General features: G+C 45.9%; 4 protein-coding genes and 1 non-coding gene across 9 annotated transcripts; all 5 read right to left on the bottom strand.

Annotated features, from left to right (window-relative positions):
• Window positions 1–8202: 8202 nt before the first annotated feature.
• Rab2 (RAS oncogene family member Rab2) lies at window positions 8203–32905 on the bottom strand. The gene is made up of 7 exons (XM_077646303.1): window positions 32766–32905; window positions 32079–32150; window positions 31929–31996; window positions 25529–25611; window positions 25360–25452; window positions 20013–20193; window positions 8203–9684 (listed from the first exon to the last, which is right to left on the bottom strand). Exons 1-7 carry the CDS (start codon window positions 32809–32811, stop codon window positions 9589–9591), a joined length of 639 nt encoding a protein of 212 aa, XP_077502429.1. The 5' UTR covers window positions 32812–32905; the 3' UTR covers window positions 8203–9588.
• A 2872-nt stretch (window positions 32906–35777) lies between these two features.
• Window positions 35778–198655, bottom strand: kis (chromodomain helicase DNA binding protein kismet). Of its 5 annotated transcripts, none has more exons than XM_077646305.1 (43): window positions 198162–198655; window positions 175948–177700; window positions 175594–175884; window positions 166693–167124; window positions 166174–166470; window positions 161606–162147; window positions 160298–161278; window positions 155568–155859; window positions 151200–151327; window positions 145035–145223; window positions 140346–140577; window positions 137780–137941; window positions 137612–137692; window positions 133696–133852; window positions 131398–131605; window positions 131102–131178; window positions 122446–122564; window positions 121505–122350; window positions 121307–121418; window positions 121057–121228; window positions 120900–120989; window positions 119237–119337; window positions 119057–119156; window positions 112015–112211; window positions 109168–109289; window positions 100359–100373; window positions 97570–97611; window positions 92479–92552; window positions 86778–86986; window positions 80191–80398; window positions 77451–77596; window positions 74473–75117; window positions 68992–69368; window positions 60138–60266; window positions 56535–56948; window positions 56373–56442; window positions 55524–56311; window positions 53089–53215; window positions 50636–50898; window positions 49207–49341; window positions 49008–49112; window positions 41940–42017; window positions 35778–38958 (listed from the first exon to the last, which is right to left on the bottom strand). In XM_077646305.1, the coding sequence occupies exons 2-43, from the start codon at window positions 177595–177597 to the stop codon at window positions 37978–37980; spliced, it is 12384 nt and encodes a 4127-aa protein (XP_077502431.1). In that variant the 5' UTR covers window positions 177598–177700; window positions 198162–198655; the 3' UTR covers window positions 35778–37977. The 5 variants fall into 5 exon arrangements, with proteins under 5 accessions (XP_077502431.1, XP_077502432.1, XP_077502433.1 ...); XM_077646306.1 differs by having other exon boundaries at window positions 166693–167121; window positions 198162–198286; XM_077646307.1 differs by lacking the exon at window positions 100359–100373.
• On the bottom strand, window positions 126441–129424 carry LOC144113315 (uncharacterized). Its single transcript, XM_077646304.1, has one exon. The coding sequence runs from the start codon at window positions 128923–128925 to the stop codon at window positions 127063–127065; it is 1863 nt and encodes a 620-aa protein (XP_077502430.1). The 5' UTR covers window positions 128926–129424; the 3' UTR covers window positions 126441–127062.
• On the bottom strand, window positions 131253–131343 carry LOC144116865 (small nucleolar RNA U6-53/MBII-28). The gene has a single exon (XR_013311985.1). It is a non-coding gene; the product is annotated as a small nucleolar RNA U6-53/MBII-28 (small nucleolar RNA).
• A 3004-nt stretch (window positions 198656–201659) lies between the features above and the next one.
• On the bottom strand, window positions 201660–237581 carry p130CAS (Serine_rich_CAS and FAT-like_CAS_C domain-containing protein p130CAS). The gene is made up of 7 exons (XM_077645573.1): window positions 237540–237581; window positions 221399–221725; window positions 218739–218880; window positions 216839–216976; window positions 216061–216366; window positions 213882–214156; window positions 201660–207342 (listed from the first exon to the last, which is right to left on the bottom strand). Exons 1-7 carry the CDS (start codon window positions 237579–237581, stop codon window positions 206080–206082), a joined length of 2493 nt encoding a protein of 830 aa, XP_077501699.1. The 3' UTR covers window positions 201660–206079.
• Between the last annotated feature and the right edge of the window lie 8445 nt (window positions 237582–246026).

Below are 246026 nucleotides of genomic sequence, written 5' to 3' on the forward strand. Positions count from 1 at the left end.
ACCCCCCCCCCCCCCCCCCCGTGAAGATGATTACAACCCAGCATGCAGAGTGGGCGACGATCATCGGAACTTATCAGGGCAAGTCCCAGTCAAAATCACGAGCGGAGGATACAGTCGGGGCCCCAGATAAACAAAGCAAGCGAGGAACGCACCGGAACGCTACCCACGTCACCTGCAGTGGCGTCCGAAATACCACCCGAACGCAGAGCAGCTTCGCGCAACGCAGCAAATCACGCGCAGAACTCGCCAGATTGCTCCACTGCCACAAAATGCTATCAAGGTATAGTTTACCGCTCGCAGGGAGGCCTCTTCTTGTCCAGCTTACAGCCGTAGCTGCTACTCCGGTGCCTCACCGCAACGACGAAAATACCGGTAGGAGCAAATGTGCAAATACGCGTTCACCCAACAAACAACACGTGCACGGTGTAGTCGCCACTAGCCAGGAAGCAGCCCTTAACCTCGTTAAAATCAAAAGCATCGCCTTCAAAGCGAAAGATTATGTGGTGGCCGCGTACAGTCCCTGCAGAGGACACAGTACGAGACGTGATACACAACGCCCTTTTTAATTAAACGGAAAAGTAGCTCCTGCAATATCTGCAAACGAGGAATCCAGAAGCACGCATCACATACTTGCAAGACGGATGGGGAAATCCAAGTCCATCCTTATAACCTTTGCCCAGGGTCCCATCCCCCGCAGAATCATTTACTATGGGGGATGGTGCTCGCCATCTAGGGCTAGACCATGCAGCGGCCTGCACGAACTGTCGCGTCCCAGGACATAGATATATGTTGTGTGTCCCATACCGAAACAACTAAGGTGTCCCAGATGCGGCGCTGATAACGGTGAAGACTGAAGTCATCAGTGTGCGCCCCGATGCATCCTGTGCGGCGGACAGCACATTACAGGAACGGTATGGTGCAAATCAAAGCAATGGCCACAAAAACGAAGCCACAAGCAAACATGGGAGAGAGAGAGATAAAACATTATTTCATTGAAGTGTTCTACGAGTCAGGTAGGCGGACTCCTCAGTTCAGGACTCCGGTGGCTTGGGCGGATGCTTGGACCAGTCTGATGATGCGACACTAGTCCTCCAGACCATTGCTGGTCAGGGCTGCCTCCCACTAAACAGGGGAACTATCAGTGCCACCGAAGGCATCCGAGAAGCGCACATGGGCAGAACGAATGATCCGCAAGCCAGACTCCCGGGACGAGGAGCCAGACTCCCGGGACCGCCTTCGAGAGGAGGTAAGAGGCTTGCGACAGGCTGTCACCAAACACTCACACCTTCCCCCAAGTCCCCTTCTACCCCTAAGCGCTCACAGTTTACCTTCAACAACCCCAAACTCCATGGATACCACCTACAAAAAAGAAAAGATTAGAGGTCTCCGCGTTATCAGACAAAACAGCAGAGCTGGAGGCTCAGTTTCAAGCAAAATTTGAGGAAAATTTTTCAGCAAAACTAGCAGATTTCCAACAGCAGATGCGTGATGAATTTCAAAAATTCCTAGAAAATCGCCTCCAAGCACTCGAGGCTCGAATGGACTGCCTCATTGACGAACGCTTCAAAATTTTAGACAGCAAACTTGATACCTTCTGCACCCAGCTCCAGTCACAATTGGGCACAGTGACGGCGGAGGCTACCTCTCAAGTGCAGACGGCGCCCTCACCCGAAGTCACCCATCCTCCCCCACTTCAAAAACTGCTGGGTAGAAACATGGCAGGTGATTCATCTAAGATTTCTCATCCTCTTTTAAAACTCTGGCACTGGAACTGTTGCAGCATACGCCGTAAGAGAAGCGCTAATCCAACTCATATTAACGAGGAGCACCTACCAGACATAATTCTGTTACAGGACCCAAAAACTAGCATATCGCTCCCTGGATATACAGCTTATCACTCTCCAAATGATAGTGCTCCAGTCGTGTCCACCTTTATTAGGAGAATCATACAGCATACGCAACTTACATTTCCACACATAGTCTAAATTACTTATCGCCAATATCTATAACCCTCTAGTACGCCAGCATCGCGCTGCGCTAACCTAAAACCTAATAGCTCACATCACCGCAGCGGCCAAAAAGACACCAATCATAGTTGCCGGGGACTTTAATTGCGCACACATAGATTGGGGATACCAGACACGCTGCTGACAGATGTCGCGGTGCGCACGATCTGGACCCACTTACGCCTCCTCAGAGTACTCCGCATGGCACGCTGCACCAATATCACCGACGCGGCTTTGTATGGTCCTGGCAACTCAGAAAGTTGCGAACCCACCTCCCTCGCTCGTCTGACTGGGCCGCCACAAGACCGGATCGCGTAGCGGAGCTGAATTAGCGCACAGACCGAGCGCAGAAGTATAGCAGAAGAAAACTGCGGCATGCCATATTCGAACTTCGTGCATGTCAAGCAAGTTGACGGCGATGACAATCCGGCTGCCACCTCGGAAGTGTCAGATCGCAGGGACCTCTACTGGCAACAATTAGGTACCGAAGTGTATCAAGCCAATCCAACTGCAGCGTAAATCCACCTCAATCCAAGATGGCGCCTTTTGCGCTGGCGGAAAGCCGATAAGATGGGCGATTTTGGCCCGCAGGCGACTGAAATTAGTCTGAAAAATCAACTTTCGGACTTTCGAAGTCCGAAATATCCGTAGCGAATATGTATGTGCTTCCATGGGGTGACTGATACTAGCGGGAAACGAAAGAACAAGCAGGGCCGAAGGATTCACAAACGTGGACAGCACATGTCCTCGAAGGCCAGGCGGCGTGCGCGAAGGAATGTATTCCGGAACAACAAGTCCCATTTATGGATCGGAAATTGGCCCATATGATAGAAGCGTATGAAAGTCATGAAATTATATGCCCCGCAAAAACGCAACAAAAAACTCCAAAGCAGGATATCTGAGCTTGCTAAAATGTCAACTTCGTAGAAAGAATTGGCAGCAGCAGCAATATGCGAGGGCCTCAGAGGCAAAGTACCGCCCGAGCATGGCATCTTTTAAATAATTTAATGGATGCTATCAAAAGTAAGCATCATAATAGGAATCTCGTCGCTCGCCTAACACACCAACCATAGATATCACACAAGCACGCCTGCAGAACCTTAAGAGCCTACATCCCACGCCAGGAACTCCCGTTCCTCTACCGGACATCGCCGGGCCCCCAAATATTGAGCTGGAGAGGAACATAGCAACAGAAGTCCGAGCAGCACTTCATAGACTCCGGGACACAACGTCAGGCGAAGATCGGATAACAAATGCCGTCATCAGGAACTTAGATGACCATTCCCTACAAGAAATTCCCGATATCTTCAACAAACATTGGCAGAGCGGCACACTGCCAGAGGAGTGGACGCATGGAAGTGTTATCGTTATACCTAAACCTAAATAACCAGTCACCCCAGAAAATATGCGCCCCATCTCCCTTACCTCGAGCCTAGGCAAATTATTTGAGCAAGTCATACTGGCTAGACTGCACGCCCACACGGAAGATAGCGGTCAATACCCACACTCAATGATCAGTTTTTGATCCGGCCTATCCACACAAGATGCCATGCTTCAACTTACAACAGATATCTTGAACCCCCTCACACCTACACACACCAGAGCAGTACTGGAAATTAACCTCAAGAAGGCCCTCAATAATGTCAAGCACGAGACCATCCCAGAAGCTATGATAGACCTAGGAGTTGGCCAGCGAACATACAATTACATAAGGTTTTTACTACAAAACCGAACGGCAAGAAAGTGCATAGACAACCTTTGTATATGCCGCTACACACTAGCGAACATAGGCACCCCGCAAGACTCCGTGCTGTCACCTTTCCTTTTTAACGCAATACTTATTCCGCTTGCGTGGAAGCACATTCCCCATCTTAATTGACCATACTTTGTACACGGATGATATCACCCTGTGGACTACATATGGATCGGACGCCTAAATCGAGGACATTACAAACAGCCGCAATGATAATACAGGAAGAGGTCACCAAGGTAGGCCTCACCTGCTCACCAGAAAAATCTGAACTTCTCTTGATCCCGCCACAAGGCAGAAGGTACTACACCACTATCGGAATCTTCGTACAGGGTAGAGAGGTCCCACAGGTGCGAGCCATTCGCATCCTGGGCTTGTACCTCCAAGAAAATGGGAAAAATACTGACACCATCAAATGGTTAAAGAGCACGCTAGCAGCCACTACGCAGCTAATACGAAGAGCCACAGGTAAAGCTCACGGACTAAGGGAAGCGAATAATCTGCGAGTGGTACAAGCCTATATTATGAGTAGAGTACTGTATTCTACCCCATGCCTCAAACTCAATGTAACCGAAATCCAAACAATAAAAACTCTACAATCAGACAAGCTACAAAGGCAGCGCTCTGCCTGCAAAAAACCACCAACAACGAATGCCTGGCAGAGTTAGGTGTGCATAACACCATACAAGAATTAACTGAAGCGCATCTACAAACCCAATTTCTGCACCTAGCCAGCACCCCTACCGGCAGGCATGCATATACTCTCTAAACTACAAATTCGCATCCCCGGCAGTGTTGCCGAATCGTGGGAAAATCAAGCCACTGAGGGAAAAAGGGAATTTTGTTTAATAACCCACTGAAAACTTGGGAAATTTTGGTTTCGCTAAAACCGATGTTCTAAATGTGCTTTCTCGGGAAAATGTGCAGAGATGAAGGGAAAATGCTGTTATCATGGCGACCTGACTAGTGTTGTGAGAAGAAATTTGGCTTGATGTTTCCCTTTAATTTGCTGCCTAGCCTTGGATACAGAGCTCTGGCCCATTCAGGTTCATTCAGGCTTCGAGTGCTGCGTCCTTGGTTTTCTTCCAGCTATAGTGGCAGTGACCCTTCCATTAATTGCTTCAACCACTCCCAGCTCGTTAGTCACATAATCCCCTATGTACGCATGTTGTTGTAAAGGAATTCCTGAAAATTTCTACAGTCTATACAGGAGAGGCTAGATAGGAAATGGTAGTAGCTGAGCTGGTCTCCGTTACTAGTAAAAACGAAGTGGCGATTGACGATGATGTGATCAAGAACAATCCAGCCCTGATGTTCACTATTAATGGGCTTTTTATTTTATTTCACTCATTCTTATATTTATTACCGTGGCTGTATTCAGTCTAAAATTACTATATTTTGAAAAAATATATATATGTGTGGGGAAAAATGGGAAATTTGTAGCCGACAACTGGGAAAAACCAACTGGCCAATACAGCAACACTGATCCTCGCTAATCATAACTCCCTAAAAACGCTCACCAAAGAAATTCGTCAAAGTCTACGCATCCGCCACGACTCTCTTGCAACATGCACCCCGACCAAAACCGCGAGCAACGGCAGGGCAGCCATGCCCTTCATGAACGATACGGCGATGAGCACAACGCCATATGGGTAGATGCAGCATGCGACCAGTACGGAGCCACAGCGGTTGCGTACACCCCTCCAATTATAAAAGAATTAGATCAGGGAACTAACCCAGAGGAAGCAGAAGACATCTATAGCGTTTGCGCTCGGCAGCTCCAGTGCCACCTATATATTCAGCGATTCAATAACTGCAACGCTAAATTACACTAGCGGCCAGAGTCCACCCTCACCCAGAACCTCCTCCTCCTGCAGCACTGAGCTCTTCTGGGTGCCCGAGCGCTCTGGAAACCCCAGCAATGAGGCCACTGATTCTTTAGCCCGAGGGTCTAGAAACCGAGAACAAGCGGACCTCATGTGGGGTTTCTCAAAGGAGCATGCGTGTACCTTCGCTGAGCTCATTGTGAATGCTCGCGCCGAAAGGCAAATATACCCACCGCCCAACTCTTCCCTCACTACCAGAGAGCAACACCTCTGCAAACGCGGACCATACTCTAGAGGGTGTTGATTGTACCCACCCCTCTCTCTCCTCTCCCACTACCAACTCGTCCCACCTTCCTGCCCTCTGCGCAATGCACAGAAGGCAAACCTGACTCGTATCCTCCTGGCCTGCCCGGCTTGGCCTCCACCCAGCGGGCTGATGCCACTCCAAATATGGGAGGACTGGGACAGCTCACTGCGCTCCACGGATCCGGCAAGACAGAAGATCGTCGGCAGCCGTGCTGCCAGCGTCGTGGACCTTTTAGGCATGAACATTTGAGTGTGGTGGGGGACATCGTGCGGGACCCAGGGGCTTGGGAGGCCTGACTTCCTTTGCAAAATGAAGTTTTTTTCTCTCTCGCGCGCGCGTTTTGGTTGCAAAAGCCTGAGAAAAATACGAATATGAACGGCGTTGCAGATAACTAGTGCGAACGTTTATTACAAAACGACAACGTGCTGGACTGACATTTGAAGAGTGCATGGTTGTAGGCAGTCGTCTTAGCCAGGTCGGCACATTTCTACAGCTACGCTGGTTGTAAATCATTCAAGCTGTACCCGTTGTCGGCTTTGTACCACGGCTGGTCACGTGACTAGCACCGTGATGTCAACCGAGCGAGCGCTTCGTGTCCACCCCTGCCAGGTGACACTGCGGAGTGGCATAAACGCAGAGCCCACCCAGCGGCCCACGTGACGCCAACACCATTACATCACCGTGAACATGCCTTGGAAAGAGGAGGAAGAATCGCAAATTCACAAGTCGCAAAAGCATAGCTACTGTGCTGGATCAAATATGTTAATGAGAACCAGAATAACCCAGACATTTTAGAGCGTTAGCCCTTATTTTAAATCTACCTAATTTGACAATCACAAAGATAGCTTAGATAAGTTCCAACTTTAGCGCAAATTTTTACATGCAGAAGTCTCGGAGTATGTCAAGAAATGACCAGTTCCATTGTTTTCTTCAACATAACTTAAGCATGGCTTCTTATTAAGCTTTATGTAAAGCTGACGAGGCTTAAACATTGCCACACGCCTATGCACTCCCGTGTCGGGATTTTATAGTTTGGCTTAGTTTATGGGCTTAAAGTCCCAGAGAGACTCGGACTATGATGGATGCCGTTGTAGAGGGCTCTGGATAATTTCGAACGCCTGGGGTTCTTTAATATGCACCGGCATCTCACAGTACTCTGGTCTCTAGCATGTCACCTCCATTGAAATGCGACCACGGCGGCCGGTATCGAATCCATGTCTTACGTGTCAGCACCGCAACCACTGAGCCACCGCGGCGGCTCGATGTTACATAGCACCCTCCGACGCCCAAGAAAGCTCCATTGAAGTCCGCTGGTAACAGCGAAGGTTTTGGATAAGTGCAGGCACTTTGCTTCGTTGCAACTATGATGCTGCAGCAGGAGCACGACCATGCTTCCTACTCCATTTTCTAAACTCGATAGGCGTGAACCAGAACCCGAAAAAATTCCAGTTCGACACCCTGCATCCTCACCATATACCATATCCTCTAACATCGGTCGCACGATGGCTCCGTGGTCTTGCAGACTGAGGCTCCCACTCTTAAGCTCTACATTGGGCGAAAGTTGTTTGCGTCCCGCGAAGTCCGACTCCCACTGTCCGACTCTTAGTTTTGTCACATCTCCGCTATCCGTTTCCTAGTTTGAATATTTCTTAGATGTGCTATACACAGTCATTTAAAAACATGGATGGGTGCCGATACTAGCCCCAGAGCACTTCCGGTATCAATGGCGCGATGTTTTAAAAGGTTTGCATCGGTGCAGACGACTCCACGCTGGATCTGATATGGCAGCGCGGCATGCGATTCATTCCGTGCAGTGTTTGGATAAGGCGCCAGTGCAGGTGGCACGCCAGCTTTTGATGCTGCTCTTTATCCCTGGGGCATTGCTTGCACAAAACACGCGCCCTCTTCAAACAGGAAATGTTCTGGGGCTAAATCGCAGTGTTGCCAGAACAAAAAAGCGTTAGACAAAACTGTGTATAAGGTGCCACACCATCTGTGCCGTCAGATTATGCTGAAGCTCCGCTCGTGGCGGGCTCCATAAAGCAGCTCTTGCCATAAAACACCAACATTTCACTACCAGTCACCATTGTACCCTTACAGCGGCATCCATGCATTCATTCTTCCCAAAATGACAGCCTCAGGCTTGTCTCCAAACTAACTGTACATTTGTGTAGTCCCTGGTAGAGCATATTCGTGCTTTGTAACTCAAGATTCATTTTGTGCATGATGTCCATGCACTAGAAATGAAGTGCACAGAATGAAAATGTGCTTCCTGCAAGAGGTACATCCCATACCCATTGAGAAATAGTCACCATCAGTTACAAAATTTTATTCAGCTCACTGAGAGCACACATTTCATAGCCAATGCATTTGAAGTGTGCTAATGTTTCCAGACTGTACCACTGAACAAAAGCACTAGAACTCTTTGTGATGCTGTACTAAAAGAACACAACCTGACTCTGGTAACCTTTCAAGTATGAATACCTAAATAGTGAACTGACAGCAGCTGTTAACACCTACTGCCACAATAGCTTCGGAACACACTACTGGACCAGCCAGCTTCTCGAGCAAGCAAAAGCCATACCAAGCCACAAATAGCGAAAAGTTGGCGTTGCTTCAAACCATGAACAGTTTTGGACTTAGGTTAAAACCAATTTATTCCAAACAGACAGATATGGCAGCTAACAGGGTTAAGCACATGGAAAAAATGCTATTACAGCGACATCACTCACTTCTCATAAAAACTTGCTTTTTCCAACTCACTGCAACAGTCAATCGCCCAAGCTACCTTCAATGAGCTTGCAAGTAGCACAGTCACACAAGGCTTTACCGAATTATTTGCAGTTGAAAAACAATATGTACAATTTGTAAGCACAAAGTATAAATAGCAAAGCGAAAAGAAGTTTTTGAACTTCAACTGTCAGCTCACAAGGAAGTACATGAGCCATGTAAGGCTGAAGGCCTGCACACCGAACACTGAAGCAGTTTTTGCACCAATTCCATGTCACACAAAAAACTAGTATAAAGTGGGGAATGTTTATGACTAGTACTGCATCACAAAAAAATCAGTGACTCAGATCAAACAACAAAGTGCTAAAAAAAGTCAGTGTAATGCTCTAGCATAACTCCGAGGGAGCACACATAAGGAGCACAAGCTGAATTCTTTTCTGTGAAGACACTCCCTGAAAAGAAAGGCGTAAGTGCGCACAGAATGAGATATTCTGCACATGCCTCCTTGCAACTTTGGCTTTATTTTGCATAAATTCACATTTTTTCTTGCAGAACAAAAAAAGTCACTCCAACTGCAGATACTTTTTCATCAAGGCTGCACATTCACACAGGAAGCTCGCTAGTGAAAACTTTCACAGAAACAAAAGTATGTGCAGAGTTAGAGTGTAGACAAGCCAACCAGGCAAGAAAAATGTGCAGGAAGCTGCAATAATAATAAAAAAAAAAGCAAACAAAGTGGTCTCTCCCCTTTACTTCCCCTTCCCCAAAGCTTCCAAGTGTTTTTGTTAGCATGCTGTATACACCCACAGAGATTGAATAGTACATGTACACGGATATCTTTGTGTATTTACACACACATGCACACATGTACCATTACATATACATATATATATGTATGTGTGTATCGGTGTTGCCAAACAAAAAACGCCCACTGTGAGCTGTTCCTCTTCATACGTGGTGCATGCAAGCTCAGCAGCAGCCGCCACTGGCGCTTGCTCCGCCACCACTTGAAGGCATGCTAGGACTGGTCGGCGAATGCTGGGGTCCAATCTTGATGCCATTAGCCTGAAACAAGAAACATCCCAGAGACCACCATTGACCAGGTGGAAATTCTCCCTATTGCTCTTCTCAGAATTTTTGACTAAATATTTGAAAGAAAAGCCCTTCCTGTCGGAACATTGAAACTACAGTGCACCTCAGGTACCACAATGACAACAAAATCTGTTGCTGCATGCTGATAGCAAATAGAGTCACCGGTCGATTTTTCGGACTCGAAGGGACCTGAAAAATGGTCCGAATAATCTAACAGTCCGAAAAATCCGTGAAGAACAAAAAATCACTTTATTGAGATGAAATCGGCTTAAAAATATCACTGATTTTACCTTGCGGAAAAATTTCTCTTGCTGGCGACGATTTGCGCCTGTATTTGCGCCAAAGTTGTGCTTTCACTGTACATGCTAGACAACAAGGTCACCGCATTTAGTTGCAATACTTCCTACGCTTCTTTGACGGACCCTGCGGGGCCATGTTGTCCACAATCCGAGTGTGCACCACACCGCTCGTCAAACACACGCAAAGATATAGCCCTTTTCAATCAAAGCGGCGGAATCGCCGTACGCAATCACAAAACGGCGAACGGATGCAACTTCGTGAAGACCCACTCTGTTGACACAGTCAGAGAAACCCAAGTGACGAAACGGCGAATGGCGAACGTATGAGACCCGCCGCGATGGTTCAGTGGTTAGGCTACCGATCCGCTTGGCTACCGATCCGGAGTACTCGGGTTAGAACCCGACCGCGGTGGCCGCGTTTAGATTGAGGCGAAATGCAAAGGCGCCCATGTGCTGTGCGATGTCAGTGCACGTTAAAGATCCCCAGGTGGTCGAAATTATTCCGGAGCCCCCCTACAGCACGGCACCTCTTTCTTCTTTTCTTCTCTCAGTCCCTCCTTTATCCCTTCCCGCCGAGATGTGAGATAGCTCCGGCACAATTTCCTTCCCCACCAATTTTCAAGCGAAAACTGCTCGCGACAAAACAAGACATCAGCATCCCTTAATGCTTTTTATTGATACTCTGTACCCCCATCTAGAGACATATAGTAAATGTTCAATTTTTCAGTTAGCATGTAAGGAGGCAGAAATAATGGCAACACAAGGTGAATTGTATGCTGTTATTCCCCACCCCAAGATCGTAACGAATAAGGATAGCCTAATGAATTCTATGACATGAATGAATTTTTCTTCTGGTTAATAAATTCTCACATACTAAAAATACCGTTTCCCAGTAAGTACATGCATAATTTCACTAAATTCCAATAGCGCAATATGTTTAGCAGCTAACAAAAGGTGCATTGACAGATGAATGGTTAGTTATATTGAGTTTTATGGCACAAAAGATGAATGGGCCGAGCCAGGGACAAGCAACATGAGCAGAAGTGCAGCAGCAGCCAAGTGCTGCAACGGCTTCTCCGCAGTGCACAGGAGCAAAGCATTAGAAAATGACAATAGTGACAACAAAGAAATCCCAACTAATTTCAACTTGGAGCCACTGCAATGCACCATAAATCTACAAGCAGTCAAGAAGCTCTTCAGACTTCAAGCCAACAGGCACTGAGCGGCCTGTACGCAAATAAAAGAACGTCAATACGCACCTCTGAGTAGACAAGGGAAGGGAAAAGAGGTGCTCATTAGTCATACATGACGGAAGCCAACATTCGTCGAAACCAAGGAGCACAGGGGACTTTTTATCTTGAATTTGAGGTGATTACTTGGAAATCAATACAGTAATCATTTTATGGCTTAAAGATAATTGATAATCGAAAAAAAAAAAAAAAACTGCATGCCACCGGTGGGATCCGAACTCATGACCTCTGAATTTCACATACAGTGTTCTACCAACTGAGCTACAGCGACGGCTGTCCAATCTTCTGCTTTCAGGGGTATTTATGTGTAGTGTAACCAACCCTTAAAGGTGCACTAAAGAAGAATCTGAACTGGTCTTTTTACCACGGGAATTCTATCTGCACGTTCCAGGAATTCTTAGAAACTTCAAATTATTATCCTGTGCGGCCAATTGCCCTAATTGAATCGGATTAAACGTCCCAGCTCCCGCCTTTTTTTGAACTGAACGCGGTACGTAGGCGGAGTCAACCAACGCGTGAAGTGCCCTTCAGCCAGTCCAGTGGCGGCTTCGCTTTCGCTTTTATTTTGATTTTTAGGTTTCTGTGAATAAACAGTTTCAGTCACAGGCAATATAGCCGCAAATTAGGCCTATGTAAATAAAAATACACGTGCACTCTTTGATTTACTCATCACTCCGCCGATGCCAGAGCGGCAAGCCGCCGCGGGACTGGCTGAGGCGTTGGTTGACTCCTCCCACCTACCGCGTTGAGTTAAAAAAAACGGCAGGGGCCGAGATGTTTAATCCGATTTAATTAAGGCAATCGGCCGCACAGGATAATAATTTGACGTTTCTAAGAATGCCCGGAACGGATGCCGAAACATCTGCCCTGCCAGCTGCCATTGAAATTGCTACCAGGAAGTTGTCCAGTGAGCTCGGATTCTTAACGCTATGTTCCGAGGCAGACCTTGAGGTAGCACAAGTAGCTTTTCTGGCTGGCTACGTTGCAAGAGCATGTAAGGAAAACGTGTGAACAGTTGCCTCTATGTGGACACAAACCTTGTTAATTTATCTAGTTTGAGTGGTCTTGGTAGAAAACCTGTGCATCATGCTTCGTGCATAACTGTTTATAGTATATACTGTTATGATAGTTTGAGCCGGAGCATTTTTATCAGTGCCAAGTTGTTGCTTTATGCTCTGGCGCTTTATGCTTTAGGCGCCAGAGCCGACTGGACCAGCTTACGGGCTAATCAAAAACATGGACAATGGAGGGTTGATGTACCCTAAAATAGAAGAGGTCAAGCTTTGTCAACTCGCGTGCATCTTTGTTAACCGGGTAATGAAGCTTCCAGAGGTCAGGCGAAGCAGTAAGCTGTGCAAGCTGTTGATGTCAGCACTGCTTCCACACTTTACACGGTTAATAATAATAATAATTGGTTTTTGGGGAAAGGAAATGGTACAGTATCTGTCTTATATATCGTTGGACACCTGAACCGCGCTGTAAGGGAAGGGATAAAGGACGGAGTGAAAGAAGAAAGGAAGAAAGAGGTGCCGTAGTGGATGGCTCCGGAATAACTTGGACCACCCGGAAATCTTTAACGCGCATTGACATCGCACAGCACACGGGCGCCTTTAGCCTTCATAAAGACGCAGCCGCCGCGGTCGGGTTATTTTACACGGTTCCCGCAACTCATCTGTGGAAGAAACGACCGTGCCCATAATGAGATATTGCAAGATATTCTTAAGCAAGTTGCTGTGACCTCTGATAACTAACTTGGCTAGGAATGTTCATTATTCAGTGGAGCGACTTTTTGTCGCAAACCTCTCTCAAGGAAGGCTCTCCGTCTGTGAATGGTTCCTTCTTTTTTTGTATGACCATGCAATAAAGGTGTCAAGCTGCTGGTTGAAGTACTTTCTGGTTTTCTCGGATGCAGTTGCGCTTAGAAAAGCTACATAACTTCACCTATATTGAATGCTTTTTTTTTTGTTTCTAAATTACAATAACTTATGGTGAATTCCAATCGTAGGCACGGAGCGGTCTGCATGCTCTGTGACAGAGCGCCTGAATCCGGCGCAGAGCGCGCGACCTGAAATTGCGATTGGAGTACACTTGCTCTGGCCAGAGCATGTAGGGTGCCGCTATCGCCGCTGAAAAAGAACGTCACGCAAACTTCCGGTCGGATCCGCCGATTTCGGCGGAGCAGCCCCGACTGCTCCACGGAGCAATCTCGGCTCGGCAACCGCTCCCTGTCTACGATTGGAAGACGCGATCCGTGCCTCAGATCTGCGTTTGGAATACAGTTGCTCCGAAAAGAGCAAGAAACGTTGCTCCAGAAGTGCTCCAACTCTGCGATTGGAAGTCACCATTACATAGATGGGCTATGTGTAGCACTGTGTGTGTCCATTTCGTTCAGCATCCTGTTATCCGCTACAACTGGAAGCATAAATTAGTTCGCAAGAAGTGAATAAGACTAGATTAAAAGCTTCAGGCGCATTAACGCAGCATCCTGAAGCAGAGCCGCTCGCCCGGTCGTGCATCCTGCTAGCAGCCGTCATAGGTAAAGATTAGGCATACACTAGAAGGGGGATTCCCACCTGCCGCGGTGATTTGGGACATAATCGGCACTTTCGAGGACGACTTAAAAATGCAGTCTTCAACGACGAACTACGAAGCGCACTTAAACCTTAAACCTTCGGCACCGGGCGTACCGACGCAGCTGTCGCGGCGTTTCGCTGCGAGCACTTGTCCCCGGGCAGTGGTGCCGCGGCGGGCGAGAGGAGAACTAGGCCCAAGACGCCGCTTCTATGCGACATGGCGGGCCGCACCTCGCTTTGCGCTTTGCATCAAGCGGCCGTGGCACAGCACACGGGCGCCTTTGCGTTTCGCCTCCATCGAAACGTGGCCACCGCGGTCGGGTTCCAACATGGGTACTCCGGATCAGTAGCCGAGCGCCCTAACCACTGAGCCACCGCGGCGGGTCTCATACATTTGCCATTCGCCGTTTCGTAACTTGGGTTTCTCTGACCGCGCTGACCGTGTGGCCCTCAGTCTTCACGAAGTTACATCTGTTCGCCGTTTTGTGATTGCGTCCGGCGGTTCCGCTGCTTTGAAAGAAAAGTGCCTTATCTTTGAGTGTGTTTAACGAGCGATGTGGTGCACTCTCGGATTGCGGACAACATGGCCCCGCCAAGTCCGTCAAAGAAACGTGGGAAGTATTCCAACTAAATGCTGTGACCTTGCTGCCTAGCGTGTACAGTGAAAGCACAACCTTGGCGCAAATACAGGCACAAATCGTCGCCAGCAAGAGAAATTTGCTGCAAGGTAAAATCAGTGACAATTTTAAGCCAATTTCACCTCAATAAAGTGATTTTTTTGTACTTCACGGATTTTTCGGACTGTTCGATTATTCGGACCATTTTTCGGGTCCCTTCAAGTCCGAAAAATCGGTCGGCAACTGTACTGTAAAAACCGGAATATATGTCGCACTTTTTTTCAAAAACCAAGGCAAAAAGTCGACCCCCATCTTGCAACAATGGGCGGCTGAAGTCAACAGCCTCCATCACCATTGCCATCAGCAGCAGCACGGCGTGGTGACGTTGTGGCACCACCATTTTGTGTTTCCGTTGTTGCAAAGCTATTTTGGTTAAAGGCTGCTTTATCACATTTTGTTCCAAAATGAGCGGAAGCCAACGGCAATTCACCGTCGCCTTCAAGAAAAAGGCGATTGAGTAGGTGGAAGCTCACGGCAACCTGGCGATACAGCGCGAAGTTGGAGTATCCGAAAAGAGCATTCGGTACTGGCGGAGGCAAAAGCTGCGTATTACAACTTGCAGCAACCAGAAAAAAAACATTCCGTGGGCGGACCGCAGCATATCCAGAATTGGAAGGAAAGGTTGCGGAGTTCGTCCCGGAGCTGCGTGCAAGATCGCTGCCTGTGACTGCCAAATGCAGCCGCGTGAAAGCGGTGCTGTGATGATAAGGTGCTGACAAACCGACAAACCTGCGGGTCGATGGGTGCGCGATGTTAAAAAATTGGCCGGGTGTACCTACAAGCAGCATTTAAATGAAAATAAATACTGTCATTATTGTGCAACCTATTGGGTCACATTTGTTTCAAGGTAAGGGTGTCTTTCGGTACTTTGTCCATTGAAAGAGATTTTTTTTCATTTTTAGAATTGGTTAGTTGGGGGGGTTGACCTATATTCTGGCCCGACCTAAAGCCCGGTTTTTACGGTATATGCTGCATTTCCCGGTGAATCCGCTGTTTATTTTTTTGTTTTTTTTTCATCGGTAAAAAATCGAAGAGTAAAGGAGAAAGTAAGTCACTGGGACCAACAAAAATCTTCAGTTGGTGGCGGCATGGCTGTGAGAATGCAGTCTGATAATTAATCAGCTACTTACTCAACACCCAGTGTTGGTTTCAGAAAGAAACACTTAGAAACAACTTACATCCTTCTCTAATCATCCCTACAAGTCTGACGATCTATTTTCAGTCATCACGTCACTACTGCATTTCATGAATAAAATGTGGGTATAAAAATATTATGCGAGTTGATTCCATGTGAAAATCAAAGCTTTGCGTGAATACGACAGTCTTCCACGGCCACGGTGTCATTTAAGAGACAATAGTTCAAAAATGCAAGCAACACAGCCAAGCATGGCTAAACCACCCACGCAGTGCCACCACGCCTCTTCGCTACTTTCCACCGCTGCTTTGGTGTCATTTAAGGGGGGGACGCGGGCCTTTGGGACCAAATAATAATAATAATTGGTTTTTTGGGGAAAGGAAATGGCGCAGTATCTGTCTCATATATCCTTGGACACCTGAACCGTGCCATAAGGGAAGGAATAAGGGAGGGAGTGAAAGAGGAAAGGAAGAAGAAGGTGCCGTAGTGGAGGGCTCCGGAATAATTTCGACCACCTGGGGATCTTTAACGTGCACGTGCACGGACATCGGACAGCACACGGGCGCCTTAGCGTTTTTCCTCCATAAAAACCAAAAAGTCTCGAAAAAATCGACTTTTCAATTTGGTCATAGTTGGATAAGTATTATCATTTTCCATCTTAATTTCAAGTTTCATGGCTGAATACCGCGTAGTTTACGAGAAATCGACACGCAAGGATGCAATTTTGACAAGAGAGCTCGTGAAAATAGGTTAGAAAATGCCCGTTTTGTGTTGCGTGTCGCGTCAAAAGTGGTCGGCGCAGCTAGGCGACTTTGGACTCGTTTGAAAGAGCAACACAAATAGCTTCCTTTCCCGCCAGAACGAAAGGTCTACTGCGATTGGTCGCCGAGAAAAAGACAGAAAACAAAATATAAAATGCGGCAATGCTATTGGCTGTTGGACACCACGCAGCGAAATTCAAGCGCCTCATTGGCCGGCGCCATTTTTTTAAACGCTCCGCGCTCGTCCTGCGACGCCATTTTGAAAAAGACCACCGTGGCTTGAAACCGTATCGGAAGTTCGCAGCGTGCATAAGTTTGGGAAAAAACGTAGAAAAGGCCGCAGAAAGCAAGCGGAAGACACAAGTTCGTCGGCAGTGATGTCAACCAGCAGCAGCGGAGAGCCTGAGCATGAACCGGCGGATGACGCGACCTTGGCAGCCATTCCGGCGTTCGTTCTGAGCGCGGTGCATATCGCGGCTGCAGAGGATGACGGAGAGCCGGAGGATGGTTTTACTTAAAAGTGATCGGAAGAGGGATAAGAGAATAACGAGGCACAGGAGTGCAATTCGGCGGTTGTGATAAGCGCTTGTTTACCAGCTTCGGCGACCGCCTTCAACACGGAGCAAATTGCAAATCCGCCGCGGGTCTGGCTGACGCGATGGTTGACTCCTCCTACCTACCGCGCTGAGTTAAAACAAAAAGGGCGGGAGCCTGGGATGTTTCATCCAATTTAATTAGGGCAATCGGCCGCACAGGACAATAATTTGAAGTTTCTAAGAATGTCCGGAATGTGTAGATAAGAGTTCCTGCAGTAAAAAGACGAGTTCAGATCCCTCTTTAGTGCACCTTTAAGCCATCTCATGAGCACAGTTTAACTCTTTCGTTACTGCGCCACTAGGCATCGATCACCGGTGATCGAAAAATTTAAAAAGCTACGAGAGCGTGACCGCAGCCATTAAGGACTTGCCGAGTCATCTGGTTTGTTGTTCACCCATTGAACTTTTATTTCCTGTGTAACTTGTACTTTTGCCGCAAGTCGGCAATTTTTGCAATGCGCTTGAAGTTGAGGGTGCGGCGTCGAACGCTCCAAGCAAGACGTCAAAGTCTGGAACGGCGCGAGCTCGAAACAACCCCGTTGCACGCAATTCTGCTGCATATACAGCATTTATTTCTGTGTAGCAGGGACTCTGACAACGATGCTGCATCGTCAGATTTTGTTTCCAAAGCTCAAACTGCACAATCAGAGCCCCGAACATTGGCCGATTTGTTTATTTTTTCGTTCCCGGTCCGTTTTCATGAATGGGAGCGCTCCTACAGAGACACTACGGTGATGCTGCGCCATCTAGTTTGTTCTTCAGAAACTAAAGTTTTCTTTTCTGCATAGAGTGCAATTTTTTCACGAGGCGCAAATTTTTTAAATGCCCTTGAACCGGAGGCTACGGTGTAGGGCGCTACCAGCGCGGCAACGGTGCGCACTCGCAAAAACCCCACTGCACTTGACCATACTGCATTGGCAGCATATATATTCAATGCGTCGGGTAGCAGGGTCTCTGACGATGATCCCGCATCGTCGGATTTTGGTTCAGGCTCTCAACACTGCAGAAAAGAGCTCAGAACGTTGGCTCTTTCCCTTTTGGTTTCCGGTACGCTTGTGCGAGCGGAACGCTGCTATGAAACATATGAAGTCTCTACTAGCCTCTACGATGATGCGGTGCCATCTGGTTTGCTGTTCAGCAACTAATTTAATTTTTCTGTGTAGATTGCAATTTCCTTATGAGGTGCGAACTTTTGTAATGCCCGAAGCGGAGGCTGCGGCGTAGGCCGCTCCAAGCAAGGCACCGGGAGCAGGTATGGTGCGCGCTCGAAAAAACCCAGCTGCACGCGATTCTACTGCATCGGCAGCATATATATTCAATGCATCGAGTAGCAGGGCCTCTGACGATGGGATTTTGGTTCGGACGCTGAAAAGGTGCAAATGGAGGCCGGAACATTGGCCTGTTAGTTGTATTTGTATAATTTTTCTTGTTTTTTCCTGAAATATTAGTTGCAATTTGTATTTTTAAAACACACGCTTATCAAGCTTTATTTTGGCACACAACATAATACTTCCAATTGTTTTTTTGCCAGACTGTAAAAATAATATCAAGGACACACTGAAATCAGCCTTTTAAAGAGCGCAAAGAAAAAATTCCTAGGTCAAAAAGTATTTTAGTTATAACTGACATTTTAGTGCCAAATTATAAAAAGAATTTGAACCATTTTGCAATTGCTAGAATTATTTAAATACTTATTTTGGAGAGTTATTGTCTGTAAATGCAAATTTTTTTTTCTATTTTTTCACAATATTTAAAACAAGTATTTGTGTTGAAATAAATCTAATTAGAAAGTGCATTCCATTCCAATCATTGTTATGCATTTTGTATACTTTTACCTATCATACTTTTTCGAGAAAAAATGTTTGTCTGAGACCTATGAAAAACTACTTTTTCCCGTGCCTCCGAATGTTGGCCTCATGATCCTGGACTGCGTGCATGGCCCTGAACCTGCACAGTGGCATGTGTGCACATCTTGGGGCCACCTGAGCACACATGCACACATATTACACTAAAACTGCATTAAAAATCACACAATCTTGCAACAACCAGACAGGATACGATGGTGACATGAAGTGTGCCCTGCTGCCACATCCAGCCAGTCGTACTCTTAAAGGTTTCGATTTCAGAGCTGCATTTGTATGGCTTTGTGTGTATGGTGCGTTGTTTGTGCTCACAATTATGCTGACGACGCAAAACTGAAGTTCCGTACAGTTGAATATACACAGCAGAATGGGAACCGGGCAGCAGGGAGACAGTTCAATGTGAGTGAAAAACTATCCGGGAAAGGCACAAGCCCACAAAAAGCATTGCAAAGTGGTAGTGGTGTCTATCTACAAAATGAGGGAGTTATGCACCTTTAGTTTTCTCAAAACTAATGCAGGGTTTAGACTCTGCTGGTTTTGAGGAAAGGAAAGGCGAATGAACTTTGATCACATGTATTGAGACATCAAACAGTTCAAGAAACAAGGCCAGCCTTCAAGACCTTAGTTTACACTCATGCACCAAGGAAAATAAATCTTTACAGTTACCCTTGCCTTCCGGCAACCTAGATGCGAGACAAGGAAGCAAAAATGAAATTGTCAGTCTTATGGACATTCTCACATAAATGCAGCAAATACAGGTTTCTACTGCATGCCCGAAATTCATATCTTTGCAAAGCGATGGTGGTTGAAACCCTTTTTCTCCTAAGTTCCCTGCTGGACACATGTACAGGAAAGCATTAGGCCCCAAATACTTCGCACACCTCACCCTCAATACTCTGCCCCCGATTTAACAGCTGCAGCATATGTGCAATCGCAGCCCACAAATGAAGCATCCAGCTTTGGAACCACATTCAGCATGCATATGATCACTGTGGCTAACTGGCAATCAAATGTAACTGATACAGCCTTATGCAAAGCAAAAGTTTCGGCAAGTGAACTGCAGGTTTCCCCTTATGGGCAAGGTCAGTCCACTGAAACGCACCTGGAGTATTTAAAATTTCATATAGAATAGAACTGCTCAACATTACCTCGTTGTTTATGTCGAAAACACCTTCCTGGATCTTCTCATAGATCTCCTTGGCTGTGTTGATGAAAGCCTCTTCCACATTGGCTGCAGTCTTAGCTGAGGTCTCCATGAAGATAAGGCCATGCTCCCGGGCAAAGGCCTCACCCTCCTCCTTCTTCACCTCCCTCCGAGTTTCCAAGTCACTGCGTCACACCACAATACCATCAGCCACATCGACTGCCACAGGCACTCCAAGTGATGGTAGCAGTTAAGGACTTCTATGCCTAGAGGCCTCAGAGAGCTCTGTCTGTGACAGCGCTTGTTATATGCCTGTCATGCCTGTGCATATTAAAGGCATACAGACATCAAACTGAAGTTGGCCTGTATCAATTCCCGATTCCCAATACCTGCTGCTTATTTTTCTCCTCACAGCTGTTTTTGCAAATAGTTCGTGCATTTGCTGGAGGAGTGCTTGTGGCTGCACCCCTATTTCCTCTTGTCCGTGTGTATGTGCACTGTGCAAAGTAGGTCGAACTAACAAGCAGTGGTGGGAATCGCCAAGATCATTTTGCAGCAGCTTTTGTACCAGGCAAAAAGTCAACTTGAAGCCGGTTCAAATCGTTAGTAGCAGCCAGAAAAAGCCCAAAACAAGAACCTTAAAGGGTCATTTATAGCCTATTATTTGCAAAAGCATGTCTTACAGTTATCCTAAAAAGCCGCTAAGCGCAGGACACCAGAAGAAAATTAATTTTAGTATGAAAAACAAACGCCTAGAGTACGTCGAGAAAATAAGGATATGCCTTTTTATGGATATCAGAAAAACTGCAGCCGATGGCAGATGAAGTACAGGTGTAAAACAAAGGAAAAAGAAGAAAAAAACTGAGTAGCACTACAAAAATATGGCAGGATTACTGACAACTGCGCTTAGTTTTTATCCACAGCCGAAGCATCACAAGTGCAACAAATAATAAGCACAAAACTACTCACAGCAACAAATCAACATTCATATGGAAAATACCACCGCATTAAAAAAAAACAGTTCTGTCCAGTTAAAAACAAATTATAAAAAACTGTGCAGTACAATATTCAAGTAGCTAGTATAATAGAACTAGCTACAGAAATGTCTAAACCTGCTGATCTGCAGAGCAGCATGTATAGACCAGCAAACGCAAAGAAAAAATTTACTGGCATTGGTTAATGCAGATATGTTAATTAAAGAAAGCGAAAATATGCTTCACCTGCAACAGAATAATGGATAGAAACTTCATTACAGAAAAGTCATTTATTATAATAAAAGGGGCCCCTTGCAGCGGCACAATGGCACACGAAACACGGGAAGCGAAAAGCATGTTTTGACGAAAGGAAAGATGCTGTTACTGTCTCCCTTCTTAGGGGACACTTCAACCGCATAGTGAGGAAAAAGGAGGACAGCAGCGGCTGCTGCAGTGAAAATGGGGAAGGGGGCCCGCTTTTCTTTGAGAGTCTCCTCCCTAGGTTTGAATCCCCGTCGTAAGTTGCCCTGGGAAACAGGTTCACTTTGTGTCCTGCAGCTAGGTTTCCTTTCAAGGTTTCCGCCGTAAATTCGGCAAACCAGCCAAGCTTCGAAGACGGGAGCAGAGGGAGCGCGCCTCGTCTGCCAGTGCACCGATGAAATTGTACAAACTTTGCTGCGCCCTAGCAAAGGCTTGCTTGCTGTTTCTTGGCATGAAATGTAGTCCGTGAAAAGTGCCTTCTGGTGGCACTTTTTTTGACTCCACGGCTCATCAAATGTGGGAGTGGCGCAAACAGGAAATGCCGCCGCGCTTCACACGCTCTGGCTGTTCACTTGTGGGTATCCCGTTGGTAGTTTGGAAGGCCTTTACGCAGCACTCACATTTCAAGACCCTCCTCGATGTTTTGCACATGGCTGGTGCGCGGTTTATTATACAGTAAAAGCTCGGTAATTCGTACCCCATTAATTCGGAAAGTCTTAATTCGACCTGCCCGCCTGGTCCCTACAAAATGTACAGAAGTCTATGGGGCGAAACTCCCATTAATTCGGACAAATTACCCAGAGCTTGAAGTAATTGTACTGCAGTGAATCATGACCGCATGCAAGGCCCACCTCCCTATGAGTGTAGCCATTGATATGTGCCCAAGCAAAACAGTTCGCCTTAAAAATTAATTCCTTTTAAGGCTTCTGGCTGGCTTCGAAGCAGGCAGAATCTGACTTTGAAGAGGGTTTACTAGGAAGGAGCTTTCGCTTCTCAGTGCTGTGAGCATTCCAGCTCATGAATGGGTCAATACGCTGATTATCGCCAACTGCTTCTGACACAGCGGTTTTGTGCCACCTGACTGCTGCGCAGCGGAACTGCCAATCAAAACAGCTGACACACCTACAGAGGATGACGAGAGCTGTTTTGACAATGTCTTGCCTTCTACCATGCGGCTCACCGATTACATGGCCATCGGTGGTCGCAGTCGCCGGCCAGCTAGCCGAGAAGTCCTGGACGCTGACAACAATGACACTTCAGAAGATGAAGACTGTCATGAGCTGCCACAACCGCTGCATGGTTAAAGAAGCCGCGGAAGCCCTGTCCGTGCTGGAGGATTCGTGTGGACAAATTCTGGTAGTCTGTGTGCCGCAGGGCACCTGGCAGTGCTTACGGCTATTGTAGCCGCTCAAAATCCAGCCCAAAGGCAGACAACCATCACACAGCTTTCAGTAAACAAAGGTATGCCATGCTGAAGCAAATTTCATGCTTTTTGCTGTTCATTCGATATTACATTCAGATAATTCGACAATTTTTCGTGGTCCCGTCGGGATTGAATTAATGAGCTTTTACTGTAGTTACAACAGTAATAAATGCCATGTGAGTGTTCCCATTCTGAAGCTTTATTCGAGCACAGACAGGGCTGCGATACGTGAGCGATTGCGCTGCATCGCCACATCGTTGAGCCAGAGAATCCAAAACAACAGACTAACGTCATGTGTTAACCAAGCAGGGCATTTCCTGCATTCTCTTTGTTACCTACCGTATGATATACAAGCTAATAATCTACTCACATCTTCACGCAGCGTGAATCCAACGGGGATAAGCGGTAGAATTACCTGCGTGCTTGATCTATTAATTGGCAAGCCAGCGAGCACCAGCCGGCGTCGCCTATTTCAGTTTTCATACTTTTTATCTTTTTATTCGTGCTGCGAACATGTTTGTTAAACGGACCTACGGGCAGCTCATGCGTTTTTTCAAAGCATTTTATTTCAACCAGAATGCTCTGTAGAAAAGCACACTGCAATCCGAAACTACTGAGTGATGTCGCTATCTACCCGAAATGCCACGAGTTTCCATGGCTTCCATAGTAATCAGTTTTCCTACCCAAAGATGCCTGCGGTAAAAATTGGAACTTTTTTCTGCAGACTGTGATGAAAGAAATTACCAGCGGTTCCGACGGTGAGCTTTAACTAATTACTGGCTACTTCGGCGAGCTGCCATCACCATTCACTTCCTTCATTTCTGATTCTTTAGGTTTATGTTCTGGCCATGCTACATCGCCGCGGTACAATCCAAAATGGAAAAGCTTCCTTTTTTAGCCTCAAATGTGCCATCACGACACAGCCGAGATGTCGAGGCGAACCCGAAGAGGGTGCGAGAAGAATGTATGCCACCTCGCTGAACGCCAAAGTGACACTGCAGCTGCCCACACCGCAAGAACATAAGCACGAGGGAGAGCACAGGCAGCAGCACTGACCCACACTAATTCATTCTCCCATCAAAGAAACAGGATCGGACTGGATTTTATCGATTGTCCTTTCAGCCTTGAATGGCAGAGAGATGCAGTGACCATACTAAGCAATGGACGAACTCCCGCCACCTAGTGTTAACGACAGCCTGTGTATTGGCGCAATTACGCAAAAAAAGTCCCGTTTGAAGCAGTTATGGAAATATCGCAGGCTGGCGCAATAAGTGCATTTACCACCGAACTAGCCTGCTGGTATGTTAAAGAAAATGCTCCAGACCTCAGTATTTACTATGAGCGAGTGAAATTCTCATGAATGCACCAGGGACTGTTACAGCACCAGTGCAACCATTTACATGGCTCCCTACAAGGAGCCACCGCTATAGTTTGCCTTTGGGCATGAACACAAGCTGTGCCTTGCTTATGTTACATAATTTCTTGAATTTTACACCAATTGAAGTCTTACTTATTTACACAGTGCAGTGGTGCTGAGAACAGTGGCACCAAGTGCGAATGCATGCTTAGGTAGTGCTCTACGTGGTGCTTGGGTAGTGCTCTAGTGTCCTATGTGGTGGCACCAGCTTGGCTGTTGCCACCACAGCATGAGCAACGCTAGTTTCAAATCTGTTTAGTGCAAGCATTTTTGCTTTCGGCAGAAAGCCAGCCGGCTTTAATTTTTGCCGCACACAGGGTCTGTGTGTTGGGTTTTATGGCACATAAGCAGCTGAGGCTACCATGCACCAAACACAGGGTTGGAAAGATCTCATTGTACTGGCGGACAACTAGTTCTTAAAGAAAAAATTACAATTTGCTGATGACATTTCCTTCTTTAAGGGATCTAACTACTCGTGATAAGTCTACTTTTGCGTTCTCTCCTAAGAGCAAGCTGGGATGGAAAGGGACGCTTCACATAAAATATTGTGAAATGCTTTTTTGCTGAGTTTTTCGAGTTTTCTGCAGCAAATAAAATATGCTTTACTGCGACCACTTCACCACATTCACAAAGAGGATTTTCTTGTTTCACGAGTATGAAGTTGTGCAAGATGCGTACGTACAATGTGAAGGCAACACAAGTAGACTTCAATAAAGCATTCTTAGTGTGGACACAACTTCAGTTTGCCAAGAATCGGCTTTACCAGGTGCGGTTTTTATTCTTGATTTCATCTACCCAAGTGGACTGTCATTTCTTAATTAGTTTACTCTCTAATAGATTTAAGCAATCTTTGTGCGGAATATTTACCGTCTCTAGTTTGCTTAGGTGAGCTTGTGCCGCACAAGCATCGGCTCTTTTGTTACCGGCTATGCTGACATGGCTTGGGACCCAGCATAATTTTATTTCTTGTCTATATGTTTCAGCTGTTGCTATACTGTGAATCACATCTCCTATTAATGGTTGTACTGCGTTTCTGGAGTGCAGCACTTTTAGACTGTGTAGATCATACTTAATATGGTTTAGTTTCAATTGTCTTGAAACTCATACAGTCTAGTTTCAATTATTACTAATTTAAAAACTAGAAGAAAACTGACATCAATGAACAGGGTAAAAATACCATGACAACAGAAGTTTAAAAAGCCTTCAAACCTATGTTGCCAAGTCAGACCAGGTGCATTCACATGATTTCCATTAAAAAAAATTATGTACTAAGTACCTTTTGTTTCCAATCAGCATGATCACCATGTTGGAGTTGGAGTGCTGACGAGCATCCTCCAACCAAGTTGTCAGATGGTTGAAAGTGTCCCTTCTGAAAACAGCAACCAGTCACCATAAGCTAGTAGCTTACTGAAAGATTTGCCACATTAGAGCAATGCTAGGCATACCGTGTGATGTCATACACAAGCAGAGCTCCAGCTGCTCCCCTGTAGTAGGACCGGGTGATAGAACGGAATGCTTCTTGCCCAGCCTAAAACAAATAGGAACGTTCCTTGCATCAGCAACAAGCTTCAATTAACCTAACCAAACACTGAACAAGCTGATCTAACAAGGCTGATTTATACTTTGAGTGCATACTAAGTGAGCCACTAGTGTCAACAACGCTGAGCCAACAACATCCAGGCAGTATTCAATGAGGGTTGTGTAGACAGTGTTAACAGAGATGCATGGGGAACCCTTCTAGAAGAATGTCACATTACACCCATTATGTGCACTTAATGTTCACTTTTCAACTCGTCTTTTTCACATGTAAATCACGATCTCATCGTTCCACTTTCCATTCAGTAACAAAATTTTACTGAGAAAGAGAGAGAGAGAAAGGCCTTTTCAAACTGCATCTCCCATCAACAGCACACAGCCATAAGTGTAACAATTTGAGCAAGGCTAAGCTAATTTGTAGGTGAGTGCATGGCTTTTGTGACACCAATGAACAGCAGTAAACCCCTGCATCACTGCAAATAGAGTGTCCTTGGGCAAAACAGACATTTATTGCTAAATGTTACATCTCAATATCTGAGGGCATGCTCGCTTCTGGCTAACCACTTTTGCAAGCGAACTGTTTGAAGCATTTGATTTCGATGCATACGCTCATATTTACCGCAATCAGTTATGGTGTCTCCATACCTACACGTAACTTGTTTGGTGTCAGTTACTGACGAGATATATGAGTCATGAAATGGATGCAGCTTATATTTGGTCCTATGCAGCAAAGCTACGTAGGACCAGATATTTAGGGGAATTCCCCAAGGCGGAGTAGATTTGTAATAAGGGAGTAATTACTTATTGGCATCCACGCAAGTGCAGCCATACGGCTACAAAGGAACACTTACAGCTTTCTCAGAAACTTTGCAGTTAGAGAAATCCCTCCTGGTCCGGGGTTCGATCCCGAGACTACCGCCTCAATTCGCTCTCGCCCTAACGTAAGCTTGCCGTCCCGGTTAGCTCAGTTGGTAGAGCAACTGCTCTCATGAAGCGGTGGTCCTGGGATCGAATCCCAAACCAGGACGAATTTTTCTTTAGCTGCAAAGTTTCTGAGAAGGCTGTATAGCCTTAATTTGTAGCCGTATGGCTGTGCTTGGGTGGATGCTAATAAGTAATTATTCCCTTACTATGTAGGACCACCTCAAGTCGGGCAAGCGAAATGAACACGGGAAATCACTGTTACGATGGCCTCAGCATTTTACGGTAACTCAGGTAAGCCTTCAACCTGTGTTTGCGCTTGCTTGTTTTGCAAGCATGAGTGCATTGAAAGGTTTAAAATTTGTTCAGATAGCAACCCTTTATAATCTGTCAAAGCAAGTGTACAACTGATACACAAAAAGGACTGTTGAGTCGCAATGTGGACACGAGGACCAAACAGAAATCACATAATCAGGGGAGGTGGCAATTTTGTCTCTATATTCTTCGAATGTTCCTCAGAAAAATCTGAAAATTACACTCTACTACACAATTTGTACCTGACGGGGTTATGCCGACTGTGTGCTATTTTCCAGTAATGTGACACCGTGGCGTTTGGATAAAAAACCAATAGCTGTCTGAATTTTTCACCACACAAATGATGGCACCAGATAGCAGATTGTATCTTTCTTGATTACTCCAAAGCTTTTGGTTAAGCGTGTCAAACTGTTACTTTAAAAATTACATCTCATGAACATGGACCCCAAACTTCTTATATGGATTAAATGTTTTCTTACTAACTATTCACTGTACCTGTAAGCTAATAATCTTCAATCTCATTCAAACCCTGTTTATTCCGGCATTCCACAAAGCGTTAACAATTACATTAGCGGCCCAGATCGAAACCATGTCTTTTGGGTAAGCAGCCGAGCACCACAACCACAGAGACACCGTAGTGGCTTAGAACAAAGTGCTTGAAGAAAGCTAACGCAATGCCTAATGCCACATATACCAGCTATCATAGAATACCAGCTATCATAGAACTCAAGTATAGATACTAACAAATGAATGAACGACAATGCATGTTCACACCTTGGAGGCTGCGAGTGCTTGAAGAAAACTAGTACAATGGCCAATGCTGGATATCCTACCAATCATAGAATCCAGCAGGTTGACTCGAGTATAAATACTGATAATTGGTTGGCTGATTTATGGGGTTTAAGGGGTGTACATAGGCCTCTAGAAGTTTGCCTCTATCGAAATGCGACTGCCACGGCCGGGATTAAACCCGAGTCTTTCAGGTCAGTAGCTGAGCACTATAACCAATGAGCTATTGCAGCGGTAGGTACTGACAACTCAGCTAATGAAAATGCATGTTTGAACCCCAGAGGCTGTGAGTGCTTAAAGAAAGCTAATACAATGCCCAATGCCAGATATCCTACCAATCGCAGAATCCAGCAGGTTGACTTGAGTATAGACGCAGACAACTGAGAGAATGAAAATGCATGTTCGCACACTGAAGGCTGCCATTAATTGCAGTGCTAATTCGGTAGCTACGGGCATTCTGGTGCTGTCGAGGCTGTGGCGTCTGTTTCTAGTCCAGCCACAGGAACACCCCATACACAGAGAGAATGCAAACATGCACGCGTGCTGCGCAATGTCAGTGCACACTAAGGTTGTTTCAAATTCTAAGCCCTCCAAAGTGATGTCCTCGTACTCAAGGCACAACTTCAGCACATAAAATAGTATCTACAGAAAATTACCACAGCAATAAGAAAAAACGCAGGCTGGTGTCATAGGCACCAAGACTCCGATCATGCACCATTGGGGAAATCCATATTTTGTAGTCACCACTTACTTTTACGAGGTGCATAAAAAAATTTTAGTTAGCAAATTTATAAAACACAATGCATGATTTCCAAACATAGCGTTATGTTTGTTTCAACGACATAAACTAGAAATGCGCGGCTGTACTCTGTTGGTGCTGCAAACCTCGGAAGAGATTTCGTCCACAGGATTTTATTTATATACTAGTACTGCACTACTTCAAGTGATAACTGGAAAACTATCAACTCAATCAACTATCAGCTCAATGAGCTAGAGCCTCCCATTAGCAGTACAAGAAAGAATTATTCCCGAACAAAGACTTAGAAAAAAAAATGCTCTAGTACGAGTACTTCAGGTATTTCTTTAACAGATAATGTCCCTGCGACACTTGGCAGTTGATATATTTGACTGGCTTCCATGTTTCATTAGAAATTAGTAGGATTTTTATCCTGTGCAGTAGGATACTTGTCTTTCTTCCAAGAGCTTACTAACATACGTGCTCTTAAAACAAGCAGTTAAGTTTTTTTTACATAACACATTTGGTGTCTTCCAAGTTGAACCACGAAATGACAGCAGTGTATCAGTGTGCGCCTAATGAAACACTAATATGAATATAAACACGCACCATTCGCCACACTCAAAACATCGTACTGGGAAACCATGGTTAGCCGCGCACCGATGACTGCAGCTTCTATCGGTATTGCACACCTCGCACATGAGCTTCTATGGGTATTGCATACCTCCACATGAAATAGAAGCGTTTTCATCCACACAATTCCTGTCACTAGCGAGGAAGATCTCATGACAACCAGACTGCTAAATCAAGAGAAAACCTCACACATAAATACTCTAAATTGCACATCTTTTTGATGTGGGGTTGGGAAGCGTGTACGTGGTGGTGTTCGTGGATACGTAGGGGTGATGTCAAATCTGGCAAATGTAACTTTACAGCTAGCACTATATAACTTGTAAATGAATTTAAGAATTCATTTCTGAAAATACATTCATTACTTCAGGCTCGCCAAAGCAGAGAAGTGGTAATTCATAAAAACAGAGTACAGCTAGAGCACAACACTAAAGGTTTTAAGTGCAATAGCTGTTTATTATTTGCAAATATTTGCTTTATTACCATCTGCCCTTTGTCATATGGGTACACGAGTTCCCCAAAAGCCAAGTAACAAAAGCAGAAGAGATAAGATGAAGCATAAAAACTCAATGCCATTTTTCAATTCAACACAAAGAAAAGAAAAAAAGACATCAAATATGTAATATGCCACCTTCTTATTTTTCAAGCCACCGCACCAACAAAGTAAGGCCAGATAACAGCACACTTCAATGGAGTTTACAGCCCCACAAAAGTACTCAAACCAATCCTATCCTAGAGATGGTATTCACTGGCCCATAGCCGCGCTGCCGCCATGCTCAAGGTGTACGCAGCAAGACGAACCCCTGCCCTACAAGCATGTTTTCTTTGTGCACTGCATTCAGATTGGCATTTGGAATCCATGTGCATTGGAGATTCAGGTGGTAGTTGCCGGGTGCAATAGTTGCAGGAAACTGCGTCGTAAATGAACGCCACTTCGGATGGGCAGCCGCGCTGGTTAGCGCTGCTCGTACCGGTTGAAAAACAGGTGCAACAACCAAGTTGGTCGCTGGTTGTGTTCCCCTCGATTCCAGAATCGAAGCTCGTATAGTGGTTAGTGACAGCAGCACTTCTGTGAAACCGGACAGCCATACGATTCAAGCACATTCACAGGCAAAAGATCAGTCACTCGGCCACACAAACCCAAGGCGATACTGCAAGCGCGAGCTAGCATGGCAACCTCCCTACATAAATAGCTCACCAATTTCTGCACAGTGCACTGTGTTGACAAAAGCAGGCACGAAAGAGACACGACAAAGACAAAGCTCGGACTATGAAATGTCAGCAACCATCTACTCTTGAGTAAACTTTTGTAACACTGCGAACAATGAAAAAACGAACGACAACCTGCTGCAACCTGCATTTTGCTGCCTTATAATCAGCAGCTGTTGTCACAAGTCTGTGTAAAAAAATGACTTCTCGAATGCTCAGTTCGTTTTCATGGGGTTTAACGTCCCAAAGAGGACTCGGGCTATGGCGGATGCTATAGTGGAGGGGGTTCCAGATAATTTTGACCAGCTGGGGTTGATTAATGTACACCGACATCGCACAGTACATGAGCCTCTAGCATTTCGCCTCCATCGAAATGGAACCGCCACGGTCGAGATCAAACCCGTGCCTTTCGGGTCGGCAACTGAGCACCATAACCACTGAGCCATCACGGTGGCTTGACTGCTCGAATGTGGTAACAAGGCTTCCCAAGTCCGGTCATGTGTATGCGTTGTGCGTAGAGGACTTCCACAGAAGACAGAATCGATGACTTTCTTCCAAGGTTCACCTGGTGTGCCCATGTACCACAAGTGCTGTAACGAGTTGCCAGGTCACCAATCTCTTTTTCGTGAATGCACTTGAACCATATGTGGCTGTTCGGCTTCACGGAAAAGCTGCTGTCAGTGACCACTGTTCGAGCTTCGATTCCGGAATAAAGATTCCACTGGCAATCAATCTTCATCGTTGCGCCTATTTCTCGACCGGCACAGCTGCCCATCCAGAGTGGCATTCATTCATGACGTAGTTTTGTGTAGCTATTACGCCCGGCGACTACCAGCCGAAATTTCGATACACAGTGATTCCAAGCGGCAATGCGACACATGATGAAAACACATCTGCAAAGCAGAAGTTCGTCTACTGTGTGCACCTCAAGCATGGTGGCCGGCAGAGTCGCACCATAGTGCAACACCGCAGCTGTGTGCCAGTGCATACCACCTATACTTTTGGTAGCATTTACAGCTATATAAAGGTACCACATGAGCGCAAACTTAGACATTTCTTTTCTCTGTGGACAGGGGGAGACTGACAATATTTCCAGTTTTCACAAGTGCATTTGCACATGTCAATAATGTACAAAGTATAAATTTTTGTCAATACAGGCATTTTGGGACTCAAGACCCTGTTGCATTTGGGCAGAGCCCCATGGTCTTCCTTGCTGCAGTAGATGCAGCTAGTTATTGCAATGATCTTCATTGATATCAAGCTGTCACATGAGCCCACAGTGTAACCATCACTGCACTCAGGGCTAGTATGACAGGGAAACAATACCACCAACATATTTGCACTGCACAAACATTACCCCATGTTATGCACAGTGGCATTTCTAACAAGTTACACCGTGACCGACACACTCCCATTCACTCAGTGCATTCCATGTTTATGGTCGTCCAACTGTACTCACAGTTAAAGGACTCTTTATTCTAAACATTTGATGTAAGAAATGTTTTCTGAACAGCTCAGAAGACACTTCTCTGGCACAAACAGCTTAAGGAATTATATGAGTTTGAAACTACCCTGGATGGCACCCTTTCCGGTTCTCAGCAAGCTGTCATTACGCCCTACCGCGCTTCATCACACAAAGAACCTAACCAGTGCACGAGTCACACTTAAGTGTCAACTTGTATCAAATATTATGCAGTTGTTACACTTACCGTATCCCAAATTTGCAGCTTGATCTGTTTTCCATCAATTGTTATCATGCGGGCACCAAACTCAACCCCTGAAAGAAAGACAGGAATTAAGTAACGCATCAGCTCGATACTCGAAAATACCGCAGCGCCATGCGCAGGTGCAAAACATACCAATCGTAAGGTCATGTACAGGCTGGAAGCGCTTATCTGTAAACTGCAGCAGAAGGCAGGACTTCCCCACTCCTGTAAGTGAAACCAAAGTCTGCACTGAGCCGGAACGACACGGCTACTCGTGGCCGATTACTGCACACGCACCAACAAACAAACGAGATGCGCAACAGCTGCTATTGAAAAGAGAGGGCAAGAAATCTAATATACACAGCAAGCCCATTCAAACAGCTTCAAGCGCGTTCAACATAAAACCAGACGCCACAGAAAACAGTAACGGACGTGGGGGGTTAAAAAAACAACAAAAACATAACAGGTCCGAAGCGATCACTTATTCGTTCATGTGGATGGCTGCGGAGACAGTTGACGGTACAAAAGGGTAGCTAGACGCCTTCAGCCTCCGTACCTATTCATCCGAACCAGCTGTCCCTTACTTAGAACAACTAAAAGCCAGGACTAAGGTTTGCAAAGACGTCGATTAGCAGTCTGAACTGTCGTGACTGGAGCGAAGGTGCGTGATAAGTTCGGATAATTTTCAATAGGCAGCAGAATAAAGAGGTGTTCCAAACATTAGCGAGTCGCCATTTTGGCATTACGGACCTGCATGTTACAAAACGCGTCACGGCAAGTAACAGAGAACACAGCCAGGGAAAGCCTTCCAACGAATTCAAAACATCATACAGAACTTACCTGTGTCTCCAATTATTATGTACTTAAATAGGTACGCGTATGACATCCTTGAAAAACAGCGGTATCGCCAGACTACAACACAGGGAACAGAACACTAGCTGTCCGCTCAACGAGCGATTCTGACACTGACGTCACACAATGCCACCGTGCAGTCGTACCTAGGGGGCGGTGGTAACGAGGTAACTAAATGGTGTATTGCATACATGAAAATAATCTTTAACTTGTGCTTGATAATAATTTAACACTAACCAGTTAGTAATATGGAAGCTTATTTTCAATCCCAAGTGAATGCCTGAAGAACTCCTTCACTCTACACCTTAGCTGAAATCAAGTAGAACTACAGGCTAGAACGATCAGAATATCCGAAACCCTCTAAATAATTAAGTAAACACGAAGAAATAACATTAAGGAGCATACAAGCATTAACACGTTTTGGCGGGCTAGTTGGTTAAGCATCTTGAATAAACAGCGCGAACAAAGACGAGCACAAAAGACAAGAAAGCGAACGACACAGCGCGTGTGGGTATGTGCCATATTACTTGAGGAGAAGAAGAAGAAGAAGAAGAAGAAGCGCCGTGTCGTTCGCTTTCTTGTCTTTTGTGCTCGTCTTTGTTCGCGCTGTTTATTCAACAAGCATACAAGCAAACACCTTTCACACCCCCCAAATCTCTACATTGCTAGTATTACTAGTACCCAGAACTTTACAGGCCAGAATGTCGGCACTGTGGAAAAATCGCGACTCTCTTCCTCTCAAAAAGAAAGAAAGAAAAAGGCCATATCTTCTATTGCCTCCCCAAACCCCAACGAGTGGGAAGCCGCCCTGCTCAACGCAGGCCCCGAGGGCCATACGGCTCAAGCAGGGCCGCCATAGCAGCTTCGACCAATGGAATCCTGAAATTGGTACTCTCGCCACGGGGTTCATGCTCAGTCTGTTCAAAAACGTTTTCTAGAAAGCACAGCCGGCAGAATGAAAATGAAAAATTGGAGGACGCTTAAGCTTCGTCTTTTAGAGTGGGACGCGACAGCGTGTTGCAGCACTGCCATGGGGTCCACGGAATGGCATCGCCCGTTCGGCGCGACGCCTTGTCCGTTGGACAATTTAAGGAAATGCAACGACGCCTGTCTCACATATCTCACCCGAACCGCGCCGTAAGGGAAGCTAGGAAAATTAATCTTGGTTTTAAGGAAAGGAAATGACACCTGTCTCACGTATTTCGGTGGGCACCCGAAATAAATATTTCCGACGCGCGGTGCTGACAACTACAACTACTACTACTACGACGCCGACGGCTTTTCGACCGAACGAGCAATACACGCTATCGTGTAAAATTGGTTTTTTGAGGAAAGGAAATGACGCAGTAACTGTCTCGCTTATCTCGGTGGGCACCCGAACCGTGGCCTAAGGGAAGGGATAAAGGAGCGAGTGAAAGAAGAGATGCCGTAGTGGAGGTCTACGGAATAATTAGACGGCCTGCGCATCTCACAGCACACGGGCGCCTTTAGCGTTTCGCCTCCATCGAAACGCGCGCCCACCGCGATAGGGTTCGAACCCGGTTACTCCGGCGAAGCTTAGACGAGCGCCTTAACCACTGAGCCACCGCACACAGCAGAAGCAGCTTCTGACCGGATCCAACCCTCCGGGGAGGCAGCTGGCCACGACAGTAGGTCGTGGAGCTGGCAGTAAAGATTGTGGGGGTGGGTTACCATCGATCGCATCCCTAGAGGATGTGTGCCTGAGGGCAAACACTCCGCGGTCGCAATTAAGGCACACGGTCGTATTCCCCGTCAGTGATGAGGTTTAGTCTATACCCAGAATGACTGAGAATGGAATTGGTCTGCAGTCTGCTAAGCATGGTGGCTTGCGATTGGTCGAGGTCGGGAGGCGGGTACACACGTTTTTCCTTGTAGAGGTTCGCGATTTCCGCATAGGATAGGGGGAACTCGGCGAGAGAATCTGGGTTCGAGGGATCCGCTGCCCGTTTGGTTAGGCCTCGGGCAAAACGGTCGACCCCTTTATTCCCAGAGTTCCCCGCGTGCGCAGTCCACACTAAGCTTACAGTGCGGTCGTGAGTGCAGACGCGGAGGATGTGTGCAGAAGGGAGACAAATTGAGTTCGTCGAGAAATTTTGAATGGCTCGTTTAGAGTCACTGAGAATCGTGCGTGTGCGGGGATCTGCGATGGCCAGCGCGATCGCGAACTTCGGCAGCAGTGGGGGAGTGTGCGCGCACTGTGGCGGCATTGATGATAGAGGGCAGTGGTTGGAGTGGTTACGCAGGCCACATGTGTGTTGGAGTCGCATTTTGGCACGTACATGGCGGAGGGTTGGATCCAATTTCTTGCAAGACCAGACAACTCACTCATCTCGTGGGCTCAAGACGTCGACCCCACCTGGGCGCCACACTCAGCCCACCTGCCCTAACTCCCAACCCTCAAGTGGCAAAGTTTTCTCTTTGAACAGAGCATGTAAGCTAAGCCGATCAGCTGATCGCACACCAAACTGTGGCGCTACGGTTGCTTTGGCATCGCCACACAGCCAATATAGTAGGATACAACTTAAAATAACAGCAGTTGCTAACACCGGGCCACGGTCTGCGGCGTACTGTACTGCTCCGCCGGCCCATCATAATAGTAAACGAAATCAACTTTTTAACGTTTGACTATATTAAACAAGCCACGTATCAAAATTCTAGGTCTATAATTTTTCTTATGTTTTTTGTTTAGGCAACAAGAAAAGTTTTAACAATGGTCTAATTTTTTGTTGTGGAGGAAATCCGCGAGGCGGTCGTGAGTGTGGGCGGAGCTTCACTGCAGACTTAAGTTGTATCCGACAGCTTCGGTTACGCTGCAAACAATCTAAGGGACGTTAGTACCTTGATCCGATGAAACAATAGACTTGGATCCAGTTAACGGCCACTGTGTTTGTTTTCTTTAAGCATGAATAACACTTCGCCGTATGCATTATTTTTTCTGCTCATCATTTTCAGAAGAAAAAAATAACTCTGAACACACAATTGTTCTTTCACTTTCAAGATTTAATTTCATACACTTGTACAAACACTATATGAAAGGTTGCATCACTCATGCACTATGACATTGTTGGTGTCACAAAATGTCCAACATTGCTTATTCTTTTTCCCAACATTGCATGTACAGGGTTTCCTTTGCCGACACAGAAGGCACGACTCTTGTAGACTTCTCCGTGCCCGCCTTCTGAGATAGCTACCTCTAAGGCTGACTAAAAAAAGCATTTAAAAAAAATACAAACGAGGACTGAAAGGGAAAAGGGACATCCATTCCCAACTCGCACAACTACCTTACTCCAATGCTAATGAGGTGACCAGCACATCTCACCTCAAGCTATATAGCGTCAAAGAAACTGCAGAGCAAGGCAGCAAATAAATAAATTTTACAATGAGGTTAAAGAAATAAAGCAAAGGTAGGCATTGCATATAAGTTCTCTGTCAATACTTGAAATAAGCTATGAGAAAGAAGACAACGGTGCAAAGAAGGCACTATGAAAGAAAGTGCATGCAACTGAAACTGAGTATGCAGAGACAGCCAGAGAACACAATAAAAAGCAGTCAAAACTATGCTGCCTATATTAAAAACAGAAGCGTACAGCTACTTGTTCGTAGAACCTTTACAATGGTTTCACACCTATACACAAATGCTCCATCATGTCTGACCCACTGACAAGACGTGCACATTCAAGAAAATCTTACACAAAACAACTGAAAAGAATGCCCCTGCCCTGCACCTGAAGGCAAAAAAAAAAAAAAATCTAGAGAGGAAATGCATGTATTTATATATATATTTATATATGCATGTGTGTCTCTGTGTGTGTGTGTATATATATATATATTTATATAAGATGTCCAAAATAACCTTTTCAGAACAGCTGTCCCGACACAGTTCTGATGAAATGCACACAAGCACATCCCTTCAGTGCCTTTGTCAGTTCAGTCAATGGCAGACAGCATTTTTCTATTTCGTGACATGCATGTTTAGCAAAACAAGAAGCTGCATGGGGCAAGAGGGCGGAGGACGATATCATCTGTACACAACCGCAATTTTCTTTGTACAATGCCACAAGACATCATCCTAAGCAAGTCCTTAAACCCTAACAATGCAGATACTGGTCTTCCACATGCACCATAAGGTGGTCTCAACATACACACACATAAAAGCCTGCTCCATGGCATTCGAAATCCTGCTCATAATCCCAAGTTAAAACAAACTTTAAAAAGCAGGCTTGCCCTTAAGCCTGCATTCAATTTTATTATAGATTACAAGGAAACAAAACACCTCGACAACAACACTACCAGAATTCTGTTCATAAAATGTGGCCTACACTCCCATGACCTTCAATGAGTAAAAAATAAATACATTGTGAGATTTCAACGAGAGCCATTCACTCTGAGCACACGTCCACACACACACGCACACATACATGCACAACCATATAGCAGCAAAGTACAAGAACGAAACCGAGGTATCAAAGCACAGGTGTTTAAAGCTTAAAGGAAGGATATTGAGGCATGAAGAAATGAGTGTTTCAGGCTACTGTTTTATGCCGGCCTCTCTCCCTAGATTTAACTGCTGAAATCTTTAAGCAAGCCACAGACTGAAGACAACTGATATTTACATGCTTGATACTATGATGACACAAAGAATTTCATGCTCCCCTCTGCTCACGTAATGCGACAGTTACTTCGCCTTGTGTAAGTACGTGCGGTACGAGAGGTACATAAAATGTAAGCAAATGCAGAAACTAAAGCAAAAGAAAGCACAAAGAAAGCTTCAGGAATGTCTCACCCGTAAGAAACATTTAAGTGATGGGACTTCGAATGATCACGAATGGCTAAGCAGTATGGTGCCTGCTGCTTGCTTCACAAAATGGAGAAAGTATTACTGAACGAACACCAAAAGCCATACATGCTCTTTGAGAAAGAAAATGTGCTGTGCAAGAATCCCACTAGTTGCACTGTATAGAAACCCGTAGATGTATAAACAGGAATAAAGGGAAAAGGAGATGTAAAAACAAGGAACGATGCATCTGAGATGCAAAACAAAGGTGCAGCATCCATACAGGGTAGGTTTCAACCAAACGAAAGCCGCTCCAGTGACTGGCCATAAATACAAAAAGGTACAGAAGAGAAACCCAATGTCGCTTCTCATGTCAGAACCCAAGTCCACGGCCCTGCACGCCAGCTATGAGGCAACCTTGTCGTGAGGTGCTGCCTCTGGCTTCTTTGGCCGCTCCTCCCGAGGTCGCTTGTGGTCGGGTTCCTCATCTAGCTCATCTGAGTTGTCGCGGTCGTCGAGATCATCCAAGTCGTCCATGTCGTTACCCATGAGACTCTCATCATCAGAGTCGAGGGTTGGTGGAGGGATGGGTGCTGGCCGGCGGGTGGTGGAGCTGGCTGGCGGAGGAGGCAGCACACTACTTCGCAGCCCAGCCCCCAAAGCCGACGTGACTGAGGGGGCCGCAGGCCGCCTCGAGCTGGCCAGGGATGCTGAGGGTGCTTTACTTGCCGCCGATGAGATGACACTACCTAGCCCTCCAAGGCCATTGACCAGGCCCGCCTGGGCTAGAGAGGCGAACGACGCTGACATGTTGGTGGGCAGTGAGAAGCCACCCAGGCCCAAGGGGTTGTAAAGCAGTCCCGAGGGGTACAGGAATGGAAAGGATGTGGAGGCCAGGCTGGCTGACGAGGTGGGAAGGCTGCTGCTGCTACTGGGCGAGCCCTTGTTATGGCGCTCCTTGCTTGGGGCCCGCTCACCATCTTGGGCCTTGGTCTCCTTGGCCTCCTCGAAGGGCAGGCCTTGGAAGCCTAGGCCGGGGAAGCTGAACAGGGGGTTGGCCAATCCCATGCCTGCTAGGCCACCAAAGGGCAGAAAGAGAGGGTGGGTAGCTGATGACGTTGATGGTGAAGTAACGGCTGCCGACGATTTGCCGGGCTCCATGAAAAACTTTAGCCCTGGAAAGTTTCCCAGCATGCTGCTGCTGAAGCTCAGAGGGTTCAGGGCGGAGGTAGAGGGAAACCCGAGGTTCGCCGCGCCACCAGAAGATGATGAGGCTCCCCCGAGACCCGCCTGGTGCAGGCTCGACAAGAGGGACGCAGCCGTCCTCCTGCCGCGCTTGCTCTCAGGGGCCGCCACGCGCTCCTTCGGCATTTCCGGGAGATGACCCTGCAAGTGCAGCCTTGGCCTCAGAGCACGCCACTGGTCAACCAGAACCTTTCTGGCATAAATCAAGTGAAAAACCTTGAAACATACACATTGTTTACATCTGTCTACTACCAAGGTGAGGAGCCTAGTATTGAATAAAGGCATTTAAACCACCACCACCACCACTACAGACAAGCTTCATGCCAGCACTGCAACTTCAACCAGCAAGTGCGCCCCGCACCAGCATGCCTTTTAGTCTACCAGATGCAACGCGTACCATGTGATGTGTGTGCAATGCCGAGATTGCGATGTGTCAGATCTCTGTGCCCAGTGCACGCAGCTGTGAAGGTTCCCTATGTTTTCCGCACTGGCAAGAAAGCTTCCCTGTACGCAAAGGTGCAAAAGTGTACGGAAGCTATCTTGAGCGGGTGCGCCTCCTTGCGTCAATGCAATTTACAATGGAATCTCTATGATACAAATCTCATAGGGTAGCGCAAAATATATGAATCATTCAAAGCTTAAAATCTATATGAAGGTGCAAGAAAAATGCATTCACACAGATTTCAGCACAGCTGACAGGATTTGTTCCCCACGCGCTACCGTTCGCACACGATGTCGGCAACGTGCGGGCTGCCGCTTACTGCTTGTGGTGCGTACCACGCAAGTGGCAATCGTGTCAACATCAATGTGCAGGCAGCACTTAGCTCCTGAAGACACTTCAGTGGCGGCTTCAGTGTTCGTACCATTCGTTGTGGCAGGGGGAGTGCTCAGAACACCCGGAATTACGCATGTTGTACACGATACATTCCTGCCACGAAATTTTACTAATTCATGTTATCAAGAAATTCGTATCAATAGTGATTGTATAGCCCAGATTCCACTGTATATATTTTTCTTTCCTTGATACTGTCGTGCAGATGCCCCACGAGTGTTGTTGCGCATGGTTGCCATGATTCACGGTCGCTGAAAAAGTTTACTGAGGCACAAGTGAAATGGCTGGTCTTAAGCGGATATTTTTATACTGAATCTTAAGGGACACCAACCAAATCTTATCTGCAAATTCATCGTGACCGAGTTTGTCTTAATGGGGGTCTATTGTATATTCCCTGCTCTGTTTGCCTGCAATCTGTCTAGAAGTCCTGAAAATTATTAAAGCGACATTTTCATCGAGGAGGAGGACTAGCGGTATACTAGGTTATTATCCATGGCTCCATAAACCATAACAAGAAAATATGGCTGCAAAAAAAAAAAAAGACAATTGTAACACTTGCCTTTCCCTCTGTGATACAATCATGGCTCATACTATCACGTTAACTCAAGTAACTTGCTCACTTTTTTTTCTTCTAAAGTTAAGGCTTCAACAAGGGGGTGTGCAAATTAACAGATTTCACGAACACATCCTAAAAAGCTCTACTAAGGTCATAACGCACAATGTATTCGGCATATTGTTGCATAAGTCGAACCCGTAACTGTCACCCCTCGCTGCTCAAAAACTATGCCAGTAACACCCTACTGTCATTGGCGTCAGAAAATGGTGGCTCGGTACTAATTGTGCATCGCTGCAGTAAAAGCTCGTTAATTTGACCCCTACTAATTTAGAGATACAGGTAATTCAAACAGCCGCTGCGGTACCGGCTGGTGCCCATGCATGTCTATGACGTTGGGCGCTTGCTAATTCGGATTACCAGCCGCCTCACACCAACTAATTTGAGCAGCTTCACAAAGGAAAGCCACGTCCAGGTACTAGACTGGCATGGCAAGCAACCGAGAAAATAGCCCTACTCAAACCTTAACTGGATGCTGCAGCCAGTACACTTGCTACTGAAATGCTTCGCACACATACACAGACGCACACTGCTGAAAACCGGGGAGTGCGGCTAGAAGCACTTTCGCACTAAAACGGACGATGGCCCCTGCTTCCTAAGAAAGACCGACCATGTAGTTTCAGTTCCGCTTTCCTGAGCTACACGCCAGCCCTTGGCAGTGGTGGTTATCAGCTGTGCGTAAACCAGCCAACCGCACACATGCGTGCCGTTTAAGATGCCAATTGGCGCTTCTCCGAGTTTCTCTTGCTTTCATCCACGTGGTTCTTCAAGTGCGCCAAAACTGCGTGCTCGTCACGTGCTGTTTGCTCTGTGTGGGAAGCATGAAAATCTGGTGCACGTTACAACTGAACATATTGCGCATTTTTTTCTGACCACGAAAAATGAGTTCACGTTACAATCAAGCTTAGGGGGGGGACAATGGTCTTTGACCTATTTTCCTTATTTTTCGTCCAATCCTAATGAAACTGTGCCACCTTGCTCAGTTTTTTTATACTGATTTCAAATATGAAATTGCTTTTTTAATTAATTAGTCATTTTTTACTGCCTCAATACAAAAAAAAAGGCCCAATAAAAATAATTTTTAACCCATGGCTACATAGTATGGTGAGTAAAGAGTGCAATAATCACAGCAGTTGTTTCATTTTACCCTCATTCGTAATTTTACAGCACTTAGGATAGCAGCATTCTAACTGTGAATATGGTGCATAGATAAACTTTGCAAAATTATAAATTCTTGAAGCGTGATTGAACAATTGTGCTTCAATTATTGCATACATTGTGCCTTCAGCTTCCCTTAGCAAACAATATGACATGTCTATCTGTCCTAGGTGTTGAGATATTGGCGCACTAAGACAGCCAGTGTCCAAAATTTTCATGGTGTTAAATCGCCTGCTCCTACACAAACTGAGCCCACATAGTGATCTAAATTTAGTATTATGGTCAAAATATCGATTTCCTGCAGGAGAAAACTGGTAGAGTTGATGAATAATAGGTATAGGCTCCAAAAATGTCATTTTTAAAAAATTGATTTTTGGTCCATTTTCTGGTCCCAAAGACCTTAATCAGTAATCAGTTCACACGGCTCAAATACTCCGAACAAAAAAATTAGTTCACTACAGTTCGGTGTCGCTGCACTGAAAAACTATAACTAACCAATAAGAAAAATTCAATACATACACGTTTGCGCCTTGCAGATGCTGACTGAGACATCTGACTTTTCGCTTCTTCATTCTGTTTGCTATGCTGCAACCACCTCTGCACAACAGGAAATTGAAAGAAAAAAGCATGGCCAAATTAGTTACATGTAGCGGACCAAAAGAAGAAAAAAATATCAGAAGTGAGCCCTTAGAAGGAAGCTCAAGAAATGCAAAGCATGCATTCGCTCAAACATGGAAAGAGTACAAACTAAATATGGACCAGGGTCATACAGGTGTGGGATACAACATGGTCACCTTCAAACAAATAAGGGCATTACTAACATACATAGCTTGATAAAATTTTACACAGATATCTAATATGTTTGGAAGCCAAATGTGTAATTTGTTTAAGAGAAGGAGCTCTCAGGAACAAAAACTCCAGAATATGAGTGCCTTATGAGTTGCAACACTGCATCACCTGGTGGAGTCCACTCATCTAGCTCATGCTTCATACCTCTATTTCGCACTTGTTGGAATGCTCGTCTGGCAGCATGTGCGTTACAGAGGAGGAGGAAGTAACTTTTATTGCCACCAAAAAGATTCAGATCTTGGACGGTGCTTGTGGTTGTCTTATTACATCTTGGAGCCCTGCAGGGCTTGGACAGGGCTGAAGCCTGAGGGCTTTAGACGGCTTTAGCTGCAGGGCGAGCATTGTCTACCATGTCTGAGCCGCGCAGCACGACCTCCGATTGGGAAGGGGTGGGATGGGTCATCAGATTGGATTACCAGTTTATGGGGGGTTTATCATCCCAAAGCGACTCGGACTATGAGGGACGGTGTAGTAGAGGCTCCGGAAATTTCGACCACCTGGGGTTCTTTAACGTGCACCGACATCGCACAGTACATGGGCCTAGAGAATTTCGTCTCCACCAAAATTCGACCGCCGCCGCGGCCGGGATCGAACCTGTGTCTTTCGGGTCAGCAGCCGAGCGCCATAACCACCGAGCCACCGCGGCAGCTCGATTACCGGGTTTGCCTGGTATTCCCATGTGGTTTACTGTATATATTCGAATCTAGGCCGATGGTTTTTTTAAAAACATGAAATATGAAACACTTAGATTGGCTTAGATTCAAGAATTTTGCAGTTGTATTCATAAATTACGATGACAATGCATAAAAACGAAGAAAGTTGCACGCAGGTGGCACTCCATGAAATGCCAACAAAAGACTACAGTGTAGCCCTTACTATCCAGCCGATGCCATTAAAAGCACATGAGCATTGGCTGCCATTTTGACCTCACTTTCTCTTCATGTGGTGGCATTGCCACGTTCTGCGACAGTGCAGATTTTACACACTTGGATTTTCACTGATATCATGGCACCAAGGAAACGGCGTCATTATAGTGCTGCCGAAAAGCTGTGCTCGCTGCAGAGCAGTCTTCAAACCTGCAAGCTGGTCAGGACTTGGGTGTGAATGAAAAGAATGTTCGCCCATGGATGGCACTTCAGGCCGTGGGTCACCATATCATCATCATCATTGTCAACTTTTTTTTCTCCACCGCGAGCTACCGCTATCCATATCGGCATCAGTCTCACCAGCTCCAGCTTTTTGTGGCTGTAAAAGGCACGGGAGTTGTGGTAGTGTAGTAGTTCACCGTAGTTGTGGCTTTCGCGTGCCGCCGCCGAGCACTGCAATTTTAGCACGATGGGCAAGCATCCTAAGGAGGGACGCGGGTCTCCACATCACCAATGTGTGATTTCAGAGCCCATGCATAGTATGAACTCAATTTAGAAATTAAATCTGCCGTCAGCTTTCCTTTCCGGCCAAGGGATTCTCCACTAGAGCCTCTCTGTTTTGAGACCACATTGTGCAGAGCGGTTCCCATGCGCTTCTGCACATGATTTATGCAGTCTTCTTTGGTAATTAGAATGTACCCATAGACTTCTTGCAAAGCAAGGAAAGTGCGGCTGTCCCCATCGGACAGTATGGTTGTGTACCGGAGGTTGTGCAGTTCTAGAGACCGCTTGAATAAGATGAGTGCAGCCTCTACCTCCATTCCGCCAGCCTTCTTGTTGGTGTTCTTCTGGCATATGTGGCTTCCTTTCCACGCTGAATACGTCGGGTCATCATCTTTCGGGCCCCGTTCGCACGCGGCGCAAAAATTACTGAGCACGACGTAATCGAGCACAAGTCCAGTAAAGAGCTCGATAACTGTCCCGATTCCAATGTGCGAGGAATGCCCGCGTGTCATCCACGAGCCGTCAAATGAGACTGCGATGTTACCTGGGTGTCCGAGATTTAGCTCCGAGTACACCTCCCGAACGCATCGTGTGTAGTCAGCTGTCATCCTCAGGGCTGCACGGTCCACCGCGGGCGTCAACTTTTCTTTGACATACTTTTGCCATGTTTTCGTGTGCAAACCCCTATGAGATATATTCATTGCTGAGAATATATCATTTAGTGCAGCACGCTGATTTCCGGTTGCTTGCATGGCACGCGCGGCAGGAATGTTCACAACGAACGGATTCTTTTTTTTTGACCGCCGATCACACGCGGCGAACTCCATTCGGGAGAAACGTCGCCGCAATTTACGCACGAAAGTGTCAATTTCACAGCAAAGCCGTACTCTTGTCACATTTGCCGATGTTCACATTACCGCAGCACACTTTGTACTTCACACACGCTAGTAGCGCATTCACAGACTCCAAACTAACAATCGTGAAGGTTGCGTCAGTCGCGTTGCCAAGCGGTTCGGCAGTGGTAGTCGCGGCGTCTGCGGTTGCACCAAAGAAAGCAGCTTTGCGCTCCGTTGCAGGAGTCGATGCCATCTGCTGCAGTTTCCCATGCGCTTTCCTCGTAATTGCTGCTATCTCGGAAGGTTGCAGCATCTGGGTGTCTCGCCGAACGCGACCGCTGTTCCAATTTCCGCGGTCGCCGTTAGGCCTAGGCCCAACACGGTCTCCACATCGCACTATGATTCAGATGTGATGTTTGCGGTTTCCGCAGAGCGCTTCTTCTTGAAGTTGCCAGTCAGCGTCTTCTTCCTCTTTTTTCCGAACTTGTGCGCCGTGCGGAACTTAGGTGCTGACATTGCTGTAAAGCGCACTAAGAACGATACACAAAGTGGCTCCCGCTTGAGCTCACGGCCGGCCACGGACGCGCCAAGCAGACGACGGGAAGCTTGTCAGCCAATCGGATGACACGTTTCAGTCACGTGCGCCGACTAAGCGAATAGCAGTGCATGTTGCGACTTTTTTTCCCGCAACCAATAAGCATTTTAAAAGCACAGCAATGGCGCGAAATTGAACACGAAAAGATGCTCTTTCGAATGAGACCAAGATGGCGGCGATCACTGCCGGAGAATGACGGCTGCGTGTCATGGAAAGACAGTGGTTTTTGCGTCAAAATCTGTTCCAGGTGTGTGCGATCTGCATTTTTTAATCGTATTACAGTCGAAATATTGACTCTAGAGTTCTGGAATTTCACAGACTAGTAGAAAAACAGCTGCAGATTTCAAAAATTCTATTCCTGAAAAATCAATTTTTTTTTTGCGATTTTTTCGCCCCCAGAAGCCGTCTCCCCCCTTAAGACCAGTGGCCCCCTTAACTAAAATGTTATCACTCCCACAAAGAATGGTGGACCTGACTCTTCAATGCAGCACAATGTAGAAAGAATGGCCGCGTCGCCAGGCGCACACTGACACTACTACCGTCATCCACAGCTACATTGCAGTGCAGCAAGTCTTCTCCGCAGGCACGCGATTCGGCAGTCCACAAGCATTATCACAGAATGACTTCTGTGCTGGGATTACTGAGGCTGGGGCATTTCGCATACCAAGCAATGGCATTCCCTACATTCTCTGCAGCACTGCCTCGAGGCTCTGGGGGGCTGTCTCTTCATTGGTTTGTGATGAAATAAGGATCAGGCATTCCCACATAGCATCCAAGATCTCCGAATTAATCGGGCTGGTGCAAGCTTCTGCTTCTAGGGGTGTGCGAATATTCGGAAATTTCGAATACAGAATCGAATATCCTCATATTCGACCGTTTCTAATAGTGTATGTTCAAAATTATTTGAGACGAATCGAATATGGCCTGGAGTTTTCGAAAACTTTTCGGATAATTGGTGCGAAGTTCTAATATGACCTGCCATATTTTCTTCTGTTACTATTCCAAAAACAAGGACCATACATGATGCGCTGCCATGCTGCCACTATCGGTGCACGCAGAATGGAGAGTTCAGCGCCACAGTGCAGTCCATTCATGTGGCGGCAGTTTATTATTTTCCGTTATCAACAGCAAAAGGTACGTTTCCGGTGAGTATAACATGACAATGATAAAGTTAATACAGTAGAACCCCGCTGTTACGTTCCTCACTGCTGCGTTTTCCCGGCTGTTACGTCGTTTTCGTCCGGTCCCGGCATAGCTCCCACAGGATCCAATGTATTGGGTACCCCGCTGTTACGTTGTAGCTGTGAAAACGTTCCCGCATGATACGTCGCAACCTGGCACCCCGAACCCGGCCGGGCAACGCGCGCCAACCGCCATTTTGACAAGTCTTGGCCAGGCTTGGCTACGGAATTGGCTACAAGACCATGGCCTCCGAGATCACCCCCTTGCATGCGCGTGGGTAATCTCGGAGGCCATAAAAAGCCGCACGCGAGTTGGAGAGATTGCCACTAGATGGCCACTGCCTCGTCAGCCGAAGCGAGTAAAACCTGCGGGCCCGCAGCAATCCAGTCTTTCTTGTTTGTGCGGTTCAACCCATCCGAGTCGTCCGTGTCCTTCGTCAACAGCTACGCTGCCTACGCCTCGTCAGGCCTCGCTAATCCAGTCTTTCTTGTTTGTGCGGTTCAACCCATCCGAGTCGTCCGTGTCCTTCGTCAACAGCTACGCTGCCTACGCCTCGTCAGGCCTCGCTAATCCAGTCTTTCTTGTTTGTGTGGTTCAACCCATCCGAGTCGTCCGGGTCCTCCCGTCAACACCTACACTGCCTACGCCTCGTCGGGCCTCGCTAACACCGCGAGCGATTTGTCGTCCTTTGATGGCGTCGCGCAAGCGCAAGGCGCTTTCCCTCGAGGAAAAGCTGGATGTTCTCAACGCAGTCGACAGGCAGCCAGCGCGGAAAAGAGTCGACATCGCCAAGGATCTTGGTCTGCCACCCTCGACGCTTAACAGCATCGTCTCGAAGCGTGCCGAGATACAAGGGAATGCCGCGCTCTTCGGCCCGAAAGCTAAGCAGGCTCGTGGCGCCAAGTATGGAAACCTCGACGAGTCGCTTCTTACTTGGTTTAAACAAGCTCGCGCTGCCGGTGTTAACTTCGACGGCAGCATTTTGCGCGAGAAGGCGATGGAAATAGCCGACCGACTGGGCATCAGTGACTTTGCGGTGTCAAATGGCTGGATCGACCGTTTCCAGAAGAGGCACGGCATCGCGTATAAGACGGTATCCGGGGAAGCAGCAAGTGTAAACTTGGAAACAGTCGACGATTGGAAGGCCACACTATCTGCCATAATTGAGGGGTATGAGCCTCGTGACATCTACAATGCCGACGAAACGGGTCTTTTCTTTCGGGTGCAGCCATCCAAGTCGTTAAGCCTGAAGGGCGAAGCATGCCACGGAGGCAAATGCAGCAAAGAACGATTTATGGTGCTCCTTTGCTGCAACATGAATGGCTCGGACAAGCTGAAGCCATGGGTAATCGGAAAATACCGAAACCCACGGTGCTTAAAGAACATTCGCCTGCTGCCATGTCACTATAGAAGCAACAGTCGTGCATGGATGACGGGTTCTTTGTTCGAAGAATTTCCTCGTTACTTCGACAACAAGATGGGCTCCCAGTGCAGGAGTGTTGTCCTTTTTTTGGACAATTGTGCTGCCCACCCGAGAGACCCGTCGTTTCTTTCGGAACGTTAAGCTTGTTTTTTTTCCCTGCAAACACTACAAGCCACTTGCAGCCGTTGGATGCCGGCAACATAAAGAACTTAAAGCACTCGTACAGGAAGTCCATCGTAAAGCGCTGTCTGGTGCGTATTGATCGCGGACAGCAGCCTACGATCGTTTCAATACTGGACGCTATGCCCTACGTCGCTTCAGCGTGGACTGCAGTGAGCGCGTCAACTGCACAGCACTGCTTCGCGCGGTGTGGCTTTTGCATGGACGGCAGAGAGGAAACTGCCACGGAAGCTGAAGAGACAGAAGCAGCCTCTCATGATCAAGAGCTGAGTGAAGCTTTGAATGCGCTGGGTTCCACGGGAGTCACGTATGATGACTACGTCGCCGTGGATGCTGCTGTCGTGACGTCCGAGTGTCAGAGTATCGCCGAGATCGTTGCAGACTCGGTCGCGAGTGAAGCCTCAGACTGTGATGACGACGAGGAGCACGAGCTGCATGATTCCGGGGAGTTGGCGGACCCGAGCTTTGGAGAAGCCGTCGCGGCTCTGGACCTCCTCCGCAGGTACGTCGCACCTCAAAGCGACGCTGAGAGCAATGCGGCTTTCCAGGCCATCGAGAAACGCGTGGTGTTTTCCAGCGAGCGGAAAAAACGGCAATCGACCATTCTCGATTTTTTTAAGACGTAAGCTCACTTGATGTCGAAATAAATTGTTTCAAGGCAAAGCTGCACTGTTTTCATTAATTTTCGGACCTTTCCTCACTGTTGCGTTTTCCCGGCTGTTATGTTTTTTTTTCGCGGTCCGGTGAAAAACGTATGAATGGGGTTCCACTGTACACTGACTTCATGTTGCGACCCCCCCAATGGGGATCAGAATTTAGCCTTTTAACAGATCCAACTGTAACTGTGAAAGCAGCGTTTTGCTGTTCCTCACGATTGCTCATTGAATATTCGCACAAGAGGCCAATATCGTCAAAATATTCAATTCGTATTCGATTCGGTTTTCAGTTAAACTATATTTTTATTTGATTCGGTAGCAAAGCAACACTATTCGCATTCCATTTGGTCTGGAAAAAGTACTACCCGCTACTATCCGCTTCGAATTAGCCAGTCAAATTTCATTAAAAATTACGGGACCGCAGAAATTCTTTGAATTACGCAGAATTTCAAATTAAACATGCACACAAGGAAGACAAATAAACCATGCTGTGTACCCTTTCCTTGACGAGCTGGGCCCATTTTGGGTCCACGTCAAACATGGGATTCTTGTCTAACCACTCGGCAAGGTGCTTCAGAGGAGGTGCCTTGCTTCCAGTGATCTGCAGAACAAGACCATTTGGAGTTAAGGTTCACACACTGTGCTGCATCACATATCGCTGCAAGACGCATGAAATGAACAATAAGGATGGTCACCTTCTTCCCGGTCAGCCGATTGATCACGGAGACATTCTCATCTCCGGTGAGGCAGTGCGGATCCAGCTTGCTGGGGTCCAACCGAGGTCTCCTGCCCCTTCGCCTTGACTCGGGCAACTCGAGCAACTCCAGCTGCTGCATGTACAACAGCGTCAAAAGATTATTGCACAGTTGCTTGAAAAGCACGAAACAAGCCACAAAAAGGAAAAAACCTGCATATATTCTCGTAGCAGGGAAGTTTAATTTCGGGCCTCACAAGCTTTATCAGCCACCAATGTGGTACTCATTGCAAACCGAATGCTTTGCACCAAGTTTCTCCTACAAGAGAAGAACCAGCTACACACAACGGCTCAAAATGCGAAGGCAAATCTTATTTCATAGGGCTTTAGACATGAATTCATAGCTGTATTAATCTTTGAGAGGAGACACTTCTATTTCAAGTGAGGGGAAGGGGACATTTTTACACTAATAGCAAGGTACACCGACCAACCTGGATGCACAACACTTATGGAAGCAGGGGCAAATGTGCGCTAGCGCCAGAGTGACGAGATGAGATGCTATTAAAAATATACCCAAAAATATACCCAGTCAAACCCATTTATAACCATAGCGGTTAGAACGATACATCGGACATAATAGACAACTGCGGAACTGTCAGCTCTACCAAGTGTTCTATGGTAAAATAAACTACTTATAACGATGCTCTCATAGCACATTATCACTTATAACTATTAAATCTAGTCACTGAGAGCCAACTTACAAAAAAAAAAAACAAAAAAAAACGGAAACACTAATATTACATCAGCCAAGCCATGCACACAAAATAAAAAAACACATGCAAGCACGTGGAGCCGACCAACGGATAGAGCCGGCGCAGCAAAAGCGAAAAGAGCACGTGATTATGTACATGGGTACACAGCTGTAGATTTCGAAAAAGTAAATTTCAAAAAATAAATTTTTCGAGATTTTTTTTCGTCTCAGAGCCATGCCTCCCTTAAGCGGTCAGCCAATACATTGAACTCTATGGGAAGCGAAGCGGTTGTCACAAAAAGCCGCATACAATGTGGTCCCGTATTATAAGCGGTTATGTTATAAATGGTCTGAGCTGTATTATGAAGTAAACTGCGTATTTTACAGACTTTGTAAAACTGAGATTCAACTACCGGACAAAATTCATCAGAAACCAAACCATAAAAGCTAAATTATGATAAATTATGGTGTTTTACCCTTCAAGAAACAGAACCCCTGCTTTTGCATAGTGCATATTCTAAGCTACGTGGACTTGCATGGCTTGACAATGAGGGCATGGGCGAGAGAAGGCAATACCAAACTATGAAAGCTAAATTATGATAAATTACGGTGCTTTGCTCTTCAAGAAACAGAACCCCTGCTTTTTGCACAGTGCATATTCTAAGCTACGTAGACTTACATGGCTTGACAGAGAGGGCATGGGCGAGAAGGCCATGGCCGCTGCAGCGGCTGTCAAGCTTGGGTGGCTCGCCATCAGCTCAGGATGGTCATCCAGCCAGCGCTTGAGGTCTTGATGCATGGCTGCTGCCGCCGAAGCCTGCTCTGCCGCCTGCTGCTGCTGCTGTTGCTGCTGCTGTTGAAGGGCCGAAGAACCGCCGCGAGAATCCACAGCCTTGTTCGCGCCAGGGAGGCTGGTAGCCACGCTGCTCAGGCTGGGGATGTCTGTCAAAGAACAAAGAGGGCACAGAGGTCCATTTTTATGGCCAACTTTCATAGCCAAAGCATAAGCTACCAGTGTTTTATTAGCGTAGGTTGTGACTGCTGCACCAGAAAAGCAATTCAAGAAGCATGTGAGCTGAATCCTCAATATGCAAGCATATGTAAACAAAAGCAACTAAAAGGCATCTGTTGTGATTTTAAGTCATCAAGTGTCCCAGGTAGGAGCAACGTAACTATCAGTTCCCTTGGGCAATTACCGATTTACCCGGAAGGTAACACAACCATGAGTAAAAGACGAGGGTCGACTTTGTGAACATGAAACACAGGAGAGAGAGAGAGGGTCGCTTTTATGGGGGCGAAACAGTGAAGAAAAACAATACCATACACAACTGTAACGCAAGGAACGAGGGTACAGTATATGTAAAGTTGGGTAGAATCTCATGAAAATTCCTCAAAAAATGCCATTGCAGCAGTTGCTACTACCTCTACCGTGCAGAGGTTTTATGCGCCCTTCGGTTTCATGAAAGTCAAGCAAAAGATTCTCATATAAGACTGATACTAAGGCAAGCAACGAGTCCTGCTGTGCCATCACATACATTGGCCGCAAGCTTTCGAGGCCCCGCGGCAAAAAAAGATAATAAAACAAAATAAAAATTTCGCCCTGTTGCTCAACCACGCAGCGAGTGACACCTCCCAAAAAATTAGAGACAGTTCTAGGCACCATTTAAACAACAAGCTATCATCTGAAGCATGGTGCTATAAAAAAATTAGGTGGCAGAACGTGACTTCATTGTCGCTAAAATATTGATCAAATATAGTCAAAGCTTGTTATAATGAATAAGAATATTGCGAATTACTGGCTATATCAAACTATTCCTAAATGTTTTCTGTTCCTAAAAAAAAAAAACTTCTAAATATATCGAACGCAGTTAACCATAAAACGGATATATTGAACCGCTGAGTATTAAGCTGTGCCCGCTCGAGGTGGTAGGCTTTGCCTCACTACATGTGTGACTCGTGGTGGTGCAGCAGGTGCTCATGCCACAGTTCACGCTGCATTATTCACTTCGATATTTGAAACATTCCAATATTTGCACAATGCTAGTGTTAACGCATACATGGCACCTTTGCTACGTGCAGCACAATTGGCTGCCGTCGCACTGTGCCCACTTCCAGAATGTTGTGGCTGTGTCGGGATCGGAGTCTGAACTGGTGAAATTTAGTTCCTTGTCTGAAGAAAAGTTATCCTTCTCTGATTCAGACTGAGTAATTAATACATAACTTAAGTTCGAAATGCCATCACTGCCGCCCCTAGAAGAGGAGGCAGCATGTGCGGCCATAATGCGATTTTATCAGGCATCTCAAACACTACAAGGAAACCGAGTAAATAAAGTGGACAGTGGTAACACCCCATGATTGTTGGTAATAATGAACCAAGAACAGCACCAATCAAAATACAGATGACCTTTTGCATGTCCCTATGAGAGACCAGATGATGCACACAGAGGAACAGAAACTACACAAAACTGTAATTGTAAACTACACTAGAAGTTAGCAAAAACACTTCTGCAACACTTCTTGCAAGTCTTAGCAGGTGGCAGCACCTCCCAATGAGTATGTATTTCCAATAAACCACAAAATTTTAAACACAAGATTACTGCCACACATGTGCAGCAAAAACCCTCACAAGGTTAAAGCTCCACACACGTTGGACAGCAATTACCCATGCCACCTCAAACCCAACCAATTCTTACTGCAATTTGGGCCTGAATAATTAAAAAAGTGCTCTTTCTCTAAATTTTAGCCAAACCTATAGCACACTCTGACACCCAAACAAGTGCTGTGCTTGCCTGAAAAACTTCAAACTGCACTTCGACATAAATGTCTTTCATTGGCATTAGAGCCAGTGTTACACAGGTGACTGCAAGGTCACTTCTAGGTGTGCACACATGTGCGCAGGCATCGAAATGGTGCATGCATCTCTATGGGCCTCGTGCTGGCTTGCTGCCATGCTTGTGTTGATGCACTTGATCGAGCAATTTTGCGTGGTGGAAAAACAGCAGCTGATATTATGTACGGATTTCTAAATAGCATCTAATCAGCATTACAGCAAAGAATTGACAAATGTTGTCCTTTTCACTTGGAACTTCCTTGACTTTGGTTCAAGCACAATCCACAAAAATCCATTCTCACCCCTGACTTGCCGACTACTGCTGGGAACGTCTGCACCATGAGGCAGAACACTTGAAGACAGCATAGACGACAGAGACAGGGGCACTGCAGGGCTCTTGTGGGATTTGGGGGGCTCCTCGTGGCGGCTCTGCAGCAAATAATAATGAGTTGTTAGTTTGACACCATGGCTAAACATTACATTCAAATCCAAAAGGATGAAACTGCAATTTCAGAACTATACTCGAGTTCCTTGATTACAATGAGACAATGTGATAGCAGTAACTTTAAATGGACATATGGTTAGCAAGCATGCACATGTTACATAATTAGCACGTTACCATCCTTCCTCTGACATGTTTTACTGTTATGGTGGTGGCGTTTCAGCAGATGCAGTGATTGTACAGATAGGCATGAATCATTACTGCATTAGATGCATGACTGCATTTGATGATGTGTATGTTCTTTTAGCCTCTTGGAGAATTTGGCCATTCTGGCAAGAGGCCATTCTGCCAACGGAGATCATACAGGGAATCTTAAGGATTACTGCTAGAAATTTTCCCTCCTAGATTGCCACCTCCTCCATCAAGGCAGTGCATGGAGCACCGAAAAGTAAATGACAGGTATGCAGCTCAAAGTGCTGCGGCCTGAAACACCTAGACTGTGTAACTTTCAGTTAAGCCCACCTCTAGGCCCGTATTTAGGTGCAGAAGCATCTGGACTGTGGCATTTTCCATAGCATAACCATGTACGTTGCTGGAAGCTTTAACTTGACAGAAAAAAAAATGCGCACAGATCGAACACATAGCCAGCACAGTGCACACTCACAGCAGGTCTCCACGTCTCGCAGCAAGCAAAATTTATATTGTCAATTTGAGACCACAAAAACCTTTGAATTAAAGCGCCTCTGCATGGCTTATGTTAGATCACACCAAATGATTTAGGCTTCCGCAGCCACCACACCAGATGTAATTTCTTAAAAATTTCTTCTTTGTGCGCTTTACCAAGGAACCTACATACAATTAAAATCATTCCGCTCTCAGGCTGCAGGTTTCTTCAAATTGAAAAACCTGGCAGCTGGGCTGTGCTGTGCTCAGAGACCAATGGCATTCTGCGATGTTAGTGTTGTCAACTACAAGCTCAGCGAAAACAAGCATTGAACCAGCTGATTGGTGAAATGGCTGCCACAGAACATACACTCCACCCAAGGTCACCAAACAAAGACTTGCTTGATTTGATTGGACTGTTATTTACAGCGGAGCACAACAAGAACCCAGAACTGCAAGTGCGGACACAGCGTGTCAGTGCAGAGATGGACTTTCTGATGTACAGTGATATACGCCTTAAGCAGTATTAACACAGGCGATGAATCCCTCTCCAAGTGGGGATGACTACGCATTTCATGCCTTCAAGAGGCGGCACGGTGATGTAGGTTACGGTTGCACTTCGGTGGTGGGGAGGAAGCAGTTTGCTTGGCCGGCACTAACAATCCTCTCTCTCCACGCTCTAAGAGGAGTAGAGCGCACTTTTTTTTTTTGCCTGACAAGTTTTCAGCCGATGCTCTGTAGGGTGCCTGTGGTCGTATCCCATTTTAGCCAGCGGTTTATATGGTAACAGTGCTGCCCCTCTCAGCTACCCGCAGCCCGTGCAAATTCCTTGCATGACGGGGGCAGTGACGTCATACACGTCCTCACCACATCCCTCCGTACCAGGCTCCTTGTGTGAATACCACTATCACCTCATCCCAATGCTCCACCAGCTTTGCAGCCCACACCACAAGTGTGGTTCACTGTAGGTCAGAAAAATCAGTGTAACTCCCACTGAATTTTACAGTATAAGGTTTATGGGGGGTTTAACGTCCTAAAGCGACTCAGGCTATGAGACACGCCGTAGTGAAGGGCTCCAGAAATTTCAACTATTTGGGGTTCTTTAACATGCACTTACATCACACAGAACACGGGCCTCTAGAATTTCGTTTCCATCGAAATTCAACCGCCGCGGCCGGGATCGAACCCACGTCTTTCGGGCCAGCAGCCGAACGCCATAACCACTCAGCCACCGCGGCGGCTGTAACTCCCACCGACTGCTGGAGTGGATCATGCAGTTTAGCGGCCAGTCTGATTACACACACAGCAAGAATTTCTACACTGGAATGAAGATAAGTGCCTTATATAGTCTTATTAGGCAAAAATATACTGCTAAATTCAACTTTAGCACTAAGCTATTTTTGAAAGGTAACAAAAGTTACTGTAAACATCTTCATAAAAATGCAGTGAAAATGGCCCGGATCAAACTTGCGTTTTTAGGTTCAGCAATGAATGGCCTAACCACTCAGCCACAGCAGCAGGGCCAGTAAATGTTTCAGCATCTCATAAACCAAGATTGTGAATAAAGCGATTTCAAAATATTCAGGTCGTACTATGGAAGAAAAAAACATGTTGCATGCGTGATGAACGCACCTTTCTTGCTAGCAGCCGCTCTAACTCCTTTTCATCTACATGCAGCTTTCCACCGGACATTGGGAGCGCCATGGGAGTTGGTGGGGGCAAGGCTGGAGCCGACGTTGTTGATGAGGCGTCCGAATCTTCGCGCTCATCTGCACTCGAGCCTGGCTGTCTATGCTCCTCGCGCAGCTGCTGCTGCTTGCGCGCTTGCAGATTGAGGGCCAGGGCATCGATGCGGCTGCCACCTGAGCGTCGGCCACGCCCACCTCCTCGACCCCGGCTGGCGGCTACCGATCCGTTCAGAAGTGCCGACCGCACAGATGGCACCATGGTGGCCGCCGCAGACAAATTGGAAGTAGTGGGTGCCGAGCCCCCAGAGCTCAGGTCCATGGGTGGCTCCTCGGAAGGTGGGGCCGGTGTGCTGGCCTTGGCAGGTGGAGGAGTGGGTGCTGCTTTTACCCGCAGGTCCAGCATGCCCAGAGCACTGGTTGATCCTCCCCGTACAGATGAGGAACCCTGGTGTGCGGGTGGTGGTGGGGGCACCTTGCTGGGTTCCTCGCGGTGCGCCACCTGAGGGGATGGGGCTCCTACTGTGGTCGCGGCGGCGACCGCAGCGGCGGCAGCGGCCACTGCACCTGCCCCTGGAGGTGTGCTTGGAGCCACTGTGCTCACAGGAGCAGTGGCTGTGGCCAGTGTGCTGGGCAGACTGCTGGTGCTGGGTGGTGGAGGGGGTGCCAGGAACTGCTGGAGTTGCTTCAGTTGCTGCTGTTGCAAGTTGTGGGACAGAAGTGCTCGTAGCTTGGCTGCATCAGTACCAACAAGAAGTAAGCACCTTTGCAAACACACTACCTCTTTAATACTGACCTCTCTCTGCCTCTATTTCGAACCTTCGTCTCCTTCTTCGCCGCCTTGTTCCTCTGAGCAAGTCATCACTCTGGAATTTAAAATAAAATAGAATTAAAGGTTTAATCTGTCCTTATGCAACCATGCTGTTAAGACGAAAACTGCTTTGAAATGGCCACGTACTGGTGCTGGTGGGATAGGGCTGTGAGGACCAGCAGACACGGACACAACTGGGGCCATTTCCACAGTTGTTGAGACGGTGGTTGCTGCAGCTATGCCAGTTGCAGTGGCTGCCACACTGGGTGCCACAACTGCTGGGGACAGTCTTGCTGACAAGTCAGGAAGGAGAACTGAGGGAGGGGGAGGGGGAGGTGGCGGTGGAGGGTGCTGTTCCCGTACAACCACAGGGGTAGCAATGTGTTCAGGAGTGGCATGTGGAGTTTGTTCAGAACCAGAGGCCACAGATGAGGCCACAGGTGAAGAAGGTGACTCTGTAGGAGTGGCTGGCAACAAGGTGAAACCTTGACGAGGTACAGGCCATTCCTTTTTTTCCACAGCGTGTACGATGTACTCCAATCGTATTTGAAGTACTTTGTCCTGGAACAGCAGTAAAAATTTCTGAGTCTAATGCAACCTGAATGGGAAGTCACAACAGGAAGAATATAAAAAAAACAACCAAGCTGCCTGTAGGATGGCGTCACGGTGCATACACAGTACAGGATATCTCAAAGCAACTGACACGTGACGACACAATTACAAGGCTAACTACAGGACACAGCTGGAAATGAAACGCAATAAAACAGGGCTCCTGCCATGCCTTTCACACTCGTGTGTGGCCCAGCTGACCAGTGAGCAGTAAAACCAAACTGCCAATAGTCTTGCAGTTTCGTTGTACGGTGTCACGCCCACTTCACAGGTTATCAGAAATTTCCTATTGCACTACCTACAGCCTGTCAATGACTGCAATCACCAGTGAGAGCAAGCCGGGTAAATGACGTGCAGTTATAATCTTTGACAGCGAAAGCAATCTGCATATCAATTGACTTTTTTTGTTTTTCTTATTGACACACACAGCGCCATGCATCCTGGCTGGAACGGACATTGGAAAAGGACATGCATTACCAGCAGCTCAGACAGAGCTACATTAGACCCAACAAATAGGCCCCCTCCGCATGTCCTTTGACGTTCCAATAGCTGATGGCCATTTTTGTGAGAAAAAATAAGTAGACTTATGCGTGGAAATATACAGTAATACACTTTCAACTTGAACTTGATAATTATAAGGGGGGTGCACTGCCCCCTACCCATCTCTGCCTGAGATGGGAGCAACCCTTAATTTGAGCTTTCAGTATGGTGGTTTGGGGTGTACAGGGCTGCTATGCAAGATCACCCACTGCTCCAAAAATCTAATAATGAACAGGGTCTATAATGAGAGTTTTATTCCTAGACTCATCTACTTCATAATGCACTTCACATTATATTGGAACCAAGGTAAGAATACTGTTCAAACTTGTCTTCCCCCCCCAAATTTAGGTAAAATAGCTCAACTAGAAGGCCTATTAGCTATGAGGAGAAGCCAACCTATAGATGAGGTTGGGTTGTTGAGCTAAAGTGCATGGCATGCAAGGGTAAGGGTATGCAAATCGTACTTTTTCGAAACCGAATCAAGTACTAACAGTCTAGGTTCAGCACCAAATCGAATACGAATAGTATGGCTGAAAACTGAATTAGATACAAATCGAATATTTAAACGGTTATTCGCTACTTGCGTGAATGTCTGTACAAAACACATAGAACCGATCCCAGATATATCGAATTACTGCTTATATCGAACAGTTCTAAAATCCCCTCGGGAATCCCATGCAAAAGTACTGCAAATTTATATGGGTTTATCTAATTTCTGCGCACCCCATATTTGATATATCGAACTCCGTGCCACGCCACGCCCCTGAGCTTCTCCCATCGCTGCGCCCCACTGCAAATGGGCTTCTCCTAATGGAGTTCACAACCTTCCCGAAATCTCATCTCGTGCGTTGCGCTGGCCCTGTACACCTTCGTGCAGAGCTGCAGAAGCAAGAGTTGCATGATAAGAACTTTGTGGGGTGTGAACGGAAATGGGAATGGCCATAGGGGCACGTAAGGGGCTGGGAAGAGGGTAACCTACAGGCGCCCGATTTCTGCATGCTGGTTGCTGACAAGCGACGTCGGCTAACTGTCACCAACGTTTTGGCCACTTTGGCTGTCACTGCTGTCGGTACTGCTTGGGCATGTAACTCATTCAGCAATGAACCACACGGCATTTTGATGAAACAAAATTTTTATAAGTGCTCTCATACCTTAAAGGGAGAGTACTGTATAGTCGATGACAGAAAATTTGGACCCCTTATTTTTTTGGACGTGCTTCATTATTCAGACGTCGTATTGGCACCGTGACTTGGCCCAAAAACCCGATGTATAAGAGTGCCTGAAATTTTGGATGCGCCACAACTGACTGCTCGATTTTTCGGACCTCGTTCGCACTCGCCGCCAATACCCAAGACACCATATAATGTGTACAGTTGAACCTCAACAATTCAAACTGCAAGGAAGACTAAAACTTTGATCAGATCAAGCTAAACGAAATTCAAGTTTAAAGAGAGCCTCTTAAATTGCGGGGCTGCAATCCTCCATGAGTCGGCACGATGCGCCCGCGTGGTTTCTAATTCATACCATTCTTGGATGTCATCCACCGCACAAACTTGAACAGTAGTCGCAGTTCACGAAACTCATCTATTCAGAGTCTTTCACCCAGAATACAGGAAAAGGTCGCTGCAAAGCATGTAGGAGGCGTACGCTTCGCAGAGATGGCAAGTGCGGAAGAAAACAGTGGTGCATTTCAAAGCGAGGTCAGCATGCACGTGGCAAAGCATACCGGAACCCTGACTTTTCTATCGTAAAACAGTCAACCACTGGCATTTCGATGACAGCCATGTCCACGATGTATGAGGTGACTGTCGTGGTGTGTCAGGTACCTTATCTTGATGTCTACAGATGTCTTTAAACTGAGAGCGGCGGACAGCAATCAGTATTCTGACAATTTCCAACTGGCAAGAACACCTGCTGCTATCGCCACCACCAAGTGTTTTCTATCCTTTGTGGGCACGACATAGCCAAAATAGCTTTTGTATTCAACACAAGCCTACCCAACTCTCTCCTAGACTGCCTGCACTATACCACGATATGAGCTCGACAGTAGAAATCAAAGGAGCAGATGACCTTTTGTATTCATGCTCATAAGCTACTGATGTAAAAGATGCAGTACATAAATGGCATTCTCAGCATACAAATGCAAAAGAGCACATACTGTATTTAACAGCATAAGGGATGCACTTTTTTTCTTCTGAGCATTCCACAGACACCTAGACTGCGTCCATTGTGAAGCATTCAGCATTAGCCAAAATATGAAACGATGAAATTAAGAAAGTAGAAAAGGCTGGCAAAAAAGGCCAAGCTTGTGTATCGAGCAGCATGCTGTTACAGAAGATCGAGCTGCTAGTCTGCTGTTTCCCAGTGGGTAACACACTGCTGCAAGAACTACCCTATAATTCAGTTTCCACTGATGCTAACTGCTACTAACTACATTTGCCTATGCTACTCACAATACTGCCCAAAACATACACCCACACACACAAAAAAGGATGTTTCCTTGATATCCTTCTGGATATCAAGCATGGATGAACTATGAGCAGGCTTCAAGGAGCACAATTAGACTCATTAACAAATAAAAGTGACCTTCATTAGTATTACCTTTGGCCACCGAACTGGATTGCGAGTTGAGTGTGTCATGAAGTGGACAATGGGTGGCTCTGTTCCACCTTCTCCATCCAAGTTGAAGCTCTCTTGACTTAATACATCGTCCTGTTGTGAATTCGTTTCCTGCATAATGAAACAACAAACATTCATTAACTCTTTTCGACATAAAATGAAAATTGGTTTTTGAAAAAACAAAATGGCGCAGTAATTGTCTCACATATGTCAGTAGCACCGGAAGCGCGCCATAAGGGAAGGGAGGAAGGTGGGAGTGAAAGAAGAAAGAGGTGTTGTGTGGAGGTCTCCGGAATATTTTCGACCACCTGGGGATCCTTAACGTGCACTGACATCGCGCAGCACACAGGCGCCTTTTGCGTTTCGCCTCCACGGAAACGCGGCCGCCGCAGTCAGGTTCGCACTCAGGTACTAGAGAGTCAAAAATGCTTGCGTTCAAGAATTCAAAGCAGCCATAACATCATCATAGCTGCTTTTTCACGTAAAGCTCACAATTGATACCATTGACACATACAGTGGAACTGAATTTAAACATAGTAAAAGGAAAGTGGTGGAATTGCATAACCAAGAAAGATGAATGTGCTCAAGCTTGTATGCTGAGAAAAGAACAATTCAATGATAATTGCTGCAAAACTAAGAGCACAGACGCAGCTTTGTCACAGTCTGAGAGACTAAAAATGAGCCACTTCATTTCTGCTCCCTTGGAGTGAAAATGGCATTGTCGAACAAAGGTTAGAATCAGAATCAGGAGTCAGCTTTTCCACAAGGCTATTTACTTGCAACTGTCAAAGCAAAGAAAAACTACAGTGGTCTTCCAATTCATGCACTGGCTGACCTATCAGCATGTAGCTGGTGGGAGTTTGAAACCTGAAGAAAATGAAAACAGTATCATTACAATTATACCACGACCTCAAACTGTTCAGGTCAATCATAGCGGAAAAAATTGTGTTTTTACGTTTGAGTTGTTATGGGTTGCTGGTTTAATGAAGAATATTCTCAGCAAGTTTGGCTGTTACCTGAGCTGTAGAAAAGAAGAAAATTAATTCTTTTTACGAGCCAGTGGTACGCATTTGTCGTCAAAGGCGTCTATGAACGCTCTTCTCAAGACACACCGCAGTGCAGGCAAAAAACCGAATACGAAGTGAATGCCCTGGTTAGAAAGCCTGTTTTTCGCGTTTTTTAGTCACGGAACACCTTCTATCAAAAAGGCGCAAGGCCATTAACGAAAAACTAAAAAAGAAAGGGATATTTCTGGCCACGGCAACTGCAGAGTGCACAGCGTGGCTGGCAAACTGAAATAGGCGCTCGAATTCGCAGAAATATACCACGTGACCATCAACTCTGTTTTCACGCCGTTCAGCATTCAGAGTCTCTCCTACTTTGGCTGAGTTTGACGCTTGCTATTTGTTACCTTTTTTTCTTTCTGTGAGTTTATTACAATCAGCGAGGGGCCGGTGGTGTGACCGGAAGATGCCCGCAAGATTGCTTCGACACGAAGAAGCTTTGGGAAGCAAAAACGCACCAGGAAAGACAAAGGCGTACACGGCACTGGGCGACCTCCAGCAAGTGAGTGTCTGCTTGTGCGTTCACCAGGCCCAAGCCTGCCACTGGCGACTGAGGCGAATCCTTCAAGCTTCGATGATGGTTCATCACACGAAGACCCAACTTACATCACTAAGAACCGTAAAGAGTGCAGCATCCTTGGCTCTACTAGAATTTAGCGAGGGTGCGTGTGAGATAAACAGTGTGTTTGACAAGATGGAACAAGAAATGAGAGTCCAGACGATGAAGCATGTCCAGCAAGCAACCCATTAAAGTATTTCACGAGCAAAGGCAAGGGCGACGGACAGCTCTAAAGTTAAAAAAAAAAACAAGAATGCCTGACGCAGTTGCCACAGCGCACCGTAGAGCTGAAGAGGAGGGCCCGACCTACTAAGCAGGGCTATGGAGCAGGGCTCTTTGATGAATTTTTTTTGTACCACAAAATAAAATAGCATGTTCTAAAATCTTTGAACTCATTTTTCTCAGTTTGCGCTTTTTGGGAAAACAAAACCATTAGGAAAACTATCATTTTATCATTTCCAAACTGCATCGCCAAAAGCTGCTTTCAAGGTGGTTTCTTGACTGAAATTTTCTCAGTAACAAGATAAGGTACTTTTTAGGCTGCAAAATATTTTCTCATAAAAAATATTTTGAGATATTTGACATATACAGTAGAATCTAGGCAATACGAATCTCACGGGGTCGCGAAAAAATTCGTATTATCCGAAATTTTGTATCATCCAAACGAATAAAATTCATATGCAGAAGCTTGAAAAATGCATTCACACAGATCTCTCTATGGCTGACGGGATTTATTCACTGCTGTGCGGCCACAGCTTGCTACTCGCACAGCGTACCACGCGATTAGCGATCACCACTTTGGCGATGTGCGAGCCGCACACAGCCGCCCACTGCGCGCGATTAGCAATCGCGACTTTGGCGATGTGCGGGCCACGCACCACCGCTCACTGTGCGCGGCGCGTACTGTGCGATTATCGATCGCGAAGCCGGCGGGTGCTCTCGTGGCTCGCGCGTTCGTATCATCTGTAGAGGCAAGGGAGAGAGTTCGGAACATTCGAAATTCTGCACGTTGTACACAATGCACTCTGGGCAGGGAATTTTGCGAATTCGTATCATCGCGAAATCCGTATAAACCTGGTTCGTATCACTGAAATTCTATTGTAATGACAAAAAAAAAAGAACTTCGTTTTTAGAGTGATGACATTTTTGTAAAAATACTATAAAAACATGTGACTGGCTTTATCCTGCACTATGAACGAACTAGAATACAATCACAAACAATTAGAGTATCTCCATTATTTTTAAAATGATAGATTTCCTATGCTGGCACACTTGATTGCTCAATATGACAGCTATAACTTTTTTTTCTGTTTGAGCTAGGGAGCTGGAATTCTGAACATAGTCTAACGAGAAGATACATCATCCCTGAAAAGTTTATCACAATTGGTGCAGTAGTTCAAAAGTTGACTCTTCAGTCTAGCATTCCCCTTAAGTAAAGCAGACGAGCGATATGTATTCCATCACTTGTCCACCTATAGACAAGCGCCGGGCCGTGACGTCAAAGAGGTGCGGCGGCGCTGGCGTCAGCAGTGACTTTCGTTGTGTAGGCAAAAAGCGAGACCTTCCGCACTGGGTGCACCGCGCTTGCGTGCTTTTGGCACAATTCATGGCGCGCCGACAAATTGTGGTGCGGTTGGTTGAGCCGCAATGCAGAAGAAAGGAAGTGGCATAAGTTTCCATAAGTTTACTGCAGTCAGATAGGTGCGAAAGCGACAGGCAGGTGCCGAGGAACCAGACAAGTTCGGCGACGGAGCAGCTTCACGGCTAATTATTACCGCCGAGCTCGTTTCACCCTTTGGGTTATTATATTGTGTTTCTGCATTCAAATCTAATAAGCTGGTTAGTGTCTCTGATCGACTTTGCATCGTTGCTGTTCGGTCGCGTGGTGAACTGTACAAAAATCAAGCAACGCCTGCAACTCGTACTCATTCTGTCGTGCTCTCAGCATAAGTTTTAAGCGCGATATTCCGTGTGCTTGGGATCGTAAGTTGAATGCAGGGGGCCATTTTCAGATGCTTATCACCCGGACAACGTCCCGAGCATCACTTCGCACAAAAGTAAAGACAAAAAGCTGCAGCCAGTCGCCTTCAGCGTTCACATCGTGCCACGCTGGAAGAAGCACCGGACTCGGGTAGTAGCACGCACGACGGTTTTTTCTGTTTTCATTTTCGCGAATTTCAACAAGTGTGGCGTTTCAACGCTGGTCCAATGACGCTACAGGATCTCGACAATGTCGCGCAGTGTTATCCCCCAGATTATTTGAATTTTCACATTGTAGGTCGAGAGCCTGACAAACACAGCAAATTCCACGCCAAAAGCCACTCCAATCAAGGAGAATGCGCACACATGAATAAATTCTAAAATAAGAAGCAAAAATTTTATAGCTTAGCAGAGTGAGAGTAAATTTTGTTCGGAGCTCAAGGAAAACGTCTATGCATGCGCCCGTAGAGCTCTCGGATCACATTTGCCTTATTCAAAGCAGCTGTAATGTTCATTATTTCCAAGGTCTCCGGAGTGAAGCGGCTAGGTGAAAATAGGAAGCACATTACAAAGCTCCTCGTGTGAGAAAGCTGATTCGCGTCGTGAATCACATTGTCCTATCTTGCACTAGTGATCGGATATGCTTTATGGTAAGAACTGTGGACGATTAGTTCCTCCACATACCTCGCGCTTTCACCTGCCGTAGCACTGCGCTGTTACTTGTCGCCAACTAGGAGCGGAGAAGCACCCGATGCAGCACTCCGCCTACTAATTCCGTCTGGCGAACAGGCTGAGAGCATCAACAAAAATGTTTCTAACCACAAGCGACGTGCACACTTTGAAATATTCGCATGTACCAGTTGGTTTCAGAGGCCGCATTGCTTGGCGCATTGTAGGCGTGCTGCGGTTTGCCTACACCCCGCATCCCTGCCGATCGCAAGCACCACCTTTGTTTACAAACATGACGCTTGTCCATAGCAAGAATTTTTGAGCTAACTTCAGTAACACCGAAGATATCTGTGATTAAAAATGGCATTTGTCGTGTCCTTCCTTCATACACTCCAGCAAGCCCGAAAAAATAATAAAAAATAGGTTGGTACTGAGCCTGACCCGTGAAAACGTCACGCATCACCACCCAGTTTGTTTACTTTCAGTGGTGGTGCCCGCTTACCCGCCCTTGGTACAATCACTCGCATACATTTCACCGCTCTCAATGCAAGCGCAAAGTAGACCCGGATCTCAAGGCACGAGCTCTACAAGTGATCCCCACAAAAGGCTTAGAACCCTACACGTATGCCGCACATAGAAACTGGCTGCTGAATGCTGGCAACAGCAGTCACAAATTGCCACCCGGTGCATGGGCAGACTACGGCGGCAGTGCAAAGGGTGTCTTACCCCTCCCGTTCAGTTCGACTGCACCTGGCGTCAGCGGTGACAACTGCAGAGCAGACGACTGTCCCCTGACTGGAAGCGTAGCAGTAGTAATGTCATGCTAGCAGTGATTGGCAGCGCCAGGCTCCTTATCGCTCACAATGACATCACTATAACTGACATATACTGCTTAGAAAAATAAGTTCCAAAAACCGTCACTACGTGCACATGAATCAGCCTGCAAATTTTTAAAAAGTCCTTTTAATTAATAATAAATCGCCAACTCCGTTCCAAGGTCCAATATTTAAAGTGAATGCCCTAAAGTATTTGTTCTATACAATGAACGTATTTACCAGCAACTTTGAATCAATTTCATAGTCCCTTTGATGCAAAAGCGTTAGATGGCTCATCAACACGAAAACCTGGCACCGCCCGATAAGTGGCAACGTTACAGAACTCACGCTTGGTCAAAACGGTGTGACATTAACAAAGGCGGGGAAAAAAAAAAATGTTAACCAGTAATAGACAGCACTAGTACACACAATTTCACCATCTACAAAGGAATAGAATTAGAACAGAACTGAAAAAGAATTGGAATAGAATTGCAATGCTTTCATATTACTTGCATGCATGTTCCTTAATGTACCTGGTGATTTTTCTGCCTAGTCCTTCACACATTTTCCCTTCTCCACTCAGCTCTTGCAATGCATTTTTTCCCCAACGGTACGTGCCACACTCTCTCCGTGTCCACAGTCCCCCTCTCCTTCACCTGTGTATGCCATATACTTTGAACCATGGTCATCAAAAAGTTTGCACTGCCAATGTGCTTCATAAGTCTGGAGGTGAAGGTCACTATACCACATTCAAGAGCAGTGGACAAAAAAAATAAAATAGGAGTTGTGCAATGCAGCAAAATACTGTTAATTCAGAAAACTGGATAATTCAAACACCCCACCCGGCCCACTCAAACAATGGCATAATATTCCTTATCTCGGAGTAATTCGGCTGCGCTTCGGTTAATCTGAATAGGCAGCGCAGCTCCTCTGTGCGCACAAGGTGCCGGTAGTGAGGTGGTGATGGTGAGTGACTGAAAACTCCAGCCATTATAGCACAAATGAAGCAGGTGTCCAACCGAAATGTAAAGCCATCACACTCATCGCTGTTATTGTCAGTGGGGAAGGTACGATGGAATGATTTTTGTTTTGTGCCCCATTTTCTTTTGTTTTCTCCACATGCACACAGTGGACCATTCTGTAAATGTTCATGCTGCCGTGGAGCTTGTAATCATTTTACATTAAGTCATGTGCATGCATGCAGGGTCTGGCTATTTTTCGCAAGCTATGTGCGTGCGTGTGAAGGGAAGAAGGGGAGGCGGGAAGGGCAGGCTGTTGATGCCTTGCATCCTAGAGGACATATGTGTTGGCTCATCCAACAGTGTGTGCACTGCAATACTTGACAGAACTGCAAAAACTAGTTATTGCCATGAAAATTCCTTCCAGAAAATTTATGACTGCAGGTTTCTTCCCCAAGAAATAAAGGTTTGTTGATATGGGACATTTTGTTAGGGTCTGCCTGATAATTCAATGTTCAGTTAATCCTAACATGTTCTATGGTTTCATGAAATCTGAATTAACGGGGTTTTATAGTTACAGAACCTTGGTTCCAAACGTGAGACGTGCTTGAAGCAGATGACCTGAGAAAAAAAATTCACCGGGCATTTATGCAACCTTGTGGCAACGCAAGTTTCAGCAACAGCCATGGGTGGTATGAAATGCTCATGCCAGTTAATAGTGTTTAGCAACTATGGGTAGGGATGTGGCACGTCTGTTGTGTTTACGCCACTCCACTCAAGTTAGTGCAACAAGTAACCTCTCGTGAATGTCTTTTGCTAAGAGTGTTGTAGTAGCGAGCTGAAACTATAATCATGAAATGTGGGGATGGGGTAGGCTTGTGTCAAGCAGGTCATGCACAGTTTCTCTTCTATACATATAGGGCGAGCATCCAATGTGACAGTCTCGAGGGAAACAGATTATGGGGAGAATGAAGGTGAGGAGGAACGAAGAGGAGTAAGAGGGTGAATGACAATTATGCTGAGTATATACTATACAGCTGTCACAGTAAAAACCCACATTACATTTGTGCAAATACAGTATTCACATCAGTTGGTGAGAATGGTTTATTAGAGTAAAGGTAGTTCTAGTAGAAATGCTGAACGAAGTCATACTGCCCTCAGGTGTGGTTCTTGCACCACACAACTGATATTCCATACCAAAGAGGTATGTAGTGAAATGCGCGGCCGACAATGGTGAAATGCCAGAGGACGAAGTGTCACTAGCACACGCTGGAGAACGCCTGGGACCTTGGCCCCGGCCGGACGCTGCCACTACCGCTCCGCCACTATCTCCTCTCCGGCAGCCCTCTAATAAATGTAGCCATGGTCACTTCCGGTGTACCAGCCACAGGGCGTTGGCGGTTGGTTCGCTCAGTTCGAGGCTGCGCTGTACATGAACGGCATCACTATCCAGCCATTCAAACACACAGTCCTCTGCGATATCCTCCCGCTTGGCTCGCTGTGCCGGCTCGCCTGCCCTACCTTGGGCTGCCGGCCATATGATGCGCAGCGCATGGCGGTTTTAGCAGACTTCAGCGCCTGCTCCGTCCCGCTGCCGCTCTATGATGCTGCAGATCCGTTTTCACCGCAGCCAGCATCTGAGCCTGCACCAGCCTCACTCTTACCCATGCGGCCTTCGTCAGAACATTGCCCGCCTCGGCAGCCCGTGGTCACCTCCCCACCACTACTGCCAACCGTCTCCGGCCCAGCCGTCCCATTCCACGACACACCAGGTAGGCTCAACACGAGCTTTGTTGCACATCCTGCTCCCACAACTGTCCTCTGCGCATTTTTGGACTTGCCTCCTTGCATCTGTTCCTGTCTGCCCGTGACCATGTTGAACAATGCCCCTGCAATGACTCATTGCAATAGTTCCTACCCAGAGACAAATTGTGCTCCGTCTCCACCAAATAGCTCTTCACTGACATTGTCGCTAGCACCTCTTGAATACAAGGAATGCTCTGCAGTAGCATCCGCGTCGTTGCTTTTGGCATTATCGTCTGCCTCGTCACATCAGCCAACAGCTCAATAGGCCTCTGCAACGATGTTGACGTTGCGACCCGCTAATGCTGAAGAGCTCTCGGCAAAGACCAAGTCTGCTTGATGTGGAGGTCGCCAAGGAGGCGACCGCGGTCACGTTTATTAAGGCTACCGAAGAGGAGGTAGTGGCAGAGCGGCGGCGGCAGCATCCGGCCAGGGCCAAGGTTCCAGGGCGTTCTTTACCGCGAGCTGGCGACACTTCGTCCTCTTCGGGATTTCGCCACTGTCGTCCGCACGGGTCGCTTCAGGTATGACATGTGGCATCCTCAGATAGACATGAGAGGCTTTCTTTTTTTTTTTTTTCTGAGAGCACACTCAGTTTTTTTACAGCAAAGCTACTAGTGGCTCACTTCGTGCGCGAGCAGCGACGTCATTGGCATAACACTTGACGGATGCTCTTGGGGTCATGTGATGCCACGCGAATAGTCATACAAATGCACTCCGCATAGCTGTTGGTGCAGTATTAATCACATGAATGAAAATCATAACTGCAGAAGCATTTTTTTTCTTTTTGTCGAACATTTAAGGGAATCCCCCAAGGTGGAAGTGTGGAAGCTGTATAGCTTTCCTTTGTAGCCGTATAGCTGTGCTTGGGTGGATGCCAATGAAAAATATGCTTGGTTTTTTTCTTTTGTTAAAACATTATTTTAACGAGTTCGAAAAAGGAGAAATATAACACGGAACTCTCCTGTAATCCCAATCAATGCTCACCTGAGATTCTTCGGTCAGCTGTGGAGTGAGAACACGGAAAGGTGGAAATCCAGTGAGAGGCATTTTGGAACCACAGGGTATCATCTCAGCAGGGTCTTGTTCAGTGTCAGTCTTCTCAACATCAGTCTTGGAGTTGTCATCTTCCACAGGAGGTGGCAGAACCACTCTAGGTGTGGGCAGTTCCAACAAAGCACACGTCATTGAAAGAGAAGACACAGGTGCCAGGGTGGTGGTGTTACACGAAGTAGGTTGTTCCTGATGGCTCTCTTCAGCAATTCCCGATACATCCTTTTCACAGTGGAGCTCCTCATCTTTGGCTTCATTACCATTTAATGGCCCGATTTCTGCCTTTTCCACTTCGGCAGACTCAGCAACAACTGCAAGATAAAAAAAAAATTAGACTCCGACAGCTAGACCCTGCACTGCCTACCATCAAGGGCACTCATCAACAGCTCAGCAATTACAAAAAGGCAGCAAAGAAAAGAAAAGCTTAGGTAAGAGCCGTAGGCACGTCTGGCGACGATATTAGACTCAGATTAAGCTATGATCGAGGTTAAGCTGATCTGATTTGTTTGCATTGCAGATGGAAGGTGATGATGACAATGATCCACAGTGCACAATGCGACAGTGTTTTACAGTTTAACACGAGACGTGATCGGCTGCGGCGATAGCATAGTGCTCTCTTGCAGTGGCCAGCAGAGCTGAACTGTTCGCGCCGCTGCGGGTTCGAATCACAGTCGTGGCATTATTTATTTTTATTCAAGGTCAAGGCTTCAGCGATGGCCCAGCTTTTGCAGCTTTGGTCGTGAAGTCGAGTACAGTGAAAGCTCGTTAATTCGAACCTTGATAATTCGAATTTTCGGACAATTCAAAGTACACTACTTGGTCCGGCAAAGCTCCATAGAGATCTGTGTATAAAAAAACCCGTTAATTCGAAAGCGAACTGGTTCCGCTACGGATAATTCGAACTACGTGCCGCCGCGTCTGGGCGGCTTGGCACACAGGACGTGGCGAAAAAAAAAAAGGCACCTCCGCATAGTTAGAGCCTGCGCACGTCCTGAACGGGGACAGAAGGTGGAACCAGATAAAATCGTGAAAGAGTGGGTAAAGCCACAATGGTGCCATCAACTGCGCGGCGGCCGGTAGGGGTTGGCGGCCGCGATGGCAGCTGCCTACCATCTTTTCCGTGCAGCCTCCAAAACTCGCAACTAAATACTCGTTAATTCGAGCCCCGTTAATTCGGAAATACGGATAAGTACTGTCGGCGCAGTCCAGCCAACGCCCATGAAAGGCTATGACTTCGGACGGGCGCTACAAATTACGTGCGAAAAACTTTTTCTTTTTCCTTGCGAGTGTCGTCCATCCTTCCGCCAGTCGCCAACGGAAGCACTGCCAGCTTTTAGCATGTCTGTGCAAAAGGCGTTTGCTCCTATCACGTGTTCCAATGATTGAAAACGAGACTTGCACAACCGGACAAGCACTGGCACTCTGCCAAGTTCACTCCCCCCCCCTTGCTACAGCTAACGTCAAAATGTGATGCGATGCCAAAATGTGACGTGATATTGCTTGCGAAGCATCTTGGCGCATTGCCAAGAAATGCGTTGTGATGGAGGTAACTGACGCAATTTTTTTTCCCCAAATTCTTAGGCTAAAATTGGGGGTGGGTGGGTTCATTATTCGAGTAAATACGGTACATATACCGTAATGCAAATGGTTCTTGTCAGTTTTTTCGAGGCCATTCGATAATCCGAACATCAGATAATTCAAACTTTTTTCCCGATCCCGTGAAGTTCGAATGAACGAGCTTTTACTGTATAACACAACTACTATGATAGGAAGGATGATAATTTTTGCCTTGTTGCAAACCCTGACATCAAGAGAAACAAATGACATGCATATTAGCAAGTGCCATATGGCAAAATTTCTTCAAAGTTCTTGGCGAAAATTCACATAAGTGCACAAGGACTTTTATGAGTCACTCATGGTATCAAGTCTCACTGTTCTCACCTCCAAGAGCCCACCCAAACCCTCTTCCCACTCTATGAACTCTCATAGGACACCACCCCGTCGAAACTGCCTACCCTCTCTCCCAACCAAGAGGCAGCGCCACCTCGTGGCTACGAGGAGCTGTTACTTTACCAGTCTGCAGCGAAATCAGGATCGGAAATTCTTATGTGCCACCCCAGATCTTTGAATTAACCTGTGGGAAGCCAGACACAGCTTCCTCCGCCGTTGGCTATGCCAAAAGCACAACTGGATGCTCAAACGTTGCACAGAACTTAAAGAGCAAGCCAAGAAATACGCATCCCAATTATCCTCCTAAAATTGGCATCACTAATGCAACTTCCCTGGGGAATGCTTAGCACATCCAAAACATAGGCCATTCTCAGACGCCTTCTACATCCCGACACCACTAAAATCACCACCCACTGAACAATTGCACACAACTACAAGACGACCTCCGCAACCAGCACTTGGGCATTCATCAACCACCGCAAGCCTCCCATCTTTTTTAAATGGAGCTGGCACAGAGGCCTATTCATGGGGCAGGGGGAGTCAAGAGTACGCTGCCGAACATGTGGCCAGAGTAACGTGTGGGAAGTGCAACAAGGATGCCCGCCCAACGGTGCACCACTTGTGTTAACTGCCCTAGATACTACGACATCAGCAGTAGACACCTCAGAAGTTGTATCAAAACAGTCAGTGCTTAGACTACACCAACCAGCGACACTGGGCTCGACCCACACTGCTCCCAGGGGTGGAGCAGCGCGGATTCTCTTCACCAAGGGGAGATATCACATTAGGAGGTTAATTCCTGCCTCATGTGCGAACTCCCAGCGGGAGAGCAGTGTGGGTTGAGCGCAGTGTCACTGGTTGGTGTAGTCTAAGCACTGAACGTTGTGATACAACTCCCGAGTGTCTACTCCTGATGTCGTAGTAGCCAGCGCAGTTACATGTGATGCACCGTTGGGCGAGCAGCATTGTTGCATTTTCCACACGTTACGCTGGCCACATGTTCGTCAGCGTACCCTTGAGCATCTTCAGCGTTGCTCAGCTGGTCATATGTCTCAGCCGCGGGCAACTAATCAAGGGTTAGAAGCCCCCATCACTTGTGAGAAAATACAGCCGGCCAAATTTTCAGCTGGCTAAATATTTTGCCCGCTGTACAACCTCCTGCGCGATCTGCCTATAGATTCAGTGCCCAGGAGAGGATAAAATCACCAATGCCATCATGCACAACTTATCCACCGACACTTTTTAAGCTTTCACACAATATGAATTCCAAGGTGTCTGCTGCCAGAATACAAACAAGCAGACGTTATCCTAATCCCAAAACCTAAAAAACCACCATCCATCTCAGCACTTCGACCCATCTCCCTCACCTTCTGCCTATTACACAGAGGAACATGACTTGTTTCCCCCTACATACTTGAAGTCCGTCCAAGACTCTCCGCTCTCTGCTGCTTCAACATGACGTACTCAATGGTATACCCTCCAGTGGTGCGCACCTCCTGGGAGCCTTAGACAACACAGCACACACCACCAAATCATGATGGCCTCAACAACATACACAGAGGCTCTTGCCTATTTCAGAATGTCTCTGTTTTTCTATCCAATTGCACTGCCATAACTGGCATCGGCACCATACGATCCCAACCATTTCGCACCCCCAACACGGACACCCCACAAAGGGCTATTCTTCTCGACGTTTCTTTTCAACACTGCCATGGCTCCACTTGCCCACCAACCAATTGGACATGAGGACATCGGCTACATCATGTATGCCGACGATATCACCCTCCGGTCCACTCACAGCTTCCTTGCGGATAAGGAGCCAGCCCTGCAACATGCCACTCAAATGGTCAAGACGTTTGTCACACAAAGCGGCGTGCATGCAATGTGCCCCAAAAAAATCTGAAGTTCTTTGGATTCAAGGACACCTCTAGACGTCACCCAGCCCTATCTGCCTACAAGTGCACAAACGTCCCATTAAGTAGTGTTCGCCTGTGAGAGTGCTTGGTTTCTGGATCCAGCACGACGGCAAACCCACCCACACCATCACCACTCTTCACACATCCATTCTTAACACTGCCCGCATGATTCGCCACATAGCATGGCACCATAAGGGCATGCGTAACGAAGACACCGTTCGTTTAGTCCCGACCCTTGCCACCAGCCACATGTAATATGGCCTCCCATATCACCAACTAACGTGCACTATCCTGAATCAGGTCAACGTCCTAATCCGCACCCTCTACAAAACTGCTCTTGGCCTTCCAATATGACCATCCACAGCCTGCCTGATTGCCCCCTGGGCATTCATAACCCCTTTGAAAAACTCCGTGATGCGGTCCTCACCTACCAACGCACTCGTCTACTCACCACCTCAGCAGGCACTCATACTCCGCCACACTGGCGATCCCCAGGCCTCTCAGACCCTTGCCCTCAGGGGCGTACTCTCCACTGATATCCGCATGCTTCTCCGCCTTTAACCTATCCCCCGCCATGTGCACCATGTACTTTATGGCCAGGAGGCAGGCTCGCCGCCGACATCTTCGCAAACAGCACGGACAGGACACCACAGCCATCTACGTGGACCCTGCCTCCTATGCCCACCCACAAATATACCTGCAGCGCGGTATATACCAAAACACTATGGCTGGCCACTTCCTTCGAGGCACCAGACCCCATTATCGCTGAAGCAATCACTATCGCCCTCATCATTAAATTAAGTGACGCCCATTCTCAGAGCTCGCATATCTTCACCGACCCACAGGTTGCCTGCAAAGCTTACACAAGTGACTGTGTCGCAAGGCAAGCTCTCCATATCCTAGACCATATCCTCCAACAAGACCATATCATTACCTGGGTCTCTGGCCTCAAAGGTCTGGCTGGAAACACCACGGCTGATACACTAGCGTGCGATTATACTTGCTGATCAGGGCCTCCTCACCCCCAAGTTCTACACCCCCATCCACTCACTACGCAACGTGCCCAGAAACCTTGAGTATCAACAGGCACCTGAACCCCCTACCCCACAAACACCTTTCTCCGAAAGACTCCTACCTTCTCCAGCAGGTTCAGACGCTCACATATCCCAATCTCCATCACCTAACACTACACGTAGATCCATGTCCTTGGTGTGGCGACACCCCCACTTTCACACACATCACATGTGCATGTCCACAGAAAACCGACCACCTTAAGCCGCTCACCATCGCCAAGAAGTCAGCAGAAGCCACTGGGGCCCTGGACTGAGGGCCCCAGCTGCAACAGCTGTAACCACCACTTCTGCCAGCAAATGTTTATTCATTCACATATGTTCCAGATTTGATAATTGTGACCATTTTACCCCCTCAATGAAGAAAGCTAAGGATCGAATGCTCAGACAACTATAAAGGACATGCTCGCAGCACAGCATGCACCTCTTCTAAAATTCATGTGCATTTTTTTTAAAGCCAATACTACTTAGTGACTCACCTTTGTCAGAATCATTTTGTTGTACAGGAACATCTTCAACATCCTCTTCCTCAATTTTCTTTGGTTCTATTAGAGGTACCTCAAGAAGTTCAATTTGCTGCTGCTTCTTTGTACTGCCTTCCTCAGGTGTCTGCTCTAAAGTCTTAACTTCGAGATCCTCATCAGCTTCAGAAGTCATTTCACTTTTTGCTTCATCAACTTCCATCTCTTCTCCAGGGTTCTCTTCTGTACTGTCCTTCAGAGTCTGCTCTTCATCTTCTGGAGACTTCTCAATGGGCTTATCCACATCCATTTTCTCGTCTGCAGGAAAGACATCAGGCAACCTGGCTTGTTCCTCCTTAAAATCGTCACGAGCTGGCTGGACTGTGCTCTCTTCATTTTTCTCTGATGTAACAGTGATGTGGTCCTCGCTAAGTGTCACTTTAGCAGCCTCACCAGAGCATTCAGAGGCAACCTTTTCACTCTCACTTGAGCTGTCGACCTTCAACTCACATGAATTGTCAACCTTTACTTCGGATACCTGAGGAAGATCAGAGTTCTCATCTTTGGAGAGAACCACAGCTGCCTGAGTCACAGTCTCTGGACATAGCACTTCTTGGTTGCTGTCAACCGTTGCCTTTGCAGTGGCTGGCACAGCAGTATCCACTGGAAAAGAAAAAAAAGTATGAAGACAAACAGCTATTACATTAGTATCCGAACACTTGTGAGCACTGTAACATTCAGTACAGCACAGCCAGGAGTGGCAGCAATCTGCTGCCCCAAGTGAGAAGAAAGAGAGCAAAGAAGAACAGAACAGGAGGGATGCTTCTGCACAAGTGGATTTGTATTATAGGTCATACCTCACTGCAACGAACAATTAGCAGGAAGCCCGTATGGCACAATATTATGGTTTTACAGGTGCCAGGCATGGATGTGCACAGTTTCCCTGGCTCGCTCATGCTGCCAGTTGCTTTCACTGATGAGTGGTACAGTGAACTCTTGTTACTACAAACCTCAAATTAACTTTTTTTTTTTTTCAGACTTATGAACATTTCAAAAATTCCCATCAAAAAACCGAACATTTCAGAATAATTTACGTAATCTATTCGGTCACTCCTAGTAAAGGCACCTTGTTATTACAAACCTGCCCTGGATTAATGGCGCCAAAAACACTACTGAGGTGCTCAATCTACGATGTGCACCTCTGCTCATAGCTGCCACTATCCTGAGTCTCGTACTGGAACCTGGGTGCGGGACTGTCGACAGCAAAACAGCCAACCATGTGATTTCTGCTGCCTTTTTTTTTTTAAGGGTGTGGTTGTGTGGATGAGGCCTCATCACCCTCACTGCATTGTTTTCCTCCATGCTTTTGGTACAGAGTGTGTTGAACTGTGCCGCCAAGTTTCAAGTGGTGCTGAGACAATTGCTCGGCTATGTGTTCTGCTGGTGCCTATGTTAAAGGGCAACTCCCAGTGTTTTTTGTACCCACACGAATTTGAATTAAATTTTCAGGGTAAATTCTCTGCAGTTTTTTGGTTATTGGTGACAAATTTCTCAACCGGGCAACGTCTTGCCGCAGCAAAAATTAATCTAAAAGTTTTTTTTATTTTGTGCCTTCAACCGGAGCGATTTCTATGGGCAAATTTCCATGTGTGATGTCACAAGTTGGCATGCTTGACGATATTTGTTCTGCGTTTACTGAAGGACCAAATTCCGCACTCTTTTTTGGTAAGCTCAGATAAATAATGACCCAATCTGTAAATTACAGTTGCCAGTTTTGACAATCAACACGAGGACAATAAGTTTTGGGACAGTATCCGTGACGTCATAGGTTGGTACATCGTGAAATCTTAGTTTAGCTGAAAGCCAGTTTCGGTTTCCTGGTTTCTACTGTTCTAAAATACTTCTACTCAGTATTTTGATAAATGTTTTTTTATACCGGAGAGATGGGACTCTAAAAGAATGTGATGTGATTATCAACTCAAAGTGTTCACCAACCTCCGGAGTTGCCACTAAAGAACAAGTGCAGACAGTTCCCGGTAAAACAGAAGGTGTGACGATTAACGAGTGGCCCCATCTCAGAGGATAGTCCGACTGCTTAGTTTCAGTTTCGCTTTTCCGAGCTTCGCAGCAGCCCGTAGCGATAGTGGCTCTATCAGCCAGCCTACCAGCCAACCTAACACAGCTGAGCACTGTTTCAGATGCTGACTACTGTCTCGCTGGTGTTTTCTTTACCAATTTTTTTTTTCCTTGCTGCTTCGGTGCCATTGAGCTGTTTCCTTTGCTTCCGTCTGTATTGTTCTGTTCTTGCAGTGCGCTCTGAAACTGCACTCTCGTCACGTGCCGTTCGCTGTTTGTTTGGTGAAGACTCCACCCATGCGACCATGCCGCTTATGGTCGGTATAACGCAGTAGCGGTACAGCTATACCGTATCACACAGTGAGTGATACGGGAGGCTCTTAGGATTCTGGAGCAGTTCTGCTTCAATACTCCCAATAGTACGTACGCAATAAAACATTCATGAAAACGTGAAAAATAGTCACTGGTGCGCTCTTACTCGTCTCAAAATCAGGCAACCACTGCTCAGACTTTCACCAAATAAATTTACTGTGATGCAAGCAGCTCATGGCCATCATTTCAGAGTCGTGATAATTCGAACATTTCTTCCGGTCTCTTGGAGGTCGAATTAATGATATTTTACTGTACTAGCTTTGATCTCAGAGTATTCCGTTATTGCAATATTTCAATATAACGAACGATCCTTGGTGGTCGCGCGAAGTTTATCGTTGAGAATTTACTACAGGTAGTACAAGAACTAACCTCCAGCAGCCTTCCAACAAAAATTCAGCAAAAATCACATCACATTTTGGAATGCATATCTTTCCTTTCTTCAGTAACGCATGACACTACAAGTTTTTGCTTTTTGTGTTATCATTAATTTAACATAATATAAACTCAGGTTCGGAAAAGACTGACAAAGCAGGCAGATGAAGACTTACCTGTAGCAGATACAAGGGGAAAAGAAGGTCCATGGTGGCTTACAACAACCATTGGAGGCTTTGATGCAGACTGTGCTCGAACAACTTCACGGAATGAGAGATCTCCATCATTAAGCAGATGATAATCCATCCTGCTTAGGCCATACCTACACAAAGAAATATGATTGATAAAACCCTCACACCGGAAAGTTGTATGCAGGACTATAGTTCAAAGCAGCAAAATTACAGACTGCGGACCAGTCTGGTGAAGCAGTCCGCGGCATGATATGGGCTCGCAACAGCGCCCACACGGTGGGGCAAAAGATTGGTTTATGGTGGCTTAATGTCCCAAAACAACTCAGGTTATGAGGAACGCTGTTGTGAAGGGCTCCGGAAATTTCGATCGCCTGGGGTTCTTTAACGTGCACTGACATCGCACAGTACATGGGCCTCTAGAACTTCGCCTCCATTGAAATTCGACCGCCATGGCCGACATCGAACCCGCGTCTTTTTGGTCTGCAGCCGAGCGCAGTGGGGCAGAAGAGTCAACAGAGCAGGCACAACATAACAGACTATTGACACCATGGCTCTGCAAAAAGCAAGCAGCAAATTTAAAAAAAGATTTTACTCATCGAGATGGAGGCTGGAAAGAAGTGCTGGTTGGCTGTGTTTGCCATGCCATTATCAGCTGATGATAAAGATTCTTTTCTAATAAGGCCGTGTTGACAAATAGAGTCAATGTAAAGGAAAGACAGAGACCTGCAAAATCAACTAAGAAAGGAACTGATGTTCTCTGGACCAGTGGAATATTGGGAGCTTTTCCATACCTCCCAGGAGCATTTTCGCAGCTACTGTTAATACCAACTAATGTAGCATCACTCATCCACAGTGTCATGCCTGTTAAAGCAACAAGCACAAATCACGAGTGCAGAGCAAAGCTGCTAAAAAGTTCTACTCTCAAAAAAGAACGGCATGAGCTTGCTTCCAGGCCTACAATGAAAACCGGAATATAGGTCGACCTTTTTTTTTTTTTCAAAAAACCACGGCGAAAGGTAGACCCCCGTCTTATATACCGGTCATTGGCGTAAAAACTACGGAAGTCTTGCAACAATGGGCGGCTGAAGTCAACAGCCTCCATCGCCATCGCCATCAGCAGCAGTTGTCGCACCGCCATTTTGAGTTTCCATTGTTGCAAAGCTATTTCGGTTAAAGGCTGCCTTTTCACATATTATTTCAAAATGAGCGGAAGCCGACGGAAAATCACTTTTGACTTACAAGAAAAACGTGACTGAGTACGCGGAAGCTCACGGCAACCTGGTGGCACAGCGCGAATTTGGAATATCCGAAAAGAGCATTCAGTACTGGCGGAGGCAGAAGCCGCGTATTACAACTTGCAGCTACCAGAAAAAAACATTCCGTGGGCGGACCACAGCGTATCCAGGGAAGGTTGCGCGCCGTGCAAGATTGCTGCCTGTGACTGCCGAATACATCCGCGAGAAAGCGGTAAAGATCGCGCGTGCCTCTAGACTCACGAGGGCGCAATTCAAGGGCTTGCCATCCTGGGTGCGGCGATTCATGAAGTGGAAAGGCTTTGCTCTATGGCGCCGTACTTCTGTCTGCCAGAAACATGCGGGTCGATGGGTGCGCGATACTGTTAAAAAATTGGCCGGGTGAACATATGAGCAGCTTTTAAATGAAAATAAATGCTGTCACCACTGTGCAACCTATCAAGTCGCATATGTTTCAAGGTAACGGTGTCTTTCGGTACTTTTTCCATTGAAAAGATTTTTTTCATTTTTAGAATTGGTTAGTTGGGGGCGGGGTCGATCTATATTGCGGTCCGACCTATAGTCCGGTTTTTACGGTAGTGACTGCAATTAAATTACTCTTAAAAAGTCCGCAGTCTGCTGCCACAAAAAAAAAAAACTCACTTTTGGCACCAGCTGTGGTCCTTATACCAACCGCAGACTTCCCAACCAGAAATCTGAGACACCACCATGTCACTGGGCCAGTGAACTGAACAAGTCTGTGTTCTGTCGTCTGGATACACATTAAACGACTAACCACATTGACGAGCAAGTACAGCAAGCAAGAGCTGAAAAGTGGGCTTCGGTATGATTCTACAAATGCCTTTCCACATAACAAAAAAATTAAAGGCGCATTTTAAGTCTCCTTATGAGCAAAAATGTGAAAGCATTTCGAGGTCCGTTGCCCCTGTTACTTAGTAGCATAATTATTTACTGGTGTTAATTATTTGGTGAATTAAAAGGTAAATAATTATAGATTATTAGTTATTGTTAACTAATCATTAATTATTAACAAACAAGCAATCAGCACATTAATTATTAATGTGCTGATTGAGTTCCTTCACTTCTGGGGGAATTAACAGTAATTTGCCAATTTCATTAATTACTCGCAGTAATTATCAAAATTGCCTTATTTATTTTATTTAGTAATTTGGCCATTTAAACTTTCCATTCAATCGTTATTAATCATTACAAATCGACAGTTCATGAGGACACGCTCTGTCCACAGCCTGTGGTGACAACCGTCCACGCCACTCGTGAGGCAAGAAATCCTTTCGCATTAAAATCCACACAAAAGACACAAACACACAGTGCCGTATGCTCACATGTCCCCCTTTGTCCATGTTGTCACTGCACTACCTACAAAGGCATGTATAGCTAGCTGAAGTCTGAACGTTCAAAGAAAATTGTGGAAAAAACAAGCGTTTTAGCCACTGCAAAATAAAGCAACTTACTTAGCTGCACCAATGAGCAAATCCTTATCATGCCGTCCACAAATCCACCAGTCTGGAAGATCCATGGAGGGTTGACACAATTTGAGCCTCTCGTCAAGTTCTGGATGTGGCAAAATTTCTTCTCTTATCTTGCTCAGCAACTCAATACGCTGCAAACAGCGTGTGGCTCTCTCTTCAGAAATTGGCTCGACGACGTACTGAAGATTATCTGTGAAACATCAGAGACACTTATAGCAATTCTAAATGCATGCATACAACATCAACCAAAACTTCGCATATGTCAATACCAAATTTTGTTTTGCAAAGTGAATACGAATTATGAAAACAGACTGCATAATGAATCAAATACTGCTGAACAGTTTCGAATACGAATACAGATAGCTTAACTTAAAAAAGAACACTTTTTCAGAAAACAAAGCTATGAAAGGCAAACGAAGTACATACTGCTACACAAATTTTTATCTTACCCCTATCACTACAATTTATTGCATCCAAAAAGCCTACCCATAATGAATCAAATACTGCTGAACAGTTTCGAATACGAATACAGATAGCTTAACTTAAAAAAGAACACTTTTTCAGAAAACAAAGCTATGAAAGGCAAACGAAGTACATACTGCTCACAAATTTTTATCTTACCCCTATCACTACAATTTATTGCATCCAAAAAGCCTACCCATAATGAATCAAATACTGCTGAACAGTTTCGAATACGAATACAGGTAGCTTAACTTAAAAAAGAACACTTTTTCAGAAAACAAAGCTATGAAAGGCAAACGAAGTACATACTGCTCACAAATTTTTATCTTACCCCTATCACTACAATTTATTGCATCCAAAAAGCCTACCCATAATGAATCAAATACTGCTGAACAGTTTCGAATACGAATACAGGTAGCTTAACTTAAAAAAGAACACTTTTTCAGAAAACACAGCTACGAAAGGCAAACGAAGGACATACTGCTCACAAATTTTTGTTACCCCTATCACTACAATTTATTGCATCCAAAAAGCCTACCCATAATGAATCAAATACTGCTGAACAGTTTCGAATACGAATACAGGTAGCTTAACTTAAAAAAGAACACTTTTTCAGAAAACACAGCTACAAAAGGCAAACGAAGGACATACTGCTCACAAATTTTTGTTACTCCTATCACTACAATTTATTGCATCCAAAAAGCCTACCATGTTAAACAAGAGGGAAGGGAGAATGACACAGCACAGCAGAACCGCACTATAGTACATCAGATACAATAAAAACTCTGATACAGCATTCCATAAATGACTGCACATTTTTTTTCTTTTATAGTGAAGACATCAGGGAGATGCTAGACTGAAAATCACACTCCTTCCTGGGGTTCATCGTGGAAAACTTCAGAAAAAAAAAAAAAATGCTAGCTAGCCCGGAGACGATGTGATACGAGCAGATACAAAACTGCTGGGCTGGCTGCACTCGACAGTGGCAGCCAATGGAGATCCTGGGTTCATGTTACGTGACTTAAAGGGAGAGTGAAGAGTGCTCAGAAGATGCGGAAAAGAAACTCCTTGCGATAACGAAACAGACTGACGTACTAGTCGAAAAAAGAAGGTTTTGGCCACTTCCCACAAATGTTCGCCATGGCAGCCAACGCTGATGCTCCGAGCGGCGGCAGCTCAATGATGGCCACCTTCGGCACCTAATATGATTTTTTCCGTCATCGCATAACATTCACACGTTTTTAACTAACTTCTCGTTCAAATCTTTACATATTTTTCTGCGCGAAAGTAGGAAGTTCCAAGATGATAAACGACCGAAAACAAAATTATGAAAATTCTCATATAACGCCACTTTTTTAAAAGATATTAACACTAGGTGAATGAAAATTGTGCCACTTATATACAGAGCTTCACCTTCGCTTTAAAAATCTACTTTTAGTTTCAAAATAGCTCAATGGCTTCATGCCCTAAGTGCCATGTGTAAGTGAAAAACTGTGCATGCTTGCACAGCTACTGAACATAGCAGTACGAATGACAGCGCAGTGCAAAATAGTTTTTCTTCCCAATGCTCCACCGAGCACAAAAAAGCAATATAATGTCATTCCTCGCCATGTACAATTTTGAGGCAATTTTATATTTTTGTGCTTCATTTTCAGTGGTTGGTGCCCATATATTTTGAAACTTTTCATCCCAAAAAATATTGCAGATTGCATCAAAACCTAGATACTCTAATTCTACACACCTTAAAGGGACAGTAAGGAGAACTCTATCAATTTTTTTTTTGTTAGAAAAATCTGATAGTTCGGCATTTCATGGCTTTGTTGCCGCTTGTCCATGAGCGAAAGATGCATTTATTTCAAAGAAATTTGAATTCGAAGTTGAAAACATTTTTCCCGCCCTCCGATTGAAAACTCGGCGCCCTCTTATGACGTCATAGGACGGAATGAGGTGAAATGTGATGTAAACGCAGACTCCGTGACTTCTGGCGGCTAGCGGTGCGGTCTAGTAGCAGCTGAAATGAAAGCTATCGCCGCTGCACGTTGAAAGCATCTATTGGGGGTTGCTACCGTTGCTTCGTTAACGTTTGCACCGTGTCTTGCCAGCGTTACGATGGATCCCGTTCCCGAACCCGACAATGAAGTTCTCGCAAAAACTCTGGCCTGCATTTCAGCGACCTCAGCACCACAGAGCGTGCGATGTTTTTGAGGGAGCACGGTTAGGTTAGGCACCTGAGGGTCCTTTCCCCCTTCCTCAGTGAGCAGCCGTTAGAAATTAAACATCTTAACCCCAGTGCAGGAAGTCGCGAGGGGCGAGGACAAGGCAACGCGTCGCACCCATCGGAGGCTGGCCGAGGCTTTGGGGCAAATGGATTGTGATTCCTTGAAAGGCACTGTTGCACGGTGCAGCAGGCGGCGTCGAGGAGGTTTCTCACAGTCGCAAGGGACAGGTTATTTTTTTTTCCCACAAAAAAACGGATGGGTACTCAAGGGCGCTCGCATTTAAAGCTGGCGGCTTGAAATTAAAGCCGACACACAACGCTTCAACAGGTTCCGCGCATTTCCGGAGGTACGGGGTCCACTGGATCGGGCTCTCTCGCCCACTTGCATGTACCTTCAGATGTGTACTGTGAATGGACTAAATTAGCTGAGAGCTCAAAGAGGATAGCTCCGCCCAACTGCCGAAACTATTGAATGGAGCCACAAACAAACGAGTTGGAGAAGAGTGGAGTCACGTTCTCTGCAGGTTTCAATCTTTTTTTCTTAACTGCATTGTATCTTGTCTCCCGTCCCTAACAAAGGATTTCCGTTATGTAGTTTGAAGTTGACTGGCACAGCCGGGAACATTTCGCCAGGCGAGCACACGTAGACACAAGTGCTCTTTATACTGCTAACTGCCTTGTACGATCACCAACCATGGTGCCATCATAGTTTTTCATCGACCGTGGCGATCATCTGACCAGCCTTAACAGGCTCCTTCAAAGGTTAACTAGCACTTGAAGCAGCACGTGGAGTTCCTCTGCTGTTCGGCACTTGTAAATCGAGGCGCGTCAAAAACAAAACCACGGGGCACGCAAAGCTCATAGACGCGAAGCGCCATAACAAACCGAAACTCTCCTGGCCGCTTGTGGTGCCACCAAGCATCAGTTTTCTTTGCTTCCAACATTCAGGTTGTCTTTTGTCTCTCTTCCTTGTGTGATTAAAGTGCACTATCGGTTTCAAAACAAAACTTACTTCAATATTGAATCGCGCTACCTTCCTTTGTCAGCCTCAGAGATTCTCAATCCCCATGTGGGAAGGAAAAGGTGGTGTCTCTTGTCTTATGACGTCATCACGCTTGTACTTGCGAGAGTGGCCTGTGGCGGCGATACCTGTATTTTGGTTCTTGCTATTATCTATCTTACAAGAGCTTTGTTTTCAGTAAGAGTGGTGTTTTTGTGATCAGGAGCTGGTATTCTACCGATACAAGCCAACTTCAATTTCTCCTCAGTGTCCCTTTAAAGATTATGCATGCCAAATTAAGTCTCTATTAGACAACAATAAGTGCACAAAACTGCACAAAAGCCATGTTGAAAATAGAGAAAAACATAATTGAAAGTTACAAAAGTTGTTTACTATTGTAGCAGCACTATCTGCATCGCAGAATCGGTGATACAATCGAGCCCACATATAATGGCCCCACTTAAGACGAACTTTCGCTTATAACGAATGAGATCTGGGAGACTGTCAAAATATACATTTCAATGGCACAAAATCCCACGTATAACGAACGTCATTAAGCCCTGGTGATTGGTTACAATGAACGGACGGCGTTAGCCCAGTGCCGCGATGCGAGATAACCTGCCTCTGACCCCTTTGTGCGCCCGGCGCGTGGTGTTTTCGGGCCGCTCTCAAGCGAGCTACCCTTTCCCTGCCGACGCACCTTCCAAGATCGCCCTCCTGCCCCTCCTCGCAACTACGCTAACCTATCCTCACTCTCTTGCAAATCCGTGCGTGGCCTCCGCGAGCAAAGGCTGCCACCGATCGCTGAGGCCACGCTCCGTGAAGCAGGCCTTCCGCGGGAGCCAAGAGGTGGCTGCACTGACGCTCACGGACGCCACTCATTGGTCTCTCCGCTAGCACTGTGCGTCTATCTTTAGCTTGATTGGCTTGATTGCCGTCTGCGTGCGCTGCACGCCTACCCCATTGCGCGCTTTTGTCACTCTTGTTACAGTGTGAACGTTTCGTAAGCTTCGTTCGAATCTCGGGCCCTGGTTGTAATTCGGGATGGCGGACGGGAACACCGTGCCCATTTCCATTGTTTTCAGCGATAGAGATGATGATAGCGGCCTGGGCGGAGGTGACAGCCACTGGCAAGCAGAACTGCTTCCGCAAGGGCGGCTTCGTCAACACAGTGTCTGATGCCGAGCCTGATGCATCGGAAGATGACCAGCCCGGCGGCGATTTGTGGCAGCGCGTCATCGACTCCGACATGGGGGGTCATGACAATGGCTGGAATGATTTTATTTCTGTCGAACACGACGCCGACACCGCGAAACTGTGCACGGACGAGAGCATCGTTTCTGAAGTGCGGGACGAGAGTGACGCGTAGGAATCGGATGAGGATGAAACTTCGGAGCCAACACTCATCAGCGCACCTGTAGCAATGGGCTACATAGAGAGCCTAAGACAACTTATCCATGCCAAGGGCCTCGGCGAAAAGCATGCTCCTGCTTTAAATAAACTGGAAACCTCCCTCATCGGATCTGCGCTGCAAAAAAAACACAGCTATCACGGACTTTTTCGCAAATAAAAAATTAAGCGTTTTGACAAGCAACCGTCATTAAAGCTGTGATCCACTTACTACAAACTTCAGAATATAACGAACGGACGCCGCGTGACGCTCATGTTCGTTATAAGCGGGCTCGACTGTATGTGGGCAGCACACCGCTACTCACTGCTCTCTGTGCTTTCAGCGTGACTAGCAATCTTGGAGTAAGCGATTTGTGGGCAGTGCTTAGTGCCCGAGGGTGCAGTCGCGGTTCGAATACTCACACCATCCGTAGTCATACGGGAGTGTTCGGAACATCCGAAACTCTGCACATTGTACACAATGCACTCTTGACAGGAGAATTTCATGAAGTCGCGTCATCCCGAAATTTGAATCAACTGTGTTTGCACCATACGCATTCTACTGTAGATCGACTAGTGCACGCGACCAGCATCACCGCTAGCTTGTTTTTTTTCCCGCTTTCCAACGCACAGTGAAAGGAGAGGTTTAATACGTTTGTACCAAGGTTTAAATTGAGAACTGTACATTTTAGACACTTTATGTTGTCCAGCTTTAAAGGGCTTCAGAAAGGGGCTCTCAATAAAGTAAAGCAAGAACTTTTTAATGCGCTTTGTGGAGGATGAGCTATATGCAGTCAAAATTTAAACCTCCGCATTTTCGTGCCTTTCCGTCTCGTCAATTTTCGTATGCAAAAACGTCTGTGCTCCTCCACCAGCTGCGGCATGCACTGAGTGGCTGTGGCCATGGTAGCACATGACGTCTGAAAGGATTTGGCGTGGTGAACCAGTGATGACCCTTGGCTGCCGACGTCACTTACACGACGTGACGTCGTATGCCAGGTTTTTGTGCGAAAGCCCGGCACAGTGCGTCGCCACGAGGTGCGAAAGTGGAAATGTTTTAAAAATATATAATTTCCTGCTCGCTTTTGAGGTCTCGTGCGTGGCATGGATGCTCGGTGGCCTGTACTCTACATAATACAAGAATTTAAAGCCAAGCTCAAACACCCTTTCTGTGGTTCTTTAAGCAGCATTTGTTCGGGGCAGGAATATATGTGCATGCTTTTAGGATGAATGTCGGTTATAACGAACAAATTTTCACTCAAAATCGGACTTCGTTATAATGAGGTTCTAATGTACATGCACACACCTAGTTTAATTGCTGCTGCTGCACATAAGCCAGTGAGGCTTATGTGCAGGCTTATGACATGATTTTGAAAAGTAGTTACACAAAAGGAGCAACGAGGAACTTGCACCTTGAATACAATTACCTATTCAAGTTCATCCCTCGCTCTGCATGCATTGATGAGCAAGTATACAACTTAGCGTAGTGAAAAAGCTTACCATCTTCCTCGCCCAGCTTGCGTCCACAGACACGCCTGCACATAGCCCGAAAAGCACGGAAGTATTCCGTCAAGGTGTCATCTCGTTTGCGCTCAAGACGGCCTACAGTACGGAAGCCTTCCCACACAAAGCGCTGCTCCTGGCGACGATAATCCACGCCATAGCAAGAGACTGCTCGATAGAACTCTGCTTCTTCTCGCCTTGACCATCTATGAAAAAAGCCATGTATACAAATTGTAAAGTAAACAAAAAGGAAAGCACCTGATCAATCTATACATTACCTGAAGCGAAACACAAAGAAATACAGTAACTCCTACAAATATAACAATAGGCTTCTACTTTTTTACAAATGCCTTCTATGAATCAACCCCCCCCCCCCCCCCCCCCCTCTCTCTCACACACACACACACACACACAGAAATAGAGAGACATACAGTCACAGGACGATTAAGGCTATGTAACAGGAGATTCAACAATAGCTGTTTAGGCATTTAGTCACGTGACCACTGGTGTAGTGGACAGCCCCGTCCACCCGTCACATAAGCCACCCGTAGGCTTATGTGACCCAGGTCAACCAGCGCAACCGGTGGGTGGGTTGCGCCAACAGCAACGAGAAAGCCAGGGACGAGCACCTAACAGCTATCACTGTAAAAAGAAGATTAGGCCACATTCACGAGAAGAGGGCAGGAACCACGTCTATGCATTCAGGCCAGTCCTTAGTTGTTTTGGGGAGCCAGCTTGAAAGTACTTTTGACAAACAAGAGGGTACAAAAGGGACACAACGCACAGCTGTGTGTCACAACTTAGTCTTTCTGTCCATCCCCTCTTGTTCATCAGTACATTCAGCTAGCTTCTAGTGAGGCTAGCTACTAAGCAATGCCAACCAAATAGCCCAATCACAAACAGTTCTTGGTTCAGTACTGAACATAATAAGGCAAACCTTTCAATATATATGTATTAAAGAGACACTAAAGGGGAATACAGAATGTACATAGATTAAGAGATTGCAAATACGTCAGTGTTACACAGTACTGAGCTTGCATAAGCACAAAATTAGAGAGACATGAATCACTACACCTTACAAATTCTAATAACTGCACCAAGTCAACTGAAATCTTTGCTTCTACAATTGATTCATCACTTTCATGTGCAACACTTTTTTGATAAAAAGGTAACATCCCATTGAAATAAGAGAAAGGCAGCGCTGTGACTGCTGCTAAGGTAGCGAATACAAGATTTAACATCCCAAACCAACACACAGGCTATGAGGGATGGCATAGAGGAGGGCTCTGGATTAAATCAGACCACCAGGGGTTCTTTTAATATGCGCCGAGATCCAGTGCACAGCCTTTTGCGTTGAATACCAAAAGTCTTGCTCGTTTTCTGGCACTACCACAAGGACCACCTAGCAGCCTCTACAGCTCAAAAACACACAACGGAGAAACGTGCAACTCAAGAGGTGAAACTTAATTACTACTGCTATTTTGCACGAAGTCACATCTGCCACCTGTAAACAGTAAAACTCGGTTATAACGAACAACGTGATTTCTTCGATATATGGAATAATTCGATGTACCTGAGCCAACTTATAACGAACTTCAGTAAACTTCATCCCAAAATTCGCACTTCCACAAGGTTGTGAATAGTGGAGTTAAAACAAGCTGACAAAATAAACAATGCCACTCACCATGAATAATCTACTTCAAAAAATAATTTATTGGCCAGAAATGTACACCCATTTGCAGCAAGCAATGATTTTTAACTGAACATTGAGCTTAGCTCCATCAATGAGAATCATATTGTTGACATACGACATCATTTCAATGGACTCCAGCCAGCTCCTCTGAATTTCTGAGCAGTATATTCGCAGCACATCGATAGCAGAAAGGGCTTCGTGAAGCATCGAGCAAGGGTGACCATCTTCTACCGGCGGTTTCTCAGTGGCACCAAACACTACCACACTGGAAACAATTTCCAAGTTTGACAGGCTCACTGTCACAGCTACGTCATCCCCAAAAAATATTGGAAAGCAACTGGAACATTGGTGAGTTCTTGCCACCACATGACAATGTCACTGTCATCCTGCACTGTACGGACTGCACTCGCAGCTTCCACATCCCCAAGACAGTCCAGCATGATAGAAGCAGTTCTGGATTGTGTATCGAGTCACGTCTTGCCGAGCACGACTGATCATTTCGACTGCGGCAAACAAATTAGCTCGTCATCAACCAGGAGTTTCACTAAGAGCTGCTCAACAATGTATGGATGATGCCTTAATCAAGTGGCTGTAAATGCGCTGTTGCGTTTGGTGGATGGAATCAAAGCTCAATGTTTACGAGCGAGATGCCGCAATGGTGTGCTGAACAGTTATCCAAGAGGAAAGAAATCTTGCACCCGCTTGTTACAAGCTCCTCGTCCCAATCACGCAGCCAAGCCTCAAACACCCTGCTCATCCGGAGTTTCATTCGGAGTGATGTGCATCGTTGCAAGCACACGGGCGACTTGAACTTGCCAATGACAAACAATTACAGCTATGAAGATGACTGTCATACAGGCCTTGTTCATTTTCCTGTGGTAGCACTTCTTATTTTTGAGTGCCAAGGTCCTCCTCAGCAGCAACTGCCAAAACAAGGCAGTTTCATCCATGCTGTAAATGCTGCTCAGTTCGTACCTCTACCTCACAGCACGCCACATACCTGGTGCCCACTTCTTGGTGCCTTCTGTATTGACTGCATGGCTCTCACCTGCAACCACTTTTTCGTCTATGAAGTAGTGGCCCTTAAATCTCTGGAACCAACCACTACCCGCCATAAACCACTTAATGCCCAAAATGCAGGTGAAATCTTATGCCTTCTACTGCAGCATGAGGTCCGAGACAGGCAGATTTCGTGGGCAGACATCCAAGAACCACTGGTACAAGACTTTCTCAATTCCTTGTAAACCTGCTTGTGGAGGCGACGGCTGCCAGCATTTGGGTGTTCTTGTGTATTGTCTATGATCGCGAACTTGTTTTTCAAAATGGTATTTTGCATACCCCTGCGAATCTTGAAACGCGCTGCAAAATCACTTTTTTTTCCACACAGCAAATACTGTAAATGTCCATGCATAATAAGAGGTTTTTTTTCCAGGTTTTAGCATGTCAAATTTCCGCGTTGTATTAAACGCAAATATGAACAATTTTCAACCCAAATCTGCTCTTCCAGTTTTGTTATCCTGCGAGAAAAAGCACTACCTAGCGGTGGTGTCAATTTGTTGTTACGATTTAGATTATTTCACCATGCTGATCTCGTGATGCCCACGCTATCTGACGCAGTACAATCGTACCTAGCATGATGTCGGGACCGCAAAAGCAGAGCTCAGCTGCTTTTAAAAGGAGAGTACCACATACTGCCGCGTATAAGTCTACGGTTTTTTACTAAAATTACAATCTGAAAATAGACCTACTCGCAAGGTTTAATGTAGTTTAGATTAGGCCGCAGATAGTACGCACAATATGCGCCCTGCACCGGGGTGTCGGTTCCCGTCATTATGCATGAAGCCTTGGGCATACAAAAAAAAAAAAGGAAATGGTTAATTTGCATAAATTTGAACAGGGAACTGTTTAGCCATCTCAAAGTTGAATGGCGCAAGGGAACGAACACAGGAAGACACAGAGACAGAAAGAACGTCTCTCTGTGCCTTCCTGTGTTCGTTCCCTTGCGCCATTCAACTTTGTGATGAACCAACTAGCCCAACAGCAAGTACCTAGCCATCTCGCTCGTGCTGGTGGCCAATTTCCCGGGCAAGCGGAAAATAGCGCAAGAAATGACTTCTAATAACATCCGCAGTGCCTGTCATGCCACAATCTGAAACTAAAGGACTAAAGAATGGCAGTTCACACTGCCGCATATCAGGCTAGTCAGCTGGGTCATATGCGAGTGTGCATGGTAATCTTAGCAGCCAAAGGCGTTGGTTGAGCGTCAAGCAGTGCTACATGAACTGGATAAGGAGCCTGCAGTTACTGCCACCGGACCGCTTAAAAACCCCTCCAGCCATGCTCTGTAGTTAGAATCTGCATGCTTAATTGTGCCAGAATTTCCAAGGAGCTCATTGGGCACGCTTTCAAGAAATGGGGGACATCGAACGTACTTGACGGTATCGAAGGCGAGTTTCTATGGAAAGGTTTATCTGACAAGGAAAACTACATCCAATGACAATGATCACTTAAGCGCGAAATGCAGTGCACACAAAGGCTTTCATTGAGCTTTCCTCACTCATGTTACATAAGGATGCAAACTTTTTTTTCCTACTTATTTGCTAACCTCAAATTACACCTCGTATTATATGCGGCTCCGTATTATATTCATGTTTTTACGGTACTCTCAAGTTTGTCAGAAAGTGGCATGGCGGGCTGCTGTTTTGTCGCCTTGCAGGATGAAGCACCAGAAAGCAAGTGCACAGCAACCCAAACACAGCCAGAGTCCAGAGAGCAGAGCAGCAGCATGACTCACAAACATGAACAGAGAAAGCGTGTAGGGCTATGTCTCATAGCGTCCACAGGCTGCAGGACTGTCGCCTTGTCTCAAAGCCAGCACGATAGGTCCAAAGTTGCTTGCCTATACTTCATCACATGGTAGGCGGCTGCCGAATAGGAGCGCGGCAAAGCGAGACTGGCCGACGGCACGGATTTTAAAGGGCTGCTCCCACTCTTCCTGCATTTGACAGATTTCATCGAAGCACAGCCCAGCAGCATGGTCACTCGGAGACTACCTAGAGTCGACGCAGCAACGCTTTGGCAGGTGTATGGTGATCAATCGTGGGCGCTCAGAGTTCATCATATCCAATGTGATGATGATTGTGAATTTTTAAGGTGCAAGGGCATCTGGGGCCAAAGCGCCATGGCACAAGGTGCTTTCGTCTTCTCAAGGTGGCGTCGAAGACCTATTTCCCAAGCATTTCGCCCTAAACAAACCAGGCACCAGGCCAGGGGAAAGCTTGTATGCAGTGCATCACCAGTGGGTACCCGGTGGCACTGGAGACTGCACCTCGCATATATATCCAATGTGTAATTCATTATAAAAAATACATCCTACATGCATAATACTAGAAGAATTTTTGAGTGTTCGATATAAAGCATAATTCACTCTATCCAAGTTTGTTACATTTGAGTTTGACAGTATATAGGTATTGAGAAGAGGGAAAGAAGCGAAACGGGCATCACCCATCTTTTATCTACCACCACCTGGCACAGAATATAATCTAGTGCTGATGCAAACACATCAGCGCATCATAGGTGCAAAGTATAGCAGCCAGTGCATTTTCTATCCATGCAAAATCAGCTGAGTAGCTCTTCCTAAACTGGCAGAAAAGCAGGCACTGTTAGGCCTACTCTAACTTGGTAGCATATCTAGTGGAATTCATTGCAGCCAGAGTGGACTTCCTTATGGAGATACTCTGCTACGCTTAGCAGTGTGGCAATCATGCCTTACTTACTTATACAAAAAAAAGAAAGAAAAGAAAAGAAATCTTGGTAAGATGTACTTGCTAAAAACCAATACACATTGCTTAACAAAAACTCTTCTAGCCCCACAAGAGCAAGTAAACAAAAAAAAACATAACATATTGATTCTTACTATAACAGATCCTACGCAGATCTAGAGCAATGCAAACTTTCGATCTCAAATTTCTCCAAACTAATGATACAGATTTCTAATGTTCTCACCTCTGTTGAGTTTCAAGCCTCCGTATCTCTCTTTCACGAATGGCAGCCTCAAACTTCTCTCTTCTTTCCATTCGCTGCAAGACAGGAAATGCAGGATTAAATTCAGTCCTAAAGATGATACTAGTACACACATAAGCAAGCTATTGCACAACAACACCCAAAAGCAAACTGCAAGCTGGAAAGAAAGCGCACAGCAAAAGGGAAGATTAGCTAAGAAATAAAAATATGTTCAGTGAATAAAAGTTTGACTTACCAATAAAAGAATGACAGCTAAAGAAAGCCACTGATAAGAATAAGAGAGCTAATTTCAGAAAAAAATAATTTCATTTGTATCGAATATATGCAGTGAAAACATGCAAAGGTAGCATCCCTAGAGCCAATTTCAACACAGCCTGGCATAAGTGTCACTGGCAACAATTTTGCTAGCACCATTTTTTGTTTCAAGTTATTAAAGAAGAAAAGAAATGTATAATTTAACAAAAAAATTCAAGAAAAGCTAGACTTGTGATATGATAACTAAGCTTAGAAGTAAGAATATGCTAAAAATCCAAAACATTTCTTCCTCTCAAGGTTACCAGAACATATACGGTATCGATGCACATTAGCATAAGACTGACTGCTATGGAGAATGCTATACGTGTGCTTCCTCGAACCTTCAGAACAAACTCACATGGCATCTAATACATCTGATAGCATGGAAAAATATGTACTATCCGAACAAAAGACAAACAATAACTAAAATGAACACATGGAAGGTACACAGGTGGGCTCCATAAACATTTCCACGTAGCTATCTTTGCACCACTGAAGTGAAAATCAAATCGGCCAGTATCCTATCTCCCTCAACTAAATCTTCATTTTGCTGCTCATGGTTCGCTTGTCTTGTTCGCATTTCATTCGACAATGACAGTACAAATCACCCAAGAACTACAACATTACATATTCAAAGGATGCCACCACTGCATGCTCTCAAGACAGTTGTGCCCACTTATAACGACTACATTAGGCCTTTAACACAACCGTTCATATGAAAAATACATTTATATGGGGGAAAATATAAGTGCTATGTGTCATATGCCTTGAACTTGTTTTTCATCTGACATTTCAAATTATGTTTGAAATAAAAATTGGTTTAGAGGAAAGAAAAAATTCTTTTCACAATGTTTGCAGAAAAAACAGTGCTGCCGCAACTTGTTCTAGAATATCATGTCCAAAGTGCTGCCTATATATATAATATATGAATGTGCCATACATGTCAGCATGCATAACTCACGATGTGAAAGCATGCTTTAGCATGGTCTGCCGACTGCCATAAAATCATGACAATTAGATTTTCAAAAAAAAAAAAAGGATGACAAATTTAACCTTTTTGTGTTCGTATTACTGAACTGAATTACTATGTGAAGTGACTGATTTGCTTTATAATAATGTAACGGAAATGCTACATTAACCATCAAACTCTGGCAAAAATGGGAATGACAAAGTCTGCAGTATATAGTGCAAACTTAGAACATATGCAACTTTTCAATTACAAAAACCACTATTATCACATGGTTTGGCCACTGAACTTGTATGATGCTAAAAAAAAAAAACACAATTTTGGACTGCTCTCAGAACAAGAATCCAAGGTATCCAACTTTCATCACATAAAGGCGATATTTCATTCTGTAACTTAAAAAAAAAGCCACAATCCACGGTAAGAAAATATCTTTAGTTGCTCGTTTACCTCAGGGTAGTAACTTGGCCAATAGGTGATACCAACAATATATAAGCTTACCATGGCCAGAACAATACAGTGAGCCCATTTATAACAAACATGACTGTCACACACCGCTTGTTCTTTATGTCCAGATGTTCGCATCAAGGTGACTGGTCATAATACAGATCCATGAGGGTAGCAGCGCAAAAGATAGGGATGGAAGAACACAGCACAAGCACTAACTCGCAAATGAACTTTACTGATGGGAAACAAGGCATATATATAAAGGAAGCACAGGCAAACAATGATACAAAACAAACCGCGCGTGTTGCTACGTGGGGTCAAGGAACATGACTTCTCTATCATGAAGACAGATAGAGGGCTTGCTGACGAAGAATCTTGGGTTTTTTCTTCATGTGGTAAGCTTCAATGATCTCCCTTGTTAACCGGACAGGGTGTTTGAACAAAATGAAGAAAAACAAGCCTTGCAATCTCGGCAATGGTCAGCTAAATTAGCAGACTTAGTTGAATATAATGAATCCTGATGTTTTTTCAGACATGTATTAATGCACCGCCCGGTCTGGCCAATGTATATTTGTCCACCACCCCTTCAGAGCATGGGAAAAATGTTTATCCCGCAGGTGACTTGAGGCTCTACTGGTTTTTCCACTTTTTTTTCCACAAGTGCACACAACAAAATACGATTGGTTTGCAGTTTACTACAGAGGTCATGGTTTGTGACCAGCTATAGTTCTTAGACTTGAGCATGAAACTAGAAAAGGAATACATCTGTTGGGCTCAGTGGTTATGGCGCTCAGCTGCTGACCCGAAAGACGCGGGTTCAATCCCGGCCACGGTGGTCGCATTTTGATGGAGGCGAAATGATAGAGGCCCGTGTACCGTGCGATGTGGTCAAAATTATCGGAGCCCTCCACTACAGCGTCCCTCATAGCCCGAGTTGCTTTGGGACGCTAAATCCCATAAAACCAAAATCAAACATCTGTTGGAAGTATTCACCTAGGGTGGAAAAACTGTTGTTAAATTACAAATCCCACCATTCCAAACAAAACTGCGAAAACCAGAACTGTAGTTTCATCTGTTTTCAGCTTAGTCAAATCCTGTCATCATACGATTGAACACAGCTTTTGTGAACAAGCTAGCAGACTTAGGGATGCATGATACGTGGACGATATCCTTTCGAGTTGCAACAAAATAGTACGAAAACTACAAGCTATGCCTTCAATGTCTCCTCCAGACAAAGGAAAAAAAAAAAAAGAATGTTCACAGTTCTTCCTTATCTACACTGCCATCCACATGGTCCCAAAAATGTAGCCAAGAGGTATGATGTAGAGGCGATTTTTTTTTTTTTTTTTGCACAAAGGAAATTTAATAGGTTGTGTGCACTTGTGAAAAAAAAAAGTCAAAAAGCCCCTAGAGCTTCCAAGTAACCTGCGGGATAAAGCACGGAATGAAGTTTTTGCCATGCTCCGAGGCGGTAGCGGATCCTCTGTCCTGAAGACAAATATACATTGGTCAGACAAAGCGGCGCATTAGTACATGTCTAAAAGAACATCAGGATTCATTACATTCAACTAGGTTGATTAATTTAGCTGACCACTGCCGAGACTGCAAATCTTGTTTTCCTTCATTACAGCAGTGACATTTTGCTCAAATACCCCAATAAACACACACCACATGAGGAAAAAAAAAAAAAACCAAGATCCTGCGTCAGCAAGCCATCTATCTGTCTTCATTATAGGGAAGTCATGTTCCTTGACCTCACGTAGCAACACGCGTTTTGTTTTGTTCCATGATTGTTTGCCTGCTCTTCCTTTACACTCGCCTTTTTTCCTACCAGTAAGTGAGTCAGCGCTCGTCCTGTGTTCTTTCTTCTGCCCTCATTTAGCCCTCACTCGCCCATTAAGCAACTGTATAATACAGATGACAACCGCAGGACAGACTTTCGTGGTTCGCTGTCTACAAGGTATCCGCGAATCACCATCACCCTGGCCAAGTTCTCGAGCCAGATGGCACATTTTCACACGTCGCTATCAGCGGGGCGATCGGCACCATGCGTTAAGGCCTAGTGCATCACACGATGAAAGGCCGCTCTCAAGTAAAGGGCATATATCAGAGAGGCACGAAATTTTTACCCACAAATGTGGTCATTTCTGAGCCTACGATGCATATTGTAAGGACTCCCTCTTTGTTGAGTTCACACTGATGACAATTTTTTCACAGAAGACCATGCCAACGATACATGAGGGTGCAGCGGCGGAAGTGGCTTTCGCACACAGGAAATGTTCCACACCACTGAAGCTGGGCAAAATAAAGCACAGAGGCACTTGGTGAGCTTGGCACAGACGCATTACACGAGAAAGGGCTTTTTGGGAAGCTCCTATGCAGCGCTGCTGTACACGAGGTGCAACTACCCAACTGTTCTTGAATAGGAGTGATATAAGCGCTCAGATCTGACGAAGTAGGCGCTGAGCTTTTTCAGTTTGTAACACTGAATCTGGCCTCTAATCAGTGGTCAATGCATGCGGCGCAGGCGATAACTGATGCAACTGATGAACGCTTCAGTGCAGGGTAAGATCGCGCCTCCTCCCTTAGTTAAGTTCAGGCATGATAAAATCTATTTTGTATGGCCCGCCAATAAAAAATTTCTAGGGTCCTGCATTTGAAGAGGAAGATAGACACTGCTGACAACCACAAGAGTGCCACTCTTCTAAGGCACAAGGTAGTTTCCTGAAGTGGGCAAGCCCCACAGTTAAGTGAACAGAATCAGAGGTGATAGTGATCGATGTTCGTGTAGGACCACGATGAAGACCGCGCAGCGTGCCCCGGAGAGCGAGTTCCTGGTGCCTGCATGTTCACTGTAATCAAATTTTGTGACCATGTATATTTGTTCCATTTAAGATTCGGCTCCACTGCCCTAACGCAAACTGTGAGGGTTACATCGCCTTTGTTCATATTAAGCAAGCGTTCGTTATAAGTGGGCTCTACTGCATTTCAGTAATACAAACGAAAATAATATATGATTAATTAATAAATAACTGGCCATGACTACCATGAAATACAAGAAACTAGTTCTTGCATTTCCTTTCCCAAGCTTTCAATACCAGTCATATGAACCCTGCGTGCAATGAGTAGCTATAAGAAGGCTCAACTGTGATTGACATGTGTCTTTGCTTACACCTTTTTTTTTTTTGAAGCTAAAGGCAAAAGAAAACTGAAAAACAGCATTCAGTTCATAGGAAAAAGGGTCAAAATGTGTTCTCTGTCAACTGTTCCATTAAAATGTTGGGGATGAACATGAAACAAAGGCTGCAAGACAGCATCACAGTAGAGCTGCAGAAAGAGAGGTATGGCAGTATAGATAAAATGCATACATTTACAAAGTTAAAACCCTCCACCTGTAAAGCGGTTATAATCTGCAACAAAAAGAAAGTTCATATCATTAACCTTGAGACAATTCAAACAATAAAACCAATAAAGGCATAAAAGACGGTGATATAAAATTCCTGACATATAGCCCTTCAAGAACAAACCATCTTGATGAAGATTAGGCTGGTGATCTTTCAATGTCGCAAAGATGTCTTCTTTCACGGGGTACGTGGTATACGTTAGGACAAAAACACAGCAGCCACAGAGCAGGAGTACAAGTGCTACACAATTCAATAATAATACACAATTCAACATGAGGCTTCCTGAAAGAATTCCATGCAACCTCAAAAGATCCTCAGACATAGCTTTTCTTAAAAGAATTTCTCTATCATGCCAATACAGTGCCAGGTCTAAGAGTTAATTCCTCTCATAAAAAAAAGTTTTCCACACAAATTTGTCAAAACGACGTGTTAAGCAGTAACTAGCCACAAAAAAAAAAAAAAATGAAGGAAAATGCTACACAATTCACGGCTTGCACCTTTTTCGGATGGTATTTTAAAGTAAATAACCAACGACCAATCTTTCTCCGAGGCTTTCGAACATTACAGAATCATTATTTTCAAAACAAATTACCCTTGATTGTGGGCAGTTTCAGAAAGCTTCAGTAATGTACATGACAATAACAGTGTGTCGTGTTTCTGCAGCCTTATTTACTGGCATGCCTGAAAACACAGAAGAACAACTCCTACATTCTACACGGAACAGTGTCAAGATATGTTGGGTAAAAAGATGCAGCAAAAGCTTCATTCCATAAATTAAATACCATATTCTTAATTTTGCGATACAGTTACTGCATATAGCATTTCCTTCAGTGGAGACACAAGCGTTAAATTGTGAGAAAATGGGATGTACAAAGTATATATAATGCCTCACTCTTCACATTGGGGTTCTTATGAAACTCAGTTGTAATAAATTATAATCTCATACGTTACAATACATTTTGGTCCAGCCTGCAAAACTAAGTTTTTTCACCTGCAAAGATAAAAAAGTACTCTTATCACCTGCCTCCCATTTCTACCTAAGCTCTACTCACAATCCATGAACACTGCAGTGCACAGGAGAACAAAGCATGGTTTAAAACTTTTGTGATTATTCAAATGATACAACTAATATATCAGCCAACTAGTGAGCGTCAGTAAAGGCCGCAAATCCATCATCTAACCAAGAGCTGTTTTCAAAACGTTCCTTAGCATTACAGATATATTATTACTGAAGGCCATCACAGGTATCGTCTGTTCACAAAACAGCAATAGTCTGCATGCTACAGTGAAGTAAAACCATAGCGCTGTAAAAACAAGAAAAACAAACCTTTAAGAACATGTGCAACAGCCCAAGCTATGTGCCCGAAAGCAATAATAAGCATAAAGCAAACACTAATATTTTTCTAGTATTCTGTACACTATAATAGTATCAATTAAAAAAAGGAAAGAAAGTGAAAGATGCAACTGACCACTATCAAGTAACTCAACAAAAATGTCTGCACAACCATGCATAACAGAGGACAACATGGAATGGTAGGAAAGGTGGGGAATAAAGGATGTCTCATGCACTATTTTCCACATGTTAAGAGGATGCCTAGGTCAACAGACAGCAGCACAACAGGAGCCAAACATATGCATGAAACAAGCACTAGGCAATAGAAACTACCCAAAAATCTGCAACCCTGGAAAATATGCACTTAGACAGCCCCTCATAGTCTTTTTTTTCTCTTTTCTGAAAATGTTTACCAGCATCTCAAATCACATCAGTCAAATTTCAAGCCAAAGAAAGAAGCTAGAACAGAGTGGCAATCACAACAAACCAGGCCTATAACGAACTCCAACCTGTAGCCTACCTTTTCAATTAAAAACACAGCACTAAACACACAATGGCAAGGTTACATCTCATGAATGCAAAATGCAGTAGCTCTTATAACTCAAGAACTGGCAGCAAATTCACCGTGGAAAATGAGACAAAGCCCACGGCATTGTGCAATTCACCAGTCTCAGAGAAGAGCCGGTTGCAATGAAAATAGAGCTTCCTGTCAATAAGCTGTAACTCTGTTAAATATTCTCTGTTTCTGCAGTAGGCCCTGAAAGCAAACTAATACGAGTAGTAACTGAATGGATAAACTGAAACAACCCTGTTTTCCAAAATAACTGATGACACATGCTTTTCAACTTTTCTGTAGGCACCCAGACCAGTTAACCTGATATCAACCAACATAAACATTAGAGATTTGTTACTTTCTAGCTAATGCAGGCTCTCAAGGACCTGCAAAAAAAAATCAAAGGTAGTAAGCTACCACAGTTCACGAGAATCACTGCGACGAAACATTAGATTCCAAACTGCAACACGATCAGTATAAACAGCTGATCATGCCAACCTCCTATGTAAATGACCATGGGGTATGCCTAAAAGCTTCAACGGTAGCTCAGATGAAGGTTTCTACAGAAAGCCTCTTTCCAAGCGAGCCAAACGTGAAAAGAAGCAAGGACAACTGCCTATAGCAATAGCAGGGACAGCAGCAGAATAGGCAGGACGGGGAGCAACGACACGAGCCAAGCATGGGGACAGGGAATAGCTGCTTATAGGCAGCTAGGGTAATTGAAACAAGGGGCCACAACAGCACCGACGCCACAAGGCTAGGACTGCACAACAACTGGGAGGGACGCCACTCAGTGGGGATGGCAAAAGCTTTTCTACAAGCTGCAAAGACAACAAAGAGCTTGCCAAAATTCAAATGGCATCCTACCTGGTAGGCTGTGTTCTGAAAGGAAGGCACAACCAAGAAAAGCGTTTAATGATTCACCAGAGGCCATGTTTGCAATGCACTCACTCAAACCGCATCCTGTTAAATGTCACACGATTAAGCTCTGGACCACACTCGCCTTGGAGGAACAAGTGATTACCATAACTGCACTCTCAGCGACCTACATTTACTTAATTTACTGACATGCAAACAAGGACACTAAAATGTAGATAAAAAAGACCAATAAAATGTACTGCACAACACAAACTATGTCTCCTATCTTGCCTGACCATGGCTTCCAGCTGGGTGCTGCCGAATCCTCAAGCTTTATCACCCAGCAGGATTGGAACATAAAACCAACAGCAATATAACAGTACTGAAATCAGTCATGACTAACCAAGAATGCACCCGTAAATTCACAGGAAATACTTAATGACCCACCAATTTGCTTTAATCAATGATGTCTACTCAACATTTCATGTTAACACATTAAGCAGCTTCCCTTAGCTGCAACAAAAAACAAAGTGCATAAAATATTTTAAAGTAGTAAACATCCAATCACTTCAGCTTTAAAAAAAAAACTAGCCTTTGAGAGAAAACTTCTTACAACATTACTAACTGAAAGCTACTTAACAAGACACAAAGACCCCTACACAACTCTCAATATCAAAAAATATGCCACCTGCCTCCTTCCCCTGATACTAATCCTGAAAGCAAATTATAGTTATTAAAATGGTTACGTTACACATCCCACAGCACTTGAAAGTTAGGTCCACAGAAGATAAAAACTACACTAAGCCCCAATTATGAGAATTCAAAACGATTAGAATGGCAAAAAAAATTATTATAGGAGGTACCTCGCCACAAGCAGAAGGACCTTAAGATAGTTATAGTCATGTGGCATATGCACACGAACATTGCACAACGACTTCAGACACTGAAGTAGACAGATGTTTCTTGTTATCAAAAGGAGTATATTTTGCTTAGATGTAAAGAAAGATGTGCAGACAGGATAGAAGAGGCGAAGGCAGTTCATTCATTCTACAATGCTGTTGCTGAGAAGACTGCTTTCTGTTTGCACCCAAAAACTTCTATTCATTAACACAGGTCTCTTTCACCTGTTTTCCCATTTTAGGTCTAGAGTTTAACCACACAAGGTTTAGGACGACGATGACCAGGCGCAATTGGAATGCAATGGTCTGATGCCCCTCCAAGCAAGGCGATGTTGCTTTCATTGTACTTTGCTTGAAGTGAGCGAAAAGAGAAGACTACCCCAGTTCCCCCGAGCACACCCTTTGGGTGCCACCAGTGTGTTTTGAATATTGTTTTTTCTTTCCTTTAATAAAAAAAACTTCGATAAGGACCACAAGAAACTAACTAGAAAGATTACTTAAGTTGCCTATGATGAAATTCGGGTTTATTGTATACCAGATTTATGTTCCAAGGAAGGTGCACACTAGTAGCCTGAAAGCACTAGTTACATCCTGAATCGGTGATAAGGTGTGGAGTAGTAAGCCAGGCAATTACACAAGCCACTTCAATCAATAATCAGTGCATGAACAGTCTTCCATTTATCATTTCAAGGTGCAACTTTGGGCGACACGGCTACAAACCTCCCTGTAATAATTTTCAGAATGAAAAAAAAAAAAAATGTGAAGGCTTGTCTCCACAATTCAGCTCCAGGGCATAAGACACTTAAATTGAAACCAAATATTTGAGCTATAGTCAGTGACAAACCAAACCTTTGGCAGGATGTGCTCTTCAAAGGAAATCAGTATTATTTTGCCACGCCAGAATGACATCACCTCTAGGAGTTTTTACTTGCTGACACCTCTCTCCAAGCAACCTCTCGTACCAGAGATTATGCAAGATATACTAAGCTGCATGTGCCACAAAAAAGTGCCATCTCAGTGATTGTTGCGCACACATTTTGAGGAAAAAAAAAAAACAATTTGCAGTGCCAACCCCTAACAGCGACTTTACAGGATTGTGTAAACATGTCAGGTACACCTGTAATGCATGCTACTTTTCAACATCGCAGCTAATTTCAAAGGCTGCTTATTGATGCTAATAGAGTATAGTCGTGACTCACTACAGGGAAACTCCGAAGATTTTTTCTTTTCCCCCATACTCAGTTAATGGCTCATTTATGTAACTGAGGACTTCCTCATCAGCATACCTGCCAACATGCCCATGTGAAAATTTGGGAGATGAGTCGGTGTGTGTGTGTGTGTGTGTGGGGGGGGGGAAGCAAAATCAAGTGGTATGTCCAGGGGTTCTGAGACTATGCCATACCAGATTTCGCTCACATCAGAAATGGGAGGGATCTCTAATGCTGTACTAAAAGCTTGTTAATTAATCAATTACCATATTTACACGCATAATTAGCACACTTTTTCAGAAATTAGGGCTCGAAGAAGGGGGTGCGCAAATTACGCGGGGATTTCGCGAGCGCGACTTACAAAACTCCACAAAGGTCATAACGCGCAACATAGGTACAGTGTATGTTGCTGCGTATACGTCAGCCCCCGGACCCGCACCCCACGCTGGCCGCCCCCCGAAAAAAAGTTCACTCTAAATGAAAATCCGTGCACCGTATGTTTTCCCGAGCCTCATCGCAGGCGAACTGCTTGCACCGTTTCGTGTTGCTCTCAAGTGAGCTACACTTTCCCCGCCGATGCACCTTCCAAGATCGCCTTCCCACACCTCCTCGCAACTCCGCTCCTTTCTCCTCACTCTCTTGCAAATCCACGAGTGGCCTCTGCGATCAACCGCGCCGCCAACGGTGCCGACGCGGAGGCCACGCTCCGTGAAGCAGGCCTTCCGTGGGAGCCAAGAGGTGGCTGCACTGATGCTCACGGACGCCCCTCATTGGTCTCTCCGCTGGCGCTGTGCGCCTGTATCTTTAGCTTGATCGCCGCCTGTGTGCATTGCATGTCTACCCCATCGCGCGCTTTTGTCACCCTTGTTGTAGTGCGGACGTTTCGTTGGCTTCGTTCAAATCTCGGGTCCTGGTTGTAATTCGGGATGGCGGACGGGAAGACCGTGCTCACTTCCATTGTATTCAGCGGTAGAGATGATGAAAGCGGCCTGGGCGGAGGTGACAGCCACTGGCAAGCGGAACTGCTTCCGCAAGGCCAGCTTCGTCAACACAGTGTCTGATGCCGAGCCTGATGCTTCGGAAGATGACCAGCCCGGCGGCAATTTGTGCCAGCGCGTCATCGACTCCGACATGGGGGTCATGACATTGGTTGGAATGATTTTATTGCTGTCGATGACGACACCGACACCGCGGAACCGTGCACGAACTAGAGCATTGTTTCTGAAATGCGGGATGAGAGTGACGTGGAGGAATCGAATGAGGATGACACTTCGGAGCCAGCACCCATAAGCGCGCCTGTAGCAATGGGCTACTAGAGAGCCTCAGACAACTTGTCTATGGTAAGGGCCTTGACAAAAGAGCACGCTTCTGCTTTAAATAAACTGGAAACTTCCCTCACCAGATCTGTGCTGCAAAAACAGAAGTCCATCACGGACTTTTTCGCAAAGAAAAAATTTTGTGTTTTGACAAGCAACTGTCTTTAAACCTGTGGTCCAATTGCTACGAACTTCGGGATATAACGAACGGACGCCGCGTGACACTCATGTTCGTTATAAGCGGGGTCAACTGTAATTACGGATGAGCTTTAATAGAATACGACCTTCCTTCGGGAAGGCTGTATCCTCACGTGAAAACTGCACATGCAAAAATTGCAAGCAACAATAAGTTGCATGTGATGAAAAATAACCTAAACTACGTCAATTTCACTATACCAAGGTTGAACTGTATATGCATGAAATGCTTAAATGGACCAACCACTGACCAAAACAAGTTGAGAGATTATGGCAGAAATGAAAAGAGATTTATACTGTAAGCTGAGCACTGCAATATCAACGAAACAAGGATTTATCATTTTAATTTGGCACTGAAAATCACATAAAAAATTATCTTGTGCTGAAACTCGCCATTATCAGTATAGCCCACCACATGAATTATCGCTTATTTGTTTTAAGTGCACAGTGCTTTTTCTTTCAGGAGTGGACATTTTTATTACAGTCCACGCTCTCTCCAGTGCACCCTTCGATGAAAAGCAACGCTCCATTCCCAGCGTCGACCATGAGCTTTTAGCTTGTATAACTAAAAGCACCACAATGTTTTGAATTTCTTGGAAGGAGAATAAATGGCCAACTAGGCTAAAAATAAATCCATGGCTATTGTTCAGACACCTGCTAGACCCACAAAGCACTAAAGAGGTGACTGCCAAGTGGGTAAACGAAGTAACTGGAACGCATCCAGCTTCAGACAAAGCGATCATAAAGGAACTCGCCATTTCAATACGGCGAGGGATGATATGGCATATGCGGTATAATATGCAGGTGAAGTAAATGAGAAAAATCGATGCCAAGGTAAGCGAGGCCAAGGTGAGGGCTGCACTTCCAGACCTGAAAACGACCTCAGCAGCAGGAAAAGGCGGCATAACGAATAAAATGCTACGAGACCTCGACGAGAGGTCGATTAAAGTCTAACCGCACTTTTCAACCAGATTTGGGAAACAGGAGGAACACCAAAAACATGAAAAAAAAAAAAGGCAGAAATTGTATGCATCCCAAAGCCTGGAAAAAAACTGGAATTGGAAAATCTCTGCCAGACTTCACTTGCATCATGCTAGGGCAAGGTATTAGAACACGTTATCCTTATTCGCCTCGTCGCACGTGTACAGGAATACCAACTGATTCCACCAACCCATTTCAGATTCCGACAAGCTGTATCCACGCAGGACATCATGTGTATGCTAAAGGGGGACATGATAGACATCGGAATCCCAGGGGACAGTGAGAACAATATTGGAACTCAATGTGCAGAAGGTGTTCGATACTGTAAAACATGAGGCAATCTTAAGAAACCTATTGGAAATAAATGCCGGATCCCAGGCGACACATATATCAATGCCTCCCTCAAGGGCAGAACAGCCACCTTCAGTACTGGAGGCATCAGCAGCCCGCAGAACAAGAATAAGCTCGGAACAAGGGGCGCAAGTGCAAAAGGGCCTTGTCTTTGCGTGTTTGACGAGCGCTGTGGTGCACACTCGGGTTGTGGACAACATTACCCAGCCGGTGCCGCTGGATCCGTCAAAGAAGCGCGGGAAGTATTTAACTAAATAAAGGCTGTGACCTTGCTGTGAAAGTACAGTGAAAGCACAACTTTGGCGCAAATGCAGGCACAAATCGTTGCCAGCAAGAGAAATTTTCCGCAAGGTAAAATCAGCTACTTTTTAAAGCCGATTTCATCTCAATAAAGGGATTTTTTTGTACTTTAGGGATTTATCGGACTGTTCGATTATTCGGACCATCTTCCAGGTCCCTTCGAGTACGAAAAATTGGTCGGCGACTGTACAAGCCCCTTTCTCGAGCAAAATCGACATGCTGCTATGCTCAGCGTACAGAGTAGCCACTGGGCTGCCTACATGGTTGAGCAATAAGGAACTGATGCAACTGGGAATTCTGAATACTACCACCAAAATCATAGAAGTGAAAAGAGCTGCACAGTGGTGGAGGCTGTCATGCACAACACAGGGCCACGAGCCACTTAAGATGATGAATCTTCCCCCGCACACAGGGCTCACCAGAAGAGTCAGAATTACAGTAGAAATCAGAAATAAAATAATAATTCCACCACTTCCAAGGAACAACAAGGAACGAAGACATGCATGCGCAGAGTCTTTCAGGAAAGCTCTGGAGGACAAGGCAGCAGCATATGGTGACGCTTCGCCCATAAGCAAATACACGTATGCACAAGCGGTCGTGGTTGGAAGAGGAAGCACTCTCAGGACTGAAGAAATACAAGCAAAATCTATAGTGGAGGCTGAAGAAGCCGCTACTGCAAGCGCAGCCACTACTGACGAAACGAAATTCATGACATTGGACTCGATGTCAGCAGTAAAAAGCTTCAGACTGGGCCAAATAAGATGGAGTGCAGCAAAATAACTGAAGGAACCAGAAACGCATATCAAACTTCTTTGGGTCCCTACCCACGAGAGAAACCCTGGCAACGAAGCTGCCTACCTCGCAGCTCGAGAGGGAGGAAGGGCAGCCTCATCCAACGGACCTACACGGAACGACATTGAGCTATGGGGATCGCCTCCATCAGCAAAGGGAAGCGAGAAAAATCTGCTCACCTTCATGTAACAGACTGAGCAGCCAGCTAGCGATAACACTGAGAAGAACTCAGATGAGAAGCGTGCTTACTCCTAGGAGGCTAGTAGCCATCCTCAAGTATGAGAGCGTATCAAAAATGTAAATACTGTGGACGGGCTCAAGCAGGGCAGGAACACATCCTGTGGAGATGCAACTGTAACACGCCCCCAAAAGAGCTCATGAGACTAGCCCCCTCACCAGAAGAGCGGGAGAAAGCATTATGGAGTGTAGACTATGATAAACAAGCCAGGCTAGGGGAATGGTTGGCAAAGGTTGTCACCCACTGGGTCCCAAAACCTAGCATCCCCTGGCCTGGCCTCCTCCCTATTCCCCTCCCATTCTGTACAATAAAGTCATTTCCTCCTCTCAAGGAGCGGTAATCACAGTCTACTAGAGCTTTTGTCGGCAAGGCGTTTGTGCCGTTACACCTTTTGTGTGAAAACTAAAACGGATGCTACTCTATATTAAAGATATCTGATTACTGTCTAGTGGGAGAGATTTGTATTAGTTTTTGATACTGCTGTTCTTTTTTTTATACAATTCGCCGATCATGGTTTCCAGCATCGATATATATAAAAACGGGCATATGCACTGACTTAAAAATTCCTTGCAAAATTTTATACAGCGTTTCCAACAAAACCGTTGTGGAATCCAGCACCTCAGATGGTAAGCTTTCCGTTGTGGCGAAAAAAATTGGGTCCATAAAATTCAGTGTTCAGTCTCCTTTAACGTTTTAAAGAGTGACTATTTGAGCTAAGCACCTATTCGATACAAGCACAGGCAATTTTTTTTAAAATTTCCTATGCTGCCCAAGTCCCAGCAGCAAGAGCTAGTTATGTTCAGTTTTACAGCTCATTAGCAATGGAAGATATTAATGCACTAAACAAAAGGTTATATATGCACGTCTTATGTGGATAGAATGCGTTTGAGATATACAGTTCCCTGAAAATGTGTGCATCTCTTAAAAATGTTGTGTTTAGTGCTTTGAAGCTTATACAGTTCACAGAAAATGTGCACATCTCTTAAAAACCTAAAAATGTACACAGAGCTTACAAGAACAGCCTCTCCAATAAGTTAGCTGAGGTGAAAGCAAATGTTACCATAAAAAAAAAGACAGCTGAAATAATTTTTTTCTCACGTTTCGAATTTTTTTACATGAAGAGAAAATGTTTACTGTTACCAGCTCTCAACAATTTTCAACAACTGCATACTCACAAAGTGAGTGTGAAGTTGTATGTTAGGTGTGCATGCCTACAATGAAAGAGGCATAAAAACATTTCATGGCAATGCTTTTAGTGCCTGCAAGACTTAATTCCCCTAAATGTCAGCAAAGAAGGACCTTGAGGTTATAAAACTGCTCACAGGTAAAGCTGCTTCTGCATTTTTAGGCTGTCACTGACTATAGCCACAGCCACAGCCGCACAACTGCTACTTGCACCTTCTGGCTATATCTACGTACAGTTCCCAGACAAGAGTTTAAACAGGGGTTTTAAAATTGGGTTCTGCAGAACCCTCCAGGGCCTTGGAGTGCTTTTTGAAATCCCTGAGCACCTAAGCCCTTGCATGCCTACACATCCACCTTTAACTTTTGTCACTTCACTTTGGAGCTAATCACTTGCACTGGACTGTTTCGCTGCACAGTCAGGCATTGCTAATTGAATTGAGGCATTTCTTTACTGGCCATGCATCTCCATACTCTTTTTCTCCACGGGTGTAAGGCAGGAAAAGACTGAAGCCAAGACACACAGGGCTTCACAGCGCCTTTTAAAAGCCACTGTGGTTCCCGGAGAATAAGATAGAGAATGCCCGATCATAGCCTCCTATATTTTCCATGCCTGGGCATCAGATCAAAAGCGGTCGCTCAAGCAAAATCAAGGCTATCACCGCTCCTTGCAAGCAAAGTGCGATGAGGTCAGGAGGGCTTCACTACGCAGCAATGGGCAGGCGAGTGCTGCTGGTTTGCGCGCACTTCCACCTGTCAGCTGCGAGCGGGTTGTCTGCGATGTGAGCACCTCATCATGGCCAATGAACGAGTTTTTAGGTATTGTCCACTGCGAGCGCCTCACTCATCGCCGCACACCTAACTTTTGCCGATCGCCGAGAAGCAGCGCTCACAGCCTTGACAAAAAGTGCAACGGTCGGCATCCATTGATCTTGGTGCCGATGACCAGGCATGGAAAATATAGGAGGCTATGGCCTGGTTCATAGGATGCATATGTTCAGAAACAAATCTACTGTAACACTACCACATGATCCAGTTGTCTGGTATCGATACCAGCAGGTATAGCATGCACATGCCTTCATACCTGAAGGCATTTCAGTTGATTCACTTACGTGACTGAGTGGAAATATTTTTTTTTTTCAGACACACGCGTCCCATAAACTTTTGCAGAAAACTGAGCACCTAGTCAACCCCAAAACTAGCTTTGTCGTTTTTGAACATCCAATACGCAATTCAAATAAACAGTGCCATTCACTTCTGCCAGGCAGATGAATGTGACCCGAGAGTGAGCACAATATCCGAGGAGCACAATTCAGAACAAAGCGAGAACCGAAGAGAAAAAAATACAATACACACCCTTGCTCGTTGAGCGTTGATCAGTTCCCTCTTTTTGTGGTTCCTTTGGTACATGGTAATGATGCGGCGAAGGCGTGTATTCAAGTCTGAGGGAGTTGGAAATTCCAAGGTGCCCAGTTCACCTGTAAGACACAATGAAAACAATAACGAAAAAGTTTAAGTTCAATTTTTACCAATATAGAGACACAAAGTAGCAACCTCTATGTCAAAATAAGGAGTCTGTTGGGGAAGAATACTGATAGCATGTGTTTCAGACCCCCTTCAGCTTCAACTCACAGTACTGCACTTCCCTAAGTAAAGGATGGGAAAGTCAAAAAGCTCAGCAGTAAATCCAGTGAGCGCAACACTTGGGAGCACACATCACCTTGCCCAGCTAGCCACATTATGCTCGCTCAATATATACACAGCCAAGCAATAAGCAGATTTAGAGGCACCTGCAGTAACTTTTTTGCATCAAAATATACATGCGGCAGCCCCGACATAACCATGACAGTGATAACATTGCTATTAGGCTTTTTGACAGCCACCTTATCAGGAAAAGAGAGCAGGCAGGTAATGCCAGCAGAAGAAAGGTGCACATGGCATTGCAGTCGGCAACAGAGCGAAAGTTCAAGCTGTTCAACACATATGATAGCAGAATGGAAACAAATGAATCATTTCTCTGAAATCATACCCTGCCCGAAGTGCAGCGAGAAAGTGGCAACCCCACCTAAGGACCAAGGCAAGGAGTACGGGCTCAGTGTAAAGCTTGTGCTCATGTGCTCAACCTATGCCATGCGTGAAGAGCGATTTTCTTCACAGAGTGTGGCAGGTGACGGCGATTCAAAGCATAAGTTATAGGGCTTTAAAAGTTGTCGCTTCAGAAATGCAAAGAAAAGAGTGCATTTGTTTCTGAAGTGGCAGCTTCAACACCCTATAACTCAAGTTGTATGATAGCCAGGATGATAATTTTACCCTTATTGCATTCCTTGGTGTCAAGAGAACCCAACAGCATATACTTGAGCAAGTTTCCCGCAGCAAATTTTCTTCAAACCTCTTCACAAAATACTTGCATAACAGTTGCATAAGTCCTCAATGAATTGTTTTGCATGAAATTTGGTTTTCAAGAGCAGGCTCTCCCTTTAAAATCCCAAAGCGAATCCGGCTATGAGGAACTCCATAGTGAAGGGCGCTGGAAATTTCGACCACCTGGGGTTCTTTAACGTGCACTGACATCGCATAGTACGCAGGCCTCTCGCATTTTGCCTCGAAATGCGACCGCCCCGGCTGAGATGAAATCCGCGCAGTTCGGGTCAGCAGCCGAGCGCCATAACCACCGAGCCACCGCGGCAGCTTTTATCATTAACTTTTGTACCATTTTCTTCAGAGAGAACTGAGGCACTTGATGACATTCCAACTTTTTCTGTATAGGCCATGTATAAATAATAATTTGCAATTAGTTTAATGAGTTGCAGTGACAAATACTGTCACTTTTTATACTTCATGTAATTTTACAAGATGGCATGCCTTCAGAGAAAAACTAAGAATGTCATCGGTTATGAGAACTCTCTGCCAATATATTCATGCAATTAAGAGAAGATGCAAGTCTTGCAATGATAAAAAAATGCGAAAATTTCGATTTTTCAAGAATCCCATATTCGAATTCAATTACTCTAGAGCAGAGTACTGCACGGGCCTGATTTTTCCGGCCCGGACCTGCTGTTTAAAGCCCGAGCCCAGGCCAGGCCCACGGCTCCAAGTTTGCGCAGATGCCTTAAAAATGTCCTGCTTAACTGGCACATCAAAATACATCAAAATGAAAGAAAACTTCACAAAATATTCTTCTCAGCAGAAAAGGGCCCAGCTAAAATTAAAGAACAGACAGAAGCAAAGCTTGGTTAAAAAAATTTCACCAAGGCATTTTATTTAAAGCTATTGTGTGCAATGTACATTAAAAAACTATGGATTACAGGCCTTTTAAATATGGCTCCTTATTAGTAAATAGCTGTGGTAGAACGTTCTCCGCTTAATCACGCACATAAAAATAAACCACCCCTGGAAACTATGCCACAGGAACTTGAGTGGGCAAGGGCAGGAAAAGCACCGTGAACGGATTCCCAGCCGCCAATGACCGAAGAGAAAGGCCATTTGCGGACTATTGAGTGTTGACTTTTCTTCTCCCTCTTTTCTAAGACCGACGCAAAGGTGTAGCTATCCGTTTTATGATTCGCACCGCGCCGTCGCCTTTCCTCGCGAGCCACCACATGTAGCTCGCCCATGGCTTCGACAAAGAAGCGTTGGCGGCAGTTTAGTTGTGCAGAGTCTTGCCTTGTTTCTTGGCCCAGAGAACGCAGTGGCAGCGCCGGCCTGAGTGAAAGGATCCGTAGTACGCAAAGTTGCGTTTTATTTCGTGGAGTGCACAATGCAGTGCCAGTGCCATGCTTGCGCCACAAAAGGCACGCAAGAAAGAAAAAGAGTCGCCGAAGACTGTGGCCTTAAAAAGGGTTATATAAGCGCATAGTAAACTTTGCGTTATTGCTATAGATTTTTTTTAATAACCTGTTTTTACGGCTTGTGCGATGTCTAAATATTCTCGAAGTTGTCGCAATAACATTTGTTTTAATTTTAATGAGCAGAATATCGCACTTTGAATTCATGGCTGCATTGGCCGCATCTCTGCAGAGACGAAAAGCAAAGGCCCCTGTTTATTGCGTATACATTTGTTTGAATACCCTCAGATTCTTAAAGCAATATGCTCTTATCCAATGGCGTTTCCCCCGCAGAATTTTTCGGAGCTTAGGTCATCATACATCCAGGTGGCCAGCCCATTTATGGCCATGAACTACCATGCACGTGGGTGCTCCTTACCTGGCACCTGGGATGCAGGTACAATGGGCCCACCAGCTGCAGGCACAGGCTGTTCACCTGTTGAGGGGACCGCCTGTTCGGAAGGCTCCGAAGGAGGTTTGGCCTCTGAAGATGTCGATGGCTCAGGAGACACAGGATCCTCTTCATCAAGGTCTTTCTTGCCTTCTTCGCGCTTGTCTTCCAGGTCTTCAGGGTTCCTAAATACAAACACCTACTGTGTTAATCACAAAATGTGATATATAAAACTTTACAGCTACTGACACATTCAGTATAAAAATGATTCAGGGCAGAATATGAATTGTTTCCCTTCAAGCTAGAGCATTTCTATCAGAAATGCATGCCACTGCACTAGACTTTCAGTATTAATTACACATCAAGCACAGTCACAACATAATGATGCAATCAAATAATGGTGCCATCCATTGCATGAGGTGCCAAGCTGTGGCTCCAGTGTGGAGAAGAATAGCCCTAGCAATTTTTTATACAGTCGAGCCCACTTATAACAGACTTGACAGTCACGGTTATTGCGTTCGTTGTATTCGAAGTTCATAGTAAGTGGACTTACAGCTAAAAATGCAGAGTCAGGCAAAAGTGATGTTTATTTAATGAAAAGGTCCGCATGCATGTCTGCTTCTTTATGCATGTCCTGAAAAGCTCTTTTCAAGCTATCCAGAGTTCATGTGGCTCTTGCCGAAATCCTGTTTGCCAACGAGCTGAGTTAAGAAACGCAATATTACTACAGTGTAATCCACTTATAACGATACCAGATATAACAATCCCTTATAACGATCAAATTCTTTAGATTTATCAATTCTCGCATTGTCCCTATGTAAAAATAAACCACACATAACGATACAATTATAGGCGAAATAGGATTCTGGTCCCCCAGATGGTGTTGTTAACCACCAAAATTTGTCTGAACATTTGATAAAAATAAAATACTTTGAAACAAACGACGTAAAAACTCCTCAAATGGATTGACGTGGTGAAATCTGCGAGGGAGCATTGCCTACGGCCTTGGAACCGTGTGGTATCATCGTCACAATTGCTGGAGGGAGGAGCTGCTTGGTCCCTGGCGGGCAACGCTGCCGCGCTGGCCACAGCGCAGCCCTTGGAAGCACGCCATGATGATGTACACTGATAACATCGGTGAGGGTGGCTCACTTGGCAATCCTGGCAGAGTGCCAAGACGCTGTGCGCCCCTGACTGGAGCACCTGTGGCATGGTGGTAGCTACATACATGGGGTAATACCTACATGCATGGGGGGTTCTTTTTGTTTGTTTTTTTGCCGGTCCAAATACAACCATAATCGGTTATAATGATCGGATTTTCCAGTTTTTCTCAGTATCGTTATAAGTGGACTGGACTATACCATAATATCCAGAGTCATCGCCCACCCCCCACCACCTGAAATTCATAGTAAAAGTGGGGTGGCCATGTCTCAGGGAACAAACAAAAAGTTAGAAAAAGTGAGAAAATATGCATTTTTTAGTTTGCATCTAGCGTGGCTTGACAAGAGACACACTTAACTTCAATCCCTGGATGTTATATTGCTCGCAAGACTCATAAAAGAATGTTTTACTGTCCACAAAAGCCACTGGTTGTATCGCGAGAGGACAGCTCCAAGAGCGCAATTCAAAGCAGTGACTGCGATCAGCCAGTGTCCAAAAGAGAATGTAGATTTCTTTCGAAAGAAAGCGCCACCTGTTGTACACAACTGCAACTGGGTCCGGCATCATTATCCAGGGGTCGTTCAGCCATCGAATTGCGACGTATCTGTCAGCGCTGCATATCACAGTACAAAGATATACGACCTAGGGGTGGGCAATGACTCGGGATATTACGGTAATTACAACTCGAACATTCACGGCACTTGGCGGTAGGTTGGCCGATGAGTCTCAGACTCTCATCAAAGTTGCACGGATGCAGGGATGAAGCTAGTGCAACACACTTGAGCACAGAACGTATCAATTTCACTGCCTGTTGTATGTGTGCTGCTTCTTCCTGGCAGCAGAGCAGGAGTTGAGAACTGATTGGAGAACGCACATCACACGACTGGCTGGGCCAGCAAGGCCTACCATGCGACTGTCAAAGTTCTCCGATAGCTGCCACTGGTTGATCACTGACCGCGTGCAGTTTTCAATGCTGTCCCTCTTTCACGTGCACCATGCTTCTTTTACTTTAGACCGACTGGCACACATGCATGCGCCAAGTGACACTGCAGCCCGTTGGTAGCACACCTGTACGGTGGTTTCAATGCTGACTTTTTATTCCTTTTTTCTGGGGGGTAACTACACTGTTCTGGAAAGGGGCACGAGTGTCACCGAAGATATAAGAAACACTTCTCGATGTCCGTGCTGGCGGGAAGCGTGTGTTCTTCAACAGTGAGGCCTAATTTGCGGCGCCTTCTCATTCACTTGTTATATAATAAGAGTTAAGCTGTCACGGTCAATCATTGTATCTGAGGCACAGTGCCAAGCGAATAGATATTTTTACGGCAGCTAGATCCTCATTCGTAGTAAGCGAGCATGCCTTATAACTGCGGCCACTATAAGTGGGCTCAACTGTACTCTGTTTTATACACAGTGCATACTGCTACCAAAGCTAGCATGCCTCTTAGCAATGACTACGTATAAGCAGAAAAGTAGTTCGTCATTCATTCCAGAACGAGCATCATTCGTTGGGACAAGGCTCAACGTCCTCACTTCAGTTCACCTTTTACCACATTTTTGTCCTGCCCCTAACAGAGACCTCGAGAAGTGGAGAAGCATGAGTGACAAGTGGAAGAGTGATACAGAACTGGCCTGCCTATTTACTAGACTCCGATAGCACCCATTAAGTAGTTCATCAGTGAAAACTACAATCAGAGGTTTCACTAACTGAATGCCTGACTGACTTGTGAATGATTCCTTGTCCATGTTCATGCCAAGGATGTCATCTTTACCACTTCATTTTTTCATCAAAACCCTCCGCAAGGCTTCGAGACAGATATACAAGTGATATGCTACTGCAGTCGCACTACTTGCGTAGCCTCCAAAACGTTGCATGCTAAGGCCAAAATTCTGAAACCTTCCTTAACTTCCTTACTAAATGTTACCTTCCCTCTGAATTCTGAAACCTTCCTTACGGGACTACGTTTTCCTGCAGGGAAAACGTAGTTGCAGGGAAAACATAGTTGCATATACCGGGTGTCCCACCTAACTTGAGCCAAGGGTTAGAAAATAAATTATTAGAGACAAGTGAGCGAAACCAGTTGCATATTGATAACAGCCATCTTGCGCACCAAAGGCAATATTTTGTTTCGCCATTAATAATAAGTTTAATTACCTAAATTAATAAATATTGAGTTCAGACAACAAATTGCATTTGAAGAGTTGTCGAGCACCTTCAGAAACCCCCATTTCATCCCTTCCTATAAGGAAACCCTCATGTGTGCAATTTTTTTCCCAGCTCCAAACAAAGCCTGCGAATACAAAATAAACCATGTGACTAATGCACTTGTGCGCCAAGATTGTGCTGCTCTCAAGCATGCTTTAAGCAAACAAAATCACTTGCAGCCTTGACTCGACGGCCCTGCACCAGCGGCGGCAACTCGCACAGTCATGTACACTGGCTGACGCAGACGGGAAACCACGTGGTTTATTTTGTACTTCGCGGGCTTTCTTTGGAGCTGGGAAAAAAAGACATTTGAGGGTTTCCTTATCGTAAATGATGGAATGGGGGAAGGTGCTCGACAACTCTTCAAATGCAATTTGTTGTCTAACCTCAATATTTATTTAGATCATTAAACTTAATTAAAACTATTAATTAACTGTGAAACAAAAAATTGCCTCTGGTGTGCAAGATGGCTGTCACCAATATGCAACTGGTTTCACTCGCCTGTCTCTAATAATTAATTTTTTAACCCTTGGCTCAAGTTAGCTGGGACACCCGGTATACAATTTTCCCAGCAAGGAGGAATATCGCCTCGAACTTAACCCAAATAATGCGGGCGATCGCACCATCCGCCTCGCATGCGGTAGGTGCAGGGTTCAACCCCCAGTGCCGCCAGGCACCCACTGCTGACACAATGGGTACAATCTTTCCCCTGGTCTGGTGCTCTGCTTATTTAGGGCGAAATGCTTGGGAAATAGGTCTTTGACCCCACCTTGAGAAGTCGAAATTACCTTGTGCCATGGCGCTCTTTGGCCATAGATGCCCTTGCGCCATAAAAATCCATAAACATCATCATGTGTGCTTGAAACAATTCTTTTTGCCGACATTTTTTTTTTTCTTTAGAATTACTGGCTGTCAAGTTGGGGGTGCGGCCCTTACACGAGTATATACGGCATGTACGCATATGGCTATGCAAAAAAGAGCCATCCCTTGGAACACAAAAATTTATCCACACCAAATGCGCTAAAAAATAGAACAATATGCACACTGGCCCGGATCGAGAAATGAGTCATAACACAGCTAAAACAGGTGTAAAAAAATATTACCTTCGCTAGCTTCCAACAGTCCAAATTGTTACCTTATACTCCTGTTTCATGGGCAAGACTGAACTCCTTTCAACTCTCTTCAACCATGTTAGTCTTTACCTTCAGGGAGATGCCCACAGTGTCCCACAGCACTCCTTAAAGGTGGGTTCAGACGAGCGGACCAGATCGCGGATGGTCCAGGCGCGTCAGCACTGTCCGCGTGCCACATGAAGTGACCGTCGCTGCTCTGAGCGACCTTGAGCGGGCAGCACGGTCTTTTCCGGGGCCAGACCGCGAACCGGATGGAAAAGGTGAGCACCTTATTCAGTCCGGGGGCTTGGCGGTGGACCAGAATTGTTTTTGCTCTATTTTGCTTCTAGGAGTGTCAACGTTGGCTCGAGCGCTTGTCTGGCTATAGCTACCCGGAATGAAGACGGCTTTGCTCCATGCTGGCGCCTTTCGTTTTGGCGTGCTTTTTGCCGTATATGCAGCTCGAGGGCAGCATTGTGTGTCCTCCTTTTCACGTTTCGTTCACTGCGTTGTTCACTCCGTATTTGCTGCAATTTGTCATTATTGTGTGTTCAAGCGTGTGCGTGAGTGCCCACTTCGCTTTGTTGGTTCTGCTAATATGAGTGAAGTTGGAAAGAAGGCGCTCAGTCACGAAGCGACCATCACGTTTTTAGCGCTCGTTGAGAGTTGCAAACCTATATGGAATATTGAACACTCTGACTACATCAACGTGGCGCTAAGGAATAGGTTGTGGCAAAAGATCACCACGGAAACGGATAAGCAACATCCAGAGTCGGTCCCATGCACAGTCGGCACGTAGTGTTTTCATTTTTTTTACTGATACCTTTCAGCTAAGCGAGGTTTCAAACTTGCCCTTGCGATTCATTTTACTTTGTTACTATTCCCTACGCAGAATTCTTGAAGACGCTGTTTGGAATTAAGCGCCGGACGTTTCGAAATGAACGTAAAAAAGACCGACGAAGAGTGGCCAGGGAGCCGCGCAAACAGCGCAAATACGCTGGGGGAGAGTATGCGCGGATTGTCCGCTGTATTCGTGTGAATGCTCAACGTCCGGGACGACTCGCGGATGCTTGGTCACGTGTCATGACAACCGCGCTGATGAGCGCAGACCGTCCGCGATCCGGTCCACTTGTCTGAACCCACCTTAAGGGAAGGACTGCTCTTTTGGACCAAAAGTAACCCAAAAATAATTTTTCTAAAAAATGTGTTTTCTGGAGCCTATAGCTATTATTCTCCTACTCTACCAATTTTTTCCTTCAGGAAATCTGTATTTTGATCATAATATTAAATTCACATCATCGTGTGGGCAGAATTTGTGCAGGAGCAGAAGATTTAACGGCATAAAAATTTTCGATGCCCGGCTGTCTTAGTATGTTGATATCTCAATGTCTAGGACAGATAGATATGCCATATTGTTTGCTAAGGGAAGCTGAAGGCACAATGTGTGCAATAATCGAAGCACAATTGCTCAATCACGCTTCAAAAATTTATAATTTTGCGAAGTTTATCAATGCATAATACTGACGCCTTGAACGCTGCTATTCCAAGTGCTGTAAAATTACTGATGAGGGTAAAATGGAAAAACTGCTGTGATTACTGCACTCTTCACTCGCTATACTATGTATCCATGAATTAAAAGTTTTTATTGGTGTTTTTTTTGCACTGAGGTACTAATGAATGACTAATTAAAATAATCTTAGGAACTAATTTAGAGAAAAGGTATTTCAGATTAGAAATCAGTACAAAAAACTGAACAAGGTGAAATTTCATTGGGATTGGACAAAAAATAAGCAAAACAGTTCTAAGACCACTTCTTCACGGAAGGAGATTGACCATCTCCCTCGAAGAGTGAAGGGAGCACTCTCGTTTCGAATATGCTTTAATTCAGAGTACATGAATAACATTTTTCTTTAATAGCATTTGTATTAATTTCTATGACACAAAATAAGTATTTCAGCTCGGTTAGTTAAGTTTATATTAGCGACTGCATTATTCTCTCATACTAGGCATTTGACAGCTTGCCTTCCCTATGCTATTTTGTTTGTTTTTATCTGTCACATGCATGCTCGCACGTCGCACATGTAACCGTGTAGCATTCCTCCATGCCATGTAGCACTATATGATGAATGATGCATTCACGCAACCTACACAACCTCCTGTATTGAAGCATCAGAGCGGAAAATTTCCAGAGTCACAACCTGTACCGCTCACTTGACCATTGTTGTATCCAGCGGTATGCCACTGCTGCTTTGCACCACAGAGATTACGCATAACTTGTAGAGTTTACTAATGTCAATGACCGGCACGATGGTGGAAGCACCTCCGGCCTCATGATCCGGCAAAGTGTGCACAAAACTGAATGCACAAGCTCCGAAGCCAGTTTGTGCTACCTACTTCCAGGCTGGAGTCATTGGTCATAACCAGTTTACACACTAGATGGCACCACCTTCTCAAGATGGTGGTGCTCTTATAAAACGTTTTATATAAAACAATGAACAGCAGAGGCCCAAACAAATAGAGAGCAAAAGAAGGTTCTCTCATGAGCACTTACGCCGTCATCTCTGCAAGAAGGGCAGCTCCATCAGGAGGGCCACATCGAGCCAGAAAACACAAAGTGTGATCCTGGCGCATCAGGTTAAACCTTTCATAACCTGCAGATAAAAATACACGGTGAAAGCCATGCAAAAATAACAATTCCTGTAGGAAAATACTGCAGTAAGTGAAGACTGACCATGTTTGTAAACACCTATCAAAAGAGACTTGTCAGCATCTTCATCCCACCAAGGAGCAGGGGGTTCACCATCAGCCGTAGGTGGTGGAATAGGAATATCCCTGCACAACGCAAACAGCATCCCTTTTCAAAACACTACGTCATGGGCAAAGTGGTATACTAGTAAAAAACCTGCAACAGTTAACTCGCTTATGGCAAAAACATGGGTAAAGTGAAGCTGCGGTCCCACTATCTGAAAGTAGTCACTGCGATGCTACACGTGCATGCTTATAGCTTTAGGCACAGCAGTCAAGCATTTAACTTCTTTTAACACAGTGGTTCAGCTACACGGCCTCATTCAATATTAGACCTACCCTGTCCTGTTTGTCCTGTCCGCAACTTTTGAAAGGTACTGCAAACAACCCCGTCACCTATCATCCCCCCCCCCCCGCATCATAACAATATGACTCCAGGTAGCCCATAGAAGCAGAAAAGAGAGGCAGGGGGAGGGGGGGGGGGGGGGGGGGGGCGGCCCTTTTGATCCCTTCGTAGGAGCTCTCCCATGCTTCCTGGCCTCTTCCAAGTTTTAGTCTTTGCCTGGAACGAAGGTTTCTTTTATGTGCGATGCCACCATCAGCACTGCTTTTGCTGATGGTGGCATCGCACACAAAAGAAGCCTTCATGCCAAGCAAAGACTAAAACTTTCACTCTTTCAATTTCCCAACATGAAAAAATGTGTTTGCAGCCACTGACCAAGTCAAGCAATGATGACTTTTTGGAACCCGTACGGCTGCCTTGTTCACAAGGAGGTGGACAAAAAAAGCAGGCACATTTTCCACAAATTTTCTACGTAAAATGCACCTACTTGCTTTGTCTGACACATTCTTTCACTTCTATGCCAGACCAGACAAATTTTCATCAAATCCTTGACTACAATTTCCCAACATGTAGAATAAACTTTTATTTGTTAGTCAGTGCCCTGTGTTGTGCAGTTTCATTGTGTCCCGTGTCAAAGCATTGTTTACTATGTTCTTAAACCAGCACATATTCTCCAGAAAGACATTGCCAAAATCCCTCAGTCCTCTTTCCAACTTTGTCGACTTGCTTTTCAGGCCTCTTTTTGCCATGCACTGCCCAACTCTGTTGGCGCTCTTCATTCAAGACAAGCCAGCTTCATTCAATTAAGCCTTGCTTAGCAAAATTACTCAACTTTAGAGCTCAATTACTGTTCCGCTGCAAAATAGCAGTGTGGCTCTCTTGGCACAGTACGGCACATAAACATCAAAGCACTTCCACTACTGGAAATCCTACAATGCAGACATTTGCAACAGAGTCAGAACAATAGCCACTCCATACACAATTAAAAATTCAGCAATAAACGCTTAGCGTCATGTTCAAGGAATGAATTGTCTGGACTTAAGCTGGCACAAGCGTCTGCGCAGTCATGGCAGTCTGCCAGGCTAGCCCGTGACTCTCGCTATGTCGTCCATAATCGGACACCAACGCAACGCGCTGCCTGTGCTCAAAGGTAGGGTGCCGCATTTATCGCATTTGCAGACGCCCAAAGCTAGTTAAAGCACCGCAGTGCCATTGGCGTGTCCGTCAGTTAAATCGTGGTTTAACTGCATCACAATGTTTTGTGGGAGAAAAGCCCGTGGTAGCCATCTCTCTGCACCGTACTCACCTGGCTGGCACTCCCGCAAACACCTGCTGATGCAATTCTCCTATGATCTCATGTTTTAGGTAGTAGAGAAGGCGGACCCTCAGGAGGACCCTAGAAAATGAGAATGCACATGCATGAACAAATGAAGAACCATTACAAATTAAAAGTTCAGCCTTACTTGTTGGCATGCCGATGCAAGTGTTTACGGTAGCCATCATCACAGAGGAGGAGATCGGGGTTGTACTGGTCATCCCGAGCCCAATCAGCCAGCATGTCAGGCGAATCAGGCTCTCCTTTCCCGTTCTTAAGCTTTTTGCCTTTGCGTCCCCTTGGCACAGGTGCCGACAAGCCTGTACATCAAAACGTTAGCAAGCTCAACATCTCAACAGAAAACACAGCACAAATAAGAATTTTGTAAAAAACGTTACCCGAGTGATTCTTGTGGATTCTGGTCTCGCCATCTTCAGTTGGTGCTATCAGATCCCAAATGAAGCCCTTGATCTTCTCATCACCTTTGTAGTGCCGCAAGCAGTACAACAGCTGCAAATATCCGAGAGCACATTGTACTTAGGCGACTTTACTAACTTGTAATTAACTCGACATGCTCAAATATCCAATGGACGTACCACAACCCTGGAGATGTCCTCAACGTCTTTTGCTGTGACTCGTCGTCGCCAAAGTCCAATAGCTATGCTCTCTTCCCAACGGCCCCAACCAAATGTGAGCAGGCCTTTCTCCACTTGAAAGCACTCGGTGCGAGTCCAATTTCCAGGTGCAATGTCACCCAGAAACTCATCCTCAGAGAAACCTCGGCTGGCTCGACCACCCCGCCGTGCCCGACCACCTATCACTGGTGAGTCACGATGACGTGAACGCCGACTTCCTCTGGTGCGCACTCCCGTCTCATCATCTTCATCACTAGACTCCAGCTCTGACAGGTCTAACATGTTGTCATCAGTACCAAAACGCTTAGTCTGAGTGCGCCTACGAGGCTCTTGCAAAATTAGCTCATTTCTGCCCTTCAGCTCATCCACATCCAAGTTTGCCTTCTTGGCCCATTTCTCCCAAAAGTTTGGGTCATCAATTTCTATGTCACTGCGTGTGGATGAAGCTGTAAAGGATGCCTTGGAGAATGTAGAGCCTTTCCCTTCCGACTCAATGGTGATGGTATGTGTCCGACGCAGCAAGATTTGGTCAATGTCCTCTTCACAAAAATTGTTTCCTTCTCCATCATCATCCATAATGGCACCATAGGCACCTTTACGGAGCAAATCTTCGATTTCTTGCTTGGTTAGTTGCTGGTTTACCCCAAGACTTTCCTTTTGGGAGTTCATTGACTGCAAGACTGCCCTGTCCAAACCAAGCTTCAAGCTGGCTTTGTCAAACATCTCTCGTTCATATGTATTTCGACAGATGAGGCGATATACCTTGACTGCTTTGGACTGTCCAATTCGATGGCAACGGGCTTGTGCCTGCAAAGTACACCAGAAGCAATTGCATGATAACCACTTTCATTGTTACCATCACTTAATTCAACTGCTTAACAAAAATAGTCTCAGTAACACACCTGAAGGTCATTCTGAGGGTTCCAATCGGAGTCAAAAATTATGACAGTGTCAGCAGCAGTGAGGTTGATACCCAGGCCTCCCGCTCGAGTGCACAGCAAGAATACAAATCGGTCAGAGTCTAGAAAAAAAAAACAATAATGTTAGCCTTCCATGAAAACATATTCTCCCAGATTTTCAAATATAGTCACCAACGGAAACTTCGGACCCGATTTTTCGATCATGATTGACTATGAAGACTTTTCTGCAGTACCACAACATGCCTCGAGAGCCCATCGCAACTGACTGCTCGAATTTTCGGACGTCATCTGCACTCATCACAGCACCACGGTCCTAAAAAGTGTGCAGTGGAATCATGTTAGGTTAGGTTTATGGGGGTTTAACGTCCCAAAGCGACTCAGGCTATGAGGGACGCCGTAGTGGAGGGCTCCGGAAATTTCAACCACCTGGGGGGGTCTTTAACGTGCACTGACATCGCACAGCACACGGGCCTCTAGAATTTCGCCTCCATCGAAATTCCACACAAAGAGGGATCGAAAATTTGTTCGAATAAAGTGGAGGTCAAGCAAAAGGGGTGCCTTTTAAATGACGATGCACATATTCTCCAAAATTTTGAGCGCGTTTGAGAGTTTGTACCGCTCTCGGACGGCGTCCAATGCAAAAACTTGAATACAGCAGAATCTATACGAGCACGATTGATATGAATTTCAGGATGGTACGAATTCATAAAAATTCCTTGGCTCCCCACTACGAATGTGCGAGCCGCAATCGCACCCTCAAGTACAAAGTCCTACCTGCACATCGCCGGCACGTGTTCGACACACACTGCAAACAGTGAGCAGTGCGACTGTCATAACCGACGCCGCAATAACCAGTACTATGGGATGCGCCACAAGCCCGTACATCACATCACAATTGTTGGCCGTGCGATATGTCCTACAAGCAGTGCAAGATGGTGCACAGCCCACAAATCACCAATGTTGCGATTATAAGTTGTGTGGTATCACAACCAGGGCAAATTTCTGAAGCCCTACGCTAAAGCACCTGTTTCTTTTTCTATCGTTTATTTTCTTCTTCCTCCCTTCCTCACGGTGCGGTTCAGGTATCTGCTAAAAGCAGAAGTGAGCAGCTGCACAAGGGCCTGCATATCGCCAAAGAAGCAATTGCGAGTCGCATGCTATGCACTGCAAGCCGTGGCGACGCAGCCATAAATATATTACCGTATTTACGCGCATAATATGCACACTCTTTATTCAGAAATTAGGGCTCCAAGAAGGGGGCGTGCAAATTACGCGGGGATTCCGCAAGCGCGACTTAAAAAATCTCCACAAAGGTCATAACGCACAATATAGGTATAGTGTATATTGCTGCATATACATCAGTACCCAGACCCGCACCCCACGTTGCCCCCACACCCCCTTTGCGGGATTGCATGAAGGTGCATGCATGAAGCTCAATAAGACGCTAAAACAGCGTCATCGCTTGAGGCCCAGCCAATTGTTCGGTAGTTCCGGATTCCGTAAGTTTGCTTTCGTAAACTTCGTCCGGGACAGAAACCGCAAATTAATAAATCAATTATCACTCCACACAATTCTTTAACAGTACCGTGCGAGCGTCGACCAACTGCTTGTCAGCGCCTTATCGCGGTGCGGGGTGTCGTCTATGGGCAAACTTGTGCGCAAGCAGTTATTCTCGCTGGCTTCGCCACTCCTCACCGTGATAAGGCGCTGACAAGTAGTTTGAAACTTGCTGTGTAGTTGTGATATCCCATCGCAAGACACGACCGAACAACCAAACACAAGCCGTCAGAGCCCCCAAGAAAAGCGTAGCCGGCAGTCGAGTCACATGCATCAGCCAAACAAACAGCAGTGTCGGCTCTTCTATCAGCTGCCGATCCTCCCTGGAAGTGCTGCCAGCCGTTCCGAGTGGTGATGCCGCTGGTGCTGCCGTGATTGTAACAGCGGCCCCTGACGCCACCATGAACGCCCAGTGCACAAAAGATTCAAAAAGCCTTCCGAAAAAACACGCGGTATAGCCAAACGCTACTGGGTAGAGCCACAGGGTAGAGCCCACATGCATGATGGTGGTCTAGCGCAGCACGGTGCGTAAAATATGAGAGTAAAAAATTTTTTTATAAACCCGGGTGATAAGTTAAGGGTGCGCAAATTACGCGAGGGTGCAAATTATGCGGGTAAATACAGTATCTCATCAGAAGTACATAGGTCTGTGTGAATACATTTCCTGCGCTTTGTCAGACAGGTTTGTTTGTTTTTGATGATGCAAATATGTTTTGAGATGAGATTTGTACCATCGAGATTCTACTGTAGTAGCCACAGTTCGTGCAACTTATCTGTGCAGAGTCCTCTCATCCTGATTACAAAAAGAGGCAGCAGCAATACGCATTACCAGCATACAGCTTCACAGAAGTGGTGAGTGGAAGAAACTAGCGGTGCTCTTCAAAACGTGGAGCGTGTACCCGCTAGAAAACGCATCACAGCCCCAAATTTTCATTGCGAAATGGACAATATCTGGGGATTTGATGACAGGCAACCAACTCTCATTACACGCAAGCCACCACTGAGTGTATGCAGTAACGTATTGTTGGATTCGGTTTTTGGCTTCGGCCACAAGGCCTAACTACGACGACCAACGTGACTGGAGCACACGCTTCGGTCATTTGTCAGTTGTGTTTTCCAATCTTTGTTACCATTTTCATTTCTTTTATGGCCCTCCATATGGCATGTGCAATTCCCAAACCGGATGGTTTGTTTTCAAGTGTTAACTTTCTCCCATCCCATGAATTCGTCTGCGACATGCTGCCAGCAGTACAACTATTGAATGCTGAGCTCATGAAAGCAGTCACCACCCGTTGTCTATACGAACAAGGCAGGGTGAGATGCAGTAAAGTGCAGTTTCAGAATGTGCATACAGGGTCTGTCCAAAAACTTCCCGGAGCGATTTTTTGTAGTCTGCTATGTCGCCTGGCGGGGCAGCACTTCAGGTGGAAAAGTTAGTGGGGGATCTAAGATTCGAAACCACACCAGTCTCAGTTGCCTGCGGGCAGTTGTTGGGGCAGGTCACATCCCACGCAGAGGCACCTACAGCATCTTCACCGAGAAAAAAAAATAGACCAGCTTTTGGAGCAGCGCTACGCAATCAAGTTTTGTGTGAAACTGGGTAAAAACGGGGCAGAGACACTCAAAATGCTTCGAAAAGCCTACGATGACAACGCAATTAAACAAGGCCAAACTTTCATGAGGCACAAGACATTCCAGGAAGGTCGGGAGTCCGTCAATGACGACGACCGCTCGAAAGCCCGTCGACACCCCAAACGGGACATCGTTGTAAAAAGTGTGTCAAGTTTTGGACAAGGACCAGCAGGATGATTGCAGAGGAGCGTGGAATAAACAAAACAATCGTTCATCACATTTTAAGGAAGGATCTTCAAATGACGAAAGCCTGTGCGAAAATGGTGCCAAATGCCTGATGAGTGAGATGAAGGAAGAGCATTTGTTGAAGTGCCAGGAATTGCATGAACGCAACGAGATGGACCCAGAATTTTTGGGCAGAGTGATCACAGGGGACGAGACGTGGATTTCTGAGTGCTACCCCAAATCAAAGTGTCAGAGCAGCGAGTGGCACATCACAGTCTCTCCTCGACCGAAAAAAGCAAGGATGAGCAAATTGCCAATCAAGGCAGTGCTCATTGTGTTTTTTGACAGAAAAGGTGTGGTTCACAGTCAATTTGTGCCACAGGAACAAACCGTCAACAAGGAGTTTTACTGTGAAGCGCTCAAACGGCTGCGCAACACGGTTCGACGCGTCCAAAAAGAAATTCGCGACAACTGGCACTATGACGTGTCAAGCCACACTGTGCTCATTGTCTCAAGAGTTGCTGGCCAAAATGGGCTTGGCAATGCCGCCACAGCCACTGTACAGCCTCGATGTGGCATCATCAAATTTTTTTTTTTGTTCCCATAGATCAAGATCCCTTAAGGGGAGATGCTACCCGAAGACACTTTTTTTAAAATACATAAGCTAGAGCAATGAAACTCTGGCTCCTTATAGAGTTTTTTATGCTGGTTTCAAATATATATTTAGTTTTATTGCAAGTTTCATAGTTTTTGTTCTGTGCTATGACAAAGTGCAAAATATACGCCTTTTTGCCCCCCCTCTTTCCATCATTAAACTTTCATAATTATGAACCACCCATGGTTCATATTCTTCCACATGCACTATAGAATGCCAAAAACTAAGTAAGAAGAGCACATACTATATCATATCCACATGAAAAATTTTTACTTGGGAAGTCTCCAATAACCCCAACCCCTATATCTGTTTACTTGAAATATGTGACATATATATAAATAATATTGACATTTAAATAAGATAATGGTATTCCTCACACCTTAGAGAAAATGTGGGTAAAATTTCATCCAGATCCGAGCACTAGAGGTACCAAAATCAAGGTGGGCAAAGTCAAAAACGTGCCAGAAATTGCATTTTGAGAAAAACGAATTTGAAGGTTAGAATTAGAGTTTATTTACAAAAGAAGGCCTGAAATGTGATTAAAATTGCACAAGAAAAGAGTCAAACTGTTCCTTCAGCAGCCACTGCCACTAAAATGAGCCAGCACCATAGGTTTCTCCCTCACGGCGCTTGCACGCAGAGTCGTCGGCACGAGACTTATTTCTCAGCATGCACCGACGCGCTCTCGACTCTGCTGTCTGTTTGGCAGACATCTTTTTCTGGCGCATGCTGTCTCTTGATGAGCCTAGTCCAACTAAATCTTGAGGTGGAAGCACGCCCAGCTCTTCCAGTACACGCTCAAAACTAGAATGCCCTCTGTTGAACCAGAGAACTGCCAAAGCAGTGGCCATCTCCACCACAAACCTCGAAGCAAACCGTGTTTTAGGACAGAGAAGCCATATTTTGCTATTTAGTGACTCCGCTGCATTCTGAGTTTTGCCCTGAACACAGCGGGCCAGCAGCTTCTCATCGGTAAGCCTCTTATATATAGGAAGTATAGCTTTCCCCTGGGCTTTTGTGAGCAGGGGTGTGTGGGCTGGTGCAGCTTCACCTAAGGCTTCGGCACGCCTATGCTTGCACCAGGATGCTGGTCCATCTGGGCAATATTTATGGCTGCTCGCACCATCTGATGAGCAAGAATGAAAGTAGGAAGCCCAAATCGCCTGGTGCATTCCTTTCACACTGCCCCTGTTGCTTGTGATAGCCACCTGATAATAAGTAGTCAACCTCTGAATGGCAGGTTCCTTCAGCTTCTCCCCTCTTGGGAGTGGCTCTTTCAGCTTGCGAAGAGCAGTCCCAAGGCGCTTCGCCACATGATTGGTGCAGTCCTCTTTCTCAATGGCACCACCATAAACATTTGCTTCGACAACAGCAGCGTAGGCTTTCGAGTCACCATCACTCAGGAATTTTTTAAACTGCAATGGTGTGTCGTAGGATTGGCTCCTTCGCCATATCCGCACTGCAGCTTCAGCTTCCATCGCATGGGATGAACAATCAACATTTCGTTCGCATACAGGGCCATGAAAAGCTTGCCAAATGTCTTCATTTGGCAGGGCCTTGTGTCTGCTGCACGCTAGGCAGAAGTTGGACAGGACTTCAAAGTCCAAACAAAGTCCAGTGTCAAGGGACACAACAGTTCCAATTCCATTGTGGCTTTTATGGCCTCGTTTGTGCCATGTGCCATAATACATAACGGCAATTTCATCGCCGCCTGCTTCACTGTGTGTGATCTGTCTGGACCGCGCAAGATTTTCGGACACGGCACTCATTGCCGCATCACGAACTTTCCGGGTGATTGCAGAAAATGATTTGTGGTGCATTGGCTTTGGCAGGCCAAGAACTGCAGAAAATCGAACTAACTGCTCGTAGCCCATCCCCACCGAGCGCGCTGCCACAACAGTTTTCACATTGACAGCGAAGGCATCGCGCGAGCTCCCGCTGTCATAGGCTCTGCTTGCCCTCGGTCCGTCGCCTGCCACACTCGAGCTGGCCTTCCCGCCTGAAGAAACTCGCCGCGATGTGTACGTCGCCGAGAGAACACTTTCGGGGCACGCACTGTTCTCGCAGCGTAGCTCAAGGTACGACGCAAGTCCTTTGCGTTTGTCGGCCGATTCGCAGACGCGCATTTCCGAACGTCGGCACGTCGGACAAACCGCACCGCGCGCAAGAAGGCTCAGTGCCGTCAGGTCCGTGAGCACAGACGACTCCTCATCTTGCACTCTTTCTTTGTCGTCAAAGAGTCCAATCTTCTTTTGCGATGCACTGACGTACTCCAACGCCGCGTCGAACTCGCCGGATGAAACGGCGTCGCTGTCGCTAGGCCTCGCGGCCGCGGGTTCACTTGCCGTTGGGAGAGTCTTCACCGTCAATTTTCGTCGCCGTCCTCTAAATTTATGCTTGGATGCATGCTTCACTGGCCGGTGACTACGCCTGCTACTGCCGCCTTCATCCATAACGAATATAAATTTGAAAAATGAACGTCGTTTGGCTACGCAGCTCGGAGAGAGAATGGACCCAGCAAGTAGGCTTCGCCACACGCAAGTGCGCAGCGGCCAATGGCGATCCCCGATCCGCACCACGTGATTTAAAAACCAGTCACAGCTCTCGAAAAACTCGGCACGCGCATGCCTTTTATTATTATTTCTTGCACTCTAGCAGCCCGGGCAACCATGGTTATTGGAAGAAGGAGGCTTGGCTGAGCTCCGCATGCGATTGCCAGTGGCGAGCGGCCGCGAGTTGTCGGCCACGAGACGCTAGAAAACGGCGCACTTTCGGACTTTTAACAGCCACCCTGTGCTCTTTAAACGCAATTTTGACCCAGTTAGAGTTCTAATTCAGCCTTAATTTTTATTTTCATAATAGTAGAGACACTAAACTTGACAAAACACGCGAAAACAAAAAATCAATTTTTTTCGCAAAAAACCGCGTTTTCGACCCGCATCTCCCCTTAAAGGAACTCGGCATGGGACGCTGGAAGCGGTAAAAGCAGCTGCGACGACCTCACTGAAGGAGGTTTCCATTCACGGCTCCTAGGGAGCTTTCAATGTGAAGCGTTAGGAATGGTGCATCGAAGCAGGGGGAGAATACTTTGAAATGTTCTGAAAAGATTGTAAGCTAATATTGAATAAATAATTTATTTAAAAAATTCCGCGAAATTTTGGTGCAGACCCTGTAAAACTGACTCCCATCTACACCATACTGGCAATTAAATGTTGAAGAACAGTGACTTTCTTCAGTGAAATTTATGTTCTCAGACTATTTTTTGGACATTTACAAGGTCACTAGAGTGTCCAAAAAAATTCGTCAGCGGCTGAACCACCGTCAGCATGCTTAACACGAACGCTCGAGTGCATGCCTTCCACTGACATAAGTGCCGCTGGGCATCATCTGCTGGGTCTGAGACAATGTTAAGGTGCAAGCAGAGCATGATCTGTCTCCAACTGCAACAAACACACCGTGCAGCAAGGCCTCGGACTCAGTGCACAGTGCTAAGGGGCAGTGCAGGATGCACTATCAAGCGTTCATGTTAAGTGCGCTGATGGCGGTACATCACTTGCCACCTAATTTTGACAGCAATAATATTCCACAAATCTTCATCAGAGTAGTGGAGTTGAACCTCAATGTAGCGAACACATCAAAAATTGTGAAATAGCTCAATACAACGAGAATATGCAATATAAAATTTCACCAAACACGCATGCAAAGCAACGCATTTTACTTAAGTCAAAAAACAGGAACTTGGGCGACCATTACAGAAAAGCAGAAAAAGACCTTTTTCGAAAATCTTCCAAGAATTTTAAGGGGCTCGTAGCGACTGCAGATGCCACAAAGAACAGCACCAAATATTGGTTAGGCTGGCTTCCCTACACACCACTGCCAGCATACAGCAGCAGCAGACTAAGTGTCAGCTAGGGCGGTTTCCCACCATTCAGGCAGTGTCACATGGAAAACAAAACTCTAGAAAGTAAGGTACTGCTGTCTTCACCACCTCTGTTACAGCCGACGAGTTGGACAGCTGCTCCACAGGATAGTTACTGCAAGGCTACAGCCATCCATACCACTGCTTCCAGGGCACTGTTTGTGGGTGCAAGAATGCTTGTTGACCACTTGGCTACCAAAGCTGCATGCTGTTATTTCTTTCGTGGCGCTGTTGGCATGTGCAGTATAAAGGCGTGAACCAAGACGCAAACATTTACCTCATCACCACTAGCCACTTGTGCAGTGTGACAAAGCCTGATGTCTGCAGGCACCATTTAGTGCTGAGGAGTTCGATATGTTCATTTTATCTTGAACTGGCGGTACTGCAATAACAGACACTGACAAAAGAACAAGTAGTAGACTGGACGCAGTGTGCAGCATCCCCAGTTCAAGATGCAGATGCACCACCTCGCCAGTTTGCCGCTCTACTCCAGTACGTTCATTTTATTTCCAACCACATTTAGAATTCGATACAAAAATTGCATGCATTAGTAAACAAGAATTTGGAAAAGTTCAATACAGCCAATTATTCGTTATGTTTGTGTTCGGAACATTGAGGTTCGAATGTATAAACAAGAAAGGAGTCATGTGCAATCAATATAACTGCTTTAAAAAAAACAAAAACAGGAGGAACAAAAATATGACACAAACCTGGCTTGCAGAACCTATCAATGGCAGCCTGGCGAAGATTTCCTCGAACCCTCCCATCAATCCGCTCATAAGGGTACCTGAAACAAAGGAAGCCACAATTAAAACTACTATCAAACCAGCAATGGCAGACTGGCTACAGATATCTCACTGTCATACTCAGAGCAAATTGAGAAAGCTTTCACCCATAGTGGTCGTCAAATAATGACACCACTCAGTATTAGCATGGCAAATCATCATAGTAGACAGGTCCCTGAAGAAAAAAGCTCGTTCAACAAACACGTATAAGAAATGCTGACCTTTTGTGAACAAGGTAGTCCTCAAGCAAGTCCAGGCAACGCACCATCTGCGAAAAAACCAGTACTCGATGGCCACCATCTTTAAGCTTAGGAAGTAGCTTGTCCAGCAAAACCAGCTTCCCAGATGCTTGCACCAGAGCATTGAGTGTCATGTCCAAAGAGTCACCGTGCTGGAGCCGGTACTCCTGCAGAATCTGCTCCTCCGCTCCTGCACGCCAGTGTCTCACATCAGCAAACACAGAGAGACAGTGCCCATTCCTTGCTATCCCACTAAACAGCAGCTGCAAGCAAAAGTTTTGCACAAAGAGGCCCCAGACTCACGGTCAACAGGGGCAACTCTCCTTTCAGTTACATGGACACAGGCCAACCACTCTAGACTTGGAGGAGATAGCTCAGATGGTAAAAAAATCGGGCAATTTACAAACACCCTCATGTAAAGCCCTCACCCAAGGGCACTTGAGGTATCTGTAATCTGTATTAAATAAACTCAGCCGAAGGAAGCGACTTAATTTTAATCCTTAGAGGCCAAGTGGCAGAAATACAGTGTTGTGTTGAATCGGTCTTATGGTGAGCAAGCGGTTAAAGCTACCATATGCCAAACACTAGGTCATAAATATGCATATCGAAGACCAAAAGGTTTTAACGGTTAAAGATAATTAGACTGCTTAATATACTGCATTTCTTATCAACATAAAGTGCAAATAAACAAAAGAGTTTTCTCCCAAGAGCAACCTTGCTAGGTTGCAAGGTGCTCGCAAGGAATGCAAAGAAGTTGCATGCAAGCTGTGCAACCAAAATGAAGGCAGCGAAAACCCCTTCAATGAAATATTGTGTCTATATGGCTTTCATTTGACCAGGATCGGCCTTACAAGGTGCAGCTTGTTGTGGACTTCAATGTCCCATTCAGTCCACCATTTGTTTCTTAATTTATTCTCGACAAGCTTTATAGACATTTTAGGGCATTACCCTGCTGCGCTTATGCAGCACACACAACAGCGCTCTCGCTGCCGGTTACACCGACATGGTTGGTACTCAGCATAGACCTTCTTTTAAGGGGAGACGCAGTTCTTGAAATGAACATTTTTATTATTAAAGATACTGTAATAAAATTATGCATGTATGTGTGTTTCTTCTTCTTTGTGTTTTAAAAAATACAATTAGTTTCAGTATACCTTAATTATTTCCCATAATGTAGGAAAATAAAGCCTAATTAGATATTTCATATGGGTCGTTAAAACACCTTCTTTCTACACTTTTTGGTTTCAATTGAAATGGGGCTGTAGTCAGACATGCCATCTGGACCTATGCTAATTACACTGTTGTTGAAGTGCATCGTCATTGGAGGCATTTCGTGGCTGCCGTGGTATATTGAAAGCATATTTTATCGCATTTCCCGACCGAAGTTAGCGTTAATAATTTGAGAATAGGTGCTTGAACGGTCAAACGTTCCGAAAGTGAGCTATGCTCAAAATCAATTTTTTTACCATTTTTGCCTGTTCTAAAGCTCGCATCTCCCCTTAAGCCTTTTGATGTGGCTTTTTTTATACTATAAATGATGGTTCCTATCAAGGGTTCCTCTGCATACATAGTGCATACCACTTTCAGAATACTCAACGAATCAGTGCAGATAATGCTGTTTTCAATGCCCTCGTGTAGTTTTTCTCAAACGCAAAAAAAGACAGCATAGCATTCAGAAGTAAACATTGGTGTGCCCCAAAGTGGTGGGGTTCTTCTAGAAAGAGGAAGTTTGGGCTAATATACGTACTTTGGATTCGAATATATGATATGACGTGCATTATGAAAAGGAGGATTCAAGAAAAGGAACTCTCACTGCATTCGTGCCAATACTGTACCTGCAGAGGCTTGACAGGCCTAGGATGGGTAATGATATGTTATGAATGAAGGTGATAATAAAGTAAGTAAAACATTCATGAAAACAAGAAAAGGTTACGCATAAAAACTTCCAACATTTTCTAGATGCAACTAAGGCATATTTGTGGACTGAAAGCATATTGCGCCTCACAAAAAAAAAAAAAAAATTTATAAACAAGTGGTAATGGTTGTTTTCACTGTACAAATATCCTAACTATGAAACAGTATAAAAAGATTGTTCATACGTAACTTTTCCCGCAAGAAATAATCAATTTTCTTCTCCACCCCTATAATTTTCAGAACTGATAACCAAATGCCCGAAATAAAACCTCTTTGGGAAATGGCCAGACACAACCATACAACCAACAGGAAGATGCTTATGTCATTACACAAGGTTCTCAAAAACAAATCCACACCCATACGAACCTTTGATAAGATAAGGATGAATGCAGCATTTTCGTAGCTCCATCATGGTGTTCATGAGATTCGGGACATTAGTGCCCACACCACCTTTTGTCAAAAAGGCAAAATTGCGTTCCAGAATGGCCCGGTAGTACTTCTTCTGGATGTTAGTCAGCTCCACCTATAAAAAATATTTTCACCAGTAATTAACGGAGAACAGGAACTCTGTCGCAGAGTGAAAATTGAAGGGGCTCTAAAAGGCGCTCTAATAAAGTTGCAGTATGTCAGAGATGTTAAAGCACGCCGCTTCACGAATATTACCCAGCAAGAAATTTTTTAAAGTGCTGTCCAGAAGCTGAGTTATCTTTTGGCAAAATTTCAATTTCAGCTTCTTTGCGCCTTTCCCTTTCCTCTCGTCACTTTTTGCACGCTGGAAGGTTGACGCTCCTCCGCCGGCCCCACCTCTGAAGGCGCAGCTTCCTGAGCCGCCGGAGCTACGCGGCTAACTGGCCACGGCCTTGGTAGCTGCTTGACGTCTGAAAGAATCTAACCAGTAGCCACCTCTCAACATGTATACGCAGATGCGAGCGACGGAGGAGGGTGCGAGCTAGAAAAGGTCGCCAGGAAGGGCTCGTTAACTTTCGCACGCGATTGTGGGTCCTCTGCTGCGTGTAGAAGTGTATTACTTGGCTCAGGTTTTCACGACAACACAGCGCAGTGATTAAGCGAGTTGATATGCATTCCTCGGGAGGTGTTTCAGAGACCCTTTAATGACAGAATTTGCACATAAAAACCAGGCATGCAAAATTTAAGTGCTCCACACCACACCAATGCACCTAGACTGTGCTCAGAATATAACTAGGAGTTGGACTTTCGCTGTTTATTTTCTGAAAATTTGGAAGACTTTTTTAGTGTTTGTTTCAGAACACAATTTACAATTTTTTTTCCAGTGAATATTATTTCCTGCAGATGAATTACTGTTTAATTTTTTTTTTGGCAATATAATGTGGCACTCATGTGCGGTGAAAAGCACACCACACATGCATGCACTTTATGTATCATTAAAGAACAAATCATCTTTAATAATAATAATTGGTTTTTTTTTGGGAAAGGAAATGGCGCAGTATCTGTCTGATATATCGTTGGACACCTGAACCGCGCCATAGGGGAAGGGATAAAGGAGCGAGTGAAAGAAGGAAGGAAGAGGTGCCGTAGTGGAGGGCTCCGGAATAATTTCGACCACCTGGGGATCTTTAATGTGCACTGACATCGCACAGCACACGGGCGCCTTAAGCGTTTTTCCTCCATAAAAACGCAGCCGCCGCGGTCGGGTTCGAACCTGGGAACTCCGGTTCAGTAGTCGAGCGCCCTAACCACTGAGCCACCGCGGCGGGTAACGCAGTTCTGCTCTGATGTCGGTTCGTAGTAGTGGTCTTGTTCCTTCACTCCTGAGACATTAAGCCTACATTGGTGATACGTTTTGTCAAGTTTTTGTGTTTTATATTACATTAACAAAACCAACTTGTTTGCCCTAGATAAAAGCACTGTAAATCAAGTAAAACAAAAACACGCCACCAGAGGCAATGGCTATGTATCTGAGAGCGGCTTTGCGGAATCGATCCGATCGAGCCATTGCACTCTATAAGCGTTCGTTTCGGTCCCAAGGAAGGATGCGTTCGTTTCACATTTAGCAGGCAGTGCGCATCGTCAGGTTGTGGAGGATCTCCGGGCGGTGGCGCCAGACGGCGCCACGTTCCCGTCAACAGCGCGCGCTCCTTGCTCGCCGTGGCCAACCAGTGCGCTAGGAGCGACGGGCGATGGTTGGCGGTAAGCAGTAGCGGTACGCGCCATGCTAAATGTGTCTGATATCTTGCGCAGGCTGTCACACCGTCGCAGTATCTCAGGCTCGAGTTCGGATCCATAAGTAAGGGAACGTCACTGCTCAGTGTTCCCTTCTGCACCGTTGACGTGACGGTGAAGCATCGCTGGGTGAGCTGGACGTTCACATGGTTGTTGTAACCACGCAAACGGCGCTGCCAGCCTTGGCATGAACGAGTTACGGAGAACAGGCAACCATGGAGTGCAAACTTCCGCCACGTGCTAAGATAGGCTGTTTGTATTGGTCGCACTGAGTGTCGTCGTTGGGAGAGTGAAATGGGAATGGGAAGCTGCGCGAAAATAGAGTTGAGGGCAGCATTTTGCTTGCTTGTATTTTGAAATTTCTTCATTGAATAACTCCCGTTCCTAGTCATCGATTCTCGTAATTCTTTTTGAGTCAGCATCTGTGTGACATAAAGAATCCATCTGAAGCGTAACCGGCATCCGTTCAAGTGGTGTTTCGCAGCCCCTTTAAAACTTAAAAAAGTCAAGAATGGTGAACTGCAGTTTCTTTCGCTCGCTAGAAAGCACACACATTTCTAATGGCCTGGAAGGCCACATTGCTGTCAGCACCACTTTGAGTTGCGATGTGCCTGCAGAGGGGGTCCAGAGCCGTGACGGCTTCTCCAAAGCTATGATCTGCCAAGTCCCCGGAATCATGCAGCTCATGCTCCTCATTGTCATCGCAGTCAGCGGCTTCACTTGCGACCGAGTTCGCAACGATCTCGGTGATGCTTTGGCACTCCGACGTCACGACGGCAGCATCCACGGCGACATAGTCGTTGTATGTCACTCCTGTGGCACCCAGTGCATTCATAGCCTCAGTTAGCTCTTGATCACAAGAGGCTGCTTCCGACCCTTCAGCTTCCGTAGCAGTTTCCACTTCCTCGTCCGTGCGAAAGTCATACTACGTGAAGCTGTTGACGCACTTATTGCAGTCCACGCTGAAGCCATTTAGTGCATAGCGTCAAGTACTGGAATGGTTGTAGGCTGCTCTCCATGATCAATGTGCACAAGGCAGTGCTTCCTGATGCACTTCCTGTAGGAATGCTTCAAGTTCTCTACTGCATTTAGTACGTCCAGCTTTTCCTCAAGGGGAAGCGACTTCTGCTTGCGCGACGGCATCTAAGCACGCAAAGATCGCAGTTACAAGTTCGACCATGGCGACCATGGTTCGACATTCACGAGGGGGGGATGGCCATCTAGTGGTGGCCTCTCCAACTCGCGTGCTGCTTCCTGCAGCCAGTTCCGTAGCCAAGTCTGGCCAAGACTCGTCAGAAGTCGAAATTGAGGTTGGTGCGCATTGCCTGGGAGGGTTCAGGGCGCCAGGTTGCCACGTATCATGCAGGAACGTTTTCACAGCTACCACACAACAGCGGGGTTCCCAATACATTGAATCCTATGGGAGCTATGCCGGGACCGGATGAAAATGACGTAACAGCCGGGAAAACGCAGTAGTGAGAAACGTAACAGCGGGGTTTTACTGTAGTAGAACAGCAGCACCTCTAATACACAGAGCATGCCTTTAGTTCATGTACACTTTAGTCGATATTCAAATGATCAACAAGCTCGATAAATTCACTACCAGAGGAATGTACTATACAGTTGTCTGATGTGTCAATAGCAATGTGTAAGAGCATAGCTGCTTCTCCTCTTTCCTTCTCACGAGTTCACGACCAGAGGTCAGGGAATGGCCGGGAACAGACTCTACACTCACCTCATACGACGGGCTGCGTGTGTTGCAGCATACTAGTGCAGAAATAAGCCGCGGCCGCATCACATGTGTCAGTATCGGAGACGTGAAATGTGGAGCAGACAAGTACACTACGGACGACTCAGACTCAATACAAGCTAATACTTGCAGACATGGTGAAAACATGGCACTGACTCACAAAGTGTATTTGGACCATTTCTCGGGTTCCGCCGAGCCCAAAATATCAGTCCAAGACTGTAGAGGGTTCAATCCTGATAATACATCAGCCTTACCATAAGTGGTCACTCTACAAAAAGTTACGATACCCGCCAGAAAAAAAATTAAGTAAGTAAAAAGTGATTACATTACCTCAACAATGGTTTCTTCCTTAGGTGCCAGGCTCTTTTCAACATCCTCTTTGAGACGCCGTAGCATCATGGGCTTCAACAACTGGAAAAAGAAAGGCAATCAACATTAACACTACTGGTGGGAAGCTATTTAATGGCAGCACAAGTCAAATGGCGATGAGGCACACACCGCTTTGAGCTTGTCGACCTGCCCTTCAGTCTTCAGGTCGCCAAACTCTTCCATGAACGTCTCAGTGGAGCTGAAACGGCTAGGCTCTAAGAAATTCAGCAGGCTGAACAACTCCTCCACATTGTTCTGCAGTGGAGTCCCAGTCAGCAAAACACTGTGCTCCTGTAATAAAGACACAAAGTTTAACTTCAAAAAATTTACAAAGCACCTTCGATTATTTATGAAGTACCAAGAAAACAATACTAAACAATCATAGCAAACATGAGCAAAAAAGAGCAGGGTTGTCTATAGCATTCGAGCAGTTTTCTGTGCAGCAAGGAAGAGAAAGTTTGAAGCATGCACAAAAGAAAAGCCTGTGCTAAACTGCAGCAAGCGCCAAAGGGACGAGCACCACGCTGCTGACAAAGCAGCTACACTACGACTTTGTGTTAAATCACACGAATGCTCTAGAGGCGCCTGCTCCCATCTGTACTTAAGCTAGCTATTCACAGAGTGAAAACTTCAAGAACTCATTGTTCTTCCAATGAGCTCAATTCGTTATCTCCCAAAATTCGTGACATGTGGGCTCAGCATACATACTGGAGTCATGCAGAACGAGCTTTATTATGTAGATATGAACGAGTCACACGTTTTGGCAAACCATCATACATTTTCGCATTACTGCCCCTTGTTCCTTGGCTAGAAAGCGGCTGAAGCAGTGAATGTACAGAAATCGAAAGGACCATTGGAAAAGAGGAACTCAAACTGGGCTCCATGGGTTGAACACTTTGGTTCTTTGGAGTGCTTTTAGGGATACATGAACACAAAACCATGCATGCCTCAACCCCCAATTTTCTTTCACCCATTATATCTTTGGGTTAATCATACTCCAATTGTTTAAAGCAGACTGTTTCACTATGCAACCAGTCATTGTAATTGAATTTGGGCGATTTTTTGGGGGCCTTGCGTATGTGAGCTCGTTTTTTGCATGCATGTCAGGCACCAAGGGACGGAAGCCAAGCCAAGTTACGTGACTGTAGACTATGTTTATTCGTGGCAAAAATGCCAGCTAGCTATGAAATTTTCACATACAAATTTTACACTTTACAGCACAGCTCTTAGGAACCAGTTCCTGCATTAAGCGTCGCCGTCCGCCTTGGTGTAAACGAGGGCAGAGCGCAGCGAAGGAGGAAAGAGAGCAATAGTGAAGAGAGCATAAGGAGGAAAGCGGAAGAAGAGGGAACAGCAGCAGCGCGAAGAGTAGAGAAGAGCAACAGGTGCTGTCATCTGCTCTGAGACGATGTCACCGATATGGAATGCGTTGCTTGACAGAGATGACACCACTATGGGGTGGTTGGCAACTATGGAGCTTGCACCAAGTGCCGCCGGCCCTCTCCGATAACAGCGGTAGCAAAAACAACAGGAGGAGGAAAGCGGAGGAGGAGGGAATGGCGGCAGTGTGAAAAGCAGAGAAGAGTAGCGCGTTAGTCATTCGCCCGAGGCAAAGCTCAGCAGAACACAACAAAGCTCAGCAGAACACTACTTTGGCACTGTGTTTTCTCTATGCAGTCGCCTACGATTCAGTACCACAGCAGCCCCGCTCAAAAATCACATTACCAAGATGCATAATCATCGGCTAATATTTTTGCCTATATGGTGCACCGCTTTTCTCAAGCAAAATTCTTTGCTGAGCACAGTGATCGGCAATCACTTCAGGAAGAAGCACTCCCTCAAGGCTGCTCTCAGAAAACAAACCCTTGTTTAAAACTACTTCAGCACAAGAAGTGGTTGCTTTCTATTGGAGCGCCAGTCATTACACAAAATTTACGTGTTTGCTGCATAACTGAGTAATGGCAATAAAGATAAGGACTGGCTGCAGGATAGTTTGTTCCAGTGAGAACAATCCTTAGCAGGGTGTTGCTGCAATAATAGTCATTGAAACATTTATTTGTGCCTCCCATACAACTGTTAGTCCCTGAACACTAACCAGACTGCATGGAAGTGCTCTATGTCTTCTCTTGAGTGCAGGCCGGAAAATTTACTAAATGTGCTACACTGAGACACATTCTTTTCTGCAACATCTAGCTTCAACGGAGTTGCCAGACAAACTTCCTGCATCATACGACAGAACGACATGATTGCCCTCTTCACTGAAGCAATGTGTGTCAGTGAACTCATGAGAGTTTTTTAAAAAACGTGGGCCACTGACAATGTTGCAATGAGTGGCCATAATGCAATTCGCATCTGTTGGCTCTATGGTTTCCTCTGGTAGCAAGAAAGAAAAAAATATGCGTGTAGGAAAAGTCCTTGAAAAATGGTGCTACCAAAAAAAACAAGACCGAGCCAGGAGGATAAATGAGCTCAAAGAGCTTGGTGCGCGATCTGCCTGAAATATGACCAGAATACCCAGTCTCCGATGTCAGGCGGACCCCAATACATCACCTCAAAGGGCTATTTTATTTTTCTTGTATATCATTATGACGACCAATATGACAAATATTTTACTACAAATTATGCCAGAGACCCAGCACCTACGGTGTTTATTAAAGCACATGCTTCGCACGCTGAACAAAATGGAAGGACTCACAAGATTAAGCATCCGAAGTCCCTCCAGAAGCTTGCAGTTTCTGTTCTTCAGTCTGTGGGCCTCATCAATCACACAAGCACGCCAAGGCAGCGCTTGCAGCTCCATGCAGTCACTGAGCACTATCTCGAATGTCGTAATCATCACTTGGAACTTGAACACGTCAGTAATACGCTGCCCATTTTCATCCTTGTAGTACATTTCGTACTCCTGAATCATGTTGCGACTTGCTGACCTGGGGTGAGAATGGACAATTCTTTTCACACCTGTTTCATGCATATAAATATGTCAAACAGAACAGAACTCAAGGATTTCCATCTTCCTCCTCAAGCTGCACTTTATGGGGTCTGAAGCATTTTTTGAATTCAGTAAATACACCACCACAGATTTGTTGAATTTGAAACTTCCAGATCCTCTCTGCATTTCAGCTGCAGAAAAAGCTCTCCAAATGGGATGACACAGGCTTTGAACATGGTTTTCTCTACCACCCACCCCTATCACTACCACTGTCACTAGCAACATTTCCATTAACTGCAACACTTGCTTGAAGGAAGTCGAAAATTGTCCAAGTCGAATTTTCCACAAACAACATCAATATATTATTGTTAGAACATCACCCGACTATAGTTCCCAATATATGAATTTCTGAATAGTCTCCATGCAGTGGTAGTGGCCCCAGTGCATCAGAGCCCACGGTAGCATTCAACATGCCAAAGCCTTTTGAAGTAATTTAGTGCATGTCTCCATATTACCAACACAGCACCTGGGCTTTTACATAGTAGTCCTACCAGCATCAACGAACCTCGTACATTCTTTGCTTTCTTTTTCCTATGTGCACCTTGGCCGATTATTAAATATATTGAAAAAAAATTACTGAAAAAAATTCAACTAGAAGAAACCATCAACCAGCACTGCAAGGGGAGATGTACCAGCGGAACGAATTTTACTCGCATAGCTTCAGGCAAATTTCATGTGAGAGTAGAAAAGCACAAAGGTATTTTCAACAAATGCACTTCCATACAAAGGCCTTGCCGACATTTCTACAAATCTTCAAAACTGACAAAATCTAGCTTTGCATATATTTATTATAGATACCTCAAGGGCCCTTGAGGGCTTTACATGAGGGGTAGAACTACATGTCACCTTTCACACATCCTTTTCTTTTTTTTTGTGGCAGGTTTCACGTCCCAAAGCCATTCAGGCTATGGGGGACGCCGTAGTGAAGACCTCCGGAAATTTCAACCACCTGGGGTTCTTTAACGTGCACTGACATCACACAGTACACGGGCCTCTAGAATTTCGATGGAATTTCGCCTCCATCGAAATTCGACCGCCGCGGCTGGGATCAAACCCGCGTCTTTTGGCTCAGCAGCCGAGCGCCATAACCACTGAGCCACCGCGGCAGCTACAAGTCCTTCTAATGTCCAGTTTCCTTAAAAGGACACTAAGGGCAAGACTATTCAACTAATGTTCTCAGTAAAAATTGATTATCTCGCTCTTTCTGGCTACGTTGACGTTTGTCAGGCAGTACTTGCAGCTAATACTCAGTCCAGCGGGTCACAGATTTCAAAAGTGCTATTTCTGACAAATTTATTTATCCGTGATTTTTCAGCTCTCCTTAACACTTTCGGGATTGTCGAAATAGCAGGCAATTCTGAGTGGTCATGGAAAATTGTTGTTAAATGGAGAATTAGGCACTCCTGCTGTATCATATACCAAAATGTGGCTATTTAGACGCTCTTTCAAAAACACATATAAAAATTGTTTGCTGAAACATTATACATGACATGAAAAAAAAATTTCATTGTGAACTTGCTAAAAACAGTGAACTTGCTAAAAACAGTTTAAAACTGAGATCCTGAATATTAAGATACACCACAATAAAAATATTTTTGGATATACAAAGTATGCCACATTGCCTCTTTTCTCAGTAGCGAAAATCTGACATGCGTATATGTTTCAAATTGTGGTGTTCTTCGGCAGCAGTTGTCATCACCCAGCTCCCACGGCTAAGGGGGCATTACCTACGGCTCTTGTGCCACTCAAGGAAACAGTCCTGGGCAGCGGTAAAACAGACGAACTTTGCAGACATTGCAAAAAAAAAAAAAAACCTTCGTTTTGAGCTTGCTCTTCCGCTCATAGCACTGCTTACAGATTTTTGTGTTTTTGAACTTTTGTGGTTTATGGTCAGCATGTTTAGCGAGCTGCTTTGTCATCAAGATTGAAAATCTGCTGAAGGAACTTTTTTCTGAAAGCTAAGTGACCATTATAGGAATGAAACAGCGCGACTAAAACGAAGGGCCAGAAAAAGAGATACACGGACACGCGCGCTCCTTTGTTTTAGTTGCGCTGTTTCGTTCCTATAAGATGCAACACCAATCGCCCACTATACTATGTTGCTAAGTGATCAAACCCGGCTTTATACGAGCTCAGTAATATCAGGGTGTGATGCACGGTGAGCATGAAAGAGAATAAAACCGTTAATGCAGGCAACATCAATGATTTAAAAGAAGAGGGTCTTCCACCAGTGCACACTTCGCATTAGCACATTATAATAACCTCCTGAGCATCCAGCAATTACGAAGTTTTCGGTTCATCTGAACTTGCAGCTAAACTTATCTAAGAAAATGGCGAATGGCACTCGTAATTATAGTATCTCGTACTTTCCACATAATTAATCTGTTCTTCCCACATAGAATCGACAAGAATGCACGCACGGTGATGCTGCACCTTGCAAAACACCATTGTGTTGACAACCATCACGAGCCACCACAGTGCGGCGCAGCCCCAGCTCTTTCACAGATCACAAAACAACACGTACCACATCCACAGCACGTCCCTGCATTGTGCCACAACATGCTACACAACTGGCCGTAAATGCACCAGCAAAGAAAGTGAAAGTGCTTAGCATATTTACTCACATAATTTGCGCCCTCGTGTAATTTATGCACCTCTAATTTTTAGCAGGGTTTTAAAAAAAAAACTGCTCGCATATTTTTCACTCCCTGCTGCGCCAGACCACAAGCATGCAAGCGGGTACGCACAGGACAGGCTTGGGAAGGTCGACATGGCAGCCATGTCACTGTCTGCGAAAACTTCAAGTGGCAAGGGGACGAATTGCGCACCGTTTACTTGGATTTTTGACGCTGGCGGTCGCTGTCCCGGACGAGCAGTTGCAAGAGCAAACCTCCAGTAGCCTCTGGTGTGCACCGGACTCCGAAACTACCGAGCAGTTTGCTGTTTAGCTTGCCACTAGTCAGCCGCATTGCACCCAAGAGCGCCACCTTATTGCCTTTTCGTACCTTAATTTGCCCGTGACTGCTGGAGCTACAATTATATCGTTGAGCATTTACTGCTTTAAGCTGCACATGTGTCATCATACCATCCCGGGGGGGGGAGTCTTCATATTTTCATACCCGTATTTATTTATTTGAATCTAGGCCGACAGTATTTTTAAAAACACAAGATAAGAAACTCTTAGGTTGGCTTAGAGTTGAGGGTTTTATTGTATTAATAAAATACAATGACAACGCATGCCAACAGAAGACTGCACTGAAGCTAGAAGACTAACTGTAGCTTACGACGATAAAAGCACACAACAGCACTGGCTGCCATTCTGACCTCCTTTCCTCTTCATGTGGTGGCGTAGGAACATGACAAGTCAGTGACGACGACGAGGATGATTGAGAGGATGCATGTTCGTGGAAATAAATGCCGTTTGCAGCTGTTACTGCTGTCATTCTTCATTGTTTTTGGGCTGGCTTACATTCGAGGAAAGTTTTCTTTTTAATTTGTCCTTCTTGGGTGTCTGCTTAGAATCGAGGCCGGCCTAGATTCGTGTAAATACAGTAACATGGGACAAGGCAGGAGGGGGTATGAGTCATATTTGGTGTAAACTTCTTTCTGGCCAGCGAGGAGCGAGAGTTCAAGGTTGGATGTATAGGCAGCAATATATGGCTTTGTAGTTTTTTAGGGCATGTTCACAAAACCTTCACGTAATTTGTGCACCCCATTTTTTGAAGTCTTAATTTAAAGAAAAAAAAGTGCGCAAATTACACCAGTAAATACACGGAACGTATGCAAACAGCTTGCAGGCAGCAGCGGAACGGGTGAGGCTGTGGCACGCATGCAATGTTTCACAGCCATCACTTGTATGTTACAAAATTTTCACCTACTAGAACTCAGAAACTAAGTAATTAACTAAGTAAACTAAGTAAGGCGTCCACTGACCCAAGGAGCCAGTTATGCGCCATTCCTTTCCTCACACACAACCGCATCTAAACCTCCCACTGGTTTTGAGAAAAGGCGCATAACTGCCTGAATTTGTAAGTGGATTCCCCCAAACTACTCACAGTGCAACTGAGGTGTCCACTGACCCAGTCAGCCAGCTGCACTTGCAACTAGGAGGCTTCACATACACAGGCACACACTGCTAAAACCCGGGGAGTGTGGGTAGAAATGCTTTCGCACTAAAAATGGGAGGTTTCAATAGTCACACACTACACACACACACAAACCTGATGCAGATAATTCATCCATCAATCATACATCTAAGTGCACTGCCAATGCGCACTGGTGTTCAATATAAGACGAAGGAGCAGTCTGTCATCTTAATGTAGAATAACAGATACTGCAAAATTATGCACCATTAAAAAACCATCTTCAAATTCATGAGCAAGAACAAACACTTACGACCCATGGTAGGTGATCACATTTAGATCAGTCCAGGTTTCAAACTCTCTCTGCCAGTTGCCAATAGTCGAAAGCGGAGCAATTACCAGAAATGGTCCATTGATACCATATCTCACTATCTCATTGATGAAAGTCAATGACTGAATGGTCTTCCCTAAGCCCATTTCATCAGCCAGAATGCAGTTTTGCCTGCAATCAAGAATAAAAAACATCAGACACAAAAGCCCACCACCACTCAGGTGCACCTGCCCATATACACACATTTTCCACACGTATGCACACACACATATATATAAGTAGCTTGCACTGATAGACGTGCCTGGGAGAACTTAGGGAATAAAGAGGTCACAACTTTGTAGCTCTCTTTGATTAACTACTAACAGCTTCGGTCGGTGGTCCGAGTGAAACTGTTTAAATAAAGATGTCCAAAGTTGTGACCTCTTTATTCCCCACGTGTCCGTATATATATATTATATATACATGTATATATAAATGTACACATACATGTGTACACACACACATTATTCTACGAGTGTGTTCAGATAAGAACAGTAATCGGGGTACAATGAAAATTTGTTTTCAACTAAGTTTTTGTATGTGATGGGCAAATGTGTCAACATAACGGTATGGACCTTGGCTTTGAATGAAACCGTTTTCGTGGGAAAAAAATAATATATCACAAGAGGTGCAAAACATCGCTTTTGTGATTTTGCAAAATCACATGTTTGGATGCCCGTAGAATGAAAATTAAAATTTTGTGGAATCTGAATATTTTTCCAGTAAATACATGCAAACTCTTCTCTTGGTAGCAATGCTAAAATATGTTTTGGCTCTTATAATTTCGCAGAATAAAAATCTCAAACCGCATAAAAAGTTATATGCGCCAAGAAGGGCACTTATAAGGGCAATAAGGCTGAATTTTTTTTTTGTCACCATATATCAATCTTTCCTACTACCTCCCGAGAAAAGTCGTACTTCTAAACTGGTAATTTATTTTTGTTAGATGTTGAAATCTTCTGGAATTCAAAAATTTCTAACAATGGCCAACTGATATTTTTAAAAAATCATTGCAATATCTTTAAAATTTCTCTGAAAAACCTTTAGCACCTGTTAATTCTGTTAGCACTAAAGTGTTACATTAAATAGTTTTAAATTATAAAATTACATGCCTAATGCAGACCATATTTCGGTCAGTTACTGTTACTGGATATTGTACATTAACAAATGTAATGCCAAGTGACAGACTTCTGGTTTGGTTTATGGGTGTTTAAAATCCCAAAGCGACTCGGGCTATGAGGGACGCCGTAGTAAAGGGCTCCAGAAATTTCGACTACCTGGAGTTCTTTAATATGCCATGACATCGCACAGTACACAAGCCTCTAGAATTTCGTCTCCATCGAAATTCGACCACCGCGGCCGGGATCGAGCCCACGTCTTTCGGGCCAGCAGCTGAGCACCATAACCGCTCAGCCACTGCGGCAGCTTACTGAATTGAGCACATGTGGTTGCATTTCAGTTAGCACAATGGCACAATCTCAGAAAATACCTTGGAAGCATGTTCTTAATTCGGCAGCGTTAAGGCTCCCATTCTGCAGGAAATCCGGCGTCATCTGCATCGGCGTTGAGCGAAAAATCCTTGGGGAAGCAATCTAGGTGGGCCACCTAGGTCATGTGACCTTGTGGCACAATCACAACCTGCCCACCGGGTTGTGAGCAAACTGCCCACAGTGGCAGGTAGCAGTAAATTATTGATTGGCCACACGAGGATGCTCGGGAAGAGCAACCTTGGTCACATTAACCCCACTGGTGGCAGCATCTGCCATCTTAGGACATTGGTACATCGTTTTACCGCTGCACCACTGCTTCAGGAGTGGTATGAGAACTTCCACGGAACTATGAATGTTGAATAGAAAATCACCAATTTCGCATACATGGGCATTAACCAATTAACGCTATCACGTCATAACCTTAAGCCATAATTTAAAGGCGCGTTTATACTATGACTTCCTCGGCGCACGGGCGAGCGCTGGTGGTGGTCAGTCACGTCAGGCTGGCGACGCCACGCCAGGCAAGAATTCGGCCCTCCTACAGTCCAACTACTCCGACGCAGCGCAGCGGCTGCACCAGGAGTAGCGCATGCGCATAACGTTCGACGCGCCATCTCTCGTAGACTTGCGAAGCAGCGCCGGCCCGACGATAGGCGGAACCGGTCTGGCCGGCCGGCGGTGGCTGGAGCGCTCGGGGCGAAATAGAGACATGCTCCAAGTCTCCACCAGTGCGGTCATAGTGCGCCGAAGCCGCTGAATGCGTCGGCGGTCAAACGCATTTGGAGTATAGAGGGTCTCGCTTTGCCCAAAGTGACGTCACCGTGCCACGTGCGCAGTATGTCAGAGTATAAACGCGCGCCTTAAGTGCCGGCTCCAATTTTTGTTCCTTACTTTTATTATTAAGTCATAACATGACTAAGTCTGCTTCTTCATATGGCTTCTAGAGGTCTAGCTAATGCAAGTCAGAATTTCGCTGCACTTCAAAGATGTTTTCAGATACTTTGGCTAGGGATCAGGCTTGTAAAATGCTTAGCTCAAAGTTTGGACCCCTTTACCCACTTTATTAAAACTTAGACCAAAGGTGCGTGAACTGATGTAACTGTGCTTTGTACTTCTAGTACTCCAAAATGTGCCAGGAAACCCTCTTAACCCCAGAAATACGAAGATTCTCTGCATATGTCGGCAAGCTAGGGGTACATGCGACCTCGGGAAGTGCAAGGGTTGCTGGTACGATTCGACTTTTGCCACAAATTCAGCGGTAAGACTGAAAAGCTAGCGGCAACATGAGTCGAACGAGATAAATAAATAGCTCCCACTTCTTGCTACCAAAAAAAACTTTTAATGAAGACCATAGACCACAGAACTGTTCCCCAAAGCTACGGAAAATCTATTCCAGCAGGATCTATACATAAAGGAAGGCAGAGCTACAAGCAGAAAATGTTGTTTCGCATTTCCATTTTGATGATTATTCAACGTAAGGGTTTTCAAATGCAGTAATAGCACACATTTGGCAAAAAAAAAAAATAAAGTTCATTTTTCACATGCACTGCCATTTCAAACACCTTAATGCGCGGTGGCTGAGCGGTTATGGCGCTCGGCTGCTGGCCCGAAAGACGCGTGTTCGATCCTGGCCGCGGCGGTCGAATTTCGATGAAAGAGAAATTCTAGAGGCCCGTGTACTGTGCGATGTCAGTGCACGTTAAAAGAACCCCAGGTGGTCGAAATTTCCGGAGCCCTTCACTACGGCGTCCCTCATAGCCCGAGTCACTTTGGGATGTTAAACCCATATAAACCAACCAAACCTTAATGCGGCGATTCGCCAATATTTCTGACAACTCTTAGCACGATGGCACGTGCGTGCCTGGCTCTGCTGAAATCAAGGCATACCACCAACACAACATCCTGATGAATGTGTGAAGGCAATTTTAGAGCGCAGCTCTTAGGCACCCACTTCTGGATTCTGCGTTGTAGTCGTCGGCATAACATGCCACCTGCCTGGTAGTAGCAGAGCAAGACACCACCTGCCATGGCAAAAGCAGACGAATAGACAACTGGAAGGTGACTGCCACGGGAAAGTCTCGCAGGGTGGCTAGCGGCGTAACACACCACCTGCCAGCAGTGGCAGGTGACGTTGAAGAGCTGTGCTCAAATTTCGCATTACCGACCATCGTAATCCTCTGTCAATTTTATGCCAGGGACAGAACTCCCACTCAATGTAAAATTAAATGTAAGTTTCCCGAGCTCCAATACAAGGGTTATCGAGTTACAGAGCTGGTGTATCTGGCATCTACGCAAAGCAATATTGTGTTCAACAATGACAGCGGACTAATGAAGAAACAATGGAGAACTTGCACTCAATTGAAAATGAGCGCAGCGAAACAGCAAGTGGCTTCTTAGGTGTACTCAAAGGAAAGATAAACGATATCAGCATTCAGAACCTTGTGCACAGTCAGCTTACTGACCATAAGAAAGTATGTGACAACCAGATGCCCCGCATGTAAAGATGTTAAATCCATGCTTACGCGGCCTACACCACCGTTTTGAAAAGTAATCAGTTCTGGACTTCTTACATTCTTGTGCCAAGCCACTCACTCAGGGAATAGCAACATGAGCGGTTCCCCTATGTTTGGTAATATAGTTAACGGAAACGGGGTTGCATGCCTGAAAAACTTTTTATTCAGAGATGTTCGTGTTTTCTCTAAGGAATCTTTGTCCAAGACATTGAAATTGAAATGGTTACCTATGTGCAGAATAAATTTTGTCGACAGACTTTGCCATGTAGGATCATCATAACTCTAAAACACTACATACATGAGACGAGAGCATTAGTGGCTAATGTGTGCTGCCAATGTCCTCTGTAAAAGAACTCCAGCAAGTAATACTATCTATTACTACCAGAGCCCACTTCGGCTTGTACCTCGGCCCAATTAACTGACCAGTTAAAAGTGCCTTTTCACATCAAGGTATTTTTCACATCCAAGTATTACTATTCACACTTGAAAGAGTTGCCGTCTTAACAGTTACTTTTATTAAAGGAAAATATCCAGTAATGGTACTGAAAGAAATATGGCCTGTATTAGATATTTAATTTTACAATTTAGAACACTATAATGCAGCACTTTATGCTGGCCCAGAATTACCAGTTTATAAAAATCTTTCAGAGAAAATTTAATAATCGGTAATGATGGTTCTTTTAAATCCAAGTCAAATTTTGCCATTTTTCAAATTTCTGAATTTCAGATTTCAACACATAACCAAAAATAATGTTACTGGTCTAGAAGTACGAATCTCCTTTGGCAGTAGTAGGAAGGACCGAAAAATACTGTCAAAAAATTTCGGCCTCAATTTCTCACTCCCTGTCCCATTATTACCTTGAAAAGTGCCCTTCTCGGCTTGCATAAGCTTTTGAATGATGTTTGCGATTTTTGTTCTGCCAAATTTTAACAGCCAAAAATATTTTAGCATTGTTACCAACAGAAGAATTTGCATATATTTACTGCAAAAATATATTGGTTCGACAAAATTTATGTTTTAGTTCTGTGTAGATCGAAACTTGCGAATTTCACTAAGTGACATTTTCCACCGCTTGCGATATATGATTTTTTTCCAAAAAAAACTGCAGCGTTTCTTGCAAACCAAGTTCTATTCCCTTCTGTCTACACATCTGCCCATCATACATAAAAATTTCATTAGAAACAAAAAATGGTCTTGGCACCTCACTTACCGTCCTTTTCTGAACACATGTGTGTGTGAGTGTATGCATGCGCGTGAATGCGTGTGTACGCATGCATACGTATATAGATATAGTGCATAGCAAAGGCATAGTTTACACATGCGTATTCGCATTCATGCACACATTTCTAAATGGCTAGGAAATAATAGCAGCTGCAGTAGTGCAATGGTCAGACAGTTGAAAGCAATGAGGCCGGCATCAACCTGCAGCATGCTATCCTTTCCTCACTGGATGAAAAGTTAGCGAGCAGTTAATGTTAGTTATTTTTTCTAAACCTACTCAACTCATTCCATTGGTTACCCAGTGGCCTTGAGAAAACCAAAGCATACTCTTTCAATTAAGCCTTGTTTTACAGCAGTAGAGACTTTTCCTGATGTTTATGATTATGTTAACTAAGCAAAAACCAAATAGCAGTGTGTGCTGATGTCAAAGAACTGACAGCAGCTGTGTGCTTGACACCAGCTAATCAGACTCCAGCATCCCTGGCACAGTGAGTGGTTACAGACTGCATGACCCCATTCAGGGTATTCTCGTTACCTGTGGAGCACTAAGCTAGCCCAAGCTTGCAGCCAGTCAGCAAGCCTGGCTTAGTGAGCTGAAGGTATACATTACTTACCACCAGCACCTTTAAAAAAAAAAAAAAAAACTTAAGAATGGGGGGTCAAAGTAGCTACTGCTGACAAACTCAATCATATAGTACAGTCCAACCTTTTCTCCTTTGCACTACAAATTGCACTTCGTCAAGCGGAAAGCCATTGCTAACATTAAAACACTAGGAAGAGCTGTAAATAAACAGCCTGAGCAAACCTCCTCAACTTCTATGTCAATGAGCAATACCAAGACAGAAAAAAGTAGACAGGTGTAACTTCGACAAACAATATTTACCCATTGTACCAGCAGAAGGTCAGCCAACTAAGGCCTTCAAGCTGATACTCTCGCAATGTGTTGCCCCCTTTGTAAACTGGTGACTCATCTATTTGCTTCCATTCAGATGGCTTGGGTCGTTTCTTTACCTGTCATTGTCAAAACACAGCAGGTTTAGTAGACTTCAGCCAGATAAATGACAGAGATGCTCAAAGGCATGCTCCATACCTCATGTCTTCATCTCTGGCACACTTTTCTAACAAGGCCAAGAGCCACAATATCACACACGTGTTGTAAAACCACACATATTGCAAGAGCAGTGCTGCAATATTTCGGTTCATTGTATAGAAAGACCATAAAGGCAAATTTCCTTAAAATGCCTTAATAACGGGTTAGCTTAGAGTTTTTGCAGTGCTACCAGCAACAGCCCTCACATCCTCCAAGCACACAGGTATTTGCAGTGAATAACTGCATAGCCTTATTATTGCTTTACTATGCTAAACATACGTATAGATAGTTTTAGTACAGCCTTAACAGTGGTAATAGATGAATGTCCTTGCTTCAATGCAATGCTGCAGTGATCTACATTATCTACAGTGAACAGGCAACAGCTACAGGCATCACGAGGTCAGTGCCTCATATGCAGCTCTATTGTAACTTTTTTTTGTCGCAGCTTGCTAATGCCTCTTCCAGAGTGAGTGACAAAAAGGGCTACACATGCCTACACTCGTTTCATACTCAGCAGGCAACGCTGCAAAGGCTGCGGAATTAATGCGCCCATGAAACCGTACTACTCCGCCACACATCATACATTCTTCTCGAAGCCTCGATGAATGTTTGGACGAAAACAAAGAGAATAATAAAAGGAAGTGGTAGCACTGAAAATCACGGTTGCAGCTGAGAAACTCTCAGTGTTCAGGCCCTCTGGCTATTATTTTCACCGAGGGTGCAGATTGAGTAAGAGTGATTCACCCTACTAGCTGCATATCACACTGCTTAAGTCATTCTGACTTCTCGAAGTCTCGAGTCCCAGGATGAAAATGTGGCAAGAGTAATAGCACAGTAGCCGACCGATTTTTCGGACTCCAATAATTCTATTTGATACTTCTGTCTTTGCTGAGCAACTGTCACGCACCGATAGGAACGTGTACATTTTCATGACCAATATTTCAGACTCCGTGGAGTGAAAAAGTTCAATTTTTCAGACTAGGATAGACACCAACAATACTGTGGAGATTGGTTTTCAACCAAAGTTAATTTTTTCAGTCTAATACAGATGCGAGCAGGCATCGTTGTTACAACTAACCCGTTTTCTGCAGCCGTGTAAGGCGCCAACATGGATATAAACAGAGTCAGCGGGCGCTGACGGAGTTAACTGTACGGACTGGCTTGGATAGGCTTGGCCATTTGTTATTCATTGTTGCCATTCTCTAGCATGAGGTTAGAATGGCATGCTATGCTCTCCGCTGCCATCGAGATGGCCTAGAAAGCATGTGATAGCATTGAAAATGCGACACAGGACAGCTGCAGCGTCCACCGCAGCTTGGAGGACACCACCCATGGTGCAGGGCAGAGATACAAAGGGGGGGGAATTCATTTGGAGGTGCTCGCTTCCACTTGCATCTTCCTGTGGGTTACCTCTCAGCCTTCGCAAGTGTCGTTGCCCATGCAAACTGACTGCTCCTGCTTCGCGCAACATGTGCATTCGTTCGCAACATGACCTGCGGCCACGTCACACTGTCTGGTATCGTGATGCGAGGTGGTGTGGACATGACGAATTAATCACTTGCAAGTGGAACTTGAAAAGCAGTGATATGCCCTATTTTTAAAGCCGGTTTTTCACAGAAAAATTTTTTTTTTTAAAGTCGACAGATTTTTTGCACTGTTTGTATATTTGAACCGTTTACCGGATCCCACAGAGTCTGAAAAATAGGTCAGCCGCTCTACTTATCTAACTACTTCTTGGGCACATACTTAGCCTACACAAAAGGTGTGCTAGCTTTGTAAGCGTTGACTGCTATGTATGAAATGGGCTATAGGCACTGAACACATCAGCAAAATCTTCAATGCAATGTCATTTTGCATTAATGACATCTTTCAAAGTTAATGCCAGTTTGCTTGTGTCACCATTGCGCCACAAAAACCGATACTGTTTGCAAATGACAGCAACACATGAAAGATCAGTGCCCCTGAAGAAAAGTTTAACCAAAGTAAAAATCAAAAGTTAAAACAACACTGCAGAAATTTAACGAGAAAGTCATCCAAGAATTGAGACAAAGACAATACAACAACAATAGTCCAATATGTACAACATATCAGTACAGCAACTATTATATTAAATGGAAAATACAAAGCCACTGGTCGCTGATGCTGAGCAATGCAAGAAAGTACTGTGCTGTCATAGTGGCCTTGGTGGATAGAAAAACAGCAGCTGCTTTCTGAACCACTTAATGGTCACATAGGTCTATTGAAACAACTCCAAACTGCAGCAGCATGCAGCAGCAAAATAGCATTGCTGAGAAGCAAAGAAATAAAGCTCAACGGAACTTGTAGATGGGCCAGATGGTTCACAGTTTAGAAAGTGGTAAAAACACACTGACAGGACAAACACAGAGGCAGAAGAAGGACAAGGGACAAGTGCACATACAAAACGACCCTGAGTATTGGAAAGATGGCTCAAGAGAACTAACAGGCATGGCTTAGAAAGTGATCAAGCACAAAGACAGGACAAACACGAGTGCTGTAATTCTACATTTTTGTGCACTGCAAAGGCTCTACTTGCAGAAAAATATGACATCTGGCAACCCATGTGTCAAAGGTAAAAAGCGACACCTGTGATGAAGCAATCTTTCATTTATAGCTTTTTCACTAACCCTACTGAGAGCCAGAGAGGCCAGCCAGCTGCCTGTCCCTGTGAATATGAATGAGGGCAGACGAGGGTAGAACAAGGCCTGTAGAGTACAGGTGGTTGCTGGAGGTGTGTACAGGGAGCTGGCGGAAGGCTTCGTGTAAGGTGTTAAAGGGTCTGTGAAAGGGGATCTAATAATGTTGCGGCGTTCCTGGGATATTAAACCACGCTGCTTCACGAATAGTGTCCAGCAAAAATTTTTTAAATGCGCTTTATAGAAGCTGAGTTATCTAGAGTCAAAATTTTAATTTTCAGCGTCTTCGTGCCTTTCCGTCTCCTCTCGTCACTTTTTGCACACTGGAAGGTCCGCGGTCCTCCACCAGCCCCACCAACGGGAACGGAGCTTCCTCAACCGGTGGAGCTACGCGCACTATTGGCCGCGGCCACGGTAGCTGCGTGACATCTGAAAGAATCTAACCAATAGCCACCTCTCAACATGCATACATAGATGCGAGCGACGGAGGAGGGTGCGAGCATGAAAAAGTAGCCAGGAAGGGCTCGCCAAATTTCGCGAGTGATTGTGGGTCGTCTGCTGCGTGTAGAAGAGTCTGGCTCTGGTTTTCATGGCAACACAGTGCAGTGATTAAGTGAGTTAATGTGCTCTCCTCGGAAGACATTTCAGGGCCCCTTTAAAGACTGAAGAGACAAGGTGAGGGTGAAAGGGGCGCAGTTGATTCGCCTGCTAGTATTTGCAGAGGCCAGACCTCTTGGACAAGGCCGATGACCAAATTGCATGTACAGACAATGGCATTCACTGCACTGTGGTGGGAGTGCTCCTGCAGGTTGATACCAAGGACACTGAAGGAAAAGACTCGCGCGGGGGGGACGTGTGGTTGAGTGAAGAGAAAATGAGGTGGTTGGTGGAATGTGGCAAGGGGTGCGGACAGCAGGAGAAGCTCAAAATTCTTCGAGATTGGTTGCAAGCCTGCCTGGGAGAGACAGGAGGTAATGAACTATCTCGCCTGGTGAGCCGCGTGTGCACCACAGGGTAATGTCACCAGCATAGAAGGCATTAAAGAAGTGGTGTTTAGCCTGGAGCTGGCAAGCAAGAGGTGCCATGTCCAGATAGAGCCAGTTGGGGAAAGAATGAGCACCTGGAATGCACCACGGACAAGGGAGACAGAGGGAAAGAAGTCCTCGCTAAGCCAGAAGAGAGCCGTACGATTACTGAGAAAGTAGAGGAAGCATGTGCATATGCAATGACCACACACTGTCTCCTAACTGGAAGAAAGAATGCGCCATTTCACATTGAAAGGCTTCTGGACATCCACCACACTCAATTACTTTCAATGTGTACAGCACCATTGCAACCATATCATATCACATCACACTGAGTACTTCTCACCAGTTTAGAACACGAAATTCAGCACAAACTCACTACATGTGTGGCATCAATTCCTGATGCCCTAACAATAAACATACTCAGAATGAAACAAACAAATAATGAAAAAATAAAAACAGTGAATGGAAAACGTGCTTACTTTCCACTTCTCCTTGGGTGGAGGGTCTTTAAATCTCAGAAAATGTTCGACTTTGAGTGGATCCACATCTTCTTCCAACTCCCATGTACTCTCCTCATATGATAGACCTCTCCATTTGACCAAGTAGTGCTTATGTGTTGTGCGGGCTACTTTCCCTTTACTGCCATTAGGCCCATCACTGCTGTCAGCTTTGACCTGTTCAGTATTTTCCACCTTTGGAGCCAAAAGGGGATCAGTCTTTATAGGTACTGCAGCATTATCCTCGAACACATCTTCATCTTCTGGCTTCACACTGCAAAGATGAAAACATCATCACCTGACTGCACAAATGATACAATTCAACCCAAGAGTATCTGTTCCCAGCCATACACTTGTTTAAATGAAACCAATCTCGCCTTGTCAATTAGCTTCAGTGTATTGCTAGCAAGCCCCAAGCGGGGACTACTGAAGCATATTCAATAGACAGCAAAATGAGCATGTAGCTCAAAACACTGCAAGCACTCTTCTGTATTATAACTGGAAACATTGCAAAAACGTTTCTGTGCTTTCCCACATCATATTATATTGGCCACAGGGGAGATGCAATTTAAAAAAGTCACATTTTCAAATAAAACAATTTCCAAGCTTTCAAATGCAAAAATAGGTTTGGCATCCTAATTTTACATGCAAAAAAAGAAAAAACATCAAGGAAAAAAACAGACCAGATGATAGCAAAAAATCCATCAATGGGCTCTATATGAAATTCCATATGACCAAGCTTGCATTCAAAGTGAGGGACAAGACATCAGGAGCAAGAAGGGAGGTGCCGCTCTATGCTATATGTACCCAAAGCGCGAGGTCAGCCATGGCGGTTTGGGCAACAGAGGTGTAGGGAGAACCTGCTAGTGTTGTGTCCTCGCGGTGTACTTATAAATCACGGCCAGCACAGCATGCAGACATCCAATTTTTCAGGTTGCGCATAATGAGGTTAACCTAATAAATACATAATAAATGCTCTAAAACGCCTGCGAGTGATTTAAGTACCGTAAGTTTTTATCCTGAAGTAAAAGGAATTTAAAGTTTGATGATTGCAGAACAAAAATTAAACAGGTAATGATCATACCATCAAACCCTGAAAATGAAAAGCTGCTCAAGCACTACGTCACGTGCTGAGATTATTTGGACATGTAGTTGTGCATGGCCAAGTCAATGTTACTGGTGGTGTCGCCATGACAGCTGCTGCGATGGCCCAGGATTTTCAAATACTCCAGTAGCTCAAGCAACTGCAAATTCCTAAAAAGAATACATGATACCCTCCCCACCCTCCCCATCTCAACCATAACCCCATAACATGTTTTGTAGGTTCTTAGCCCTTAACCCAAGAGCTACCGCAGAACTAGAACCCAATTTGGAAAAGGGGGAACCACTTGCAACAACCAGTGCAAATTTCATTCAGACGTGTAGAGTAATCCACTTAATATAAAGAACCTAGCTGTGCCACACCACTTACAAACTGTGCACCATATCTACTCCTTAAAGAGAACATCTTCTGAGAGAACAAATTACACTAAGACATTGAGAACGCACTCCTCTGTTACACTATAACTGTTGTGCATGAAGTGCTGTCAGCACAAAACCACCCCAGGAAACACACCAGTGAATGTAGGCACGAGCTGGTCACCTGCTACATTGCACACAGCACAAAACAGTGCTGCAGTACGACTGCCTGCATGGTGCATAACTTATGCTCCTGAGTTACTCCTGAGTAGCAAGTTCGAATCTGGCTCTAAGCCATTAAATGTGTCTACAAATCAAAAAGTTTATATCATATTTAACATGTACTCACAAACCCCTGTGAAGCCACCAGCCCTACGGAGGATTAGAGAATAGACTACAAATGTACCAAACAAAGTCTGCTGCAGTGCCACCATGAGTAATGCCGTAATAAAATGGTTTTGTCTATGGGGGTTTAACGTCCCAAAGCGACTCAGGCTATGAGGGGCACCGTAGTGAAGGGCTCCAGAAATTTCGACGACCTGGGGTTCTTTAACGTGCACTGACATCGCACAGTACACGAGCCTCTAGAATTTCACCTCCATCGAAATTCGACTGCCGCGGCCAGGATCAAACCCGCGTCCTTCGGGTCAGCTGCAAAGCGCCATAACCAATGAGTCACGGCAGCGGTGGCTCAGTGGTTATGACATCTATCGGCACCAGAGTTTGCCACATGCACTGGGAATCTGAGCCTTTAGACCTTCCAGCACTTCTAAATGCCCGATTTGATGTTTGCAGAATACAGACCAATGAATGTTCCTGTTCAGCTATTCCCTGCTACAGAGAATATGCCAGAGTAATTCTTAAAGGTATGGCATGGCATCTCGGGTTGAACGTCCCAAAGCTGTACACGGGATAATAGTGGAGGGCTCCTGATTGATTTTGATTGTGTAGCGTTCTTTAACGCTGTCATTGCACAGCACACAAGAGTTATTGCATTTGACCTCTGCTGAAACACAGCCACCACAGCAGAGTTTCAATCCCATGTCCTAGGGCTCAGCAGTCAAACACCATAGTTACTAAGCCACCTTGACAGGTCACTAATGTTCAAAGCATTAAAGGGTCCCTGCAGTGGTTTACACTGACGGTAAGAAAAGCTGAACTAATGATAGATATTGAATCGTCCATCATCAGCCCACAAACATTTTCGACCTAGCTCATGCAGAACCAGAGAATACAGAGATTAAAAATAGCCCTCCACCTTCTCCATCCCAACTCATCCACAAAAGAGCCAGAAAAAAAAAAAAATTACAGGCCAGGACTCTGTGAAAGTGTCACCCAACCAACCCAGGTTGGCTGTTTACTCCTTTTTTCACTGCTCACTCCCTCGCCACACCACAACACTCCTGAGGGGAAAGTGGAAGGAAGCCATGCACCCAGTCTACAAACATCGTAGTTTTTGGTGAGCCAGTTGGCAAAACGTTCCATGTTTATATATCTTTTTTCTTGTGGTCCTCTAAAATTTGATACTATACAATTTAGAAACAAGCATGCTCTGTTAAAGGCCAAAAAAAGAGAAAGTTACTACACTACCCAAAATCAACCACTCCAGCGGGCAGGCAAGTTAAGTAGAATCTCTCCACCTAGCACACTAAAAGGTATCATACTGATCAGCAGAGCCAAGTGATAGGCATTTTGGTATTAAATCAAACAAGAGCCAGGAAGAAGGCTTCAGATTATGCTTTCTTTTCATTCTTCCCCTTCTCCTTGAAAGAGGGCCCTTAACATACTAAAGGAAAAATAGATACCACAAGAAAACAGAACTGAGGACGAGGTAAATGCAGCAAAAGGACAAAAGTTCCAATTCTACTTAAAGCATACTGGTCTGAAAAAACATTCCACTTTTTGGACACATCTAACAATCTACACCTCAAAGTAACACAGGCAGGATAGAGGTAAACAAGGAAAATACAGTAAAAATTCACTGGTATATATTTTTAAATATGCAGAAAAAAAAAAAACGCATTGTCCGGGAACATGTATATCACAGTCACCAAAATTTCAGAAATAGAAATGTTGAATGAGGTACGAAGACATTTACTGATAGTTTCACTTCATAAAAATATTAATTAGCATTTACTTGATTTTGTATCCACCACAGTATCAATAAATAAATAAATAAGGTCTGAACAGTTCCTTATCCAGTGTTCGCAGAATTCGGTCTGCATTTGCGTTGTCTTAAGCGTGGAGTGAACTTCATAACACACCCAATCTCCTTATGGCAATAGCGATAGTAATCGAAATTGTAATTTTTCGGATGCTTCGCCCTCTTGCATCTCAGCAATGCAAGGAAGCCACCAGCTCGTATGTAAGCGTGTTGTTGTAGTTCTCAGAAGCTTCGCCCACTAGCGCTCAGGCTTCGCGACATGCTGGTGCATTTCTCCTCTTAGTGTTCGTCCCTGCAGCAATGGCCCACTTGTAGGCCAGCACACTAGTCAAATACAACTCAAGAACAAAACAGCAAATGTCCCTCAAAGGAGGCCCTCCAGCTAAAGGTGTCAACATCGTATGAATTGGTAAATGCCACTGGATGGAGGGCCTCCCTAGAGGGGCATCTACCACTTCGTTCTTGAGTTACATTTCGTTTTTTTTAGTGCTTTGCCCGCTTGTGCCAAAGAACTGCAGAGAAGCCATTATGGCGATTGGCTACCACTGCATTCCAGCTCGTCGCATGCCTATGTAGCACATGTGCGGTTGGTCACTGAACATATTGCAAGGTTAGAATTTGTGGAAATTTTGAATGTAATAGCCGAAAAATCGTATTTTCCGGGAATATTAACCGGGAGAAAAATAGTGCAACTCCATGGGACATTTTTAATACCCGCGATTTCGAGCACACGAACCGGGAAATCGTATGAACCAGAAATATATCAATGAGCTTTTACTATACAACAACTTAAATTTTCCACTGTAACAAGTACTCTAGAAATAAAACCCCTCATGAATTTTTTTTGTAGGCAGGTCGCCAAAGCCTTCATTATTATTTCCCCATGTTATTCTCACTTCACGAACAACTGGCCTCATTTTCAGTATACCACTCACAATTTAAAAATGAAGGAAAACCAACACAATATGGACACATCAATCAATAGGTATGGGGTCCGAGTTCCTTTGGAAATACCACAGAATGAAAGTGAACAACTCTCCATTAATTGTATTTTCCCAATTATTGCCATGCATAAATAAGATGCCCTTACCTGCTAGGCGGCTCTTCATCAGGAAGTTCCTTTTTGATCGAATGCTCCATAGGTGAGCCTTCCCCATCTCCACCACATGCGCCACTATCAGGGCCTTCAGTAACAGCTGCAGGTGCACTTGGTGTTTTGGGAGAACCACCACTCGGTTCTTTCTTGGTTTCCTCTGCTGGCAGACAAGTGTCAATTAAGGGTTCTTTTTCAGCTAAGGGTTCTTTGTCACCATCTTCCCCGGTTTGTTCTTGTGCCCGGCACTCCTTCTCGCCATTACCGTTTTGCTCTTCAGGCTCAATTTCCATTGGTTCTGCTTTTTCCTTGCCTTCTGCAGCAATTTCTTCAATCTGATCTGGCTTTTCATCTTTGACATCAGATTGATTTGCTTCTTCACTTTCGATAGGGTCCACAGTCTCAGTCATGTCCAAAATCCGGTCTACTTCCACATAGTCAGGGTTAAAAGGTTCATCCTCAAGAAAGTCAAAGATTGAATTGATGTTGTCCTTCTTCTGACGGAAGCGCTTCACCTTCTGCAGTACACGCTTATCAGTCATCTCCAACTCTTCCAGAGTCTTCCAGTCACAGTGAATATATGAAAGGTTCTTGTATTTCACAAAAAACTCCTCCACCTCCACAGAATCTTTGTCCTCATCTTCAGATTTTCTTGTGGACATTCGGGAAGCGAGGATTTTTTCAACAACCATGGTGTCTTCAGTGACAACATTGACAAGAACTTGAACATTTTTGGTTTCAGCACCCTGGCCTCTAGCAGTGTGAGGAATATGAAGACCATCAAGAGCACCTTCATCACCACTCAACTGAAGTTCAATGTCATCGGTGTACTTCTTCCTGTGGGTGTTCCGCGAAGACCGCCGTTTCTGAACCCCATCACATTCTTCAGGAGAGGGAGGTGGAGTGCCTTCCAAGTCCGATTTGTCAGAGGAGCCTAATCGCTTACGTTTCTTCTTTTTGCTGAATTTCAGAGACAACCTGAAATGTGCAAAACATTAGTAGTGCCCTGCAAAAGCCATCAAACATCACCATAGACTTTTCGTGTAGCAAATACTATTCAATTTAGTTATGTACTTGACTACACCTCCAATTCTCATAAACCTGTTGATTTATATCCTCAGCCTTTACACCGTTGCTATCTTTGCTGCATTTTCTTCCTTGCACAACTCAACACAGACACAGAACCCTTTGGCCATTTAATGCACTGGAATTCTTTCACACAAGATGGACAGTTCACGATAACCTACCTTTTCTCACAATGCATCTATGAGAAACCAGATGAAATTTCTGAAACTAATAACCCACCTGGGAAGCTTTTTCTTGGGTGCCTTTGGTGTTTTAGGTGTGGCTTCCTTCGGTGCTTTAGGTTCTTTCTTCTCCTTCTTCTCTTTAGACTTCTTTTTGGGTGTCTTGCCTTCTTCCACAGGTTGAGCGGCTGCTGCATCTGTTTTAGCCTCATCAGTTGGTGCCGCTGCATCAGCAGCTTGTGCAGTAGCTTCAGTTATCGTGCCACCTTCAGGCAGTTCAGCAGTCACTTCTGGCGGAGGAGCTCCAGGGTCTTGTGCCTCTGTAGATGACACTTGTGGCGCTGGTGCCTGCTCAGCACTGTTTTTCTTTTTTGACTTACTTTTGCGCCGGGGCGCACCCCCTTCTTTTGGTTCTTTTGGGGGCTTGGGAGCCTTGGGCTTCTTGGGCTTCTTAGGCTTGGGCTCTTTGGGAGGCTCCCCTTCTTTGGGCTCCTTGGGTTTGCGCTTTTTGCTCTTCTTTGCTGCTGCAGCAGGCGGCACCTCCATACACGGTGGCTGGGGAAGCAGTAAAGGCATGCTACCCGGGCTCTCTGGAGGCATCTGAAATGTAAAGACACTCCATGCATCAGGCTTCGACACCTTGTGGAACACACAAAATCTCACAAGACTAGAACCAGCCCATATGCTCACTTTCATTAAAAAAAAAAAAGAAGCTACCTAATCCAGAGTAAACAATCATCAAAAAGAAAACACATTTTCACCGGCGGCAAATGCTGCAAATTTATTTTTATTTTTCCTGTTAACAACGAACCAAGCAATGAACTTTCTCCACAAAGGCAAAGTGAACAACTGAGACGCCCACAGATCACAACAGCCAATGTTCAGCTTTCATAGCAACATTCTGCACTCTACATTGCTCAATTCTAATTATGAATACCTTGGGGTGACATGACACCCACTAATATGGTGCCCTAGCAACCTGCTTTATTTCAGGAGGTTCCCGTTGGTTGTCGTGTCATCCAAGCTTTAACGCATCATTTCTAGAGACCATTTCAACAAATGATTTGTGCACTGGCAACACTGCAGCGGAGGTCCAAGCCACTTCCTTAAGGGGGGACACACTGGTCTTAGACCTATTTTCCTTATTTTTAATCCAATCATAATGAAACTTTATCAGGTTGCTCAGTTTTTTATACTGAAAACAAATCTGAAATTGCTTTTTTAATCATTTCAATAGTTCCTAAGATAGTTTTAATTAGTCATTTATTAGTACCTCGGTAAAAAGACTGGCTCAATAAAAAATAATTTGTAATCCATGGCTACATAGTATGGTGAGTAAAGAGTGCAATCGTGCATCGATAAACCTTGCAAAATTACAAATTCTTGAAACGTGATTCAACAATTGTGCTTCGATTATTGCATACATTGTGCCTTCAGCTTCCCTTAGCAAATAATATGACATGTCTATCTGTCCTAGACGTTGAGATATTGACGCACTAAGACAGCCAGGTGTCCAAAATTTTCATAGTGTTAAATCACCTGCTTCTGAATGAATTGAGCCCACACAGTGATCTAATTTAATATTATGGTCAAAATATCGATTTCCTGGAGGAGAAAACTGGTAGAGTTGAAGAATAATAGCTATAGGCTCCAAAAATGTCATTTTTTAAAAAATTGATTTTTGGGTCGTTTTTTGGTCCCAAAGACCAGTGTCCCCCCTTAAACTAATCTTTAAGGGGCAACAGGGAGCCCGAAAATCAAGAAAAAAAAATTGATTTTTTAAAAACTGCATTTTCGAAATATACAGCCCATCTTCTACAGTCAAACCCAGTTATAACGAACCCGGATAAAGCAAATTATGCTTTATATCGAACACTCGAAGCTGTCTTAGCATTATTCATGTGAAATGTACTTTCTATACGAACTGTACATTGTATATAGCGAACATGAGCGCACGGTCGACAAACACTGCACACCGGCTCTGCGGGTGCTTTAATGCGCCTGCTCCCCCGTCTGCTCCCTTCCCCGGTGCCGCGGCGCTGGTTGAGAAAGAAAAAAAAAATGACTACCAACAGAGCGCGCCAAGAGCAGAGGGGGAAGCAACCAACCAGTCAAGCAGGCCCCGGCGCCTTTGCCGGCTTCGCCCGTTGCTGTGCGGCGCTCCTATTCGGCAACTGCTCACCACGTGATCAAGTTACATGCTGCAGCTCCAGGCCTATCGTGACACCGGACAGAAAAGCGTCATAAAAAAATAGCCAGTAGAAAAGAGAAAGGGGGTAATGTGAGTTTGGCTGCACATCTCGCCAACCGCTCTCCTTTTTTTTGTCCTCCACATTTTCTTTGTTGACGTTTAGTCTTTCAGTTGGTTTGGTTGCTCCTCGTGCATCGTAGTAGTGTGCTGATGCTATCGATTGCAACCGTTGCTGCATCCCCGTACCTCGTGCCTTTGGTGTACTTCGAAGATGGCTACGAAGCAGCAGCAAACCCTGCCACTTTGAGCCAAAGTGAATATTAAAGCGAAAGCTTTACTACTCCAGCCTGCGAGCCATTCCGGCTCGTCGCGCCGTATGCCATATGCCGTGGCCCACGAACGACTTTGAGCTGCCATTGCCTAACAACGCCGCAGCTGCGCTCGAACAGATGGCGCCGCCGTCGATGCCGCTGGCGTCACCGACGATGTGGTGCCATCACCAGAGCACCAGATGTGCTCCGCTGGGGTAGAGGGAAAGGAGGTGTCGCCTCGTGGGGGGTATATATATATATATGTACGCTTCACCTCAGTGTATTGCAGTCATTATGGAGAGCGCGAAAGAGACGCAACAACGAAAGAATGAAGCGAGGAAGAGACAACGCGCTCAAGAGACGCCAGAAGAACGCGCCACACGACTCGAGAAGCACCGTAACAAAGATGCGGCTAAAAGAAGTCATGCCACGTCCCGGAGTGACTCTTCAACTGCGGAAGAGACTGGTTTCAGTTCTCGAGAGCATCGGAATGAGACGCTGCGTAGACGACGTGCCGAGGAAACGAAGCTTTTGCAATTCAACTAGGGTTAACCAGGGCTAAACCACAGCCAATTTTTCTTCGCCGCGTAGAGCATAGAGAAAAGAAAACGCTTGTTGCAGCCCACTACGGGATCGCAAGGAGCACGCTGAGCACCATACTGAAAAACAAGGCGGCCATCGAAGCAAATGCACGGAAACGACCGACTGCTCGGGAACAACCGACAGGCGACACAATCAGGAACGGTTTTCGGCATGCTGGACTGTGCCAGGCGGCTGCCGAAGCCGTGAGTGCAACTGAAGACGATGGCGGCACTTCCACTCTTTGAGAGAAGTTGCCCGCATTCCCGACACTGTGCCCCAAGATGTCCGCTTCGAAGATTTTGCGATGGTTGACGACAAGGTAGCGGTGGCAGCACGCCCACTGGATGCAGAAATCGTTGCTGATGTGCTGGCATCCGGCGACAAGGAGGAAGAGGAGCCGCTGCCGCCGGAAGACTATCGCCCTCGCCATACTTTTCATGAAGCACTTACCGCCACAGAGGTGCTGCACTGTGCAGATACAAAGAAGTGGACTTGATTTGATTGACATTTTATCGTGCGTTGAGAATGTAATTCACGTTGATGTTACTAGGCACACTGTGCAAACCAAGATCATCGCCTACTGCAAGTATGTGTACATTGCTGTGCAATAAATTGCTTTTGGAGCAGATATACGTGGGGAGTGGCGTGGCATTACTTTTGTTAGCGCATTTTTGTTCGACTTCACAATATCCTGTATAACGAAATAGATACTGAAATTCGTCAAAACCGGGCTTGGATAGAGCGAAATACTTGATATATAGAACAAATTGCGGAAAATCATGCTGTTTGTTATAACCGGGTTTGACTGTACACATCTACGAATTTGCACGCTGCTTTTTGGAAGCCCTAATTAAAGAAAAAGAGAGCAAATTTTGAGTGCAAACACGGTACTTACAAAAGTGAATGAAACAGCAAGAAAAAAAAGCACATGCTCGACTCACAAGCCACATAAGCAACTGTGACAACTGATTGTTTGGGGGGGGGGGAGGGGGGTTCCTTGGCATATGTTGAAGGCTGTTGGGGTTCCTTGGGGCAAAAAGTATGCAGATTGGCACTGCTGTGCATTTCCCTTGCTTCCATTGTGCCAAAACTACGCACTCTTCACATGCTGCTCGCTGTTTGTACAGTAAAGCATGGCTGCACGTCCAATTCAGGTGGCCGTAAGTGCAGCCTCCTCACAAGCGACACGGGGGCTGCGCCATTACGTCACACCTGAAGGATGCCATGGGAGTTCTCACCATTCTTGAATAGCTCTGCTTCGACGTTCCTGACAGCGCAAGTGCAATAAGGCATTGATGGAAATGCGAAAAATACTACTTGTCATACTATTCTGACCTTTAAAGAAGGCGACCACTGCCCAATCTTTCACCAAATAAATTTGCTATGATGCAAGTGTTCTTGTCAGTTCTTTGAGTCATTCAATAATTCAAGCACTTTTCTCGGTACCTTGAAATTCAAATTAACGAGCTTTCACTGTATCTAGGTTTGACTGTACACTGTACGCACTGCTGATGCAAGATGTCAAAAAACTTGGTATCTCACCATGAATTCTGGAGGCATAAGGCCCTCCCCAGGCCCCAAGCCTAGAGGGGGCATTTCATGAGAAGTCTTGGCTTTCTTCTTGCTCCGACTGGGCTTGCGCTTGGTCATGGGTTCAATGGGAGGAAGCACATCATCGGGTGGCAGAAGGTAGGGATCTTCAGGAGGTAGTGGGCATGTATACGGTACATCCAAAGAGCTGCTCAGGGGGCCCTCCAGTGGGCACAGGTCATCCACAACAGCTGGCACCACGCTTGGGACACCCGCCAGAGGCAACGGAGGCAGTGAACTTTGCAAATCCTGCACAGCGTTAGGCCGACAGTCAGCACCATTTGCTTCCAAGGCCACAGCTGGCACTTGCTCCACAGTAACTTCTAACACTGTAGAGGCTACAGTGATATAATGTATGTGACCACGACAGCTGCTAAGAGCATGGTCAAGATTCAGATCACTAAAAGGCAGTACCTCCATACATACAAGCAAACATGGCAAATTGAAAAGGTGAAGAATAAACACACTGACCTGATCCGAGATCATAGGTGTGGGCAGTGAAGGTGGCTGGCTCGGAGGTCGGTAGCTATCTGCCATGCTAGGAAACAAGGTGGACACAGTGGGGCTTTGCGGAGAAACCGAAGATGAAGCAGCTGCCATGCCAACAGAGGCTGGGCCTTGTTGCTGGGGCTGTGGTTGCAGACCTTGTGGTTGCAATGCCTGAGGTTGCAGGCCTTGAGGTTGTACTGTCTGGGGCTGCAAGCTCTGAGGAGGTACAGGTTGGGGCTGCAGAGTCTGGGGCTGCAAAGCCGGAGGTTGTAGGCTTTGGGGCTGCAACGCTTGCGGCTGCAGGGACTGGGGCTGTAGAGACTGCGCCTGTAACGGCTGTGGCTGCAACTGAGAGTTCTGCAAAAGCTGCTGCTGTGCCTGTGGGCCATATGGTGGGAGCTGAGGATGCGGCTGCTGCAACAGAGAGAAAAAATGCATTGCAATACAAAAGATGCCAAACACACAAATAAAAAAAAGTTTTCTAACCCTAAAAAGGCAGTTTTTTACTACTGAGAAAAGGGGGTTTCCTTCTACAGCACGCTGCTAGAGTGAGGGTTCATGTTGAATAATTTCTAACATTCAAAGGATATCGTGCTGCCCTTTTTATAGGCTCGACAACCACCATGTGAAGAACCCAAAACAGGGGGTACTATCTGTAGATAAATAATACACCTGAGTGCAGAATGTCGTGCAGGCGCTAGAACAAATGCAAAGCAAGGTAAAAATGAAGGAATCACATCAGATGCTACAGTGTGCATGGTTTCATTACCTTGAATAGATTCTCTACAACAGGACGACAGCATAAAATGCCAAGAGAGGAAAAGAAGCTAAAAATATTTTATGGTAGTGTGCACTCTTAGACTTGCAGAGCTCAAAGTGATTGATGTGTAGGGAATGCGTTACCATGTTGGCTCAGATTTTGTGAATGCTTTGTTTTGATGCACTGAAAACTGCTTGAACTTAGAAAACATTATGCACCTTAGCTAGTAATATAAAGGTCCTTTTGATCATCATTTCCATTCTGTTCCAGATTTGCAGTACCTACAGTGGCACAACCTTCCATATTTAAAGAGACTAGGTAATGGGTTGTCTCCCGTTTTCTCTCCCGTTTCCATTATACAGTAAAAGCTCGTTAAGGGGAGATGCGCGTCGAAAATGCGAGTTTTCGCGAAATTTTTCAATTTTGGGTTTTTCACTCTAAAATTATCTTTGGGCATTCAGCTACAATTTCCAAAAAAATCAAGGCGAAATTCGAACACGAAGTTAGTAAAAGATTCATTTTATTGAGCCACGGTGGCTCGAGAAACTGCAACTTTCCGCGCACATCGTCAACTTTCGAGCGTCTGCCTCTCGAGAATTCTGCACCACCCGCCATTGCCGCTTGCTTGGAGAGGTAAGCCTTCTCGCAGACAGCACCTCCTGCCGTTTCTTATTTTGGCTGTAAACAATAAAACACCACGTTTTCGGCACCTATTTCGAGCGTTTATACTAGACCTTTAAATCACGTGGTGCTTTAGCATAGCTACCATCGGCCGAAACCGATGCGCAACTGTTGCAAAGCCCACCTTCTGCTACCGCCTGCTTTCGCATTGTAAGGCGTCTACATCGATCTCACCGGCGTTTGTTTTTTGAATCGGTTCGCAATGAACGACGATATGAAGAAGGGCGATTTCCGAGCTCGGAAATCTCACACGAACAAAGCGTACCGGGGACACCGCTGCAAGCTAGCCCTAACCAAGGCAACAGCCACTTGGGCAAAATTGACGCCGTGGTGAACTTCGCGAGTGCCTCGGAGGTGAAGATTGGACTGTTTGAGAGTAACACAGCTGTGAGCAGTCGTCATTCCACAAGTGCCACGATATGCGACATCAGCGCGCTTACATTACTGATAAGTGGGGCTGCTTGCCCAGCGTGCCGTACTTGTAACCTTGTGGTACGCGAACCGGCCGAAAAATTTTAGAGCCTTTCGGCGTTTCTTGAACTCCACAGCGGAAATAGTGAGTGCCCTGCATCGCATCCTTCTTCTGCATACACATCGAGCCATTCTGTGCCTAGTGGACTCGCGGATGGCGCCAGCGGAAGCCGGAGCTTTCAGAGTGGAAGCTCCCGCGACAGCTTCGCCGTGAACATCAAGGTGGCCGTGGCTCAGGCGCGATGGTATAATATGAGACACGGTAACTTTCAACAAGTTCTCGGGGAGCTTTGTGTGCTGCCACCGGAAGAGCTTGCTGTGCTGGGAACCTCCCGTGACCAGAGAAGAACGAAGATGATGTCGGGGGTCCGCGAAATAGCTGAAGCCCGAGCACATCGCCGTAACATGGCACAGAGAGCTCGTCTGACAGACTCTATTCGTGAAGATCGTGAGTGCCCAATGTATGGGGCAGGAGAATTCTAATAAACATGGCTGTTTGAGACTCATTTTTGTATTTTGTCAAGAAATTTCATGTGCTTGCGTCATGTTTTTCAAGAATACAGACGTCTCAAACTTTCAAATGCGTTTTTGTCCAATAGTAGTTTTCAGCATTTTTTACGTTTTGTGCAACAAATTTCAAGTACTTGCAGTAGTCAGATGTCAGATTTGGATGAAATTCTGCACACAGCCTCTTCAAAGTCTGTAGAATGTTATCTGATTATAAAGCATCTCTTCAACATTTCTTGAAAAAAAAATTCAGAATGTTGACATATGGTGCCCAAAATATACACTTCGGTGTTCCTGGATTTTTTTTACACAATGGGATAAAATGAATAAATATGAAGTAGGTTTCAACATACTACATTACCAAAGCAACACAACTGAGCTATTGCAAGCTGCCCTAAAAATACATTTCCTTATCAAAAACGTGTGTACAAAAGGCCCTATATTGTGCTTTTGTCGACCCTTTTACACAAAACCTATGAAAGCAACATAAAAACTAAGACCATATTTAGAATCTGCATTAAAAAACTTATCAATGACCCAAGTTTTATACTCATAGGTTCAATATTAAGGGGAGACACTGGTCTTAAAAAGAATTTTTATTATTATAGATATTGTAATGAAATTAACTATGAACATGTATTGCTTCCTCCTGTTTTCAAAAATGTAATTAGTTTCAGCTTATCTCAATTAATTCTCTACTTATGAAAAAATAACTGAAGCCTAATTTGGTATTTTCTTACGGGTCATTAAGACGTTTTCCCTTAACATTTTTTGTTTCCGATTAAAATGTAGCAGTAGCCAAAGACCTGCCATGCGGAGCTATGCTATTTATACTGTTATTAAGGTACATCAACATATAAAAATGTTTAATTATGTCGATGCATCAATTCTAAAATATAATTAGCTGGTATTATTGTTTACAAAATTTATGTTCAACTTAGCCACATAAAAATAACATAGCTCCACAGTTCAATTCTTTCTGAATTCAACGGTGTGAAATTTATTAAAATTGCACAACAAAAACATAATGCGAAGTTCCGTAAGGCTAGTGGCGTTGGCAAAAAACATGAAGCTGAGAAAATCGCATTTAAAGTTTTGACGCTGACTACAGAAAATTTTGGGACGAATCTTCAATAACAGATTTTATTTAGATGTTCCCTATCTGTTTCCCTACAAAGCAAAACAAAAAGTTTCTTTTTCCATCCAAGGAAACACTAATTAAAAAAATGTCGAAGGTGTAAGCGTGATGTAAAAAAAAAATGATTTCTGGTGAAGTTATTGGTACATTTTTTATAGAGACAATGGAGCGCAGGGCTAGGGTGTTGAGCTCTAAAGACAATATTTTGAATCCTGAAAACTGTTTTTTGAGAGACCTAGCGGTCCGGAGCCGAGGAGATCCAAGCCCCCACCATGGCAAGCAGTTGGGTGGTCCTGAAAAAGACTGCTGTGTGCAACGCTCGACACGTCTCCTACTCTGTTTTTGAAAAGAACCGCCTGGATGTTAGGCAGCACGCTGCCCTGTGCTGCTGGAGAACGTCTTCATAGCAGTCCAGGACTGTAATTTTCAGTTGCTCCTGTTTTGTGCCGTCTTGTCAAGTCTCTCTTTCGTATTAGTGCCCTTTAGCTGAGCTCCATTTGCCTTGCGCAAACGCAGGGCGTCTTTTTCTACGCTTCGGCGAACAAGGCAGCCACCAGCAGCATAGCCCAGACTTGCAGTGATGGATTCATTAGTTGCCCTCCTTCCTTGGTTGTAGATGGCAACAGCCTCAGCAGAAGCCCGCTTCACACTTTCCAAAGAAGCATTCCCATTCTTTGAAGCTTGCGTCCAAATGAGAGAGAGTAGGCTCTCACTCACATTCTGAGTCTTTCCTTCACTGCACCGTGCCAACAGGTTCTCATCGCAGAGCCTTGCAAACACTGGCTCCAGAGCAGCCCCAACACAAGCCGGGAGGGCACTCTTGTGTGGAGGTGGATGTTCACCACTGGCCAAGGCTCTGTTGAACTTGCACCAAGAGTCAGCACACTCAGGGCACTTGGAGTGGTTCGGGACATCATCTGTAGAAGTCATGTGCAAGAGTGTAGCTTCCACTGCTTTCTTCATGCCTGGAACGTCATTACTGTTGCTCCTCAGGGCATAGCCGTAGTAGTTGGTGATCTTCTTGATCTTTTCCTGCGTCAGCTTGCCTCTTCCGCCAAGAGATTCACCTTGAGCCTTCTTTCTATCAACCAGGTTCTGCAGAGCAGTCCCCATTTGCTTATGAACGTGGTTGATGCAATCCTTCTTGTCATCTTTATGAATCCGTACACTTTTGCTTCTGACAAAGCATGAAAAGTCCGGATGTCTCCATCAGAGAGGATGGTCATGTAGCGCAGACTATACTTGGCCAGAGACCTCTGAAACATGGTCAGCACAGCCTCCACTTCCATGCGACCAGAGTTACAATCGATGTTTCGCTGGCACTCGTGGGTGGCGAGCCAGTCACTGTAGCCTGCAACTCAACTTCTGTGATAGGCAGGATAATAATTTTACCCTTATTGCATAGCTTGTTGTCAAGACAAGCGGAAGGCATACATTATAGCAAGTTCATTGCAGCAAAATTTCGTTAAAGCTCTCCACAAAAAGTTACATAACATATTGCATCAAGTCCACAAGGACTTGTTGTACATTAAATTAAATTCCATATTTGGAATCAGCACGCAAAAATACATGTTCCCCGAAGATTTCATAATTGTGACTTCATTAACAAAAATTTTTTTTCTAAGACCAGCTTCCCCCCTTAACCTGTTGGAACCTCCTGCGCTTCATGACGTCATCCGACGTGTAGTGGCGAAGCCTAGCAGCTTTGAAAATCCCAGAAGCATTCTGAAAATCTGGCGCGTTTCATTGCTAAAATTTTGTTCAGAAGGGTAGCGGATCGGGCTAGTTGGTGCAGATTTGACATTTTCAGAAGCGCTACAACACCGAGGACGCGTCCTCGGTGTTTTAGCGCTTCTGAAAATGTAAAATTTTGTGCTACGGGCATCATCACACAAAGCGAAAGCTTCGTGCGACTTTTGTTTGCTGTGAACATGAGGCACAGTGTAGCGGCAACGACGAGTTCAGGGTGAAGCGAGAGGCCACTTCGCATTCGGTAGGCGCGCGGCCATGTTGTAGAAGCAGGCACAAGTCAGACGCGGTCGCACTCTGACTGGTCCGCGCTGATAGCCCACGTTGGCCGCTTCCGCCAGCAGTGGTACCGCCGGGCGATGCTAAAAGCCGGCATCATGATCGCGGCTGACCACGTGCTTCCGTTGGCGACTGATGGGTTGAAGGATAGACGACACTCCAAAGGAAAAAAAAAAAGTTTTTTGGACGTAATTGGCAGCACCCGTCCGAAGTCATTGCCTCTGGCCGGGACCGCACCGACAGCACTTATCTGTATTTCCGAATTAACAGGATTCGAATTAACGAGTATTTAGTTGCGCGTTTCGGAGGCTCCGCGGAAAAGAGAGTACGCAGCCACCACCGTGGCCGCCAACCCCTAACCTCCGGCGCCGCACCGGTGATGGCACCATTTAGGCTTTACCCACTCTTCCACGGTTTTATCCGATTCCATCTTCTGTCCCCGTTTAGGACGTGCGCAGCCTCAAACTATGCGGAGGTGTTTTTTTTTTTTTGGCCACGTGGTGTGTGCCAAGCCGCCCAGACGCGGCGGCACATAGTCTAAATTATCCGTACCGGAACAGACTTGCTTTCGAGTTAACGGGCTTTTTTATACACACATCTCTATGAAGCTTGGCCGGACCAAGTAGTGTGGTTCGAATTATCGAGGTTCAAATTAACGAGCTTTCACTGTATATAAATGACCTACCTCTTCATGTACACTGTCAGATAAGAAATTTTGCCGACGACTGAGTAATCTATCGGAAAACTACTAACATCTCTGATCAAATAGCTCCACAGCACGATCTCAACAAAGTCCAAGAATGGTGTGATCACTGGCTAATGAGTTTAAACGCCAAAAAATGCAAACTAAGCCTCTTTTACTCGCCAGTGTAACCCCCTTTTTTATATGAAGCTGATAACTCTTCCATAGAACGCGTCCAGTCATATCTTGGAATCGCTCTCCGCAGCGATCTTTCTTGGAGCACACACATAACTGACATCATATCATCTGTCAACAGGTCTTTAGGTTTCATGATGACGATTAATTTTTATGGCACAAAAAATCTGTGGCCAAAGAGCGCCATGGCACAAGGTTTCTTTTACTCAAGCTGGGGTCATGAAATGTCACCTCCATCATGCACCCCAATGCATGAAACTTCTGGCATATAAAGCACTTATCAGATCACAATATGAGTACACCAGTCTCATCTGGAACCCACCTCAGATATACCTAACAAATGCAATCAAATCAATTCAAACCCGTGCCATCAGTTTCGTACATCGTGCCATACCCGTATTTTATCAGCGTTTCATCTCTGAAGAATTCCAGCCTTGAAAGCCTCTTACTTCGTTGTCGCATTGCCAGCCTTTGTTTACTGCACAAAATTCTTCACAGTTCACTCAACCAAGCTGTACCTTTCATTTTGCATCGCACCCACATCCCATCGCGCTGCGCATCTGTTTCAGATAACTCGGCCAGTTGCTCAAACAGCGACACTTTCAGGATCTTTTTTTCCACGAGCAATTGTAGACTGGAATGCCCTTCCCTACGAAGTCGCCGCCATCACATGCCCATCTTCATTTCTTGAAGCTGTGTGAAGCAATGACCTGCACTTTTTTTTTCTTTTCAAACATCTGTAACCCCTACCCTTATGTAATACCTCCAGAAGGAGGTCTTTAAGGAAAAAAAAGTGACGTGAAGACTGCTGGTAAATGAGTTTAATGTGCAGAACGAGTGCTTTTGAGCGTTCGCATTCAGCCAGAGTCCTTGGAACGGGGCAGCAATTTATTGTTCATTTTTAAAAATCGCGTTTTTTTTTTAATTCGCGGGCCGATTAGTGTGCGTGTAGACACCGTTTCTCGAAGAGTTATACGTCACTAGCATGATGATGTCATGGCGAGCGGCAGATCACCAGACACTGCCATTCAATGCAGCCACAACAGCCATGACACTGCGAGTACACTTCCGGTAGCCGCAAAAGTTGCCTGCTCGTGTTGCTGCTTGAACATCTTGGGCATGCGGGAGCAAGGTCAACACTTTCATGCACATGGCTCCGATTTACCGCTGCCGCACCTTTCTGTGGGTGGTTCCATAGTCATCCACCACGTCTTTTGTGCCCACTCCGGATCAATTATTGCCAATGAAAGACGAGAAAGAGGAGATAAGCAATGACAAAAATATATGCAGAAAGACCAGGAAGGTGAAGACCCACACGAGGGAAAACAGCTGCGATAACGTGAAGCCAATAAACCAAGCATCAACCGATGACATTTTAATTTGTGAGGCTGGCGGGAACAGCCCCCAAGCTGTTTTTTTTTTTACTTCTGTATGGTGTCTCAACGTGCAAGAGTTGAGGGGGAAGAGAAGCGTCACTTTTAATTGCCAACATGTTTGCTTTTAATGAAACTAGCTCAAATTATTGTGGCGGGTAGTGTGACGTATGATGGAATAGCTATTGCTCATTCGCCTTAATTAACGTAGGAAAATAACATTTCCTAAAAAAAGCCTTTCAGTCACAAAAACAGATCGCTAAATTTGAATTTGTAGTAAGCATGAAGCAATGCAAACTATAGTCTCTCTTTGTGAGATTGCATAATGCGAAGACAAATGCTCAACAGCGCAATACTTCCACAGCAGAATTCCAAGCACATACAAGGCCCTCTGCGCTTTTGTTTCAAGGAGCTGATACTTCTTGACACGTGGTGCTCAGTTGGAATGAAATGCCTTTCTTATACTAATAATCCTTTAAACTGCAGCAATGATAAGAAGCTACACCACCTGAAATAGTAGATTAAAAATGCTTCGGCAGATTTACATGACATCCAGATTTGCTAAGCATCTTAACAAGCACAATGCCACTGAAACTAGTCAATACTTCACCTTTTCAATGAAAATGGGTGCACTGCGAGCAAACATACAACAGCAGAAAAGTGATTTACATGATCAAAGTACCACCACAGTTATCCTGATCTCACACAACTCCTTCAGCATTGCAAAATGCTTCAGCGAGCGCATTATACTTCCCACAAACTCATGAGAAAAAAAAAGGAAGGCCAGCAATGAGGCATTAAAGAAATTAAGCTGCTAAATCTAATGTGGATTTAAGTACCACGCATATTTATGATATGTCCACTTTAGAAATGTCAAACATGTTCCAAAATTGCCTTAGCAGTAAAATGAGACCCCCCCTGCATTTTCCAGAGAAAAGCTTCAAAGAAACATGATACAACGAGATAATCAATCCACATTTTAACATCTCCTCAAATGCACCGTACTGCACAAAACCCTTTCGCAGCTGCAAACAAAGATGTTTCGTACCTGTTGTGCTGGAGGCAGCTGCTGAGGCTGCTGCGCAGGAGCAGCAGAAGGCATCTGCTGTCTAGGCTGAGAGTATGGTGCAGCAGGCACCCCAGAGGCAGCTCCTTGGGGATACTGTGATGGGTACGCACCCATTGAAGTTGGGGAGCCCATGGGGCCCAAGCTGCCTCCCAGAGCACTTCCCATTCCTGGTACCACAGTAGACGGCGCAGGCACCGATGAAAGAAGGGCAGACTGTTGTGGTTGTTGTTGCTGCTGCAAAATGCGCAGCCGCTCTTGTAGCTCCGATATCTGCAGAGGCAAAAACCACTTTAAGGTGACCCTCATCAGCATCATTTCAGTACCGATACCTACCCTTTTCTGTGTCTGTGCTGTCTGCGGAACACTGTACAAATGTTGCAGCTGCTGTTGTGCTTGCTCATAGCCAAGAGAGGAAACTGGCTGCTGCTGGGGGTAGGCACCATACGACGCAGGAGACACAGGTGCTGTTCGTGCAGGTCCTGTGGCACCCATAGCATAATCACTGCGAGCAGGCAAGGCGGATCCAGCTGCCATAGGTCCAACTTCACTAGCGCCAAACGAGGAGGCCTCTGGTGTGCCCGCAAGTGGCCGAGAGCGACTCATAAGGTTAGGGCTCGGATATGAGTGGTGCTGGGCAGTGGATGGCACCACACCATAGCCCAAGCTTTGTTGTGCCTGGGCCGGCCCATATGACTGCTGCACTGAGCTGCCATAGTAGCTGCCTGTGGAGCTAGTCCCCGTAGGTGGTGGTTTGGCAGTGGCCATGTGTGGCATCACCATTTGCTCGAGCTGCTGAAGGCTGCTGGATGCGACAGGGGTGGCTGAGGCAGTGGCCCCACTGCCAGGAGACAACACCTGCCCAGGACTAGAAAGGTGTGTGGCCCCTGGGCTGGGGTAGCTGCCCTGCGATGACGACTGTTGGCTGGTCACAACACTTGGGGAACCAGCTGGTGGTGTTGTGGTGGGTCGGCGTGGTGATGGGTAAGAACCACGATATTGTGGGCTGTTCGGTGCCTGTGTGGGGTATGGAGACAAGTGCGACGGACTGGTGGCATCAGAACCAGAAAAGGGGTGTCCTGGAGAGTAGGCAGATTGTGGGTACTGTTGCATGCGAGCAGGACTGCCCTGAGGAATTGGTGCCTGGCTGCTGCTGCTGCTGGTGGCATAGCCTCCAGGGCGAAGTGTCCGTGCTGTTGGCATGCTCTGGGCCACTGCTGAGTGACTCATGGCACCTGCAGTGCCATATGTCGATCGGTTGGCACTTGTCTGTGCCGATGGATATGTTGTCTGTGGATACGGCGTCATTGACTGGTCTGTCATGTGTGTCGCCGTCGCTGCTGCAGCCTTGCTTGTAAGCTGTGCGACATGTGTACCATTGCCCTGTGGACCATAAGGGGGCCTCTGTGGAGAGCCATGCTGCTGTGGTGTATGCAAAGAATAGTCCTGGCTAGAGCCATACTGACCCTGGCTAGTTCTGTGATGTTGACTGGTAACACCTGTGGCCGTGGTCACAGTGTGCTGAGCACCCATGTCAGCTGTGTGTTGCTGGTAGCCGGCGCCAGAGTTCATGTAATGTCCTCGCCACATGTCTTGCGAGCGCTGTGGGGCTCCCATAGTGCCATAGGGGTACTGGTCAGAGGCTTGCATGCGCTGGCCGACCATTGACTGTTGTGAGTAGCCGCCTATCATAGCAGACTGTTGCTCCCCCATGGGATGCACCCGCGCGCCATATTCAGGTGCCACGTGGCCAGCACCATAGGCCGCATAGTGCATCTTCTGGTCGGCTGGCTGTGGGTAGCCTGGGTGCATCTGGCTGTAGGGTGCCATCTGGCTGGTGCCCGGCACAGTGCTGCCCATTGGGTTGGCCACCATTAGGGGAGAGACCAGGTCCTGGGAGGCAGCCCCATAGCCCGCCAAGGAGCCCGAGCCGTCCTCCATGCCCTGGCCATAGCCATCTCCACCCAGCAGCTGGTATTCAGCCATGAGGCGCCGTAGCTGGTCACCCACTCATCTCACCAGCGCTGCTCCCATCCGCCATCCAGAGCCAAGGCCTGGCACACTTCGCCCCCAGGACTCATATGGGGCCCTAGAGGGAAAGAGAATTAAAGACACTAAGTTGCGAATATAACTTTCGCTGCACACTACTATACCTACACTGCGCTTGAAGCATATGACCTATAGACCAATGCCGATCTATGATGTAAGCAAGGTGCAGCAGAACTACTTTCACCAGAAGTGAGGAATTGCTCGCGGATGCACGGTCCATATAGGGTTGCATATAAACAGAAGTTTTCAAAGTAGTTTTTTGATTTCACAGTTCACCTATGCGATAGTTCCTTCATTTATAAAAGCCAAATACATCCAAGAGCATAATGTGTAAGTATGAAACATTTCAAAGCCAATATATTTTTAAAACACCAATATATGTGCATGCCCAGGTGAGGTACCGAGCAAGAGTTCAGCCCATAGAAATAGATGTAAAAACTTTCAGAAATATTTTTTTCATTTCACAGTGCACCTCTCAAGGAGGCCGTTTAACAGCTGGCCAGTAAGCTTTAAAGAAAGCATGAAAAAGTATGCGATATTATCTCAAGCTGATACCTCTTTAAAAATGTCACGATAAATGTATGTTGCGATGCTGGAAATACCTCCCACAACGTTAGGCGCTCATCCATTAGGTGTTTCTCCGAATTGGACAAGCTTTTTGTGTAGTCCGGCATGCTGCAGCATGCCCTACCTTTGCTTGGAAATACACGCACTCAAACTAGACAGCCTAGACAGCTCTACATGGAAGCCACTCGAGCAGTTTTATAAGCGAACTGCACACTACAGCCCATGACAGTGCCACCGATACCCCCCTACTTTTGTAAACACGGTGCTGGACTGTACCATGACACAGGAGTTGAGAAAATGCTAGGAACACAGATAGAACATACAGTCGGCAAAACAGCTACTAATTCTACGATATGCAAATTGTGCAGGACATCACTGTAAACACATAATTTCCCAGCATAGCCCTTCCCACAATGTTTGCAGGTACTATACTGTTCTTTCACTCATTTCGGTTGCCATAATTATAAATTAAATTCCTCAGTCAAAACAGAGCTAAAACAGGCTACCATAGTGCTTTAATAATATTACACCATATATGTATGTCACTGAGCTCAGATAAGATGACATGCCAGTCCAGCTTGGTTTAATCACCCATCCAGAGCACGGAAAAAAAATGCACTAAGGACAGGTGTGCTAAAATAAAGAAGGATGGTAAGCAAACCCTGGCAAAAGCCTTAGCAACATAACCACTGCTAGTCATGCCATGTTAAGCAGAAGGAACCAGAACAAATAATGAAGAACTCCGAAAAACAATGTTAAACTTTTGTTTTTGTGAAACTCTAAAGGCAATATTTTTTTTAATGCATCAGCCTGGACACGCTAGCTTTCTGCCACTGCCTCTGTAGGTAACATACTGCCAAGACTTCTAATTCAATCAGCCAAAAGAAATCAGTTCAAAAAGAACGCAAAACAAAAAAATTATGTTTCTGTCAGGTACGCACATTGGCAGTTTAAATCAATTTAAATGAGTATAGACACCAAATTTTTGCTTGCATGTTTTCTTTTTTCACATCATGTGTTCAACATGAGAATACATGGGTCATCTAGGACCAAAAAATAATTGAGAATTTAATTTCTTTGATGCTGTTTCAGCTTCATCAACCGAATGATGGCTGTGACATGTAAGGAGTGTTTTGGTCGCGCAAGAAATGAAAAAAAAAAAAAACTGCAACCCGATGAAAGGTTTATTGTCATTTCAGCTCCTGAAGAAGTCTAGTTTAAGCGTTGTACCAAATTAAATCTACATATCAGCAATTATACTGCGGTTGTTTTTGCAAGCTCTGCATGACCTAAACACTTCATACACATCACAGTTATCGTTCGGTTGGTGAAACCGAAACCAATACAATAACGAAAAAAGAAATTCAATAATAAATTCTTCGGAGGTCATTGGCAAATACCACATAATGACCCATGTATTCTAATGTCTTACGCATCATTACAGAGAAGAAAACATGCAACTAAAATAAGATATTTATAGTCTTCCAAGATCTTAGATTTAATGACTAAACCTAGACGATATCGACTCATCGAACTCAGTCCAGCTTTTTAGCTTCAGCAGTTTCCTTCAAATCACACTTTTTCCCTCTTTTTCCCCTCGACTTTGTCCAACCTTGTCCAACCTTGTCCAGTCACTGTTGCATATAGTAGCCTTACTCTCGCTGGTACTGGCTGTGGCCGCAAGATAGTGCAGAGGCACAACCCGATGAAGAGCGATAAGCTAGCATTAAGTGCAAATCATTCTTCGCATTGTCTGCTAGCCGACAGCATGCACCTCTATATGTATGGTGTGCATCTATGATAAAAGCAGCTTGTTCCACTGTTTTAACGTACTCATATCTGCTAGTCTGCCTGTTCTGACAAAGATTAGCAGGTGCACAACCAAATAGGCAATCAAGTGCCACACAATATTAAAGGGACTATGCAATAAATTAATTGAGATTACGTAAGGCAGACGAGAGATAGGCATTTCGTCACTCGTCACCCCAACGCAAGAATTTTTAAGCTAGCATCAATAACAACCAAGATATAGACGATTAAAAATTACGCTCAGACAAAAATTAAGAAAACAGCTCTGGGACTGGGCCCCGCCCATGAATACGTCATCAACTGACAATCCCTTTGCAACTTCCGGTTGTCGCTCCTAGCACCTCAGCAGCAGCGTCTCTAGAAATAACATGCCTGAGTTCAACACCTCGCCAGTCACCGGGTTTGCAGCCGACACAGCAAGGCGTATTCATTTCGAGCTGGCAAAAAAGACGCTGCGAGTGGCTCCGGAACTCCCGACAGAAGGAGGCGGCAGAGAAAAATTGAAACCATATGCGCCAAGGCAATGCCCTGGCTCGCGCGGCGGCATGAGCAGATGATTTTCACGGCTACTGGAAGTGTGCCCATGACGTCGTGGCTGCCATGGCTCCAGCGAATGAGAGCGTGTTGTGGCCTGGCGACGTCATGGGTACAGTGACGTCTTTTTTCACGATTTTAGTTTCAAAATCGGTCACTACAAGCACACCAATTGGCCCGCGAATTTTAAAAAACACGGTTTTTAAAAATTCATAATAAATTGCCGGCTCAGTTCCGAAGACTCATACTTGGTGTGAATGCTTCTTAGCATCATTTCTAAGCATTGAAATCATTTACAAGCGACTTTTTATTCATTGCATAGTCCCTTTAAAGAACTAAGTTTTTATTCATGTCAAATACATCATGCAGGATTATCACATCCTCCAACGGTCTTAAGCATTTGAACTTATGTCACCTGGCATGTCAAGAACATAGCAATGCCGTGTTAAAAGGGACATTAAAGCCAAATAGAGCTTGGCCTGTATCGATAGGCTACCGCTTTCTGATAACAAAGAGACCAATCTCACCAAAAACAAAATGCAGGTATTGTCATCGCTGGCCAACTTCATAAGTTAAATGCGTGCGTCGCCACCTGACTTTTGAGTGCAAATCCCAGAGGCTACGCTACACTGTTATTCACTCCAAAACTGTGGCAACCCACCGTTTTTGGTAAGGACATGAACAGACTAGCGGACAGACTTTTAAATCAAAATTTCTCGCCAACAAATGCGCTTTTTGCTGCCGGGCAAATGTCAACATTGCCAGAAAGAGCTGGAAAACCATATTTACTGTGAATAATAAATGGATGGAGTTTTCCTCAATGTCCCTTTAAAAGGGCTCTGAAACACCTTCTGAGGACAGTACATAAACCCACTCAATCACTACATTCTTTCATCATGCACGCCTGAGTCAAATAATACATTTTTGCACACAGCAGAGAACCTCCAATCTTGTGCGAAAGTTGGAGAGTCCTTTCCAGCGACTTTTTCATGCTCGCGCCCTCCTCCGTCACACGCTCCTGCGTAATTCTATTCAGAGATGGTTATTGGTTAGATTCTTTCAGGCACCACACAGCTACCATAGCCGCGGCCAGTCAGTAGCATCACACTGTGGAACGACTGTTGAGCCCAAGTTAAAATTATTCTCGGTATAAAAATGTGACCGAAGTATTTTTACGATGTCACTTACCAGTAAGACACTACGTGTTCACTTTCAGCCCACTCAAAAAGCTCAACACACATCTAATCATATCATCATATCACCCACAGACATCGTATCGCCCTACTGCATCACAGCACTCCCTACATGGCAGTGATAACCTGAGAGGAGACTGATGGTGCTAAGTTTCCTGAAAAGGAAGAATGTTTCAGGGCACTACAGGGATACTCACGAGTCCAACTACAGAATACCTCTAAAGGCATGATCACAAGGGCTTCCATACAAAGTGCTCTTGCAGGAGTTCAGTGCTAGAGTATATTTCAATTTTTTATTAATTCAAACCAAAGCTAAGTCGCATAGTTGATATTAATGCAAAAAGATCATCCAACTCGGACACAAATATTTCAGGAGTGGCAATTCAACTAAAGAAATTCGAAAAGTAAGTGTGGGGATTTAAAATGTCACGAAAGATCAATGGCACGAGCAAGCTGCTCTTTTCCACAAATGTCGTTTAGGGTCTACAAAGTCAAGTCCAAAACTGAATTAATGTTCCTGTACAGCTTCCACACAAATATACTGAATGCCTTTATCAAATCAAACAATCACAACCATCCACACAACATTCCCTGATAAAACTTGCCACTTAAGTTTCCCATTAAAAGATCTGCTGAAAATTAGCAGTCCTGCAGCATTGCCTTTAACAAAATTATCTCTCCCTTACACAAATAAGCCTTTTCTTTGCAATTACTTTCTCAACTCTGACAAGAGCATAAAATCCAAAAGACATTTTCAACTTTAGCGCCGAAACAATCAGAGAATTTGTCGCTTTGTGCAAACTGGTTGATCCACTTCAAATTAGTGTTATTTTAATCATAACACACAAGAACACCAAGAAGAAACATGGCAAAAATTAACATAGACTATGTGAGTGAATTAAGGCAGCAAATAATTTTTTAAATGTAGGAGGCACTGCACTAGACATTCATATAGCCAGCTTATCAGGACATTAGGTTTTCAGGAACTGAAGAGTACGGAGCTTGATACCTATAGTTTCAGGCTGTCGAACAAGCAGAAAAAAATGCTGATGGATTAGCTCTGTTAGGCCAGGATGTACATAGAGAAAGCGCGGAGACTTCTGCATTGGAAGAGTGCATTCACTACATGCGCATTTATTCGTAGTTAAAGCTTGAGCCGTCGTGGCGGAGTGGTAGAGTCTCTGCCTCAAACGCCAAAGGCCCTGGTTCAATTCCACGCCTCGGCACAGGTTCTTTTTATTATTCAGTGAGTGTGTGGGGGGTTTCAGTGGCTCCCATAGATGCCGCCACCGAATACGCTGGTTAGCGGTTAAGCGAAGGCTCTTTTAAGGCACGCTGTACTCCGGCGTAACGCGCGTGTGCGCGCACTGCATGGCGATGTCAAGTCGGCCAAAGCGCAACCCTCTATATTCCAACTGCACTTGACCGCCAACGCGTTCGGCGGCTTCGGCGCACTCTGACCGCACTGGCGGAGACTTGAAGCCAGTCTCTATTTCGCGGCGAGGCGCATGTTGTGACGTCACGTGCCTCCTCGGAGCACCGCCACAGCGAAATCGCAAGTTCGCGGCCAGTAAAGCTTTTGCTTTAAAAATGCTCAACAGAGACTTTTAGAATAGGGTAAGCCTATCGGTTAGAGGCACAGAGGAATAGCGGGGCACCAGTGCGCAGGACAACAACTCCCGTTCGGTTCTGCCCTGCACATGCGCCCTTTGGCACCCCGCTATTCCCCCTATACCCCTCTAACCGATAGGGTCACTCTATTCTAAAGGTCCCTATTTACACTTAGAGGGGACACTAAAGGGGAATACCAAGTCCAGCTACACTGAGAGGATAATGTGCCAAGATTGCAAATATGCCATTTTCACCAAGAAGAGAGCTTGCAGACAGGAAGTTACATGAAAGAAAAATACATGAAGTAACACCCCTAGATAATTCTGCTAACTGTGCCCGGTGAAATAAATTCTTAACTGGCCATGACTGGCTCATCACTTTCACACATGACAATATTCAATGGCACTTGCCCATCGAAATAGGCGGAAAGCAGTGTGTAAAGTGCTGCTGGGATACAAGAATGTGAAGTAACGCTTGCTTCACATGCAACCCAGTCAGCCTGCATGAAGTTGCCTTCCACAGAAGCTTCAAAAGTAGACGTGAAGCGTAAGCCTCTTGAGGCTGATTCATGTTCTTTATCTTGAGAGCACAGCTTACAGCTTGAGAAAAATAAACAAATAAACAGTGCGACGGCATCATATGCTGAGTAATAACGCAACAAAGGGCCGTCTGATTGGTAAGCTAAGCAATTTAATTTATGTTCATTTTCTCAGATTCACCAAGAGCATGGAAAGTTACACGTGATAAAAGCATAATACTACTCGTACTACAATTTTTCATGTAGAAAAAATGCTGGCAAAGCTCCCAAATGGTAACCTACCAATCTCTAGGATAGGTTCTCGTTTCCTTCAGTTTTTTCAGTGTTCCTTCAAGAAACCTGAATAGGTATGAATACATTCCTGCATTAGGTTTAACAAGCCACAAATTACACCACACACAGATGCTGATGGAGCCTGGTTATAAACTTAAGCTGCCAATGTAGGTAGAAATCTCACATGTGCTTTACATTGCATGAAAACACACTGCAAATCTGCAAATACAATCCCTTATTATGATTGTGCACAATAGAAACAAAGAATCATGAATTATCAAGCTTAGGGCCATCCAAATCCTGCAAGCAGTATGAGTTTTCACCACTGAATAATTATCCAACATCCCTCTCATGTTATGAGCTCACCCTCAGGTTTCCCAACATTGCAAATGTTAAAACCATATCCACAAGGAAGCATGTATCTGCAAACTTATTGGGCATGATGGTTTGGCTTATGGGGTTTGAAGGTGCAAGGAGAAATCTGAACTGGTCTTTTATCGCGGGAACTCGATCTACACCTTCCGAGCATTCTTAGAAGCTTCAAATTATTGTCCTGTGCGGCCGATTTCCCTAAATTAAACCGGATTACATGTACCGGCACCTGCCTTTTTTTGAACTGAACGCTGAAGGTAGGAGGAGTCAACCAAAGCGCAGAGTGCCTTTTCAGCCAGTCCCATGACGGCTTCACTTTTGCTTTTATTTTGTTTTTTAGGTTTCTGTGAATGAACAGTCTCAGTTGCAGACAACATAGCCGCAAATTAGGCCCACGGAAATAAAAATACGCATAGACTCTTTGATTTACGTATCACTCCGCCGGTGGCAGAGTGGCAAGCCGCCACGGGACTGGTTGAAAGGCACTCCACGCGTTGGTTGACTCCTCCTACCTTCAGCAGTTGAGTTCAAAAAAAAAAGGCAGGAGCCGGGACATTTAATGCGTTTTAAAGTAGGGAAATCAGCCACTCAGGACGATAATTCAAAGTTTCTAAGAATGCCCGGAACGTCTAGATCAAGTTCCCACGGTAAAAAGACGAGTTCAATTCCTTTTTAGTGCAGGTTTAAGGTCCCAAACCAACTCATGCTATGAGGGACACTGTAATAAAGGGCTCCAGAAATTTCGACCACCTAGAGTTCTTAAACCCATTCGCTGCCGCGCCCAGCGCGCACAACCAGTCCTCTGGTTACCGCCCGTTTTCGGCACTCAGAATGGAGGTACACTTCACGCACGTTTCCACTTCTGTTGTAAGCCGTTGCAGTAAATATGAAAGCTGACATTCCGGGGGGGAAAAAAAAAAACTTCATTTAGACCTACAATCCCTCAGTGCTGTTTTGAAACTGTTTTCAGCTTTACAAGTTTTTCCTGGTGTGAAAATGCTTGAAGCATTAGGGCGTGTAGCATGACTCCGCACTTCTTGCATTCCTGCTGGCTCCCACTTTTTTTTCCTTTTGCCTTGCACACTTGGCATTGCCTTGAGGGAATTTCAAGGCTGTTATCCTCGGATGATGGCTCACAAGAATCACTCGCGTCATCAAACATGTCCTCGCCATCGCTACCAAAATGAATGCCCAGAATCTCGGCATCGGAAAGACAGACCATGTCAACCTCTACAGGCTGCCATTTTTTCTGCAAATTACAGCAAAAAAAAAAAAAAGTAAACAAAAAAGTCTAACACTTGAAGTGCTGTCACCTGTTCACCAAACACGTAATTATTTTTGACAACTATACATACAGCGCCATCTTGTAACACAAACCACAAAAAACAAGCACCCGTCATTTCACCAGCTTTGGCAACACCGCCACTGCACGCGTCCCCAGCAATTTGTCGGCTTTGGCAGTGAATGGGTTAATGTGCACTGGCACCGCACAATACGGGCCTCCAGAAATTCGCCTCCATCAAAATTCGACCGTAGTGGCCGGGTTCAAACCTGCATCTTTCGGTTCAGCTGTAGAGACCCCTAACCACTGAACCACCACCGCAGCTTTATTAGGCATTACTTATCCTGTCAGTCATTATAGGGTCTAGTTCGTAAAGTTGTATCTTTTTATTATTTAATTACGGATTCCAATGCTATAAATGCAGCATTCATGAATCATCCACTTGCATAAAGAAAGTAAAAAGATACAAACCACTCCACTGTCCACTGTGCATGAAGAATAATAGAATTATAAAAACATGATACAAGACTAGTGCACTTAATAGGAAACAATGTTCCAAAACCACCCTTACAATTTATGTCAACACAAGCCTTACAACACACATACCTTATAATACCACACGCAGTGAGAAACATTTTAGCATGCCTCCGCTACCGTCGCTATAAAAACATGGAGAATATCATAGTATACACAAACCCTGTATACTGAACTGGAAGGAGATGGCGAATAGTTTGATATATCGACAATTCAATACATCAAAAATGCCAATATCTAGCTTATCTGTAACCTAGAAGCAAGAATGCATTGGACTAGTGCTAATGATGCACTTCTTGGGCCACCATGCCGCCAGACGGCGAGCTGGCAATGTGCTGTTCGCTAGGCGCTGCTAGGCCTAATCTGCTTCGCATCAAAGCCAAAGCAGACGGTGCTTTGGAACTTGTCACCACTTATAAGTGTATAATCCTGTTACCAGTACAATATAAATAGAATAATCCCTCATAAATGCTAAAATTTAAGCAAGCATGAAGGAAGGAAAGAATTAAGGACAGGCTGTTAGGTGGGTCACTTTTTTTGAAGCTAAGTGAGGGTTCTGCCATGCCGTTAGCTAGTTGTCTCAGCACGCTTGCACATGCGCTACAAAGAACTAGGCAAGCAGACGATCCTGCATCGCACCAGACCATCGGCAGCTGACAAACGGGTGATGCAGACGATGCCACTGCAAGACAAGACAATGAATCCCAGCAGACTTTGCAAAAACATTCAACTTCAGGCACACTTTTTGTGATGCAGTCTGGATAGTGAGGGCCTCTCTTAGTCTCTCCTTCCTCCACGAGTATTAGAGGCCAAAGGCCACCCTCAAGCACACTCAACATTCACCTCTTCACATGGTTTCACAGGGCTAGCGCTGCTAGCAGGTGCCTAAGGCCATGTAGCTGACTGATCTCCGCGCGCCAAAGTGATCAAAGAGTGCCGTTAGGAAAAGCACCACTTGCAGGAGCGCAGCACCCAGCTCAATATATTGAACTACTGGCAAAACTAGAATTTGATACACTCTGCGACCTTCCAATACTTTTACATAGGATTTTCAAGGGGATAATCTATGTGTTTGATAGATCTAATAATTCGAAATATCTGGGTTCGATATATCCGGGCTCGACTGTAGTAGTGCAAAAATTCAGAGGGCACTTAAGCTCCGCCTTAGGGGTATCATGCGATAGAGTTAATGGGTCCCTTCAGCAGCCTGGAGTCATCTTTGCATATCACTTTGCAGACATCGACACTGTTCTTTATTTTATTTTTTTAATTTTACTTTAGCTTACTCTTTATTTTTTAATTTACCACAAGACACACAAGGCCTTCCTTTAGCCAAGTCAAACAAACATCCCTCAGTGGTCGACGAGTAGCGCGCCCGGCTCACAACCCAAGGGGCAAAGGTTCGAGTCCCGGCTCAACCATATTTCTTTTCAGAGCAATTGCTTTTCTTTCTTCAGTGGCCCTATGTAATGTGGTGGAATGTCATCACAACCCTATAAACACATGGGCAATTGTGCAGTGACATCATCACTGATGTACTGCGCGAGCGTTGTCATGTGTTTGAATTACGTGCGCAAGGTCATGTGATTGTGACGTCACGATCCTCTCAGCCAATAGCCAATCCCAACTTTCTCAGCAGGCAAACACCAGTTTCTCTGCTGAATGGGACACTTAATGCTATTGAACCAAGACGTTCCTTTCTTGACAATTAGGTTTCAATACCCAGTCACTGACAGATGGCACGGAACAGCTGCTGAAGTCCATTAAAGGGACACTGAGGACAACTCCATTCAATTTTTGTCATTTGTAAAAACCCATTCCATGCCTCTTTCTGGGTATGTTGTCTGTCAGAGAGCAAAAGAAGCATTTTTTGCAAAGAAAATTGCTTTTAAAAATTCTCCTACCACTCAATTCAAACTACTGACACTACACCAAAAATAACTCCCCGATCCTTAACTTTGAAGTGAATGGCAGTGTTGCCCAGCCTCTGGGATCCAAGCCCAAAAACTGTAGACATAGCAGTTTACTTGCAAAATCAGCCGATAATAGCAATATTTGTTTTTATTTTTTGGCCTTTCTTAGTTTAATAAGTTCCGTTTTCAGTGAAAACGGTGTCTCTGTAGTCGGAGTGCGGTAAGCTATCAATAAAGGACAAATTTAATTTGTCGTTAGTGTTCCTTTAAAGTAAGTACTTGTGTTTAACAAAAAATCGAACTGAGAGCTTGCAAAATTATTCAGCTCAGCTTCTACACAAGAATATTTTCTTACCAAAAACTCTTGCTCACCGACCCAGTTCATGTCACTTGCTCAGCACACAAAAGGGGAGTGCGCAGAAACTTCCTGTACTTATAGCACTGCCCAGCCAATCCAGACATCAGCACCAACTGCTACCAAAGCAGCCCGAGGACATCCAACTGGAGCGTCGCATCATTGCCATGGCAATGGTATCCAGAAGAAAAAAACTTAATCCTCGAGCGCGATTTCGTCACTGCCAGCGAAAACAAAGCAGCTTCTTTTCCCAGTGCCTCAGCCATTTCAGCCATCGCCGCAGCCTCTCAGTCTGCGTGCATGTGCTTGAATGGTTCATTTTTAACATCTGTTCTCCTCCTGTCTTCAGGTGCACTAAGTAGTTGAAACACAAACTCGCCAGAGTTTCCTACCGTTGGGCAAGCTCGACCCAAACAGACCCCAGTTTTACTTGGACTAAGCTGGAGACAAGTGCTGGTGACTGATGAAAGTGGTGGCATACCACTGTACGCTTTCACACAATTGTACTCTACACACCATCTTGAACGAAGGTCGGCGTCTGCCTGAAGTTTACCCAGATTAAGGTGACATTTCCCCTTTTCGTTGTTAAAAATTAAAACGAAATTACCATATGTGATGAGGGTCTTTGGTTAGAAAGTATCTGTGGAAGGAGCCAGCTTTAAGGATGTCGTGAGTTATCAATTTTGTAGATTACAGCCAACCAAAATCTTTACTCTTCAGTTCTGTTTTTGTTAAACAGGGCCTCCTGGTACCTCAAGAAGGTCTACTTTAGAATAACTGATTAACAGAATGATTTCTACATACCAAAGCAACACTGCAGGCCTTGAGGCACACTACAGCAGAGGGCTCTGGATTAATCAACAACCTGAGGCTCTCAGTACACTCTCTTGGTACACAGCATTTTTTCATTTTGCCTCCACTGAAATTCAGTCATGATGGGCAAGAAAGAATCAAAATTCTGACAAAAAAAAATTATCTGCCGGTTACCACTATCTAACACGAGAGTCAGCGACAGCTGTTAAAGTATTTACATTTACGATATGTTAAGGTAGATAATATGGGAGCAACTTTATACCGGTATAGATTTCGAGCTTTTTACTTTTCTACACATATTCGCTTTCGGACTAGCTCTCCTCTCCAGTTCGCCGCACAAGGCATGTGACGCCACCGATGACCCTCTACTCGGGCAGCAAGTTTCACAGTAGCTGCCACAGATGGACTGTGCTATTTGTACGTTCCCGCCACACACTCCCTCATCCGAACATGGTAACCAGCCTCCGGTTGGTTCCCATGGTAACCGTCTTCCGGTTACGCATTCCTAAATTCTCACCATACCCTCCTCCTTCTACAGTAACTCTCCTCCCATTTCCAGGGTAACCACCCTCTGCTTGCATCTTATGCTCTTGCCATATGTCCCTCCTTCCACAGTGACCACCCTCCGGTTAAGCTTTCCATGGTAACCATCTTCAGGTTGGCAATTTCTCCGCTCTCGACATCACCTCCACCTTCCACGGTAATCCGCCACCCCCTTCCAGAGTAACTATCCCCCTTCCAGAGTAACTATCCTGCGGCTGGTTCCCGTGGAAGCCACCCACCGCTTGCGCCTCTTCACTCCTTCACCATAACCTCCTCCTTCCAAGGCAACCATCCTCCCGTTTGGGATTCCGCTCTTGCGATACGTTCCTCCTCCTACAGCCATACAGCAATTGTGCATTCCTCCGCTTGCGTCATACCATCCTCATCCCACAGTAGCTACCCTCCAAGTGGTTCCTATGGCAATGCACCCATCTATTACGCCAATGACTGCAACATAAAGACTACTACTACTATTATGTGAAACCCAGGAACAAGCACTTAACAGCAGTTGTAAAATTAACCCCCACTTATTTCACTAAACTAAATGCAACTTAGCTGTGCTAGCACAATATGTGTGGATCCTTGGCATAGACTATTTATAACTGTTTTACAATGTACACGGCAGCTGGCGCAGTGTGGTTTCTGCCTTTCCACTTGGCTGCAGTGAAATCAGTTTGCCTCCTTCATCAGGACACAAATGGCTTTTCGCTAGTGACACAAAGAAAGGAAAGGGGGATTTCCATCTCCACTTTGCCACGCCAACCCATCACCTGTCACCCTCTCCATCTTCCCTCTCCCACTTGCATTTCCCTCTCCAGGGGATTTTCCTCCCTCCACTTTGTCACCTGCCAACCCCAGCAGGTTGAAGCTGGCAGGTGGAGGCTTCACCAGGACATTTAACAGCTTTTTTTGCTAATGACCCACTTAGTGCTAGCGCACTCCACCTCTCAAACGTGGCAGGTGGAGGCTCCACCCGCAGACAGGACGGCCTTTCCGCTAGCGAGACATCAAATGCTAGTGCACTAAAACTGACACTCAACAGTAAACCTAAGCCACTATGACTGCGGTCAAGAGAATACATGCAAAAGCGAAGACACAAACTGCCACGACAAACAACGGTTCTAACCATCGCACATAAACTTGGTAAATACAGCTAGAAACAAACTGGGTTGGTCTAGCTCACGTGATATTTACTGTAATATATATAAAGTGGACTTTTTTTTATCATGCTAGCAAAAGGACTAAACTGCTAACCACATTAACTCACCTATTACTTTCAGAAGGTTGAAAAACATGGCACTCTCCTCTACTGCAAATACAACCCTTAGTACTAACTCATACCTTTTAGGCTAATTAATACAGAAAATATAGCAATTCTAGGCCACTAAACAGACATTTATACACTTTGAATTAATGATACTAAAAGGACATATTTTGAAGCTCGACACAGCCATGTGGTCAGGGAACCATTTCGCAACAAAAAAGAAAAATGGAAATGAACAAAAAAGAATAAAAGTTGGCAAATAGGCCGTGATTTCGTGAAATAAAAGTAAAGAACCAAAGTGCGCGCGTTTTTCACTGGCAGTAAGTCTAATGCAAATGTTCTTTCTAGAACCTTGACATTTGGCAGCAGCAAAATTCAGAGAGGCTATACTGCTGTCTCACAGTCTCCCACGTTACACCAGCTGGCGTAAACGCTGTCCCAATCGCTTTATCAAATGTGTGGGCACAAACTTGCAGATGTTAATGTGCGGCGCATTTTCGGGGAGCATCCCAAGCGCTTGCCACATATGTTAGACACATGCTCCAGACCGGCAACAGTTGGACCTGGTATACAGCCTTGTGCTCTAACCTACTGGCTGCATTCCGCGCCCCTGAGGAGTTTCTAAGCGTCTGGGACGTCTCACAACCGTGCGTCCCACCCTATGATGGTTAAGACTATACAAAGCGAGAGGCAGGGTGCATGCAGGATGTAGGCACACACTTCCCCCACTAGCACGCACCTGACCTGCAGACTATGAACACAGCACGAGACACGTGCAGAGGGCTGTCAATTGATCATGGACTGGATCATGGTCATTGTGGTGCGTGTGTAACATAGCCATGCTGTAAAAGCCATTGCTCAAGAAATGCTTTCCCGTCCTACTATGGCTTCTGAAGTGCCGAATGCGGTAAAGCTCGCATGGTGAAAGAAAACATTACCCAAGCATATTGGTTTTCTCAATAGTTTGCAAAGATATTGCAGGCACCCATAAGGCTGTTTTCAAATAGCAAGAAAAAATTTCTACTGCACAGACCATAAAAGCTGTTTCAGACAATATCATCACCCTGTGTGTGGGAAACGCCAATGTTCCAAAAATGGAACATTGAAAAAAACATTCTTAGTCATTGTAAATGTGGCTGCATTTTTTTTTCACGGTTATTTTAGAAAGCATATGTGACTTATCAAAAAAAAATTTCATCTTTGCTTCATAGTACAGTGTATAAAAGGTTAATGAAGGGGCAACAAGTTTCACTAGAACTTTTTGTTGAGCTTAGCTGGTGAAAACTGCATCTTGAGAAAAGCAGTGTGCAAAAACACACAAAGGAAACCAAAGACATATTGGTGCAGTCTCAAATAAGTATTCTTGTGCTGTTTCTTTCATGGAGTGCATGCATCTATCTTCTTACACTTGTTTTGTGGTACGTCTTGTGCACAATGCTTTTCTCACCAAGAATAAGGCTAAAGCAATGCCTCTGATGAAAAGATAAACCGAGCTAGATTATCATCATTCGAGGTTCCTGCTCAAACAAGGACAGAAACATATGAAATGGCATTGCACCATATGCTCTTTAATAATGTTGTCTGCTATTAAATCTCGCACAAAAAATAAAATGCCATGAATTTGCTCACATGTTAGGTACACTGGCACAGCCACATTTTAGTAGGTTTGCAACAGGACTGAAGATTCCACTCCTGGCGTCATGATCACTAAAGTAAATTAAGCAACTTTCATGATTTCAGTTAATGCTCACAAATGGTTAATCCTGCGAACAACTGAAATTTTCACAGAAGTGAAATCTGAACATCCAAGCACTGTGCTTTCTTCGATGTCAGTCTAAACTCCCTGAATGACAGATCTGGAGGTTCTTGCATTATGACAGCACAGTACTGGTATGTGTGCCTAAAGAATTGATGGTTATGACGTGTTTTACTGAGGCCTTGATACAATGTCCACCAAAGAATACCATGTCCTATTCACCTCTTCATGGAAATATCAAGGCATGCTAAGTGCACTGTTGTTTATATGTTGAATCTCAAGTCCACCTTAGTACTGGCTACATTCTGTGATTCTCGATGCATTCTCACACAAATGAAATATGCCATAAAATAATATGGCTCATTGTAGATACCTTGAACACAGTGAAATGCTGAATTTCCTGTGAAGCTGCTTGCGGCAAAAAACTGTAGCCATTTTGAAGAATTCATTTCAGAAACCTTGCAGAATTTAGTGTGCACAAATTAGTGAAAAACATTGGCACAGAATGAAAGCATAAAAACCCAGGCTCATGAGCTGCCATTTGAGGTGTAAGGCGGGTCATGCATATATATTTTTTTTTCCAGGTTACCTATTCCCTCCATGTCGTAAGTAATGTTCTGTTGCCCACAAAAAAAAAAAAAAAGTGACTATCACTAATCGCAAGCTGACTACACACCTCTCATTCAAGCTGCTAGCAACCAGAACAAAATGTCTCCAATAAAACCTTCTAAAATGAACCAGCTTTTAACAACCATCACGATTTACTCTTTATGCTCCAAACTGCATCGAGCAGATAACCCTCGTAAACACACCTGCCTGTGACTTGGGCATCTATAGTTCTATCATTTCTCGGCATACACCGAAAAAATGCCACCATCAACAGATTTCAAAACATTTTAAATAATTTACTCTGACCACCATTATTTGAGTACAGTATCAGAACATATACAACAATCAAATCAACAATTTAACAAATGCTTTCAGAAGCTGCCCAGCACAACATATTGTAGCTTTTGAAGGACAAATCCAGAGCTTTCCAAACTTCTACGCCTGACATTCCAAGCCCCAACAGAAAATCAGTATGAATAGTGCATACACAATTTTCTTTTTGAGGAGAGTCGGAATATTGAAAAAGGACTTTTGTGTGGGCTAGTTGGTGCATATCTAAGTGACGGAAACCACAGTGCAAAATGAACGAAGACTAGAAGAAACACACAAGACAGGACAGCACCTGTGCATCCTGCGTGTTCCTTCTTGTCTTCGCTCTTTTTGCACTGTGGCTTCCATCACTTAGCTGGAATATTCTTTATAAACCCAACACTTTACAAACCCAACCAATTATACAACGAACCACAATTATACAACAGTGCCACAGAGATAAAGCATATTAAAGTCAGCTTGGCCACATAAGCGAGCTTCCAATTCAATTAGTACTTTCTCATGTATACGCTTATTTCACACTGATGGCACTGCCCACATACAGCAAAGTGCATTGAAGCTACATTTATTGTCCATTGGTAACTAACTGTGCATATGATAGTTTCCTGAATTGTATGAGAGTGTACGGAACTTGTGAGCATACATAACATATTCAGTAGCCGATCAAAGCCTGAATACATTTCGGAGTCTACAGTGCTTAAAGTTTAATAGATGGCTCACTTTATGGCATGTTTGCCACGTCTTGGATGTCACATACCTTCTCTCACCACCATATTTTATTTTCAAGCCAGGCTTGAATAACTTCTTAGAATTCAAAGTAAAACGCAGACACTATTTTCAATGTCCAACAAGGACTTCGAACTATAGGGACGATCATTTTAATTTACAAGAAACTTCAGCTGGCACCAAACAAACCATGATTACTGCTAGTATTCATTAAAGAGCCTCTTGCAAAAGCACCTCCACATGGTTATAGTACAGCATTAAGAACTTCATCAGGAAACATTTGCTTTTATCTCTGAACTGTACATAAAATTTGACAAGTTCCAACTGTTTCAAAATGTAAAACATAGAAAACATTCAAGTGTGACATGTTCCTGCAGCCGAACATATCTGAAAACCACGACTATGATGAGCGAACATGGACCCATTAAGAATTCCGAAAAAAATTTAACGTACCAGCATGCGTCTGGTTTAGTTATTAGCACAATGCTGGCATAATTGCTGCACAGAAATGCTCAAGAAAACCTTCCCACCATTAATGTGCACTTGCCACTAGATACAGATGTGTGTGTGTGTGTGTGCGTGCGTGTGCGTGTAGACCAATAATTATTTCGTACTAACGGCCTGGAATACAGTGCCTATTAGTGTGAAGCTTGCAAATAACTTTAAGGGGCGCTGCAAGTTTTTCTTTATTAACAACCAGGAAGGGCCCTGACCTCCACCTTTTTTCTTTAATGGTTTGTTCACCTTTCCTTTCTTTCACCACTTCACCACTTTCTTTCCTGTTCCTTTTCGCTCTGTGTGTGTGTCTTTTTTTAAATGTTACTTCAAGTGAGCATTTTGTTCCAAGCCATTCTTTATTACTGTTTGTGTTTCTTTTATTTTTTTAAATGTTTGCACATTATGGCTGTCTGGTGTATTTATTTTATTTTTGTACTGGATTCACTAGCTGCACAGCTCTCGGTCCAAATATTTTTTATGTAATGCCTTCCACTTGCAAAATAACGAATGCTTTGACTGACTTTGGAACACACAGTATCACACATCTGGTGGTACCAGCAGGACAAGTACAGAAACAGGATAAGTAGGAAAATTCTGTTTTCTACTAGCTGTAGTGTCTGGAAACCAAATATTATACTCCATTTCCACAACTGCTTGCAGTGAATGCTAGCCAAATGAGGCTACAGCTTCCACCACATCCTGTCCCCCCACACGCTTGCAAGTCAACCAAACACTTTGGGAAATCACTGGCTCACGCTCACAACTTTCACTCCACTGCAAGTAGTTGAGATGGAGAGTGACTTGCTAAGTAAAATTTATGAACACTATTTCTTTTGACTTTTCACCAACTATTCTTGGTCACAACTTGTAAGTACATAGTAGGATGTAGCAGCATGACATTCTACTGCCTTCCCACCAGAATGCAATTTCCTCAATTACAATTTATAAAACAGGAAGTAGAAGCTAAGAATAAAAAAAATTGAGAAAAAACATGTTACAGCCCAGTGGCAAGTTTCTATATCATTCAGCTTAACATAACCTCGCAAATTATAACGTAGAAGGTCCTGGCACAAATAATTCAAGGAACAATAATACTTAGAAGTGTCAACCACATTTTCTTACCAAAACAGAGTTGTATTCACAATAATCAGATTCAATTTTAGTTCCTGTATGCAAGAAACAGCCTCAAACCACATGTGGTTTATCAGTTCTAGCTCTCAATAGCCTGACATACATATTTAATGCAAACAGCCTCAGAAGTTCATGCGCATACGGCAGCAACTACGTATGGGCCATAGCTGAAGCTGCGTGCCTTCTTACAGGTCCCCTGCACATGCATACTGAAGTAGGCAAACCACTATTGCAGCAATAAGAAGCTAGGAGGCAATACAACACACCGAAATCCTAGAATCATCCAAAGCAAATCATTTTTCTGCCATCATCTCGCGCAACCGAATACCAGTGTCACATACTGAGCTCCCTCCTAAAAAATCCTCCCGCACAAGAACGAAACTCTGAACGCTGCATACCGCTTACACACACACACACACACACACACACACACACACACACATTAAGAATTGCCATTACTACAACTGGAGGTGCAATTCAGTCAAAGGAAAACATTAGACGCAAATGCATCAGCGTGCTTTGTGTAAGTAATTTGGAACAGATAATGCTACAACATGAGCATCGTGAATGCGGATTGTTCACCAAAATAGACAGACCGCCCAAAATCATATTAACAGAAAAACGTTACGCTCCAGTGAAACCAACCATCCTAAAAAAGTTATAATCACAAAAAGCAATATTAAAAGTTGCATGTAGCACCCGCGAAACTAAACACGATTATGTATAGCTTAAACGTTTCGGCCCCTAAAAGCCTTAAAGCGGAGCGCAAGTGCTGCACGGAGAACAACATCGTTTCAAGCCGCGTTACCCAGTAAGTTTTAACAGCGACAAGGCCATCACATGAGACATGGGTTGTTATCCTCGAGTTCTTTCATTACCTGAATTGACTACGCTAAAGAAGCATGGGTACCAGCACAGTATGGTGAGGCTCGCACGATGGCTAACTACTGCGCACAGGAAAATAGACTAAAAACTTGCAAAAAGCCGCTGCACGAGGCACATTTAATACCTGAGAACGAATTCTTGACCATGCTGGTCCAAACATGCCCTAGGAAGCCTTCCCTAGCTTTTGGAGTGGGGCTCCAACTGAAACGGTCAAGCCGGCGCAACACCGCGGCTTGCTGCTGCTTGCTCAACGCGAGCTCAAATTGCAGCTTCGGGACAACTTCGATGCCGCGACCGCAGGCCCCAATGCACCGACACCAACTCAATCGGTCGAACAAACGGTCCATGCGCCGGCTGGATGATCTCCAAGGGGAGCAAATATGTCAGGTGTCCCCTAACGTGATCCAGCAGCCAAGCGACGCGGAGACCCGTCCGGCATTCTTGCTTCTTTGCAGTGCACGACCCGCAGCACGCGTCCACGTCAAGCCACAATCCGGCATAACATTCACGGCGGTCAGCCTTTGATTAGTGTTAAGCCTAACGAGAAGATCATTAGCGAGCTAGAGCTAGTTCAGAGCCGACCAGCGTCCGCGGACCTTTCCCGCTTTCGCTCGATACTACGACACTGACAACGGAGACTCCACGGGAGAGCACACTGACATTTCGACCAAGCGGCCCCGGCCGCCCCTCCTCACCTTTCTCCTGGGCTAAGCGCTCGCAAACGACGGATTCTAGACGCGACTAGAGTAAAATTATTGCCATAAATGCACAAGAACAATGACCACAAGTTTTTCTTTGAACGCCATTTTAGGCCCATCTTCAGCTACCCAATTCATGATCACTTTTGCCAAATGATAATCGGCTCGGACTTATCCTCCAATTAAACCTAGATACCGAGCAATTTCGACCACTCGAGAGTGCTCGGTCTACACAGGCATAGTTCGTGAAAAGAATGAAACACTTACCTTCGCACGCTAGTGAAACAAGCTACATTCACAGGCAATTTTGGAGAACTTTTAGTCGCTTTGGTCGCTTACATTGTACATCTCGCTAGGACTAGCACGCCATGTTCCCCCGTCTCTGATTGGTCGACACAGAAATACTATAGAATGATTTTGTTTGCGGAAGTATCGTATTTTAGTTAAAACCACTGCAAACTTACATTAGAAGGCTTGTCGGTCTTAGTTATTGAGAATGATATGCACAAATCGCATAATCAAAGCCATAAACCGGTAAATGACAATTGTCATTTATTGGTGATCGGCCAATGAAAGACAAGCTCACACGACGGTCGCGAGCAAAGAGTGATGTTTTTCTTTCTATCCCCGGCATTGCGGCCAATGAGAGGTCGAAGATTTTCATAAACTCCCGGATGTAATGTGCCCCAAAACACTGCTTCCCAAGAAGAACACTAGGGATCCCTGACGTAGCGGCGACGTGATGGGTCCGGTGCGCACCTGGCGTCGAAGGCGATCCGAAAAAAACGCATCCTGCACGACGAAGGAACGCGCTGGCGATGTCGCGCCGGCGTCCATTAACACCACCCGCACTGAGCCTGCGGCAGGTTGGATCCAGGTTTATTTCGAGCGCTATCATCCGTTTTAATTTTGCTACTGCGTCGCCCGGATGGCCCGGGCGTCTGTTACTCGATTTTTGAGAGCGACTAACAGGCGCCTGCGCGGAGTAAATCTTGTGCTTAAGCGGGGGAAAAAAGATAAATGAATGCCGTACTTGGCACAACCCGCACGCTAAATGAACTTTCATCTTGATTTTCGAATCAGCTGTAGTGTAGGAGAACTCCACAGTCTAACCATTAAGCATGCCGATCTTTCCCGAGCACCATCTGTATACGTAGAGCGCCCAGATTTAGCTGTTCCCATAATATGAGCACGTAGTCGCAGGCATACTTCAGGTTTCAGCTTCGTTATTTTCTAATCGGCTTTTCGCGGCTCATCGACGAATTCATATCGTGTCAGTTCACTTTCACCAAATCGATGCTTGATAAAAGCATCAGTGATCTCAATGGCTTGAATCGGCAATCCTTGTTGGTTGATGCATCAGTCACCAAGCACACCGTGTGTCAGCTGAATTTTTTGTATCACCTTCTGGATGGTACCATGCTGCGCCTTGCTTGACAAAGCAGAAAAGATGCAACGTCACGCATTTTTATAATAGGAGCGACAGAAAAGTTATGGTTATTTGAAGCATCAGCAAAATGGTGCATCTTGCAGTCTGTACGACCGGTGCATGGCCACGCCAGTAGAAAACTTAGAATGCAGTCATGGTTTAGCTGCACGGCAGGTAACTGTTACTAAAGCATACACCTACACTGTGCCAGCATGTTGCACATGTTGAAACATATTTTGTCTTCAATCCTGCATCAGGCTTGTTAAAACAGCTATACAAGTGTTTGAAAGTCACAATTAAATAGAACACATTTTTTCACAAAAGCTTGCTTATAATTAGCACAGTATACAATCGCTTATGCCCTAACCTTTCATTCTGATGCCGTGCAACGACGTCAGCCCAGCAAAACTGCGTATACAAGTCTAACTCTTAGAGAAGAAAAGCTGTATTCACATATTTGTACTTTACCGATTCAGCAGACTAGGGAATGGAAAGTGGTGCTCGTTGTGTGTTGCCTCCCATTGATGAAAGCCACAAATTAAAAAAAAAGACATCCCCAATGCTCCTCCATTTCGGTGACTGTTGGCTTCCAGCATGTGCTTTACCGGAGTCGGCTTAAATTTTTCAAGAGTGCAGAATGTGCTGCAAAGTTAATTTTGTGAGCTCCATTCTTATTCAGTCTGTGTGCTGCAAAGACCATGGAAACTCCTCCAATACACTGACCGGTAATCAGTAATATATAACCTTGATCATGTAGTGCCACCTCATGGACTGGCACTTTGAAAAGGAAGTGTCAGGCACGCAATCAGATGCAATTAGCATGCAGTGCATGCATTGCCTGACTTTACTACAGCATATGCATAAAAGCAACCATATACTCTTGGTTGACGGGAACTAAGCACCGTCACAAAATATGCTGCAATTTCATAACCAATCTGAGGATCTAAATTTTCCATATTAGTCAAGGTCTCCAGTCAGCTGTGCCCGGTGAAAAGTTTTCTCTTAAAGAGAACAGGCATTACAGCCTGAGTTTTTGTAATTAGTGCCTTGCCAATTTCCTGCTTGTAGATTCCAGAGGGCCCAGGTTCCAGGCTCATCAGCAGTTGAATGAATCAGGAAAAGGCAGAATATAGATCACCTGTATTTCTAATTTCTGGATAGATGAAGGTCATAGCAGCAGTCAGTCCACTGAAGCATCGTTCCTCTGCACAATATACTTCTGCCACTCATGACTACCACGGTTCAAGACAAGTTTAATCGCACAATCAGGAACAAAGTGATAGCTTTTGTTCAATCACAATGAGCTGACGAGCGTCCACTGCAGTAGGAAGGTACCATCCACGCTACTCAATCTTTCCTGTTCGGAGCTGTCACAGATATGTCATCCTACATATTTTCCCAACCCCTTTGCACGGGGCACTGCTTTAGTGCTGCTAATAATCTGCGTATGTTGCTTGAAATATGGATTCATTTTGTAACATTTGTTCAAAATTCATGCCGACACTGCTGACAATCACCCCTCTCGCAAGTACTAGCTATTCAAAGAGCTTCCAACATTGCTTATATTCATGAACGAAGGAAATCATAATAGTTCCTCTTAAGACTGAAATGACCATAATAACGAGCCTAGATAGTCCACAAAACCATCTGAATACTGCATTAGAATAGCATAGCCACTTCATAGCGTAAGCCGTCACTAGATCATAGATGTCCATAGATGAAGGTTAAAGACATAAAAAATATACATTGATGCTGCCGAGCAGGTGCTAAATGCTGACTAACAGTGTGGGACACTACTGCTGAAATAGCCACTGCACTGATGTTGAAAACTGCACAGGACTGGAAATGTTTAGAAAAACTAGGAGGGCGTTACCTAGCTCGACAGGTTTCTTATTTCCCCCTTTGGAGATCAGTGTTCAGCTTATTCATTTTACAATGCATACCCAAACTTCAGTCTAAGTCTTAGACTGTGGTTGATAACACTGCATTGAATTTATTACACTTTGCCAGTGATGGCTACATGTGCCACAGCAGCATGTGTTGCACTATATTTCCTGCTCGGGCATATCTGCTGTTGCTCTTAGTGTCGCGTTCGTCCTTGTATAAAGTCAAAGCAACACCTTTGCTAAAAAAAGGCCTACTTAAGTGAATGACACCTGCATTCTACTTGGCAGCTTTGTAGAACTATCTACAGAGCACTGCAGTAAAGTGGTGCAGAGGGAGCTTTGGCAATGCCTTTACAATCCTAGGAAAGAAGCCAAGACAGTTTTGCCATGGGCAATTGAGCAGCGGCAGGTAATAATCTCTACGGTTAGTTGAGAGTTGGGACACATAAATAATTGGATACACCTTTATTAATATATACAGTATTGTCCGTATTAATGTACAAAACAACACCTCACTGCGACTAACAGATTAGCAGCCCATAACTGCTTCCATTCCTTCAACGACTGCGTGAACATCAGGTCCAGACGTCACAGCACAGAAAGCTACACAGCTATTTCCCACGTGCTTACAAAAGTAATGTGAAACCAGCCACATTACACAGTGAAGATATGAGTTGGAACATGAACAACTGTCAACTGTACCAGCACAAGCCGTCAACCAGGGAGGAGTCAAAGGTGGTGAAGAAGCAAGCATGTCAGGATTGCACAGAATGTTGGCTTATGCTCTCACACTTTTGCGAGTAGGAATGATTCCAATTGCACTGAGATCGCAGTAACATTCTGACTAGGAACGCTGAACTCTCCGAGCATGATGGGAACTGCAAGTAAAGCAAGACTTGTCAGGAACTAGATTTAGGCACACTATCTTGTTGCATAAAGCCTTGTTGTGCAGTGCCCCCAATGGTATTTTTAAATTCAAGATGGCTTTTAAACTTTCTTTCCAGTTGCACAAGGTCGTGGAACATTTCAAAGCTTGTTCTGTGTGTGTGTGCAGCAAAAAGCACATAAGAGCAAGCACAAATTAGGCAGTGGCAAGCTTACGTGCAGTTCACTTCAACTGTAACCCATTCACACCAGCAAAAACTCCACATTTCATTTTATCTAAGTACACATGTACCTTCAGCTTCTAGCAACAAACAAACCTCTTGATGCTTGAGTCAGCTTGCCTCAAAATGCTTGCACATCAGAAAGCTAATCATCTACATCTGCAAAGACTGTACAGAGGTGGAGCCATTACGGAGGTCCAGTGTGACGCTGCAGATACAGTGCAAGCAGTGTACAAACGTACACTCCATGTACTTATAATATAGCAGACCAGTATGCCTTATATCTAGTATTAAAACACCATACACATTTTTTAAAAAAAACTGCACACCATGCTTTCTGCTTCTCGGACACCCTGCGGAAATACTTCCAACACCATATTATTAAATCTTTGGCACACTCACAGAACTGAAACATCAAAATGACAGCCACGTTCCATGATAGCTGGCAATGTCTCCACCAGCTTATGTCTTGCCCTACGAAGCTTCCTTTCCAGAGCGAAAAAAAGAAAGGAGGTTCTTCGTCATTTCTGCCAATGAATGCCCGGCAGATCAAACGCTGACCGCATACACACTTAAAATTGCTCTCACAATAGCACATATTACTTATCTCTGGAGCCAAGAAATAAACATTCATAAATTTAGCAATGCACCCCAGGTATGTGACGCACAAATGATCTAGAACTGAATTCCACCCAAGCTTTTGGGAATGCTTCAAGGATGCAAGAGTCCACAGGCGTCAAGGGCCTCGTACAGTGGTCATAATCAGTGCTTTGTGGCCCAAAAACTGCCACTAGCAATGCAATAAGCCAGCGCTTCAACTTGCAGCACAGTGCACATTTCTTAAGTTTATACTGAGTAGTTAGTACTGAGTCACTACTAAAGGTACATGAATTTAATCCCCCAACGGACTTGCATGAGCCAGGCTCGTCATAAGCAGACTGTCATTTCTGGCTCCTGACAAGTCCAGCTTGTGTGTTTTCCGATATCCTGTGCCTGGTTTAAAGCAAGTAGGGCTTGTCCAAAGCATTTTTTTGGTTTGCCAACAGGTGGCAGCACGGGTATTAAATGACCATTTGGTACCATTTTCGAAGAAAAAAAAAAATGTATCCGTTAAGGTATCATGGAATCATGCTGTATGTCCTTGCATACAAAAACCACACCACTACACTATTGCCAAGTGCTGCACATTAAGAGTTTAAAGGGACTCTGAAAGGGGCTCTGATAAACTTGTGGTATGCCTGGGATGTTAAAGTACGCCGCTTCACGAATACTGTCCAGCACAAATTTTTTTAATGCACTTTGTAGGAGCTGGGTTACCATAATCAAAATTTGATGAATTTCAGCGTCTTCACGCCTTTCCCTCTCCTTTCGTCACTTTTTGCACACTGGAAGGTCGATGCTCCTATGCCGGCCCCCCCTCCGATAGCGGCGCTTGCTGACCCGCCGGAGTTATGCGGATTATTGGCCACGGCCATGGTAGCTGCTTGATGTCTGAAAGAATCTAACCAATAGCCACCTCTCAACTTGTATACGCAGGTGCGAGCGACAGAGGAGGGTGCGAGCATGAAAAAGTCGTTGGGAAGGGCACACCAACTTTCGTCCGTGATTGTGGGTGCTTTGCTGCGTGTAGAAGTGTATTATTTGGCTCAGGTTTTCATGACAACACACTGCAGTGATTGAGCAAGTTAAAGTGCTCTCCTCGGAAGGTGTTTCAGAGCCCCTTTAAAGGCCACCTATCACAAAACACCGATGCCTTAAACAGTACCAAGAATTTTGGGCATTGCTAGTTCAAAGTGGAGAAATATTTTGTCTCAAAGCTTGTTGCCAAGATCAATTAATGTATTGCCTTCCATCACAGTTTAAATTGCTTTGCAAACAAAGGAAGCAAGACCTTTTTCGGTAACCTGTCTCTTAAAATTATGGCTTATAAAATTTAAGGCAAACGAGTTCCACTGCTTCCAGAGCAAGCAGAAGATTTTACACCACATGATGGCTTGTTCGTTGCACATTTTTTGTTTCCCGTTATTTCTAGCGTGCACCACTTAGCAAGTCTCCTGGATTAAAACATGTTAGCAACCCATTTTCAACTGCTGCGACATCAAGGAGTGAAGCTTTGCTGTATGTGCATTGCAGCAGTAAGTTTGCCACAATGTTTCCATCGATTATTGCCATTTAACTTAAATGACTGAAGGAGTCACTTTGGCATGAAAGCATGCCCCCGTAGAAACAGTGTTAGTGTGTTAGTGGCTAGTCTTCCTGCATGCGGATGAGCATTACTGCTAGGAAATGAAAAACACCATAACTTCCTATTTTTTTCCTCAATATAGCAGTATGAAAATACAGAAATTACAAAGGGGTGGAACCTTGCTACAACAAAATTAATGAATTTTTTTTGCTTGTGCCAATTTGTCACAACTTCATACTCCTTTAAAAGTGGCTCTTGGTGATAAAAAGGGCTGCATTGGCTGTGCAATGATATTGGAGTACTATTTAAACAAATACAATAGCATCAAAGCTTCACTGCTGGGAGTATCTAGGATAGTTAAACTTCCAAACAATAGTGCATGCTCAAGAAATAGCATATTATTCTTTGCACGAAACCACAATTGGGAGGAAACACATTCCCAAGGACACCTAAAAATTGTGTTCCAAGAAACTACTCGCAAAAGCGCGAGGATGCTACTGCATGCTATTGGCCCTTGTGAAGCAGCTCTTTTGTTAAGAGGCTGAAGCAAATGTTCTTTCATATCATCACTATTCACCTGCAAGCTACGCCATGTACCTCTGGAGTTCAGCAGAGAATAGAAGATAAGCATATGCTGAGCAGCATATCAAGCCATGCTCACCAGTGCTGCACGAAACCAGATACTGCACACCCTGCTCTTCATAAGCGATGAAACTGATTTTTGTCTGAAACAGCTGCTCATTTCTTCAATATGAAAACAGTTCATCATATCATTAAAAAGACTCAAATTAACAATGCATCAGTGGTGTCATTATTCCAGTCCTACTCATTATAACCACATTGCCACAACAGGTGTCACTGTACACCCACAGTTAAAATGCAAACAAAAAGGTGTACATTTTTTGTATTAATAAAATGTCAGAAATGTTGATATATCAATCTGTACATTCCCTCATAACATTGTAATTTAGCAGCCAAGAACAAACTAAGAAATTCCTGGATTTCTCTCAAATACACCCTTAAAAGCTGCTGCATGCTACGGAAGAGACAAAGAAAATGCAGCTGGTTGAGAATAGTTACATGGCAGTCATTGGCACCAAAGTCAGTTCTCTTTATCCTTACCCTGTTTGCAAACGTGTATGTGCACGGTGCTCTAAGCTTGCACAAAACTTCTTTCACCGAGTTCAAAAACAATACTGTAGCTGTTAGAAATTTGTGATGCCAAATTGTTTCTCACATAACATAATGGCGCTCTTGCAACACCCTGTTCGTGTGTGCACACGTGTGTATGTATATACGTATATAATATATATATATTTATAAGAAAACATCTCGAGACTAACAACAGTAAGAGTCCTATTGCTAAGCCACAAATTCAATGCAGTGCACTGGCCCTGGTGCAGTATTGTATCATTATGCAAATATCTGTTAACTAAAGCTCAGAAATGCACTGCTATTTTCAGGGAAGCACTGCAACATAAGTGTGCTATGCTTCTGTGGTTTCACGCATCACGAGGCTGCCACTAAGTGGCAGGCTGCTGTGATGAAACTTGAGCACGTCCAGGGACAGGGAGCCTGGTTATCTCTTAGCCTGCATAACAACCACCTTCAAGTCATTGGCTAGGTGTGACACATCAACAATACTGTCCACCATTTCTTGCACAGCTGCCACAGAAGGAAACTGCAAGGCTGCTTTCTTGGTGCTGTTGATTAGCACCTTCAGGGCTTCACACAGGTTGCTTGAGCACTGCAAGACTTGGTTCTTAATGTCCACATTCACAATATTTCTATACACTGTGTCCCCCATGTATACAAGCTTATGAGCACTGATCACAACGAATTTACTGTGCCCAATGAACACCTTGGGAGGCTGGTTGTTCTCTATAGTAGCCAGGAAGGCATCAATGGCATTAGTCAGAAACAGGATATGAGTATCAATCTGGGCACCGTAGAAGTTGAGGATCTGCAGGTCATTTTGGTCCAAGCCAGGTGCACCAGACAAAGCCTGTGGCTCCTGCACTATGCCTTCAACGATAAGCTGTGACTGCTGCAACAATTTGTCAAATGACTGACTCAGCTCAGCTGGGAGTGCAGCCTTGATCTCCTCATTCTCGCGCTCCACTGAAGCCTTGGACTCGAGATTTACATAGTCGTAATCACTAGCCCACTGGTCATCCTCTTTCTTAGGTGGCAATGGCAGGGGCCTCTCCTGTGCAGGCCTCCCAGACTCGCTGATGAGAGGGGACTTCTTGAAAATAAGTGTAGAGTTTCCCTGGATGGTGGAGGCCACCTGCTGGACATCCTCTGTTAGACCGCGGGCACAAGCAATGAGCTGATCTAGCTCATCAGGGCCACCCTCTCGGGACATACTACACAGTTGCCATCCTTTCTCATCCAGAGTCTGGGTTGTGGCCACCACCACCTGGTACGAGTCCAACAAGGGCTTGGTCAGCCTCGCCAGCTTCTGGTACAGCTTCCGGTCTTCAACATGGGAGGCATTGGCAAGGGCACCCTGGGAGAAGTTGAGAAATTCTCTCAAAGAGGTTCGCAGTTTGTGGCAGCTTGTCTTGATGTCATACAATCGAGTCTCAGCAGTACCACTTTCTTGCCGTTTCAGTGTGGAGTGAGTGAGCGAGAACAGCTTTCCGATTGCACTCGTTAGCTCTTGTTGGACCTTGACGAGCACCTCCAATGCTGCATCACGCTCTAGGTGGAGCTCCTTGAGGTCTCCTACTGTCTCATAATCACGTGAACCACGCGAGTCGCTGCTTGATGAGGAGTGCCGTCTGGAAGCATCCGTTTCATCTGTCAATGGTTGTGGTAGTGGAGCATCACGAGTTACCTGCAACGTGGCATAAAGACAGACGTACACAATTGCTTAGCTGTTTCAATGTCATTAAGCAGACTTGATTAAAGGATAAAATCCTGTGCTTACTCCCATTAACTCCACACACCACTGGGCGACCCCACAGCATAGAAGGCAACATGTAGGGACATTGTAGGACACTCTGCTGCCAAAGGAGGTCCTTCTGGCAAGGTAACCTTTACAGAAAAGTCACTGCTTTCTTCATGCCAACTTGGGCATGCACTCAGTGGTGGGAATGGCCAAGAGCGATTTGTAGCACGCTTTGTAGAAGGCAGAAATTCAATTTGGGGCAGTGTCTTCGTGCTGTGTAACAGGAGCTAGATACTGAGAAATAATATAAAAATGCACACAAATGATCTCTGTTATCTTGGGCCAAGGTTAAAAAAAATGAACAACGCACTATATGAAGATCTTAATAGTACAAGGTTGTAGGTAGGCGACTTGACCAGGTGTGCATATTTCTTAAATCCACTTAATTGGCTTACTTCTACCGTTAACTTTAGCCCAAAACGCTCTAAGCTTGTTGTTTAGTTTTTGTTGCTTTCAATGAAATTTTAGCAGGATTTCCTTTCTTTAAGCTTAAAATAAAACCAGAAAAATATAAAAATTGTCACGGGACTATGTACTCCTGCATCGTGATGTTGGCACGTTTAGCACCTTCAAAAACTCTCCGATTGAAAGGAGTCTGGACAAGTGCAGGCACATTGCTTTGTTAGAATTATGATGCTACAGCAGAAGCTCAACCATGCCAGTGGTGTTTCATGGCATAGCACAGACAATTTCTTGCAATGCAACATAGCCATGCTTCTGGCGAAGAAGTGTTTTGTCGCATATGCACAGTCCTCTACATGCCTCCAGTTACGGTCTGGCCATTGCCATGTGCATCCCACCGTGTTCTTTGCTGCTCCTTCTGCAAGTGTTTGCAATAAAGGGACTCTGTTCAGATGGTTTCTTCCCACTGTAACTATAATTCAAGCTCGCATGGCGGAAGACGTCTAGAATCGGCACAAAATTGAGATCACGCATGCGCTGTATGCCAACCCACAGAGAGTACCACCCCACCATGGGGGGGGGGGGGGGGGGGGGGGGGGGGGGGGGGGAGTCAATTTATTAAGAACTCTAAATTAATCTAACCAACTTTTTACCATAAATGTTCTAACTAATGTTGTTCTACTGTACAAACAAACTGGAAAACTGGAAGCTCGGGTACTGACAGCACTGTAACAATAAGTGCGAGGTTCATGAAATCCAGCTATCAGCGGTAATGTGTACAAAAATGTAAATACTACACTGCCCAAATGGGACGCCTGATGATGCTGCACAAAAACATGACAAAATTAGCAGGTCTGATCTGTAGCCCTATTCAAGTTTCTTAAAATTTATGTTATCTTTGCATATGCACTCGCTGTATTTGTTTCGGACAATGTTGGTGTTGAAAATATGCACACACCATGTACAAACTCTAGGTGGTAAAGGGCTCGAAAACTGAATGGGGTCGGGTTGTGTTCCATCAGACATCCTTCTCATCACGCATTGAGAGAAAAAACCAGTAGCCTCCACCTCGATGCATTTGCCCCCACTCTTGGTTGCTGGAATAGTATTTTGGCATAGCATTGGCGCGATTTCATCAAAAGCCACTTATTTGTAGCAGCGTGTAAAAGGTCCAATGCAATGGTGCAGGTTGGCGCAAGTAGCGCGGCATTCCCACAATCTGAAAGCTTCCGCTGATGGAACTTACCATACTCCCCTGAGTAGAAGCTAGGCATCACACTGCCAATCACTGTAATGTGTAAACTGGAATTGCATGGAGCAATGTTAATAAAACAGCAACTGCTCCTTTTAGACATGATGTACAGCATCTTACCTATATCTTCGTCAGACCCAAGCAAAAGTTCGACCTCCCAGCGTTAATCCAAATACATATCTCGAGCCTCGGTGGCCCCGTGAATGTACACAAAACCTGGCAGCCATAAGTCCAACAGTTCTTCCCTTATGAGTTTTCTCCATGCTCTCTGCTAGGGGCCTCTGGGCCTACATAAGTAGGCAACAATGCTTTATGGCATATGTTTAGTTAAATGCCATAAGTCCAACAGTTCTTCCCTTATGAGTTTTCTCCATGCTCTCTGCTAGGGGCCTCTGGGCCTACATAAGTAGGCAACAATGCTTTATGGCATATGTTTAGTTAAATGCATGCACCATAAAATGTGTATTAAAGTCGAAATTACAAGAAATCACATGGAAAAGCATAAGAGACTTTGAAGCTGCTTGTCCACTGGAAGCAGAAATCTGGTTTAGACAGATCTACCAACTTGGGAGTCTGCTCAGAGCACTCCTGATGTTCCACACTTGTTGAAAAGGCGACTACATGGGAGCATAGTGAGTACTGTCCAACTTCCAATGGCACTTAGGCTGCGAGAGTGATGTGTGTTTTAAGAATTCCGTAAAAGACAAATGTGCATTATAATATACGAGGGGTATGATGAGACTATGGTGGAAATGGCCATGAGTATATTAGAGCACGCTTCATAGCAGGAAAAAAGTCAATTTGGAGCAGCACTATCATGTTATGTAGCAGGAGCCCAATGCTGAAAAATAAAGTGGAAATGTGAATTCTGCTTTTCAATAAAGGTGCCTACAAAAGAACAAAAGCATAGAGCCTTGGAGAAAAGTTTCCAGGCCATCACGTTCGATATTGAGTTTTGCAGTAGGGTGACCTCATAGTTTTTGGACGGCGAGAACTCTAATGCTCACCCATCAAGGTATTTGGAATTCCAGGCACACTACAAGCTCTCCACAACAAACTCCGTTACCAAAACTTGCATTCTAGGTACTTTCAGCCAAGGCTGTACCTTCCAGAACGCAATATGTAAGACAGAAAGCTCACAAGCACCAGCAGAAACTGACAGGAAACAGAGGTGTGATAAAAAGACTTATGTTGCACACACCAGTAGTATAAATATTTATTCTTTCTTCCTTTTACAGCCTCAGACATATGCTTGCAGTCTCTATAATTTAAGCCAATAACTGCTAGGCCATTTTCAAAATCACTGAGGTTCTTCAGCTGCATACATCCAAACGAATGAATTACTAACACTCCTGTCGGCATTCTGCATTTATTACCTTCTTGGTGTACACAATCAATTTGCACACAAAATTGAACGCCTTTCCATGTGTTTGATTTCTGATGTGTGTAAATTCAAAATGCACCCATAGCCTACGGAAAGAGAGAAAGGAGGAACGTGCACTTTGCCAGATCATGGCTGGGCTCAGGGATCCCCCCCCCCCCCCCCCCCCCCCCCTTCTATACCTGACTGTGGAAGTGTGGATGAGTGGATCCATACACATGGGGAGCTAAATCAATATGTAAAAAGCCGAAGGCAGAAACCAGAATGCAGTCACAGGAAACAAGACTCAAAAAGAATTAGGAGTATGAGACCAACCCTACATTACACACAACAGCATAAAATCCCAGAAGCCAGCAGGATGCAGGTGCAGCATGCAAGGAAGTCGTACAATGGGATTCTAAACTTGGAGAAAAGGCACAGCACTTCAAATGGGAGGTTTCACATTAAATGAGAACACAAGGCAAAGCAGCATCAACAGGAGGCAGAAGCAGAAGTCTGGCGCACTACAGAGGCTGACCTGGCCTCACTCCGTACCTGCAGCAGCAGGAAAGCAAGTACTCACTAGTATCGCATCCTGTCCCATTAGGAAGCAGTCAGATGGGTCCTTAAACTGCTTTTTTTTCCTATGTCTGTGTGTTCATCATGCTCATCTAATATAATTAATACAATCTAGGCTCCAGTAACGGCCACGCCACCAAGGCAAAATCATTGCACTAGCAGTAGTATGAAAGCTGCCTGAACATGGTACTAGATTCCATCAGACACCCTCATCACCCTGTTAATCATATGTGAAGTGAATACATGCATATCATGGTCCTTCCCAGGTGAAAATCTTCAACTGGAAATTCAACTGGGAGCAACTGGTCCAATTTGGAAACCAACTGGTACCAGTTGGAAGCCAACTGGTTCCACCTGGAAACCCAGTTGGAGCCCAACTGGTCCCAGTTGGGGACCAAGTGGGAAGCAAATTGTCAAGTTTTCCACCAACTGGGGAACATCAATTCCCAGTCGAGAGCCAAACAGTAGGAACTGGGGACCAACTGGGAAGTAATTGGTCCCATTTGTGGGTCAAGTGGGAAGCAAAAATTCCCAATTGAGGGCCAACTGGACAGAACTGGTCGTGGGTAAAAACCAAATGGGAAGTTTTTTTACTGCTTGGAGGGACGTCGAGAAGGAAATAAATGCTGCTGCGGCTCAACACATCGCACAGTCATTAGGCACAGAAGTGAACGTAATGTGAAATTAGATGGAAGCTGGCTTATCGGCGAACATCATTCCGATCGCACTGTGTGCACTGCACGTGAAAACGCCCGTAGACGCTCTACTTCCCTCAAAACTGTTATAGCATGGGTCGACACGCATATGGTGCGAACATATTGTGCACCCGCTTTACAGCTTAATTCCTTTTTTGTTTTTATTAAGCCCGTTCTCTTTCTGTCTCAATCCGTTGTGACATAGGCGTTTCGAGCAGGGTACCATTATATTTATTTATTTATAATTGCACAACCACCAAAAACGAACTTCCATTTCGTGACTACCATGACATGTCATGACTTCAGCCATGCTTCAGCGGACCGGGTGCGGGTGTCATTCTCTACGCCACACTCGCGTTGACGTTCGAAACATATTTTGCCAATAATAGCACAAACTATGCATGGCGATTACAGCTATGAGAAAAGTAATTTGTTACAATTTAAAAATTATTAACTTATTTTTCATGCTAGAGCAAACAGCATACTAAGTATAAAAAGTTGCTGATACAAAACAAGCGTCAGTTTCGCACACACCGTCCGTGGTAGCCATGGCGACAATGGTCGCGCGGATGGCGTGTGCAATTTCTCATCGTGTTCCGCGGGAACGTTGTGTTTGAAGAACCTCGACACAGAATTAATTTTTCGCATACTATTGTTGGCGAGATTGTTCAACAGCTCTTTTTTTGATGGGGCTGAAGGAAGTTTGCTTGCTTTTACAACTCGGCGAAACTGGACCCGTCAATACGAATTAGGACTACAAGTCGTTTTCACCGGCTGGAATCCTGCCCTTTCCAGGTGCGTACTCAGTTCGCTCATTTAAGTGTATTTTATGCTATTTTTGCGTTCGTAATGAAAAAATTTTAACGCATTTAGCGGCATGTTATATTTTTACGCTCACTCGTTTGGCTGTTTTGCCAAACTCGCTGTTCATTGAAACAAAGGCTGGTGATGTATGCAACTGATCTCTTTTATACAAGAAGTGGGCATGCATTCGGATCGTGTGTCGAAGTGCATGTGGAAGGAAACTCCGCTCAGCACGACTGCGTCTTAACGCTGCAGAGAGCACCCCTGGACGCCTCATATCATATACTTGCGTCGTTACAGACAGCGTAAATTACTGGGCTTGTTTGTAGCTGCTGTGCGCTATTCCCTTGTTTGTCACCTATAAAAATGACCTATTATGTTTTGCTTTGCAGCAACCCTGACCTATTGGGCTCGGCAGAAGAGTATTAATGCCACCGCAGCTGTCTCAAAACATGACGAACGGGCTCAGCGAGATGATTCAAAATTCAGTGAAGGCGCAAAGGGCAATTGACATTGACGCATTCAAAACTCATATTCATTGTTTTGGTCTCCCGTGACGGCCATGTATACTCGCTTACTCAAATGTATTTGAGCTAGCTAGTGCTCAGACGTCCCAACGCTCCTGTACAGACGTCTGTGACTGGGTCGCAGTAGGCCCCCCGTCGCATCTGGGATTGCAACTGGAAATCTGTTCCTTAAACCAAATGGACTGGGGTTCCAATTAAACCACATGGACTGGAAGCCAGCACCCAGTGGTGCTGGCTTCTGCCCCTGCTGATCACTAGAATTATATCTAGACACAGCACTGGCACAACCTCACCAAACCTCACTGCAAAAGCAATTGAATGCAATGACATATTTTAGCACAACTAGCACAGCATTCCTGCTACAGAATCTTTTTGCTCAAAATAAAGTACAACAAAGTACGACAAGCAAATAAGTTGAACGCATAAAACAGAATAAATCTGTGCACCAAAAATAATCTTCCGGTCAGCATCAGCATGTGATTATAGTAGTTAATGATATCAGCGATAATTATATCCAAGTTATTTCTTCTCTCAATGTTTATATCTTCCTTTCCAGTTCGCCCCCCCATTGTAGTTGAACTCAACTACACACAACAGAAAAATTTGCTATTCTGCTTCACAGGGCCAAGTCCACTGCTGCATTTGACTTAATGCAGCTAGATAATTTGCTGTGGCCAGTGCCAATCACCATACACCAGCAAATAAAATAGTTTCTTCTGTGCAAAAAAGAGCTTTTTCATGCCTTCTAAGCACTGTGATTGAGTCAACGAGCACTCAACAAGCATTGGGCTTTGCCCAGCACCAACCTGAGGAGGGACGTCGTATACACCCTCCATGCATACTGCCTGTGCTGTGGGTGCCCTCTTGGGAGGAGTATCATAGAAGGGTGCAGGTGCATTGTTGGTAGGCACATCGTAAAACTGCAGAAGGGTCATGCCGTGGCCAGGAGGTGGAGGCACAGCACTAAGGTTACCCCTGGGGCTTTGAGTTCTACTCGGGGGTGCATCAGCAACACGTCGAGAGCTGCTGGTTGGGATGTCGTACATTTCATGGCCTTGCTCCAAGCTAGACCTGTTTGACCCTGAACCCAAAAGTGGAAGCAGATTAAGAATACAATGTGCACAACGGTGAAAAATGTTCACTGCACACGACAATCTTTCAGAAGTGAAAACTTAGAGAAATTGATAAATTAACAATGAATGAGAGCGGCATTTCCCAGAATGCATGCCTTCAAAGAGTACACATGCATAATTTTGGTTAATGTTCTCACTTTGCAATAAGATGTGCAAGATATTATAAAAAACATACATCACTGCGTGCAATTAATTCACCTACACCTGATAGATAATTTCTTCTCGTATGTTACATGAGGCATACAGAAAAATCAAAACTGTATCCACTTCTTAATCTGCTCTCATTGCTCTGCTCTTGGGACAAGCTTGCGTAAGAGTTGTAGTTGCAAGAGAATCCACGCACCAGCAAAACATGGCTCACAAAAGTGGTGCGCGGATTCTGTCAACAAGTAAAGATATCAAAGCTAGGGAATTAATTGAAGCTTTTTTCATCGGAAAGAAAGGAAGCATGTGTATCAGTGACACATCTATAGCTTTGTATTAGGCAGAGAAAAACTATTTCACCCATTCGCTATCATATCAAACTTGAAACATGATGGTGTTCCTTGCGTGTGCAATGGCTATATATTTGTGCATTTTGCCTCCGAATAAAGCAGTTGTGAGCGGCGCTCAGTCTCATCTACCTCCCTTGTGTCTGTGCGTGTTTCGCACCTGTAACCAAAGAAAAAAGTGAGCTATTGCTCTGTGGCTCAATGCCCTGTCATTGGATGTGCTATATTGTAATTTCGGGGACAAAAGTAACTGATCCTTCCTCCTTCTGAACAGTGATGCACTGCATGCGAATGCCACCTAACAATGCACTCCTGGCATCGACACGAGCTCTGTCCCTAACAGTGCATTTATGCACCCAATATATACTAACAGGTAATCTACAACCAACAGCCAAAGAAAACCAATACAAATATTAACAAAATAATGGGAGAAAGTGCAACAGCCACATTTTCCTTGCGATAAGCTACGGGTTCCCAGCCTTTCTGCATACTTGTTTAGTTTCTCAATGTTCTAACGGGATATAGGGGCAACATCACAATGCCAACTAAAATTTCATCACATTGCTATTCTTCAAACAACAAAGCTGAATTTTGCAGCCCCATATGCATGAATAAAGCACCAACTTGTACAAAATGTAGTTAACAACTGCACTTCTGTTTTTACTGGCTTGACAACATCAAAGCGTTCATTTCTCAGGTTCTGTTCTTGCTGCCTCTGATCATAACACCAAGAACAGATTAATTTCACACAGTAGCTTAGCTGCAGCACTCACAATAAATGATTACAACACACACTAGTCAGATCAGACAACAGGGTAGGGGGCACGCTTAACAATTACACATATGCTATGCACAAAACGTAATCACATGCAAGCTCAGGAAAGCTAATCACCTCAGTGTTCACTACCTCGCAGGCAAGCAATGTGACACAAGACAAATTCAAACTTACAGAAGAACTGAAAAAGCATCCAATACACTAACTCTGTTCTGAAAAAGGATGACCACATAGTAAAATATTTCTGAGTGACATACCAAAGGTTGTTTATACCAACATAGCTGTCAACAGTTTGAGGTGAATGCTAGGGTTCATTTAGGTGTTTGAACACAATACCTTTACATATACTCATATATTTTTGTGAAATGTTAAGTACTTTGCCATAGCATGAAGTCACACATGCATGCCACCTAGAATGTTGCACACGCAAATGCTAACACTTTCACAGAATCTGTGCACAACAGCAAGCTGGCAAGCAGTTTGTACGGCATGCAATGGCTCCCATGTGGGTGCCACACACAACGCCAAGCATGCAAGCTACTATGAACAGCTCAACAAGCACATCACAGTGGGCAAAGGGACATACCACACAAACTGGACAAGGACAGCGAGGTGTTCAAACTCGACTGACTGCTTGCTGGGGAAACTCCAGCTGAAGAGGAGCTCGTTGAGAGCAGAGACACACCACTTGACCGCCCCGAGGTGGGAACATCGTAGCTGGCTGCCAGTACACAGCGAGGTGTCCCAGTGTCAAGTGGCACATCATAGACTGAGCTGGAGGCCCCCTTTGCCACACCTCGAGCAGGAGGCGGAGTGTCATAGGTGCCTACAGGTTCCGAGTTTGGAACATCGTAGTCAGCTTTGGGCCGGGGTACATCGTATGATTCAGTGCCTGCATGACCAGACCCAATCATAAATGGGCTGCACCAAAGAGGGTGCTGCACTGAAGAAAAAATTCTGTCATTCACACATTTCTGTTGACACCAATGTTAACAAGAAAACTGCCTCCAAACGTCCACATAAAATAATTTTAAACTCTAGATGGTATGATTATTTTTCACGGTCCATGCCATGAAACTAAACGATGAAACCATTTCAGATAAGTGATTTGATACATCAATAAGTTACTATCATATACCTTGCATAAACCAAAGGCAAGTTACAAAAAAAAGACTTCTCAAGACCTACCAGCCTGTATGGTCGCACGGTGGCCATGTTCCAAAAGCCACAGTGCACATGTGTACCACTGTCCTGATTAGGTTGAAATGAAGGAAGTGCATGAAGGCTATGAACGCTAGGTTAAGCTGTATGTATTGAGAGCTTTCATCAGGCTTTCAGTCACAAGCCTTTAAGATAGCACTCACCAGACACAGTGGATGAAGGCAGCTCTAAGCGAACATTTAAAGAAGGCCGAGGCATGTCGTATGACAAGCTGGAAGGACGTGGTTCATCATAAGCCATGTTGGGTAGTGCGCGTACTGGCTTTCGTCCCTCTTGAGGTGCTGAAAGAAGGCAAAAAAGAAGATGCAATAACATGAGCGCCAAGAATGCATCAACGCACTACCAGGAACAAATGTACCGAGGGCATGCAAATGGCAATCCAGGCTTATGGGTGTGATCTGTTCCAATGAATGTCTGATTAAACTAGCACACATTAGAGACAGAGAAGGTGAGCTCAACTTTCAGCTCTATAAGCATAGTCTATAGAGCCACAGGCAAATAAAGCTATGCAGTTCTGTTGTTGCTCACACGTCCTGAGGACTTTTGTCCTTGATAATACATGCATGTTCCAAAACACTGGCTTATAAAGCTTTATGCATGTTCAATTCCAAATCAGTTATCAACTGATGTTCATAAATATAGCAGCACCAAATGCAAAATGCACACTCTTAATGATAATATTTGTTTCATGGAACTGCAAAGTTCCATGAAAGCATAATTGTGAATCACAACTGAAACCAAAAAAAAAGACTAGGTCTGCTTTTCTATGCCAATTAAAGCAGATTAAACTTCTTAAACATCACCCTCCATGCAGAATTCCAAGTTAATAACCAAGTGAGAATTTACTTAAAATTCGCATTGTCACAAGAAAAAGGCGCTTGCTACCAAATGTATGCTTCAGCTGCTGGCACACAGCTGCAAATGCCACAGCATAGCGAATAAAAAAAGCTGTACCTCAGCATTTTAAGGCCAACTGTTAAGGAAAACCCTTAAAAAAAAACTGGTTGAGTGACAGATTGTGCCAGCAGCTATCACAAGGCAGCTTCCTTTCAGGGCCAGTAAGTAACGCTGCATAAATTCACCTCAAACGCATGTATATCACTAGCTACAAAGAGCATTCCATGAAGAAACTGTGTTTGCTGGGTGGCATATGCTAACCACCAACACTGAGTCAAAAACCACAGAATGCAAACATAAACTTGATCATTATGTGCTCCTGGCAGATCTCGTCAGTTGAAAACATGACATACAAAATAAACAAGTTTGTAAAATGTAAAACAGCACACAGAAAACCATGAAAAAGACAGGTGGCATATTCCCTTTGGACATGTCAATATTGTAGGCATACAGAAAATGGCATATAAAAGAAATGACTGCCCTCCTCACGTGCCCTAAATGTCTCAAAGGTACAAAACACTGTTCATTACAAAACACCCTTTTTTCAGAACAATGCTAAGCTATGCAGGGCCAAGGACTTGTATTCAGGGGTCTGAAATGTCACACTTGCAAAAAAGCTTAAAACATGTATAAGCCATGTGGAACTCTCTTCATTGTTTTCATCTCTGCAAAACACTATACAAGCCGCCTGTGCATGTATGTGCTTGTGATGGACAATGGGTCCTACTGAAAGCGGCACCAGTTCGCCATGCAAAAAATAGAATGCAGTATCACAACCATCATAACTGCCCAAGTCAGTTGAGTTCATGCAGTCACATTCTTCAGAAGAGGTGCCAGGCCTTCCTATTGCATGTCAGTTTTACTGTGGTTTAAAAATAAAGCAGCAAGTACTTCATTTAAACACCCAAGGCAGACCTTGTTTCTCGCCGGAATTTCACAGAAACAATGAGAATTAAGGTCACTTTGTGACTGCTAAAAATTAAAGATGGAAAAAAATAGCTCGAGCATAAACAGCTAAAGCAAGCTGTACAGTCCAAGCAATGCTGTACTATGCAAATAATATGATGCTCGAAGCTGGTAGCACATTTAATTGGCTATCCATGCCACTAAAACTCATGGCATTGCTAGAAAAAAGACTGAGCTCACCCGGAACAATGGTGTCTATGTGTACATGGCCTGTGGTCCTTGGAAGTGTGGAATGAGCAGGAGTATCATATTCTTCTGTTACTTTGGCACCAACTGGGACATCATACAGGTACACGTCTCCAACTTTGCTTGGTGTAACAACCTGAACACAAAATCCGGAAGTGGAAGAAAAACACAGTGACCCATGAACACAGCAGCACACTGAGTTGCATCAGCAAGTAATATGCCATCATTAAACATGAACAGACACTCTTGTGGCACCGTTATAACTCACAAATTGGAGAAAAAATTGTAGGAGACACTTAAGCTTCGCCTTAAAGAGACCCTGAAATGATTTCAATTTCGCATATTCTAGTGCAACAGACCTGTATAGGTGGTCTCTGTGGGCATTCGAGTCAAATTTGAAAGCTCTGCCTGGACTCTATAATTTAAAAACAATTTTTAAAAATCACTGCTCGCAGTAGCTCGCAACTGATTAGGGTGAAACACCTAACCGCGCGTCCGCTACCCCGACAACATCAGTGGGCAGAAAGAAAAGTCAGCCTTCAAGCTTGCCCTGTCTGCCTACTGAGTCATTGGGGTGGGGGATGCATGGTGAGGAGTGCCGCCCTAACCTGTTGCGAGCTACTGCGAGCAGCGATTTTTAAAAATTATTTCTAAATTATAGGGTCCACGCAGAGCTTTTAAATTTGACTCAAATACCCACAAAGGCCACCTCTACAGATCTGTTGCACTAGAATAGGCCCATCAAAATCATTTCAGGGTCCCTTTCAGGGTACGATATGATAGCGTAGTGGGTTAATTCCAACACATGCAGAATGTCATTCCCTACTTTACATTCATAGATCCCTAGGAGACCTCCTACCCCCCTGGCGCAGAGATGCAGCGGTTAAGCCATGCGCCACTGCCCTGCAATGGCAGGTGCTCCCAGCGGTGGGCCTTGTGCGACCCAGGTTGATCTTCCCAAGCGACAAATCATTAATTTAACTGCCACCTGCCATGGTGGGCAGTTTTCTCACTATCCAGTGGGCAGGTTGTGATGACACTGCAGGGTCAAGAGACCTAGGTGGCCCACCTGCCTCCTAGGTGGTTCTCTGGGCACCACCTGCCAGAGTCATGCTCGTGACTTTTCGCTCACAACGGTGACGCCGAATTTTCTGGATAACGAGGCCTTTAACACTGTCACGTTAATACTGCAATGCATTCAGGTTCTACAATGTCGCAAAATGCTGAATGAAGGTGCAACATATGCACTTTTCACCTGTCTACATACAGCGACAAATGCCACACAGATATGACAATGCACAAAGGTTACTGCATTCTGCACGCATACTCCTAAAGAAGCTAGGTTTTGATATGTCAAGCAGAGTTTTTTTCAGGCCAATTAAGGCACATGCTGAGTAATCCAAGTTCTTCAGTTGTCCTCATTCGTCCTTCCTATTTTAATTAAATTAAAATTAACATTAACTGTTACAAAATGGGGAAAAAATTTCAAACTGCAAAACAATCGCTTCTCTCCACAATGTAGGGTGCACAGGGCTGTATTGCATCCCATATGCAGCCTGCAACCACTACTGTGCAAGTGACTTTTAGATGCTACCTGACATTTTTCTAACCAGTCTTGAGAACATACTACAATGTGTTCCTGCAAACTGCTCAGTGTGCAGCTTTCACTGCTCCTGCTCTTTGGCATGGAGCTTTTGAAACTACTTCCTCAAACTCTCCATCCAATTAAAGAATTACATCACTTTATTTTTTTCAGTTCGCTTGCCTGAATTTCCAGATGGTTGATGCCCTGCTATTGTATGGCACACCCTGCACTTAGGAGGTTGAATTTTTCAGTTTTTATTTTTCGAAAATTCAGTGGACTTTTTTCGGTGTTTATTTCAGAACACAAGTCTTGGTCTTTTTCAGCAAATACTATTTTTGACTAATGAATTTCTGACTTTTTCAGTGATTTAATGTGGCAATCCTGTGTGGTCAAAAATCATTTAGAGTCTACCTCGCGTTTTTGCCAGCATGAACAGTTTATTTACCAGTAATTATCGTTACCAATAATAACCAGTAATTTACCATTGGGTTGTCGTGCTGGGTTGAGTGAGAGGGCGCAGCATCCCGTGGTCTGCGTTCTGGTGGCAGCGATGAAACTGCCGCTCAATCGTTGCGGTAGCTAGACCTTGATACTTTTCGCGACACCCATGCACGGTTTCGTGTCGGTGTCCTACATGCAGTTGATAAGCCTAACCGAATAACTGCTCTAAGCATGCGATGATAACAAATAAAGAGTGCTTAGCTAGCATGCTGTGAGGAGGTGCTGCTCCCTGGTCAACAGAGACATGTAAGCTAGCGGAGCAATACCTCAAATCGCACAGCTGTGCTGCTTATACACAATACCACACAGTAGCATCAAGCCCCTGTCTTCCCTACTTAGTTAATTTTCAACTTTCACAGGGGGTATAGCACGTACTGAACAGCCAGCTATAGCCATGCCTTGAATGCAGAGAATGCTAACCTTTTGGGTTAGAAATAAATTTCGAAAACTGAACTCGGCATAATTTAATCGTTTTTTTTTTTTTTCCGGTTTAAACTCAAAAGTCCCGCCACTGCCTATATTGCATTAGGTATATTCGCAGGGGCAACACTAATGAACCACCTCGCACCTTGTTGGGGTCCACCCGCCAGGAGCGGCGGCGTGCATGGCGCTGCCCAGGCCCCGGGTAGGTGCCCGCGGGTGGCACGGCCCCCAAATCCGTGGACGCCGCTGCGGCCGGCGCGGCGTAGCCCAGCCCCGTGGGGTCGTACATGCCGGGCATGAGGCGCAACCTATTGCCCGGGGCCAGGCCCTGGCGGCCTCGGAGAGCGCACAGCCACCAGCCCTCCAGGTCACCCGGGTTCTGCTCGAGCACCGTAAGCACGTCATTCTTGCGAAAGGCCAGCTCCTCCGGCGACTCGGCGATGTTGTCGTAGAGGGCCCGTGCCAGGCAGTTCTGCCAAACAAGAAATCAGTTTTACAAGCTGCAAGCATTTCTCAACTGCAGAATTTATCGCTGCTGCGAACTCAATTAAGGATGCAGTGTAGGGTCTCTCCCCCCACAAATATAGGCAGTCTTAACGGTTTTAGGTTTAGCAAATAATTCATTAATGTTTTTAGATTGAGTACATAACAGAAGTCATTGCAAAACAGAAGAAGTGCAGATATGAAAAATATCAATAGAATTGATCAAAGGTTGTGGTTAATCCCCTTGCACCTGCTGGCCACCTGCAATATGTCTAGTACACTCTAATATGTCACACTAGGGGATTAACCACAACGTCATGACAATTGGTCAATGCCATTGGCTGGGGAGCAAGGCTTCAGGCAGATGTGAAGCTAAAGGCAGAACTTGAAGGCCCATTGGTCCGTGCGGTACCACCGGACACAACCAGCGTCCTCGCCACACCACACCAAACGGCAGAAAAGTACACCCATAGCCCTTGGTCGAGCTGCTATGGCACATATTGGCCGTAGTTGCTTGTCGAGTGTGTATGAACCAACGTGCCGCAGGTGCCGTTGAGGGGAAGTGAGGGGCGCTCTACACCGCGAGGTCGGATGGGTTCCCGAGCAGTGATAGGCTCGGCGCCGAAATAAATGCCGTCCGGGAGAGCGCTCAGGGAAGTTGTAGTCTGTATACGGGCATCAATGCAAGAAAGCGGACGGCGAGTGAAAAACTCCAGCTGGAGCCCGACTCGCTGACTACGGTGACACTGTGGCTTTCAAGAGGCCAATGCACGGGCCAAGCTTTTGCGGCCTGTGCAGGCGGACATTATGTCTGTGGTACAAGGTACTTAAAAGACAATTAGTTATTTGTAAATAACAATGAAGATTGCTTTTTGAGGAAAGGAAATGGCGCAGTAATTGTCTCCAATCTTGGCAGACCCGAGAACCGTGCCATAAGGGAAGGGAGCAAAGTGGGAGTGAAAGAAGAGAGAAAGAGGTGCCGTAGTGGAGGGCTCCGGAATAATTTCCACCTGTGAATCTTTAACGTGCACTGCACTGACATCGCATAGCACACAGGCGCCTTTGCATTTCGCCTCCATCGAAACGCGGCCGCTGCAGCCGGGTTCGAGCCCAGGAACTCCGGCTCAGTAGCCAAGCGCTCTAACCGTGCACTGAGCCACTGTGGCGGGTAAACTTTTTATGTTTGGTTTTAGGGCACAATATTATATGGCGGAAATCAAACCCAGTTATTTAAATTGCTAAATCGACACTGTGCTTCGAGATATCTAGCGTGGAATTATGTGCGCAAAACAAACCGATACCTAAACAGATGCTCGACATGCGCCGGAAACTGCTACGAGTCGGGGGATTCTAGGTCAACAAAAAGAACACGCCCACATTCCAAAAAGGCGCACGCACATAACTAGCGATCCTGATGATAATTTTCATGACGCAAGGGCATCTGTGGCCAAACAGTGCCATGGCACAGAGTTCCTTCTTCGACTCAAGGTGGGGTCAAAGACCCATTTATTCCAAAGCATTTCATCCTAAAGAAGCCAAGCACTAGGCAGGGGAAAGCTTGTACCATCACCGGACGTGGTTACCCGGCTGTGCTGGGGATACTCGTACATAGCGTTCCTCGTTAATATGCTTGTGACTCAACCATTTGACACGTCATCCACACGCATGGTATACGTAGGGCTTCGTCTGCGTTCCTGGTGATAGTGTCACAAGAAGACGCAGCTGGCAGTTGCACAGAACGGGGTGCTCGCGCTAGACCAGAGGCCATTAAAATCATCTGCCATCGTTCATCGCGTCCCATTCTTTGGCTGGCTGCCACGTAACATTTTGTGGAGGTGCTGGGTAATCATCAGCATCCTGGTCCAGGAGCTTCAGCGTCCTGCGCCTGCCGTGGTCATCGGCCGTGTGTAGCCCTGGTCTGCACTGCATGGCTGTGCCCCAGCCCGCCACCTGAACTGAAATTGCCACTCACCCCAGCCCCGTCCTCCGTCCCGACCAGAAGACACGACAAAATGACAATGCTGCCGTGACCAGAACCTATGACCCGACAGACCAGGGACGCTGCTCACACGTGAGGACACCGCCCCAGTGCCCATGCCGATCGGTGCGTCCAAGGGCCTCGGCCGTCGGCTCCTGGCAACCTGTGGCCCGGAGGCTTCGTAGACCGGAACCCATTCGCTCATCTAGCTCTCTCATCGTGGCGACCAGCATTTCACCACCTTACCAAGTGCTGCTATGTGCCGTTGCTGAAACCGGGCCATCATCATTTCCCGCGTCCCTTCGTCAGTGTCTTCTATTTACGACCGGGGCGATTGCTCGGTGGCCCTGGGTAGTGCCACAAGAAGACGAAGCTGGCAGTGGCACGGGACGGCTCGTGCTCCAGCCCGCCTATACCCTATTACTATACCCTGGCTATTACTATTGGGTCCTTTTCCCCCTCTAAACGCTCTTGTTTCCAGCAATTCACCGCCTGTGTCTTGGCCACTCCTCCGCAGTGGGTACGTGCCATTTTTATTTGAGGCCAACCAACCAACTAAAAAGCCAACCAACCAGCGGCCATTAAAATCATCTCTGCCATCGTTCATCGCGTCCCATTCTTTGGCTGGCCACCACGTAACAATATTAAAGTGGAGACGACAGTAGGACCTCTACCAAAAAATATGGACCCAAACCTATACGCACCTAAGAGACAAGCGCGGGCGAAATACGTTGAGAAACACCTAGCCACAAAACAAAACACAGTATACACGGATGCGGCCCTATACCCGTGGGAACCTACCACAAAAATACATTGAGTTGCAGTGACGGTCGTAAACCACAATAGCGACCCAATAACATACGCAACCCTAAGGAACTGTACGGTAGCAGAGGGGAAGAAGTGACTGTGGCTCTAGCGGCTGTGGAGGGCTACCGAACGGGCAAATCCTTAACAATACTCACAGATTCCAAGGAAGCTTGCCGGAATTACACAAATGGCAGGATAAACAAAAAAAAGCCCTGCAAATCCTCCTCAAAGTGGGGCCTCCCAAAAAATCGACACGACAAGTACTATATTCTGGATACCAGGACACATACTATATTCTGGATACCAGGACACACTGGAATAGAGGGAAATCTGAGGGCTGATAGCCTTTCTCACGAGCTTACATACCGAGCGGAGCTAGAAATAGACCCAACGATCTCTATGACGGTAGAACCGACATATGCAAAACTATTAAATTACCACAGAGGCAAAAGATTAGCATATCCGCTGCCACACACATCACTAATGCAACACGAAGCAGTCAGCTGGCGGAGATTGCAAACTGGAACCTTCCCGAATTTACACACTCTACACAAAATGTATCCCAATCCATACAGGGACCCATGGGAGTGCAGAAACAACTTCCCACTTCACAGATTAGAAAATCCGAGTGCGGAGCAGTGGGAGAGCTTGCTCTCCAGCGGCGAGTCAGCCTTCCAGAGAAGACTGGCGCAACACGGCCAAAGAGTAGCCAAGCTCAGCGGTGCCTTGGAATAGGGGCGCCGACCACATGGAACGGAAGATCCTTCCTTAAAATAGAAGGTCTCTGTTAGGCGCTGAATAACTCTGTAAATACAGCAATAAAGTTTTTCCATTCTATCCTAGAGGAGGCATGCTGGGAAGACAGCAAACTGGACTGACATCTAGTGGCTTGTTGACTGTGCTACGGATTGGATTTTTTTAGTAGCTCTGTTTCGTTTTCATCATTGTAGTTTTTACTGATGGTTTGCACACTTTGTGGTTGAGTAGCGCACCTACGCAGGCAGTTCATTTGACATCCGAAGCATACGAAGGCGCTTGACTCGAAGTGAGCTGAGCACAGTATCTGGTGCCTGCTAGGCCTAAATTCCGTTTGCCCCCTCACTGCGAGCCATTCATGCAGCAAGCTCAGTTTTGCATTGCGGAAACCTGTGCAAAGAAGGGAACAATTTTTTTTTTTTGTGAACTGAGAACGCAACAGTCCGCTGCTGTGACCACTCTGCACATTTCTCATAGGACTCTCGGAGGCACTTTAAAAGCTCAAAATTAAGCATTTCGACAAGGACAAGCGCAACTTATATATGTTAACCGTACTCGCCTAGGATTGCGTTTGGTTCATTTCGCGGACTGGCAGTGGCCGTGCATTGCATGTAGGAACGACTTCCACTTCATGAATTAATTCACACAAATACTCGCATGTTGCACTTGTCAGCGTGAACACAGCCGTCACTTACTTGTGGTAGGAGAGGTTTCACTTCCTAATTCGTTTTTTTTTCCAAATTTGTAAACGCAGCGAGGACATGCCAAGAGCTGGCACTTAGTGCGCGCAAATCAGTCTCTCATAGAAAAGCGGGGGTTCGCGTAAGTTTTTCACAGCACGAACATATCCTATGCACGGACATAGGGCGCGTCCCGCAATAGCAGACTACACCAATGAAACGTTCCTATTTTTCACAGTGCGAAAAAAGAACCTTCAAAGCTGTAGTATTTTAAGAATTATTTTTTTTGCAAGCATATTCGCTCGAAAGAGTATGTCTGTTAAAAGCAAAAAAATTCTTTTCCACAGTTAGCTATGTTAGGCGACATGAACAGAAAGCCGGCCCTCTTTCGTCATAGGCAAATTCGGTGCTTGTGTGCTTTTCTGCTCATTTACTGAGATATACAGTTACCACATTTTATTACCGGACATGTATACTGATTGCAAACCAACGCTTCCTTTCAACATATAGTTTGCGAAATTTTGCATTTCTGCAGTCGTCACGTTTCAAGGCCAATCCAAGTGTGCCTTGCTGTCTTCCCGGCATTCCTAGCATTTCCACGGTAGGAAATTGGTTTGGTTTAGTTTATGGGGGTTTAACGCCTCAAAGCGACTCAGGCTATGAGAGACGCCGCAGTGAAGGGCTCCGGAAATTTCGACCACCTGGGGTTCTTTAACGTGCACTGACATCGCACAGTACACGGGCCTCTAGAATTTCGCCTCCATCGAAATTCGACCACCGCGACCGGGATCGAACCCGCGTCTTTCGTGTCAGCAGCCGAGCGCCATAACCACTCTGTGCCACCGCGGCGGCTGATGCCACGGTAGGGTGGCTAGAATAGCCACGGTGGATGAAGGGCTCTTTCATGGCTCGCATAGAAGCTGGCGCCAGCTTTCCCCTCTAGGTAATATTTAGAAACTCTATGGCTATACTTGCTTGTCGCTTCACTGCGCCGAAGCATCTTCCCCCGCTGCGCTGCCGCCACGCCGAACAACGGCGTCGGGGCTCTGTGCTCGGAGCGTCGCCTCCCTCCTTAAATACTGTTTTTTCGAGATTTCAAATCTGCTGGTTTTTCCCGTCTTTGCTCAACTGTTTTACTGGTAATTCCCCGCCCAGGTCTCAGCGGTAGATAGCGACGCTACAAACAGGAGTTTTCCTAGCGGTTTCTTTGCAGGGCGGTCTCAGAAAATTAATGCTAACACACTATGCAAGACTTCGCGGGCATTTTGTGCTTCTTGCTCTCCGCACCGTCATATCACTGCTCGTCTTCCCACATTGCTGCTCTCAGCAGAGCGCACTAAGAGCGTCGCTTGGAGCAGGCCAAATCCAAGTCGAATCCCCAGTTTTCAATTTGTCCAAGTACCACCGCTAAAGCCCTCGTGCGTAATCACACCCGACTTGCAGGCGGCACGACACACGCAGCAAGGTGGAGCAGCAGCTAGTCCAAAAGCACAACTGGCAAGAATCACTGCAGCAATGAACACCACGGTTTTGAAGTGCCGTATCCACACAGGCGCTCGAGACCACGTGCGATGCAGAGCTGGAAGCAGACGGCGCGCACTCGTAGCTTCCACAGCGCTGCACGGTATTAATGCGACGGACTAGTGTCCACTCTGTCGCATGCCCTCGCTTTGAAAGGCATCGCTTTCGCAGCCTCCGTTCGAATGAGAGGCTCCTCCCCTGAGTATACCAGAATGAATGGACCACCACAGCCTTGTTTACATGAGCCTGACGTTGCGGGTCGAGTAGGGGCGCGCCAGATCTCGGGTTGACCATCCCGACACGACCGTTTTCTGTCGGGCAGAGATCGCCGCTAACCCTAGCGTCGAGCAACAAAACAACGCGCGGATGCTAGAAGAGGAGGAGGGACGCCCAGGCTTGCGCAGCGCCGCCAGACCAGAGAGGAGGCAGGAGAGGAGGCGAGAAGCCGACGCGGCAGTGCTCCTTCCAACCGGGCCGGGCCGAGTCAACCCACCCCCTGCAGTCGGGCTGGCGCAGCTCGACTCGACGATCACTTAGCTCGACCCCCGACAGCCTACTTACCCCGACTTTTGTCGGGCTCATGTAAACCGCCAGCACGACGTGCTTGGCGCGTGCAAACAGCCCACTCGGGACAAGGAGGAGAAAAAAAATTGCAAATTGGTTTTTGGGGAAAGGAAATGGCACAGTATCTGTCTCACATCTCGGCTGACACCTGAACCTAGCCTTAGGGGAAGGGATAAAGGAGGGAAAGAAGAAAGGAAGAAAGAGGGGCCGTAGTGGAGGGCTCCGAAATAATTTCGACCACCTGGGGGACGTCGCACAGCACATGGGCGCCTTAGCGTTTTGCCCCCATAAAAACGCTGCCGCCGCGGTCGGGTTCGAACCCGGGAACTCCGGATCAGTAGCCGAGCGCCTAACCACTGAGCCACCGCGGCGGGGTCAAGGAGGGGGAGCCATGCCGCGTGATTTTCAAAAATGCCTCTCACCAGCCAGGACGACATGAACGTTTCATTCCGGAATGCAAGCATGGCAAGGACATCGGTCCATCGTTATTTAGAGTGCGAGGTTGGAGGTGTTAACGTATGGAAGGACGGAATTACGCTGCATTCGGACTCTTCCAGCTTGGATTTGTGCGAAGCTATAGCCGGGACGATGCCCATTTCCCTCTCTGGGTGTGACTGGGGCTGGTATTCCCTGGCTTTTCCCTGACCTTTCCAGACTCGCGAAACACGTACCCTGACTATTCCCCAGTTATCCCGTTTGGCGCCCCGAATCATTAAAGCCTTTTTTAATGAAATTTCGTCAAATTAATGTTGGAGAGGGACATTACAGTCTCCCTCACAGTGCATCCATATCTCCAAACAATTTTGACTTTACAGTGCAATTAAAGCGTTAAGTTTTGTTTTTCAGTCTTCGACCTCGCAAGAGCCCCTCACTGCTCTTAGTTTACGCGTGGTTGGAATACCACAGGGAGCATGTAGCTAAAAATAAGCTCGGAAAGCACTGCCATGGTTTCGCAATTATCTGTGTGCCGATTGATGAACACATGAACGAAATGCAAAAAAAAAAACGGCCTCGACGACTCCAAAGAGAACAACATGAACACTATACTTAAGTCAGCCTACTGCGCTGAAAGGGAGAGTAATGCAAATTACATCAATTAAAAATACAAAATAGCATACTAATAACAGGTAATTTGAAGTTATTTGCTCAAGGTCAATTTTATACAGCAAAGAAAGCATATAGTGGTACTACTATAAACTTAGTAGTATTAACAACGCATTTTTTAAGTGACAGCAACGTTTTGACTTTGGAGTCATAAAGGACCAAGGACCTGTCAGGGATACTTGTTTTCACATCTCGAGGATGCCCGCAGACATACTGATGATTTCCTCGCGATGACATCCCCTGGACAACCTGAGTGACGACTCGCATGTACTGGCTGGACGACTGCGATATCTTCTAGATGTGCCAGGGAGTTGATGTTCTGTCTGGGCTGTTATCGAAGACGGCTTGGTGCGCAATTGGCAGGCATTTGCGAACGCAGGAGGACTCTGTCGGGAAGTACTGTGCTCGCGAAGTGGACACATGAAGCAACGAATATAGAGTATCTCCATGACGTGTTAGTCGGAGCTAACGGTGGCAGAGCTCCTTTTGTAGGAAGAGCAAATTCGATTAACCGCAAAAAAAAAAAAAAAAAACCTGACAGCAAGCGAGAGCATGACATGGAAGCATGTTTTACCGCCACCTCGGCAAGTCCAAGGCCACATGTAAGGGTAGAACGTAATAGAAACACTTTTTTTGTCTTCCTTTAAATTAGAGCCAAATGTGACCTCTTGACCTTCTACAAAAACGATACAGCAGCAGCATATACGGGCAAGCTGTGGCTTCATGACGACGCACCTGATACGCGGCTCTCGAGTACCTCCAGCGTTAACCAAAAACATCGCCGCCAAAACAAGAACACAAAAATTTTAGCGGCTGTAGAAGCACGCAGGGCCTTCCATACAGCGGTCTTTGCACCATCAAAGTGGCAACGCATTAATAGTCAGTCCGCCTGAAATGAAATCTTGTTCTGCTGCTCCCATTTCAACTGTCCCGCTCGCGTTTCATTCGGCCCCAGCCCAATTAACTGGCGTTACACAGGGCTAGTTCAATGTACTACAGTTTGCGTCACACTTGCGTACTGCGCTCGAACGGTGCGCAGCTGTTTACAAAAAAAGCTAAAACACATCACCTGATGGTTTTTAGTCTGCGGCTTTACTTTCGCGCAAGGATTGCCTCCAGAACCTAGCAGCTGGCTACTCGCTTCCATTGCCGACATAGTGTGCCCTTGGATTCGCCCTTTGAGGGGCTTTAGCTTGTGCCGGCCAGGCGCGCCTTCCACTTCTTCCACTGCCGGAGGCGGGCCGCCGGCAAAGGGAGTGCGGCGGCCTTTTATCCGGGGCCTTCCCGAGGGAGGCCCCGGCGACCGCGCCCAGTGCCACCCCCGGCAGCGCACACTTGCCCGCCCCAGCGGCGGTGGCCACTGCAGCTGTCAGCGCCTTTTCATTTGTGCGTTTTTCCTCCGTGGAAGAGCATCCTGCAACGGCCGTGTTTGCGGGACCGTGCGGCGTGCTTACAACACGGGGTGAATGGGTCCCAGGGAGGGGTCAGTTCGGCAGCAAGAACGCATGCCTCGCCTGTGGCACAGCTCAGTACGACAAGTTCCTCCAGAGGCACCCGTACAGCCCATTTCCATCGCTTCAATCCGCGACAAGTTCACCGCCCTCGGCAGTACCAGAATCTTTCAATTCACTGCGTCACTCCGCAACGCGGTCGCGCGATCGACATCTACGCGGTCCCGCAACGAGAAGAAAGAAGGCGATCTCAATGGCGAGCCATGCCGCTACACGGCCAGGCAGCCGGGTATGCGCACGAACAGGCGCACAAAAGACCGCACTTACACGGTAAAGATGACGATCGGACACAAAGAAGACTGTCAAGGAACGAGGCTGTCAATTACGGAATAGTACGCGTCAATGTATAAGCGCCTCGAGACAATGCCAGGGTTCCGGGATAGCACGAGAACGAGCGGCTGTCAGCAGGCCGCCCTCGTGCTGGTGGAAAGTCGAGATGAATGGCGTTCGAACGAGACACGAAGAGCCGCCTGACCCTGCAATAGTACGCATGCACTGTAAGTGCACAGCACGTCGAGATGCACATGCGTGGCAAATCGGAACAGCTGGTTTAAAAAAAAAAATGTTCCGACGCGGTAATACCTGAACTATATGCTCCATCTTTAGTTTATTATCTGATTATTCCTCAACAGCTTCTGGCCACGCACTGCTATTTTCTCTCAGCAGAAACACTACGCGAGACAGAGAAAACTTGGAATTAGACGCATTCGAAACAGGCTGAAATCACAGCGAGCCAACCAACCAATTTGAGAAACCGTTTTAATTACCCGGGGGCACGGAGCAAGACTATAGAGGAGGTGAAACTCCCGTCTGCGCGAGCGAGCGCAGGCGACCAAAGTCACAATTGTATGCGCCGACGGGGTCGCATGCAGTGGCGGCGCCATGCGGCGCCTTGTAGAAGCAGCAGGGAAAAAAAGAAAAAAAAATGCAGCGCCCGGGCAGGCGGCTCCGGCGGCGGGCGCTGTTTGTTTTTTCCTTTCTAGTATTTATTGTGAGCAATGCAATAAAACCTGCAGTTGTAAGTCAGCGCTGTGTGTGTGCGTGTCTCCTTTCTCGTGTCCCGTGTAAGCGCGCTGTTTTTCGGTGAGATCATGTACCAACTGGCCCGGCAACTGTCCTCAACGCTCAAAGCAGACGACAAGCAGGCGACACAGGCGTTTGCTTCAGCGGGCACGCCGTGACGTTGTATTTCAGTAGTTTCTTTCCACGCCGCCAGCATGATAGTGGCGCCGCTGGCTTGTGACCTTGTCTGGTCGCCGCAGACGGGAGAGTTTCCACTCCTATATAGTCTTCCTCCGTGCCCGGCGGTAAGACATACCTGCGGGCATGAGCTATAGAGCGCCGGCAGTAACTGTCTTTTAAGAAGACTGCGCGATATACCGAGGTCCATAGATGTCAACCCTGGTATGAGCAAATTCCATCATTGCTCAACCGTCCGACAAGGGATGCTCTGCAATTAAGGGGAAAAAAAAAAGAAAGACCACAGGAGGTTTCTGTAGGTGCGCGACGCCTCCGGATGAGTGAAGAGTGTCGCGCAAGGAAGTTCTCTGAGGAAGCCGTTTGTTGCGCGCACAGAGGCAACTCGTCTTCGCGAAGGGAGGCAGCCAAGGAATACGCTAAGGAGCTGGCAGTGACAGCCGGCCGTGCGCTCAGACAGAGACCGAATGCACTGCGGGTCGCCAATGTTCTTTCACGTGTTGCATTGCCGCCGTAGCGGAAGCAAACGAGAATGTTTTCACTCCAGTGCGAAACACATGTCGAAACTCAGCACGGTTACACATTCGTCTTCGCGGACAGCTCTGCGTTAAGTTGTATACGTATACCCCGAAGCAGCTGCACGCGGGCTACGAGAGCCGTAGCAGAGGGCTCCGGACTGACTCCGACGAACGGGGCTTCTCTGACGTGCCCTGAGGATCGCACCGCCCGTAACACGAAAGAGATTGCACTACATTACATTGTCCTACACATTACACCAACACGACAGCAGCAAATGGGAAGCGGTACAGTATAGGGAAACAGCCTGAAAACAATAAACGAAGAGGGCATGAAAGAGGAACAAATTCTGCGCATTTACCAAGGCGCAGCTCGGAAATGCACCCGAGGCCGTGGCAGCCGAACGGGAAAGACAGGCATTCGCATACTCGTAAAACGTGACTCGGCGGCCGAGGAGCGCGCGAACACGCTGGCTGCGTACGCATCCAGAGCCAAAACTCGTAATGCTGAGCTCAGGCAACTGAGTTTCTTTGACATCTAATAACTCTCTCCGATGGCCTGCTACAATTCGCTAATTACAATCATTCGCATAAGTGACATAATCAAAAAATCAAATATTTTTTTTATTATTTAGCATACTAATTACAACCTCACCCACTATGGCGTCCGCCACCACCGCCCATTACACTGAAGGAGCCGATCTTTCACCTCACAATGCCTATTTTTGAAAATTCCGCTACACCCGAACACCTCATAATGCGGGAAAGGGGGAGACAAGTTAGGGTAACTACATTCAAAACGAAAATATCACCTAGTTTTATTGCATTTGCTATTTCACTGTTGTGTTGTATATGTTTAATTGTTGTATTCGCAATGGTGCAGAAGAGCTTCAACTTGCACAGTTATTTTTTTTTTATACTTTGCCTGTTTTGTTAAACTGCCTAGTTTGTATCCCCACCCTGCTAAAATCCCAACTACGTGATTGCAGTATCAATAAATAAATAAATAAAATCGGCTGTCACGGTTCGTTACTGATTCACATACTTTTACCGGGGCTATTTGGTATTCCGTGGAGTAGCTTCAAGCAACGCACACGGACGAGGTCGGACGGACAGTTAGGAAGACGAACACTGTCCGTCCGACCTCGTCTGTGTGCGCTACTTGAACCTACTGATCCACCTAATTTCCGATCCCAGAGAAGACCTGCTATGATGCCACGGGGGCCGGGATCTGCTCTTGGTGCGAGGGCATCTCTCGCATTGCTTGGCTCACTGTGCGAAAACAGGCACGCGTCACCACCCCTCCTGGAGCATTAGGCCGCCGGGTTCATTGGCGTTGGCGTCGGCACATAAGCCAAGCCAGGAGTTCAACTACGACAGGTCGAGCTCGGAGAATTCTTCGGTGCGGAGAGCTAGATGTGCGCTGTGGAGTTCGTCGACACGGGACTCGTTGTGTGGCGTGCACGTGGCGCCAAATCAGTCTCAAACGGACGCGGCAGCGTTCGTGCACAGGCATCTGTCTTCGGGTCTACGCTGCGGCACGTATACAGTCTTTGTCAAAAGTGTACAGCCCAAGGGGTCTGCTTCAGAACCCTGCAGCGCGGCTCCTCTTGCATACTCAGGGACCCTAACCTCAACCCCCCCCCCCCCCCCCCCAAAAAAAAAGAAAACAAAAAAAAACTTAGGGCTGTGGAATGTGCTAAAGAATCAGCAAACCCCTTGGGCTGTATATTTTTGGCAAAGACTGTACATGCTCGAATTCAATCAGGGCTCGACTTCAATCAGGACGCACTTTCAATGCCAACGATCATCGGCGCGATGCGCGCCGATCTCAACTTGACACTCCATCATCATTGTCATCAGCCTGACTACACCCACTGCACGGAAAAGGCCTCTCCCATGTCTCCCCAATTAACCCTGTCCTTTGCCAGCTGCGTCCACCCTATGTCTGCACACTTCCCAATCTCATCCGCCCACTTAATCTTCTACCACCTCCTGCTACGCTTGCCTTCTCTTGGAATCCACTCCGTTACCCCTAAGGACCAGCGGTTATCTTGCCTTCGCATTACATGCCCTGCCCAAGCCCATTTCTTCCTCTTGATTTCGACTAGGATGTCGTTTACACGCGTTTGTTCCCTCACCCACTCTGCCGCACTCCAACAGATGCAATAACCGCTTCGCGAGGCGCCGGAATCGACTTGGCGTTCGAGAACACGCCACTCACAGCGCACGAAGTAAGGTACGCATCGACATACTATACTCCGATCACAAGGACTGCCGATCAACTTGGACCCGCAGACGCCGGAGCCCATGGACGTCTAAACTCAGCGACAAATAATGCTCTCGCATTTACACGTCATAAGAATTGCTTTTTTTTGTGTCTTGTCTTTCAATTACCTTACTTTTTAACGCGTTCTGTAAATTCTGGATTGGACGAAAGATCCTCGGCGTTTTTTTGCGGGCTCCCATGAAGTGCATGTACCTACGCTAAAACAAATATGAAAGCTCCAACGCACGCGCAGCCATCCTTGCGTATACCTATATACGTGAGGTATATGGAGAACGCGGATATGACACAGTGGCAGTCCGCGCAGTCAGCGACACCCCCAGGGGCGCGGCAGGGATCGATCACAGTGGCGGGACCGGCCTACTGTTGCGCTCAGGATCGACCAGTTTGAAATCTGGCGAGCACTGCGCGCGGCCGTCGATCGGCGTCGCCAAGACTCTGATCGGCAGACATGCATCTGGCTGTTCCCGGCGCGAACTCGCGAGAGGCGCGCGCGTTGCCCGGCCGACTTGTTCTCGTACCGAAATCGCGGTTAAGGTCAACGCGACTCCTGTTCAGTGCCATAGGAACCAACGCGGCAGGAATGCGTGTAGGCAGGCTCTGCTTGCGGGGTTGGGCAGTGGGATGCGGGGGAATCTGATCGACCGGACGAGGCGAATGCACCTTCTGTAACACATCCCACCACATGCATGACTAGCCGCGGACTGCTTGTGGTCTTGAAGACGGTATACTCGCGTTGCCGAGAAAGACTTCCCTTAGCCCCAACATGAGCCTAAAGCATTACAGTATGCATATTAATGTGACCTGCATTCAATGGGTTTTTCCATGTCGTATTGGGTTACGTGTGCGCGCTATAGCGGCCCCCAAGGGCAAGCACACCGTACCGCTAGCTCTGTTCTTTCAAAATGAAAAAAAAAAGGGAGGAAACAAAATCCCCCTTTTCTGCTGCCTTTCCAGCGCTGCGGTTTGGTTACACAAAGTCCACGTAAACAGTCTAGCAGACCACCTGCCCTCGACCACGTCCGATCCGTCTCCTCTGAAAATAGACCTCGCCATGCGCACCGTCGACTTGAACAGACGCCCAAACCCTCGGCTCAGCCCCTCCCACGAGGAAACCTTGCGAATTAACACTCGAATTTCTTTCTTTCCACGCATGTCGTAGCTATATATGCCGCGACTGTGCTTGGCCTTGGAAACGTGCGGTGATCTTTAGAACGGAGCAGTTACAGAAAACCGGAGTGGCTGTTCATGTGACACACCTTCCGGCGGCGCGCAAGAGACAGTGATAGCAGTGCCCCTCTCGGCAGAGCAGGAAGCATGACCCAGAAACTGGGCAGAACTCGCTTTACTTATACATAAGCGGCCTCAGTACGCACTTCCTTCCACTCTCCCTACACCACAAGTGCCGACACAGGCCCCGGCAAATCTCAGCTGCAGCCGTCGGAGGTGCGCCGCCGTGGGCTCTAGAACAGCAGACGCTCTCGTCTAAACAGCAAAAAAAAAAAAAATGAAAAGGAAACCGGGGGGAAGGCGAATGCAGCGCAAGCAATGGTTCCAGATAAAGATGAACTCGTTCAACAGCAGCCCAAAGGAAAATAAACAGAGCTATTTTCCGGTGAACGCCGTTCGCGAACTCTCTACACAGCCGCTCGCTCTGCGCGCTCGTCGTAAGCGTGCATCACCGAGCAGTTCACGAGGCGGCGCAACAATGTTTTTTGCCCCTGCGCGCGCTTTGCCAAACAAACCGCGCTGAACGGCCATAAATCTTTCACGGGTATACCCACTCCTGCGGCGGTTCTGGTCCCGCGTCTGGTTTAGCCACACGGCCTGGCACTCGACCACTTCCTCTCCCTTCGAGCTTCAATCGACGACCCGCCACCGAGCAGATACGAGTTGTTCCTTTACTTTGGCAGGTGTACTTAACTATACGAGCTAAGAAATTGACGACAGAAAGTAGGCTGACACAGTAGAGTTGCAGGCCACAGGAAAAAGAAAATACAGAACCCCAGCAGACAGGCATCAAGCAACTCTATATAGAGAGAAGGCATAAAAAGAAGCGGGCTTTTCGGCAGCGTTGCACTTGTGTTCTTTCGGTGAGCTGATTTCGCTGCTCGGATGAGCTCTTCCCGCTTTTCGGACAAAAGTGGACTTCGGAAGCGTTTGCGGCCCCACAACGCGGTGAATTTTTTACCCGAGAAACTTGGCGACGGTTAACAGTACGGAGTGTGTGGAAACGCCCCAGGGTGAAAAAAAATCGACACGAGGGGAAGGCGATAAAGATCTTTAGGTTATCACCATCAGCAGCAGCCCGGCCACGTGCACTGCAGGACAAAGGCCTCTCCCATATTCATCCAATTATCCCTGTCATGCACCAGCTGAGACCACCTTATTCCCGCAAGCTTCCTAACCTGACCTGGCGTTCTGCCGCCCCCTGCTACGCTTGCCTTCTCTTGAAATCCACTCCAGCTGTTACTTCGTAACACAACTGTTTGGAACAGGAACCTGGTGTCAATTAAAGGCATTAATGAAGAACCCGTGAGAATATCTAGACGTCGGCAGACACGCAACGGAGCCACTAGTTCGAGCACAGACCTGGGGATCGCAGCTAGCAACCAATGTCGAAAAAATACAGCACCAGTATTTTAATCAACATCTCTATATCCAGCACCGCAAACGCACAGCGCGGTCGCGTATGCCCGTACAGGTCACCTTTGTTCCCAGCGCGGTAAAGCGTCGATCTTGGCCGGAAAACGGACCAAGAGGCGACGTCAACTATAAAGACAGCGAATGTGACATTGCACGGACGCGCCGTATTTCCGAGTTTTCGTCCTCGCAAAAAAAAAAAAAAAGCGACGCGTCATTCATCGACACCCGGATCCATACCTGCGATGCCACCACCCAGAGCTCTCGTGCCACGGCCGCCATGGGTTGCGTGCTGCTGCTCGCGCAACGCAGCCCCGACATCCGCTACGAGTGCATCGAGGAAGCGGAACCGGTGACGTAACTCTTCCGAAGCCCGGTCGCTGCCCCTGCTCTTCCGCGCGGCCGGGGGCTCCGAAGCTGTTGGAGGCAGCCCGCCGTAAACAGGGCTCTGACGTCGCCACGCACGCGGGCCCCGCGCGGACATCCAGGGCGGACGAGGGGGCCGCGATGAGTCAGCGCCGCGAGGCACGCCGGGCTCGCTTTCGGAAACGAGTTCCGCTGCCGCGAACCCCAGCAACGAAACCGGCGCAGGTGACCCCCGGAGTGGACGGCAAACGACGCGACACGCAGCCCGCTCGAGCTGAGCGCCTCCGGTGCTGCTGTTTTCCTTCCCCCCCGGCCCCCCCTCACGGAGCCAACCGTGACCACCAATAGTTGCTCCACGGCCACGATTGAGCGCAAGATTCGGCACCGTTCTACGAAAGCGGCACATCCGAGGGAGTGCGGAGAGGTCCGTGGAGAAGTCCACGCAGTGGAGCGTCGACGCGGAGGAGCCCCTCCTGGACGCAGGCCAGCACTGGCCGCGTGTGTCACGTCATTGCGCCCGGTGTTTGCACCCTGGGGCTGAACAAAGGCGCGGGCGGCGCTCCCGCTTTGGCTGCGGTTCGTCGGCAAAGGCCAAAGCTCCGAAGAGGTTTTTTTTTTTTTTTTCCCCACTGAAGACCAACACGAGGGACATCAGCTGAGGGCAGGGACAGCAGTTTTCCGTCCGTTTAACGCGCTATTTCTTTTTTCGTTGCCTCTCCCATCTCATTTGTCGTTCATCGAACCCGTAAGCATGACATCTCAACGTCGCGTATGCCGAGCTACGCAGCATGTTTTCAGACGGATAAAAGTTGTTAAAAGCAGATCTTCACTGTATTGAGGGGAACTAACGAAATGCGTCTTTGCGAAAAGATGCCCGCGCTCGATACATCCGAAAACAACACACGGGGTCAGAGGTCGTCGCGAATCATGTGCTCGCAAGCAAAAAAAAAATACAGATGTGAGCTTACTTTTTGCGTCGTTACTGACTTCTGGGACACTGGAAAAATTACTGTACCAAAATGAAGAAAGCGGAAGTGCTCGACGCACCGGTAATAGTGGATTATTCGCATTTCGTTTGCCACGGCGCGAGACCTGAAATGAGCGTTCAGACGGAACCCCCGCGCCCTTTTTTTTCGCCCTCACATCGATGATGTACTACGTGGGAAGAAGGTCGCCAGCTAGATCTTTGTCAAAATGCAAACGCCGCAGCACGAATGGCACCTCGAACATTCGATCTCGGAAAACCTATTGGCCGCCGAAAGCGTCGCGACAGCTCGGCGCGTATACCGTCGCACTAAAAGAAGGCGCGCGGCGCTAGGCACCGCCCGTAATAGTTTCTAACGCAAGAGCAAAAGGGACGGGCGACCTTGGAGAGGCAGTGCGCCGACCCCGCCTCCGAAACGGAGCGGCGGCGTCTACGAGCTACTCTCAAGGGCAGGCTGCAGAACCAGCTGCGCCGCACGCCGATAAGGTAGGTGAGCGATAGGATCGCAAACATTGCGGCTCTCGTCAGCCTCGGCGTTGACACCCTACACGCGTGGCCACGCGACGTGAAGCCCCGCTTCCACAACAGCCGCATTCCCAGCGGCGTCACCAGCGCGGAGTGTGCCCTCACGAGCAGCGAAAGAGGGCAGCCGCCAAGAGGCACACAGCACGGCGGTCTAGCTCGCTCGCGTTGCATGACGCATTTCCTGCTGATGCTGCCGGGATATCGGACGCAGCGCCCCACCAAAGTTTTCCAATGCGACCGGGCAACCGGCACGCGAGAGCGGAAGAGAGCTCACGTTCCATCAGAGGCGCGTTCCGATTAACCGTGCTGTGACGTGATGGCCGGATGGATCAACCGGCGCCTGGCTACAGAGACGCGAACAGCGCTAGGTGCCCAACATGCTCCAAGTTCATAGCAGCGTTCTGCAATGCCAGATCCAGGGAAAGCAAAAAGGAAAAAAAAAAACTCGTAGGGTTTGTACGGGCTAAGAATGCGAAGCTGGACAGGGCGCGTACGTGCCTCGCTGCACCGCCAGAGCTGTGTTCCCAGTAGAGAGTCTCTCCCCGCACGCTATTTTTTGCCCCGCCAGTAGTGCACAGGCAGCGCTGTCGGGCATGAATGCCACCACGGCTACGAGTGGGGCTGCCTCCTCGCGAGACCCTTTCCGGCGGCGCTCCTATTTCGGGACGAAACCGGAATCGCCCACGCGAGGAGCGTCGCCGCCGCGGCGATCGTCTCCCAGAACAAAGGAGACCGACCTGCGCAGTAAGCGGAGAGCGCGTTCGGCCACGGCTCGGCCGGCGCTGGAAATTGCCCTTTCGCAATAATTAAGCGTGTCGTGGGTCAGCGGCTGACCCTTTCCGGCCGGCGCCAGAAGCTCGCCTGGGGAAGTCAGCGTCCGGCAAGGCCGACCGGGGGTCCGGGCATGAAGGGCGGGACGGCAGCCACAGGTGCCGACTGCGGCAGCCGCGATGGTGTGCGCGCCATGACAAAAGCGGCCGCTGTTTACGACACGCGTTCCTCGGCGTCCCTTAATACGACGGCGGGAAGGGGGGGGGGGGGGGGGGGGGGGGTGCTCGACAGAGTGCCGGCTCACATATGGCGCATGGGTTGAGCAACCGTGCCCCTAATGGCCGTAGAAAGAGCGATCCACCGCGCAGCCGCTGCAGCGGAGCGCCTTGTTTGGCTGGCACAACCCGAAAAACGGGGTCGCGTCCGTCCACTGCGGGCTGCCGCGAGGGATCGCCCGTTCTCTGCCGTCTGGCTGTCCGCATGCGAGAGCCCACAAACCCAAGTTCGTGGCTCCCGACCGCGAGGCAATGGACAACGTGAGGAGCACGCCTTCCCGCACAACGCTTAACGGGCCTGCCGCAGTAACCAAATTACGTTTGACCGGCAGCGCTGCCTCTGAGGCGGTGGCGTACAGCCGCTGAGGGAGGTTCGATCGCCAGCCGCTCGGAGGCGACTAGGCGGGCCCACGGTCGAAATTAATCCGCACCAGCGCGCTATGACGCCTTCCAGACAACCCACGTCACAGCACAAGTCACGAAGAAAACAGTAGCGGCCAGGATGTGGAACCGCCCTTGCGCCCATCGGTAAACGTGCAACTTGACGTCTTTTCAGGCAGAAAAGGCCTCCAAAGCTTCCCCCCACCGTGCAGTCATCCCAACTTCGCACCCCGTTGCATGGGCTTTCAACCGGATTAAATCTCGACGGCGAACTCTCGATTCGAGTCCGATATTGCCGCCCTCGTACCGACGTCAGCGCGAGGAATGTGCCTGTCGTCCTTCCGAGCAGGGTTTCGAATGTCCCGACGTACGCCATCCCAGTCGCGCCCTTTGTTTCGCGCCCCACGGCGGCTTATTTGGCTGGGACGCCTCGGCAACACTATCTGAGGAAGCCGTCGCGAGACCGCTTGCGCGCTAGTCACGCAACCGTGCACTGCAATGTGCTAGCATCCGAACAGCCACACATTTCACCGTTAGTTTCAGCGTCAGGGTTTCTTACAACACGCCTGTCTGTTCGGCACGGGTTTAATTCGCCAGAGTGAACGCCTTTAAAACCTCTTCGAATGCAGAGTAAATATAATGGCCCTAGAGAGAAAGTGGGGGCCACACACGCATGCACGCGCTCTCCGTATCCTCGCTAACAACGATGGAATGAAGTCGCTATGGCAACGCCACTTGTTAGCCAGCCGTCACTCTGCGGATAAAATGCGGGGCGCACTGATATGGCAAGAACGACCTTCTTGCTACAAGGTGACTGTGTGATTCCAATCAGTGCAGTATGATAGCCGAAACACGCAGGCAGAATTCCTGTTAACCTTTAACGTTCTAAAAAAAAATATCAGGGCGTTCAGAAGGACACAAATAACCTCCTTAAATATACTTCAACGCTTACCGAAGCAGTGAGTCGTTGATTTCATTCTATAAATTGGTAGTGTTCTGGAGTTGTCTGCGGGTATCGGCAATACGAGAGGGAGCCGCGCGAATGGGCGACGCCAGGAGCATGCGCGGATACGGCAGTCGACCGTGCTTGCTGCGCATGTTCCTTTGGCGCCTAACGGGCTTCGGCCACGCCCTGCCGTGTTCCCTTTCACGATTGCCGCTAGCTGTACACACGTATACCACTGCGATTTGTCTAGAAAGTTCGCCGCAAGTTATCGTGTAGTCCAGTTGCGCGTCGCAGCAAACTGGTGGCGTTGCCAGGCCGAGCCGCCAAGCATTTGTAGGTTTTGATTGGCCCGCAATTTCCTGTATTTCGCTTTCAGTCGGCAACAAACGTTATTATAGCTATCAGTATCATTATTACATTGCCTCTAAGAAAACGCAAACTTTGCGGTCTTGGTGATAAGTGCTATCGGGAGCGACTTACCACTCCCCCTCCCCCTTTATAACATCAAGATATAAAGAATACGAAGTTTCTTCGACTAATAAATGTTACACGCACAGCGACCTCATATTCCACCGCGCTAACCAAGGCCGTTTTTTTTTTTCAAGGCAAACAAAGAAACGCGATTTAACGGCGCACTTTCTAAGCAAGAACACACTTTAAAGGTGTTCGGGTTGACAACAGACTCCTCCTGGTTACGGCTAACGGGAGAATACATTCACCAGTCACAAACATGCCTCAAACGCCACGTTTCTAAGTCCTTTACACAGATGGAAGAACTTTTTTTTTTTTCAGTTTCTCAGGTCTGTGACGCATGCGGTGCCGCGGGTAGCCTCCCCCCTCCCATTTTTTTTGCAAAGCGATTGGTCGTCCTCGGCGCGCTGCACAGGCAGGCAGGCCGGCGGGGGCCATGCACTTTGGGTGACTCGCGGGAGGCAATAAAAATGCGAGCGCTCCAACACTGTCCTCCCAGCCTGTCTCAGTGAAAAAAACAAAAAAACAACGCAGGCAGTTGTCTGCCTTCTTTTTCACCTGCACGTTACCCAGCAGTGGTAGCACGCGAACCGGATTAAGGGTAATGCCGACCTCCGGGTCGGCGAGCAGCGCGAATGGCGCCAACGGGCAATAAATTGGTCGCCCGCCGTTCTTAAAACGTGTGTCGCATGGGCTCACCATGGGCGCGCGGTCGACGGCTACGTACGCGCGCCGGCGTGCCCTCGGGCGAGAGCTCTGCCAGCCCGCTCCGTCTGGCCGCCTCCACGCGGAGCAGAAGCGACGGGGGACGGAGGAAGGCCAGCCGCGACAAGGCCGCTGGCCCTGCTCCAGCCGCCACTCAAATATGGAACCCCGGCGCGGAACCACCTTGGCCTCGCCCGGAGGCCCCCCACCGGTCGCGTATTTTGGGACGGCCCGAGGAGCCAGACAGAGCTCACTCCCGCGACAGGTTCACGCGGGAGGACCCCAACCCGTCAGCACTCGGGATCACAGCGCCGGACGCTGCACCGGGGGGTGGCGCGCGTGGCTTGAGCCACCGCCCGATGTAAAGGGTTCAGCCGTATCCATCCATCCATCCATCCATCCATCCATCCATCCATCCATCCATCCATCCATCCATCCATCCATCCATCCATCCATCCAGGGGTTTAGAGATAGTGAGGGGAAAGTGGATTTTAAGAGGTTAGAAGTAACCAAGCGAAGGTTATCTGATTGGTGGCTAAAAGCAAGACAGGAGTAAAATTTCACAAGACATGGCTAGGTGGCTTGAGCCACCGCCCGATGTAAAGGGTTCAGCCGTATCCATCCATCCATCCATGTGGTTTCTGCGACGTCCGAAACACCGCTTCGGACTCCGGAAACAGCGGCGGTCGCCCGCCTCAGGTCGGCCTTGAATGACGCCGACCGAGACGCAACAGCGCCGCGCTATGCGCCGCATGCCACCCGTGCGGCAGTCCTCGGTGAAACATATTCTTTCTAGCGGTCGCTTCCTGTCGTTTCCAACGCCTAACGTTGAGCACGCGGCCACCAAATCGCACACGCTGAACTTCGCCCACGTTCCAGATACTGCGTGGAAGCTGTGCGCGGTCCTTTCGTCAGCTGTTTGCGATCCCAACAGACGAGAAATAATGCTATCTCCACGGCTAGGCGATTACAGCCCCGATACCGTTGGAAAGTTTGCCAGCTTCGGGGCAGGCAGAGCGCGCTACCCCCTGGAGGCGCTCCGTTTGAGGTGTCGCATGCGAACATTGTCAGTCATGGTTGCTGCCCCTGCTTGTAAACTTATCGATCATTGATCAGCGATGCCACCGAACTGAAATGATACCGAGTCATTAGTCTGCAGCTGCTTTTAGTTATCACCGTTCACCTGTTTTCCATCCACAAGTGCCAGCTGCTTCGGCAGACCTCCATGCTTTCCCCGTAGAATTCACTCAGTTCGTGAGGCACAGCCCGCCCGGGACGCAGTTTTTTAGATGACGGCAAGCCAGGCATAAATATGTCATCACGCTTTTTTTTTTCAGAATCAGCACCTCTCTTTCGCGAGTCTGAGTGCAACTGATTTGAAATCTTTACACTGACGTATAGCTTTCCACTCTCGCATGCAGGGCACAAATGCAGTAGGCCACTTTCCAAGCCTCTATGCCTACCGCCATGCATGTGAGCCATCATTGTACTGCGCGATAACTGAAATCTAGTGCACGTGACAGGAGATGGCTGGTACTACAGAAAGGCCTTTCCGGGTCAGCTAAGACCGCCATGACAGCATCGCAGCCGTCAGCTAGGACCAACCGTGACGGAACGTGTCCCTGACTCAGTGCCGACAATGCAGCGACGCTTGTAGACAACAGAGACGGCCACGTCACGGTGACAAGGAGCGGAAGCTGTCACGTCGGCCGCTAGAGCAGGACGAAATTTATTCTCCGCTCGAACCGGAAATACGCAAGCATCCCTTACGGGTAAAGCGCGACAAGTAGCTTTTTACAACGGTACGAGCGAATAGCCGAGTATCGTAATCAACGGCCAGCTAGTGGACGACCACTTTCGAGAGGCAAGCGTTGTTGGGCTGCACAGCTCTGCCGCGGGAGGCAGACATGAGAACTTGAGACACGGGGCTCCGCCGCTGCGAGTGCCTCGAGTTAAAAGCGAAGAGGCAGAGCTGACTGCCAGTGCCAAAAAGCTCTTTGCCGTCCCCTTGTAAAAAGGAGGTGCTGGCGTTAGAGCCCCAAAGCAACACCCAGTGGCGTGGTGAGGTGTACCAAGATGGGGCGTTCCCGGGCCTAACGCACTTTTAAATGTTCGCTGTAGGCCTTGCTCTACTGAAGGTTGATGAGAGCAGCAGCACCTGGCCGACTTGTCTCTTCGAAAGACTGTGTGTGTTCAGGTATGAGGCTATGGCAACCAAGCAAGCTCGACACGGGCGAAGCGCTCCCCGACAGATGGCGATGAAAGGCAATTCACGTAACCAAGCGGAGATTATCTGATTGGTGGCTAAAAGCAAGACAGGAGTAAAATTTCACAAGACATGGCTAGGTGGCTTGAGCCACCGCCCGATGTAAAGGGTTCAGCCGTATCCATCCATCCATCCATCGTAGCGCTGGAAGAACACAATGAGAACAGGCACTGCTCCCGGCCGAGTAAACTGCCTGCACAACTAATAACCACCTGCGGGAGCGGGCCAGACAACAAACGATGGCTCCGTGGCTCTCCTGTGCAGTCAGCTTCCCCGCCGAGATCAAGGCTATCTGAGCATCGAGAACTGCTCGGGTCCTTTCTCACGGCCGTCGCCAGAAATGGCGGGAACGCAAGGCTACCGTCTGCGCTCCCCGGGACGCGCGGATCGGGTGACAGCCGAGTCGGCTCGGGCCGCCACGAGGGAGGGGCAGCGTCCCTCTGGCACGCGACTCAAATCGTGTTCCTTTATTCTATGGGCGCCCTCGATGCTCGGATTAGCTGCGCCGCCCGGTCGCCAGCCACCCAACAGTGCGATAATCGCAGCGACAGACATATCGCGCAGCTGTTGGCCCACTAGCGCTGACCGCAGAAGCAATTTGCACACGTATGTTCTACAGTGGAGTTGATGTCAAGAGACGTCGAAAAGAAAAAAAAACAAAGAGCAATGATGGAAGCAAATACGCGCATGTGACGTGCGACACAGGACAGGCAGGGAAAACAGGCACATAAGTCCCACCTGCCACTGGGAAGAGTCAAGATCATGGCATGCCGTCACATGAGATAAGCGCGAAATGAAGAAAAATTTAGTCGCCACGCGCGTACTGACCCGACGCCACTATGAAAGCACGGGGGATAGGAGGGGAGGGGGGGGGGGGGGGATAGGAGGGGAGGGGGGGGGGATGGAACACTGAAAAGAACAGACAGACGGCCGCCGACTTGGCTCCTGTTTCACGGCGGCTGCAATGGGCCGGAAATGCCTCGTTCCGTCCGCGGCGGTGCTCGGAGGCGCAGCGGCGGGATTTCGCGGCCTCAAT

This window comes from Amblyomma americanum, chromosome 1, assembly GCF_052857255.1.
Source record: "Amblyomma americanum isolate KBUSLIRL-KWMA chromosome 1, ASM5285725v1, whole genome shotgun sequence".
Classification (NCBI taxonomy): Eukaryota; Metazoa; Arthropoda; class Arachnida; order Ixodida; family Ixodidae; genus Amblyomma; species Amblyomma americanum.

Excerpts from the sequence above, each read along its gene's own strand:
- Rab2 (XM_077646303.1), bottom strand. The coding sequence starts at position 32,811 with ATGTCATACGCGTACCTATTTAAGTACATAATAATTGGAGACACAG. Across the intron at positions 31,997-32,078 it reads TGTACATGACCTTACGATTG|GGGTTGAGTTTGGTGCCCGC; the intron begins GTATGTTTTGCA and ends TCTTTCTTTCAG. Across the intron at positions 20,194-25,359 it reads ATGCTGATTGGAAACAAAAG|TGACTTGGAAACTCGGAGGG; the intron begins GTACTTAGTACA and ends GGTGTGACGCAG.
- LOC144113315 (XM_077646304.1), bottom strand. The coding sequence starts at position 128,925 with ATGGATGAAGGCGGCAGTAGCAGGCGTAGTCACCGGCCAGTGAAGCAT.
- kis (XM_077646305.1), bottom strand. The coding sequence starts at position 177,597 with ATGGCTGAATACCAGCTGCTGGGTGGAGATGGCTATGGCCAGGGCATG. Across the intron at positions 155,860-160,297 it reads GATGAAGAGCCGCCTAGCAG|TGTGAAGCCAGAAGATGAAG; the intron begins GTAAGGGCATCT and ends TCATCTTTGCAG. Across the intron at positions 42,018-49,007 it reads CCCAGCTCGTCAAGGAAAGG|AGGTGGTTGCAGCATAGCAA; the intron begins GTACACAGCATG and ends CCTGTTGTGCAG.
- p130CAS (XM_077645573.1), bottom strand. The coding sequence starts at position 237,581 with ATGGCGGCCGTGGCACGAGAGCTCTGGGTGGTGGCATCGCAG. Across the intron at positions 216,367-216,838 it reads GCCTTCATCCACTGTGTCTG|GCACTGAATCATACGATGTA; the intron begins GTGAGTGCTATC and ends CTGGTCATGCAG. Across the intron at positions 207,343-213,881 it reads TATACGACGTCCCTCCTCAG|GTAACTCGTGATGCTCCACT; the intron begins GTTGGTGCTGGG and ends GCCACGTTGCAG.